At 48.6% G+C, this 250,609-nt stretch overlaps 15 protein-coding genes across 25 annotated transcripts; 9 read left to right on the top strand and 6 right to left on the bottom strand.

Annotated features, from left to right (window-relative positions):
• Nucleotides 1-15,075: 15,075 nt before the first annotated feature.
• Nucleotides 15,076-53,221, bottom strand: ALG9 (ALG9 alpha-1,2-mannosyltransferase). Of its 5 annotated transcripts, none has more exons than XR_010392485.1 (16): nt 53,049-53,219; nt 51,740-51,878; nt 51,412-51,546; nt 50,485-50,555; nt 49,377-49,465; nt 48,189-48,324; nt 47,850-47,937; nt 47,598-47,703; nt 41,419-41,541; nt 39,345-39,499; nt 37,509-37,638; nt 36,642-36,789; nt 36,209-36,338; nt 28,941-29,071; nt 16,948-18,249; nt 15,076-16,446 (listed from the first exon to the last, which is right to left on the bottom strand). XR_010392485.1 is itself a non-coding variant. In XM_064524235.1 (15 exons), exons 1-15 carry the CDS (start codon nt 53,147-53,149, stop codon nt 18,126-18,128), a joined length of 1,806 nt encoding a protein of 601 aa, XP_064380305.1. In that variant the 5' UTR covers nt 53,150-53,219; the 3' UTR covers nt 15,076-18,125. The 5 variants fall into 5 exon arrangements, 2 of the variants coding, with proteins under 2 accessions (XP_064380305.1, XP_064380306.1); XR_010392484.1 differs by having other exon boundaries at nt 15,076-17,104; nt 17,903-18,249; XM_064524235.1 differs by having other exon boundaries at nt 15,076-18,249.
• Nucleotides 53,222-53,514: 293 nt separating this feature from the next.
• Nucleotides 53,515-58,154, bottom strand: FDXACB1 (ferredoxin-fold anticodon binding domain containing 1). Of its 2 annotated transcripts, XM_026105839.2 has the most exons (5): nt 57,925-58,154; nt 57,535-57,691; nt 57,198-57,401; nt 56,355-56,513; nt 53,515-55,637 (listed from the first exon to the last, which is right to left on the bottom strand). In XM_026105839.2, exons 1-5 carry the CDS (start codon nt 58,094-58,096, stop codon nt 54,449-54,451), a joined length of 1,881 nt encoding a protein of 626 aa, XP_025961624.2. In that variant the 5' UTR covers nt 58,097-58,154; the 3' UTR covers nt 53,515-54,448. The 2 variants fall into 2 exon arrangements, with proteins under 2 accessions (XP_025961624.2, XP_064380302.1); XM_064524232.1 differs by lacking the exon at nt 57,198-57,401.
• On the top strand, nt 58,122-59,843 carry CFAP68 (cilia and flagella associated protein 68). Its single transcript, XM_026105847.2, has 3 exons — nt 58,122-58,528; nt 59,089-59,155; nt 59,525-59,843. Exons 1-3 carry the CDS (start codon nt 58,304-58,306, stop codon nt 59,728-59,730), a joined length of 498 nt encoding a protein of 165 aa, XP_025961632.2. The 5' UTR covers nt 58,122-58,303; the 3' UTR covers nt 59,731-59,843.
• Nucleotides 59,844-60,967: 1,124 nt separating this feature from the next.
• CRYAB (crystallin alpha B) lies at nt 60,968-65,545 on the bottom strand. Its single transcript, XM_026105876.2, has 3 exons — nt 65,256-65,545; nt 62,455-62,577; nt 60,968-61,297 (listed from the first exon to the last, which is right to left on the bottom strand). Exons 1-3 carry the CDS (start codon nt 65,451-65,453, stop codon nt 61,094-61,096), a joined length of 525 nt encoding a protein of 174 aa, XP_025961661.1. The 5' UTR covers nt 65,454-65,545; the 3' UTR covers nt 60,968-61,093.
• A 169-nt stretch (nt 65,546-65,714) lies between these two features.
• HSPB2 (heat shock protein family B (small) member 2) lies at nt 65,715-69,569 on the top strand. The gene is made up of 2 exons (XM_064524233.1): nt 65,715-67,485; nt 68,609-69,569. The coding sequence occupies exons 1-2, from the start codon at nt 67,392-67,394 to the stop codon at nt 69,058-69,060; spliced, it is 546 nt and encodes a 181-aa protein (XP_064380303.1). The 5' UTR covers nt 65,715-67,391; the 3' UTR covers nt 69,061-69,569.
• Nucleotides 69,570-72,888: 3,319 nt separating this feature from the next.
• Nucleotides 72,889-81,784, top strand: C21H11orf52 (chromosome 21 C11orf52 homolog). The gene is made up of 4 exons (XM_026105875.2): nt 72,889-73,214; nt 77,147-77,187; nt 77,960-78,006; nt 78,378-81,784. Exons 1-4 carry the CDS (start codon nt 73,183-73,185, stop codon nt 78,612-78,614), a joined length of 357 nt encoding a protein of 118 aa, XP_025961660.2. The 5' UTR covers nt 72,889-73,182; the 3' UTR covers nt 78,615-81,784.
• Nucleotides 81,785-81,876: 92 nt separating this feature from the next.
• Nucleotides 81,877-126,449, top strand: DIXDC1 (DIX domain containing 1). 2 transcript variants are annotated; one of them, XM_064524224.1, is made up of 21 exons: nt 81,877-81,933; nt 83,299-83,419; nt 99,564-99,693; nt 100,587-100,712; nt 102,462-102,714; nt 103,929-104,036; nt 111,144-111,256; nt 112,648-112,796; nt 116,533-116,622; nt 116,730-116,783; nt 117,704-117,754; nt 118,857-118,961; nt 119,503-119,556; nt 120,158-120,250; nt 120,341-120,412; nt 121,133-121,219; nt 121,381-121,542; nt 121,671-121,737; nt 123,375-123,483; nt 124,060-124,168; nt 124,814-126,449. In XM_064524224.1, exons 2-21 carry the CDS (start codon nt 83,363-83,365, stop codon nt 124,892-124,894), a joined length of 2,070 nt encoding a protein of 689 aa, XP_064380294.1. In that variant the 5' UTR covers nt 81,877-81,933; nt 83,299-83,362; the 3' UTR covers nt 124,895-126,449. The 2 variants fall into 2 exon arrangements, with proteins under 2 accessions (XP_064380294.1, XP_025961629.2); XM_026105844.2 differs by lacking the exons at nt 81,877-81,933; nt 83,299-83,419 and adding an exon at nt 87,027-87,306.
• Nucleotides 126,450-128,179: 1,730 nt separating this feature from the next.
• Nucleotides 128,180-136,940, top strand: DLAT (dihydrolipoamide S-acetyltransferase). Its single transcript, XM_064524225.1, has 14 exons — nt 128,180-128,562; nt 128,802-128,903; nt 129,239-129,363; nt 129,482-129,638; nt 130,806-130,932; nt 131,300-131,490; nt 132,011-132,173; nt 132,408-132,475; nt 133,241-133,324; nt 133,421-133,528; nt 133,825-133,940; nt 134,225-134,387; nt 134,541-134,677; nt 135,323-136,940. The coding sequence occupies exons 1-14, from the start codon at nt 128,308-128,310 to the stop codon at nt 135,450-135,452; spliced, it is 1,926 nt and encodes a 641-aa protein (XP_064380295.1). The 5' UTR covers nt 128,180-128,307; the 3' UTR covers nt 135,453-136,940.
• On the bottom strand, nt 136,644-140,678 carry PIH1D2 (PIH1 domain containing 2). Its single transcript, XM_064524226.1, has 5 exons — nt 140,450-140,678; nt 140,243-140,366; nt 139,509-139,754; nt 138,698-138,960; nt 136,644-138,587 (listed from the first exon to the last, which is right to left on the bottom strand). Exons 1-5 carry the CDS (start codon nt 140,630-140,632, stop codon nt 138,441-138,443), a joined length of 963 nt encoding a protein of 320 aa, XP_064380296.1. The 5' UTR covers nt 140,633-140,678; the 3' UTR covers nt 136,644-138,440.
• A 190-nt stretch (nt 140,679-140,868) lies between these two features.
• On the top strand, nt 140,869-145,881 carry NKAPD1 (NKAP domain containing 1). Its single transcript, XM_064524227.1, has 5 exons — nt 140,869-141,066; nt 142,096-142,196; nt 143,755-143,910; nt 144,452-144,505; nt 145,217-145,881. Exons 1-5 carry the CDS (start codon nt 140,998-141,000, stop codon nt 145,734-145,736), a joined length of 900 nt encoding a protein of 299 aa, XP_064380297.1. The 5' UTR covers nt 140,869-140,997; the 3' UTR covers nt 145,737-145,881.
• Nucleotides 145,882-145,923: 42 nt separating this feature from the next.
• Nucleotides 145,924-196,429, top strand: BCO2 (beta-carotene oxygenase 2). Of its 3 annotated transcripts, none has more exons than XM_026105860.2 (13): nt 145,924-146,950; nt 147,024-147,134; nt 182,143-182,347; nt 183,429-183,640; nt 185,446-185,561; nt 187,548-187,650; nt 188,876-189,004; nt 189,142-189,302; nt 189,870-190,037; nt 191,992-192,129; nt 192,809-192,991; nt 194,003-194,113; nt 194,485-196,429. In XM_026105860.2, exons 1-13 carry the CDS (start codon nt 146,887-146,889, stop codon nt 194,596-194,598), a joined length of 1,815 nt encoding a protein of 604 aa, XP_025961645.1. In that variant the 5' UTR covers nt 145,924-146,886; the 3' UTR covers nt 194,599-196,429. The 3 variants fall into 3 exon arrangements, with proteins under 3 accessions (XP_025961645.1, XP_025961644.1, XP_025961646.1); XM_026105859.2 differs by lacking the exons at nt 145,924-146,950; nt 147,024-147,134 and adding exons at nt 173,908-174,074; nt 175,735-175,872; XM_026105861.2 differs by lacking the exons at nt 145,924-146,950; nt 147,024-147,134 and adding an exon at nt 173,909-174,074.
• On the bottom strand, nt 155,519-162,601 carry IL18 (interleukin 18). 3 transcript variants are annotated; one of them, XM_064524228.1, is made up of 7 exons: nt 162,268-162,601; nt 160,011-160,148; nt 158,567-158,640; nt 156,938-157,078; nt 156,354-156,384; nt 155,974-156,166; nt 155,519-155,834 (listed from the first exon to the last, which is right to left on the bottom strand). In XM_064524228.1, exons 3-7 carry the CDS (start codon nt 158,631-158,633, stop codon nt 155,619-155,621), a joined length of 648 nt encoding a protein of 215 aa, XP_064380298.1. In that variant the 5' UTR covers nt 158,634-158,640; nt 160,011-160,148; nt 162,268-162,601; the 3' UTR covers nt 155,519-155,618. The 3 variants fall into 3 exon arrangements, with proteins under 3 accessions (XP_064380298.1, XP_064380299.1, XP_064380300.1); XM_064524229.1 differs by lacking the exon at nt 156,354-156,384 and adding an exon at nt 157,591-157,599 and having other exon boundaries at nt 155,974-156,119; nt 162,268-162,595; XM_064524230.1 differs by lacking the exon at nt 156,354-156,384 and having other exon boundaries at nt 155,974-156,119; nt 162,268-162,595.
• On the top strand, nt 166,169-169,430 carry TEX12 (testis expressed 12). Its single transcript, XM_026105867.2, has 4 exons — nt 166,169-166,918; nt 167,434-167,545; nt 167,657-167,708; nt 167,974-169,430. Exons 1-4 carry the CDS (start codon nt 166,859-166,861, stop codon nt 168,116-168,118), a joined length of 369 nt encoding a protein of 122 aa, XP_025961652.1. The 5' UTR covers nt 166,169-166,858; the 3' UTR covers nt 168,119-169,430.
• A 1,353-nt stretch (nt 196,430-197,782) lies between the features above and the next one.
• Nucleotides 197,783-202,044, top strand: PTS (6-pyruvoyltetrahydropterin synthase). The gene is made up of 6 exons (XM_064524231.1): nt 197,783-197,904; nt 198,376-198,455; nt 199,488-199,510; nt 200,573-200,629; nt 200,994-201,064; nt 201,533-202,044. The coding sequence occupies exons 1-6, from the start codon at nt 197,831-197,833 to the stop codon at nt 201,672-201,674; spliced, it is 447 nt and encodes a 148-aa protein (XP_064380301.1). The 5' UTR covers nt 197,783-197,830; the 3' UTR covers nt 201,675-202,044.
• An 8,936-nt stretch (nt 202,045-210,980) lies between these two features.
• LOC112986549 (uncharacterized) lies at nt 210,981-215,785 on the bottom strand. Its single transcript, XM_026105872.2, has 5 exons — nt 215,349-215,785; nt 214,998-215,196; nt 213,507-213,717; nt 212,729-212,790; nt 210,981-212,155 (listed from the first exon to the last, which is right to left on the bottom strand). Exons 1-5 carry the CDS (start codon nt 215,454-215,456, stop codon nt 212,028-212,030), a joined length of 708 nt encoding a protein of 235 aa, XP_025961657.2. The 5' UTR covers nt 215,457-215,785; the 3' UTR covers nt 210,981-212,027.
• Between the last annotated feature and the right edge of the window lie 34,824 nt (nt 215,786-250,609).

The following is a 250,609-nucleotide window of genomic DNA, read 5'->3' as shown; positions in this document are numbered from 1 at the left end:
CTGTCCCTGGAGACAGAGAAAATTACATGCATCTTCTGCACACTTTTTCGCATCTAGAACACAGATCCCAGCATCTAGGAGTGTCTACTTCCAAAAAGATTTTAAAGATGCCAACTTTTACAATCAGCTCTATGAAAATGGGGAGAAAACCAGAGCCTTGTATGGGGACCCAGCAGCTCGAAAAACATACAAAGCAGCATTCCAGAGCAGTAGGGAATCTCTCCTATAGTCCAGCTTCCTTGATTACTACAAACACCATATAAATACAGCCTGGCTTCTCTCAGTGGTACCTAACCATCTATGCTCAGTAAGCCACCTTCCATGCAAGCAACGTTCAACCCTCTTGCTGCCTTTCCTTTGGAAGGCAGGATGCTGCAGTCAACAGGAGGTAGCATGGCCCCATCCAAGAGAGCTCCAGGCTGGGACTCAAGAGACACGTGTTTGACTTCTCAACTTTGCCACCAGGCTTGCTGGAGACTATGGACACACTGCCTTTCCATGGATCAGTCTTCCTCTCACAGATACAGTAACAACCTCTCTTCATACAGCTTCCCTGACCTGTTCTCCCCTCTGGATTAGACAAGTACCTTCTTTTTTCTTTCTTTCTTTTCTTTTTTTTTTTTTTAATCAGTAAGAAGTTTTTATGTATCTGGGGGAGCCTGACTGCTGAAGGAAGCACCTAGTCGAAAGCTGCTAATCTGCACGTCTCCTATGCTGTATCTCATACAAAGTGTGCTGCTGGCCCGGCTCCCAGGGCTAACAGATGCCAGGAACTCTCAATAGGTACATGCCAGCATTCAGACAAGCACATATTATGCACACAAGGCCCCATTCCATTTACTATAATTTGGCCCCATCTGAGCTGTGTTTTCCTGCTGATGTTGATGTACCAGATGCCTCCCCTCCAGGCAGCATGCTGGAAACCACCTCTAAAAAGGAGCTAGTGTTAGAAACTGAAATTCTGCTTTCTAGCCAACAGTGCAATGAGCTTTACAAACATGAACAAATTTTACTCTAACCTTCCTTGCAAAGAACTTTTTTGCTCCATTTCGCATGGTTCTTCCAATTGTGTCAAAAATGAGACTGGGAACAAGATCTCAAGACACAAAGACACCTAAAGACACAATTGCAAACCCCATCCTTTCTGGCATGTGAAATGAGCAACACAACAAGGTTAGAAGATCTTGAGCTCTTGCCATTTCTTCTACACAATATCCAGTTATCTCCAACTCAAGATAAGAGAATAAGCAGCCTGAATAAAACATCCATCACACTATAGATTTTCTGCACTTAGTAACCACAGATTCTTACTGATCTCCTCTTCTTTTCCTACCACTCCCCCTCTGCTGTCTTGTTTCATTTTTGAAGACACCGTGTTTAATTTTGGATCAGGTCTGACACATTACTCAGTGCATAGCACCTTCCATGAGTATGTCCTAGACACTTCCTGCAAAGAAGCTGTAAGACAACCTTCAGTGTCCACAATGCCTTGGTATGGGGTCATGTTGCCTTTCTGTTTGGGCAGGTAGCTAATCCACTTCTACAAGGAAAGTATAATGAAAGCCAGGCATTTCCCAGCAAGCTAACTGAGCTCTGCTCACTGAGATCTATAGCACAGACACAGAAAACAAAGGTGGTCTGGGCATGTTTTCATCCCCTAGACACTACTATAATTAATCAGAAGAGCAGTTCACTGCCCAAGAATATCAGTCAAGTCCTACAAATGATTTCTCATCCTTTGTTATTTATAATTTAAAATAAATACATATTAAAATAGGGTTTTTAATTATAGCATCTATACATGCTTGAATCCACTATTATTTATATCTACTCATAATTACTCATTAATCATGCACCAAGTCAACCTAGAATCACCTGAAGAATTCCACCCACATTTTGTAAATTATCATCAGTCAAAAGGAACGTAACCTTCCAAAAGTCTGCCTTAAAGACAAATGTGCCACAGCTTTTCTTGAGTTACTACCTTACATGGTACACCTGTAAGAGCTGGAGAATTCATTTCCCTCCAGCCAAGCTAATCTGCCCCATATTGCATGTGAAGCTGGAGGGAAACAGGCTTTGGAGGTTGATTTTCTAGCTTGTGAAATTGTTCTCACTGCTGTGGTATACAGGCTGTCTGGAGTAAAGCAGTCAAAGCAACAGAAGTTGTGCAAGAGGAGAGCTGTGTACTCCACAGCTGCACGAACAATGGCTATTCCATTTTGCCCCACAGCTGCTGCAAATGTTCCTCATCCAATTCTTAAAAGTCAGTCTAATTGGTGCCTTAACACTCTGACAGGTTTTTGGAAACATGTTCCCAGTTGCACTACTGAAAGACAAAACCACTGCAACCCGTCTTTGGGGATGGATGAGTTTTAATTCCCCCTCCCTGCAAGGGTATAAATAGCACCTAAAAAGGTTCCATGACTTCATCATTTTCCACAGTTTCCAGGACTTCCTTCAAGCCTTTGCTAGGATTTATTCTCCCCATTCTCCAATCAGAGTGGCTTGAATTTTTGACAGACAAACAGACAGGCAGAGAGGGAGAGAGAGAGTGAGTGTGAGTGTGTGAGTGTGTGAGTGTGTGTGAGTGTGTGAGTGTGTGTGAGTGTGTGTGTGAGTGAGTGTGTGTGTGTGTGAGTGTGTGTAAGAATTCACAAAACTGTGATTTTGCACAGACACAGACCTAAGGCACAGTTGTCCCAAGCTCACACTCTAAGGCCAGAGACTGCAGCTGGGGACAGACAATGGGACTGGCTAAAGGACAAGGAGCCCTGTCGGTTAGCACAAGAACACTAGCCAGGTTTTTTGACCTTATGGCATAGTGGAGTCTTGTGGACAGAATAGGAGGTGACCAATGCACTGAAATGACTTTGCAGAGGACTTTCTGGGGAGTCCATTGGAGCTCTAATCATCAGGTAGATAGAAATGTCTGTGATCAGGCTTGCATATTCAGTCACTAGGAAGAATGAATTTGCCACTATACATCCCTAGGAAGCAGAAACTCAGGGGCCCTAGACAGAAGAGAGGTGATGGCATGGATTTACACTTACAACCAGTATCATAGGAGGAAAGTAATATCTTAAATGCTAGACCTGAGAGAGTTTATTGCCTTTAATCATGAGCCAGGGACTTGTATCTAGCCCCCAACATAAATCTACTGCAGGCCAGTGCGACATGGCTTTGGAGAACTGCCCAGGGCACACACTTCCTCTCTCACTAAACCTCTTTCCAGTCTTGTCTACCTGGACTTTTAAACCAAGATAAGCCAGTGCAAATCACCTTACAAACCAGTGTGGAGCTCTCCTACACACAAGAGCTTTAAATCTTTTCCACAAAGGTAACTACCCCAGTGGTTATAAATCTCTGGAGAGACAAGCACTTGGAAGCAGGCTCACTCACTGAGGGGCTGCAAAGCACAAGGAACGGGGTGGGGGGGATTTTTTTGGCTTCAGCTTTGAGAGCATAAAGATAGATTTCACTTGGCTAAGTTGCAGAGTGCAATTAAGGGCCCTGCTGCCTTCCTTTACTAGCAGAGGAGAAAAGTTTGATAGAGTCAAATACTTCGATATACTAAATAATTGGCACAATGAAGATCTTCAAGCTTCTTGTTAGACGACCAGAAAGACAACAGCCAGTGTACTGAAGGATAAGGCAGCAAATGTTCCCCTCTCAAGAAAATGCTTGGAAGTTATAGGAAACTACAATAATGAGGAAATTAAGTGGAACCATAATTGAAAATAGAGAGAGGACCGCTAGATCACGGGCTTACAGCTAATGTTACACACAAGTCATATCCAACTGGTACACCCACAAAAAAATCCATCAAGACAGAGCTTCGGACAAGCTGTGATCCTATCTCTCAGGACTCTCAAAAAGCTATGCGAAAGAGCAACTTTCATACCTCTACACGGCAAGTAATGCAAACACGGACTCTAATCACCAGAGCCTAAATTGGCATGGTTACAGTACACATCCAGAGGACTTGATGACACAGAAAAATGCAACCAGAACTGACCCCTTCCAGTGCATGCACTGAGCTGGCTATTCCAGAATCATACAACTCTCCCTCTCTCAGCAGATTATATTAGCTCTGGTGCAGTGCTTTGCTGACTAGGTGTATGCTTTCTATATAGGAGCTGGCTTACATCCCAACTGCCAGGAACATGGTATTGGAGCAGAAATACATCTGCACCTACCTGAGAGACCCGTGGTTATCTGAAAGTCTGAAGGCACTATCTCCCCTGCCCCATCCCTTTCTGTAGGAGAGCGTAAAACACAAACAGCTTTAGTAAATGTCATTTGAAGACATTGGTGCCTGGTGTTCTGAAGAGGAATACCCCAGTATCCTGGCCAAAACAAGTCAGTGGGGGAGATTATGGATCTGTAACACAGAGTTTTAGGTTGAGATTTATCACCATATGCAAGTTGCACGTGCTTTTAATGCCACACATCCTTCCATCCAGCAAATACAAAATCATGCTGAGACTATAGATCAAAAACATGCTATGATTCTTAGAGGAAGAGGAAAAAAAAAAAGGAGTGCTAGCTTAATATCCACCAGTCTAAGGTAGAACTGTCTTCATAACTCTTACCTTGGTTGAACTGAACACAGCAAAAGGCCAGAGGGACAAGCCACCCACTCTCCAGCACCACCAGTACTGAAGGAAAGAGGAGGCAGGGCTTTCCTGATGTCCCTGACACAGGCTGACCCCCTCAGTCTCAGCAGGGTGATGGTGTCTCACTTTTTACCATGTCTAGTCTTTGCTTCATGGTGTTGCCTGGGAGGTGCAGGGAAACGCTAGGACTCCAGTGTCCTGGGGCTGCAGTGGTATAGCACAAGAAGACGGATAGAAAATTGGGGAGGGGAGTATGCCTGAAACCAGATCCTGGCTGCCTTTGTTGTGATAACGCTGAGGATACAATTCAGACTCCACTGAAGTTAACAGTTTTCTCATGGATTTTAGCAAAACCAAGATTTCACCCTGGGACTGAATAAATGATCCTGTGGCTTTCTTTTCCCAAATTCCTGCCTTTCTTGGAGCAGATGGGCTGAAACACACTCCATACACAGAACAGAAAATGAAAACATGACCTGGCAATCATTGGAAGGCTCCCACAACCTTGTCTTCTATGAACGCCCACATGTCATTGCTACACAAACAAGAGCTGCCAATGCGGGAGACTTTGGGGCAATATTCCAGCAAGAGAGGAGAAACAAATACCAAAACAAGAAAGCAACAGCATTTTAACAGCTTGCCTGGAAGAGCAAATATTGACTGGTTGACTGGAAAAAGCCAGCTCATCCTCCTTGTTGCTGGGGGTGGTTCTGGCACAGAGGATGTGCCCTCACAATTTAGCAAGCACACTGGGCTTACTAAACAGTACAAGGAACTTTCTTAGCAAAGAATATTGCTGGAAGGTGGTACTGGAGAGCTAATCTGCATGAGGGCTCTGTTCACAAACACAGGCTCCCTATAAGCCTGCCTACAGGCTCTAGGGAATAAGCTAAAAACATACACGGAATTGACAGGATGCCAAGGGTAAAGAGGGCTGGGTACTTCAGCACACCTCGCTGTTCTGAGTGAGATGGAGGGCCATGGAGTTAGACCAGATGGCCAGAAATGTGAAGTTCTCTAGCAGATCAGGAAACTAAACCTAGTTCCTCATGGGGAGATGCTGGACACTGGACTACCCTCCTCTGACAAGGAGTCCTTTCAAGAGGTTGACCCGCTCAGCTTTTGCCTGCACTGCATTAGGCTTCTTAAGGCACCAACCTTCCTTAGCAGTATTTACTGTCCAAGCACCATCAGCATTTCAGACATCTGACAGAGAACTGGTCAGAGCTATTTAGGGCATGAAGACCAGGCACATCAGCCCACTGCTAAGTACAGAGTCCACAGAAATACATTTGTGAACTCACCAGCAAACTGTGCTAAAATGCACAGTTCTTCTCATGCGCAGTCCTTCCCTGGTGTAAATGGAGCTCCTTACACTGTGACTGCCAGAGAGCAGAAGTAAAAAGAAGGCTGTTTGGGGTTGTAACACAGCTCTAGTGTCATCCAGCTCTCAAAGACATCACAGCCACTCTCACATGAAAGCTCGGACACAAACTACTATTCCTGTAAATCATTATGCAGCAGGCATGTTAGACTGTAACTGACATTTAAGAGGCAGTCTCATTAACCCTGAGTCTGTTGGCTAGTGCCTTGCAGTCTTTTTTTCCATTTGTTTAGGAGAAAACCCCTCCCTGACTGAATACCATGAAATATGTCCTGTGGCTAAAATTCCAGGGCATTTTCATGATGTCAGAAGAAGAAAAAAAAAAAAAAGTCCTACAGCAAGCAGTTCTGCCTTGTCCTCTACTTTCTCACACAATGTAGAAATCAGATCACCCATTTTTTTCCCTGCCTAAGGCACTACTGTTCCCTCTCACCTATGCAGCCAGAAAGAGGGATGGGGATTGTACCTATTCCTTCACAGTGACTCCCATCTCTAGGCTATTGCTGGGAAAGGCAAGCATAGCCTTGAATTCTGTACCAGCCCCTGCCCCAAAGGACAACTATTTATTTTGGACTGCCACAAATATAATATATTTGTCAGCAAATACTGCAAGTCAAAGGACATGGAGCTTAATTGAAAGGAAGCAATTAATCATTAATTTTTCTTCCTTCCAGACATTGATTTTCTGTCAATATATGTCAATCCACTAAAGAAAATGAGATCCTGAAATAAGCCTTATTATGCTGGGAAATTTTCTAGGTTGCTTTAAGGATGGAGGAAGTTACTTTGCCAGAAGGTCCTCATTCTGCTTCTCATTTGTCATGCACAGTAGGAAAGGGACCAATAGCAATCCCTGGACAGGAGAGAAGGGAAACTTCCAGTGTGGTGGGACAGCACTGAGAATTTCCCCACTCCCTCTCTCTTCAGCACCTCTATCTCCTGTCCTGCCTGATTCTACTATCAATAGTGTGTAGGTTTAAATGTCTGCAGAAATCTGGAGAATGCACCACAGACTCCTCCGGCTCTGCAGGGGGCTCTACCCCAGCTGGGCAGCAGTCCAACTTGCAAAGGAATTCAGCACACACACACATGTGCTCAAAACTTTTCCACTGACTCCACAATTTCAGGCCGGGCACTCTGTTCGCTCCCAGACCAGCACCCAGGATTTGGAGGTGAGAAGCTTGCAGCCATCATGCATGCGACACACAGGCTGCTTTCAGACTGCCCAGCACAGTAGACAGCAGGGTGTTTACTCACCCTGACTGACAAAGGCAGATATTCATTCCTTTGATAAACCAAGAGAACTAAGTGACTGTTTGGTAGGATCACTTTCTCCAGTTGGGTCCTGTGCTCAGACACAAACACATACACACATACACACAGAGTGCTCTGTGCATACAAACTGGGAAGCCAGCTGTGTTACACCCTGGGGGCCTCACAGACAGGTACTTAACAAAGAAGGTCTTCTGCAGAAGCCACTTAAACAATGAAGAGGAACAGCTTGTTCTGGAAAGCCGAAGCACTGACCCTAAATGCAGGAGATTACCCCAGGGAGGTAAAGAGAGCAGGGATGTTCCCTCTCTCCAGTCAAGGGCACTCCCTGCAGTCCTCACAGATGGGCTGGTGCATACTCTTCACGCAGGTCTGGCTACCATAAAGCCACCTGAACCAACTAAACCTCCCTTGCTACTGTAGTGACACGGGATACATAACCACAGTCAGGGATGGGGAGAACAGCAGTCAGCATCGCCGCCTCCTTCACAGTCCCACTCTGGCAGAGATGAGGGTATGAATGAATGACCCGTCTGCCCTGAGGTGCAGCGTGCTGCCCACCTGAGCAGCAATGGCACTCCAGGCACTGTCTCCACACAGGACCAAGACCAAGCTGCCGCCTGAGCCCCTCCTGGAGCATCTTGCACCCTCCTGTAATGTCTCCCTGGACCAGAGCGCAAAGGCACTGGAGGGGGGCCTGGGAGAAGGCCATCAGAGCAGAAAGGCAGGGAGAAGGATCTGGATGCTCTACTATTTCATCTTTGGGAGAGAAAACACTCATGCATCAGCCACTCACCTCTTCCCCTACTCCTAGTAGGGCCCCAGCAAGGTCAGCCCTACCACAAAACTGTAAGGTTGCAGTCCAGAAATCCAAGCCCTAACCTGATGCAGAAACCCCAATCCCTTCCCACCCCATCCGCAAGACACCCCTGGACTCTCAGCCCAGCAGGCAGCTCTGAAGACCCTGTCCCTCACCCACTTCCCGTGGAGCATGATGCCCTCTCCTGGGAGGCTGAGGAAGTAGCTGGAGAAGGGTTTCCCAGTTGGAGTTGGATAAACTCAGCAGGATTCCCATCAGGGACCCAGATCATTGGGGGCCGAAGGGAGGAATGAGGGCCTAAAGCAGAAATTCCAAGACTCTGTTAGCTGTTATCCCTCTTCTGGGTGTGAGCCCTACTTCTGTCAGTCACAGGCTTTGAAGACAGACCAGCTTAACAGAAATGAGGAAGAATAAAGCTGTCACTGCTCCCAGTTTGCAAACTGCTGTCCCTATCTCTCAGAGCTGCAGGGAATGCCAGCCTGCAGAGGATGCTGTATGAGAAGCAAGAAAAGCTGAAGGCTTCCAAAAATGCTTGGAAGCAGAGGGAAAATGAACGTGTTTTCTGTGGGGCAGATCCTCCAAATCTTTCCCACAGATGCCTCACTCAACACAATTTCCTCACACAAGCACATCTCTGCTCCACATGGTTCCAACCTCCACCCATCCTCTCATACTTCTCCCACAGTCTCTGTGTCTTCTTCCACTCTCACAATATATTCCTGGCTGAAAAAAACCACTATGAACTCCTGTTACTAGTGCTACACCATACACACATCCTCCCTTTGCTCTCCCTTTCACCTCTGCCTGTCCCCTTTGCCCTGTCACACCCTGGAATTCACTAGCACACCTGAGGCAGAGATTTACAGCCCTGCATCCACTCTCTCCTTCTTCATAGCAGCCGTTAGTTTCGGCTTGGAACCTGACAGAACTGGCTTAGACCAGAGCTGTACATATTTCCCTCTAAATCTCGCTAGCATCAGTTGCCAAGCGCTCTGAGCATCTCATCTCCTTAAAGACATTACCCATCGTCCTCTGCATAGGGGCCCCTTGCCATAGAGGAGTGAAGCCTGCGAGTTCTCTGACCACCCCTCTGAGGAGGAGCTGTTTGCAGGAAAAGCAGGTATGTAGAGAAGGGGCCCCAGAAAACAGGTGCGTGTGTGGCCATCTGGAGACATACAGCATCGTCTCCTTCCACTCACCTCCTTACTGCACTAGGGATGCAGACACTGGTTCTAGCTGTCTGCAAAGGAAGCTGCAGGGTGTGGAGAGCAAGGCAAGGTGGTGAGCGCAGTTTGCAGTGCAGGGCCTACTGCCTGACCTGGTAGACAGACCTGTTTTGCCAGGCCTAGCTGGAAGAAACAGGGGTAATGCAGGGCTGCAAGGCAGCTGCCTAGAAAAAGAATAAAAAGCGCTGTTGAGACTTTAGCTCTCACCCCAGCCCCTCCCCACACCACCCACAGCAACATCCACTGTAGGGGAGCTGGCCATTTCTTTCATCATTTTAAATATACCTCTTTCTTCCCTTCTCCAAACCTCCAGCATGGGCTGACTGTTCTTCACCTGTCTGAGTTTACACAGAGAACAACACGGGGTGCAGTCTGAGCAGCTTTGGGGTTTTTACGTACAGCAGAGCACTTACCTAACAAGCATACAACAAGCATAGATAATAAGAGGACTTAGGTTCTGAAAGAAAGCTGCACCCAAGTCCCTGTAGCAAATGCTGAGTGCACAAAATACAAGATCAGCTTCAAGGGGAGATAAAGCGTCCTACAGCTAAAAGCACTTGTTCCAGACAACTGAAAGAGGCAGAGAGAGCAGCAGCACAGGCAGGCAGGAGGGGCAGGAGGGATGTGTGCTGGGTACCGATTTGGCATGAGGAGAAGACTACAGCTTCATTTGGATGGGACTGCTGACAGTCTTGAATGAGACAGCAGTCCTGTTAGGCAAGGTGCACTCACATGGTGCAAGACCGCTTGTGTAGTCCAGAGGCCTGCTGCAAAACCTGGTGAAATCGACATTTCCACCCACTTTTGGCGAGCCTTCAATCTGTCCCTCATCAAACAAGGCAAACAAAGTGCTGCCATCCCTGTTTGACAGGGCATTGGGGCTTTCTCACAGTCATGCATGTTGGGGCTGAGTAGCGAACCTGGAGCCAGCGCTTGCACTTTAGGCACCGCAGCTGATCACTGCAGTGACCGCAGCAAGTGTTCAGCCCAGTTGATTGTTGCTTTTTTCCATCCCCCTTCAAAACAGCTGGCATTTGCCACACTGCCGATATTGCAGTGGACGGCTCATTAGCACAGCCAGAACTTGGGAGGCTGGAACAGGGAGGAGGATGAGCTCAGGTGGGGAAGAAGCAACAACAACAGCAGGGGCAGGCCTTTTTCTCGCCAGCTTCTCTAGTGAAGAGCCAGAGAGAAAATAATGGATATTTATAAGCAAACCTGTCTCTAAGGCAGCAGTTTCCAAAGGCTAATAATAGGGTTTGGACTTGTTTATAGCGTGATTCAGACAGCATTGCATAAAGCTGCTGGAAAGCTCCTGCCTGTCCCCAGAGCATATTCCTAAGAAGTCGCGAGTCAGAGGAAGGCCTGTGTCCAGCTGCACAGAGTACATGCCAGCAGGGCACCAACAGGTCCTCTCTCTCCAGTGGTGCAGTCAGAGCCACCAGGGATGCTGGAGCAAAGCAGGGCATGCAAAACGAGTCTGAAAGCCTCCTCCCAAGGAAAGACAACAACCCACTCCCTGTGCTGGAACAGCAAGGTAAGTAGCCAAGGAGCCTGTTAATCACATCTCTGGCTTTGACCCTTTGGTTTCTCATACCTGCAGCAGCACTGAGCTAAGTGCAAGGCACCATGGCGCAAGGCGGGCAGGGACTGCACCAGCCTCCAAGATTTTGCAGCTGTGCAAAGACTGTCACAGATGTAGAAAGCTATCTTCCCCCAAAATCAAGGTGAAAAGACAAGTCTCCAGATTGCCACTGCTATGCCTTGACCATTGGGCTGGATTCAAACCAGACCTGCTAACAAGGGCAACTGCTTATGATTTCACCACAAAATCCACATTCAGTGACCCTGTTGTTATTTCTTGCTGACTCAGATACAACATGTTGAAACTGCAGCTTCCCCAGCCAAGTAGGAGGGGAAGATTAAAAACAGGAAGGCCAAAACAGCCTCCTCTTTGTATGGGGGAGAAAACAGGGCTGGGCTCTGCAGTACAGGGCAGCACCTGGACAGCATGTTCCGAAGCATAAGAACTGCAGTTATCAGATCTCCACCCTGCTCCTTGCCAGAGAGAGCGAGCTTTTCCAACCAGCCCATTTCAATACAGGACAGAGGAAACTTCACAGAACTCCTCTTTGCCCATTCCAGGCAGTACAAGTGCTACGACAATGCCACGGGGGACTATTAGAAACCAGAGAAGGCCAGAGCAGCCTTCTCTTTGTGTTGAGTAGAACAAGGAGAAGCTTGCCCTGTTCTAGCAAAGGATGTTTGAAGCCTGTCTCGTGATTCACGTATAAACACTTAACCAGCAATTCACCTCCCCAGCAAGATTCATGGAGTTACACGACACGTGAGTGACAGTACTGGCAGAGAACCCAGGAGTCACGACTCCCCTCCCCATCTCTAGCCACAAGCCTATGCTGTCTCCTGCAGCTTGGAACAAGACCCAGGCTCCTGGCTCTCTAGTCTTGCATCTAGTACACGTTTGGAAGAGAATCAGGGAGTCTCCATCTCTGCATCCAGCCTCTTCACTAATCCAGCAACCAAAGGCACCTCTGTCCTGTCCTGGCTGCAGTGCTCCAATCCTACACAGTAGTTGCCCTCCGGATGAAGGCCTCCAGGGCAGGGATGCAGGAGGACTGCATTGATCAAGACTCCTGCTAGGTTATGATGCTCTCTCACCCTGCACATCCAGCCTGACCTTTTTTGTGGCTTGGCAGACACAGCTGGAGTTTGCAAAGCAGACAGATGGGGCCTCATTAGTACCTCTCCAGGCAAACGGATAGAGACGTGTGCAGTTATTCATGGGGATGTACACTGAATCTCAGCAGGGCTGGGATGACGCTCAGGTTCTGATGGATGCTGAAAGAGAAAGAAATTCACAGCTCTTTTCCTCCAGCAGTGCCTGGAAAGCTAGAAGCTCGAATAAACAGAATTTCATTACCTACTAAGTCAATGCCTTTCACTGGGCGTGACATGGACCCGAATTCTGAGGTTAGTACAAGTAGCAAGGAGAGCATCAAGCTCACTAGAGACAAGGCAGGGGAATGGGGGAGAGGAAACCCACTTGACACTGATAATCCTTGTCTCAGGTAACAAACTTTGCTCAGGTATTCTCAAGGGATGAGCAGTCTGCTTTGGAAATATCCCCCCCGGCCATATGTCACAGAAATTTCCCTTGTGCTGGCCATGCAACATAGCCAATTAAGATGTTTCCCCATTCCTTTGGAGAGAAGAGCTTTCAAACAGCAACTGAGCTCTGGAAAGACAGATCAGCTGCCAACACACCATAAATCTGTCCTAGAACAACTTGCTCCATGCAGATCTGCCAGCTGCACCTGAATGCTGATCTGTGGCACTCCCAGCTACACCAGGCTGAAGTCTTCCCACATTCCCAGCCTGCATACAGCCCCTCAGCATTTTATCCACGGTTATTCCATCTCCAGGTCCCTGCTCCACATACCTCAACTCCTTTGCCCCTCCTCTTCACACGTACTTGTAAGAGAGTATACTAGTTCAAATATTTTTCCTACTGAAAGTAGTCAAAAACTTTGAACAGTAATAAAACCTGAGTCAAGGAAAATGAGCATCACCTCTGTGGAGATGCACCATTCTTTTTGTTTTCCTTTCAAAAACCAGCAAATTTGCATTGAACAATACTGACACATGCTTGAGTGCAGCAGTGCTGCCTTCTCATGTGCCCCTGAGCCCAGGCGTAGACCCTACAGGGAGCTGACCAGCCTACACATCCACCTGCCTTTGGAGCAGCTTGTAGCTGAATCCCAGAAACAGGCAGAAAAAACAGGAGTCAAATTGAAACAGACCTTAAATCCTGCTGGAGTAGACAGGCAGAAGAAAAGTCATTTTGTGGAAATCATGACTTCCCTCAGCCTATCTCTGAGGGTGTCAATCTGCCTCATTGCTGGCATTTCCCCAGGGACTCTCCACCTCAGTGCTCTGTGTTGCAAAGACTGGACGAGCTCAGACAAGCTGGAATCCAGGCAGCGTGTGTGATAGAGCTCTTGGTGGCAGCCCTAGATGGGATATGAAATGCCAGGCTAAAAATGTGTGCTGATGCCTGACTTTACTGGGTCCCAAGTACTTCACAGCAGCACTTTTCCAACCCTCGGTGTTCTCAGTCTCAGTTTACAAGTGGAGAATTACATCCAGCAAAGAGGAGGTTAGGACTGTAACCCCTGCACATTCTCCTGCCAACCACAAGATGACACCTGATCTAGCCACAGATGTGACCACAAGAATGTGCCTAGCTCTGGTGCTGTCAAGAAAACAGTTTCTATTGGTGTGCCAGGCCAGACACTAGCAGCACTCTAGAAATCCGTCTAGAAATTCTCTCCTCCAGAACCAGCCAGAATAATATGAAAGGCCCTTTCTCCAAAGATGAGAAAAGGTGGGAAAAATCAAACCAAGATTACCTGCATGATCCTAACATGTGCTATCTGACAGGCTTGGTCGCAACACCCGTCCCTGACCAAGGCGACCCCCGGCAGCCTTGGGAATACAGCTGAGGCAGATTGACAATTTGTGGTCTGACCCTTTACCCACAGAGCTTGCAAACCACCAAACATTATTCATTTTTTAATAGAGGTCAGCTATACCAAACCTGCCTCCTCACAATGAGATCATAAGTTTGCTTTATTTAGGGTCAAAGCAAAGATTAAAAAATAAAAGAAAAATTCAGAACACCCCTCCCCCCACCAAGTTTGAGAACAAAACCAGCAATGCAAACTATAAAATGCTTTAAAAATGTTTTGGACACAGCTCCACCTTTTGGCGCAAATCTCTTCACATCCACATCTGCATTCAGAAAGCAAGATCCTTCATCCAGAGAGACCTGAGCCTGGCAGGCAATTCCTGCTGTCTGTCCCACTCCCTTCCCACAGGCCCCAAAACACATACTCCTTGGACTGCTCACTCCATCAAGTCTGTTTATTTACCAGTAATCGTCTCATTATTGACTGCTATTTGCTTAAATGTCAGTTCTGTGCAGAGTGCAACAGCCCTGACCTGTGAATTATGAACAGATGAGGGGAGCCTTAGCCTTTCCCATAAGAAATATCACCTATAGCTCAGTCTTTACGCTAAAAACACCATTAGAAGCAACTTCACCTTCTCCTACCAGATGGTTTCACCTGGGATTGATGGATTGTCTCCATACTACATTCTGGCTGCCAGAGAACACTACCCAAGACAATGGTTCTGCTCTAGCAGGGACTAAAAGAAAAGAGACCAAAAGGATTTTGGAGGGCTTTACCTGTTGCTTTGAAGGCTCCTTCTGTGCCAAAGACACTAGACAAGAAACAACCTGTAGTCACAGACTCCATGGGTGACCTTAGTTGAGCTACGTTGGGTCAAGATCTTCACAGCACTTAAACACCTAACTTCCCACTGAAATCAGAGTTAAAATGTGATCTTCACTCACCACTTATAAAATGAGAATAATAACCCTTCCTTTCATTGCCTCATCTCTTCAGGCTGCAGATTCTCCAGGTGGCAAGACTGACTCCACCTGTTTGTATGGGAAGCAACAAAACGGAGCCCCTACCTTGATTTGAACCTCTGGAATGCAAAGCTGGACCAGCGCCTGTAACTGCACCTGCATTTACTTCCAGGAACCACACATTTGCTGACTTCCTCTGGAAAACATTGATAACTCCTAATTATTGTCAAGTTATCAGTCTCCTACCATTCCCCCCCAATACAGGAATCAAAATAGAGAGGGAGGTGGAGCAGCCACAGTCCTTTAGAACAGATATTTATTGTAATGTTTTTTCACAGTAAACATAAGGTTCAAGGCTAGGACAACATTGAACAGTCAGACAGACAGCACCAGAGAGAGGCGCAATTGGTTCTTTAACCGTGTTTATTCAATTTATAGTCACAGATGAGCAAGGGGAGTGGCAACAAGGAGGACAAGAGTTTTGATTCTGATTCACCATTGTAGAGGCCTGTTCAACACATGAAAACTTCCAGGAGGGGGAGAGCCAGCTGGAGGGATATAGGGGAGTACTATGAACACAGACACTGCGACGTGACTGACCTTCTAGGCCAACTCACCCAAGACACCAGTTGCTTGGCTGAAATCGTTTAAGCACCACGTTTGGCTGTCACAAGGGGTGATATTTGCACATAGTAAAATCCATCTTCCATCTCTCTGCAGAGGGCCAAGGCTTACACACTGCAGGATGGTCCCTTCAAAGCCTGAATTCAGAAGTCTCAGCTTTAAACTGTTCCTCCATAGTGGGGGTCAAAGGGAAGAGGACTGCATTCTTCATGCTTTAATCACCCAGACAACAGAGGTGAACTGTTCACTCTTACCGTGTTTTGCACTGTATAAGATGTGTTATCAATAGAGCACAAGTCCATTAAAACACCTCCTCCTTAATGAAATGCAAAGAGGAATCAGAACACTTGGTCTCCATTAAGCACAGCTTGTCTCCAGCCGTTTGTCAGTTCTGAGGTTCCACACACTTTTTTTCTGACAGGTGACAGACATATCCTCTGCTCTGCTGCAGACCACAATAGAGATATTTTCAACATCACTAGAGAAACATGATCAGGAAAATAGGGGTGTTGCAATGTTCAGAGTGCTGAGAGAAGCTAGGATGGAAACTGAGCCAACCCTGCATGCAGGGTGTCTTCTACCTACGGTAAAAAGCTCCACAGGCAAGAAAGCATAAAAAACAGGAAGACCACCACGTTGGCTTAGTGTTTATGGCTCACCCAAGGCTGAAATAAGACCTTAATGAGAGCTCTATCACCAAATCACAATATCCACAAACAGGCTGATAACAGTATTTTCTAGTTTCATATATCGAAAATATATCACTCATTAGCACCTACTGACCCGACTCGTAGAATCAACGGCAGATATAAGCTTCAGAAGTAGCAAGAGATCTGAGGCCAACTTCACACATGCTCATTCTTGCAAATCACTCTATGCACAGTGACTCCTCCTCTTCCAAGAGGAGATAAAGGAGTCAAAACCTGGGGATGCTGTGAGCAGTGGCTGTTCCTGGAGTCACAGTCAGGGCTCAAGGGGCTGAAGAGAATTCAAGATTGTTCCATGGCTGGAGGAAACTATCCGTCTCTCTGGTCTTCAACTTCCATCTGGAAAACCATTTTGAAACTAACAGCAAGGAAAACCTCTTCAAGACACTCCTAGCTGGAGATCTGGTTGATTTATCAGAAAAAAACTTTGAAGTCAGCAGCACAGTTCAACACTGGCTTCCTTGCCTTTTATCTTACTTAGGGAGCAATCTTAAAACAGAACTGCAGCCACTGGCCATAATGTGCATTTTGTTCCCGTTCTTTGGAATATTCCTAACGTTCCTCTTCTCTGTTCAGCGCCCCAAGGGGACCTAGCCACTCCCTGCATTTCCAAGGCATCTCCTCTGATTCAAGCCATGCCTTGCTCCTCATCCAGCTCTTCCTGCTCTGACCCAATAGTGTCGTGTTAAATCACAGCCCTGTTGATACAGCCTGCCCTTCCCCTCTGGCTCAGCTGTTAACCTGCAGACCGGCCAAGAGACTTGCCTACCCTAGGATTCGGCACCTGGATCAGCATACGTATCCCCGGGGCACATGCTTTGCTGCTGCATACAAACCTACCTGCTTCCTGATCCACCTGCTCTGGCACTCTGTCATTGCACACGCAGACCAATGTATTCACAGACGTAAGAGTGGGGCACGGAGCTTGTGCCGACTTTTTGCAAAGAAGGGAACTTCCTCTCAGCTCCATCTCATGCCATCCCATTCCTGCACAGTTCTCAAGGAGGTAGATGAAAAAAAAAAACCTCTTCATCTGGCTTGCAATACAACATGTTTTAAAAATGGAGATATAATTAAACACAGCATTGCTCTGGAGCATATTGGACCAATGGAACACATTACTCTCCACCTTATAGATTTGGGAAACAGAATCATATCAAGAATAATTAACATTTTTTTCTCCTCTTTGGATGGTTCTGGAAATCTCAGATACTGTAGACCAGAATTCAAAGGATGTTATAAGTATCTTTAAGGAATTATGAATAACATAAACAAAACCTCTGTGTTTCACAGTGTCAAAGATAACAAAAATACTCCGATTTCATTAAAACAGATAATTGACACAATTCATAGGTTTGGGTTTTTTTCCAAAAGCACAAGTTTTTCCTTGAAAGTGTCTCCCAGGCAGACCAACCTTAGGATATTTCTCCATGGCACAGACTACCTTGTTCCTTGAGATTCAGTGCATTTCACAGTTAATTGTCTCCCAGGTTTTTTTTTTTCCACCCTCCCCTTCTTTTCCTTTAAAATTTTTTTCTTAAATACTGTTATCTGAAAAAGTTCCCTAGGAGAAACTGAGCACTACTTAGGCAGATGAGGACTATAGAGAGACTTAGAGAAAGAGGGGTGGAGCTGCATTTTCCCAGTGCCAGACTGCAACCTGGAGCAGAACCTCACACTGTCATTCCTTGTTATTTTTCATTTTCCTCTTCTCTAGTGTAATAGATAATAACACAGGGAGCAGCAGGGATAATACGTTCGTAGGTGGCTGCTGGATTTTCAAACTGTTTCTTACCAGCATGTTCTGTGTAGGCAGAGCAGAGACCCGACATCGAGAACTGAAAGCAGATGATGTACCCTTTTTACAGCTGGAAGCTTGCAGAGTGATATCACTTCATGGGAAATCTTTATTAGTGAATCTTACAAGCACAATCTTTCAAAAAGGGAACTGAAGAAGCCTTAGGCAGCTGTCCAGCAGTGTCAGTGGATGCTTTTGATTCTGTTTACCAGGTGTGTTGCTAGCCTCCCATTTTTTTCCTGGTTTGCTTCAGCCTCCGGGATTTCAGAATAGTATAGTTTGCATACCACGTGTGCTGTTCTGACAGAAGAGGGATGTAGAACGCACGCAGCAGCTTTGAGGACCTGAAACCAAAAAGGAAAAATAGATCGTCCTTGAAGCGCTCATTAGCCAATGTATTCAAAATGATAGAAATGAGGTTTTGAAAAAGATTTGGGTTGGTGAGCAAGTGATGTGGGGAATGACAATGGTACAGACATATAAAGCCCAGTCCATCTTCTCCTTGCCAGTGCGACCAAAGCCGGTTTGTGCCAGCGTGACTAGCATAAAAGCATCAGCCTGCTCAGTTTTTCCAACACCATCTACTCCAGTAGGATTAAGGGGGAGAGAAGGGAGGAAGGTGTAATTATGGAAAGAGGCTTAGCTCCTGACTATCATGGTCCAAACAGCAAACAGTATAGTCCTGTGGGCCTGGCAGAGGACTTGGTATCATACAGATGCACACAGCTCCCTTCCCTCAGGACACACTATGAAGCTGAACACTATGAAGCAGAAAGATAGCGAAGCTGCAGTTAGCTTCTGACATCTCCTGTTTTCTGTTCAATCTGTCTGGCCTCCTCCTTCACGATGCCTGAAGTAGAGACAAACTTTGACAGGCTCCAGGACTTCAGAATTGTGCTCTTCTGCTGAGGGTACTGAATTAAAGAGGGATGCACTGTTCTAAGACCTACAAGGCAATTTGTTGCAGGCTGTCACCATTCACTCCACAGCCTCCTGGTGCTGGGAGCTGGAGTTTCAAAGCATTTTGCTACAACTGCCATCAGAGTACTCAAGCATGGAGGGCTTAATGGCTGTATCAAATTAGTACCCTTCGTTTGGCTGCTAGCTGTTGGAGCTGTGGTGGCTGAGTATATTTTAAATGCATGCATTCTTCTACTCAGGAAAGTAATAGTAAAATCCAAGATTAAATGTGAAGAGGAAAAATAAGATCATTTCCTCCATCATCAACACTAAGCCCTGCTAGAAGCTATGAAATTTTGAGCAATTTCTTGAAATCAGGGCTGGGACAAGAGTCTTGCCTTCTCAGCACTGAAGCTTAACTCTACACCTTATCTCCTTAAGATCATCTTGTTCGTAAAGTATCAGCCTTGACAAACATAAGTCTAATTCCACCAACATAAAGCCTGGAAAAGCAGCAGCAGCACTCAGATCTGTGATTTGAAGCATGCCAAGTGGTCAGTGGTACACAGTGGTACAGCATGTACTTGCTGGTCACAGTAATTCATGCAGCTATCCTGCTAACACAGCCAAGGTTCTGGACTTCGAATTCAAGTCTCTTTCAGAAGAAAGATGAATTGTGTTTTGTTTGCTTTTTGTAAGGCAGCAGTGGATATCTTTCGAAGATGCAGTTCAAACAAACAATGGCAGGAACTGCCACTGTGAACCACGTCTCCCAGGAGGCTCCCAAGGTTCTCAGACAACCTCACTGTAGCACAACTGAGAACAGCAAGCTCCTGACCTCCTGTAGCTCAGAATACAAAGATCCTCCAGGAAAAGGCTGGTGATTCCTACTTGTATTCGCCCAGCACCACTCAGTATCAGGGTCCTGTTATATGGGATGCCATACAAGCACAGAGCAAGACATTCTTCGCTTGAGGAGTTCCCACTCTAGACAAAGTGATGGGGAGGCAGTATTATTCCCATACTGTAGAAGGGAAAACAAGGCAGCAAGTATTGTCTACCCTCAGCAAGGTCAAAGGAACCTGAATGCCCGCAATTCACAAGTCCCACTCTTAACTGTGAGACCCTGCCTCCGTTCAATATCCAGCATCCTGCAAGCCTGCTTTTTGCCAAGCACTCAGATATATGCCAAGCACTTTAGGATATAAAATGCTGATTGCTTCACTTCCAAGAACAAAAAGCTCAGTAATAACATTTAGGCCTTTTACAAATTGCAAAGCATCCACCAAAGTTCCTAAATAAAAGAACCACTGGAAATGCTAGTTCTTTGTGAATTCCTGAGGTGCTGGAATTGGGAACAAGTTCAAAGCAGAATCTCCTAGTAGCAAATAACTAGGTGGAAGACGGTAATTTTGGTGTGTTCTGAACAAGGAACATTTTTTGCAGCTGTCATTTCCTTGTGCCTGGAAATCGGAGGTCAACCTCTCTCCAATCTCTAGAAGCAAAAGCACCCCCTTGAAAAAGAGTGCTTGCATTTCCTCCTCCATCTCTTGTGGCTAACGAACACCGTGTCATTGCTGCACTTATTCTGGCATGTCCCCTTCTGAGCCTGATAGTCTACCATTGCCTGAGCCAACAATAACGGTAGTTGGCATAAGCTTACATGCACACACACAACACATGCATACAGAGACATCTCACAATTCTGAAGCTTGCTGCTCTCTGTGAATGGTTTCATTTCATTTCATTTCCCTTAAGGAAAAAAAAAAAGCAACTGCGTTCATGCTGCTTGCAGTGCTGTTTAAAACAAAATGAAAAATAAGAGAGAGAATACCAGCTTAATGCTACACTGTAAGGAAGGGGTGAAAATTAGCACGATTCCCTGGAGTTCTGGGCTCAAGCAGAACAAGAACAGCTTGAGTTAAAATGAAGTAAACTGCTGAATTCGCCTTGTGCAATTTAGCTCAGGGACAGGGAGGAAGGCAGCACCTACAGCTGATGGCTGAGGTCCTGGGTATAGAGTTTGCCACACTGAAAATGCTTTCAGCCTCTCAGTCCAGGCTTACAGGTGACAGCAGTGAGACCACAGCATCAGTTTACATCCTCCCCTTGACCTGGATGCATCTACATAGCGACAGCCCGCCCAGGCCAGCACTGCATGAACCAGTGGCACCCTAGTAATAGTGGGTCTGACTGCGGGAGCAACAGAACTAAGTGCCTGTGGCTGCCACCAGCACTTGGTGCCTCTCACAATCCTGCAGAAACACTACTAGCTTGTTCTCACTTCCTCTTCTTCACGCCTTTTGTGAGAAGCACTCCCTATACGTTTTACTTGCTGGTATTCTAACAGGTGTTAAATACAGGGCCCAGCGTAGCTAACGTGGTACGCTCAGGGGGACTGCATGGCACAGGTTCAGAATCTGCAGAGCTCAGCTTTGCATTGTAGAACAGAAGGCTATTTCAAGATCTGGCAGTAGCAAAAAAAAAAAAAAAAAGAAAAAAAAGAAAAAGAAAAAAACAGTTCAAATCTTCCCAAATAAACTTACTCAGTGTCATCACCCTGAGTTTGCAGACAGCCTGAAACAGCAACTTTGAGCAATGGAAGCTCACCACATGCTCTTAATTTCGCTGGCAACTCAGACCTTATTAACAGCAGTTTGAATGTCAGTGCTTGCTGCTTCATAGTTTTTATCAGCAGTGGAATGGGAGGAGAAAAATACTGTTGGCAGAAAGAAGATCACGAAAGAGAAAAGAGGCAGGAATGACTGATGGAAAAAAAAAGAGAACCGAGGGCGGAAAATGACAAGAAACGCAGAGCAGAAAGATAAGCTGCTCTTCCCACCAGTGGATGTCATGCATACTGCAAAGACACAAAGCTCGTGACAAGTAACAATACAGTGAGTTGGTGTATAAAGGACACAGTTCATCTACATTCCTGTTCTCTGGGCAGAACTCCCCCTGGAACAAGGAGTACGCGCTCCATGAACAGAGAGATGTAAATCTCCTTTAGCCAGAGGAGACCCCCAAAATGAAGCTCAGCCTGCTTTTCAAGGTAACATGATACTATTGCTCAAACCGTCAGGTCCGTAAGGAACCCTTGGTTTCTGCTGGGTATTAGCTAGCCAGGTTTCTGGCACCATAGCAAAATGACTCCTCATTGACAAGATTTATAAATTACCTAGCCTAAGGACATTGGTTTAAAAAAAGACAACAGAAAATAAAAGATGCATATTAAAAACAACAACATTGACATGCTCAGAGAAAGTCATAGCTCAGGTCCAAAAAGGTGAATACCTAAAAATGGCATGGCAAATGGGGTCACCAACATATGTGGTCCACAGCTATAAGCACAGCCTTTGTGTTTGTTAAGCAGCAGCTTTCTCACCAAAAAAAGACACGGTCTGGACACAAGCACAACGTTATTCTCTCTCCTGCTGGCAACTACACAGTGGCAAAGTCCTGGAGGCCTTGCTTCCAATGAGAGAATTGTAACTGCTGGTGCACCCACAGCTTAGGAAGCCATGAGAGAGCTTTAAATTCAGACAGGGAATCTTTACCTCCTGTCACCTTGCTCCATCAGGCTCAGCAACCTCAGACAACAGATGGCACATGGAAGGGGTTGGGATGACAGAAGACAGTGAGTATATATAATGTTCTATTTGCATTTGCTTCTAAATTTGTACCCTGGAGACTGTGAGCGTGTGTAGCCTTAAGCAGCACAGAGCTCCCATGCAGCATCTTGGTAGCAAGATCAAGGCCACAGTGATTGCAAGCTGGGTAGCCAAGGGTCCAGCGCAATGCTGCTGGAACACTGCTACAGCAAGGCTCTTCAAATGGCAGGCCCTGGGACGGAGCTGGGCAACAGGCAAATTCTGCCCACTTCTTGCTGTGCCCCAGATGTGGGAGGTCTCCCACATTCCCAAAGGAAATCCTAATTCTTTTCCATTTTTCTGGTCTCTGGGACAGCACCCAGGGCAGTTCCCAGTTAGGACAGAGCTGCACAGCACCATGCTAGGCCAAGCAGAGCTGCAATCACAGCACTGTATGGTGCTGAGCACACTTCTATAAATTACCTATTGGACATCAGGAGAAAACAACCGAACAGCCCTGTTCTATTAACTCCAGTGCACGCTCTTCTGGACCAGGAGCAAGAACTGCTAAGTGAAGGAGTTCAAGTCTCCGCTTCCAAACGCAAAGATTTACTTGGAATGGAAGCAGCTAGACATACATGGAGGGTGGTGGTGGTGAGGAACTGTTATTGCTAATTGCATCTTGTAGCCTGAACTTCTCACACCAGTCAGCAGAATTCAGAAAGATGGATGAGGAGGAAGAAGAGAAAGGAAAGGTAGAAGAGGAGGCAGGATGAAGTTGGATCTCTGCCACATGAGCAGGACCCAGCACCTTCTGGCTATTGGCACACACAGGAAGCCTGTGATCAAAGCTCTCTGAGAACCCATTAACATTTGCACTTCCTCTAGGTGTTAAATTTTGTACTGACTGGGCACCTAACAAGTGATTTAGCCACTTATAAAACAAAAGCAGGGAAACCATTTCATATAACATGGAGCAAAGCACCACTAAAGGGAATGAGACAGTCTCTTATCAAACCAGGGTGATGATATTCTAGCACAAGGTGACTGAATCATTAATCTTGCATTAAGAATACTTTTTATGATGGAAAACCCAAGGGTGAGAGCACAAGCTTTTGGAGAAAGCAGACGGCTCAGCCTAAAGAGCTGGAAAATATGTGCTCCTCAGCAGGGAGCTGTAATATATTTCCCCTTTTCTGTGCCAGATTTGGAGCGCTCAGCCAATATAGAATTAAATGGACCTGGACAAAGCAGCTTCCTGAGGAGCATAATTAGCTGGTGGCTTGGAGTGCTCTCTAATTCAATTAGCAGCACCATTTATCAGAGCCAGCTGAGATTTACATTTGCACTTGCTGACGTCAATGTGAGACTCACAGTGAATCCCAGAAGCCTCCAGTTCAGCAGGAGTGAATTGAACTGCTAGGGTCATTTATTTTCAAAGAACAAGAGCTGGAGGTTTTTTTTTCCTCTGCTTTTTTCTTCCTCTAATGCTCCTTGCTCTACAGCGCTTGAGCTGTAGACCGGAAATCTAAGCTGGCTGCTTCCCTCACAGCTCAGTTTGCGGGGACACTTTTTTTTTTTTTTTTTTTTTTTTAAGAGGAGGAGGGGAGAGAAAAAAAGCTGCACTTTCACAGTGCTTTTGCACTTACTTCATAGGTAGCACGGGGCACTTCCAAATGATTGTGTGGAAGCAAGTGCAGGATTTGAGGGATGCGTCATTCTGCTGAGCTGGGAGGGGAGGAGGCACATGCTCAGAAATGCAAGCAGCCTGGATTGTTATAGGAAGGTCCTGACACATCTTCCCTGACTCTACTCACAGACCTGTATGTCTGACTCTGCAAAGAATTCTCCCCACGCATTTACTACCTCTGAGATCCTTTGACCTCACCAGTTTCTAGCACCTACATTGCTGCTACATCTACAACCGTGGGTTACTGCTGCTCTCTTGTAGCTAAGCTCCCCAGGCTGATCAATTTCTCAACTGTAGAAGAGACGCACTGCTTAGATTTGTTGTCCCAAATTAAAAAAATACAAAAATGTTTTTGGCTGAGATTTCCATACCTTCTCCACCGTCAGATCTGCCAATACTTTCTGGGCTACAGAAGTACTTGTTGCATCTATGAAACAGCCTCAGTGCATCATCATGCCCTGAGAGAAACTTCCAGCTGAGTGAAGAATGGCATCAATAACTCTCAGTCTCTTCCCTCCGAGGCTCAGATGTGCCCACTCTAGTCGGGCTCCATGAGCTGGGCTTAAGGCCAGAAGCAAGCAAAGGAAGGGCTGACTGGCAGCAAGAGAGGCTGCTGCAGCCCCAGACAGAAAGACCCACCAGGAGTACTTGCTCTGCAAATGTGGTTTTCCCTTCTCAGCAAAAGCACAGCAGTGAATGCCTGGGTCTGCAACATGAAACAGACCCTTGAAACTTACCTGATTGCTAGGCAGATCTGTAGTTGTTACCAGCAAGCTCATCTCTCAGCTGCCAAACTACTTTCTCTACTGCAAAACTTGTGTCAGTTCGCCCTTTGGGAATTGCTGGCACCCCATTATTTTATGCAAATTACAATTCAATCACACTCAGAAGGAAAAAAACAAGCAAACAACACTGTCTTATTGTAGAAATGGCATGACGCATCCAGAGCAAAGAGCTCAACATATCAATTATGAGCACTTGCTATGGGAAACCTTTCTATGGACATGGCAGCAAAATTTCAATACTTGGATACAAAATGACGCAAATGTATTTATCTGCCACTACTATTACAAAACTGAAGCTCCTTACTCTTTCATTCATTGTCAAACAGCTCCTGGAAGTAAGTGGGAGCTAACAAACTTTTGGTCCAAATGAGACACTACAGCATAGGGAAGCTGAGACCTGGCCACATCCACAGGAGCACTAAGTTCCAGCTCAGCCCCCTAATCACACATCCACCCTACCTCTACTCCAGGGGCCAAATTACAATAATAATAATAAAAAAAACAAAGCTGCCAATCCAAAAAGTGCCTTTCTAAAATTTCTCTTGCTCATGCTGATACGGATGGACTGGCAAAAGGGGCCGTGACCTAATCTGCAGCATCCAAGTTTTAACACGATCCCGTTAAATGATGCACTGGCTGGAGTACAGGGTGGATCAGACCTAGTAGGATTTGTTCTTTCTCCTCTTCATTGCTCCATGAGCTGCCTTACGAAACTATGCCCATGGCCAAGCATTTCCCCTGCAAGGCAGGCCGTGATTCCTGACTTACCATTCTTCAATGGGGGGGACAGAAAATCCGTTAGACAAGCAGGGTGACAAGACAGGGGAAACTTCGATGGTTCCCTCACCCCTCTTCACCAGTGATACCCCCAGTTAAGCACATGCGCTTCTTGTCCTTCACCAGCACCATGCACTTCAGCTGCCCCACCTGCCGACTGCTGAAGGTCTGCTGAGGGGACAGGAGCACCGTGCTCCAAACTGCGGGAGCTCTGGAGGTACTCACAGCAGGCATGTAAATCAGACATGCTGCTATGGCAACCTGGCCTCTTCCACTGGTGAAGGCACTGCACCTCCCTTCTGCTCCAGCTGTGAGGTGTTGATAAGAAACAGCATGGAGAATTTCCATGCAGCACAAGAACAGGAGAGAAGGAAAGGAGGCTGCCAAGGCACGCCAGCGAGGCCAAGGACCTGACTGCCTGATCTCCTCTCGAGACATGCAACCCCTCTGCAAACCCTCTTCTACTCCAGTCCCCCACTAATGTAACAGTATCTTTTATTAAGGAGGACACTGCAGCCAAAAAGGTGCCCTTCCTCCCTCCACCACTCTTAGATAATCTGTTCCTTTGTTCCAAGCACTCGATGATTGCTTAGCCAGGGAGGACTTTGTCTTCTTCTCCACTGTTCTGCTCTTTCACCTCATCATTACCACAGTCACTGTACTCTGGAGTTTCAGGATCTCTCTGTGACTCCCAGCTCCTGACAACAAGCTGCCTGCCGGTACATGGTGAAATGTTACCTTTGCTGCAAAAAAGCTGGACTGTTACTTCCAGTGGTGGCAGCCACACACTCTCTTCTTCATAAAGCCAAACACAAAAACACTAGACTCAGACATCTACATCCCCATACTGAGCGCATTACCGGGAGGTTGGCTCCAGGCCTTCAGAGATGCTTAGCCAACAGGAAATACAGCTCAGGGATCTAGCTGGAGTTTAGACCATCTAAATGCAACACACAGTATCATACATCAAATCAAGATGACTGGACAGGTTTTCACTGCCAAGCTTGGGAACAAGTTACTGTCCCCAGGCCAAAAGTACCTTGACAGCATTTTCCCTAGAAGTGCAGAGCTGCCTGCAATGCAACAGCACCTTGCCTATGTGGTTCAGGAAGCAGAATTCCTGAGCAGCCAGCCCAATGTTTGTGCTTGCCAAGACACAGAGGTTTGGCAATAAATAGGGGAATTCCTGAATCCTATCCATTTCCCCAAATGAGAGGGGGAGAGGCAGATGAATTTCACAGAGCAGTTCACAATGGAAACAGCATTAAAGCATCTAAAGTGAAGAAAGTGTGACAAGGACTCAGCTAACCAGACAGGTACTGAGCTATTTCTTTGGCTCAAGCTTAAATCCTTACACTGATGCCAAGCAGCCCTGCAGTGGAGTAAGATCAGGATTGAGAAGGTATCAGATACACCAGCACCTTACAGGAAACATCCCCCGCCAATTAGAAACAAACAAAAGAAACCCTGCGTCAAGGCAGAGGATTTGAAACTCTCGTGTCCCTCCTGTGGTAAGGCCTACAGTTGCAGGCACAGCTCTCTGCCAGCAAAAGGAGCAGATACACTGCCCTCCTGCTCCCAGACAGATGCGGGCTTGTATTCAGCGGGGCACAGCCTCTAATGGGATATGAAAGGGGTTCAGAGGAAAGAGCAATGGTGTATCTCTCAGCAGCTTTAACCCAAAGCTCAGAGGCTATGGGTGGAGGCTGAAGAGAACATGGTGCAAAAATCCAAAAGTCCCATTAAACAGACCAACTCCTTCTCTACCAAACATCAGTTAAGGACAGGAAAAAAGAGAAACAGTCATGGAAAGTAGCTATGGAGAATCCAGGACGCTCTGGAAAAGCCTGTGACATGTACAGCGTTACCAGGATAATTTGCTTTGCCTTCATTAGACAGGCTGACGTGACAGCCTGCTATCCCTGAAAGCACCCCTAGCAAGTAACATCCCCATGATGGGGCCCAAGGTACCTTAAAATCTCACTTGCACCTGATCCAGGGCCTCTGATTGACTTCAAAGGACACTAGATCAGGTTCAAACAATCAAAGTTTGTCTGTTCAGCAGAGAATAGCAAGACACACCAGCTATGAAAACACCTAAACATGTATTTGAAGCAGAATGCCCTGAACATTTGAAGCTATTTGCATGTGCTCTGTACAAGAAGTCCTCTGCAAAACTGTTACGCAGATGTTTCTATTGCCTCATTAATTAGATTCATTAGCCATTTCATTCTCCCTTCCTAAAGTCCTGCTCTAACATAACAGCAGGTCTCTGGGCAAATACAGTTCATGAAAAACCTCACCAAGGAAACTTGTTTGTGTCAGCAAGCTGGGAATAAGGAGAGCAGCCTCTGGGAAAAGCACATTTTCACTCCTCCTCACTCTCTAACTACTTTCAGCAATCCCTCTCTCTGTGCAACACAGACCTACTACTAGGTCTCGCATGGAAAACAGGCGTTGGCTTCTGTGTTACTCTTTTACAGAGACTTTCCCAGACAGCTTCTTTGTCCTGGCATGACAGCTGTGTGACCAGAGCTTTAAACAAATAAATAACCATCTCTTTACAGCTGAGAGCTGCTGTCCTTGCAAGGGTGTATTAACATCACTTCCATTTTGACAAACCTGATTCCATTGCATGTTAGCCTGGAGGAAGGCAATTTCACTCTAATTAATGCTTCTCACAAAAATTCTCATTCAAACACACAAGCAAGTTGTTCAGTGAGCAGCAGAACTAATGAAGCCTGGATTCTGACAGCGGTTTCTTACATGGGTTCTCTGATGTCTAATAAAGGAGTGACCTTGCTGGCTTTTCACTCATTGAAACTGTCTCCTCTATCCATCTGCTAGCTTTCATAAAACTTGTAAGAGCTCACTCTCTTTGAGACTGACTTACATCTGTCTATTGAATTGACTGAAACAAGACAGGAGATTCAAAAGTCTTTTGGGAGGAGATGATAAAGATCTCATTTCTTTAGAAAGCAAAACAAAAAACATTACTTCAGCAAGAAGTGCACAGAGAGGATTCCTTTTTAAATACAATCCTCCCTCCCTGCCCTTCTCAGCTAGTTTCATCCTCTAAAGCAACACAGGTAATAAATATTGCAAGTACAAGTTTGACATAGGTTGTACTGTGGCCAGGAAGCTGTATTTACTGGAAACATCTTTTCAAGTTGGCTTTTGCCAACATATCTTTGCTCCCAGTATACAGCCACTTTTGTAAGCGGACCATCAAGCATAATTAGTTCATAGGCCTGTCAGTCTTTCTCCCTCCCTCTCAAAACGGTAGAACATACCTGGAAGCATCTAGGAATGGCTTGTAGGCAATGGTGACCCACTCTTCTTTGCTGGAGGAATATCTTGGCTCCCTTGGGGTTTCAGCTGCTGTATCCAAGTCCACCAGATAATGGCATTTGGAAATGTCAATCTGCAGAAAGGAAGAGATTCTTTGTGTTTATTTCCTGTAGGCTTCTGGTTATAGGTGTTCATTGACACAGGCTGTTGTTACGCATCTACAAAAAGGAGTTTACATTTCCAGCAACAGGTGAAATGCTTTCTTTAGAAAACTGGGTAAAATATTTTGAATGTTTTCAAGTGAAAGCTTTATGGGGAATGTAAACAATCATTACTGTTCTGGTCATAGGGGAGGAGTCCTAGGGTCCCTGTCTGAGCAAGTACCACAGTCAGCTTTTTGCTGAGGAACTGTCAAGTCACAGAGGGGAATCTGAGGGGACAGAAACAATTCTACTGGAGCTTCTCCTTGTGGTTGTCTGCCTAATTCTTAAAGACTTCTAACTATGCCGACTCCACAACTCCCCAGGGAAAAGACTGCATTATCCTTATTGTTAGAAAGGTTTCCTGATGTCTAAACTGAATCTTTCTTGTTTCAGTTTATGCCTGTTCCTATTTGTTCTACACCATGAACAAGGAAAACAGATCGTCTTCTTTGCGACACCTTTTACGCACTTGAGTTCTGTTATCTGAGGATGGCTCCTGTCTTCTTTTCTCTAGACTAAACAACCACTTTTTACTCAGTCTTTCCTCTACAGTCATGTTTTCTAGCCCTGTGATCATTCTCATGGGTTTCTTCTGAAACGTCTTCAAATAGTCACATCTATCCTGAATGTGGTGGCCAAATCTACAGGCTGCGCTTAAATGGTGGCCTTGCTTATGCGGAGCAGCAATGCAGGAGTTGTATAACATACTCCTCTGCACATAAGCCAACACACGGCTCATCTCTTTTTACAGCAGCATGGCATTATTGAGTTGTATCCAGCCAGTGATTCATTGCACACCTAGACCCTTTTCTGAAGGACTTGTGCCTGTCTGGTCCCCATCCTGTATGTATGCACCTAATTATTTCTGTCTAACACCTGCACATACAGAATTTCTTACTGTTGTTTTCAGACCATTTCTCCAATTTGTCAAAATCACTTTGAATTCTACTTCAATATACTTGCTCCAATGTCATTTGCAATTTAATAAGCATATTCTTTTCCCCCCCCCCCAGTCATTTAGAAAACTCTGACACGGACAGACCTTTGTAGCTTCCTCTCATTTTGAGCGTGATCTACGGATAACTACGCCCACTGCTGCCATAGCACAGCAGTTCAGGAATACCACTCCAAAGAGTGTGCCCAACAGTAAGAAGAGCACTTTAAGTCAAACCATATCCACAGGAATGTTTCTGCAAACCAGAGGAATACTAAATTACAGGAAATGCATCAACTCAGCATTTGTTTATTGTTATCATGAACTGTTTGTAACATATAAACATCCAAAGACCCTGTGAGGAACATCTTCTATAGGTGCTGTACAATTATTAAGGAGAACAGAGTCCTGGCCCTAAAGAATACACAGCTGAGCTCGGGCAATAAGGTCTTGACCCATTGCCCAAGAAAGAGAATAAAGTAGATGCTAGATCAGGCTGCAGGGTAACATACAAATCCATGCCAGTACCTCGTGCTCTGCTGCTTATCCTCCTCCAAGAAATACCACATCTGCCAACTTTCAGCAAAAAAAATCCCCTCCCTCACATCATTTTTCATTTACAATCAGTTGCATACATTTCTAGCACATCTGGCTAAGCACATACAGAGATCAGTACTGGTTTCCCAATAACTGATCACACAAGCTCCACAACCTGTTAACTCGGTAAGCCTCGTGGCACTGTTGTTCTCACCTTGTGACAAGTTTAGCTGGGGTTCACCAGGGCTTAAGCAGAATCATGGAAAACCTAAGTAGCTCTGGAAGAGTAAGCTCATTGCCTGGCACCCTGCTCGGTTTGTGCATGAATAACCTGTCCTGCAGCACTGCTGACCCTCACTGTCTTGCCTGCAGCACACGGACATCACATTGCACCTCTCAGACCATGTGGACTTGGTATCAGCACAGTCATGCTTTTATCAGCTGCCTATGACGCAAGTAACTGCTCTGCCCTGACAGAAATGTTTGGCAACACTCTGCCAAATTATGAAAATGTATTCGAGGAAGTAACATCACAGAAATGAATTATGTGTGTGATCTCCCAGTTAAACGAACTGTGGGCAGCGTCCTCAAGAGACTTGCATTAGGCAACTTTCTCCTTCCTGCTGAGGAGAGTGCTCTTCGTTATGAACAGACTGTACTATTCATTTATATGCTGCTGTGCCCTTCCTGGCTAACGGCCCCCTCCTCCCGCCCTCTTCTCCCCACTCCTCACAGGTTCTCATACAGACGTGCACGTGAGCTGCCGCGGAAGAACTCTGCCAAGACAAATGTGAACTGTCAGCTACAAAGAAGTCTTGAGCTCCTATCAGAACAAATTTCCTTTCAATAATAACCATAAGTTACGAGATAAGGTCCATACAACATAGTTCAATGAAAGGATATGTTGTGCAGAAACCTCTGCTTAGAGGGAAAGAAGTCTAGAGGAGAGGACAAGTTAGGAATAAAGGCTGTCCTCCTGTTGGAGATCTAATCATCTCTAAGTGACCTAAAAACATAAGCCACATTTTCAAAAATTAAATAAGCAATCCAGAGTCTAAGACCCTGTCTAAACTGTACCAGGGTAAACATATCATTACAATACACCAGCAAAATGAACCTCTCACAGATGCAGGGGACAGCAGTAAGGCTGAGCTTTTGCTGGCATAATGATTTTCAGCCACTGGAGCAAGGCAAGTTCTACTAGTTACTGCCTCTGTACTTGGGTCTTGTGCTGGTGCTCTGTTGGTCTGCTGTCCCTCCTTGTGACACTCCAGTTTTCCCAGCTGGGAAACGGAACTAATGATTCCCACTTCTGCCTCAAATGTGTTATTAAGCTTTGTACATTAAAACGTAGTACAGTGCTTTGAAATTTCTGAGAAAAGACACCAGTGAAGTGCAGTACATCCTAATAATTATTGGCTGTGTCCTTCAATAATTCTGATGTTTTGATTTAGGAGTCGTAAGGGAACTAAAGTACATACATTTAGATATAAAATAATAAATCATCAGAGCCTTTCCTCGGGTTAAGCGGAACAGACAGGGCATAATTTCTCATCAACAAGTAACTGCCAACTGTAACATTAGTCTCGTTAGTCACACAGATGTTTCTCCCAGGTAAAATACAAGGGAGAGAAGAAAGAGGTTTAACACTGGGATTTAGGAAAAATACCAAGTTTTCAACTGCAACAGCTCAGCTGCAGTTTGTAGCTTCCCTGCACCTGGCAGGACAGAGATGTCACAGCGGTTGGATGCTTTGCGCCATCTAATCCCAGCCCCATTAGATCAGCAAGCACTAAGGAAACCGGCAAGCAACTGAAAGCTGCAGCCGTCTCCTCACAAATGCCCTGCTGCCACTGAGCTTGCATTTCAACACCCAACTGTATGAACAGGAGAACAGTTATATGCTTCTAACATGCTTCCTTCCCATCCTCAGGTATAAACAAGGACACCCCCCACTGAGCAGTCCACTGCATTTTCTGGAGGAGAAATCATGAGGTGGCAAAGTGACCACTAAGGAGATTTTGTACTAAGCTAAGAACTTCCATCATGCATCTTGCTGTAAACCGGTTACAAGTTTTTGAAAAAAACAAAAAATAGCAACAAAAACACAACAGCAAAAGCAAACCATTGTGCTGAATCAGTCTGGAGACAGGCTCTGTGGCCCCACCATCATAATCAGATTCTGTCAACAGGGCGTACACAAAAAACCCGCTCTCTCAGCTGGTGACTGAGGGCCGATGACCTTCATGAGAGATCTGCATGCAGCCCTTAGGAGGCCAGGGCTCCCAAGCAGTTTTCCCGTTAATTAACAATGGCAGAACACAACACACACAGTTGTGTCTTGGCGATGACACAACAGCGCAGACATCTTGCCAAGTAAGGAAAACATGGAAGCGATATGTGATGATCAGGTGTTTGAAGGAAAAAGCAAATTTCCTCAGAGTCACTACAAAAGTTTGTCATGTTGAAAACATGAAGAAAAAGGCACGGCTGCTTTAGTCAAATCAAAAGCTAAGATCCCCTGAGGCGGATTTAAAAAGGCCCCTACCCATACGTTATCTTAAATCCAAGTATCTGAGATGAGCCAAACATCCTCCAGGATGACTAGGTATTGTTTTGACTCACTGCCTCAACTGCTTCCTTGAGGGTTTCCCATATTTCAGTTTGCTCTCTCACAAATGTCTATCGCAAACTTCCTTGGACATGCTTGGATTCCCTTTCTGAAGCTGCTTTGGGGTTTATTATTACAATTTAGGCTGAAAACAATTTAATTAAGGCGATACCAGATGTCTCAGTGGCATCACAACTGAGCAGCAGATGAAATTACACCATGGGAAACTCATCTAAGGAGAATGTTGAATCCGCTTTCTGCACTGTATGAGAAGCACATTCCAGGCCCTGAGAGAGGTTCCAGCTTGTTAGCAAAATGACTCCCAAACCACTAACCAAGTTTTTCTATAAGTTATGTAGAATCTATCAGAGAAACAAGTTACTGCCTCAAGCTATGACAGATCTCACTTCTCTAATTTAAATGCTCCCCCCAAAAGAGCTGAAACCTCCAATGCATATGAATTATCTGCCAGGTGATGGACAGATTTCCCTTCTACCAGCCCATTCTCACAAATTATGCTGAAGCTAAGGATGACAGTCACCCTGATCAGAGGGCCAGCATAGAAACTGTACACTTATTTGAGGGTTTACACAAGACTTCAGCATTGTATATACCTTGAAGTGTTTCTTTGTAGGTAGAAGATATCATCCTTAGTGAACGGAGCCACATGGAATTTCTAAAGTACATCCTATCCCCTTCTCCTCTCATCTTTCCTTTTCCTCCCCCCCTCGTCTTTTTTTTTTAAATGTGGTGCAACTGCCACAGTAATTGGTGGAGGAGAACTAGACTTGATCACATCCTAAATAACAGGAGAAGACACAATATACTACAGAGGCAGAACTCCCTGTTGCTGTATTTCTGCAACTACATGTCTCCCACTGGTGCCTGGATGGATGTTGGCCCAGCCACATAGAGCATGATGAGAGCTTGTCTGGTGTACTAGAGATAGAGCTAAAGTATGCTGGGCAGAAACAGAGACGTCCTACTGAAATGACTCAAACATATATTTCAAAAATGGAACTGGGCTTCAGGTGATTGCTACAGTTCAAAACAGAGATGAAGGGAACGGGAAAAGAAGTGAAAATAAAGTGGTTAAAAAAGCCCTCTGAAGTCAGGAGCTTTTAACAGTGTTTCTGCTCTTAGGCCTAATCTACTGTTCCTGCTTGGACTCCTCTTTTCAAGAGATAATACCCTCTATTTCCTCCTTAGTAGTTTTGAAGGGAAATACATCTCCTCAGTAAGACAAGTACAAGTAAGTGCTGTTCAACACGATTAAGGAAGGAAGAATTGCAAAACAAGAAGGTCAAATCACTCTTTTCCCCAGCGTCCCATAGCAACAGAAACACTGAGATTTACTCCTCAATTTTCAAGCAGTGCAGTAACAGATATTTACACTCGAAACCAAGAGATCAGTCTCATCAGCCATTAACAGGTTTTGAGCCATCTATGGTTCAGATAATCCTTCTGGAACATTTGTTTTCTCCTCTTTAAAAGACCAACAGACTCATGCTATTTAGATTTATTTGCTATGTATGGTCCTATTTTTTCCAGGACTTACTGGCTATTTTTCTGAATCTGGGTGTGCTTTCACTCCTTGAGCTCACTGAATTCTAGAGAAGCTCCTGTTTTCTTGGCACTATTATCAGCTCAGAAGAAAAGGTTTGTTTTAAAACCCCATTTAAAATTTACATCAAGTAGCTAATTTCTAACTGCACTAAATAAACATGTCCCAGGCCCTCTTTCTTGCATCAGAAATAACAAAATTGTAGGGTGGCATTAAGAAACAACCACGAAACAAAAGTGTGTTTCGTTCCATTAGTCACAGGCTGTGCACCAGCCAGCTGTCTGTGCTAAAAATATGCCACAGTTAAAAGATTTCATAAATTAAATGCACTGCAGCAGACAGCTTCTCTCAGGTGGGTACACGCCTCCTTTCCATTTCTAATAACTACGTAACGAGGCTCGAAATAAGAGAGCTTTAACCCAGCTGATTCATCCCTGCTTTTACTCACTTAGGTTGCACCTCTGTTACCATACTGCATACTATCCACTTCTGAGAGCAGATCACAACTACTTTGTATACCATGTAAAAGCCCAAAGTCATGAGCCATATAAATGAGCACACGTCCACTGTCTTCAGTTGAGCTACACCCACTCATGCAAACCAGAAACCTGGCTCGTTACATGTGAGTGCTTCCTAAATACTGATGAACGTACCAAAGTTATCCTCCAAGGTGTTGAGAGAGGATGAAAAAAGGACTGTGCATTTCTTGGCAGTTCCTCCCATTCACCCCTTAAGACAGAAAAGGAAGGATGACTAAATATCTGGTATTTAGTGCACTACTAAAATTTTATCTGCTAAGTAATTTCACAAGTAGTTAGCTGACAATAATTTAAAAATATTCATATGTGAGTGCTATTTTTGGTTAGGTAACACAAGACAACCAAGAAAAGTAACAAATGAATAATACTGGTATACATTATCTTAACAGCTTCTCATTGAAATCACTGATGCAATTTTTTCATTGAAGTTCCAAATTAAGCTCCTTCTCCTCTCTTGCAAATATGATGAATAACTTTATATTTAAACAGAAAGGAAAGTACAAAGTAAAATTTCAATCTCTGCTGAGTGACAAACATTTTCTGTGGGGGATTTTAAACTACTCATTCGGGTCACTTCCCCATGTGCACAGTAACGCATTATACTAAACCCAAAACTACAACAACTAGGAATTATTACTTCTTTTGCTTGGTTGTTATTTTTTAACCTCTTTAAATGAAAAATAGGGAGATGAAATGCAAATGGAAACCAGACTCTCATAAATGGGGAAATTTCTAAGTGCTGCAGAGAACTCATTTTTGTTCTGTAGCTATACAGTCCCCAGGACACGAAATGGGGAGAGCTGATCCATGATTCTAGGCACTATAGTAATATGAATGATACAGTAAGGTAAGGAAAAAAAAAAACAGGAATGCAATCCTTACATATCGAGATGGCTCTTCCCTGTTTCGGTCGTTCATGTCAGGGGGAATGATCCGTGTTCCCATTGGTCCCTTGGCAAATTGTTTCGGTAACTGGCCCCTGAATTCTGACAGGATGAACTGGAGCTGCCAACTACAGAGAACAGTGTTAGAAAGCCTAGCAGGAAGCGGCAGGAGCTGGTAGGATTTTGCGTAGAGAAAACTAAAAATATAACCAAGGGCATTTCATTCTTGACAGCAGACAGCCTTGCTAGAAGAGCAGTCACACCACAAATTTTCAGTAGTTCCTGGCCAACATAATCTGTTGACACCACGCCTCTGAATTCTGTGTTTTGAATAGGCTGGTGTCAACAGAGATACAAGGTCCAGAAGGTTACTCCCATAAATACTTATGAGAAGTGCCCCTGCTTATGGATCTCACCAAATCAAGCCTTACTTATCTGGCAGGAGAAAGCTGCTTGGAAATCTGTACCACTCCTTTCCCACACAGACATTAACTGGCCTCCCCTCTGGCACAGTGTGAATTGTTGGGTCAGTGGCAATCCTGTGAAATTCCGGGTATAAGTCCAGAGGCCCGTGGTAGCCTATGGAAGACACAAAGTTGTAAATGAGGCTAAAGTAGACAATATTTGCATGGCTTATCTCGAAAGACTACAAATAAATGTTTGTACATATTTTCTAATTGATAACTTATTGAATAAATTAAACGGTCTATACCAGAAAGCAGCTGGACTCCAAACCTTCCCACCCCCATGTTTTAGAGGTGCTCTTACCACAGCACCTTTACTGACATTCTCCCATCCTGTCTATTAAATGGGTACTGTCCAGTAAAAAATGTTGCTGCCTAACTTTGCTGAGGTGGGAAGGCTCACTGCATGGCCCTGATTCAAGAAAGCACTTAAGTACCATATTTAATCCATCTCCATGAAGGTCACATGCACCTCATCACAAATTTTACATAGGAAAAATGCTTTTTCAAGTGAGATCATATATCTGCAAGTTTAAGTATCTGCATAGACACTGATCTGCATATAGATTTTGTATCAGTACAGTCTTACTGGCCGAACGTGAAGGACAGCAGTGTTTTAACTGATATCATTATACTGATATGCACATACACCTAATCAATCCTCAGGGATGACCACCACAACTTACTCCTTTCCCTGGTACAATGACACCCAAACTCCCAAGGTTGTCTTACTTTCACTACATTGGTACAGTCAAAGCAGCACAACTTCAGCAAGCTCTAAGACTTGACAAGACCAATACCCCAAAAAGCACAGGACAAGTCTAAAATACCAACCTCTGAATAAGGCAACAGAGCGTGACAACGACAAGAGGCCAAAGAGAAAGACAGTCCCCAGAGCCAACCAGTTGGAGGAGACTGTGTAGTGTTCCAGGCGGTAGCGCTGGAATATGAAGTGGTAACACTTCTGAGGAGAGGAGAAAAAAAAAAATAAAGAAAATGTGAAGTTACTCAAACTCTGATATGGTTGAAAAACTGATAATACGAGAAACTACATCAAATGCTTGGCTTGCTCCCTCTCTCCTGCTCTGCCTTTGTGCAGGAGGAATTATTCACTTCCTGTCCTAATCTGGTTTCTGTTTCTCTTGACTTGTTTGCATTTTTCTCATAACAAACAGACTCACGTGGTTCGAGGGAGTAGTTTCTCTGACAAGCTTGCACTGTTAGTATGGAGTCAGTTTTACTCTCAGCTGGATACTGAATGCAGGACAAAACTATACCGGTGTTAAAATATGCAGGACAGAAATACACACTAGAGTTTCCTAAAGCCGTATTTGGCAGGTCCTAAACTGCTGCTCTCTGATGAATCTTTTGACAGTTTAGCAATTCTCAGATAAAGCCATAAATCTGCTGACATGACAGAGAACTCAAAGTCTGAAACTCACCTGGGGTGTTGCGAGCCTCGCGTTGCAAGGCATCAGTTGTGATGGGAAATCAAGAGACAGGATAGCTCTAATGAGTGACTGGGGTAGTACAAGAGTGATTTGGGGGGTGCTGACAGTGCTGTTGGGGAACCCGGGAGATGAATAGTGGTGCATAGCAGGACAGAGGGGTAACAGCAGAACAAAGCAGAACAGCTGGAAGGGGCTATAACAGGGACTAGTGACTACATTCCTCCACCTCTTTCACAGAGGAGAGAAAAGTAATTTAGAGCTTTTGTAAGGCTCCTGTTGATTTGGAATGTTTTACTCTATGAAGTGTTTTAATCATCATATATTAAACATCAATTTTTTGACTCTTCCAAATGCCAAAAGCAATTTCCCGATGCCTAAAACAAGATCTTTTTCCCTTGTCAAATCAGTGAAGGGTTCTTATCAGCATACAACAAAATGCATTTCCTACACACATTCCTGCCCCTTAAAGCTAGCCCAACAGCAGGCCAAGGATCCACAGCACTACAGGCAAGTTATTAATCCTTGTGACATCCCTTGGATGTTACGCTGTGTTGGCACTGCAACATCACAACTGCTCTTCATCAGAAATTCCCACTTGCAGGGTGGGAGAACAATGCAAAGTCACCACGGAATAATTAGTGGCAAGGAAATATCCTCAACCATTTATCATTTGATACAATCCCAGACAAGTTCCTAATGGGATCACATTATAAAGCCATGAAATTTGACCTTTTCTGTTGGGCTATGCAGAAGTCTGCTTTGAAGTCCAAGATTATTAGATCAGCTCATTGTGCATGCCACTCAGGGAGGGAAATCTCAAATAATTTTGCTTTTGCATTACAGCATACAGAAGACTAACAGTTTTCCAGACACTTTCCATTAACCTGTACAGAAGGACTAAGGTTTACCTCATAAAAGCAGCAACATGCACACACTTTAATATTATAACTGCTGTGCGTTTTGCTTCCAGAGTCTTAGCACCTGTCCATGAAAAACAGTCTGAAAGTGAAACTGCACTAGCTAGCAGATTAGAGACAGATGACAACAAGTTATATACAGGACAGTGCTGAGCTACGTAAACACTGCAGATTGTGTCACAGCCACAGACATTCTGCACATGTACCCAAGAGTGGAAAGCAATGTAACAGAAGTCAGCTAGCAGTTATACTCCCTAGAGGTATGAACTCATTAAAAACCAACACATCCTACTAAAACTTACCTGGAGAGCAGAGAGCGCCACAGCACCACAAAGACAGATGAGAGGATAGATGGGAAAGAGAAACCTCTCCTCTTTGTGGGGCTGACTGAAGAAAATCATGATCCAAATGTACATAGGAGCTAGTGTCAGCCAGTAAGGACGGCCTAGATTCTGAACTGAAAGAAAAAATATACCCAGCGAAGTAGTAACGTAAGAGTAAGAAGTTTATCTTATTTCCCCTCTTGCACACATTCACCAGGTGTGTCACCATATTTTATATTCAGAAGGTCATTTTTGTGACCCAACTAACAGCCTTCAGACATAGACACCCCATGTTCTGAGCAGAGGTGTTGCTGTAATACAAGTAACATGTCCAAACATTCAGTATAGAAATTTTATTGGAGAATTTTCATAGGTTCCTAAACAGTAACAGTCTTGATAAGCTTCAGGAGACCGCTTGCAGAGGATATTGGACTTAGTTACCGAATCCAAGTAAAAAGAGACAAAAATCCCTCAGGAATTGATATCTCTGAAAAGGTAATCGGAAGTACCAGATTTCCTTTTGTGTGTGATGCTGCACATACAAAAAATCAAAAAGAATCTCCTCTGGACCTACCTTTCACTTAAAAGTGGTTGTTTAGCCACTGATGTTTCCACAACCTTCATTGCTTCATTATAAAAATAACAGCATGTGAGAGGTCTCTCAGGTACCTTCTGCTTAACGCAGGAAATAACTGATTCAAAAATAACAACAATTACCCTGAATTTTAGTCACACTGAGGAGAGTTGCACAGTGCCTGACAATTTTCAATCCCTTTTCTGCCCCCCCCTCGCTACTCCCAACAGCAGGGTTAAACAATTTAGCCAAAGGCATTTCACAGACAATAAGAACAAAGCACCCAGCAGAATGGCTCCTGCTGTTAAGTACAAAAACACTAAATGAACAGCAGGAAATCTTGCAGTGACAGGATCTCCTACTGGGCTTTTACTGGTTTCTGACAGTATGTCAGTCATATTCAAGGAACAGATACAAGCAAACACCCATTAGCATATATTTTCAGCAAGGTTTATGATGTTATTTTTTCTTGTATCCAGTAAAAATCAGAGAACAGAGCCCTAACTGGACTGATGAATCTGGAACCTGCTGCTGCCACTTAACAATTGCCGTGAATCTTCCTTAGGAAAATGGCAGAGGAGAATTCACGCTTGCCCGATACTCTTTTCCTCTCTATAGTCATTTGCCAAATGCCATGTGTTTAAATCAATGTCATTTATTTAAGGGAAAAAACAAAATGAACTGGGGAATCTCCTCTCTCTGCTCTCAGTATATCCACACCTCCAGAGACACTTCCCAGTGCATGGACTGTCCTAACAGGACTCAGTCCTGCAAGGTGAAAAATTCCTTTCACAATGCACAGAAGAGCCCAGGTTCAATTCCAACATGGGCTGCACCAGAGACAAAGGGATGCCTCTTTGTAGGCTCAGCCCCAAAAATGAAAAGGAAAAACAATTATGTTCTCCCAAAGTGTTGCAGCAAATGTTCTGGCAGTGGCATACAAAGCAACAGTGGAAAAGAATAGTAAAAGGTTCCCCATATTACTCCAAAGTCTACCATCTCCAGCTGCAGATAAGATGGAAACAACAATGGATATGTGGTTTCTTTCCTCCTTAAGATTTCTGGTGGGGTTATTTCTAAAGTATTTGCATGTCTGGCTGAAGGTTACGTACTGCACAATTTGTCAAGCTTAGTCTGGATAGTTCAGCCTTGACAACACAATGTTCTTCAGCAGAGGGAGGCAGGGAACAAAGGGATTATCCTTAAAGAGAGAGACATGCCTCTGCCTTTCCGCAGACAGCCCTGTAAGTAGATAGATCTCACTGTGTCTCTCTACACAGTTAACTCCACCATGGTGTCAATACTGAACTGAGCAATGAGCTCTAGGAACTTTGCTATTATTCCAAAGACTTTCCCTGAACCTTGTTTCACTTCCAGTAAAAGAAAGCTGCACTCTAGCAGGTAAGCTCTCCCCGACTAGCAAGGCTGCAGAAGATCTGGACTGTCTGTTCTCAGCATTCACGGTCATCTTTCACTCACCATGAAATTTCTGGAGCAGACACTCCATGAGGCAAGTCAGTGGCAGGACAAGCAGAGCCAAAATAAATGCCACGTTGAAATTCAAAAAACCATTGATGAAATAGAAGGACCACGGTTCAGTACCTAAAGCATGGGAAAGAGAAACATTTTTTTTCTTGAACACAAGTATTTAAGAGATCTGGATGTTACAGTAACTTCATTACTTTTCTGCCTGAAACAGATTGAGATAGTCAGCAGCAGACATCACTGCTCTCCACTGCAAGCAATTTGAAACCAAAGAATGGAAGGATGTGGAGAGAAGACCTCACAGTTGGGCAGAGGATGCAGCCCCCTGGAATGAGCCTGAGCCAACTCAAAGCAGCCTCCTGGTTCTGCCCCTCACCCATGAAATTGGCATAACAGCGACACTGGAACTGGTAAACAGCCATACAAAAGTACCAGAATATCTTACAATCATGTCTAACCTAGACACTTTGTTGTCTCCCTTTTCATGAATTATTTTTCTCCTTTTTCACTGGGTCATAATCAGTGTTACACCTGCTGCTCATGAATTACAGGTCAGTAACATCAGTCTTGGCTAACAGAGAGCCAGATACTGTGACAGAGAACTCACCTTTGCCTTTTGGAAGCCTATGCAGCGAGAAAGTAGAGGCTGAAACTGAAAAAGCCAAGAAATTCTATTCCTAAATCATTCTTGCTAACTGCAGGAAGTAACAGAGGAATAGCCCAGAAGCACACGATATTAAGAGATCATTATTACCCTGGAGTGCTGATGTTATACTCCATGCTGGCAGAATTAGAAAATGTACTAAATCCAAACAACAACAACAACAACAACAAAAAAAGAGTTCACATTCACACTTCATCCAGCTAAGACACTTCCACTAAAGTGCATCCAGATGCTAGTTTTGATACCTCCTCAGAATCAACCCTATTTAAAAATTCCCTGCTTCAATTTGTTCCTACAGTGTAGCTTTAAACAGCAGCAAGTCAACTCCACCTCCTAGCACACACAGACAGGTGTTGGTTGCAAGCTGGAAGGATGCAAATTGACAGAAATTCCAGTCCAACTGTCATTCATTTGGACTCTTAACTCAAGATGCTTAAAATCCTGAACAATGAGGAATGCCAGTTCCTCTCTGCACATTTGCCACTTTCTCGGTGTGATTAGCTCAATCAGTCGGTAAATGACACGCGGGGGCTTTAATCACTGCACTGTTGTGACATATGTCACATGCCGCAGCAATTTCCTGCAATCAGAGCCACTTAAAAAGGGTCCATGTTGAAATTAATCAGACAACTGAAAAGCAGCAGGGAAAACCCAACACCTCTGCAGCTCCTACAACTAAATACAATTAAAAGCTGAACTAGTAACGTCAGAAACATGCAGCTGGAGTTACAGAGGCACAGTCCAAGCAACCAAAGTTCATTTAGGAAACCTTTACCTATTAGTACTGAAAGCAAAAAGCAGTTACGGGGTTGGGTTTCTTGGAAATAGGGAGCAAAATATTAGATATTCACCTTCTCTCTCTCCCCATTTGCTTTGTAATTCTTTCAAAGTCCCACAGGAGCATAATTCTCAGCCTGTCAAAGGGTGAATACAGGATATGGCAGATTGAAAGAAGATGTCAGGCAATAGATCTGACACAGTCATCTGCATAGCAACACTGCAATAGTGCCAGCATCCCTTCCCCTTTCTCTAGCCTCTGTTGGTGACTCTCCATTTTTGAGCCCTGCAATTCTAAGTACCCACCGTGAGGAAGATCCTGAATGCATGCAGAAAATAGGTCACTCTAGGACTAAATCAGGGCTATGGGGTGGGGTACGTCTGTGAGGGAAAAACCTGAGGCAGTGTGTGGCATCACACTGTAAATCTTCCAGTGGATATCTGGAAAAAGTAAACGTAAAGCAGGCTTTGGTTTCTCCTCAGCCTCCAGATTTTTCCATTCTGGGTCACAATATAGGTTTCTAAGGACTTATGGCAAGGTTAACACTGCTTAAGCCACTCTAGTAAATACTACTACAGGGCACCAAGGTCTCTCTTTATATAAAGGGGACTGGAACTGAATTCTGTAGCCTGTTTCCCCACTCTCACTACTAAAACATACAATTGCTTTATCACAGATGATGCCACGATCAGATAAAAGTCATCTTAAACTGATATAAATTGGTACTCCCCAGTGCTTTGTGATTCCAGTTAAACTGCATGGCAAAGTCAGGTCCTGTATCTTTAAAGGGTAGTGTCAGGGTCCACATTGTCTCCCTTCCCACTTGCCCTGGCTGCTATGGGAAGAAAAGGAAACGAACTATGGCCCACCCTAGTCCAGTCTCTGATCTCTTGTCAGCCTGGGACTCAGGAACAAAGGACACTCCATGTAGCACACCTTCTCCACAATCCAGATAGAGATTTAAAGGCCCAGAGGTTTCCTGAGGGATTCTGCTAACAAGAGGTCAGCTGGTCTAAAGCGCAGTTTTAACACAATGGATAGTCCCTCGTACTTTTTGCACTGTGACTGAACTGCCTTTAAGCACTAAGAACTGGAACCTCCCCTCCTTCTCCAAGGACATACCCTCTGCTTTGGCTGGAGGGGGGAAGCCAAATGGGAGGAGAACAGTGCATCACACAAAGCAAGCTAAGAAACTCACAGACACTAGGTTTTACATAGAAAGCACACGCTGGGTTCGTTGTGGTGACTCACATTCTGTCTCACTGCCTCCCAGGCCAAATTGCTTTTCTTCTTGTTATCCACAAAGACTCAAGGTGATCTGAGAAAGGACTGCAATGAAAAACATCAACCCCATTGCATACAAGAAGTCCTGGCCGAGGACAAGGTCCTTCAAGCCGGGGAGGGACATTGAAGGACTCTCCATGCATAGCACTGATGGGAACAAGCTTCCACAGCATCGCCTTCAGGCCTTGACAGATAATTTAGCTTTCTGTAAGTATTCCACATGCTAGAGCTGAGCAAGTGTGAGCTGTAGGAGACAGGCTGATGAAAGTAGCAGAGAGAAAACCATAATACAGCTGCAGTTCATGGCACTACAGTTCCACACTGGGAAGAACCAAATGGAAGCACTGCCAGACACTGAGCCAAAAACTGCTTTGAACTTTGTGCTCTGTAACAGGCTCCAGGAACCCTTATGGAAATCAAACTCACAGACTAGTAACAGAGCTTAACAAGCCACCATGCTGCAGCTTGACCACAGCAATGGTGAGGGCAGCTCAGGACAAAACAGAGGTGTTTTAAAACAAGCTTAAGCTAAGGTGCCCCGTCTAATATCTGTCACAGGCTAAAAGCCTGCATACACACTGAAACTGCAGCTCAGCTGTTAAGCAGTAATTAAGCCACAATAATTTGATCATGAGTCACAGCCTTCATTCTAAACAAGTCTGATTCAGTCTTAGTATAATAAACAGTCTGCTTTCTGCATTTGATTTATTTTCACTCTACTTAATGATCAGGACTCAACAGAGCAAGGTGTCATATAAAAAGCTCCAACTCCAGTATATTTAGTCAGGGCTGAGGCTGAGTTGAACAAAGCTTCCCAAAACGCCATCGCATTGCAAATCATAGCCAAATCTCTCATCACAGGAAGTAGGACAAAAGCTATGCCACCAATTGTGTGTTCTTAACATATATGCACACAAAAAACACCACAAAGCCTCAGAATCAGGCTTAGGGATATCTGCTTAGAAGCTACTTTCCCTTGACTATAGAAACCTAATAACCACAGGGGGAAACATTCGTTGCACAGATGGTGTTTATCCAGGAGTATATTGCTAAAGAAAAAAAGAAATCCAGCCTTGCCTCTAGGGCTTCAGTCTGCAGGCAAAAGGAAAGATACTATGGTGATTACATTGAAGATATAGGTTGATGACTGTGCAACCTCCAGCAGCTTTTGCTCCCATCACATGAAAGTTTGGAAATCCCTGTTCCAAAGCCAGAAGGGATTTGCCAGCCTTTCATCTCCCCTGGTAGCGTTATTTTTCCTTATTCATAAGTGTTTCAAAGGTCTCTAAACACACAGCGTTGTCCTGACCACACTGCATTGAAGAACAGTTTCAGGCAGGCTCTTTTATTAGCCCAAGGATGTTATACAAATGTCACTCTGAATAAAACACTTCATAATAGATTGGTCCCTGGAGGACGCTGGAAACAATTCCTGCACCAGTGTGGAAAAAGGTCATGGATGAGTCCATGACAAACCCCACGAGAGACAGAGCCTGCAGTTTCCGTTATGGCATATTCACAGCAAGAGGCTTCAGAGCCTTCCTGCAGAGATGAAGAACCACAGCGTGGCAGCCATCACTGTTGTGCCATAGCACACTGAACAGATCACCACTCGACACCACCCAAAACGGCCCTTCAAGTGAGCCTCCAAATACAACCTGCAGGGCACTGCTGGAGAAAGCCTTCACTACTAATCACTGCTGAATCCCTCCTGGAAAACCTCGCTAGGCTTGAAACAGACTACAGAGATGCTGGAGATCCTGTGTCCTAAGGCTCCCTGAAGTCTCCTCCAGCAAAATGTCCCTCTCAAGCTCTGCTAGAAACATAACACTATTACTCGTCAACTCTAGCACTACAGGATACAAGCAACTTAGTGCAGTGGCAGCTCCTGAACAAAGACTATGGCTTTGCTAGCAGGATTCAGACCTGAGATCTGGGTCACCTAGTATCCTGAAAGGCTAGCACCAGGGAATCTCATGATAGGCAGATGATTTGCCTGTAGATTAAATATCATCCTGGTCTCTAACATTAAGAGATTATCCTAAACCCTGAAGTACAAGGTTTAATATCCATTCTAAATTTGACATTATAATTGATGATGACAACGCTGACTGCCCTTGATATCCATAAATATTTCTAACCCCTTTTTAAATTCTGTTGCGGCTATCAGCTTAGTTATTTCCCCTGGCAATTATTTCCATGTCTAACTATATGTTGTCTGAAACGGTGTTGTCTGCATCAGTTTTGAATTTTTGCTAACATAAAAACTATATGAAATGAAATATTAATCCTGTCTTTGCTACTGACTCGATTTGCAAGCTTAGGCAAGGCACTTCCTTTACTCTGTGTTCAGCTCTGGAAAGTAGAGATAATTTTTATATTGCTTAAGCCAAAAAGAAGGAAAATTTATAAGCTCTATGAAGGCCTTACAGAAGGAAGGTGGGAACAGGAGCCTAATTATTATTACTTTTTCTGGACTCTCTGCCACTTGTCATTGTCAGAATAATTTTTTTTTTCTCCTTGCAATTCAGTTGTCCAAAAGAAACAGGGAGATCAAGTGTAGCCTATGTGAGTCAAACCTGCCCTGGCTCCAGCAGGATTGCCAGAGAAGCATGTGGAATGAGTTAACCTTTCTTTCTTCTCTAGAGTCTTAAAGATGCCTTTATGGTAAGCTTGGATGCTACTTGCCAGCAAGCCCAGGCCACACACTGTCAAATAAGCAAGACAATTCCCAAAGCACAGTGTGGAACCAGGGAGTCTGCAGAGACTTGGTGTGAACTGAAATAACGATGAGTCCTGCACTGCTACATGTCTTCCCAAGGCTCTGCACCTGACTGTGAGGAACAAGAACAGCCAAGAACAGGATTAAAGCTGACACATACACACATGCACATACACATGCAGATGTCTCTCTTTCTTTGGCTTCTCTAATTAAATTAGTTGATCTGAGTGTGTAACCAGCATTTTTCAGATACATGATGAGTCATCCAGTTCTTTATTATGAATAAGCACTCTGAAGAAACACCCAGAAAGCACAATGTAAATGTGACTGCACACTAGGGCAAACCCAAACTGTGTTAAACAATTTCATTAGTGCCAGTTGCATTCACATTGCATCCAGACAAATTTGCTACTAACAGCTCTCTGCTGTGATGTGGGGTTGTTGAGACATTTCATGACGGTTTACAGAACTTCAAAACTAAAAGCAGCTTAACTCACAGCACTTGAAACCCAACGGGAAAGCTGACAATGCCCAACGGATTCCCAGCTCGAGAGAGACACCCCATGGCAAAAGGCTGAAACTGACACTCTTTGGAGCTCGCAGGCTGTCTTTGCTTTTTTGTACCTCCGAGAAAGGATCAGCAAACAAAACCTGGTAGGTCACTGTCCCCTGGCAGTAGCAAGAAAACCACCAATTCCCTTCCTGTTGTGTTATCTTAAACTCACCATAGAGATCAGGTCCATGAGAAGTGAAGACATTGTATAAGACAATGTTGAGAGGTGCAACTACCAGCTTCCCATAGTAATAGCTGTCCACAATTACCAAGGGCACCTGGAAGAAAGCGTCTATAATGTATGGAGTGCCGGAAGCTTTCGGCTGGACAGCCCAAAAGCTTTATGTGATTTTGTTTACAGAACCCTCCTTCCATTCATTGCAAGCCCAATCCGTTCCTTCTTTGCATTGTTACAGGGACTTACCAGAAACATGATCAATGACACCGCACACCAGTTTAGGAAGCTTTTCCACCTCCGCTTCATGATTAACAAGTCAAAGGCAATCGGAAGCCTGAAAGAGAGATCAGGTATCAACTGGAGATTTTATCTTGCCCCACCATGAGATTTTCTGTCCCCTTGAAGCAAGTGGGACAGTAACTGGAGGAGAACCACTTCACTGGGGTCTACTACTCCCTATTCCACTTGTTCAAAAGCAAAGAAATGAGGCTATGGTTCCTCCAGCCCTGTGGTCCCTATGTTCTCCCCAGCCAGGCAACAAATATTTGTCAAAAGTGCAAAACTCCTAAACACCCCTCTCCTTACCCAAGAGCTGCACTGAAGGGCCAGCCCACAAGGGCTCCAGCGGCCACCCCCAACACAGCTACAGAGGTCTTATCCATGTACCAGCCAGTCATGGCAATCATTGTGGTGTACATGCAGAAACTGCTTGGGAGGAAAGCTGCAACACAAAGAAAGAGAGGGGTTAGCACAGCTTTCCCACAGTTAGAGAACTGCACAAGGCCAAGATAAGGCTAAACATCTCTCTCTGATTCCATTGGAGCTGGGATGTTATACTGGAAGCTTATTTCAGTGAAAGCAAAAAAGAGGCTTCTTTGCTCTTGTTCTGCCAAGACCAGAAATATTTCCTTAAGGTGTGAAGGCCTCTTTGCCAAGTGGCACCCAGCAGCAGTACCCAGCTCAGAGTGTCCATGGTTGCAGGTGAATAACCACTTGCAACACTTGCTTTATACTCTGCACCCTGCTAGGTTGAAAGAATGAAATGAACCCACTCAAAAATCAGCAGGAAATGGGAGCTGACTAGACAGAGTCTCTGAAACAACTGGGGACAGACTGGCAGGACATACATGAAGAATGAAGAGACCTTTAACATTACTAAGACAAATAAAGCAAAAATCCTTTCTCTACTCACCATAAACAAAAAAAAAGCAAAAGAGGAAATCTCAGCACTCTTAAGCTGTGATATTACCCTTTCTTTAAATTTTGGTATGCACATGATACAGAAAACTCTTGCTCAAGGCCTTTCTTCACACTTTACTCAACACGCACTGCAGGTATTTTATAAGACTTTCAGCAGTTTACTTGGCAGAGAGGCACAGCCAGCCAGAAGAGACAGGACACAAAGGTAAATGACAATACAAAAATACACAGCCTTCCTTCCTTAGATTACATCGTGTTTAAACAAGGCAGGCCAATACCCTGTTTGAAAGGCATGGCTCCACTGCATTGAGACAGGAGGCTGCAGTAGAAATAAATATGCCCTGGAAGAGGGAAGATAAAAGAAAGTGATGCAGGAAACATCATCTGGATCAACAGCTATTCCGTCATCACACCTGCCATGAGAAATACCTGCAATACGGTACAGCAAACTATCTAGTACGGGGTACTGGCTGCTAGAGAGATACTTTAGTGCTCTGGATTTTCTTCTCTCTGGACCTGTCTTTGGTTTCTCTGGACGAAGTCATTGTTAGGCTCATTGCTGAAGAGACTTACCTGCAGACGAGCAAAACATCCCAGTGCTGAGGACTAGGAAGGCCAACATCAGCCGACTCACATGTAGCCCAAATTTCTTGCACACAGCCCTAAGGAAGCAAGAGAGAATTAGAGACCACAGAAATATCCTCAGTACACAAAAGCACAGTACCCAATGCATGCACAGCCACAAGCAATTCCTGGAGCATCTCCAAAGCTTTAAGATGGGCGACTCTCATTGCTCAGCCCGGGAAGGCAATAAGACCAGCATGGTCACCTCTGGCCTGGGGTTTCAGATCCTCTCAAGCTACATCAGTGCAAAACGCTGGTAGAAACCAAGTGTGCTCTAACGTCAACTGCATTTGTGTAAATCTCAGGAAGTCAGGAATTACTAAACTTGTTCAGAAGTCCAAAGTTTATGGTCCATTAAGTCCAGCACTTTTTCTACAACTATACTTTGTTACTATGCACTAGGTTCACACTAGGGAGTTTGCACTGCTATAGCAACAGCAGTCTATCTAATGTTTTCTCCCATCACAAAATACCACCAATAGCAACCATGACAAAAGCCACAGCTCACGTCCTTAAAACCAGACTGCTGCCAACAGAAAAGTCACTCAAGGTAGTGGCTTGAAAGACACAAATGAAGAGGCATCCAGCAAAAATAAAAATCTAGCTTAAACAAGATAATTGCATGTTCAGGCTACTGCTTTTAGTGGATGTAAATGCCATTGGCAGATACACCACAGAGAGCAACTATCAATGCATCCCAACAAAAATCACCGCAATAAGCATACGCAGCACGGGTATCCCTTCCAGCAGGGCTCAGTTTACAAGACACCCACCCTGCTTGCTGGTGTCAGTGAGAAAAAGAGTGTAGACAAGGCAAAACACTGTGGTGGAGATGTGGGTGGTGAATCTCAGACTAGAATTCTGTCCTGGAAGTGGAATTCTGAACAATATTTCATTAAGCTGTCTTGAGGACATATATTTTTAAGTTTCATTGTGAAGTAACCCAATCCAGCAGAGACATTCACATATGGGCTTCAGGGTATGTTTTCTGTGGCAAGAATTGAATGTTATCCACATTGCTTGAAAACACTTACAGCAGACAGCTTCCTATACTCACTTATAGAAGTAGAGTTCACAAATGCAGCTCAGGAAGGCCAGGAGGCATCGGAGGAAATAGAAGATAAGAACCTAGGAGATGTACACAGAGTCAGAACAAGGTTTGCAATGAAGCTGATGCACCCGCTGCTAACAAGCAGGTCCCGAGAACAAAAGTTCTGAACAGGATGGAGCAAATTTGGCAGCAGTGAATGGGCCTATTCTTGTAGACCCAGACTGCACACCAAGGGATGGCAAAAGCTCCCAGCAGCTCACGGCCTAGCCCTCTAATCCTGAATGAAGTCCTTTACAGCAAATAAAGTGAACATAGTGCACTGAACGGACCGGTCCTATCCCTCTATTCCGGAAGACTGTAAAGAAGAGTATTTGCAAGAACTAATACACTCCACGTATCTGAATACCATGCAACACGATGGATGCCCCTAGATTCTGTTGTGAACAAACATTCAAAGCATGGCAAAAGCTTCCCAAGTAGAATGCACGTTAAGCAGTTTTGTTTACACTCCTGCAAGGCCAGTTCACAATGTCACTTGCAAAACACGCATTTTTTAAAATAGTTTATTGAAAGAAAAATCAAAACAGTCACTGATAGCTGGTGTGAAAAATAATAGGGGCTCCTGAAGCACAGGGGTGAAATCAACCACTGACACACAGTGAATAAGAGCCCACTACCCCTGTATAACTGCCCCCAGGCCTGCAGACACTGACAACACCAGGGAGCCCCTAGACCCTCTGAGACACCTTCTCAACCAGCGCAGAGCATGACAGCACTTCCCTGCAGCTCTCCAATCACTTTCCCTTGGTCCCTCCTTGAGTCACCTCACAAACAGTAATTCCATTATCCCTGACAACAGACAACACAATTGTTTAACCCAGACTAAAAGCACATTAACTTCTCACAAGAGAAGCCTTGATGTATCTTATTTACCTTATTAGTTTGTAGAACTCTAGCATGGAACAAGGCTGGTAAAGCATGAAGCCATAAGTAAGCATAGGAGCGGATGGCATAGGCTGGAGAGTATTCCCATGTCTGGAACCCCTTCCCATAAACGAGGTAGTGTGTCTACAAAGGTGATTTAAAAGAACAAACAAATGAGGATCAAATGGAGTCCACAGTTTTGCACTTCCCATTACTGAACTCTTGAATAAGATTTCTCTTTGAAAAGCACAGATTAGCATCAGGTTTTAGAAAAACCTACATTTGCATGGGCTAGTTGCAAACTGCCAAGTCCCCGCAAGGAGGAGGAGCCACTTACCGGTTCCCAGTAATTATACGTCTCATCGCAATCTGAGATGTTGCTCAAGAGAGCAGCACAGAACCTGGCTGAGATGAGACACTTGAAAGCTGTAGATCCTTCAGGGGCCCAGACTTGTCCTGCTTTGTTCCCAGATGGTCTAGTCCAAAGAAAAAATACAAACATGCACCAGGAAGACTCAGTAACAGGATCAAGAGCAATGATGTGACCCTAGGCAAAGAACTAAGTAGGGAAGAGCCTTTACAGTTCTCCAAAGGACCAAGAAACCCTTCAGTTTTGAACAGTCTTTCGCTATCTGAAAACATTACCTTGGCCAACACCTGTGAATCGCTCTCTTCCTTCCAGACCTTGCTGCTTTAAGCATGTTTGCATCTCCTTAATTTCCACGAGGATGCAAAGTTCACTTAGAGCATTCGATGAGTACAGGCAACACTTTTATTTGCTGCTCTCTTTGTGGGGCACATAGCCCCCTCCCAGCATCATTCCCCCACACCATACAGAAACAAGGCCCCTGCACCACTCGGGGCCCACCCCACCACTGACAGCCAACCCCACATGACCTCATCCATCTCCCCCAGCCCTGAGGCAGCAAGGCAGGCGCTGGCTGCTGCGGCACCAGGAGAAGCAGAAGCTGCTCCAGACAAGCCAAGGAAAGCCATTTCCACCAAGCCTGCCAAGCCCCGAGGACGCCCACCGGGGCACCCCGCTGCAGGACCTGCTTGGGGCAGGGGGGCATGTTTGTTGTGTGAAACCCCGGCCCCGGGTAAAAACCTTCCAGCGTAACGGTCGCTCACCCCCCCTCGCCCTGGGAGACGGTTGCTGACCCCAGGGACTCGGTTACCCCCGCGCGCGGCCGTTGCTGACCCCCGTACGACGGTTGCTGACCCTCGGGACGCGGTTACCCCCGCGCGCGGCCGTTGCTGACCCCCGTACGACAGTTGCTGACCCCTGTGCGGCAGTTGCTGACCCCCAGGAGGCGGTTATCCGCCGCGCGCAGCCGTTGCTGAGCCCCGCACGACAGTTGCTGACCCCCGGGAGGCGGTTACCCCCGCGCGCGGCCGTTGCTGACCCCCCCGGGAGGCGGTTGCCCCCCCCTCCCCGCGCGCACAGCCGTTGCTGACCCCGCGCGGCAGTTGCTGACCCCCGGGAGGCGGTTACTCCCCGCCGCGCGCAGCGATTGCTGACCGCCCCCCCCCCCCCCCGCGTGACGCTTGCGCACAGCCCAGGGAACGGGCACGCGCCCCTCGCTTCCTACCCACCACCGCTCCCGGCGGCCCCCCGCGCCCCGCCGCCGCCGCCCGCTACCTACTCCGCCCGGGCCTCCTCCGCGCCCGCCGCCTCCGCCCGCGGCCGCGCCGCCTCGCCGCCGCCGCCTGCCCGCGGCCGCTGCCGGGCCCCCTTGGCCGCCATGCCGAGTACGGGCAGCCGGGCGCCCGCGCCCTCCCGCGAGACCGGCCGAAGCCGCCGGCCGCCATGCCGGGTGTGGGCACGGGCGCGCCGCGACGCCGCCTGCGCGGGGCCGGGAGCGCTCCCCCCGCTGGCCGCGCAGCGCCCTCGCCGCAGCCCCCGCTCCCCGCCGCAGCCCGTCACCTCCAGGACATGTAGAGGACCCTAACGGCTGCCCCAACAGCCGCAGCGCTCGGACCTGCACCGGGCTCCCGAAGCTCTCACAGGGTTCCCCTAGACTCAAGGGGAATTACTAGGCACTGCTAATAGATAATCCTGCCCTTGGAGTCTGGCGTTAGAATCCACCAGAATCTTTTCCAGTCTACTAATAGATTTATCAAGTAGAATTTTTTATTGGTAATATTCATATGCATAGATGCTATTAATGCAATTTTCTAAGAGTATCAACAGTATCTGCAGTAGTTACCATTGCAATGATGTGTAACTTTCTGAATGCATTAATAGAAAGACCAAATTAGTATCCACCCTATTCATACACATACCTCATAGAATCTAATAGATTCCAGCAACACACTCTATGACCAGTTACCTAGCTGTGGCTATTAATATCTATTGTAGCTATTAATATAGTAGCACCTCATAGTACAGTTTTTAAAATGTTAGTAATTACTAATGATAATTCTATGATTAGATTCCAATATACACTATCTATATTAGCTATTAATAAAATAACTACTACCTAATAACCTACCAGTGAACTGAGATAGAATCGTACAGGGCCTGTCCCCACACTGGCCTTCCTTCTCCTGGAAAGAGCTGCACAGAGCAGACCTGGCAAACAGCGGGCACCGATATGACTGCACCTGCTGCAAGAGTTGTTTAGTGCTCAAAGTCCACACAACCTTTTTGAACTAGTTACAAAGCTCAGGTTCAGTACACACAGTAGCCATCACTGCAAGGAGCTGGGTGAACATAAACAGCACTAGGAAGAGTGAATTGGCATCAGTAAGTAGATGAATTCCAGTTTCACAGCTATTACAGGAACCTCGTAAAGAAAGCTTCCACTTAAAAAAAGAGATTGCATTACTGACACAGAAAATAGGAAGGCACGTGGTCTTTGTTACTTTTAACAGGAATTTTCATATTTAAAATGCATACAGATGCATGAATTAAGTCCGCAGCACCTTTACAAAAGGCATTGCAACAACACACAGTGTTGGGTCCAACAAATGCACTCCACATTTTCCAGACCAGCAACAATTACAGGTGCTGCTGAAGAGGCTGAAGACAGCCTACAATGGTTTACCGAAGAGTTACACGCAAGCACCGCTGTATTTCCTTCCGAAAAAGCAGCTGCATCTCTGCCACCTCCTGGCAGCTCAGGGCCTTGTCACAGGACTGGTAGGTCAGTCTGTAGCAGAGGCTCTTCCGTGCAGTCTCTGAATGCTGGAAACTGTCAATTAACTGGATGGATACAACCATGTCATGTGACACCTGCCTGGCAATGGTGTGAAAAGCAACTCCATCAAACTGTTCCCTATCAGGAACCCAAAAGCTGACATCATGCACGTAGGAAGGGGGATAGAGAGAAAAACTCTTGAAAAGCCTTAACTCTCCTCCGGGAAACTGACTGAGGAAGCGCTCATCTGATGTCCAGAGCATTCGCCAGTCAGCTATTCCACAGATCAGCATGGCTAGGAGGTCGAGATTCACTGATGCACACACAGCCACCAAATCACTGCTCTCTGGTCCATCACAAACTGTGCTCACAGTTCCCACACAACAGCCCTTCTCACAGGAGCCTAAAGCATCCGTTTCCACACAAACAAAGTGTTGAATTTTAGTAACTTGAGCTTCAAAAGCTGCAAAGTCATTTAGCTCTGTTGTTTCAAAGCTTGTTGCTTCCTGCAGAGTGACGTTCAATTTACAACCAGAAACAGTCTGGTGAAGGGAATATATGCCGCTCCTAATGGTATCCACCAACATCTGAATACAGCTGTTCTCCATACCCTTGTCAGCTGCACATACAAACACCACCTCATGAAAAACAGGCAGAGAGTGAGCAGAGATAAGACACTTCCTGAAAACAGGTCCAGAAAGAACATAGAGTGTCCCAGGTAGAAAGGCTGCTCTTTCTATTAGTGTCTGAACATAGAGCAGCAGGGAAGGTCTAAGGAAATACTGTTCTGAAAGGAGGTTGCCCTGTTGTATCTTCATCCAGCTATTCTTATCTGTGTCCTTGCAAAAATCAAGGTGGGAAAATAACACTGTATTTGCCGGTCCATTAGCCATTTGTTCAGTGCTTGCATTCTGCTCTGTGTTGGGAGCAATCCAAAAAACATTTGAGTGACAAACACCATTGATGTGACCTTGGTGGAGCAGAAGAAGGGAGCAGTCAATGCTTTGTATTGGGAAGGCTTGGCGGAGCACTGCAGTGAGCTTCTCCTTGACTGTTCTTACTGGATGCTCCGAATTTAGTTCTAGGAAACCCCTGTGAAAAGCAACATGGCAGATTACAGACATCACTTCACAGATTTGCTTGAAATGCCATCCTGTGATCATAATTTGAGGGCAACGATTTACCCAAAGTGATCTCAGATATTAAACTTGTTTTCAGCAGCCACCTGAACAAGGAAGGTCTTTTGTCAGAGACATAATAATTGCTAACACATTTTCAAGACACTGGGGTTTGTGTTGCAGGCAAGGATTAACTGCACTTCGGCTTGTGGAAAGCAACTTAACAGCAAGCATCGTGGGGCTGCCACTAAGCATTGGCACTGCCAGGTTAAGGAAGTCAATCAAATACAGTTAGCCCTGGGTATTCTCCACTGTGCAGTAGCTCACCTAAAGGTTTAGCACTTCTCATCCTAGCTAGCTTTTGTATTGCAGTATTAGCAGATGCCAAGTCAACTCCTAAATTCCTTCCAAGCATCTGCACAACATATTAAAACATTCATCTTTATTCCTGTGTGCAAGTATTCACTACCTCATTCTTAATCAGAAAGTGCTCTTTCTTCTGTAGACTTATTTGGAACAGGCCATGACCAAAAGCCAACTCAAAGCAGACTTCCAGAAGAAATGTAAAAGCAAATTCTGTAAGGGAGAAAGGAGGGAACTTGAAGCAACTCCATTTTATCTGAGACCCAGGCTGGTCATGTATGCTGTGAGTGCGTGTTACTGATAAACACTTGCTAATTATAATACTTACCTGTTAATTTTATCCACAAGCACTTGTGGTACTTGAAAAGAAAATTTTCTGTTTCCCCATTCCGTCTGGCAGATCATAGGTTTGAGACATCGAAGTGGTGTACTTCGTGTGAAAATGTGGTTTAAAGCACCCTCTACACTGAAAGATTTATCTTGACTCCTGGCAATATATAAAAGCATAGCAAAGTCATTGATACATTTGTATATTTAATGTGTCAGAAGTATGCACAATGATACAGATAACCTGAAGAGACCTACTGGGCATAACACTAATGTTCCTATTGCTGAATGCCAGGTCTTGTTAGCAGGTGAGCAAAATGCTACACTATTCTATTTTTACTGTGTGGGCGGTCAAAAGCCAGAAAAGGTTATCCAGAGAGGGTGTGGAGTCTCCATCCTTGCAGATATTCAAAATCCAATGGGACATGGCTCTGAGCAACCTGCTCTAGCTGATCCCAGTTTGAGCTGCAGGGTAGGACTAGATGATCTCCAGAGGTCCCTGCCAACATCATCGAAGCTATGATTCTACGATTGTCTGCTATGCAGATACACATACCAGTCCCCTTCCTGCCTTTAAGGTGAGATTGACATTTCTTCTGAAATGGACCACTTGGACCTTTAAAATCCTAAAATAATCTTATTTCTGGAGGATACTTTCTCAAGAAACTTGAATTTTAATCTTAGCTATTCTCCTTAGAAACAAAAGAGACTGGTAGCTATTTTAAGGAATACGAAAGTGAGTTTCTCTCTCTCCAAGAAACAATAGACTAAAAGAAGATATGATGGTGCCAGACATTATGAAAGAATTAGTATCAATATTTGAGTTTTGTCACATGACAGCTACCTGTAGCCTGTACATTTATATCCATGAATATTCTCTGCGTTGAAGGGATGAACATCACTCAAGATAAATCCGGCTCCTGCTGCCACCGCCACTATTTGCCAGCTGTTGTGCCATGCTCTCCTCGGCCGATCTGCGGGTGTCCCACCCTGCCCGTTGCAGAGCGCCACATGGACCTCACCTTTCTCTGCCAGCACTTCTGCACAGCTAGAAGGAAAGCCAGGCAATAAGAAGAATTTGCTCCTGCACTCAGGATTTGTGTACTGCTAGGGAAAGAGCTGTAATGCGGCTAGAAAGCCATATCATAGCAGTCAATTTGCAAAGAACTAACTGTACTCACCTCGAGAAAAACTGGGCAAGCAGCTCCCTGTTCTTCACCACCCCAGCTTTTCTTCCACAGTGAGGGAAGTTGAAGTAAATACACGAAAAAGCTCTGTCTGCTGGTAAAAAGTAGTCCTTCAGCTTGGTGCAGTCCACAGAAAACAGAACTTCGGCTCCTGAAAGGCAAACAAAAAGAAGCATAAGAAATTTTAAGTTATGGAAAGTTTTTAAACAAAGGCAACCACTAAACTGCACTAAAAGAGGAAGACTAAACCGGGCGTTAGGACTGTCGACCTACAGCACAACTTCAGCTTCTAGGCACACGTACTGTGAAGGGAAAAAAACCCAAAACTACAGAGCTGCCCGGCCCACCTTCGGGCGAGGAGAGGCCGCCGCGGCGCCGCCTCACCTCTGCCCCGCAGCCGCCGGATGTTCTCGGCCGCCAGCGCCCGCCCGGCCACCTCCTCTTCGCCCTCGTAGCAGGTGGCCACGAGGCGGGCGGCGGCGGCGGCTCCGCAGAGGGCGGCCGCGAAGGAGAAGTTGCCCTCGCCGAGCAGCAGGACGCGGCGCCCCGGCCCCATGTCGGCGCGCAGCCGCCGCCGCCGCCGCTTGCGGCACAAGATGGCGCCGCGGCGCCGCCCCGAGGAGCCGGGGGCGGGCGGCGGCGGCCGTTGGCGGTGGAAGGCGGCCGCCGGCGCGCGCGTTGGTTCTCCCCCGGTAAAAAAATAGTGCTTTTGGCATCAAAAAGAAACACAGTTGTCCGTTTTGGCCGCTTTCTGCCCCAGCACATGGCCCAGGTGGGGCCGTGGCACCCCGGCCACGGCTCGCTGGTGCGCGCCACCGGCCACGGGGAAGTGTGGGCGGACTGGAGCCCCACCGCCAAGTTTTCCCAGTTCGGCTGGAGGTGCACCACCAGCGAGAGCGGTTACTCGCACAAAACCCACATGGGGAACTGGAACGAGGAGCGATATGATATCCAGAAAATCGTGCAGCCCAAGCCTCTGCCTTCCCAGGTGGGTGCTGCCTGCTCTTCCCTTGCAGTGGCCATAGCGAGCCTCAGCTGGGATGCTCCTTGCTCACTGAATTTGTCATGGACGCAGGGCTTCATCCCTCTATCCCTGCCATGTCTGCAACACGGACACTTCCAGGAGTAGCTTCCCTTTCTGCTGCCCTGCTCCTAGTCTTTGCTACTGGTCTTTAAAAGCGGGCAAAGGCAACAGTCTGCTCCTTTTTTTCAACCTCTGCTTAGGGCCCTACCACAGTCCCACTCCCAAAGGACGGACTTGAGAAATGGCTTTTCATTTAATCTGTTTTATTCCTTCTGAAGATTGCCCCAATCCAACTGTCTTCTCTCTGCTGTTCGGTGTTTTGCCCTTTTATGGCGAATCAAAAGAAGTCACCCAAGCTTTGTCATCTTACCTTAACCTGTCTGTAAAGGGGTAGTGTAACTGCAGATGCTTTGGCCTTCTTGTAAGGTACGAAATGCTAAAGCTTGCTTATATGTAGATACTATTAGTATATTGCTAATGTTTACTTATGTTTAGCCACACTAAATATGAGCTTTTCTTTTCAGTATGCTCACTGCTTTGAAACAACTTACTCTTCAGATTACAACAAGGGAAAGCATCAAAGAACAAGAAGTAGGTGCACAAAAACATAGTGTGTTTGATCTGTATGTAGCTGAAGAGAAGCTTCTAAATGACAGTTGTGCTTAGAGATGAAAGAATTCAGTTTTCCCTTCTGGTTGTTGAGTGGTGTGCCTGCCCCACCATGGAACAGGTATTTCAAGTCATTTAGGGAGTGGCCTTTGCATTTCAAGTGTTCTTGTCTAGCTAACCTCATCACCTCTGTCCCCAGGGAGCTGCCACTCAGAATTCCCATTTCTTGCTCCTGAGTTTGAGCCTAGAAAAACACTGTTCTGCAGAAAAAGTTTCCCTCGGTTTCACTTTCTGGATATAATCTTACTACTTCTCACTTCCTCCAGGGTTTTTTGTTTTGTTTTCCTTTAGGATTTAAGCGAGAACCTCACTGGTTTCCAGGCCACCAGCCTGAGTTGGAACCCCCTCCTTTCAAACCAACTGAGCAGTCCTGCTACATGATCGACTACAGGCCTCCACATGGGAACATTTCCTTTGCTGGTGTTCAAGGCTCGGAGGAGGAACAAGAGGGTGCGGGAAAAGCGACAGCACATCTGCAGGCTGTGCCCTCAGAATGACAGGAGACCTGTCTGCCAGCAGTGCTACAAGGAAGGCTTTCAAGCAGAAAAACCTTTTGGACGTTAAAACCAAATGTAGCACCATATGAAATATATTCTTCCTGTTTCCCAAATTGTTTGTCACTTGGGTGTTTTTCTTCACTTGTTTTGTGTACAGAGGTGACCACAAGGCATCTGGGTCATGCTGTGCGTTGTCAGCGAAGCTCAAACAAGACCATGAGCTGGAAGAGCTTTTTAGAGCCAACTAATAGGAAATGCTAGAACTTGGCATTTAGGTGGGATTTGGGGCATTTGACTGTGACCCCACATCACTGAGTGTCTGTTTTATTTTTTTCATGGCCACAGAAGAAGGATGCTTTTTCAGTTCATTTGAAATTTAAACTGATGCTTTCTACAAGGTCTTTTGTCTTAGCATATATAAGGAACAAAGAAAATAGATTGGGCCATAACCGAGTGTGACCAGCTAGGCATTACTGGACATATTAGTGGCATTCCGTCCTTTTTGGACAAGAATTATAGAAATTCAATTCCAATACTATGGATTTTCCTTTCTGCTGGTATCTCTTTGAAACTGGAGATGCTAAGCAGCTGGTAGCACCTGAGAAGAAGTTAATAGCATTTTGCACCGCTCAACAATGTTAGCATAAATCAGATGAATATTTTAGACTTCAGATGCTATTTATTGTTTGAAGGGCATTGACCACATAGTTTCAAAGTGATGTGATTTGCACCATGAGAGCATGACATTTTTCTCTGCTCTGGGTGTATCTGTTTACAGCAGCTATGCAACTGTCATTTGCAACCGGTCTGAATTGGTTGCAGCACTTGGACACTTCCCCATGCCATGAGTCATTCTAGAGATTTAAGATACAATTGTCCCCCATTCAGTTGTTATCTAATACCCATATTTAGAATGGGTTTCAACTGTCATGTAGTTGTCTTACCAGTCTCATGTACCCTGGAGAGGCTTTCCTATTGCTTGTGAAACACATTCAGAAATCCTCCAGAAAAACTGAGGGAAAGGGCTCATGCAATTAGATGTTTGCAAAACATTAGAGTAATGAAATGAAACCAGCAAAGTGGTTCTGACCGCGAGGACAAGCTCTCCTGGACGCACCAGTGCTCAGGCTGTAAGCAAGAACGACGCCAGGTGTGCTTCCCTGCACAGGAAGCTTACGCAGCTTTCTTAAGACAATGCTTCCCACGTCCTGAGCATTCAAAAGCAAAATATACGAAGTGCTTATTCATGTTTTATTTGTTAGTAAATTTACTCAGCATAAATAAATAAGAGTGGCCATTCACTACAGCTGGCATCTGATGGGAAGTGTTCTAGAAAAGCCCAAGGCTGACTTTAAATAGCAGCCTACTTCCTTTGGGCTCCTGCAATGGCAGGCTTCTCCTCGTGGGTGATAGGGATCGTGCGCTCGGGCAGCTCACTTAGTTTCCTCGGTGCGCTCACTGTCAGGACACCATCCAAAGAGAGCGACGAGGTTATGGTCAGGGGATCCACATCAGCTGGAATCCTGTATTTCCTGTTGAACTCCCTGGCAATAAAGCCATGCTCGTCCTTCAAAAGGAGAAGAAAAGGAACAGCCCTGATTAGAAGCGTTCATTCAGTTCCAGCTATACCATGGGCCCTTTGCATACAGTCTGAGTTTGGGAAGCTCGAGCCCTCAAAGGAAGATATTTCTGAAAGCTTTAAGTGTTTCTATCATGAGATGCCTTTATAAAGTGCCAAGACTGGCTGAAGTCAGACGCTGCCCTGCCCTGGCTGCGGGTGCCTGCGGGCACAGCGTTTGCACGGGGAGGCTTCGTGCTGCAGCTCTCGTGCCAGCCAGACTGCCTTCGTCACCCAGCAGTGTGCTGCTGTTCCTAAGGCGCTGGAGCTGGAGCTGCATCCAGTACCACCCACACCTATTCCCAGGGGTCTCCAGAGTTCTTGTAAAACACAGCTTCCCAGTGAGCTAATCTCTGCTAATGTAGTTGATTACTTTCTTAGCCAGAAAACTTTGCAGAAGCAATGTCAGAATTAGAGACTTCCCCCAGCTATGTCAGGCAATGCTGTGTTTCCTGACCGACAAATCTGCGCTCCCAAAAGCCCTTAGTGCTGGCAGTAACACCGGCATAGCTGCTTTACCACCAGGATTTGTTTCCTTCTGCTGAGGTAGGGAGGGGGAACTGGAAAACCCTGTTTTGTACAGCTTTGTACATGGCTTTTGACTTTCCTCTGCCCGGCTGGCACACGTCTCTAGGGCCAGCAGGCGGTGGGATGACCGGCAGCAGAACACAACCCTTAAAGATTATGAACCGGTAAATGGGCCTTTTTCAGGAAGAGATAACCTCCTGCTAACAGAAGAGTGCAATGGACTATTCATTATGTGGTTTAATTATTACAGTTCATTGTTAACTTATTGAATGCCTCCCTGCATTCCTGGCCTCTTCCCAGCAAGAGGAAGGCTCAGAAATGCACACTTCAAAGGTGATTTTCCAGTTCAGTTCACAGTTCATATAACGCCAGCAATAAATCTCTACCCTGCTGCTGCCCAGTCTGGGATCAGTGGGAAGGATTACACAGAGCATCTTCTGTTAGGATCAGTTGATAAAAACCACTAGAAGTGTTTGCAGATGAGCACACAACAGGATGGTTTTGCAGTCTCCTTGTTTAACCACAGCTGAGGAAGTTCAAAACTGACTCTATCAGTCACACAGTAAAAGCAGAAGTACCTGGCGCTCCTCATGTTTCCCATGAATATCTATCATGTCCCCCAACACCTTGACTTTCAGCTCCTCAGGGGAGAAATGCTTCACATCGAGGTTTACAGAAAACTTGTCCTTCTCCAGTCGCATCTGCAAAACAGGGAGACGACTTCAGAAAGGAGCAGGGGAGGGTTTCAGCCTTAAAAGGTGCTCAGAATATAACAGTACAAGACTTAAGCTGATACCTCCATATGCCCTCACCCAAAAAGCTGAGAAGAAACAGCACCATCTGACCTTCTTCATCCAGTCCTGGGATTCTGACCTGGCTGGATTTCTCTCTTTCTTGCCTGTCACGTTAATGCCCATCACTAAAGTGTGATGCCTTTCTGTCTCTTGATTATATGGGATAAATATTTTCCCGGGGGTGGCGAAGAGACACTTTCAACTTGAATTTGTTAAAACTGACTCATTAGTTGGCCTACAGGTTTTGTTATCTGTTTCTTTTTACAGAATGTCTGGAGATTTCCAGTCCCTGTAACCGGATTTCGCAAGGTCTCTAAAGAAGCCTGACTGTGCAGCTGACTGCAGCTCATCTGTGCCACTTGCAGGCTTTCCCCTCTGTTGTCACTCTTGAGTAACCAAAATAACGTGTCACTGGCAAACGCTGCCACCTCACTGCCTGCCTCTTTTATCTGAGCAGCACGATTTCTGACGAAACTCTGAGTCACCTGCTGCTAATCTTGCCTCCTTCCCTTTCGTTTTACGCTTTATCACCTCTAGCAAATGCTGCTTTTTGCTGGTTCCTGAGGTTGAACTCACATTTGCTGCCCGTGACCTACCTCCCTGGCTTGGACAAGCTCCTGGGGCTTTGCTATGTGAGCCAGCTACCTCTGCCTTCCTATTGCATTTGTGGGAGGGGGCGTGCAAGCCTCCCGGAGCTCTGCTCTGGGACGTGGAGGTAGCCTCTGTGCCAGCTCTAGGCTTGCTGGTGTCTGCTTCCTTCTCCTTCAAGCATGTCTGTGAAGGAGATTTCTCCACTGAAGCACTGGGATGTCGTTTTCTGTGGTGCTTAACGCGGCTGCTTCAGTGGACAGCCAGACCCAGCTTGCTAAATCAAGGGAAACATTATGGAAAGATTGAGAAAATACTTTCCTCTCGCTCCTTTGGCTTAGAATAGCTCTACGAGTTACTTGTAAACAGGCAGCTGACTTGCAGAGCAGGCAGGGCCCTTTGAGCGGCGTGCCCCTTGGCTCGGCCCCTGCAGCGCTGCCTCTTGCAGCCAGCAGAGCTGTCGGTGGGGCTGTAGCGCCTGCAAGGCTGCGCGAGTGCTCCTGCATGCTAGTATCTCGCCATCCCCATGGCTGCTAGGGCTGCACAGCGGCCCCTTGTCTCCCTGCCCCAGGGCCACTGCGCCGGAGCAGATTTACCACCCAGCCGGACAGGCTGTGTATTCATCCCCCAGCTCCATCGCTGCTACCAGAGCTGCTGCTTTTCCTGCGCTGCTCCTGGCTGCGGGACTTGGTGCGAGCCGAGCGAAGGCTGGAGGGCCCCGAGCGAGGGCAGCCCTGGGCTTCCCGGGCTCTGCCAGCCACAGCGGACACTTGCCGGTGCGGTGCCGGGGTCATGGTCAACGGCCGGGGCTGGCGTAGCCAGTGCAGGGCAAACCGACGCGGGAACCATCGGAGAGCTGTGCGCTGCCCACCTTCTGCTCAGAGGCGACACGGGGTCTAGGGAAAAAGTGGTTTGGAGACAGGATTTTCCTGGCTCTTCTCTGCAGAAGGTGCTGGGGCTCCGAGGCGGGTGCGGGAGGAGAGGTGCCGGCGGGAGGCGTGCCCGCCCGCGGCGCGCTGGGTCTCCCGCAGCAGCCCGGCAGCGGCAGGGCTCAGCCACCCTCCTTTTAGGAGGAAGGCCAAGCCGGTTGGTTCCCCCCGCTAGCGGCTGTGCTGCAGCAAACACTGTCAAGGGCACGGTGTCTCCTGAGTTACAGACAGGCAGGATTTGCCTCTAAAATGCACCCAGGGTCTCTGGCCTGTGCTAACACCTAGCTGCAGCCTCCTCAGCTCAGCACAGATGTGCCTGGTGGTGATGTATCCCAGCAGCTGCTCCGGGATGCAGGACCACTCCGGCCTCTGAGGCAGAGCCATTCCTTGCTAGGTTTTCCTCTGGAAAAACTGGAGCCTCCCCTGGAGCCTCCCTGGAGCACTCTGGCCAGGAGAAACGTCTTCTTCACCTCTGGGATCACTACGAACATGCAAGCAGGTCCAGAAATGCGAAGCAGCTCTCACTGTTGGCAGAACAAGGGAGTGAAGGAGACAGACAGGGCCGGAGGGCTGTTTCGTGGTCAGTTGGGTCCCGTGTGTTTCTCTAAGCGGTGCTCTGCTCAGCAGCAGCTCTTCGAAACGGGCCCCTTTTCGCCCAGCCGCCCCGACCTCCCACACTGCCTGACGCGAGGGTCGCGCCGCTCCTGCGCCCTCGTTCCTTCTCGGCAGGGAGTGGGTGTGAGTTTCGCAGAGCAGACAGGGAATTTAGCTTTCGTCCTTTCTCCCCTCAACTCTGACAGTCATTCGCAGCACGAAGTCGGCTCAGCTTGCCTCCGTGCCCGAGGCTACGGCAACGCTTGCCCACAGTCCCGAGCGGTCAGCGGAGCAGGCAGGGGTCCTTGCCCGCTGCGGAGGAGCAGAGACCAAGCACAGCACGTTTTCCCCCAGGCTTTTCCTAACAACTGCCTGCAAGCAGCTTCCCAGCTCTCAGTTGTCACGGTCCCCAGCTCCGGGGACATCAGGAGGTGCGCGCAGGGATAGCAAAGAGCAGTAAGAAGGGAAGGTTACCTCAGAGAGCCCCGTCTCTATCCAGCTGGGCATCCGGAAGATGGGCGATCGCATCAGGAAGGTGCTGAGGCCGGGGGAGGTAGGAAGCAGCTCCGACTCCTGCAGATGCTCCCCGAAAGTCTGGTCGAAGATGCGACTGGGCGCCAGCAAAGATAAGAGGGGCCGGCGGATCAGGGGGTTGTGAATGGTGATATCCATTGGAGCGTGCGGGAGGAGCCGGGCCGGCGACTGTGCTGCAACGCTCTGCGGGCAGCGGGGGCAGCTTTATAGCCGTGCAGCGGCCTGGCCTCCCCCCGCCGAGCCCGCGCGAACGGTGATGTCAGGGATTTTATTGTCCCGCTGCCGGGCTGGCCCCTCCGGCCGTGCCCGGTAGCTGTCTGGGGGATTTGAGCACGCTGCTGAGGAGGAGGGGGAAGGGGAGAAGAAGAAAAGGAGTCTGACGGGGCAGCAAGGAGCCAAGCTGCCCCGCCGCCCGCCCTGCTGCCCCACGTGCTGTTTATCCGCAGAGTCCCAAGCCGGCTTGGCCGATGCTCCCAGCTGCTTCGGATGCCAGCAGGATCAATGCAGCTCCTATCTTTGGCTCACACGGAAAATGACAAGGGGCCATTGTTTCCGCTGCCAGCCTCGGGGCCCTGGCTCCCGGCATCGCCCACGGGCCTGGGGCGAGCTCTGCCTCTCCTCCAGGCAGAGGAAGCCGGGGCTGGTTTCACCAGGGGGAATCAGGAAAGATGCCGGGAGGTGTGACTGCGTGGCTCTCTGCAGCCCGGCACACACAGGCGACGGGAGCCCCGCCGCCTTGCTGCAGGCCTGCTGGTGTGGGCGAAGATGAAGGATGCCTTCCTCCACAGTGCATCGAGCCACTTGGCCCCCTGCAGAAACCCCTTCGCTGGAGAGAGCAGCGCTCGGTGAGCTCAGCGTGCCCCAGCTGCGAGCAGAGATAAGCCTGGCACGCTGATGGCCCCCCTGGTGCAGGAAGGGCCGCTGCACGGGGACGTGCCCTCTCCCGGGGGCAAGCTGCATGCTCACCTGCCTCTGTCGGCCGGTGCCCCTGTAGTGAGCTCATTTCCTACAATTAAGGCTCCTCGTATGCCCTAACTCGCACATTTGCTTTTATTCCTGCAGTGCTTGTGAACCCCAATCATGGGACAAGATTCAGCCTAGGCACTGTCCTTACAGGACAAGAGCTGCCTCTGAGAGCTTGCGACTTAAATACAGGCTCCTGGCTCAGCGGCACGTCAGCCTTGCTGCCAGCACCGCCGGTCCCTTGTGCAGCGCCCTGGCCCGCTTCCCCTCAGCTTCCTTGCTGGGCCGGGGAGCAGCACTTGCTCCGTGCGACAGCCCAGGCTGTAAATGTCTCCTCCAATCCCACACTGGATCAGCAGCGGAGCACCTGCTCTCTCCAGCCGCGGGGCCGTGGACTCAGGGCAGTCTCTGGTTTCAGGGTACAAGGAGCTTCGTGCTCAGCACCCCAGCTCAGCTTTTCTCCACGAGAAAAAAGGACTAAGGCTCCCAGTTCAGGAAAGCTGGACCTATGCCAGCTTCAGCGCCCCAGCTAAGGGACGGTCTCTGCCCCGGGCACTTCTCCAGATCTCACCCCACAGTGCTGCAGTCCAGGACAGGGTGGATGGCCATCTCTCAGAAGCACGGTCTGGGCTGTGCAGGTGCCAGTAGTGGGATCCGGATCCTGTCTAGCGCAGTTTAACTACCTGCAGGGCTTCAGCACACGCAGGGACAAAAGGCTCGTGCCTCCGCTCGGCTCCAGGGCAAACCAGGCTCCTTTGCGTAGGGCACAGGAAGGGTTGGCAGCAGTGCCAGGATCCAGCCGGCTCTCTCCCGCTCCACGGCCTCCCCCATCTCGCCCCCACACCCTGCTCAAGGAGGGGATCCCGGGAAGGCGCAGGATTTTCCCCGGGCGCCCCGGCCTGCGGCAGCGCCTGGCCTGCCCGCAGGAATGCAGCAAGGAGCTTCCCTCGTCACCCTGGCGAGGCGTCCCGGGGCCTGTGCACGCAGCTATTTTGGTCCGTCTTTTTATCACACACTCCTCCCTGTGGAATTCACCCCGTTAAAGCCTTGCGATCTGCAGCCTTCGCTCGCAGAGGCAGCGAGCGCTCGGAAGCTCCCCGTCCCCGAGGCGCCATGGCCGCACGCACCGTCCCCCACGCCTACCCCATGAGCTCGGAGTACGAGTTTGCCAGCCCCAGCAAGATCTACGACCAGAACTTCGGGGAAGGTAAGGGGGAACCGGGGTCCCTCTGGCACCTTTCCGTCCTCTGACGCGGGAGAGCCGGCAGCGTCCCTCTGGAGGGATTTGCCTCCAGAGCCGGCCAGCGAGGCTGGAGCCAAGGGAGCTGCTGAGCGTAGGAGCCCAGGTCAGAGCACGGGACATGTCCGGAGAGTGCCTGTGACTTCCCTCTGCTGGTTCGCTTCCCTCCTTCCCTGCCTCGTTCCTCTCCTCCCCTCCCTCGCACCCCCACTTTCTGGCACTCGTGCACACAGTGCAAACACAACGCGAAACACCCCTCTGCAACCCTTCTGGGCAGCCCGGGGTGCCTCGTGCCCCATGCTAACCCCGGCAGAAGGCCGCGTGGTCACAAGCCTGTCCAGGACCTGTCTCCATGCTCCCCTTCGCTAATAAGGGACGGGTGAGCGAGGACCCCCACCTGCCCGCCTGCCCCCAGCCGCGGTGCGCAGCCGCCGGGCACAGCTCCTGCCCCGCTGCCCCCAGCAGAAGGGCCCCTGCTGCAGTGCCAGGGGCAGGGATGAAAATTAGGCCCTTTTGGAAAGTGCTAGCGCAGGGGGGAGTTTTTGCAGCCGGGGGCAGTGGAGAAAAGCTGAGCTGGGGCGTTGAGCACAAAGCGCGGCAGCGGCTGGCAGCGGGGAAGGAATGTGGGCAGCAGCAGAACCATTCAGCACCCGCACGGCGGCGTGAAAAGGCGAAAAGCCCCAAGGAAAGCCCCCCGACAATGGCGCACAAAAGCGCTTTAGTTCCTCGGGCCGGTTTCTTCACCGTCAGCGTTTTCCGTGCCCAGCCCCGGGCTCGGCTCCGCAGAGCGCCCGCTGCACCCGCCGCTCGCTCCCTGCCCGCCGGGCAGACACCCCGGCGCTGGCCGCCAGCCCTTGGTCGCCGGGGGGGCGGTGGCCGGCCGGCGGCTGGCTCCGAGCACGTGTTTCGGGGACGCAAAGGCAGGAACGGCTGGACACCCGGTTCCTGTTGTGCTGCTGGTGCAGCGGCGAAACCAAGGAACCTGTTTGCCACATCCCGGCCTCCTCCTGTCCCCGTCAGCTCTGCCGCCAGCCCGCCTCCCCCCTCCTTCCCCGGCACCCCCGCGCTCCTCACGGGGTCTCATTTCCAGGTGTGTCCCCGTGCGAGATTTTAGCCCCTGCCCTGTACCATGGTTACTACATCAGGCCGCGGATCAACAAGCAGCTGGATCGCGGCACCTCCGAGATCAGCCTCAACGACCACAAATTCCAGGTGTTCCTGGACGTCTGCCACTTCCTGCCGGATGAGCTCACCGTCCGCACCGTGGACAACCTCCTGGAGGTGGTGGGGCAGCACCCGCAGAAGTCCGACCGCCACGGCTTCATCTCCCGCGAGTTCACCAGGACCTACATCCTGCCGCTGGACGTCGACCCCTTGCTGGTGAGAGCCACCTTGTCCCACGACGGCATCCTAAGCATTGTGGCTCCCCGGACCGGGAAGGAGGTGAAGGCCAGAGTCAACGAGGTGAAGATAGTGCAGCAGCAGCAGCCGCAGGGGAAGGAAGAACAGCCCAAGGAAGGGAAAGAGAAGGAAGAGTCCTAAGGCCCCGAGCCGGGCTGGAGCAGGGGGTGGGGGGGACGTCCCGGTGCCAGACCCCTGTTTCTCACCACCAGTGCTTGGCAGGGCTGGGAGAGCGGAGAGGGGCACGTGCCAGGCTCCTGCTTCCGAAGGCTGCTGGTTGGAAAAAGGGGCTAGGGACTGAAAAAAGAGGGGGCTGAAGTGTTAGGGTGAGGAACTGTAATGTACGTTTTCTCCGAAGTCAAGTGCCCACTGAGCACCGCGCAGGGGGCCCTTCGCCCATCCAGGATTGCAAGGGTCACTCTTAGCCCAGAGAGCCAGGCAGTGTCGCAGCAGGCTTCACAGCCGCGCTCCAGCCGGGAAGGAGCTGCTTCCCAGGGCGCCGGGGAGAGGGAAGGGAGGATCCCGGTGCCTCGCTTCTGAGCCGGCGGCTGACCGCTGCGGAGAGCGCTGCAGAGCGAAGGTGCCTGCTGACCTGTAAAGGTGCCTGCAGCTCTCGGGAGGAAAGAGGAATAAATCTGACTCTGATCTTCTCTTCCTTGCCTTGGATTCATATTGCTTCCGGCCAAGTTCCTCTGCAGCGGGGAGCACGGATGGCGCCTCGGTGAGCAGAGCGGCGAGCGGTCCCCGCCGAGCTTGGGGGCATCAAGGGGGACTCAGAGGGCAGCCGGGGGGACCTCTGCCGCCGTCCCTCCCTGCTCCAGCACAGCCAGGGTCCCTCACCCCTGCGGGAGCCCCGGCAGGCAGAAGCCTCCAGGAGGAAAGGTTTAGGGCAGTGGGCCCTTGGAGGCTCACCGCGCGTGTCCGGGTGCCTTGCTGGCACCCCGGCGCTCTCCGCGGAGTCACGGAGCGGGCGCGTGCGGCCCCTTCTGCGGGCGCCGCGACGCTCAGGGCGCACGAGGAATGTCTCCCCGCTCCTGCAGTACCAGGCCAGGGATTGCGTGTGCGACCGGTGGCTGCAGCTGCTGCCCCGGCTGGCCCCGAGGGCTCCGCCGCGGCCGTCTCCATCCTCGTCACTGCCAATTAAAGCAGCTAAAACGCTGTGTCACTGACCAAATACGGGGGTCCCTGGCACGCCTCCCGCGGGGACAGCGCAGGCTCCCGGCGCCCGGCGGCTGCGGCTTGGCGGAGCATCGCTCTCGCCCTGCTGGGAGCCGCTCCGCTGGCCCTGGGCGCTGCCCTGGTGAATAAATGGGGCCAGAAGCGCCCCACGCCGGAGCCTGCCCCACGCCGGAGCCTGCCCCACGCCAGAGCCTGCCCCACGCCGGAGCCTGCCTCCTGGGCTGCTCGAGCATGGTACAAGGCTGCTCTTTCGCTCTCGCCAGGCAAGGCAGGACCCAGACCAGAGGGAAACGCTGCGCAGCTATTTTCTGCTCCTTGGGGCCCCTGCCAGCAGGCAGGATCGGAGCAAAATTAAGAGCAGCCCTGAGGGCCTTGCCAGCCCCGGGAGAGAGCGGGGGGGGGGGCAGCGAAGCCACCTCGCTCCGCACCGCTGAGGGATGATGCCTTTCCTGGGGAAGCAGGAGCAGACAAGCTGCTGCCAGTGACAGTCTCAGGAGATGCTGTCGAATAAAACCCACCTGCACAACAGGGTTTGTTGAGGTCGTTAACAATAATCTCAGGGATAATAGGGGGCTACTGACTTTCAAGGACCTGCAGAGGCTGCTTGTAAGAGCAGGAATTGCTCCTGCACGACGCAGCCCGGCAGCACCCAGCCGAGGCCCGAGGCGCGGGCAGGCTGCCCCGGCCCCCGCTGCGGGTGCAGAGCTGCGGCTGCGGCAGGCAGGAGCGCAGGCGGGACACGGGGTGCCGGGCTGGGCGGGCAGGCACCCGGACGCGTAACACGCGGGAGGATGCAATGCCTCTGGCCCTGTCCTGACCATGCAGCGCGAGGGCTGCGGGTCGCCCGGCTGCTGGGGGCTGAAAACGGTGCGTGGCCTGGGCCAGGGCTCCAAACGGTGCCAGTTCTGAGGCAAAAGTGGCCAGATCCGTTCAGAGCTCTCTCTTCTTCAGTTTTAAAACGCCAGCTCACCGTGTGCCTGCACCACACCCATCACAGCATGCTCCTGTTCCTCGGTGTATGAGGTCCCTCGCTACTCTCGCAGGACAAATTAATAGTCATCACACACTTCTGCTCTCCCTCTGGCTTTTTTAGCTCTGCCTTTGCTCTCCTATGCGTTCATTCCCTGCTGCCGGGCCCTTGCAGGCTCGCCCTGTGCCAGCTGCACAGCTTGTTGCCCAGACGATGCCTCTGGGCGCGTTAAACCAGCCGCTCTGCGCGGCGATGCGGCGAGGGGGCTGGCACTGCCTGGCGCGGCGGCGGGCCGTGCACCGGACCCTTGCAGGCTTTGCACAAAACAGCGTGATTGCTGTGCAGAGCGGGAGCGCTGGAAGCCAGGCGCGCTTTTATCCCTGCAGACACAGACTGGAGAGGGAATGCAGAGTGGCAGCCAAATGTTTTCCAGCTCTGCCAATGTTTTCGATGCCTTTCTGTTTCTCTGATGGAGCTCAAACCGGCAGCTCCAGCATTTGTGTCAGGGGCCGATGGGAACAGGCTCTCAGCCTTTCTTTTTGCTCTCTTTCCACAAAGCAGCAAAGCCCAAGTTATCCCTGAAATCAAAACAGAGACGGGCTCACTAAACCAACAGTGTCTGTGGCAAACTCGGAGACACATAGTCTGCGCCTTCCCAAGGGGACACAGACTCCTGGGACCAGCCGGTTTTTGCAGGAGGGTCCAGGGCTCAATCCCGTCTGCCTGCACCAGCCAGACCTAAATCCCCCGGGGCTCAGGGTGCCGCGTGCGCTGCCAAGCCCCTGCCCCGCGCTGGGCAGCCGTGTCGGTGTGAGAGCAGGCGCTGCAGCTCCGGGTGCAGCTGCTGCAGGGTTCGGAGGGCATCTACGTCCCGTGGTCCATCCGAGGACGTAGCGGGAAGAGCCACCTCGCTCTGCTTTTGGGCAGGTAACAGAGCATCCCATGAGCCCGGCTGAGAGCAGGGGCTAAGCCCACCCCCGAGCTGACCCACGAGCTGCAGCCTGGGACCGGCAGAGCTGGAGGAGGCGAGGGACCTGCGAGGGCCGTGCGTGCCCCACAGCTCGGACACCGCTAGCCAGGGGGTGGACAAAACCCACCCGCTTGCCAGCACGCCCGTGGGGCTGCGCAGAGCTGGGCTGGCTGCTGAATCCCGGCTCTGGAGCACGGGGTTTCTGCTGTATTAACGTGACAGCTTCTGGTGTTGGGTGCCAGCTCGCTCACAGCTGCCGGAGATCAGGGCCTCGCTGTGCAGTGCAGGAGCTGGCAGCTGCTCTCGGGAGGGCCCTCAGCACTACAAAAGGCAGGTGAAGGACAGATTAATGTCCCTATCTGACAGGCCAGGGGCTGAGCCTCAGGGCAGTAGAGTAAGTCCTTAATGGTGCTACGTCCCTCATGGGCTTCTCCAAAGCACAAATCTGCACTTTCTGCTCTGGGTAAAGACCTGGACTTCAAAAAACCTGGATGCACGGTAATGTGCCTTAGGTTACATGCACCTTCTGTCTGGGCAGCCGCAGCAGCACTAAATCCCAGCCAGGAGCGACCTGCGGGGCCACCCTGCCGCCACGCGTGGCCGGGGCACAGCTTCCCTCCCAGGGAGACTCGCTCACGGGCCCAGGTGCTGCCAGCCCCGGCGACACATTTTCCCGGCATCCCACCGGCGATGCAGCGACAACTGGAGCATGAACAGGACCGGCAGCTCCTTCCCCCCAGGGCCTCCCCTGGAGTTCCTCCTCTCTTCCAGGGACATTTGAAATCTCTCCTCCATCCTTTTCCGCATCGCTGCTGGCATCCATGGGACGGCACCGGCAGCGGAGGGGGAGAGCGCAGGGACAGCACAGGGAAGCAGCGCTTTAACCCGGGGCCGAGGCCCGGAGGCACGGCGCTACCTCGCCCTCTCCTCGGGGCGCAGACCCGGGGGGCTGGGGAGCCCCGGGCGAGCCCTCCGGTAGATGGCACGCTGGGGCCTGGCGAAGCTCGCTGCGGTGATGGAGAGAAATCTGACACTGCCAGACACTCCCTCAGAATAGCCAGGGGCCGAGCAGGGAACCAGGAAATACGCGCTCCTCCGCTCCCCCGGCCAGACGGCACTGCCGCTTCATGGAGCGGGGAGCGGCATGGGCAATCTCTGCAGCTGCGGGCGAGCCTGGTGAGTACGGCGCCCGCCGCGGACCCGGCCGGCCGGCCGGCGCTCGGGGCAGCCCCAGCCAAAGTTTGGGTGCGCTTTGCAAGCTTTGCTCGCCGGTGCCGAGTTTCCCAGGGCTGCCGCAGGCTCCCAGTCTGGCAGCTTGTCGCTGCGAGCTGGGGTGGCGGGTGGCCCGGCTGCTGCAGGTGCCGGGGCAGGCGAAGGGGCTCCGGCTGCCAAAGCGGGGATGGCAAAGGGGCTTCGCTGCTCCCATTTCCCAGCCCAGACGGGCTGTGGCACCTCCAGGACTGGCAGCCTCACGCTCCCGCAGCCGTGTGGGTAGCTGAGAATAGAGCAGTGCCAGGAAGGATTTAGCTAAAACCTCCGTGCGAGCCCCACCGCTCTCCAGCCAGGTAGGTGCCCCAAGGTGTCCCCTCGGCATCCTGGGGCAGGGCTGGCACCCAGGGCTGTGGGTGAGCTTCCCCGTCCGGCTCACGGCGTCCCCAGCCCCTCTCCCTGCCCGGGTCTGCCTGGGTTTTATGTGCGCTCGGGAAACCCGGGCCACGTTTTTCAGATGCTGTTGGTTTTTTTTCCCCGAAGAGGGAGGGTGCCAGTTTAATCCCTCCAGGCTCACATGATGCCCTGGGCCTCCAGCTTGCAGAAAAAGGGCACAGCGGAGCATTATTCGATGCCAAGTGGAAAGATTTGCTGCTCCGAGAGTGGTGCAAGGGGGAAGAGCCACGAATATCAGCTGAAGCCCAGAGGACGCTCTCTGCAGCACTGCATTTGCTGAAGTATTACAAAGCCATCACTGCTTTTTAATAATTAAGAGAGGTGCAGCATCACCTAGCGGCTGCAGCAGAGGATGGGGGTCAGGACGCCCGGGTCCTCCGGCCGAGCCCCCAGCCTGGGATTTGGGAACGGGAACCCCGGGGCGCAGGCTGGTTGCCTTGAAGGGGGCTGCGTGTCCCGGCCCTGCTCCTCGGGGCCGTGCAGCGGGGAGAGCCGCGCCGCAAAGCCAGGGACTCCTGAGCACGAGCAACACCGTCTCGGCGCACGCTGCAGCGTCAGCGCCAGGCCCAGGCGGTGCCAGGCCCTGCACAAACACCTCTGCCCACGGAGGAAGGGCCAACCGGAATGGGAAGGTGACTCGCCCGGGCAGGGCCAGGCAGGAGCACGGCGGCAGGCTCTCTCCCGCCCGCTCCCGGGGGCACCGTCAGAGGCTGCTCTCCCTCGGCTGCGGGACGGAGGCTCCTGGGTCCCGCTTGGTTTTTTCCCAGAGGTTGCATGGAAAACAAGAAGCCGGAGCGGTCTTTCTGCTACGGGTGTTGCAACTCTCCCTCAGCTGCCCTGCGGCGGGCTCCTCCCGCGGAGGGCAAAGCCCTGGCCAAAGACGCAGAACCAGTGGCCCCAGCTGCCCTGCAGGACTCAGGTGCTCCCGTCCACCTTAGAGGCCGGGCAGGGAGGGGAGAGCAGAGCGCTCTCCCCAGCAGCGTCATTCCCTGCCTTGCACGGGGAAACACACAGGCGGAGAAGGGCCTGAGGCTCCCTGCATGCCGCACCGCCGGCTCGAAAGGGCTCCTGACGAGGAGGGAGGAAGCCGATGGGGACGCGCTGCTGGTGACGTGGGCTTGTGAGCACCTACAAAGGACCATGACTAAGAGCAGACTGTGGCGTGCTGAAGCCCCACAGCGGAGGTTTGGATGATTCATAGCTTTGCCTTGGTGACAGAGGGGAAAAAAATGGTACCTAGTTTTAGCTCAGGTGTTTCAGGGCATCAGTACTGCTTTATTTCTGGATATCTGCTGTCTCTGCAGCACCCCAGCTATGTCAGCGAAGAGCTGGGCTCTCTCAATAAAGCTGAGACTTGCAGCAGGGCTGAGGGGAGGTAGGCGCCCACCTCCCCGCAGACGGAAGAGCCTCGTCATTGCCACCACCAACGTGGGGGCCCTAAGGGACATGCGGCAGATGGTGACAGACTGAGGAGGTTCCTGGAGGCTTTAAAGGAAAGCAAATTTAGTCACAGAGGGAAGTTACTGATGAGGGAAGATGCCCCCAGGCCTGGGCACATCTGTGTGTGCCGCCCCGCGGTGCGAAGGCCTTCTCCCTTCCCGGGAGCGCTCCCGGCTGGATTAGGCAGTGTGCACGGATAGCAGCGGATGCTGAGATTTGGGACCCGCTGGAAAGCAGCCTTGCACAGGGCAGACATCAGGAAGATGTTGATGCTGGCGAAGGGGAGGAGGCGATACAGGAGCAGGGACGCGCGTGCTGTCGCTCAGGATACAATGTGCCTCCAGCGGGCTGTGAGCTGGTGCAACATGTTTGACCTGGTTTCGAGCAGGAGCAGGGAGAGGTTTGCCCTGCTCTTCTTTCCCTTGCCACATCTGTTCCCACCGCCGCAGATGGGAGGCTGGCAGATGCCGTCCCTGCCTGGCTGTGCCTAGCCGGCAGACAGCCTCGGGACAGCTCCAGCCGACAGGCTGGCAGCTAACTCGCTCTCTGCAAAGACAAGAAACCAAACCACGCGAAAGCAGCCTGGAAAGCTGATACTGGAACCACCGTCCCAGGAGGGAGGCCAGGGACCCTGCTGATCGTATTTAAAGCAAAGCTGTTTTAATTACACTGCACGACCTGCCTGAACGCAGAGCGCTGCTGCCCTGAGCCGGGCCCGTTCCCGGGGCAGCCCCCGCTGCTCTCCAATGAGCACTGGGGTCTCGGTGGCCCGAGGGGCCTCCGCACAGCTGCGCACGGCAGAGGCACGAGGAGCAGGGTTAGACCCTTTACTCGCGCAGCCCTTGGGCAAGGGGCTCGTGCTGGGCCAGTCCCGGTTCGGCCCCGGTGCTGCCAGCACGGCCTTCCCGCTGCCGTGCTTCCCAGCTCCAGCAAGGCTGGTTAATCATTGCCAGCCACTTTGAAGGTCTCCAAGTTCTTTGCTCTCATTCATGCCTTTTTTTGTTTTGCTCTGAAAGCACCAAAGCTGTTATTGTGCACCCTCTGCCCTGCTCACCTGCCCCCCACCAAAACCGTCCCCAAAAGCCGGCAGAGGCCGAGCTCACTGCAGGCACTGCATCGCTCCTGGCTGTGGCAGGGCCGTCTGGCGAACGCAGACGCTGTGGGACATGTCATGCTCCTTGGGTACCATCTGGTGACTCCTGTCCCTTTAGAAAGGACTAGCTGCCCTCGTTCAGCCACTGCCTGTGCCGCAGCGGGGACACAGCCCAGCGCGCGGCCCTCGGAGGCCCGCGTCGTTGGCCGGCGGCCAGCGCTGGACGTCCGTGCGCGCAGGAGGAGCCGCGCAAGGGCTGGCACCTGCTCTGCTCCAGCCCCCCGAGCACGCTGCAGCCATCACATTTGCTTGGTGCATCTGGCCCAGAACGTGACACGGCTCCGCTCGGCCACCCGGCGCTGCCCCTGCCAGCACTGGCCCGGGGGGGCTCCGCTCCCCTCCGCGTTCTTACAGCAGGAATGGATTGGGCTCCTCTTCGCAGCGTGGCTGGGACATGGCTGTGTTTGGCCTGTCTCTCTCTCCTCGCACAGATACAGCCGAGGGGAGAGTTTGGCTTGGCTTATATGAAGCGCACAGCTTGTTTGGTTTGGTTGTGTTTGGCTTGGTTGTGTTGAGGTGGAAAACGGAGAAGAGGAAAAATGATCTGAAAAGTTAAATCAGCACGAGGTCTGTGCACAGCCGCTCCTTGGTCAGGGAGGCCAAGGGTACGGGACTGTCAGAGCATCTGGCCCTAAGAGAAACGTTGCATGCCAACCCAGAGCCTGCTCTGCACCCTGCACCTCTGCCAAGCTGCTCCCTGGTCCCCCTGCGCAGCGTCGTTGCGGTCCCGGCCCGGCGGGGAGCTGCCCGCGGAGGGGACACCCGGTGCGGTGCACTTGGGTGCGCGTGTTACGCGATAGCGGAGTGGCGGCCGGGGCTGCGCAGGGCTAACATCTCTCTCTGATTTCAGGAAGTGTCCTTCGCCTTTTAAAAGAAAGAAGGAAAAGCAAGGTAAGGATGTGCAAAGCTGCTTTAGGGAATGAGAGCGGGGGAGCAGCTCAACCCCTGGTTAGCTGGCATCAGGCAGCGCGAGTGTGAGCGGGACCCCGGGGGCTGAGGTCCCCTCCCGAGCTCTCTCGTACCTAACTTTCCCGAAGAGAGGTTTGGCTGAGGCAAGAGGCAAGGTTTCTTTAAAACTTAAAAGAGAGGGTGTGACGTGCCAAGGGGGAGAGAAAGGCTGTTTCTTTAAAATGCCTAAGTGTCTCACGAAAAAGCACGTGAGTACCCTCAAGCGGCAGCAAGGCAGAAGCTGCGTCATACCCTGGCGAGAGCCGCAAACATCCCTCTGACATCAGCTCCCCGGCCACCAAGGGCAGGCGCTAAGTGGCCCACTTGTGCCCTGTGGCCTTTGGACCAAGCTTGGCAAAACATGTTTGCCAGACAGCAAAGGAAATAACAAAGTTAAAACTGGATCCGACTTCTCCAAGGGCCTGACAAGGAAGCTGTCTGTGCTGTGTACGTCCTCCCGGGTCCTGCCAAGAACATTGCGGTCCACAGCATGTTGTCATCTTGGGAAACCTCATTTTTTTTCCAAAGCAACAAGCCCAGGCTTTCTTCTCGGAGCGAGCCTCAAAGACAGGATTAGGGTGAGGATGTCAGATGGGCCAGAAATTTGATATGTTTCCAGCGGGGAGAGCCCACGTGCCAGACGCTGCATTTCTTCATCCAAAGACGGAACAATAAACAGTTGTGTTAACCTGATCCGCTGGTGTTTCTTTTTCAGGAACTAGAGTGAGACATGAGAGCCAGCAGCACCAGCATGGCAGGAAGGTAAACAGCTTCCTAGAGATGTTTTGCTAACGGGGCATCCCAAGGACAGGGCTGACCATCGCTTCCTAGGCTGGATGGGTTATTTTGAGCCCGGATGTGTCATCCTGCGTGGGCTGGGATGGTTGTGGGAACAACGTGTATTGCTGCACTGTGTAGGCTGGGATGGTTGTGGGAACAACGTGCATTGCTGCACGGTGATGTGGGCCCATCCTTTCCCCCTGGCTGGAGCAGCAAGGGGCTGCTAACGCAGCCTCAGCCGTCGGGGAGCTGGATGCTGCCGGGGGCGGTGTGCAGGGTGTCTCCCGGGAGCGGGGAAGCCAGCTGCAGCATCACCGCGGGCGCTGACCATCTAGAGCTCTTTCTCCCTAAAGGCTCCGATGTACGAAGATGTCCCGGAGTTTCCTGTCTATGCCACCGTGAACAAGCCCAAGAGCGTGAAGCAGGACGACAGCATTCATTACGCAGACATCCAGGTGTTCACCAAGGCCCGGGAGCGCTCTGCAGAGGAGGTGAAGAACCTGCAGATGCAGAATGCCACAGAGTACGCCACCCTCAACTTCCCCAGGCCCAGGCTGAAATACGACAGCAAGAACGGGACCCTGGTGTAAGAGGCTTGATGGTGCCCTCCTCCTTCAGCCGCGAAAGAATTTCACAGGTTTAGAGATGCTGTAGACCCAAGCCGGGCTCACGGACAGATCAAGTCTCCCTGAGAAGGTGCAGAGAGGCTGTGTCTTCCACCTGCATTTGGCTTTGGAGGACACAGACATACTTATCCTCACGTGAGGAATAGCTCTATCTGGTTCTGCTGGCAAAAGACACCTCTCCTCTTCGGAAAACCTGGGTCGCCTCTGAAGCTAGCAACCCATCTGCTCTGGGCTCCGTGAGAAGGCAGAACTGCTCTGCAGTTGATGAAGGCTAAAGCCGCAGCCCAGAGCTGCAGGGAGAAGGTTTCTGCTGTAACTGAGGTCTCCCGGAGTGCTGCTCTGCAGGCAGACTTGGGAACACAGCAAACAGGATTAGATCCTGGGATAAGAGATATGTTGCCACTGGATTTTATGTCAATGCTAAGAAAATTCTGCAACGTGCTACGGAAAATGACATGTGGATGATACTGTGAGGAAATGGCATGAGACCTCTAACGGTGTCTGCCACAGTGTCTTCCTCCAACACCAGCCACTGCACACTGCAGGCCTCAAGCGCTAGCTGCACCCCCTTTGCTCAAAAAACAGTGTTTTGTGGCCATGCACAGCACTCTAGGACCAAGACCAGAAAGGCAGAACTGGCTGAGGGGTACAGAACGATTGCTTTTGCTGAAGGGCTGCTCAGATAGGCATCCTTCCCCTAGAGCCTGTGGTAGCAAGCAGCGTGCTCTTGGCTCTGATCGGAAAAGAAACAAGGAAAATTCATGATTTACCTTTAAGGCAGACATTTAAAAGCCATTGCCAACATTTAGAGGTAGTTATCCAGTCCTTAGAGTACAGTAGCTGTTTGCATGCCTGTGACACTGGGAATGAATCCCAGCCAACTCCAGTGAGGGCTTTGGTGTTTTTCTCCACCTTTTTCTTCTAATTTTGTATTAGCAGCCCTAGTTATAAAGCCCTGGAACACAGAGCTCATGCCATGTGTTTTTTTCCTGCCAACCCTCCCAGATATACATTTGGGAATGTCTTTATGGATTTAAAATAGCGTTAGTAATGCAGTAGAGCAACCTTCCAAGAGGCTTCTGCCGCTGGACTGAATTTGCGACGCTGCCGGCTGAGCAGGGCTCCCAAGCAGTCTCTTCAGGCACTAAATCGATGCTCAGCACATTCTGCTCCTAGGTGATGGTCCAAATAGGTCTAAATGCAGAATGTGGGATGACCTGTTTATTGCCGGTGTTTAAAAATGGGCATCCTGCTACATTTTATAAACGTACATCATTTTGCATGTTATGGCTGAGCTGAATGTAAAAAACCTGAAGCAGCTCCTGCCCCTTACAGACAGCTAGGCTGGCCCAGGCAGTGTTTGCTAGCATGGAAGTGTTCAGAGGACCAAGCCCAGCATCTTTCTACCTAAACAGCTCTTTTTGCCCACGTTCTCCAGCAGACCTCAGCGGGACTGTCATAAAGCCAGAGTAAGGTTTGCAGGGCAAGGCCCTTTATTTATAATAGACACAGTATTACGTTATCGGAAGGGCTAGTTCTCCCTGGTGCCAAGGACTCTTCCTGCTCCTCAAATCCCTGCCCGCACTCTGTGCCCGGCATGACGCCCTGCCCTTTGGACCAAGCAGGACCGGACGGGCGCAGGCTTTAATTGCAAGCATGCGTCGGAGGGGCACGTGGGAGCTCCATCCTGCCGGCCCGGCGGTACGAAGACTGGAAAGAGGCCCTGGTTTCAGGTCTAGCCCAGCCTTCCTCAGCATAGCAAGGAACAGGTTTATTACCCTGAGTTTTTTATAGGCGTTATTAAGCACAGATTATGATTTAGCAGGCGGGTGGTGTTTTACAAGGTACAGAATCCAGACGGTCACTTTTAAGGACAATTTAAGCGAAACAGCCCGTTCCCGCAGCGGCATGCACAGCGAGGGCCCTTCGACGGTACGAAGCTCGTCTCCCCCAGGAAGAGAGCTGGCGCTGGGGACAGAAAGCTGCAGACACTGAGGTCCGGCTCCGGGGTCCGGCGTGGCCCGAAATTTGCACACCCATGCAGTTACACCAGTCTTGCAGCGAGTGTAGATACGAACAGGGCTCGGCTCGGAGGAGCTCGCTTTCTGGGCACGTCACTAGTTTTATTGATCTGCGGATTAATTGAGTCCTTGGCTCCTTTCTGCTCTGTGCTAGCGGGAGCCGCAGCACCAGCTGCCCTTAGCGAGCTCCTCGGAGCCTGCCGGGCGGGTTACCTCGGCTCCCTGGCACAGCGCATCCCGGAGATCACCAACGCTCTGCGCAGCAACGGGAAAAACACCATGGTTGTGCCGGTGTAACAGGCCTGGAGTGGGTACGGCGTGACAGGCGCACGCGCGGGAATCACAGGCTTCTCCGAAGGCCTGGTTTGGCACTGGACATTAACAGACTCTGCGAGCGCATCGCCTGCGCTCCCCGGGACTGTCACGCTGAGGGGTTACACCAGCCTTAACCCACCACGTGCTCCCTGACGTCAAAGATTTAATTTTAGTTTTAACTAATAAATTTGCACTTTTTCGCGCGGTCGCCCGGGTGGCTCGGGCCGGCTGTCCACACTCGCGCACCGCTTTCTTTTCTCTTTTCTTTTCTTTCTTTTCTTTTTCTTTTGTTTCTTTTCTTTTTTTATTTTCTTTTTTCTTTTCTTTTTTCTTTTTTCTTTGTCTTTTCTTTTTTCTTTTCTTTTTTCTTTTTTCTTTGTCTTTTTTTCTTTTTTCTTCTCTTTTTTCTTTGTCTTTTCTTTTTTCTTTTCTTTTTTCTTTTTTCTTTTCTTTTTCTTTCTTTTCTCTTTTCTTTTTTCTTCTCCCTTCCCTTCCCATCCCTTCCCCTCCCCTCCCCTCTCCTCTCCTCTCTTTTCCCATGTGCATGAAGGAAATTTCTCCCTGCCTGCTGCAGGAAAAACGTGAAGCCACTACTCACTGGCAATGGAATTGTTTTTTATTTGGGAATCGACTGTGCTCGGAAGCAACCTGGGGGAATTAAACCGCCCGTACCGCGAGGGGACGCAAGCCGCGGCCGTCCGCCTTTGGCCGCCTGCGGGTCTGACCCACGGGGCAGCGGCCGGGCAGCGGCCCCCGGCAATAAAGGTGTTTGTAAGAGGGGGGTCACCCCGGCAATAAGCGTGTTTTTAATACCGAGCAGTGGGTCGGGCCGCGGCCTGCGGGGCCGGGCCGGGCCAGGCCGCAGCGGCGCCGCCCCCGTCGCCATGGCAGCGGCAACGCGCCGGGCCCGGCCCTGGCCTGCGGCCTCCCGCCCGCGCCCGCCGCAGGTAGGGCCCGGCCCGGGCCGCCCCGCCGCGGGCCCCGGCCCCCTTCCCCACCCCGCGGGCTGCGCCTCTCCAGGGATCCCGGCCCCCTTCCCCACGGCCCAGCGCCCCGGGCTGCCCCATCCCGGGGGTCCCGGCCCCCTTCCCCAGATTCCAGCCCCCTGGGCTGCCCCTCTCCAGGGATCCCGGCCCCCTTCCCCAGATTCCAGCCCCCTGGGCTGCCCCTCTCCAGGGATCCCGGCCCCCTTCCCCAGATTCCAGCCCCCTGGGCTGCCCCTCTCCAGGGATCCCGGCCCCCTTCCCCACACCCCAGGCTGCCCCACCGCAGGGTCCCGGCCCCCTTCCCCAGATCCCAGCCCCCGGTCTGTCCCTCTCCAGGGATCTCGCCCCCCCTTCCCCACACGCCGACCCCCTGTGCTGCCCCGCTCCCAGAGGCCCCCCGGGTCTCACAGGCCCCCATGGCCCGCGGTCCGCGCGCCCGGCCTGGCGCCTGCCTGCCCCCTCGGACGGAGCCTCCGCGCCTGCCTCGGCGCTGCCCCCCTGCCTCCCCGTTGCCCCCCTGCCTCCCCGTCGCACCCGGGCCCCAGCTCTGGTCCCGGCCCTCCCGGACTGGGGGACACACCAAAGATAACAGTAACCGCAGGGTTACGTTTGGCCCACCTCTAAATGGTTTTTAAGAATAATAATTCCATCTGTCTGGTTTTTTCTTCTTTTTTTCTTCACTCTGAGGAGTCTGCCTGAAGGAATCTTAGCATTTTGCGTTCTGCTAACTCTCCCAAACTCCCCTGCTTCTCCTTTCACCGGCCTTTACTCCAGGCCTCTCAAAGAAGACTGTGCAAATGTAGATTACTAAAAATTCCTAAATACAGAGAAGTCAGTGTGTGGAATTGTTTCCCAAGATTATTTATGGATCTTTACTGCTTGGGTTCTTTAATACTGAATTAAGTAATAGCTCGGTATTTGACAGTAGGGAACAGTATAACTTGGCTCCTGCAGAGAAACTTCCTACTGCCTGGCATATTTAACTTGTGCTGAATTTGGATTCCCCCTCTACGCCTGTAAAGAGATAGTTAGCTCCTTTGTGCAGTATGAGCCACTGTGATCGGGAATCCTGATGTTACATACGTTTCAAGGGAATTCTGTCCACTGTACATAGTTCACATATGAAATAAGATACAGAAATGTGTAATTTTCCCTAAGTCCTAAGACTGTAGCCCTTAAATATATTTGCTGAAGGCAACGAAAGAAGGTGGCAACTTTCCTTCTTTGTTCTGGTTAAATTAAGGACTTGCCTTAGTAAGTCCCCCCCTTCTTCTCCCTAAGAAGTTTCTTCCCTTTGTGTTTAATACATTTGCTTCTGCTCCTCAGGTTTCAAGGAGGACGGAGCGCTGGTACATTCCCCTTAGCATTGACTTAAGTTGTGGCAACCAGCATGGGAACTCTGGTGGACGTGGTTCCCTGTCGCACATCACAGCCTGCTGCATCTTCTGTAAGTTTTCCGGAGTCCTTTTTGGGCCTGTCCTCTCTTTTGGATGCTGGCAGGGGGAAGAAGCTCAGTGACATGAAGGCGTTAGCTGCATTAGGCAGCTCTTTGTGCTATTCCTGCAGTTGTGGCCTCACATACTTTGTTTCAGAGTCAAACTCACTTGCCCTTATTTCCCCAACCAAATTCTTATCGGCGAGATCTGAAGTGTAGCCATGGATCCTTCTGTCTTTCCCAAGAGCTGTAGAAGGGAACAGCTGGTGAATGTTGATAAAAAGTTTTAAAATCCTTGGAGGGGAGGCTTGAAGGAAGGCCTAGGTGTTCATACGGATGGTGCTCCTGTGACACCATGGCAGTCACACCGTGAAGACATGAAATGGAGAAGGAACAGGGCTTTGTAATGTACCTGGCCCATGCTTTGGCAGTGGGAAAGTACAAGGGTTATGCTGAAATTGGCCGGGAGAGGGCAATGCCACCAACCAGACTGACATCCTACGTGTTTGTTTTGAAGGTCACTCACACCCGGAACAGTAGAGGCCAGGGCCCTTTCGATATCGCTGCCCAGTCCCCTTCACTTTGGATTCACCTTCAGGGAGTTTTAAAAGCCACTCTTGAAAGGCAGAATTGTGAAGCATTAGTTTTTAGATAGAAGCTCTTTTGTTTGCTTCTTGCAAAGTTAACATTCAAAGGCCTCTTGTACGATGCTATAAAACCAAAAGAAAAATATGGTTCCTGCTACAAGAGTAAAAAAGTGAAACACAAAGAGGAGAGAGCTGGGTTATAATTAAAAAAAGGTATTTCAGCACCTGCCTCCCCCCAGCTGCATTGGTGTGACTGTTACAAACAAAAGCAGGGCCCAGCGTGCTCTGCCGCTCGGGCTAGCCAACACAAGTGGCCTAGTTTCTCTCACGTTTGTACTGTCAAAATGAGGCAGTTCTGTTTAAGATAAGAGTCCCCATATAGAAGCAAATCTTTGATGACAAAATCTCTGATGGGAACCACACTGTGAGCAGGCCTGTACCTGAACCTGGCACTTATGACACCACCTTGCCCTTTGCTGTGCTGGTGTTCAAGTTGGTAGAACAGGGAATACACAATAGGGAGGCAGGACTGAAAGGAAGCACCTGAATTTCGTGTTTCAGTCCCAGCTTCTCTTGGTGGTCCAAAGAGGCAGGCAGCGGAGGGCTTCTGACCTGAATAGTCTCTCCGATCCGAAGCAGCTTCTTCACAGCTCCACTAGAGTGTTCAGCTGAGGTAGTCTTTCTGCATTTCTCAGGGATGGAAATGCTGTACTATAGGTGACACGTCCGGCTTTAGGTCCTCCCATTTGTGCCAGGAAATGGGGGTAGAGGGACTAGGGGTAAAAAAAGTGCATGCTCTGGCTGACGAATGTGTGGCATATTGTGTGACTGCCTCTTCGCTGAGGCTCTGACTGGGGCTAGTGCCACAGAGAGCTTGTACTGGGAGCTTGGAACTGTTTTAAGTTTAGATGATTAAATAGCCGTGTCTGACTTCTGAATGCAGCCAGTCTGCATCCCTGACAAACTGGAGATGCCCGTCAAAACCTCATGTAAAGCTTCTGTAGTCAAATACAGGTTGCACAGCAAGCAGTGACTTAATGGCAGTTCCTCTATCCTGCCATTGCCCGAATGCTTTGTAGTCCTTACATGATGGAGTGCAAGCGCTAATAGTAAGTGCTTCATCGTTGCCCATTGCTAATGTAACAGGACACCTACTACAAGCCACTGAGGATCATGATAAATGAACCATTTTTCTCAGTATATCAGCTTATCATGATTTTAAAAATACACTCGACATTAAATCCTGTGTGTGCTTCATATTTCTGTACTGTTTGAACAGATTATTTCTTTATTCTTATTTTTATTTATTTTGTAAATCCTGTGAATTTGTGTCATGTCTCCAGTGTAAAATCTGTGGCTAGGGACTGCCTCCCTATGGCTTCTCTTCTCTTCAAAGGACAAGTACCAATATCTGGAGCTTGTGAGGATTATGAGCATATAATATTTAACCTGCTGTCAAATTCATAAAATAAATTCTAAAAACAGAGAACATCTGACAGCCATCTGCCACCTCTCTGTGCAGCCAGCGTGCATTTGATTTCATTTCGGTACATCTTGAGTTTATTTTTCTTTATTCCATAAATTCAAGCAATATAGAGAAGGGTTGACCTTAGCATTCTCACCTGTTAATATTAGAAGTCTGCTATGACTCTATATTTACTATGTAGCATTGAAAAACAGATAGTAAATATGACCTTTCTTTGACAATATAGTCAAGAATATCACTGTAAAGTCCGTAGAAAAGACTCAAATGAGGTCACTTTCTGCCTGATGGGGAAACTGTTTATTCAGATTATGTATGAAATTTGCTTGAAACTGCAAAGGCACATTCAACTTGATTGCATTGTACAAACTGTGGATAAATATTTATTGCCATCTAACTAGCCATTTTGAGTCTCAAAGGCAGGCTGGATCGTGGTGCTAACCATCAGGAATGCCAGCTCTCAAGAATTTTATGCAAAGCCTCACAATATTTATTATTTTGCTTAACAGCTGTGATACTACAATCAATAACATAAAAGTCTTAGTTCACACTGAATTATTAAAAGTCTGTAAGGAAGACAAACATAAATAATTTAAAACTCTCATGTTATTTTTGGGGAGGTGGCTAGCTCCTTTTTGAATGAGTTGTACTGGTAATAGTGGTGAATGACCTATTGCTTGTCTTTCTGAACTGCAGAGAGCTGCACCTCTCCAGGGGTGGCGGAGAGAGTATTAGCGTGATAAAATTCTGCCATTGCTTTTTCCTCCAGATCCTTCCAATACTTAGGCTGAAAAACATGTTTGTTTTTAAATGTGTCTTCTCATTTAGAAATACTTGGTCAAAACCAAATATTATGGAATCTGAAGGCGAGCCTGAATGTCACCGGACAGTGCTTGTACTGTTGCTCTGCGGACTGGCAGCCAGAGCCTCTGGCAGAAGGTGGCTTCAGCCATTCTTAGAGGTTTGTCGTGTTTTTTTCTGGCATTCCCTCTAAGATGAGGTGAAGTTTGAGGGACTGCCTGGAGATATTTGGCAGCTGTTTTCTGGAATGAATGCAATTATTATTGATTTAGAAACTTTGCTGGCAATTGCATTTAATTCTGTTTTGAAAGTTTTCTTCCTTTTGTTTTAATTCCTCAGCTTTGCCTGGCAGCTAGCGTAAAGCCTGGTACTGCGTAGATGTTACTAGCTGGGCTGTAGCCTGGTTGCAGTTTCCTGCCTCTCCAGGGATGGCTGAAAACGCTGCTCTTTCTTCAGGGCTGCTGACCCTTGGCGGAGAGCTAAAGCTGGAGGCTGTTCCAGGCTTCCCTCTAACTTTTCTAACTGCGCAAGACATCTGCTGTTTGCCCCTCTCCTTCCTGCTTCCCCTGCCCCCACGGCGGACAGAGCTCGCTGTGTTTGGTGGGTTTGAAAATCTCTTGCACGCAGCAGGTTCCGCGTGAGAACGGCTGCTGGAAATAGGTTTCAGATGTTTGCCCAGCTCGGTCCTGGGCCTGCATCTTGTAAGCTGCAGCGTTTCTATAGGAACCGTGTGACATCTAGCTTGCTACTCCCCCGGCAGCTCCCTCGCGAGCATGCCCAGTGCAAGCCCCGACTTTGGCTCAACTCTCCTGCGTGCAGTAGCGGGCTGCACAGATGGGACTATGAACGCGGTTCCTGATGAGCTCCAACTCTTTGTCTTTGGGCGGAGGAGGAGGAGGTCGTGCCCCGAGCCGGAGGAGCTGCCCTGCGCCTGCTGAGCCCCTCGCCCGTCGGTGGGCTCGTGGAGAATGCTCGCCTGTTTGGCCAGGGGGAATTTACTGGATATCCTGCAGGAGGGCTGCACGGAGGTAAATGCACGTCCCGAGTCTCACGCAGACCTTTCCCGGGCAGGGCAGCCTGCTTTTGTGCAGCCTCTCTCAGGAACCGGTATGTCTCCCAGCGCTCTGAGGAACAGAAAAGGAGCAAAATGAGCACGATTTCTGAGAGGGAGGGATGCTTAGTAACAGAGAAGCACACTGAGCAGCGCAGCCGGGGGTCTGCGAAACAGCAGTAGTTTTGAAGAGTTTGTAGCTGTTTTGCAGCTGATGTTTTTAGCTCAGATTTTTTATTCTTTTTTGCAGAGCTTTTATTCTTGTGTCAGAAATAGTATAAAGTGCAGAAAGGGTGTGGGGAATGGATTATTTTGTAGCAGTGACTCCTCTCTTGAGTATGGGAGGTGTCTGTGTCTGAGAGCTGTCGGAAAGTCTGTAAATCTGCTCTGTGGACACACACGGTTCTTGGGGAAGGCTGACACAGAGCAGTCTGTCTGGCTTGTTATTCCATCCTGTTCCGCAGGTTGAACTTCTGGGGACTGAAATTCAGCTTGGTCAGGGAAACAGCATTTTTGAAGTGTTCTTTATTTGCTTTTTCTGCTGTCAGGGAGCCAGGTAAATCATAAAATAAGGAATGAGAACTGCCAAGAAATTCTGGAGATGGGAATGCTGAGACTGCAAGGGGAGGGCAGGTTGTTGTTTGCTTCCCTCTTTAGGGGGCACAAGAAGTTAGTTGGGCAGGACTCTCCATTTGTGGACTTGGTACAAAATGCCAGGGCAGCCACTGCCTGGCTGGAGTTCATCCTGCAAGCCGTGCTGGAGCACCGTTTCCTGCCTGTAAGCTGGGAAGGGAGGAAAATTGTGGGGGCTTGTGCTGGAAGCAAATAGTGGCTGCTGTTTCCTTTCTCACCTGGCGGAGGGGATGGTCTTTTGGTGTGTTTTATTCTTTCCTAGAGCACATATCCTGTTCTGGTGTGTTTAGTGGTTCCTTGTCTGTGCAAAGCCCCGACCCCATCCGACTGTGCCGCCCCTGTACCCTGTTCTTTACAGCAAACGCACACCCCTTCCAAGCTTAGCAGCAGCAGTCATCGAAGGCAAAACAAGAGAGGTGTGAAACTTGAACCTCACAGCTTCATGCCAACCGCAGGTCTCCCTTTAATGCTCTGCTTAACTGTGTAAATACTCCATCCCCTGCTCCACAGAGAACCTCAGTCTCATTTTTAGCTAGCGCAGGTATCACTTTAGCTCAAGTTGTAGAGGGTTACGCTTCCTGTTCTCAAGGGCAGCACTTTCTTCTCTGGCGTAAGCTAATAGTACCATTATATTAATAATGGGAGCGAAAAACAATTTTTCGTTCAATGCCAGCCTTACCCAGCCGGTCTTGTTTTACCCAGAGGCTGCTCAGTTGCCACGGTAAAACCTGAGATTCACTCCCATGTCTCCCACTTGGGATCTCTGCACTGGGCCACATCGTGTACTTTACAACTAAGGGCAACTTAAAATCAGTTTTGCAGGTGCAAAGCCTAAGGCACAGAGAGGTTGAGTGGCTTGCCAAAGGACAGACATCACATCACTGACAGAGCTGGGAAAGAACTAGAAACCCTGTGTAACTCCTTGTCTTCTGGTTCGATCCAGCAGCCATACTCTCCCCTCTATCCGACTTTCTACGTTATGTGGCTATTTGTGTAAGTCCCCAGATGTGATAGAGTGTCCCAAGGTGTCTGATCTCAACACAGGACCCTAATGCTAAAAGGCGAGAAGTGAGTGGCTACTAAGCATAATGTTTGCATGTAAAAACAGATTCAAGATAAAGAGTCAGACACAATTTTACCCAAGCAGTGAATTGCAAGAATTGCCTTGCTGACTCAGTGTCTGTTATGCTTTTGGTAGAGCATCTTTTGTGGTCAGGTGGCTGTTTTGTGACTAGGTACCTTGAAATATGAGGACGTACCTTCCAAATCTGTGCATAGATTAGCCCACACAAATAAGTAAGTAGCTAGCAAGCTTATAGGTATATGTGCTGAGCTCCGGTGCAACCCTGGACACATTTGGAAGCTAGGTATAGTTCTGTTTCTTTAGGGACGCTGGTTATGTGTCTTGCACCTTTGGCCTATAATCCCTGCCTGGAATGTTACCCAACACAGCCGAGAGGCTGCAGACAAGTTTCTTTGGTTTCTCTGCATCCTCCCTCCCCATCCGTCCTGCTGGCTGAAGGCCACCCGGGCAGGGCAGCCTCATTATCTCGTGAGCAGCGGTGGAGAATGCAGCATCCTTGTCCCTTCTGTGGCTAATGCAGTTCTGCTTCACAGATAACCTGTTAGATTGGTGCTTTCTCCATGATTAACATAATCACAGATTGCTAAAGGGCACCTGTAAATTGCAAGTTCAGGGCTGTGTAGTTCCCTTCCCTTTCAGCATCCCTGAGCCAAAATAGGTTGCAGAGTGTCATCTGCAGCCATCTAAAGCAGGGTAACTTTTGTTTAATGTTGAAATGGAGCGAACTCCCCTGTGGGCATCACACAGCTCCTGTCCCTCTTTCATTAATGGAATATCCTGCCTTGAAGGTGCTTCCCTGCTGTTTAGAGACTCTTAGGCTGCTCGGAGACAGCTAAATAATTCAGTCCCGCAGCTGGATGGTGCCCTGGGAATGCGTGGCTGCTGTAAACGGCAGTTTATAACATATGGAAAAGTAGAGCACGGGGTCTCTGCTGTGGTGACTCTGTCCATGTGGCCTCAGGTCGCTCTCTTTCTTTGAGGAAATGCAGTTTATTTAAGACGTGCTCAGGCTTCCGTGAGTTGCTTAAGACAGATGGGGCTCACAGAAAATGTGTCAGAAATGGCCCTGACAGCTCCAAGCCATTAATGTGGCTCTACTTTAACAATTATCCCCCTCTCCGCCTTCTCCTTTTGAAGTAGGGAGATCATCTCCTCCAGCAGACTCCTTATGTAGCTGCTTGTGCACAGGGAGTCATTGAAATGGCAACTTGCTCCCTCCGAGGTTACACTGAACAACAAGCCTGGGACTGGGATCGGCTGCTCCCTGGAGATGCAAAGGGCGGTGGACGTTCAAGAGCCCAAGCAGAGGCTGTTTTGAATGAGGGTCTCCAGCAGCAGCAAAGGGCAGTGGAAGATTCCTGCGTCAGGCTTTGCCTAGGCAGGGAAGTGCACTTTGCTGGTGGGACTGCTGCTCCCCAGCAGTGCCCGCGCAGGGAGCGGTGCGGTGCAGGCACGGCGCTGGGTTCTCACCCCGCTGGGCCGCTCGCTGCCTGCCGCCTCGCTGAGCGTGGTGTGTAGTCATTTCCCCCGAGCGGTGGGTTCACAGCTGAGTGGTGGCTGAAACGAGAGTTTCCTCTATTTCCCACACATACAGTCTCTCTGCTCATTTCACTGTTAGAGGTTTGCTGTATCTGTCCGTTCGCCTGAGGTGATTAGGTAGCATCCTCTCTGTGAGATCTGAATCCTTGCTGTGAGAAATGGCTGGGGTTTGGGTTTGGTTTGCTTTTCTGGTTGAAGTAATTTTCTGGCATTACATCTTTGGCATTGCTACTGTCTTGCACTCGCAGCCGTTCTGTCCCCCGTGATCTAACGTGTGACCTGTGATAAAAATGTCTCTGCCGCTGGGATCTCAGTAGCAGAAACCTGCACTCGCCCTGCCCTTGCAATGAGTGCTATTTATAGCTAATAGGATTCGCTGTGAAGAGAGCTGTTTTGGCTCCAGTCTCTTTTGTCCGGTTCAGCCCATTAGGGCCAGCCCGCCCCTGCGTGTTCCCTGCAGCACTGAGTCCCTCTCGTGTGATGACTGGTCAGAGCCTGGCTTTCACAACTGCTTCAAGCTCTGTAGAGATGCTATTTTCCACGTAGTATGATTGAGTCTCATTTCACATCAGCTTTACTTTGGTGGGTATCTGCTAGCATTTTACTTCTGGTCATATGCTGTTAAAGCCACAGGATGCTCAGGCTCACTTGTTTAAGGCTTGGCCAAAGCAAGAAAGTCTTGGAGCTGAAGAGCTGCTTGTTCTTGCCAGGTTGCCTGTCTGGTCTGGTCCACAAGAAGCCAGGCAGCTGCTGCTCTGTGATTCTGCTCTGCCTCAAGCACACACAGCAGAAAACATGGCTGGGGCTTCCCATACCTGGATTTACAGGGAGATGTTCTTTGGCAGGCAGCTGCTTGCTCCGGTAGGAATTCTTACACGTTTGTTCAAAGCCCTGGTGCCCAGCCAGCAGCAGGACTAACAGCAAGGGAAAGATGAGTTTGCTGTTACACAAGATTAGGGGTTCAGCAGGTAAGATTCAATCACTGCCTGGGGTTCACTGTGTGACTAAGGTAGACTGTGCTTTGGTTGTACAGTAGCGTCCATGCTGTCCTTTGACAGAGTGCATTACCAGTGCATTTGCACAGTAACAGGCAAAGGTTTATTGTTACCACTGTAGATCTCAAAGCATTTTACAAATGCATTTTACAAAAGCAAAAATTAGTACATCTGCTTTACAGCCAGAAACTGAGGCACACTGGGGCAAAGTGGGCTGCCAAATTCATGGTGAGCAAGCAGAGCGAGGAACCGAGTCTGTGTCCTAAATGCAACTTTAGTGCCCTGCGCCCTTACCAGGTAACCTCACTGGCTGTCCCTTCCCCTTCTCTTTACGTTAAAGGTCCTTGCCTGCAAAGGCACTGCTCGGCTGCACTGCGTGCCTAGCCTCTTACAAAGCTCCTTTCCTCTGCCTGTGCAGGGCTAGTGACTGCGTGCTCCTAAATGAGGAACAATGCTCCTTTTCTTTCCTGAAGCATCAGATGATGTCTCAGAGCAGTTTGTTTTGACAGACCTTAAACTTTATTTGGGTGTAGTGGAACCATTTGAATCAGAGAGAATCATACGCTCCAAAGTGCTGGCAGTTTACAGTAAGAGAGCTACGGTTCAGCTTTTTGCATGTCTGCTTGGGTGGAAACACTGTCTGTTTAAAGAGAAAAGAGCCTCAAAACTCGAAATCCTTTCCTCCCTCAGACTGGGGAGCTGAGGTACTCAAACATGCTGCAAAAGTGCCAGAAATGATCCGTAACACAGCAACGTGGCTTAAGTGAACAGATACCACCTTCAGATTTGTGAACATAAGAAGAGTGCATAGGACTGCCACTGTGGGTGTGGAAGGTGTAGTGAGTAATCGCAGGACCTTTACAAACAAGAGATGGGAGTTAAAAGAAGTATGGGTGGAAAATGGATTAATCCCAGGGAGAACGCTTGTTTGTGGTGTTATGAAAGTGACAGGCAAAATCACTATTTGAAGAAAGCTCGCTCAGTTACCACGCCCCAAAATACCCCCCGTCTGGAAGATGGGTGGCACAGGTGAGACCTCTGTGTGACAGCGAGGATACGTCTTGGCAAAATATCAGCAGAAGAAAAAGGCTGCTTACATGAAAAGGAAAAAATTGTTCTGCACAAATAAAGTAACTCTTTGGTTATATGGAGATAAAAAGCTGTTAGAGACATGCATTTCCTGCCATCTGCTCACCTAGGTTTAGTTTCCCGGGAGGAGGCTCAAGGTTAGTTATTATTAGGTGTAGCAAACTACCGAGCATAACTGTCTTTCAGACGTGAGTGGTCATGCTGGCTTCATGAGCTGTGTAAAAAGATCTTGTATTTGCATCTATTAAGCTCTTTCAAAATGTATTCTGAAATGCAACGCTAACTGAATAAAATAGCAGTTTTTGTAGGCACATGTAAGAATTACTCCATCTTCCACTGAAAGTCAAATGTCTCTGGCATGCATCAGGACAGCTGTTCATAATGTGGCTGCGCAACACGAAAAAAATTAAAATGACAAAGGGAATTTCGGGAGTTTGAATATTCTCACTTATGGTGGAACTGGGCGTTGCTGCGTAGCACCCCAGGTCTTGCTTGTTGTGGATAACGGACAGTGAAAGATGTGGTAAACTTTGAAGTCATTAATCATGTATCCTGAAAGATAGTGGGGTGCTCTGGAAATTTTTGCTATTGTTTGTACTTGGGCAACATGTGAAATGCACCTTCAACTCTAAACTTCATCCTTCACAGACCTCCCAGCACTTGAGCTAGCATCTGCAAGTCTGCCAGTGAGCTGCTCCTGTAATAGACCAAACAGGCACTGCAGGCTAGTCATTTATTCCCCTCCCAGGAACAAGTGGTTAGCCAAGATGCCAAAGGCAGCTGTCATTTCAGCCCTGCTATACTGCCAGGCTTTGAGCAAAAATCCCTGCTCTTCTCCCTCCGGACACGAGGACAGTGCTCTCCTGATCCTGACCTTCTAGATGACGGGCAGAATCAGTTCCTGTGTGAGATCCGTGCTGAGAAGCACAGAGAGTTGGATTTACAGCTCCTTATATTTCCTCTGACCACACAGAGATGGCAGGAATATCTCTAAAGAAATTTAAAAGATCTGGCCAATGGTTTCTGTAGTTGCAGGCACTTGCTTTCTAAAATCTTTGGACCAACCTGAGCAGCCAGTGAAGGGCAGTCAAAATCAGTGGTTTCAGAAATGTTGTGTGAGCTAAGAGATCAGAGAACTGAAGACTGTAGTCTTTACATTCTTGAATGTGGCTAAAAAACAGGTGGCTAGTGTTTGAGATGAATTCGCGGAACTAAAGAAAGGGTTTATATTAAGACTAAGAAACTGAGTGTGCCTAAACCATAGTTTGGGATAAGGGCTTCCTTGGCCTGCTCCACCAAAAGGTTTGCACTGCTTGACTCTTTGAAACTGAGCTTGGTAGTTACATAGGAAATATTTGCTGGCTTTCATCAAAACTTCCGGGTAATCCTTCTCTCTGGATCTCAGCAAATGAGTGAAAAATCCTTGTCCAGATTTGTTAGGAGGTTGGAAGTGTCTGTGTTTGCATTCAGGGAATAAGGGTTAAGGAGGTCTCCTTGTTTAGAGTCACAAGTTTTCTCTTTTCAGCTCACACAATATTTCTGTCTCCTGGTGTGCATGAAACTGCATAGATGCCTCCTTTTCCAAACAGTGCTGCTGTACTGAGGCATCTTCTGTGCTCGAGGTGGGCTATTTATAGGAGATACGGAAAATATACATCAGGCCAAAAGTTATTTTCAAAAAAATTACATGTCCTGCTTTAAAGTAAGAGTTAAATGAAAGAGGAGCCCTCTCTCTATTTATGGACGTTCTGGCATCACTCTGGTCCTAAGTGGCTGTGTTTCACTGTTGGATACATCAGAGGCTATCTCCCTATGTTAAAAAGCCTGAATCATATTTAAGCAGTGATTTCCAGAAAAAAAAAATCTTCTGCTGGCTTTGGGAGCAGAGAGAAACATCAGTCTCTTTGCTTATGAGTTTTTATTATCTGCTTCTGCAAAGGCCTCATCAAACAAAAACATAAGACCGCAAACTGGAGGAGCACTGGATGGCAGATTACAGAGATCATCTAATTAAGATGTCAGCTTAGAAATCATGCGAGGCCTTAAACATTACATCCTGATGCAATTAGACCACCCTTTGAGCTTTGTTGTTGCAGACATTTGGTTCAGTGCTCTGAATACACAGGGCACTAAATGCATTTCATGCTGGGACCAACCTCGTAGCATGAGGGCTATTACTATTGACCCCGTTAGACTTGGTCTGTGGGCAGTGTCCAAAGGGTATAAAGGAAAAGCAGAGTAAAGATTATGAGCACCATTATTCTTCTAAGCTGAGTCCCTAAATCCAACAGTCAGGAAAGAGTCAGGTTCATCAAATGAATGCAGAAAAGCACCTCTGCTTGGGAGCACGGGGTGTCACGGGAGGGAGTCTCCCGTAACACAGGAACAAGGAGGTCAGGCCCTCTGGAGAAATCTGCCTGCTAAGGAATGATTTTGTCCAAGAGTGACATTGATGGCCAACTTCAAAATGTGCAATTCCCTAAGCTCAGAGGAGATGAAAATTTACCTTATACAGTATCATATAGATGGCACTGGGAAAAAGGGTGGACTAAAGGACAGACTAGCAAACCAAGGCATCATGGTCTGCCTGTATTCGCTGTCAGGCAGATGGGGCTGATTGATGGTAGAGAGGGGAGAAACATGAGCCCTAAGCAGCAGGTGGTGAATTACACTGCCTAAACGAGAATGGCAAGGACACCTAGGGCTGGCAGAAGATCTGCAGTAGAACTGCTGCTTTTCTTCCACCTGTGGAAAATATTCGGTAATGACACTTAATTATAATTATCAGTAAGGGCTCACAGCCCCTGAGAAAAGGCGTTGACCCTAGAAGGGTGGGCTCTTTGTGAAGGCAGTGTGTATTTGGTTGTCAGGGGCAAGCCTGGAGGTATGTGTTCCTGACCTCTGTAGCTCTTCTGCTGTGACCAGTGGGCCTAAGGCATTTCTGGAGCATATATGCTGAATAAGTGATCTAAAGTGGACTCCCGCCCTCACAGATGCGCTGCTCACTGAAGTGGTAGCCTGTAATACGCTAGCAGAAGTACCTGCAAGTTGTCAAACCCTTTACACCCTTGCAGGTGGCCCTAGTACTTTGCTTCAAAATCTTTTCCAATCCCTACAAGTCTTTTAGGGCTTCTAAAGTGACTTGGTTTAAGAACCTTGCAGTGACCTGCCGAGGAGCTGAAGCAGTCTGCGCTCCAAGTTCCTTCAGGTAAGGGAGTTACTTTCCTAGTTGCAGCATACAGGTAAACCTGGCCTTTTTTTGGAGCACAAAGCTGTGCTAATATAAATAGGATTAAACCTAACTCCATCACAATCCTAATAGTCTGTGCTCTGTATAGTAAATCTTAGACTAGGCTAATATGCTTTTTTCCTTTGAAAATCCTGCTTTTTGAAAAAAATATACTGGTGTGGGACTGGACCCTCATGTCTGCCCTGTTAAGTCCAGGATGTGGCTGAACTGAAGCTCAGAGCAAAAGCCAGGGGAGTAGCAGAAAACTACTGAGTGGCTGAAGGTCGAATTATTCAGCTAGTTAGAACAATAGCTGTTCTGTCTCCGAGTGCTCTTGGATATAGCCGTAAACCAGACCGGATTATAAACCGACAAGGGGAAGCTCCAGGGATTTGTTAAATCCTGGGCAATTTGGAGCTTCTGTGGGGAGCTAAAACCAGCAGAGTTAAACATGGCAGGAATCGGTGTAATAGGTCCAGCAGGACCTTCCCCTCCTACTGAAAAGGCCAAGGTTCAGCAGCAGAACTGCAAAGGATTGGGGCAGCTGTAAGCATAGGGCACGGAGCAGGTATGGGGTGCTATGGGCTCCTGCCTTCTAGGCTTAAAGGCTCACTTTGCATCCCTCACGGAGCCTGGTTGTGGTCTGCTGTGTCTGCCCTGCCTCTGGGTTTAGGGTCTCTTTTTGTTAACTAGAGTGGTGTAACTGTTGTTGTGACCAAGCCCCTTTGGGATGGGTGCTGCACAAAAAGTGAAAAATAATCCTGATCCTCAAATTCTTGTGGTCTAACTAAGCCTGGATATTCCAAGTAGGAACTGCAAATAACCAGAAGGAATAGTGAGGGCAAGATGAGAAAACTCAGCATTAAGGATTACATTCTTTCCAGTTGTCTTTTCGCAAAGCCTGGCATTTCACAGCAGGGACCGCTGCTTTAAGGGTTACTTGTTCCCTCTGACCAGGTTCTTGCTTTTCTAGGGAAGCAACACCGAGGATGCAGCTCGAGGGACGTGAGGTGGAAGTGTGGCTTTAGACCACCTGGTACCTCCTGAACTTGTAGTTGCTCTGGGAGCAAAGGTGCGAGACAGAAGAGCCTCAGAGGCAGGGGGGTTAAACTGCGACCAGTCCCCCCAGCCTGCTGCGCTGGAATCTAAGTGCCTTGGTAAAGTCATTACCTTTTGAAGTCTTTTTGGACACAAAATCGGAAATGATGAACAAACCAACTGTCTGAACAGCTACAGGAAAATCTTATGCTTTAGTGGAAAAATGATACTAAGTCTACTAATTAAGTGAAAGTCTGCAGTACTGTAGCAGCTACTGCTATGAAATTCTCGCCTTTGTAATGGTGACATTCATATTCCATTGCCTCAAAATCCTTCTTTTAACTAGGATCGTTTAAAGTGTAAATGTACTGGGATTTAGAAGGGTTTTTTCTTTCTAATAACATTTTCAATCTTCTCATGCTTTTAAGAAATAATAGAGATTAACAGTGTGGCAAAAAATACATTTTTGTAGATGCACAAAGAATGCTGAGAGGAGAAATGGAGAATCAACTGTTCAGTGAAAGCCTCTACTTTTGCATATTTTTTTTCTTTGAGTGAAAAAGGAGGTTTCTGAATGGAAGAACCCTATAGGCTCTCGTAGAATCGCAAGCTGCTGCAGGCTGGAAGGAGTTATGCCCCTATGGAATTAGCGCAATATAGTGTGCTAGTTTAGAACTTGTAAAATGATCCAAAAAAAATGAGTACAAAGCAGTAAACACAATCTGTGAGAAGGAGATTTTCTTAAAATATGTAGAATTCAGATGCAATTTTCATGCAACCCTATTCAGAAAGTCTTTATTGAATCCAGATATTTCCGTAATGCTGCTGATGCTGTATTACTGGGTAACAGATGGCTCTGTAAACAAACCTACTTCTCTTCCACTGATAATTATTTGAATAAATTAAAGCTTGACTGAATGCCTGTGTAATAGAAGGCTTGTGGTCTGTCTGGCTCTGGAATTAGACTGTGCTGCGAGACTGGATCTCAGGGCCCACATGCTTGGTTTAAGTATACTCGCAGGAGGCTGGGGTGCCTCTTGCAGCCTGGCAAGCGCTGTTATTACTGCTGATCTAAAAATCAGTGCGGGATCATCGTTTTCTACAGAAGGTACAGAAGTCAAGGCAATGCTTGTTAATGTGACAGGGGATATGCGGGATTAAGTAGAAACTAGAGGCCTCTGAAACTGGGCAGGCCAAACTGACGTGTATTGTTGCTGTCGCAGCCAAAGAAGATCACGCAGACCCAATCCGTGTGGAGGGCCACGTCTGCTCCAGCAAGCGTGCACCAGTTCTGCCCTTCTCCTTCCTCCTTTCAAAGCAAGTGGGCAGCCGCCCAGGCTCCGTGCCTCTGTGCTGCTCTCCCGCTCGCTGCTGAGTGAGCAGAACTGGTTGAGCACAAGTGTCCGGGCACCTTTCTGAACCAGCAGACCGAGCCGTGCTGCGGTTCAAGTTGGATTTCCCTTGTCAGGATAATTAAAGTGAGGCTGTGATCAGAATGTGATTTTTGTCTTGGCAATAAAAGCATAAACTGTGACTGACATTGCTGAGGTAATATGAAATGGAGACTTAAAACCTGCTGCACCGGCAGAATAATGGGAAGCTTAGTGAAAGAGAGGTAATCCTATAAATGGATCAGTCTGTTTACACTCCACGTGCCGCACAAACCCTGCCCAAAGGGATTTCAGTTTCCCCAGGGCTCCCACTAGCCACGGAAGTGCCAGGGAGAGGGAGACAGAAATGACAAGGCCCCGTGAAGGGGCCGTGTGCCTTTCAGTCGGTGATGGCAGATGGGTCCTCGCATCAACCAGGAGCCGGGGTCTCCCTGGTCTTCCCCTCGTGTCAGCATCCACAGCTGTGCGACGCAGCACCCAGTCTGACCTGCCGGAAGGGCAGTGCTCTTGGTGCTCTTTGCTCTCAGGTCTTGCAGGTCTAAGTGCTGTGGCAAGGCAGCCTCCAGGTGTTCAGGGCTCTGTATAGAAACAGAATTGGTCCATTAGAAAGGCTGGTGCAGCTCCAGGGGAACAGAGGAAGGGTGCTGTGCAACAGGGTGGCTCATCGCCATTGCATGAACTGTTGCAAGTGAGCTGTGCCTGCCGTGCGAAGGAGGAGGGAGGCTGTGGTCCCTTCAGAGCAGACTTCCTAGGTGGTTTCTTTTGGTAATTGGCATGGTTTAATGGGGGCTATTGCACAGGCTTCTTGCTTCTGCACTGTGGCTTTTTTACTTTTCAGGTATCTGAAAGCAAATATTTTGGGGTGGGAGTGAAAGGAGTTAACTACTGTGAGCAAAATAATTTTGGCACCAAAAATGAGGGGCCGACAGCATTGTTTTGGCACCTGTGTGCAGTAGACGTTATGTAAAGCAAGCGCTCTTCTCAGTTGTGCTTAGCACGAGTCCTGTCCTGCTGCCTGCCTGCTCTTCCTGTCCTGGCATGGGCTGAACTGCACCACAGTGTGCAATGATGTCAGTCGGTGCTCAGCAGGCTTTGGGATGAGACCCATTTGTGTTTGTTTTCAAAGGCAGAAGACTATGAAATCTCTGAGGAAGAGTGAGAGAGAAGTGAGGGCTATTCAACTTTCCCCCAAAGAGCAGTGATGTACAAACAGTTTGTTTTGTTTTTTATTTCAAGCAACAACTACAGGCGTATGTGGCCTGGGTGAATTCCCAACTGAAGAAGAAGCCAACAATAAAGCCAGTCCAAGACCTGAGACACGATCTCCGAGATGGAGTTATCCTTTCCTCGCTTATCGAGATTGTAGGTCAGTAATGCCACGTGGCACTGTCTTTCATCTTGCAGTTTTAGACGCTGTGTGGAAGAGGCTGGCCTTGGCTCGGACCTCTGAGGCTGACCGGTGGGCACTGCTGACAGTGTCAAACCTGGGGAGAGTGGGCCGTTTTAAAAGGAAACAAAATTGTAAGTCATGCAGGCAATTCTACTGAAGTCCAGATGTGTTAGCAGACAGTCACTCGTCACTTTGGGGGCTAGCCAAATTGGGCACCTTTCCGAATACATTCGTGGTCTCAAACATATCATGTGGCAGACGTGCTGAAACCTGTCGGAGGCTGTGTTAATTCCCACATGGCTGGGATATGGCCACGAAAGGATTTCCTTTATAGAGGAATGGTGTTAGGTGCTCACTGTGGTGGGGGCCTCTAGCTGCCTGTCTGTGCGTATGTGTCACCGTGACTCAGTGCGGCACCTCCAATGCTTAGGGCAGGGCTGGGAGTTGACACGCGGGCAGGTGTTAATGCGGGGCACTCTCAAACGAGTGAGCTGCTTGCTGAGATGCTGGTATTCATAAGAAGAGAACAGAGAGGCTGAGCAGAAGCAGCTCTGGGAGGTGGTGCTTTCTCTCTCAGACTGTGCAGTACCCTCTAATGTTCCCACACAGATGGGCACAGACTGATTTAGGAGCAATCCTGGAATAACGAAGTATGCTCACAATGCCCCTTTGCAGGTAATACATTGCAGTGCCCATCTCTGACCCGGTTATCCCCAGTTCTGGATACCTTACGAGCAGGAAAAGAAATCACGCATGTCTCTTCTATCCTGTCAGGGACTGCAAGATCAGCCCCTGTGCTTATGACCATACCTGAGACTGCACCAAGCAGTTCTCTTCCTCTCTGTAATTAAGGTATTCCATTTTTGCAGCTGGCGAGAAGCTAAATGGAGTTCAGGCCAATCCCACCAGTCAGCAGGAAATGAGGGAAAATGTGGAGAAGGTCTTACAGTTTGTGGCATCAAAAAAGATCCGCATGCATCAGACATCAGCCAAAGGTATGTGCCCCTGGAGGGAGCCTCAGATGAGTCTATTTGTTGAAGGCCTAGTTGTGTTTTGTTCATATTAAACTGATAGTGAACTGGTTGGTTTTGGGGGGGGGGTGTTTTTGCTGTTTTTTTTTTTTTTTTTTTCCTCCTTCTGTGGTTTGGTAATAGGTTTTGGGTTGAATGACACTGTATTCTTATTTGCTTTTGGTAGCAAAATTCAGTGAACAGGAACAGAAGCACCTTTTCTCCTGTTATTAAGCAGTCAGAAGATCAAGTAATGGTGTAATGGGTAATACAGACTTGGACTGTCTCCCTGAAAGGACGTACAAATCTGTTATTGTAAAATGAGCCTTGGGAAAAATAATTCTGGACCACTGGAAACCTGTGATAATGCTTCCTGTGGCCTACAGACTCTGCTGTGTTTCCTGTGCGGAGAAGAACAGTGCATGCAATGGGAAAGAGACCCAGTACACAAAATCACATGTCTATGGCATGATTTAGTCATATATCACAAGGACTGGGGAAAAAAGATACTCGTGAGGCAGAAAAGAGGCCCTCATCCTTGCGGTTTGCTGACTGTACAGGGAGGGGGACTGTGCCTGTTGTCTGTGGCCCTGCAGCTGAGGGCAGGAGAGGGATGCTGGGACTGACTGCATGGAGCACATGACCCTTCCTGGCTTTAGCAGAAGAGCACAAGCTGCTGGTTTATAGGCCTCAAGGTGAGAAGCTTAGTATTTGCATATGAAGGAATGAGTACTGTCCCCACAGTATAGCTACTGGCAGCCTGGAGGCTTATTCAGTAAGGTTGCAAACTAATTCTTACCAGCTCATGACTGTAAAAGTGGTGGCAATACTGGTAACTCTTCCATAACAAATCTATCAACCCGGACATACAATGATGCATTGACTCATTCTGGGACTTCAGACATGTCACACAAATCCATGGCTTCATGTTCTCCATGAGAGACATGGAGGTAACTGTCACTGTGACATTTTGACTATTTCTTATTTTTTGGCTCGTAAAGCAAATAATAACCAGCGTTTATGCTTCCAGCACCTGTGACTTCTCCCCCCCTGCCCAGCTGTCTCTGCTGTTTGGAAGTCTAAGTCCTGTTATCTTTAATGGACTTGGAGTATTTCAATTCACTAAATGGTTTTAAAAAAATCCTAATCTGAAAGAATGGCTCATCTTTGCAGTGAGCTCAATCAACATGTTTGAGCTAGTTTAGATGCTGAGGAAAGCATGTAGTGTGAGACCATCATTTATTACAAACAATTAGGTACAAGACGCCTACTAAAAAGATACACTGCTGCTCTCTTGTCTTTCATATTAAAAATGCAAATTCCATTTGCTGATTGGAGCAGCTGCTAGGACAAGGATAGTCTTCAGTGACTGCTGTACTCGTCCAGAGAAGCTTTACTAATTACAATATGCTGTCACATTACCTGCTGGATTGTTAGCTGAAATGCCCACAGAGGGAAGGCTCAGGCCTGATTAAAGCACTTAAACTTGTGATCTGTAGGTGGCAGTCAGTGTGCTGCTTGGTACAAAACAAGCAAAACTAAGCATCCATGCTGTAATGCAGTCCTATCTGCATAGTACTTTCTTTTTTTTTTTTTTTTTTTTTTTTTTTTTTTTTTTTTTTTTTTTAACTGGCGTGATCCATTGGGTTTAATTGCATTCACACTTGGTCAGATGCAGCTCTTCTGGGACTTCATATTAATGGCATTGTTCTTGGCTTTAATTGCATTTTGCAGATATTGTCGATGGAAACTTGAAATCTATCATGAGGCTGATCCTGGCCTTAGCTGCTCATTTCAAACCAGGTTCGGGGAGAGCAGTGCATCATAGCTCCCCAGCTGGCCCTGTGGGGAAGAGCACGTCGGCATCGTCTGCCAGTCACAGGCCTCGTTCAGCTGCCGCCGTGGCCCAAGGGGCGGTGGCCGCTCTGGCGGATGTTCGTCAAGATGTCTCACAATTGGGCCGGGATGTTTTTCGGCACAGGCAGAGGTAAGGGGTGCTTCCTGGTTATGTGAGGTCAAGCTGTGTTAGCACTTGGGCAAAATACCTTTTTAAAGGAAAAAAAAAAAAGTGCCTCTTTATCCTGATGCTTCCCTGTGCAAGGAAGTCTCCCGCTGCACAAACAAATGGAGACAAAGCACTACTGTTTCAGTGAAACCGATGGTGGCCTGACAAAGGAGAGTACTGATCTGGCCTGGCCACCTCATGATGAAAACTACAGGTATTTAAGCTTCTTTTCAGGTTTAACAGCAAAATAACTGCTGGATCTCTGTTATCTCACTGCAAAAGAACACCTCTTTGTGCCCAAGGCTGCCTCCTTTTCTCCCCCTCGCACTGAGCACAGTGCCCTGTCCTGGTGCTGTGTACTTGGAGACTATCGTTTCAAGTGAAACAGAAAACTAAGGTCTTAACTATGGGTCCTGGTTACAGGCCTGGAAGTGGTTTTTGCCAGAATTAGTGTTGCTCCTATTGTCCAAGTCCATTTTGTCTTCTGCATTGCTGTTCATGCCAACGTTAACGCTTCGTGCTGTAGACGGATGCAGAATGTTGCTCTGTGCTGTTAATCAGCTGTAAGCAGAGGAGTTCTGGTGATGATGAGGGGAAATGATCCATGTACAGAAGGAATGTGTAACTCTGAAAAGCACATTTTAACACTTGCAAAAGGTGCTATGTGGATTATAATAATAATAGTAATGACATTTAAATGGAAGCCAGATGGCTGCCTATCAAGGGTTTCATTTACACAGTTAAAGGTCATTTGCCCATATTATACTGGCTCAAGGGAGTACCCATGAAGCAATTTGGAAATGAGGCTGAAATGATTTATTTTGCTGAAAAATTAAATGTTAAAGGTTTTTCTTGAAAAGGCCTTACTCCAAGAATTCTTCAGGAAAGCCAATCCTTGTTCTATTTGCGTATGTTGTTCTTTTCCTTGTCTTCCCAGAGCTCTTCTAATTTTTTTTTAGCTACAGAATTGGGGATAGGTTTAAAAGGTAAGCTCCTATCTGCCTGTGTTTCCTCACACCAGGAATACAGAACAAAGTTCCCTGATACTAGATTTTCTTCAAAAAATGGCAATTTTCTAGCTGTCCCCTCCTTCTGACCTTCCTTTCATCAGCTCTCCTGCCATCCTCCTTGGAGACCAGGATAATTTCTGCCCCTGCCAGGTAAGGCTTCCCTCATTCTGTGATTATTACCTCCAGAAACAGCAGCATGGATGAGGAGATTGGAAACCCCTACTGGAGTGTCCGGGCATTGGTGCAGCAGTATGAAGGGCAGCAGAATGTGCCCTCAGAGTCCCACTCCTCCAGGTAAGAGACTCTCTGTTGCCAAGATGTGTCCCCTCATGGTCCTGTGCATGGCAGAGTCAGTACGCTGCATTCCCTTCAACGTGCCCTTCCTCATCACCAGAGTCTGGTTCCTTTTGGTAGAAAGGAGGGTTCCCAAACTACAGTCTCCTGGCTGATCTGGAAAGTGGTGTCTCAGGAGCCAACATGAAGCCATGGTTTTCTGCCCTTTCTCCCACAGATAAAACTGATCTCATCCATGGTGTGAACACATGGATGAGAGCTGGGAACTCCTGAGTTAAAATTGCACCTAGAGCTCTAGAGTGCCCTTCAGCCAGACCAGGGGAATAGGATCAGGGAACACCCAGTCCAGGATTTTACTGGTAACCTGAATTGAACAGGAGACAGTTACAGTAATGCACTGTTCTTTAGTCCAGACCTGTAGTCCCTGGAGATCAGCAGCTGTTTTCCTTGCCCTTATGCTCTCATCCATCACCTCTGTCTGTAGCTTTACAGTTATCTAATTTACCCTTCCATCCTCTGGACTTTCATCTTCAGTCCAGTGCAGCATTTAATTGTTTTATTGAAAAATCTCCCTTGTACTGCTGCAAAGCCCAAAAGTCAGAGTTCACTGCGGTTTCCACTGGAGGTGGTTTTGCCCTTTAAAGTAGGACTTGGATCCTGAGAAGTATGTGTTCTGTCCTATAAATAGCCTGCAGCCTTGGTTGGGGATTCACTAGCAAAAGTTAAGTAAGGTCAAGCTGGGGCAAGTGGAAGCTTTCTAAAGAAATGAGTTCTGCAGAAGCCAGGACTGGTTAGAACTGCAGCATGTAACACATGTCCTGTAGGAAGTGGTACAACTCACAGCTGTGAACCTGACCACTGTGTTGGTAGCTTGAAAAAGAAGGACTGGACGTCTGAACGTATCAGATCTCCTTCTGGGCATGATGCTTTGCTCCATTTGAGCTCCTCAGGAACAGACTAAGAGGGCAGAGCTGCATGGGCACGGCTGCAGCTCTCTTGAGTCACGGTCTCCTGGCCCCAGTTTAAGCCCCAGCTCTGCTCTGTTGTCTCCTTATCCAGCCTGGGTCACTCCCTGAGACTGCCTCAGCTAGGCTTTTTCCATCACCCAGGAGTGAGGAGGTTCATTTGTCTGGGGCTGATTGCCACTGGCAGAGTCTGCAGGCAGGATTTCTCCACAGGATTTCTTGGGGCGCTTCTGCTGCTCTGCAGTATGGGGAGGGTACGTGAGAACTGGGGTCGCTTAGTCCAACAGAACAGACAGAAAAAGCACAGTAGTTTGGACTTTTCTTCAAAACTTTGCTGTGTATCACTCTGAGCCCTGCTTTGTAAATACTGAAGGCATACACGTTCGGAAAGGTATGGGAACTCCATGTGAGCCAGTATCAGACCACTGTCTCCACATGATGTCAGCAGAGAGTGTACTTTTGAAGCTGTCATTTCCAAGGGAGATATAAAAATTCTGGCCCTGGCAATAGGATTTCATGGCTAATTTCACAGGACTTCAATGTAGACTTTTTAACAGTGACCTTACCAGGACAGTGAGCGAAATGTGTTGCCTCCGTCTGCTTGTTGTTCAGTTCGAACTGGCTGTAGGATTTTATGGGTACTCTCCTACCCTATCGGGCATTGTCAGGCAGCTGCTGCTTGCCCCTTTTCACTGGTGAGTATTTCCATGGATGCACATCCTGAATTCCTTTGTCATTTTTTTCCCCTCCACAATGCCATGAGCTTTTCTTAGTATATGGTAGTGGGTATTATTATTGATGATAGGACATAACGTGGTGAGAGCCTCTTATATTATATGTGACTTCTGCAATTTTCCTGGACTGTTTGGTATGGATTCAGAAAACAATGTTCCAGCATGCAGATGCACATCTCAAGTGAATTATCTCACCTTTCAGTGAGAATTCCTGCCTTTTTAATCTGTTTGTGCCTGGAACTTTTAAAGCTGTCTTGTTTTCAGGAGTAAAACAGCACATCTCCACATTGGAGCATAGCAACTACTGTAGAAATTCCAGATGTCAGATGTGGGTGGATAGAGGCCTAGGGCTGGAATAGCAAAGGCTGACGGATTTGGCAAAGCTTTAATGGGATCTAATTCTGGAAAAGCTGAGGATGTTGTGGTCAGGGAAAAGAAACATGGAAACAACCTGTGCATTTGAGAGAAATACTCTTCGTGTTGGTTAATGCCATTAACAGGAAATGCTTTCTGGTTGAGCTAGAGATTCTGAAACTGCACCAGATTCTTCTGGGTCCTTCCTTTCCACTTTGCTCCCTGTGCATGTGGATCAGGAGCTGAAGGGAACTCCCACCCGTGGAGGCTGCCCGGTGCAGTGTGCGTGGGTTCGCTCCCCGAGCTCTGCTCATCCGGTGTCATGGAGCTGCATAGGGTGACTGGTAGCTCACCAGGAAATGATCAGAGATTGGATCAAGCTGGAGCTAAAACACTTTTTAAATTAGAGCTGGGAATATGCTGTGATGTTTAATTAGATTTCAGTCATGTCTTGAGAATGGAATTTTCCCCATCCAGTATGTAGATGTGTTCCCTCAAAAATATAGATGACAGTCAGAAATTGTATTGTGTTCATCAGCAGCAAGGCTTGAGAGACGGGCTGGGAGGGATGTTTAAGGTGCTGGATTCTGTCAGTGTTATCAAAGGGCAAGACCGTAGCTTTGAGGGCTGGTGAAAGAGCAGGCGTGGTGAAAGAGCAGTTTTTTTATTTTATTTATTTATTTATTTTAATGCAAGGCTCCAGCTGGGGAACAGATCCAGGCTGCCAGGCAGAAGACTGCTTTTCTGTAGCCTCCAGCGCTGCCAGATATAGAACTTGTCCTGTGTGAGCAAGGAGAGAGCAGATTGAGGCTATTGTGGTAAAAAGGCATCTGATGCCATTAGCCAGAGGCACAGCAATTACAAACAGAGGTTGGCTGTTTAATTGCAGGAGGAACTGCCAAGTGGGGAAAGATCTATTCATATCAAGTCTTATCATGGAATCAGGAGTATGCTGTACTGTGGTAGGGCAGCAGTCAGTGCCTGGTATCTCAGAAATCGGACTCAACAGTAGCCATACTCTGTACGTTTTGTTTTGAGTTGATGGATGGAAGTGCTTTCTGAATAGGTGCAGGGAATGCATAGGTACCTGTGGGTGTACAGGGGAAATCAAGGTAACTAATAACATACCTCCAGGGAAATGAGGTCCTGGTGTGTAAGGCCACTGCACATAGGTTTTGGCTATCATGGTCCAGCTCTTCATTCTTCTGGGTCTTTTTCCCCATACAAAATGCAGAGGACACCTGTGTTGCCTTCCTCTCGTGAATTCATCTTCCGGTTCCCTCCACTCTTATTTCAAACTCTGTCCCCAGGCGGTTGTCCTGACTACCAATGGACTTTGTTTAGAGGAGTCTTCCCCCTTGCATGGTCAAAATATTCTTTCTGTGAGAATATTGGCTGCATCCTTTCCACCGCGAATCTGGTTCATGCTGGCTGTTTTCAGAGCTCCCAAGGACCATGCTTGCTCTTACCTCTGGTGGGATGGATCAGTCAGCGATCTACCCAAGGAAACTGAGAGCGGTGTGAGCTCTAGCTCCTGGTGATGTCTTCTGCTGGTGCCAGGCTTCACAATGAAAACAAGATGCTTGTTTCTCTTTTTCCCTCCAAAGAGAGAAATACAGTAGCTCAGTTATGAGAACTGGCTGGCTGAAAAAAGCCATACCATTTTTATTAGCAAGAGAGATGTGGTTAGTAACTGCAGCCATCCCCCTCCATCTAATTGTGCTGCTGCTGAGCCTGTCCCAGAGCATCCCCTCTAATAGCAGCCCGTTTCTGCAGTAACTCTCCAGTAAGAGAGCTCACAGCGTGACAATCAGAATTCCCAGGAAGAAAAGCTCCAGTGAGCAAAGGCAGTAGAATTGATTCATGGAAAACTTGGCAAAATCAGATTGAGTCCCAGGCCACCGAGCCCCTCACCCATCCCTCCTCCCTTTCCCCTCCCCTTCCCACCCCCACTCTGAGCCAGGCATCTCGGAGAAAAGGCTCTGCCTTGCACAGCCTGCGTGACAGCGGGAGAGAGAGGGAGCTAGAGATAGTGAGGAAGCCGTGCGCAGGCTGGGAAGTGCCGCATGCCGTGTTTCGAGACCATATCTGAGGCTGGAAGAGCGAGGAAGCTGCTACTTACAGAAGCACCTTCCCTTGGCTGTGCGTCAGCATCTGCAGCAGGTGCTGGGAATCTGAACTGGGCAGAATGGGATGAGAAATGCAACTCGTCATCCAGACTACAGTCTGTGTGATGCAAACGGCAAGGACGTGCAGCTGACCAAAATGCAGCAGCAAGAGACAAACAAACCGAGCACAAAACCAGCAAAACCACAACCCAGGCTGCTGAATTCCCTGACTCTGGAGTCAAATCTGCGTGGGGGGGCTGCTGACCTGCTGTCAGACGGTTTCTCGCAAAGACCCTGAGCATTTTCTGCTGTGAATCTTTCAGCTCACGTGAAGCAATCCAGCTTGCAAATATTTATCCAGTAGCTTGACAGGAGCTGGCGTCTTCTGCACTGAATTCGGAGCATGTGAAGGGACGAGGCATGTCTGTAGCCCGAATCCTGAGGCTCCCTGGGAAGCGGACTCTGTGAGGCGAAAGGTTAAAGTGGGATCATGGGAGGGAAGCAGGTCAAATGGTGAGCGATTGTTGCCATTGTCTGTTTGAAACAGCAGGGATGGGGTGTTTGCTAAAATTATGAGAGAATTCAGGCTTATCACTGTTTCCCTAAAGCCTTGACTGTGTGCACCACTGGCAATGTGGGGACTCAACTGAGTAAGGATATTAGTTAAGACATTAAGCAGTGGTAAAAGAAATAAAGCAGAACCGTTGTCTGCATCATAAATCTTATTAAATTGCTTTAATTTCCCAGCACTTACTTTTGCATGCTTTAATTGTGAATTATTATGTACTTTAAAGAGGAAATTGTATCTGTGGATTTTTTTGTACTCTAACAGGCTTGGTGACTGATACAAAAAATCATTGGAATGTTTTTGGCCGAGTGATGAATAGGGCAACCTTTGGCCTGTTCCACTGCTTCATCAGCCATTTAAGTGCATTTCAGGGGCTTTTTTGCTGTTTGGTATGGTTTGAGAGGTGGTCACTAGTGCCATGTGAACCCCCCGGCCTCTTAAAATAGGGAAGCTGCCTGGAAGGGGAGCTGTGGACATAGGAACATTGGAGTGAAAACCTTGTGTTAATGTGGTGTGGGATACCAAACCTGTGGTGACCGTGCTACTTCTCCCAGCTGAGATCTTTACAGATTGGCTTTGGTCTGTGGATCCAGTTCTGGAAAGAGCTGACTTGGGGAGAGGGAGGTGTTACTTCCAGGTGGCAACCCCTCGTTTCCTAAAACCCGCTCCTGCCTAGAGCGCGCTCTGCTCTCCGCAGTATCCCTTCCAGTTCCCTGCTCTTGCCCATACCTGTTTCACCCTTACATCCTAGGTGAGCTTCTCACCCAACAATTGCTCATATTGTTTTCTAGGAGAGCTCTTGTCCTTTTACCTCTTGCCTGGGTGAGAACCTCCAGTGCACTTCCCAGTGGCTAAAGCAGGATGGTTGGTGGTTTCTGAGGTTCAGAGTCTCACTTAAGGATGTGCCGGGGGAATATCAAGATCTGCTCCTTAAAGGAAACCAAATCACCCTCAGCATTACTGGAGTGTTAGATCAGCTGAGCTGCCTCTCTGTGCTTTTTCTTTTGGAAAGTTTCATCCTTAATCCTTGTTGTGTAGTGTAAACCCAATAGTACTCACTGGGCTGCTGAAAAATTATTTTAAATTTATGCTGTGCATCCATTAAGCCACATGCCCCTGCTTGTCTTTGGTTACAAATACTGTATACGGAATGCCTCTAACTGGGAGACGCTGCGATGGGATTAGTCTACCTGATGGTAAATCTTTGAGCAAAGCCAGGTGGCTTGGACCCCTTTAACAAACATGCCCCCTGTTTGAGCAGCACCATAAGAACAGGTACTGTAGCTGTCAGAGATCTCCATTAGCAGATAGTTATTCTTTCAGCTAGTGACTTGCATTAATCTTTTCTTTTACTGTGGTAGAAGTCCATTTAGTTTGGATCATTTAAGCTAAATTGCTGGAAGGTCTGGAATATAAATGAGAATTAGGCCAGCACTGGCTGTGGGAGTGGACTAGGCAGAAGCTGCTAGCAAGTCATTTCTATCTCTGTTGCAAGGCTTTCCTGATTCTGTTGGGGAGCTGTGGAATATGTAACAGTAGTGCTGGGAAGATGGGGAAGGCAAGCTGTAGAAACCTTTTATTTTTCTGAACCTATTCTATTGTTTCCGCTTTGTTTTCTTTCTGTTCTCTCTGGCTTTTGTTTCTGTCTTAAGGAGAATGAAAAATTAACTCCTGCTCACACTTGCAAGCATTAGTTCCTGAGACTTTGGAGGTCCATTAAATGGGTCAGTGAGCTTCAGACAGCTTTGATGTTGTCTGGGTGACGCATTTAGGAAGAATCTCTGAAAAAAGATTGAGAGTTTGGACCTCACAGTCAGCTGAGATGGCTGCACTGGAAAAATGTGGATACTTTTGAGAAGTTTTAACATAAGAACATGAGACAGTGTTATCTGACTTCTAAAAGTATTTTGCCCTTGGAGTTTCAAGTTAATTTCCTTAGATTACAGTGATGCTTTTGAAACGTAGGGGTAAGATATGAAGAAAGCCAGGGTGGCTTTTGGTTCAGTTTACAGCATGCATATAAGACTGACAGTAAATTCAGTTTCTGAGAAGAACTGCAGTAGAGTGTGGGTTTATCCTTGTCTGAGTGTGTATGTTAATTCTGCACTAGCTGTCTCAAACTTACTTTCTGTTAAGGAAAATGAAAAGATGAATTGTTCCACGAGTCAGTTAGCCAACTATGACATTCATGTAGAGTGACTGAAAAGTTACAAGCCCAGTCTGGTTTGTTATGGCTTCCCTGGCATGCAGATAATTCTTAGTTATAGCAAGACTTCCTTCATATTCACTTATATCTCGGATGAGGATGATGTCAGTCATTGAGCCTTGCCACACTTACAGTCGCCACTGGAAATAACTGTTTCTTCTTTCCTCTGCAGCCTCACATCAGCCAGTCCTATCCATAGCACAAAGAGTGAATCCACTGTAACCCCGTCAGAGGAGAAGGTGGAATTTGTGATCATCCACACTGAAGAAACAGAAACTAAAAGAGGTAGCTTGCAGATAATGCTTTACAGCTCTTGCTTTCCTTGTGATTTGTTATATCACAGACTTGCTGAAAAGCTCTCCAGAAACCTGGAGTGAACATAGAGAATGGGGTGCTGGGCATCTGTCCACACAAAGCTAAATCCCAAGACTTCACACTACAGTTGTACCATAAATGGCAAAGTCTGGGATGCTGGAAAATTAATGTTTGGAAAATGAAAAGCCCTGGAGAAGGATAAAGTGTCATATACTATTTATACTGTAGGGAATATGCTTTCATCTTGCATTAGGCTCTGTTGAAAAAACATTCAAAGTTCCCTTAAAAAAAGACCAAGTCCATGTGAACTTGGCTTTGTGTAAACAGGGTCTGTTTACAGCACATCTGTGCATAGGTTGAGTGGCTCTTTGTAAGGAGTGGAACTGTTGTAGTATTGTTGTGGTGTTTGCAGTGAGAAGTCAATGCTGTATTGCCGCAAATGCCCTGTGACATGATCAGTTTATGCTTTAGATTTTCAGGCAGAATGAAGGAAGTGTTTTCAAAGAAGTTTCTGATGTGACTTTCCTCTCGGGAGTGCAGCCTAAGACGACCTCTTTCTGGTTAGCTTCCATCCCAAGAGCGAATGACAGAAGCTCTCCTAGGAAATACTGTGGTGCCTCAGCCAGTAAAGCCCTGCTTCAGTGCTCCTTCAAAAGTACTTGACTGAGTATCTCAGTAGCTGGCAGGCTGTGGCTCTTCCCTGAATTCTTAGCAGTACTGTGCCCACCTGCTGCCCATGCAGTGGGGTCTTTTAGCTGTGTGTCTGTAGAAGTGCAGTACAGAAGTGCAGTGCTGCAGCTTGCACTGGCCAGTTTTGTCTTTGGTTAATTAGGTAACAGGCACCACTATGATTAGCCCTCATCTAACCTCATCCCTTTTTTGCAGAGAAAAATCTGTGTGCCTGGGCCACATGGGGGATGATAATAGCTTACTAGTGACCCACCTCTCACTGGGGATCAGAAAAGGCACACAAGGCGTATCTCATTGATTCCAGCTCTGAAATCTAGACCTGCATTAGTAATTGTGATGCTGATTAATATAAATATGGAAACTTGGTGGTTGCAAATCAGACTATGGTACAGCTATTTAGTCATCAGTGAAATGTGGGTTAAAATCGCTTTATTTCTTGTTAGGCTCTTTGAGGATGTGTTGCAAGATATCAATGCCTGGATATCACAACAATGGGAGGTACAAGGTATATGGGTAGCTGTGTCAGGCAGGGGTAACAAACCGGCTCATTCTGTGTCTGTGCAGGAACAGCTTTTACATGCTAATTGCAGGCAATCATTGTGTGTGGTGCAAGTGTCTTCTGGACTCCTCTGTTGTCTGTTATGACCATGTTCAGCTGTTCTTTCTTCCAGAAGAAACAGAATCTCAATTTCAGCCGGAGTGGCAGGCAGGAAATCCTGGGTCGTATCTAGAGAATTCATGGGAGGAACAGCTTTTGGAACAACAAGACCATTTGGAAAAGGAAATGGAGGAAGCAAAGAAGATGATTTCAGGCTTGCAGGTAACTGATCTTCTTCTCAGCCAGCTTTTCCCCTCCATATTCTTATTTCTTCACCAGCTGTAGCTGAAATATGAGTTATCTTGTGGTTGGGACACCAGGCTGGAAGTCAAGAGAGCTGAGTGAGAATCTTGGCCCGGGGGGTCCCCTGTGGTGATCTTGCAGAAGATCTTGCAAAAGATGTCTGTTAGTGTGGAGAGCGGTTCTTCCTGTGTCACCAGAGTATTGGGGTGCCTCCTCCCTGGGAAGAGCTGTTCAGGAATGAGGAAGTATTTGATAGTATCGGGAGCGCATTTGCTGTTGCTGGGTGAGGCCTTGCTCCAGCAACAGAATACAGCTTGCACTCTGGCCCAAGTGCCTGCTTTGTTTAGGTTCTCTTGGCCTCCTTGGCTTATAATTTTAGTGCTGGTCACCTTTCCCTGAATGGAGAATGCAGTGGATGTCTAGTTTCCCAAGTGCAATTTAGAAGCGAGCTGAATCAGGGCACAGTCCTGCTGGGTGGAGGGCATTTACCCTCACATTTACCAGGCTTCAAGAGAAGACTTTAACACCATTCTGTGCAATTCAGACAGGACCTTTATTTTATATATATATATATATATATATATATATATATATATATATATATATATATATATATATTTATATTTATATATAAAAACAGTTTTATATATATATATACACACACATACACACACATATATATATAAGCATATATATATATTATGTACATATATGTGTGTATATATATAACATATATACATATATATGTTATATTTTTATATATATGTTATATTTTTATATATATGTTATATTTATATATATATGTATATATAAAATATATAAAATATATAAAAATAATATATATATTCAGACAAGACCTATATATAAAAATATTTAGAGAATCTTGAATTATATATATATATTAAAAAATTTCCATGTTGACATGATTTCTGGGGCTTTTATTCTGTGGGGATGGAGAGAGGAGAATGGGAAGGAAGAGGAAGATGATATTGCTGTGAAGACCTAAGATCAGTGATACCTAGTAATAGTAATTTAGGTGGACTGTAAGATGGTAAAGGGCACAGTGAATGCAGGTAAGACAGGAATCCCCTGTTGGAGAATCCAGAACGAAGTGGGTGTTTAGAAGTTGATTATCTCCCTGTTATCTTTTGGTTGGAGTCCCACTCCTAGTTGGGTTCGTTAGCTGGGTGGACCATCCTGCAGTGCTGTCCTGACTCCTGAACGTGCTGTCACTGTGCAAAGCACGTATGTTACTGTGCACAATGGTAAAGCTACAGCAGTGTTTTCCCATGTGCTGGGGCTCCCGTTCTTCAGCAGGGCGTTTGGCAGCCCGCAGGTTTTGTTGGCGGCCTGGGAGAACAGAGCAGTCTTTCTGTGATTTGTGATCGGAAGTAATGCAGAGGGACAAGGAATGTTAGGAAATCAATAGAGATTCACAGAGCTGATCATGGGGTCACCCAGACTTGCACCAGTCTTTGAGTGAGCTGGGCTGAACCATAAGACTTGGCACATTTCCCCGCATGGCCATTTATTTGTGGGACCTTTTTTCACTGCCCTGTTCCAGTCCCTCTGTGACCAAATGACCCTCCGCCCCACGTGTTTGTGTGACTCAACATGGGGAGCAGAGCCCCTGGTCCATATGGTAAAGACCCTGAACTCTCTCAGGCATATTCCTTTCTGTTTGTGCTGGGAACCATACTGGCTTTGAATTGTAAATATTTATGTGGCAGTAAACAAAGCGGAGCTTGTGTGAGAAGTATAGGCAGCCGGGAGGGTGCTCTCCCTGTGGACAATGGGCGGGAGACACAAAAGACTCCAGAAGAAAATAGATGCTTGGTGCACCGCTGAAATCCGGTTGCGTTACGTGCCTACTGGGAGCCGGGAGAGGCAGCACTGGAAGGACTGGCATGTCTCACTTCCCCCACCCCAGCCCCGTGTTTTGGGAATGAGGGCAAGCAGCTGGCATTGCTGCCCCCCTCATCCCCCGGGAGCAGGAAGAGGCAGCTGATGTTGCTTGCCAAGAAATTGGATTTGATTAATTGATTTTCTTCTTTCCCTCGATATTTAAAAGCCTCCAGTTCATGAAGATTTGACTGAAGTATCAGGGACCTGTATGCCCCATAAGGAGCTGAGACCATGGCAGCTTTTCATGCTCCTGTGTGATTCCTCCTTGAGCGTCCTGCTGGGCTGAATTTGGGATGCTCTCGGAGAACTGTTTCCCTAAGAGCCTTTGCATTAACTGAGTGCAGATTGCTGACATTTTGCTGTTTGACAGCGGTTACAGCTCTTTGGAAAACTCTGTTGGCAGGCAGAACCCGACCTCTCAGCCTTGACGTCTTTGGGGGCTGAACTGGAGTATTACTGCACGTGGGCTATTTTGCTTATAGCCGTGGAATTCAAGTAGAAATAATCATGTTCCTTCCTTTCAGGTAGTTTTTATTTTATTTAAATTATTGACTTGTCCAGTTGTATGTGACATCCTAGCAAATACCAAGACTTCTAGGAGCTGGAGGCAGGGAGATCTGTAAAAGCCATCAGTTAGGGAGAACCAGCGTGGCATCCCTTAACCCTTCACCCGGCTGGAGATCTGGTGGCCTCCTGCCAGTCGCGCTTTCTAGGGCGCAGGCTCTTCTCCCCTTTGGGCTCGGCTCAGTCTAACGTGGGAATCCTGGCATCTTCCTGAAGGCATGGGGGGTCCCTTGGGGTTGCTGAAGGAGTTAATACCAAGCTTCTAGCAGCCTTCCTCAAGAATGGAGAGAGTTTAACATTATCAGCCTGTCTGTGGGGGTGAGGGCTCTTCCCTCACTTGAGCAGCAGTCCTGAAGGTGTCTGTCTTGCCTGAAGAAGGACAGAATTATGCTTCCTTGAATATCCTGTTTCTAAATCCTGTTTTAGATGTGTGGTCAGGAGAATGGCTTCTTCCAGCAGGGGGGCTGCCAATGTGCAGATCTTTAAGGGCATTTAGGCTCTTAAATCCCTACTGATATTAGTGGGAATTGAGACCTACCCAGAAGTCGGAGGAGCTGATCCTACTGATCTTTCTGATAGGTATTAAGAATTCAAGTGTTTCAGTGGCCCTTGTATTACTGCTGCTTTTTGTGTGAGCCAGTCTATCCCACTTCTCTTCCTAGTGCAGACAGAGACTAGAAAACAGGTCTGAGAATAGGAGAGGTTCCTGACAAACTCAGCCCTGCTAGATGTGTTTGTCCCAGAGCTCCTGTCTTTCACAGCTCCTGTAAATCACAGCATCTGTGGCTTGGGCAATGAACTGCTGGATTTTCTTCTTTGGTCTGTGATTTACTGAGCCCTTGGAAGGCTTCAGTATGGTTCTGGAAGAGAAGCTTCATGATGCAAACCTGGTTCAGCTTCTCTGCTTTAGACTTAAAATCTGTTATTGTAGCGGAGACTTTATATCCTTGAACTGAAGCCTGAGATGGACTTTGCTTGCTGAAAATCCGAGTTGTTGGTTTTATCTGGTGTCTCTCTGTGGGGAAGAATATTGTTGGAGAGAGCTTTCCCAGGGATAAATTATTCTATTCATTCCCACAAAATCTTGCTGCTTTTGGGGGGAATAAGTCAGCAGAAATGGGAAATGAAACAGTTTAGAGACTGTTGATGTGAATGACTGCTGGGTCGAGCTCTGGTCAGCCTGCTTTCCCTTGAAACCCCTGATGAAGATATATATGTATATTTTTCTTCTTCATCATCCTTTAAGGCTTTGCTGCTAAATGGGTCTTTGCCTGAGGATGAGCAGGAAGGTTCCTTTGTACTTCGTGAACATGGAGCCTGCCCTGAAGAGCAGCTGGTGAGCACATTCCTGTACCTACATTTCTGTGATCCAGCAGCTCCGTGTGCCGTTCTGCCACGGGCAGGTGTCTTATGCAAGCAATAACCATGGTGTTTTACGTTTAGATCATAATTCGAAGTCGTCTGGACCAGAGCATGGAGGAAAATCAAGACCTAAAGGTTAGAGGGGGATAGGTGAAAGGAAAAAGAGAAGTTTGGGGATCTTTGGGGATCAGGGGAGACTCTGCTCCTACTCTTTTTTTTATTCTTTTTTCCTCTTTTGGGTATATTGTGGGCATATTGTGTAGTGGGTCCAGCTGTGTTCCTACCTCCCACTGCATGGGATCTCCATCCCTCCAGGAGTGTAGAGCTACCTGCTTCCCTGAGATCTGTAATTCTCTTTGACCTGGACAGCACTCCGAGATTGTCAGTAGGGAAGTGTTTATTGCACCCGGATTAGCAGTTAGTGTAAATATGTGGGATGGCACCAGAAAAATACCTGCTACCTTCCCGGTTTCCCTCAAGGCAATGCTGGTGAGGTCAGTTTGTTTTTTAAAATCAAACAAAAAACTAAGTACTCTTTGAATTTAAGCGAGCCCTGAGATAGATTTTCCTACATGTCCTTGAAGCTGAAGAGATCCAGATTGTACTAGCTTCACAAAACTTAATCCAGGACAACTGTTAAAATTCTAGTCATGTCTGAACATAAACAATTTTTCAAGTTTGCATAAGCACAGCTAAGGAGAACCTGTCCTGTCAAGTCTGCTTCAGTTCAGCTTTCTGGTGCAGCTGATTCTGGGCCCGGTTCTGATGCTGGGAGCAAAGTACTTGCCGTTGCCCTTAGGAACAGGTTTGGGGGGGGACCAAGTGACCTTTCTTTCTTGTGTTTAACAGTGGGGGCTTAGAGAGTTGCTCAGCTGTTCTGCCATGTTTGTAACTCATTAAAATGGCTCAGGCCCTGACCTGTTCTTTCATCTGTGGCAAAAGGTGGGACGTGCTTTCTTCTGAAGCAGGTGTTTGGGGACACAGAACAGTGAGTTGGGGTTGCTTCTGAAGCAGTGACAGAGATGGCATTTAATCAAATTGTTTTGGATTTACAGAAGGAGCTGCTGAAGTACAAACAAGAAGCCCGAAACCTACAGGGAATAAAAGTGAGCAAAAAGGCACTTCATCAAATACTAATACTAAAGCTTTGGAATCTGCCACAGCCCAGGAGTGGGGCCAGCAGCAGCAATACATCCCTGAGGAGTCACAGGGAGTGGAGGGAGCTGTATGAGGGGAGTGAGAGGTGGGAGATCCTATGCTCTGATTTTTGGCACTGGGGAGAGACTGCTGTTCAGGCAGGCACGAGGAGTTGGATCTTCTGGCTTCTGTTCCTGTCTGTAGGATTGTGGTCAAATATCACCTCATGTTTCAGTTTCCCCTAAACAAAATATGTGGCACAGGATGCCTGCTTGGTTCTCGTGCCTTCCTTTTCACAATTCTTGGGGTGAGCACAGCAGGACTGGCCTAGTGAACTCGTTAATCTTGGCAACAGAGGCAGAAGAGCATTGGGGTATTCCTGTCCTCTTCAGTTGCAGCATTTTTTCCCCATTTCTGGCTCCTGTTTGCTCAGTATTTCCCTCTGGAGGTACAAACACTTCAATCTGCTCCTGAGCAGAGATGTTTTTAGAACTGCCCGTCAGGCTGGCGTGGGAAGGGAGTGATCAGCAGTAGCTGTCCAAGGTGGAGATGCGGCTTCTGGGTAACACAAAGTGAAAGGTGCAGAGGTAGCCCGGGGAGGGGCGTCTGCCAAGAGGATTTCATTGCACAAGTAGGTCATGCTGAGAGCTTAAGTTTTCTTGTGTCCTTGACTGACGTTGGCCTCTTCCTGCTGTGTGAGTGGTGCAGATGCATGGCTGGAGATGCTAACTGTAGGCCACTGAACAGACCCTCCAAACACACTGCTTCTTTCTTCCATAAAGACAGATTGGCTGGGCTAGAGCAGGAAGTTCAGGCAGACTCACAGAAATCTGTCACAGAGGGCTAAGACATTGGCAGGGGATTCATGAGCCGGGAAGAGCAAGACAGAAGGTTTGAGAGTCCATTTGGGCAGATGTCTGCATGTCTCCTGATCTACTAGGACCTTTGCAACACTTCAGACCTCTGTGTGGCCCCAGTGTGTTATTGCCATGGGTCTAGATCAGTGGCTTCCCAGGGAAGGGTCTCTGCTTTCATGTTGCACCTCCCTACAGATAATGCATCTTTTCCCAGGATGCTTTGCAGCAAAGGCTGGCTCAACAGGATGCTTCAGTTCTTCAGCTAAAGCAGGAACTGCTGAGAGCAAACATGGACAAGGAGGAGTTGCACAACCAGAATGTGAGTCACTGTGCTGCTGACTACAAGATGATTTTGGAAAGAGGCTGGGGGCCCTGAGGATTCCAGCAGCCACAGGATGGAGTTAGTGGTTGTTTGCAATAGTTCTTGGGGTCGTGGGATAAAGAACCACCAGTCAAAGGTCTCTGCACAGTAAACCGTACACAGAGTCCCCTAGCCAGCTCAGACACTCACTGGAGTTTCCTGCTCTTCATTCCCACTTCCCATCCTCCAAGGCCTTCTGAAAAAGGGAGGGGCTTCCCTTGATGTTTGCAGTACAGTTGCACTGCTCCTTCCTTACTGTGCTCTGTGCATTAGCAAGTGGTGCTCAACAGGTGAAGTTACCGTGTAGTTTCTGCCAGAAGAGGGCAAGGCCAGGCAAGAATTGCCCTAATCCAGAGGCTGCTATCCTTAGCCACGAGCTCCCCTGAACCCTGCTTCCCTGCAAATACTTGGCGTCTGGTCACCCTTTAACACAATGGGCAAAGAGGTTGCACTGTATCTCCAGGGATACATACTTCACACTTGGGTGTTGTTTCTGCAGGTTGACCTTCAGAGGAAGGTTGAAGAGAGAAACCGGCTACTGGCAGAATACAAGGTAAAGAACCTCTTTTTTCACTGGGGGCGTAGCTGGGGCAGCATCTGGTTCTTTCTCCTTTCTGTCTTGTGAATGTGACTGCTGTCTCTGTGGTGGCACTCTGTCACCTCAGGGAACAGTACTATGGGCAGTGAGTTAAGCCACAATAGCCAAGAATGTCTGTAATGAGATGGAGGGATTGGACGGTCCTTGTGTTCTGCCTCAGCAGCTTTATAGTGGATCTTTTGCTGTCACACTTTTCCCGTGATGTTCTGCTAAGTGTCTAACACTCTTGCAGAAACCCATCAAGTCAGCTTGTGTCACTGAATTACCCACTGATCCCTCAGGAATCTGTTTTCTTTTTGTCAGTCACTTGCCTGGCCACAGTGCTTGGTCAGGGGGCTGTTGCCAATAGGAACCTGACTAATTTTTTTTTTTTTTTTTTAACAAAGCTTTAAAACTCAGGTCTAACATCTGATTAAAAGTATATAGGTTGTGTAAGTCAAGTTGTGGAGGAACCTGGTCCTGATACTGTAAAGAGCCTTCCTTGCCTTGAGGAATGTGACTGTGAGCCTTCCTCACTCTCTGCCCTGCTGTGATTCCCTTGATCGCTGTGTTGCAGAAGGAACTGGGCCAGAAGGATCGACATTTACAGCAGCATCAGACCAAACTGGATGAAATGCTTAGGCAGCTTTCCGAGGCCAGCTACCAGCAGGTATGGAGCAAGTGGACTGCACTGATGCCCTGAGAGCTGCCACTTGCCTTGCTGGTTCTTTTTTTGCTGAATTTTCTGTTCCCTTCACAGGTGGATTTGGAGCGGGAGCTGGAGCACAAAGAGGCCCTGCTGGCCCAGTGTATGAAGAGAGAAGCTGAGGAGGTATGCAATGCTTTCATCCACGTATCAGACTGCTGGAGCAGTGTTTCTGTCCAGCATCCTCTCACTGCCTAGCTCCATGAGTCATTCCCTTCATCCCAGAGGGGTTAGGCTCAATGCAGTCACCTTGTGCTCTAACCAAAGCAGCCAGACTCCACAAAGTGTCCGATTTACCAAAGCTCTCTGCAGTAAACTCTCTGGCTTAGTTAGTCTCTAAAATCATGAGGGATGAAACAGTGAGGGGAGTGCAGGAGCAAGTGGAAGCCAGGTACTCTTGAGTTCCAGTTCCAGCTCTGGCACAGGCTAATGGTTAGACCAGGGCTTAGCTGCTTATCTCCTCCTCTTCCTGTTGACCCATATATACACTGACAACCTGTAGTTGTCTGGGCAGAGAGAGTGCCAGCCCCAGTGTCTGTCCTTGCATGGTGCCACTTGTACACTGGCTGTGCTCACTAGAGCTTACAGAACCGCTGTGACCTGGTGGCAAACCCCTTCCTCTCCCTGCCCCTGTTTCTGCCCCACATGTGGGGAATCATATCTGTGCCCTGGGCCATACAATTGCCTGCACACTCCTTTGTGAGTGTATTTACTTGGTAGAAGGTGCCAGTTGTATCACTGATATTTGTAAAGTCCTCTCTTCACTTTGAAGTTGGCATATAGGAATCTTCTTCAAGGAAGTTTTCCTATTATGCTCCATGTGGCATGCATATCTCCCCCGAATAGGTGATGGGCTACAGCAATCACAGTGCTCAGAGCAATGGCTTCCTCCAGACGGCAGGAAAAGGAGCTGCTCCCACAGCCCACCGAGGGGTAAGTGTAACTAAGGGATATTTTCCCAGCCAGGAGCTCCGGGTAGCAGCCTTCTGGAAGCTGCTAGCTTAAGGGAGGTTTCCCCTTTATAAGGCTTGTGTCTTTAGATGGGAAGAAGGCAGCCTAGAGTTAGTCTGATTAACTTGTGGTCTCTTGGGCAGACAAATGATTTGCAGCTGGTCCGTGATGCCCTTCGCAGCCTGAGGAACAGTTTCAGTGGCCATGACCCACAGCACCACACCATTGACACCCTGGAGCAGGGCATCTCCAGCCTGATGGAGCGGCTGCACCGCATGGAGGCACAGAAGAGGCAAGAGAGAAGGGTAAAGGTTTCAGAGTGTGCTTGGCATTTTACTTCCGCCCCTCATGCACAACTGCCAGCCTAGCAGCAAGGGGAGCTACAACATGGGAAGTGACCCTTGGTTCTCATTCCTTTTGGTTTTGCTCTTAGGTCCGAGGGAAGTCGCCAGCAAACAGAGCAGCAAACGAGTATAGAGACTCCTGGCCTCCCAACTCCAGTAAGTGCCTTTCAGCTCCTTTGCTCCCATTGCCAACTTCATTGCTCAGATTTCCTGGCCAGAGTCCAGGGCACAGCAGCACCTTCGGTATCTGCCACCCCCAGCCTCTCACTCCACTTCATTGACTTGACCTCACTTCCTTCCCTTTAGTCCTTTGCTGCACAGACGAGACTTCACTGCAAAGGAATGGGGGCAAGGACCATCTCTGGCTGCTTGTTAGTACAGTGCCATCGCAGTGGGAGCCTGTCTGGGCTCCCTGGGTAGTGCTGCAGTATAAATAATTATGACAAATAATGACCCCTGGGATCAGTGGGAAATGCAGGGTTATTTTAGGTATCCTGCTGGCTTGCACCATCTCGTGGACACAGATGAGCGTACAGCTGCCTCCTCCCTTGCTCCCCGCTTGGTGTCTAGCTCCTTTCATGTGTTCCCAACAGCACAGCACTTTCTGACACCATGTTTCCTGGCTGCAGCAGCTTCAGTTTGCTCTTCATCATGAAGTCTGCTTTTACAGTGCTGGCTGTCAATGTCACCTAGAAAATCTGTGAGGTTGAAGGGGAAATGCCTGGCAGGAGGGGAGCCCTGTAGGGACTGGGGAAAGACAGAGGCACCTTTCAGCTGCATTGCAGTGCCCAGCAGCAGGGCAGCGTGGAGGTACGGGATGGGGAGAAAGGCCACATTGGAGCTCAGGAGCCAGAGGTGGGCTCTGCTGAGGCTTTGTGGGGTTCTCCCTCCTCTCCTGTAAAGTGCAGTTCTGACAGCAGCCTCTAGGACATGCATCCTCCGCATGCAAACAGCACTGCTCTGTTTCTCCTTAGGTCTTGGCAGGCTCCATCCCCTTCACTGCAGCAGGGAAATCAGTCTTGCAGCCACAGACCTAGAATTACTTGGGAGTAAGAGCTCTTTGCTGGCTCCAAAGACTTCTTAAACCAGAAAGCCTTTGTGATTGGGCATCTTTACTGGGCATCTTTACTGCTTTCTTCCTGCTAGGAGGGCCAAATCCCCCCCAAGTCACTGAGAGTGACTCCTCTGCTTCAGCTTTTGGCCCAGGCAGTGTATTGTAGGCACAGAGAAAACAAGGCAGCAGCCAGAGGGAGAGAAGCACAAATGAGAAATCCATGCGCAGACACTCATTCTGGCCAAGTAGAGTGGGCAGACGGGGAGGAGACATACAACCTTTGCCTTAGTGATCATGATCAGTCAGTTCATTGTGCTCCACCCATCTACAAGTGCTAACGTCGTTGCGTGCCCAGCCAGTAGGACGGGGCCCTGTTCAGTCAGCTGCTCTTCTAGAAACGTTCTGCTGTCGCTACTGAGCCGGCAAGCCGAGTGCCTGTGGAGCAGGTGGCGGTGGCAGCATGCACCTTTGTGGGTGGGACAGAGCAATGCTGCAGAGCTGAGCGAGGCACCGCTGCAGGCACAGTCAGGTGGCGGCTTTACTCTAAAACGCAAAGCTTTCCAGTAAGCAGGGCAATGCCTGGCCCTTCCCCGGGGATGGCCTCCCTCCTACGAGAGTCTTTCCCACCTCCTGGTTCTCTACTGTGATGGCGGGTTCGATGCTGAGAGCACCTCCGTTGTAATGCGGCAGGAGACAGACCGTATTCACGGGCGATGGTTCTCTGCTCTTTTCTTTGCAGAACTGCCTCACTCTCACAGCACGCCCGCGATGAACACCAGTGCCTGCACCAAAGTGTTGTACTTTACTGACCGTTCCCTCACACCTTTTATGGTCAACATACCAAAGAGGTGAGGCCTGGCTTTGCCTTGCTGACAAGGGTACTGGAGTTGCTCATTTCCCTACAAGCACTAGTCTGATCTCTTCCTGGTATGGTCACTACTGGCACAGGTTCCCTATGCAGTAACTCAGATGTTTGAGTTCATACCATTGATTGGGAAAATTGCCTAAAGCAGACCCCTAGCTGATACATTTGTTTTCTGGGTTCCCCAAGAGATATTGTGGGTTTTTTTTCTTTATTAATTTCCAAGGGAGGGCAGCCAGGCAGTTCTGTTGTGGTATGTAGTGCAGGACTCCCCTGCAAAAATACTTCTGACTGTCAGTGCAAAAGGGAAAAGGACAAAGGTGGTTTGGGGTGGGGGGGAAAGCAACTTTTAGGTCTTAGGAAAAAAGGAGGTGATTTTTCCTCTGAAGAGGACCTGGGGGCTGAGAGCTGTGTTCGTAGTGGGGGGTCTCTTCAAATCCCTGTGGCCAGGGTGCCACGTGCCTAGCCAGGTTTGTGCTGCGGCTTAGCATGCCGCAGAATGATGCCTGAGCTAAGCCCGTGACAGTAAACGATGCGATAGTGCAAATCCCTTCCCTTGCAGGTTAGGGGAGGTGACTCTGAAGGATTTTAAGGCAGCTATTGATCGTGAAGGAACCCACCGGTACCACTTCAAAGCTCTGGATCCAGAGTTTGGCACAGTTAAGGAGGAGGTAGGTGTGGAACTTAGCTATCAGCCAGTGTGGTGTGCAGTGTTACAGCTTAGCCCTGGAGACTTTGGTCATACTCACTTCTGAATGAATGAAATCTTTGAACTTGCCTCAGAACAGAGTGCCATATTTTCACAACTGTAGATTAGGCTCCTCTTGCAAAGCACTAAAATGGGATGTTTTCATCCCTAGCCAGACCAGTGATGTGACTGTGATTGCAGTTGCCTGTGGTTTGCAGAGCCCCTTGCGCAAAGAGCTGGCTATTTGCAAAGGCAATCTGTGACGCAGCATTGCTCAGGGGACACTGGGCAGGAACCTGAGCTACACTTGTAGTTCTTCAGTGGCTCTGTGAACTCTGTTGCAGTGCAACACCCTGTAAGCAAATGAGCTTTATTCAAAATCCGTATTTTCCTACTTTGTCCCTTAAAGGTTTTTCGGGGGTGGGAGGGAGGGAGGGAATATTCCCCTTCAGGGAATATTCAGGTGTGTGTCAATGCTGGATGAGATGCATGTTCCGTGGGTTGCATAATCTGAGCTAATCTGTTTGATTTCATGTCTGCCTCTTTTTATGCCACTTACATGCAGGAAAGTGGTGTTCTGTCTCCAGAGGTGACTGGAGGCCTTTTTTTTTTTTTTCTCCTTAAACAGGTATTCCATGATGATGACATCATTCCTGGTTGGGAGGGGAAAATTGTGGCCTGGGTAGAAGAAGACCATGGGGAGAATTAATCAAACTTTTAGGCCCTTTCACTGTGGGAACCTGTAAATGGCTGCTGAGCTCAGAGAATGACCAAAAAGCATGTGTCCTAGGAGGAGTGCAATTCAAGCTGCCAAAAGAGAGGGCTTCTCTGCAAACAACGGGTAACACGTGCTGTTGTGTGCATGGACACCTGGCATCTACCTTTCTATGGCCAAATGCAGACATGTTGTGAGACTGAAATGACAGGTCTGTGGGAAGGAAACACCTTGCTTTGCCCTGTCAACTAAACCCTGAAGGCCTTAATGATGCGTTTCTCCCTTCCCCTGCTTCTCCATTCCCGCAATGTCTGCACAGGGGTTTGTGACTGAGCGTTTCAACGTTGGTTTGTTGTACACAGTATTACATAAATCTGCACTGATGGCAAAAATGTGAAGCTTTGTCTTCATGAGCCAGAAGATGCTGCTAGATTCTGCGAGCAGAAGGTCTGACTGACTCCAGTCCTGGACTTGCATGCGCTACAGGAGCAGGGTGAACTTTGTGGACAGTCCAGACTGACAATGTAGAAATCTGAGCTGAGGAGGGAAGACAGTCTTCTGAAGCCTTCATGCACTGTCTAAAGCAAAGATCATCAGCTTGGCAAAGCTCCCCTTCTCTCCAAATTCAGGCTTCCAATTCCTAGCCCTGCTCCTCCCACCTGCCTTCCAAACCTGTGCTCACTTCTTGAGGTCCATTGTGGGTTTGCTTTGTTGCTGTGGGAACTCTGGTAACTTGGTGCTTGCTTATCTGCTGAAATATTTCATTTGGGGGAGGAAGCTGGAATCACCTACTTCCCCCAGGTACTTTTAACTCCCCTCCTTGATAAGCCCCTTTGCCTGCACTCCTGCCCTCTGCTCTTTTCCAGCAAGGCAGATGGATTGTCACCTCCTGCACACCCAGCAGACATGTCTCTTTAGGGTTAAAGTAGTAGCATGAGTCTCGGTGCTCCATCTGCCTCCTTTTCCCTAGCTGCCTCTGTGCAGGCATCAGTGTGCACTGCTGTCTCATTGTCTGCCAGGGCCCCCAAACACGTAGGCAGACTGGTAGGATAAACCCTGTCAGCACAGCACCCGCACCCACTCCCACTCCTTGGGGTGCCTGAGGGAGCAGGAGATAAATTGTTCATTGGGAAGGCACAAGCCCTGAAGTCTGTGTGTGGAGTTTTTTTGTTTGTTTGTTTTGTTTTCCTCTTGCTGGATTGCCTCTCTGCCCTTCAGCTGCCATGCAGCTGGACTTCTGCAATGCTGGCTATGGTTTGCAGCAGACACTGTTGACTTAAAAGGTCAAACGGCGAGTCAAGGCTCTGCTCATCTTGGTACATGTGGCTCTGCCATAGGTTACCTGCGTGTCTGTGCTGTGCACGAGGCTGGGAGAGTGTGAACTTGATTTATTTGCTTTATATTAACATGTCCTTTTGTAAACCTGTTCCTGTTTTTGGAATTGTTTTATACCAGTTTACATCATTGTCTAAGGACTGTGGATATTTTTATACCTGTGCAAGTGCTTTCTGTATATTTCTGCACGCATTATACTGTATTTTATTCCTTTTCTAGTGGATGCTGAGATGTTTTATATGGTCTCCTGTTAACACAACACAGTGGGCTCATAGCTTTATTTTACTATGGAAATCCAACTAGTTCCTCCTGGGTTTTCTATTTTGGCAGCTTGTATAGACAGTAACAATTTCTCACTGCCTTACTGTCCAGAAAAGAGCTGAAGGCTCTCATGTAGCCCCATGCTGCACTGCCACAATATCTAGTGCCTGCTGTTTTCTACAACTTGTTAGGGTGATTTCTTTTCCTCACAGACAGCGGCCAGGATAGCAATGGGGAAGTGGATTATGGGTGTGGGGAGGGATATATCTGTCTTGGAAAGGAAATGAAGATCATCTTCCTCCCTGGAAATTCTTTGTTTCTCTGTTGCATGATGTTTAGTGGTTTGCTGTAAGAGAGCATGGGGTTGTCATAGTGAAATTCATTGTTGTATTTGAATTACTGATTTTGCTGAAGTATTTCTTACTTCAGATTTTACTTGCCAGTTTTATTTCAGCTGGAACCACACCCTGAGGCTAGAATTTTATGGAGATAAGGCAGTTTTCAAGGTCTGCAGATGCATTTCTCTATCACCCTCTACTACTTAGATAGAGCAGTCTGGGTTGGGAGGACTGAAGCAGGGGAGGCTGTTAATGTGACCAGAGCTTCTAAGGGATAAGGTTTCAGTCCAGCCTCTCCATAAAGAAAATAGCTGTTAGTTGAGATAAGTGACAGTTATTACACAGGTTCAGATGACTATATGCATGGCCATATCTCATATCCTTACTTTCGCTCCCACCGGACAGCCAAGCACTGAATCAGTCTTGGAAAGCTTTCTTCCACAGGCTCTCAAGAGCAGGAAAGGGATATACTGGGGATCTTGCTCCCTGGGGCTGGCAAACACATCCCTTTTGCCAGTCTTAACATCACCTATAGACCAGGACAAAAAAAGACATCTTGAGCCAGAGCTGATGGGTTCCTAGATGCAGCCCTCGCGGTGCTGCTGGGAGCGGATTCTGGCGTGTGAAGGTAGAATTGCCTTATTCTCCTCTCATGGGCTCCACGCACAATTTGGGTCTGCCTCATTTCTGCAGTGACACTGCAGCCTTCTCTCCATTTTTTACCATTGCACAAACCAGAGAAAGAAGCCTGAAGGAGGTGAGAAACACCAGGCCCAAGGGATAAGAGACTAGGCCCAGTGTGGGAAAGCTCAGGGCCAGGTGCGTCTCTTGCTTTTACCACTCTGACACTGTAGTAACAGCAACTTGAGCAGACCTACAGTGGGGCTACGCTCCTGAACCTCACAGCCCAGGCCCTGGATTTCAACTGTTTTACATCTACATTTATTTCTGTCCCCTTTTCTTCCATGTTTCTTCTGTTTGCTGTAATGGTAACTTGATTATTTAACACCCACGTGCTATCTGTCAAATTATATTTTCATAGAAACTCTGACGTTTGCATTCATGGCTTAAAAGGGCAGTTATTCCCAGACCTGGCCTCCAGGAAAAGTGAATCCGAGGGTTTTCTACGCACTTAAGCCCAGCCCTTCCCGCCGGGCTGGGCTGGGGATTAGCGGACCCAGCTGCTCTCTCAATAAAGGAGGGTGTGCAAACAGCGTCTGTGTGCTGCTTGGGCAGGGGGTTGCTCGGAAAGGAGAAGGCGGGAGGAGGGATAAAAGCACCATTTAGCTCCCTTCCCCCCCGCCGCGCTCAGCCCCCCACGCCGCCATTACACAACCGCCCCCCATCCCTCCCCCGCGCCGCGCTTTACGGCGTCGCGCGGCAGCGTCGCGCGGGGCCGTGCGGCGCCGTGCCCGGACGGAGGAGGTCACCGAGCGGCGGTGGCGGCGCCGCGGCTCCAGCTCGGGCTCCAGCATGTGGCGGGTGTTGGCGCGGCGCGTGGCCCGGGCGGCGCCGGGGGCGGCCGGTCCCGCGCGGGGCTGCCGGGCGCTGGGCGGCGCGGCGGCGGCGGCGCGGCCGGGCCGGGGCCCAGCGCGGGGCGGCGGCGGTCTCGGCCCCGGCCCTGGCCCCGGCCCCGGCCCCGCGGGGCGGCCCGGGGGGCTGCTGCTGCCCCCGGCCTGGCCGCGGTTCGTCCCGCGCCGCTGCTGCAGCCTCCCGGCGCACCAGAAGGTGAGAACCCCTCCCCCCCCCCCCGGCGGCGGCCTGGCCCCCGCAGCTCCCGGGGCCCCGCCGAGGGCAGCGCTTCGGCCCGGTTCCTCCCCCCCGGGCCTCGGCCCCGTCGCTCGCCCCTGCCCTGGGGCCCTGCGCGCAGGCCGGGGGCAGCCCCGCGGCGCTGGGGGCTGTGGGGGGAGGCCGCCCGCCCTCCCTGCCGCCGCCCGGGCGGTGACGCTCTGCCCTGCCCCTGCCAGGTGGCCCTGCCGGCGCTGTCCCCCACCATGCAGATGGGCACCATCGCGCGCTGGGAGAAGAAGGAGGGCGAGAAGATCAGCGAGGGGGAGCTGATCGCAGAGGTACCTGCGGGGCGCGGGCTGCGCTGTGCCGCGGACAGGCTGTGTGTGCGCCCGTGGTCCTGCGCCTGGGCACCCCCTCCCCGGCACAGGTCTGCTGGAGGTGCAGTCGGTAACCGGTGGCTAACAGTCTCCTCAGTCTGGCTGCTGCTGCTGCTTCTCCTCTCTCTGGAGTAACAAGCAGGAGCAAGGCTTATTTGAGAGCATGTTTCCCAGAGCTGGTGGGACAGGGTGGTTTTGCTGGAGCTGTGTGCGTTGGGATCCTCTGCCCTCAGATGGGGAGGCTGTGAGCTCGCCACTCTTTTCCTTTGCCATAATGACATCTTGTTCTCTCTAAGGTGGAGACAGACAAAGCAACAGTTGGCTTTGAGAGCCTGGAGGAATGTTACTTAGCCAAGATCCTGGTGCCAGAAGGAACAAGGGACGTCCCTATTGGGGCCATAATATGTATTACAGTTGAAAAGTATGTATTTCGATGACACTTTAGTTGAATTTTATCTCCTGGGGCTGCTTGGGTGCCCTGTATGAAAGGCATAGAGACAGCAGTCTGACTGGTTTCGCGGTTCCGTGTTCTCTTCTAGGCCTGAACATGTTGATGCCTTTAAAAATTACACACTGGATTCTGCAGCATCTGCTCCCCCTGCAGCAACAGTGCCTCCCCCTCCAGCTGCAGCTCCCTCGCCACCGCCTCCGCCTTCTCCTCAGCCTCCTGGCAGCTCTTACCCTCCTCACATGCAGGTAAGGGAGCATTACTGACGAATTCACGTTGGTTTTGCGCTCTTTTTTGTGTCTTTGGCATTGCTGCTCCAGGGCATTATGTCCTAAATACTGTCTAAGTGGGAAGTTCCTCACTACAGCTTCAGGAGCGCAAGCCGCTCAGATTGTTGCACACTGAAACTCAGTGTCACTGGAGGTAGCAGTAAGTTGTTTTCTGAAAGTTATTTTAGCAGCTCTGCTGTCAGTAGAGGAAAGACTTGTCTTTTTAGGATTCTTATGCAGGCCAGAAAAACCTGCTCTGTTTGCATGGTTTGAACATTTCTGACATAAAAAGACCCTGTGTGAAGTGTGAATAAGCTCTGACGGCCCTGCTCGCATCTCAGAGCAAGACCGAGTGTGGTATTGTGGTGAGCACACCAGATGTGTTAGTGGGTGACTAATACTGAATCGTGTTTGTGGGTAATCTTTTCACCCTCCTTAGATATTGAAGTGTATCTCTATTGCTGTTGTGTTTGAGTGCTTTGTAGTGGGTTTATTTCTGCAACATTCCTTTGAAATAGAAAATTGCTGCTACTTTCATTTTACAGATAACATATATGGAAGCTGACTTGTGTGAGATGTTGTGGGAAATCAGTGATTGAACAGGGAGTTAATTCAAAGCTCCTTAATCTGACTTCTGTTTCTACTACTAAACCAGTTTTCTTCCCACTGCTTGTCTTTTCCATCCAATTCTGCTCTGAGGCTGTGAACACACATGCTGTTTCTGTTGCGTATGTTCAGTGTGCATGTGAAAACGTACAGCATCTTTGTGTGCTTATTGGAGGACAAATGTGTATAATTGTTAAAGGAGCCAAACCTGTTTGCCGCAGACAAGGAGACTTGCTTCAGTCTTCCTTTTGGTCTTGCAGATAGCAACTGCAAGACACTCCCTGGGCAATGGTGGTACTAAACTTCAGTGTGGAGATTTCCTGGGTTTTGCTTCTGCTTGCTTTCTTAAGCCTTGATAAAAGAAGCCAAACTAGAGATATGGCACAGCGCTCTACTTTGCTTCAGTGGAACCAGATCTAAGAGTGTAACAAAGACTAGCTACTTCTTTTGTTTGACAGCACTTAGCTGGGAGTTAGAATTCTATTTCTATTCCTTTTGGGTTATCAGAGTCTGATTTACTTGTATTTGCTGGCTTAACAGGTCACTCTCCCTGCGCTGTCACCTACAATGACAATGGGCACGGTGCAGAGGTGGGAGAAGAAGGTTGGGGAGAAACTGAATGAAGGAGACTTACTAGCAGAAATTGAGACAGATAAAGCCACAATAGGTGAGTCAGTTCCAAAGCCGAGATGGGGTGTTAAAGCCTTAAAAGGGGAGGATCCAGGGTAGCTTTTGTGCTAACCATTCTCCTCCAGCTGCCCAGGACACAATGCAGTGGGCAATTAAAAACAGTTTTGTTACTTTTCATTCCAGTGTAGAGCTAAGCACTGGAGCTCCTAAAAACAGTTCTGTTTCTTTATCTGTTGTTGTAGCACATGTACAAAGCACAGAAATGCCTGCCTGCTGGTTGCATGGAGAGGGATTCTTTTGCTTGATAAAAAATGACAGGGCTTTAGCTACCAGAGTCTGTAGAAGTATCATTTAGATGCCAGCTGTAGCAGGCACCGAAACAGTTTTGTCTCTTTCCATTCCAGGCTTTGAAGTGCAGGAAGAAGGCTACTTGGCAAAAATATTGGTGCCTGAAGGAACAAGAGATGTGCCACTAGGAACAGCCCTCTGCATCATTGTGGAGAAAGAGTCTGATATTCCGGCCTTTGCTGACTACCGGGAGACCGGAGTAGTTGACATGAAGCCACAAGCTGCTGCTGCTGCTCCTCCTCCACCGGTAAGGACCATCCTTAGCAGAGGCGAGAAGTTACGCGGACCGCTGAGAATTGCTGGTCTGATCTGAACAGTTCTGCTGGTTTGACCCTGTGGAGCCCCAGCTCCAGTAATAACGTTTACGATCTTGTGAGTGCCAGGCTAACACATTCCTTGGTGATAGATATCACTTGTTAGGTATCCAGTTTGCCCTGCAAGAACTGGAGCAGATCACTTGTTGCGATCTCTTCTCCAGCCTGTTGCTTGAACCTGTTCTAATGCCTTCTCCCCCCACGTTAGGAGGACAAATTATTTATTTCAACTTTTTCTGATGTACAGTTCAACAGCTTAATCGGCCACCTTCCCAGGAAGGTTCAGATATGACTTTGGCACTAGGAAACTTCTCTGAATCTGAAAATCGTCCCAGATTAATGACTGTTTGCTGTTCCCTTGAGTGATAAGTAGATTGTCATGTTCTCTTTTTGTACTGGAGTGAAACCTTCAAGGCTTTTGCTGAAGCTCATGGTTTTGATTCTTCTGTTAAGGTGATGGCAACTCCTGCTGCTGCTCCTCCTCCACAGCCTGCTGCCCCTCCCACTCCAGCGCTTGCCACAGCTGTGCCTCCTTCCCAGAAAGGAAGGATCCTAGTTAGTCCCCTGGCAAAGAAACTGGCAGCAGAAAAAGGAATCGACCTTGCCCAGGTGAAAGGTAAGTTGCTTTTCCCCTTCCATTACTCTCACTGTCAAGTCTCTGTCTCTCTAGGTGCATACTTTCCTTTCCTTTCCTTTCCTTTCCTTCCTGTCAGGAACATTTGTAGCTCTCCCTCACCCCCAGGGGCTGTGTTAAGTAACTTACCTCTGTTAAACAAAACTGGTACCCTTGTAAGCAATGCCCAATTGCAAATAATTGATACCTTCTTATCTTTTCCTTTGACTGCCCTAGGTACTGGACCAGATGGTAGAATCACGAAGAAAGATGTGGAGTCATTTGTGCCACCAAAGGTTGCTCCCGTGAGTAGGCCTGAGATCTGTGAAAGTGGCTGTGTTGTTACAGTGATGGAAATGCTCTGTAAGCTTGCAGCTATTACACGGAAGTGTTATCCCTGGATTGGCTGGGTTACGATGCTGCATGGACTATGGCGACTGTTAGATTGCAAAGCTTAACCTGTTAGAAACATGGAGGAAGTTTTCTTCCTCAATTCGTCCGGTTCGTATTTCACTGAAGAAACAAGTTCTGTGCTCCCAAGCATTCATCTAATCCCAACGTTGCTTTGGGTTCAGGTAAGCCTAGTGCAGCTGATCTGGCATTGCGGAAGAGGCAAGTAGAGTGAAAGCCAGCATTATGAACCGACAGCCTGTTGTTGTCCTTGTCACAACTCTGTTCTTATATCCTCCTCTGTTCCAAAAGACAAGTGATGGAAGTGCTGCTTTGCGTACTGCTGGAAGGCGTGCAGCTGAGCGCAGTTTGGAAGTGCTCTGTGGCATACGTCTCTGCTGAACCCCTAAAACACAATCATCTAGCAGGACTTACCATTCTTGGAACTCTATAGCAGTGTATATCAGTCGCATATTTCAAAATCAGTCTAGTGCTACATTTAATAATCAAATACAGGGTTTATAAATGTCTGAAGAGTCTAGTGGGGACTAGAGAGTGAGGTACCTGCTGCTCACAAACAACAGACAACATAGCCCCAGCACTTGCTCCACGTACTGACCTGCTCCGTCAAATGATATTTGGATAGTGCAGTGAAGTACCCTGTGTTTCTCTAATTGCAGGCCCCAGCAGTAGAGGCAGTACCTGCTGTTGCAGCAGCCCCAGTGGGGACCTTCACAGATATCCCTATCAGCAACATTCGGAGGGTGAGAAGATTTCATCGCTTTCTGAGATTGTTATTTGAAATCTTGAGTTTTCTGACTTGATTGGCTGTTTTAATTGCTTCCATTGCTTCCCTTCAGGTCATAGCTCAGCGGTTGATGCAGTCTAAACAAACAATACCTCACTACTACCTGTCTATCGATATAAACATGGGAGAAGTACTGGTGCTAAGAAAAGAACTCAATCAGGTAAAGCAGCTGGGGAGTCATGGTGTGAGGGCAGGGGAACAAAAAACTGGATTCTCTCACAGGTTTCCCCACCCTGCCCTTTGGTGATACACCCCTTTGGCTTAGGAAAAACAGTCTTTTTGCTGCCTTTCAGGTGGAAAATAGGGCAAAAGGGAAAAAGAGCATCTAATTTTTAAGCAAGATGCTAATTCTAAGACAAGATTTTCTCTAAACAGGGCTGCAGGGCAGTGACTATCTAAATTAATTGAGTTAGTGTGTGAGAGAGAAACTGATGCCTCAAATCTCTTTATTTACAGGAGGTCTCGGATAACATTAAGCTCTCCGTCAATGACTTCATAATTAAAGCTTCGGCTCTGGCATGCTTGAAGGTGCCTGAGGCAAATTCTTCATGGATGGACACAGTTATTAGGCAGTAAGTTTATGGTACGGTCGAAGCCAGAAATTTTCTTTGTTTGGTAGAGAGTTCACGGCATAATAGCAGATCTTCTGGTGGGATTTAGGGGTGGGAGGGAAACCGGTATAGTGCGAAGGCTGAGGGGTTTTAGTTAAAGTGCCAAGAGCTTTGTCTCTGAGGCCAGTGTGCAAGATGAAATAGTTATTGCAAAATGAATATTAACTTGAAATTGTCTTAACACTTGTGAAAAAAATTTTGTTGCATCTTGCTAGAATAACTTGCATCTGCATTGTGTCTTGCAGAAATCACGTAGTGGATGTTAGCGTTGCAGTGAGTACTCCTGCAGGGCTTATAACACCTATTGTGTTTAATGCACATATAAAGGGCCTGGCTTCCATTAGTAAGGATGTTGTTTCTTTGGCAACCAAAGCCCGAGAAGGTAAACTTCAGCCACACGAATTCCAGGTGAGGGGCTCTGATTGCTAATAATTATTGCTGCCCTTGACTTTTGTCCCTGCTCAGAATGAGCAAAGTCTGTGATGTACTTTAGCCAGGTTGATTAATGTACCACATAAAATAGCCTCTGTAAATTTCTCTATGAACGTGTTTTTCTTGCAGGGTGGCACTTTCACAGTTTCCAATTTAGGAATGTATGGGGTTAAGAATTTCTCTGCCATAATCAATCCACCTCAAGCCTGCATCCTTGCGGTTGGCTCCTCAGAGAAAAGGCTGGTGCCAGCAGATAATGAGAAGGGGTAAGTTGATTCTGCATGTACTTAGCTTCTAGATTAAAACTTTGAAATAACGGCTGGTTTTCTAACACTCCCATGAGATTATCAATTTTTTTTCATTTATTATTGTTGATGCTCCACTGCTTTCAGTACTTTCTACAGGGAGATCTTTTGTTTTACTCTTAATGGCTATGTGACCCTGTTCCAATGAGTGATGACTGATCTGCCATACAGTTATCCTCACAATCCTCACAACTTCCTTGCTAGTTAACAAAGGGCTGTTTTTTACTTTGAGGGGAGGGATAAGCTGTGGAAAAGTCTTAGATTCGCAATAGTTTAGGCACTAGTCCCTCTCAAATGATGTGCTTAAATTTTCATCCTTAAGGAAAGCTTAGGTGATGGTTAATGATTCTGGTGTCATGTGCATAATACTGCCTTGCTTGCACTGGCATATACCCAGGCTGCTAATGTTTATGACAAGTAGCTTATCTTTCATCATTGGACCTCATGTTTTCTAAGAGTGAATTGAACAGTTATTGAACATAATTGTGTGCTATAGATTACCTGCTATTGCTGTTTCTCTGATAAAAGCTTTTTTGCTTTGTTAGTGTCACTGGTTTGGCATTGATTTGCAGAGGATTATGTGTTTATCTAATCTTCTTTTTTCAGATTTGATGTGGCCAGTGTGATGTCCGTTACACTTAGCTGTGACCATCGTGTTGTGGATGGAGCAGTTGGAGCACAATGGCTTGTTGAATTCAAGAATTTCCTTGAAAAGCCAGTAACGATGCTGCTATAATCTAACCATGCGAGCAAAATCTTCCTGGGTCACACCGTTTTGTTCTAAACAAGCTATTTAGACTTTAGTGTTCAGACTTAGAGTCCCTTTTTTATTTTAAATATGTATTATATTATCTGGTAATCTTATTACCAGTCTGTACAGATAAAATAGTTTGCAAAAAGGCTTTTCAGAGCAATATAGAGCTATACTGTATTTTTATACAGTTAATTAACTTGGAAACTCTTCCAAAACAGAGTTAAGCATCCCAGATTTAAAAATTATCCAAGCAGTGTGCATACTGCCATCTGTTTCTAAATTAGGGTGAACAAAGGGGTACATACCAAGTAATTTCGTGATCTTTACGTTCTTAAATTTTGAATTATAAATGTCTCTTCACAGGAGTTCAGATGAGCTGGTAAATGAAATCTACACGTTAGTACAAGGTGAATTCCCTTGTTAGTCTGTTCTCCTGCTGGGGTGGGCAAGAATGACAGATGCACTAAGGGACTGAAGCCCTTGGGAATAGTTTCTCAAAGGCCAAGTGTTAGTGTTCCAGATCTCTTTTGGAATTTGGCACTGGTTCCGACTTTCCCAGCTACGTGATCCCTTTTGAGCACTTTAACGTAAGGTGAAAGACCACTGACATCCCTGAGGTCAGAGCTCTCTCAGATGCCACAGGGAACATGCTATCTTCTCACAGACTTTCACTTACATGTGCTTTTATATGAAATCTCTTTTGCTTTTTCTTTTGCTAAGGTAATATCAGAATATGATGCCATGGAAATAGCTGTTTTGCAGGGTGTTGAAGAGAATGTGTGTTGGAACCCATATAGGCCATCACACATTCTCATAATCCCATCAGTGGGAAATAATCATGTGATAAAATGGTTGAAAAAAAAATTCTTTTTCAGGCATTCTAACATAGGAAACTCTGAGTTAGTCACTGGTATTGCAGTCCTTCCATGAATTGTCTATGTTGTCCCAGCCTCAGTAAACTGCAGAATGTGCTATCCATGTATATACTGTATGTAAAATGCTTAAATAGTTCTTCGGACTTGTGTCCAGTTACCCCAGTCATTGTATCCTGAAAGGGGTACAGTGGTGAACATTCTAAATTCCACTTTCCAAATGGAAATGTTAATGTAAAAGGAGGATTGTGTAGTAATTATGAAGTGACCAGGAGAACTACATAGGAGGGAGAAGTTTAAAAAAAAAAAAAAAAAAAATCTGACCTGTTATTCTGTATACCGCATTAAGTACCATCTCGTGTAAAGCTGTGGTACAAATTTGCTAAAGATATTGAAGGAAAATATTGTGGAAATTAAATATTTTTGTGGGAACTATTTAATGTCTGGTTGCAACAATACCTGGTTTTCATGTCTGGCTTAAGCAAAAAAAGTGCTTTTTTTGTTTTTATTTTAAATGATCTAAAATATCTTGGTTCCAGACTTGCTCTAGTGAACCTGTGTGTTCTATTAAACATTTGGGATTGACAAAATACTAAAATTGCTGCAGTGCTTTTCTCTTCTGTAATGCTTTTGGCTTGTCATACTGCTATTGCACAATGAAAGCTGTTTAACTTTCGCCTTTGGTAGTGAAACTCCCCCTATTAATCCTATGTTGTAACCACAAATGTTCAAAAATAACACATGCTTAAGTACTCCTGTGCTTGTACTACCATGCAGCACTGAACTTGAATCTTCCTTGCTGCTGTGTTCACCAGTACCTCAAATTCTGGCTAAGGGAAACCCCTGAACATTAAGCTAAATAGTTATTCCTCTGGAAGCACTCTGTGGATGACAGTCAGACTCAGGATTTCTGGGGGTGGGAAGTGTTCCAGTTCCACGTGTGTGTGCTTGGAGCGCTGACAGTGACTTCTGGCACTGCTTCCAGCCTGCAGCCTGCCGGCTCGGCTCACGCAGTCGCAGTATTTCAGCCTGCACTTGCAGCTATAACTGCTGAACGGGATTTCAATACAGCCTCCTAAGTTTCTTTGAAATGAAGGAAAAGGAAAGCTAGGAGTTGTTACTCTCTTGTAAGCCTCTATTTTAAAATTGCAGCTCTACACCAACTTGTTTGATTTCTGATCTGATGAACATGGTGTAGTGCATACATGGCACAGAAGGCCTAAGAACAATGTAATAGCAAATCGGTCATGAAACTAAGATGATTTAAGCTATTGTATGTCCTTTTCTCCATGAATGATATTAACTTTTATTAGTCTTTGAAAGTATTTAGTGCTTTTAAGTTATTTTGTGTATTAGTGTAAACTCATGCAGCTTGTTTTCCAGCTGAAGTACTCCAAGATTGTTTTTGATACCTAGCTTCACTCATAGGTGTTCTTGAACCTTGATTCTTTATACGCTGCTTTGAATGGTATAGAACAGGTCTGTTGTTTCATGGTCTCGTCCTGAAATTACCAAACTGATAAAGTGAGATCAAGCATATGTAGTGACTCAAAAGACTACGAAGCCTATTCCAGTTAAGATCAGCAGGGATTGTTCTAAAAAGAACTGGAACGGGGCACAGAACAACTTGTAGAACTGCACATGATGTATGTCTGGTGGTTGTTCCAGCCTTAAATACATGTGAGAGCTACTCTAGCCACATCAATCCAGTAATCAAAGAGCATTTATTTAAAAAAAAAAAAAATCATCAACTGTGTTGCTACATATTAAGGCAAAACTGAATGATGTAGTAAAGCCTGTGTGCATTTAAGCTTCTTAAATACTACAGTTGTTAACTTATTCAAGTATTTCTTGATTGTTTACTTTTTTAAAAACTTTTTTCTGTAAGTTCAGTGGTGCTAATATTTCTCCAGACTTCCTTTTCTATGTCCACACTCTAGGCTCTTTAATCCTAAAGGCATTTTGAGATACTCACCTTTGAAGATCAGAAGGGTAAGAGACAAACAAACAAAAAAACCACCTGTCATCACCAGGTAAAAGTCAGCATTCTCATTCTGGGCTTCTGATCTGTGAGCATAAACCTGACAGAATGCAGTCTTCAATGTTCTGGCTTGGCAACTGGCATTGTGATGAGCAGTACCCCTTTTCCTTTATTAAATACTGCTGTAGCTGTTTCTTCATCCACCAATTCTGGTAGATCCAGTTGTAGTTTGTATTTTTCAGGGACCTCGATGATTACATCATCCTAAAACAAATTAAAATACTTGGTTAACTCTGACAGTGAATTAGCAGCGAGTGTTTCTGGGAACTGGAAACTCTACAGAAACCACAAGGTTACTCTTTCTGTTATCTTACCTTCGAAATACTCAGATCACACTCGGAAACAGAGCTAACCTTAGGCAATTCAATTTTCAGCTCAATCTTTAGTGGTTTCTTGTTTGCATCCTTCACCGTGAGCATTTCATAGACAGGTGTACTTAGCTCCTCTGGCAATTCTGTACTGGTGATTTCTTCTATCAAATGTACTTTAGACTCTTTAACACTTTCTTGCAGCAGCACAGGCTCATTGATGCAGTCCTCAACTTCCATACTATGTAGCAGCTGATCAAGAGTCAGTTCTTTAACACACAGACACAAAAAAAACCCACGCTTACTACTGAGTTACTAAAAACTGTAATGTTATGCCACTTGAAAAATCTACTATTAATTCAAGGTTCTGCTTTGCAATTGGAAGTTTATCACCTGAAGATTGTAATTTGCAGTTTCTCCCTCACTCATGATTTCTACTTTTACTGCCAAGTGGCTAAAAGTTCATGCTTTCAGTATACTGGTTACAGCAGCTACCCCTTTTACTCAGGTCAGAGCAAGAGATCCTCAGCACCTCAAAGGATCCGACCCTAGCAGAAGTCTCATGGCTGCTGCGAATGTGCGGTTTCAGCATCACTGCAGTTTCTCAACTGCAGAACGCAGGAGAGCAAGGGCCAAAACCCAGAGTTGAATGGAGATAGGGCAGCAGGGTAGGAAGGGTAGGAATACTACACTGCTACTCTGAATTCTTAGGAGTGTCTGGTTTATGCTTAAGGCAAGAATTGGGCTAAGAAAGATAAGGGTTGAGGAAAGTTGTTGGAGAATTCTGATAGGAGAAAAAAGAGAGAGATCCATGTACCTTTCCTTGTGTTCTGGCTGAGAGTTGGAGCTGGCATCTGCTTTCCTTGCAGGCTTCGCTGCATCCGTTCCAGGCTTCCCTTCAGTTTGAACGTTTCAATATTGTAGGAGCGTGAAAGAGTAAGGCTGCATCGTTCCTCAGTGAATTTAAGTGTTAAACGTATCAAGTGTTCCATTTCTTCTATGTTTTCTTCTGCTTTCTGAAGAACATCTGGGTTATAGGCAACATCTATAACACTGTAATGTTCTAAAAAAATCAGTAACACGTGAGCATTGTTGCAATGGTACCACATCCTCATGCGCAGGGGCTGGCATCTATTGCCTACGATCTTATATTTACAGTAAGTTGGTGATGCTCTTTATAATCACTTGATTTAAAAGTCAGGGCACTGAATTTGTGGCTTCGGGCTTGCACAGAGAAGACACCAATCCCTGCGCTGTGCTTGTGCTCCAGCACGGGGACACGATGCAAATCACGGTGACAAGGGGCGATCAAAGGGAGAGCTGGCGCCTGCCTGCTCTTCCGGAGTTGGGGGCTCCCAGGGATTGTGAGGGGTGAGGTTTTTCGGAGAGAAGGGATTGAGATAATTCTTGTGGATCCTTAAAGCCCTGATTCCCCCCCAGCTCAGCCCCCCCCAGAGATGAGGCCTGGCCCTGCAAGAGCCAACCGCAGCCACGGCACCGCCGTTGCCCCCGACGCTCCCCGGCGCGGAGAAACGCTGCCGCCGGCCGAACCTGCCGCCTCTGCGACCTGCTGCAGAGCCCCGGCGCTGACGGGGACGGGGTCGGCGGGTGCCCGCGGCGCCGGGATCCTGCTCCAGCCGCAGACGTTAACGAACAGCGGCCCCGCGGCAGCGCCCTGCAAGAGACCGAGACCGAGCCGCGGCTCAGCGCCCCGCGCCGCCCCCCGCCCCGGCCCCGGCCCCGGCGCTGCGCACCCACCGCGGGGCGGGCCCGCACGCACAGGCGCGGCTGCGGCGGGGCGCAGAGCCGCCGCGCCTCGGCGCGCTGCTGCTGCAGGAGGCGGCGGTAGCCCTGCGGGTCGCTCTCCGCCAGGTCGTCCAGCAGCGACCACAGCTGCGCCGCCATCTCGCCCGCCGCCGCCATCGGCTCCGCCGTCGCCATGGCGACCCGCGCCGGAAGGGCCGCGCTCTGTCCCGGCCCCTTAGCCTTCCCCCCGGCCTCCTACCCGCGCCCGCGCGTTCCGCCTCCGCTCTGTCCCCCGCTTCCCACCCGCGCTCGAAGCCTGCTCCCGTGCCCCGCGGCGCAGCCGGCCGCCGAGAGCGCCGCGACCTCCGGGGACGCCTCCGCGTCGCTCCGGCCCGGGCCCGCAGCGGCTCGGTGCCCGCGGTGTGTGTTGCCGGGGGGGAGGCGTTCGGCGCGGACCCACTTCCGGCGGGGAGGCTCCCGCGGCGGCGGCGGGCGGGCGGCTCGGCCCGGCGCCCGGCTCGGCCCGGCCAGGCCTCGCCTCCCGGGACGGCGGCGGGAGGATGTCGCGGGTGCCGGTGGGGAAGGTGCTGCTGCGCAACGTCATTCGCCACACGGGCGCGCACAACAAGGTACGGCCCGGCCCGGCCTGGCCTGGCCGCCGCAGGGCCCAGGGGGCTCCGCGCCGCGCCCCGGATCTCCCCTGCGGCCGGGCCCGGGCGGTGCGGAGGGCGCAGGCCCGGCCCGGCCTCCCGCTCCGCTGCCGCCCGAGCCGGGCGGGCAAAGAGGGGGCAGAGGCGTTTATCGGGGAGAAGAGGAACTTGCTGGCGGCAGGGACGTGACCGAGCGTCGCTCGCACTTTCGCTTCCCCGGGTCGGCAGCGGGCAGGGCACCGGCAGCGCCTCTGCGCGCCGAGGCTGCCTGCTCTGCCCCCTCTCTGAGGAGCTCCTTTCCGGGAAATCATACTGCACCTCTCAAGAAAACTAAACCCCTAAAGCAAAGGGGGTTTTTTTCTGTTGCAGTTTTTACATACTGTAAATGCCTCAGAGACCTTGAATTTTGTGTTAATGTGCACACACCGTGCTTTGAGTGACACAGGAGTGGCATCATCCGTAGCAAGCTATTTAATTAATCCTTGTTGTAATTAAGCAGGTCTAACTCATTAATCTCCTGTATTCACAAAATGGTTCATTTATAGTCAGTGCACATAACATAAAGGCCTGCCACCCCCCTCAGTATGGGCATGCTGTGGGTTTTTTCAGTTTTTCCTGTAAGTTCTTACTTTGGCCTTGTCCTTCCAGATGGTGATTGTATACTGAATTCTCTGGCTGCACACGGGCTTGGAATAGCACTAAATGACAAGGCAAGGTAGCCTGCACGAGTGAGATAGCAAAATCAGGCAGTCAAAGCTCCAGTTGCAGGATCAAACCCATTGTTCAGAATGCTGTTATACTCAGTTGTTTTGTTAGGGTATGGCCATCAAGAGATTTCTCCTTTTGTTTATCTCAGTTCTAGCTGGAAATATTCTTCTCTTTCAGAAAAGTTTGATGTGAATTTTGGAAGCAGGAGTGATGACGTAGGAGCTGGTACTACATGCCACCTACCTATAAAGTTTCCCTAATGTGGAAAGATTAAGTTTATTTCCCTGTTATGATTTACAGATTCAGGAAGAGTCAGAAATGTGGAAAATACGGGAGTGGGAGAAGCAGACGGAAGAGACTTATTGGAGAAAGCAAAGCAGAATGCTGTCTGACACCTCCAGGTGGGTTTTAGTTTCCCCGCTCAGTCTTCTCTTCTCCAAACTGAACAGGCCCAGCTCTCTCAGCCTTTCCTCAAGGTCATTCCTCCCTAGGTGCGGGACCCTGCACTTGCCTTTGTTGAACTCCACGAGGTTCCTCTCCACCCATCTTTCCAGCCTGTCCAGGTCTCTCTGAATGGCAGCACAGCCCTCGGGTGTATCAGCCGCTCCTCCCAGCTTTGTATCATCAGCAAACGTGCTGAGGAGGCACTCTGTGCCTTCATCCGGGTCACTGACGAGTAGGTTGAACAAGACTGGACGCAGTATTGACCGCTGGGAGACACCGCTAGCTGCAGGCCTCCAGCTAGACTCTGCGCCGCTGATCACAACCCTCTGAGCTCTGCCGTTCAGCCAGTTCTCAACCCACCTCACTGTCCCCTCATCTAGCCCGCACTTCCTGAGCTTGCCTGTGAGGAAGTTCTGGGAGACAGTGTCGAATGTTGACTACAAATACTTTAAAATATTTTAAGAGCATTATGTGATGACCGTATAATATAAGGGGACCATGATGGCGGTAGAGATACATGCTTCCTCCTTAATGAATCCACAGAAAGAGCTCAGAACCCCTGCTTAAGTCTGACTTTTATCTATTCATCTAGATGTACAGTCTTAAAAAAAAAGAATAAGTAGGCCAGGCTCTCTGAAGCAGTTGGGATAGGAAGTGCTTAGGTAGCATGTCAGGATGTTGTAAGGAGAGTCTAAATGTACTGGCATTTAAAAGAGGTGTAGGTTTAGCAGTGAACAAAATTGTTCTAGTATGGGGTCCTGCAGTACCCCCGGTATTAACTGCTGCTCAAGGGGTATCTCTTAAACCATTCTGGTTCAGGGGTCGTGGGGTGTTTTGTTTTGTTTGTTGTTTTGTTACGTTGGATTTTTAGTGGTGCAAAAACTTTTCAGAAGTGTGTATGTTGCAGGAAGTGGTTTTAGTTTCTCAGGAGAGAACACCTTTCACACCTGTGCTGAGTCCACTGGTGTTGCTCGGCTCAGGAAATGCGATATTTCGAGTGAGAAGCAGAAATACAGCCGTAGACATGTGAGAGCACTGAAAACTCTGTTGATGCTTTTTGTTGGATTGGGAATCTTAGTCCTGGCACCTATCAGGTTCCAATTCTAGTAGGTCATTTCTACTTCCCGAGTTGCCCATCTGCTGTTTTTCACAGCTTATGTCACACTGCATTTTGTTAGTCTGCTCCTGCAGAGTATTCTGGAGGAAGGGAACTGCAGTTTTGGTGGAAGGCAAGGCAAAGAGGGAGCTCTTTAAAGTGCTGTGAGCATTGCTGTTTGCAAAGAATTTTGCTGTGCACAGAGAGCAGCGGTAAATGTGAAAACCAGCGTTAGCTACTGAATTGGCTTTGTAAGAGCTCTTAACGGTGACTGTCTCTTGAAATGATATTTAGTCTTCTTGCATAGATGGGCATCCAAGGCTTGCTGGGTTTTTGCTCCCCTCTCTGGACTAACCCCTTGCTCAGAAAGTTTCTCCATCAGAACTGACCGCTGAAGGACAACTGTTCTCTCTCCGCAGCAGTCGGATGCGCAGTGATGGCTTCGACGAGGAGAGCCACAGGGTCGACTGGAAGGCAAAGAACTCCCAATTTCTTGACCCCATCGAAGATGATCTCCTTAGGGCCCGATCCTGGAATAAAAAGCTCTATGAATGTGAAGCCAACATGCCAGACAGGTCTGTGGGGGAATTAATGCTCTGAGATTATAACCAGAACACCTTTCTGGAGTCCTGTCTCCAAAAGTGTGTACACTTCTCTTTTCAGTGCGCACACCTATGAAATAGTGCTCGATCTCATTTTGAGGCTGAATAAGCAAGATGCATGAACTTGTGCAGTGGCACAGAATGCCTAGATTTGATTCATCCATTGAGTTCCTAAATCACATTCAGCTTAGTGTTTATTACTTTGCCCAAGGAATTGAAAAAAAATGTTGAGAAATGCAGGTTAGTGCTCTCGGATGTTTTAAAGAAATGTGAATCGTGCCATTTCCCTAATCTGAAATGGGAAGGAGACAGAGAACACCACGTGTGTTAAAATAGTACCATCCAAATTAGTTGTTTTTCCTTCCTCCTTTGTGGAGAAGGTTGTGATGTCCTTTCTTTGCTGTCTAAACTCATGCTCATTTTGTGGCTCTTTCTTTTCAGAGCTTTATTTATTTATTTATATTTTTCTTAAAAGCCTCGTCTGTTCCTAACAAATGTTTCTGCTTCCTTACAGGTGGGGTCACAGTGGCTATAAAGAGTTATACCCTGAAGAATTTGATACAGATAGGTAAGGCAAACAGGCTCACTAATGTGTTCAGAATCTTATTTCTGTCAGGTTGTGCAGGGAATTTTACAAATTGAGTTTTCCGTGTTGACTATAGATTAACTATTACTCTCAAAGCAGAACTGTTCAGTTAGAGACAGACATTTGTCAGACATTCAGCTGTAGCTTAAGTTAATGAAGTGTTATGAATCTGAGAGGTCTGCCTGAGTAATAGGCTGAATCCAAATCAGCTCAGTATACAGCCTCTCAAATACCAGCTCCAGGTTTCCCTTCGTGCGACAGTGTACCTGGATTATCTGTGTTGCTTCTTATTTGGAGAACATGAACCCTCCCTTCAAAATGGAGACTTGACTGTAAAATAAAATCTCGGACACCATTGATTGTTTTTAAACTGTATCTAGCAGGATCATCAAGTACACTATTGATCTGGAATTTCAAATTCACGGATTTGAAGTAACCTACTATCAATGAATTTTTCATACGCGGTTGTTTTGAATACATGTACTCCTTGGTTCTGGCTAAAATATCTTAAAACCCAAACCGTTAAAAAAGCACTCGAAACAGAAAAAGCAGCTACCTTATCTGTCATAGCATCCATCCCCCTGCACAGGCATAATAATCAATGAGTTTATTTAAAACTTTGAGACAGAAAAGGCTTAACTGTTACAGGGCTGCCTGTCTACTTCCTTCTGGTTATACTTGCTCTTCTTACAGTGACCAGCAAGAAGGAGACGAACAAAATGCTGTCAATGGGAAGAAGTCGTCTCACCTGGGAAAGCAACCTGCCCGTGAGTCGCACAAACGGAAAAAAACAAAGAAATCGCACAAGAAGAAACAGAAAAAAAGATCACACAAAAAGCGAAAGAAAAAGAAAAAGGAGCAGGCAAAAACATCATCAGACTCTTCCCAGGAGAGTGAGTGCTCAGAAGAGACTTCAAGCACCCGGAAAGGGAAACACAAGCGCAAGAAAAAGACCAGGAAAGTGCCTGCCAGGAAACCTGCCTCCTCTTCTGGGCAGGAAAGTGACTTTTCCCATGCAAGCAGCTCAACCACCAGCAGCTCTGAGGACAGTGAATCTGAGGAGAAAAAAGAGAAATGCCCCTCCCAAAAGAGAAAGAAACGTCACAATTCGGTGTCAGAGAGGAACAGTGAAGTACCAGAGAAGAGGAGCAAGAGGAAGAACTGGAAAGTGGCAGCTGACGAGAAATCAGAGGATAGCTCAGATGAGGATTGATGAGGAGATGCTGAGCCTAGGCTGCGCCTCGGACAAGAAGGTAGAGGACAGAGGCAGATGTTTTTCTTTGAGCACTGCCACACGGTACAACGTGCGTTCAGCACTGTGGTTTATACACCCTGCAGCCTGCAGGGGAGAGACTGAGCTCTGGCTGCCTGCAGGAGGTGCCCTTTGCTTTTCGCTGACTTGACATGGGAAAAAGCTGGGGGGCAGTTGCCCACCTCGCAGGTTGCCTGATCCTGCCTGCTGCAGATTCTCTTTACGTCACCTGGTTGACCTTTGACGCACAGGAACGTCAAAGGCTGTCTACAGGGGGAAACAGGCGCGTTTGCACCATTTTTATTTTTTTAATTAAGTTTTAACAGATTCTTTTTTTCATTACCCAAGTAATGACCAACACATGCAATAAAAGAGCAGAGGGACGGAAGTCCGTCAGCTAAGCTGATAACGAAGGAAATGCTGTTGGGTTTAACCACGTGGTAGCTTCGTCTTCCCTCCCTCCAGCAGCAGCAGACCCGCGTGCCGCGTGCAGAGTTAGCTGGAGGCAAAAGGGAGCACAGGGTGATGCTCTCATTCCAGCTGGAGGTGCAGACACTCCTTCTGTGATGAAGAGAGACCTGCGGGTGTGTGTTAGAGCTCTCCCCGGATCCCCAGCACTGGCTGGCTGCTGCGTCTGGCTTCCCTTCTTTCCCTGCAGGGGACGCGGAGGCCGTTTGCGTGGGCAGACGAGCCTTGGGGGGTTTTGTGTGCTGTCTCCGGCCTGCCCAGTGGAAAAGTTGGTACGGGGCAGTTCTCCCTGCAGCAGAACAGCCACGCCTTCCTTTAAGAGAGAAAATAATAATAAATAAATGCGGAGACGCTGGAGGCTTTTGTCATTGTTGTGGAGCAGAGCCCGGGGACGGAGCACAGGCCGGAGGAGCCCAGGCGGTGCCCGGGGGCCCCCTGCGCGCCGCGTCCGGGCCTGAGCAGCCGCCCTCCGCCCGCCGCGGGGGAAAGAGGGTCCCCGCGGGCCGTGCACGGAGCAGCGGCCGGGCAGCGCCTCCCCTCGCGGGGTGACACCGCGCCGCCGCCTCTCCCCGGCGCCGCCGGAAGCGGAAGGGCGGCTGCGGCTTCCGCTTCCGGCGCGCTGCCCTTGGGCTGGCCGGGCACGATGGCGGCGCTGGGGCTGCTGCGGGCGGGGCTGCTGCGGCCTCGCGGCGCCGCCGCCGTCACGGGTGAGTGTCCCTTTCCCCCCCCAGCCCCCCGGGCCTCCCCCGGCTCCGGCGCTGACGCCTCGTCTCTCCGCAGCTCTCCTCCTCGGCAGGACGCCGCTCCGGCCGCCCGCCCTGCTGGCCGCCGCCGCCGCCCAGCACCCCGCTCCGGCCCGGCAGAGCCACGGACCCCCGCGGCCCGGCCACGGTACGTCCCGCGGCGGGGGTTGGCGGGTGGCGGTGGTGCAGGGCCCGTGCGGCTCCCCGGTTCTCCTGCTTGGTGGCGGCGATGCCTGCGCCGTGGCGGTTACTTGGTTACATTTTTTTCGAGATAGCACGGAATAAAAGACTTAAAAGACACACGCAAAGAAAGGCCTGTGCTTCCTGAGGCCCACTAGCAGCAATAACGTGGAAGTGGTGCTGTTGTGGCTTCTTTCTTGACCGGCGGCTCTTCTGATTTACTGAGGTTAATCTGCGCCGTCTGAGCTGCAGGCAGAGCCTATGGTTTGGGTTGTTTCTTCCTCTCTCGAGGTGGTGAGAACATGTGGAGATGGTGGGAGATAACCGCACCGAGCCACGCGTCTGGTCCGTTCTTAGTTGCACGCTTAAATAGGAAAATTTTCTGACCAAAGGTCAAGGATGTTTTGTAGCTGTTGTGTTGTGACTTAGAGGTAGAAAATACGAAGAAATACTTGAACAAGCTGCTTAACCACAGCTAAGCCGTTTCCGTCGTTTTCTTTCTGGCCTTGGTATTAAAATTCAGTGAAAGCTGCCCAAGCTATGTTAACAAAGCCTTCCTTAGGCTATACGATATGGTGTTACAGAGCCTCAAAGCTAAAGAGAATCCAGTTCTCAAAACAAAGGTTAAACCAACAGCACATTTCACACACGTGCTGTGTAGCACTGGGAGTCCTGGAGTCCCGTGGGAACAGCTCATTAGTCCACAGCCTCGGACCCTCTGATGTTTCGCTGAAGATCCTTTGCTTTTCCTGTCCTGTCACTTTGTGAAATCTCTTTCTTCTTGCAAAGAAGAAGAAAAGCTTTATGGCACAGTCCAAGTTTAAAAAATTCTTTAGCTTTTACTTTTAGATGGGTGGGTATCATCTGTGTGTCAGGCAGGCGCTTTGGGGGTATCATGTTGTAAAAGTAATTACACTTAAGTCAGTTCTGTGTGTTTTTTGCCTGGGCTGATGTTGATATTCAGGTTCAAAATACTGCTTGTGATATTAGGGTCTTTGGTTCTTTTCAGAACATTCTGAGATATTTTGTTTTTGCTAAGAATACCCGCAAACTTGTATTAAGTAAGGGTTGATTACAGAGCTTGCTAACTAGGTGTCCTACACGTAGAGTCATCTGTTATGTACACCACATTGCACACAGCTGAATATCTAGGAGGGATTGAAATCCTTTGGCCTTCAGACTACTCCTAGGCCATTCATCACTGTGATGGTCCCGAAAGTTCAATTCACTATTTACAGTTAAAAATAACAATATTGATTCCCAGGCAGAACTGTGCACCAAGGTGTTGTAGAGGTGCCATGCACTGGAATCTGCAGCTGTGTCTATCCAGATTTTGAAGCCCTTTGGAGACAGGCAGGAGTAATAAATGCCATGTAAGGCTCAGGAAATTCACCAGACGAAAAGGCTTTGGTTTCAGAGGTTTTTGTTTCCTGCGGTGCTTGACCTTGATCTTGTTCTTGAACTGTATGCTGTGAACTTAGGACTACTGTTTCTTTTGACTTCACCTGTTGAGACTTAGAGTCTTTTCTAGTGAAAGAAGCTTCTCTTTCTTAACAGCAGCAGAGAGAGGAATACTTAAAATGAAACTTTAAGACGCTGTAAAATAGATATATATTCTGTAGCACTAATTCAAAGGCATCTTGATTTTGCTCAGATAAAAGCTTGGTAGTCAGGTTTGAGGAAACCATACAGCGTAGCGTCGATCCGGGTGAGGTCTCTGTTGATAAGATTGCAGCACTCTGGACAGGAACTTTGCACTGAAACATGCTTCTCCTTGCAGGCAGTTCCAAGGCTGCGTCCTTGCACTGGACAGGTGAGCGAGCTGTCAGTGTCCTCTTGCTGGGCCTCCTTCCTGCAGCCTATCTGTATCCCGGACCAGCTGTGGACTACTCACTGGCTGCAGCCCTCACTCTCCATGGTCACTGGTAAGCACAGCAGGTCCCTCAAAGTCAAAAATAAATCTCACAGTCAGATGGGTCCAAGCCTTAGGCTAAAGTCCTGGTTTAACTCTGTATAGAGCAGTAAGTCTGTTGACTTATTTCCTCATTACTGTGAAACACTTAGAAAGCGACACAAGCATCCTCACTCTCCAGGTTCTGGTGACTGTCACCATCTTGGACAAGACCAGCTGTACTTTGGGTCTTTCTCTGTCACACTGTTCTTTCAGCGGCAAGCAGGATAGATACTACTATTAAAGTATAGTAGTGTATAGTAAAGTGAACTTATCAGTCTGCAGTGTTCTTCTCCAGTCTGCATCTTGTGCTTTGCAGGTAATACAATATCTTACATTAGGAGGCCTTCCTTGCTAGTGGCTGTTTTTGTTTTATCTTTTATTTTTCCACATTATATTTTACCACATAAGATCTGAGCATGTCCTTAAAGCCGCATCAATGTAGAGTCTTGGAAGTTTTTTTTATCTTGGAGAAGAACCAGTGTTGTGTGAAGAGGGAGCAGAAACAAGACAGAACTGTACACAAGTTGTTCTATGCTTCTCTGACTCCCTTGGTACATCTTAATGGCAGTGAGATTCTGCATAATGAAGAGATCATAACAAACATTGTACTAAAGAAACGGAGACCTTGGTCATTAATTTCTTCTGATTCCTAGGAAACGGATACTTGCTGATATTCTTCCTATTAAGTGTAGTTCTGCTGTGATTTTTCATGCACACAGACGACTTAGTCTTTCTTTCCATTGTGAGTCTAGTTAGGAGTTTGCTCAGCTACACGATTGGCCTAACTGGCAGTGTTTGCATTCTTGAGATGATCTTGGTCCATAGTTCCTTGTGGCAGGGATAAAGCAGATAATCAAATTAAATGTACTTTGGCACGCAAAGTTTTCCTGAATCTGAATTTTGCTCTTTCCAAGTTGTACAAGGCGTTCTTGCACTTGGCTCGTTGTGTCTGGGAGCTTCTTCCCAAAGCCCTCAAATTTAGTATGGAGTTCATCTGAAATGTAGCTATTCTTTGAAAATATTTGGCAGAGCTCTTTCAAATATAAAATAAATAAAGCTGAGCTTACCTGCCTTTGAAGCATTTCTCCACTTGTTTGGTATGTGCACATCAGTGTCATACTGAATATGAACACATGGGGAGGTTCCAGGCAATGGAAAAGGTTGCTACAGGCTCATTTGTTGAAACGGGTTGCCTGGAGGACATTTTGTGTTGAAGCATGCAAATTTGGTTCTTCAGTGAGTGTCTCTGTTGACACGTGTCTGGATTGTTCATACTAGGAATCCTTTTTCTGTAAACAGTGTGGGGATTTTCCCCATGTGAAAAATGCGTGTTGCTGCTTCTGTATGACGCTTCTGGTAGCTCTTATCAGAGTTCCTCCCCCCTCCCCCCCCCCGCCCATCTGTATGAATTTTTCGTTTTCTTTTTAAGCTGGAAATTTTCTCCAGTATTAAATTCTTGATTTGCAAAGCATGGGCTGAAGAATCTGAATTGTTCCTACATAGAAAAATTCTCTTCTGGTGCTTTCATAAATACTCAGTGGTAGAATGTCTTTAAGAGGAAAAAGCAGTCTTTTCCCCTGGGGAATTTGTGTGGAGTAGTTTTTATGCTGTAAAGTCACAGACCAGTTTTTCCGTTAGAGAACTCTTAACGTGGTTTGGTTTTATTCTGCCATGCAAAGCAAACACCTTATGAAAATCCTTTACCAACTCTGCAGTCAAAGGGCAGCCTGTGAATCCCAAGTTGCCGGATCTGCCTGTGCCTCGGACAGCTCGGGGTGCAGGTAGGGGCTGCTCGCGCTCCTCCCATTCCACTGTTCAGTCCGAGCTGATAGCTCTGACAGCTGGAGAGTAGCTGCCTTTCAGATTACCTCCACTTTCTGCTTCTCTTCTCTGCCTCAAGTGGTTCCTTGTTCCCCTTTTCTTGCTTTTGGCATGTGTAAGGTATCAATCCCCTCTAAGCAAAAATGGGCTTAGTGTTCACTTCCAGTGGCCTCTGCTGCAGCGCTTGGAGCGTTGCTAGGTCGCTAGCTTGTCTTCTGATTTGTGCTAGACGGATCCTTCAGTCCAAGACTAGACAAAAGCAAATTCTAGGAAGCAAACCACTGTATTAAATATGCTTCTGTCTCTTGCAAGGTGACATCTGTCACTGCAGAAGGCAAATATCACTGTGCTTTTTGGGAAGAGAACTACCACATCACTTTAGTCACGTCCCTTGTCCTCCTATTGCAGGAGAGAGTAAATGTGGAATGGAGAGTGGGCTTCCAGTGTGACAGATGTAGGAAAAACCCTGAGTATACTTTCTTTTTTTGCTGCTATTTTCTAATCTAAACATGCATCTTGGAGTCTCTTGTGTGCTTGTGCTAAAGGCTGGTCCAAGTGCCACATCTTGCTGTTCAGGCAAGAAGCTTGTTCCCTTTGGTTTCTTTTCTTCTGTCCTTGGAAGTCAGGTTTGCTGCCCCCTGTTTCTTGGAGGCAAATCATACTGTTTGAAAGAGCTGTGCTCAACAGCTTGTTTCCTCAGTATCATTAAGAAAACTCTGAGCCAATACGTACTTTTTTTAATTGAAGTAGATTGAATTCCGGAGTGACTTTTTTTTGAAGTACATTCATTTGCTTTTTTTTTTTTTTTTTTTTAAAGTGGAAACTGTTTTCCTTTCTGTAGGAGAGGGTGATAGGGGGTGAAAGAAATCATGTGATTGAACTAACTTACACCAATAGCACAGAGAAGAGTGTTGGTATCAGTTGCAGTAGCATGCTCCCATAAGCTGGGTGGGTTTTAGTGAGGAAGGCTCTTCTCTGTTCTCAGCTTGTTTCTCTGTGTCTCTCTCTCATATTCTGTAGGGGTCTTGGACAAGTTATAACTGACTACGTCCATGGAGAGATACCCATTAAACTGGCCAATACAGGTCTGTATGTACTCTCAGCCGTAACCTTCGCTGGCCTCTGCTACTTTAACTATCATGACATCGGTATCTGCAAGGCTGTGGCCATGCTGTGGAGTCTCTAAGATGCAACCAAATCCCTGACGAACATGATTGTTCACTGCTGCCTCTGCTTCATCGTATTTTTACTGAGATGTTTAATGCGGGAGAAATGAATAACAAAGGGTCCGTAGTACGTACATACCACAGTAGCAAGCGCAGAGCTAGTCTTTTAGAAATCAGTATCCATCATGTTTTGGTTTGTTGCAACAGCAGTAAAAATGTTGGAAGAGAAGTAAATTTAAAGTGAAGTCTGTCCAGGCAAGAGCAAGTTGATTTAAGCTGCATTATAAATTGGGAGGAGTTAGCTGCATCAATAAGAGAATTACACAGCTGAAGATAACTTGCCTTTTAGCATCATCTTGAGTTGTTTTGCCTTTTTTTCTTTTTCTAAAATTGCTCTTTGGTTTCCTGTTTTGTGAAACAAATTTGATCTGAGGAAAGTTAAACTGTTGTTCCAGCATCACAACAACTGAACTGTATGTAAGGCACTCCCTGTAACTCTTCGGGCCCTGAGAGTTGATGTAGAAAAGGGAATACTTTTTTCTTAATCCATCCAATAAAGAATTTACAGAAACTCTGTGTGTGTGATTCTGAACCATTTTTTCCTAGTTTTGGGTTAGTTAAAATGTTTTCACTGCAGATAATGTTGTTTTTTTCTAAAATCAAACTCAAGGACTAATTCCTACTGTTACGGCTCCACATTACTTTGTAGAGATGTTTTGTTAAATAAAAAGTACTTTTTATGAATATGCATTGTCCTGAAGAAAATACTTAAAGACTTGACTTAGACTTGACTTGACACAAGCCTGTTGTCCTTAAGAAAACAAAAACTGACTGAGAAGAAGAGAAATTTTGCAGATTAAATTTAGCAGCCATAAATATCATACGGCTTTCATAGCTTCCCTGGAACCTCTGTGTTCATCCACACAAATGTGTTAATGAACAGTTGCATCTAGCTTTAACACTGTACTCTGGCCATGATAAAGTTGTTTGTTTTCTAAATAAACACTGCTCCTCTTTTTCCTGTGTGACTGCAAAGACAGCAAAGGTAGCCTTTCTGTCATAGCTTGAGTTCAAACTGAGACAGCCTTCTTTTTCACTTCGATAGGTTTCATAGCATTTTAGGGGGAAAAATGGAAGTCCTTTTTTTTCTTTTTTTTTTTTTTTTTTTAACTTTCTTCACTTCTTTATCTTTTCTGACTTGCACAGCAATAAGGGTTGGTAAACTGTTTCCAAATTCTAGTGGTACTTCTGTGGTACTATTAATAGTAAGAGAATTGTGTTTTTCCATCAGTCTGACTGTGCAATAGACAGAAAGAATAAACTGCTGTCTGAATTCTACTAGATTAATTTCCTGTTCTGATTTTAAAATCTTTACGTTTTTATTTAAAAAAAATCTGGATTTGATTTAAAAAAAATTTTTTTACTTTGGTAACTGTGAGAAATACTGTGTAATGACTGTTTTTGCTTTGCTAAACTTGATATAAGAATTGAGATGGTTGCCTCTGTCTGATGTGGTCTGATTTAGATACCAATGTAACAGTCATTATTTCAGTACAGCAAGGAGGATGCATGTGTATGACTCATTTGGAGATACCTCTGCAGAATTGGAGTATGTATCATAGAAAGTGTTTGGCACTTCCTGTTTTGAGACCGAATGCGAGATGCAAATTTTTTAATACTTTATGTGTCTAAGACATCTTGTGTAAGGAATGAGTTACATGAGAGCTCTGGGAATGTAGTAATCCAGCTGTACTATGTTAGGGACTAGCAAAGAGACCAGTTCCTTGTGCTTTTGAGGCAAAAATGAAAAGGTAACAACTAGAGCTTTCTCTGTGAATGCAATGTGTTCCTCAGTCCTCTTGAAACTGGATCAGTTGCTCTTAATTATCGTTATTTCTTTCTGAATTATTGTGGCAGGTGTTAACCATTTGGTCTAATTCTATTTGTGAACATTCATCAAGCCTCTGGAACTGGGACTGAGCCCTACTGCATATCTGGATATCTTAAATCCATTCTGGAGTTTAAGCCCCTCTAGTGAATTCTTCTTAGTGCACTATCGCTTGAGTGGTAGCTGTACCTGATCCTAGATACTACCACTTTCTAACTGTCTCTAACAGCTGGGTAGGTGAAATCTTAGGGGCAGCAAGTTGGAAGTTGAGATACTCAGGGTTATCACAGCAGTTTCTTGTCTGTGCTTTCATAAAGCTGCTGAAATTACTTTTTTTTTCCTTCTAAATAAAAACAAGCCTAGAGACTTGTCTTCTCTATTCTGCAAGTTTAAGGATTTTCCTGTTTAATGATAGAGGCCCTCCTGTTTGTCCCAGCCATTCCTGCCTGTATGGAGTATGACAACTGTGCCCTCTTTTTAACTGTTCCGCATGGCAAATTGAGGACCTAGGACTCTAGCTGCAATCCACGTTCAGATTATCACTAGCTGGAGCTGGATCAGTAGAAAACCTGTATTATAGTCTTTTCTACATGTAATACATGTCATACCAATTTCCTCAAGGATTAAATACTCATAATACATTACAAGAATCTTGTTCTTGGTGAAGTTCAGTGTTTTTTCAGCTGCATACGTAAAACAGGGTTCACAGCTTGACCCCAACATATGCCATATCGTTACATCCATAAAATGAGACAGGCTCCTTATGAGAGCCAGCCATAGCTACCTTTGTTCTGAATAGCATGTTAAGAAGGGCAAATGTACATTTCATTTAGTCACTAATTAGCAATTAACTGTTAAATTAAAAAAAGAGTTTACATAATAGCATGAAGATTTTTTTTTTTTTCCTAGTGGGCTGAGGACAAACAGCTTTATTTGGACTTTAACTGTTTAGAGATGTTATCAGTTTTCTAATTCAAGATTCCTGTAAGTTCCCAGTACAACAAACTTGTTTCTACTTCAGTTGAAGGTGAGAATGTCACTTGTGTAACTGTGATTGGTGAAGACGCTCAGGAAATCATCCTGATGCAGAGGAGCCATCCTGGAGTGTTAATGGCCCAGGTGCATGGTGTGCTTATGAAATCTCCTTTTCTAAGGATCTGCATCTTGCGGGTTCTTCAGTTCTCTGGGGTTTCGTAAGCTACAATTCTTTGTTGGGAAGAGGGGAGGAGTTAAGTAAGAGCATGCTTTTTCTCCCTCCCCTTAATAGGTCTAATTCATGTGAGAAACCTACTACAAAAAGCTGTTTGATCAGCAGACACTAAAGATTTTAGGGATGAAACTATACAGGACGATATAGGCATGCACACTCTTGTTGCTTGATTGTATAATTCCCTCTCCTTCTATCTGACCAGAAATTATTCTTCTCCTGGTTCTTTCCCCCAAGAAATTTAATTTGTTTGCCTTTGTAAGATGCTATTGTTTTGTACCAACTTATGGTAGCAAGCTAAAAATACAAAACTAGCTTGTCTTCAATGAAGAAATAAGATTTATTTTTTTTTTAAAGCCAGGAAATACATCGTAAGGCTATCAAAGCATGTCGCAAGTTATGACTTTCATTTTGACTTAAGCTAGAAACTTCATGGTTTCATCTACTTCATCTTCACTTGACATTTTCTTTAAAATTAATTTTCTTAAGTAGCCTTCTTTCTCAAAGGCCAAGAACATTCCTTGTTCTAGTGAATATTCAAACTTGAAGGCTTTGGAGCTGCAAGATGTAAATGTCTTTTTGAAGAAGATGAAGTTACTTTCGCAAGGAATTTCTGTAGGAACTTCTCCTTCCTGAGGAAGAAAAAGGGAATGGGTTATTGCCAGTATAAGACTTCAGAATTTTCATTTCAACTAGCACATGTTTGAATTCCTAATTTTGTGTGCTACTTATACATACAGAAGGTAGGGAAAGCAGATGCAAGATACTTACCCTAAATCGAACTACTGTTTTCCCAAATTCTTTCTCACAACACATGTAATAATTCTTATCCTTTATCTGGATGCTGAACGCAACAGGCATCCCTGCTGAAGGCGTCGTAGTTTTGTAACAGTGGATGTTGAAGTGCATTCCACTGCCTAAACAGAAATTTTTTATCCTTAATAGTCTGCTGAGAAGAAGAGAGCTGCAACAACAAAACCCTATTTAATGTATTTTACCATTCCACTGGCAACTGCTGTCTTCCCAGGACACTTTTTCTGATAGGACAGCCAGGACTTGTAACTTTTACGACTGCTAACAGCAGGTACTTGACCTTCTGTCAGCATTCAATAACTAAGAGTTGGAATTTGTAGGAAGACACGTGAACTTACCAATTGGTGTGGGATGGATGTTCAGATCCTTCTGTGTGCATGCACAAAGTGAGAATTGGATTTGTAAATAGTGATCTGTAAATCAGATCACATCTGTGATCTGTAAATAAATGTGTTCTATAAATGTGGTCTAGGGCCAAAAAAAAGCAAAAACAAAACCGTAAGTACAATGTTAACTACTGCTGTTAGAAGAGCGGGTGAGCTTTCGGTGTTAAATGCATTGCCTATGCTTGCTTAAACCTGCAACACAGAAACCGGAACTCTTAGTGGCCCGTTTCTGTGTGGGACATCCTGCAGGCCTCAGGCCTCTTTGAAGTACAGGGAACTCTTCAAGGAGAACTTCTGATTTTGGCTCCTGCTGCAAAAGACATTTGTACTCTCTTATCAATGCACAAAACGGGCAAAATTTCAGCCATTTTAGCTTAGCTTTTTTCTTAGCCAATGGTAAGAGCAAGCTACAGCTGAAGCTTTAAGTCTTTACTGTCAGTTGTGCCCTTCAGACTCGATGATTACAAAGAACAAAAGCACATCTGGAATAAAGGGACATCACAATGGCTAGAGTAGGGGATTGAAAAATGGTGTACCAGACTTCATCTCCTGATCTGTCACATCTTCAAAAGCTGCCACATTTAAATCTGGTTGAACCACGAGCAACTGGCTATTTACATTTCGAAAGACTCGTTGTTGGAGAATTTTTTCCTTACACAAGGCATCGCATTCCAGCTCTGTAGAAATATTAGCGAAGATCATCAAATGTTTTAGCTATGATGTCCCCTGCTCTTAGCAGATCACTACAGGATTCCTTTTGCCGTTAAAGATACTGGGCTAAATAATTTCTTGGAAGGGCAGTCTCAAACAAAAATGAGGTCACATCATTCTCCCCCCTCCAGCTTTTAGCAACCCAGTCAAAATGCAAGAATTTTGCAGGACAAGCAATTTGGAGAACAAGCAAGAGAGACTACTATATGTGTTAATGAAAGTACAGCTGCCAACAGTTCTCTCTGCTGCCCAACAATTATACTTGCATGATGAAGCCCTTGTATTGGGAGAGCTACTACCCTATACCTTAGGGGGAAACAAGGCATCATTAACATCGGAAGAAGGTGAGCTGTAACTCTTTTTCACACTAGCCGTCAACCAGTTTGAAACCTAATTGGCCACAGTACACAAAGTATTTGTGGGTTAGTAAGCCTGAGCAGCGCAGTTCAGATTAAACCATGACAAACTTTCAGCTTACCATCATCATCTTCGTTCCAAATGAGCAATGAGGAAAAAAAAAAGGAGGAAAAAAAATTAAGTTCTGCCCCAACAGAAGAGACCACTTTCTAACCAGTTTTGTTCTACAAGACTGGAAGCCAGCCAGCCACCTACCCATTTCCAGTTCTGCGCCCCGGTTATCACTAACCCACCAGCTGAGCTGCTCTAACTACAGAGTGTGTTTTAGTTGTGAGCATAACAAACTCAACAAGATGATGAAACCATCAGTCATTTGAAAACCTGAGTTACCACTAAACCAAGACGCATGCAAAATGTTTTCGGGTTACTTAAGGGTGAGCAGTTCAGGTTAAGCCTATAATCAAGTCATGAACATCATGCAAAATGCTGCTTGCATTAGCACCTTTGTTCTAAGTGAGCAGAAGGACAAGAAAAAGTCATTACAAACTGCCTCCAAAGAAAAGACCATTTCTAACTAATTTTGTCCTGTAAAATCAGAAGTTAGCCACCCATTCCAGCTCACCCCTTCTGGGTGTCCTTTACCTGAATATACTGCATAAAGTAATAAAGATGCTACTGACTGAGGTATGTGCCTACAGTACCCCAAACTGAGGCTTACAGGAAAATCAGTCTGAAATCAGTGTGATAAAGAAATTGTTTTTGATAGTTATTCAAACAGATAAAGTTAGCAAAAGCTTAAGGTGTTCAGCAGTAATATGCCACTACTGACCTGTTAACACACTGGGACTGCTGTCTCAAACGCAGATCCCTGTTGCACCGAACAGCCTAGCTCCATAATTTAGGAACTATCATTCTTCCAGGTGGGTGGGGGTTGTCACTGCTTTGAGGATTGCTCAGATAATATGGGGGAAAAAAACCAGGATGCCACAAAAATATGGATGCCAACCCAGGGACAGGACTGAACTGTGTAGCAGCTTTTGCTCTACTAAGAGGAATTCAGACCCTGTATGTCTCTTTCAGCAAGAGGTAATAATTACCTGTAAAATAGAGGCAGAAGTTTTTTCCAAGTTGTACTGCACACACAAGAATATCTTCACCACTCATCTTCACTCTGCCAAAAACACATGGAGAGGAATCAGAGATGAGAACAACGCTTCTTACTCCGCAACGCTGGGGAGGTCTCAGGCTCATTCTCTTCTTGTTGTGCCATACCGTAATAGGGCTGCCACATTTCACTACGTATTGAGAAGCTGCTTTTGTAAACGATTCTTAGTCTGCTCTTCTGTTGCCATTTATTATTATTTATAATAAGACACAGCAGCCTTCAAGTTCTGTTATAAAACTTTACATTGACTTATGTGATGTTATAGGGGAATAAAGAATCTGGTCTGCAGTAATTTTTTGCTGAATAAATAATAGTTCCCTACAGACCACTCTAACAACTCATTACCATCTTCTGTTTCTGTAGGAATGCTAACAAGTAGATCCACAAATGCATTTTGTCAAATTAGCTCTCTTCCCTTAGGCCTGCAAAAATTATCCTACTATCACATGATCATTTTTTTTTTTCCCGATTTTCCAGTAGGGAAGTGACTTAGAGTGGCTGAAGCGCCCTCTTACTGCTCACTAAGCCATAAAAGCGACTGGTCTTTTGAGACTCCACAGACTTTTCTTTTCAAGTTCCTGGTACAAAAGAGTGAACTTCCAAAATACCCCAAACTTAGTCCTGCTTCAGCTGCCCCCCACAAAGGCCTGTATCTTTCCATTGACTATGAAGACAGCCTAGGGAGGCTAAACTTCTTGCTCAAATTAGCCTTTCCCATGCACCTTGAGCTGGACTTGTACAGGCTCCTAGAGAAGCTGCGATGTAGTTTATTTGTACCAGTGATTTGCTTTTTCAGCCTCATTCCAATCCAGGTTGAATTGTGAGCTTGACTTCAAAGCTGTTCTCTTTCAGGAATGACACAAAGCAAAGTGAAGAAGAAAGCCTGTATCTCCCCTCAGGATAGCAAATTTACCAAAAAACCCGCCATCCTCCTGGGCTGCTCTTCAACCACGAGCGAGCCTGGGCACCTCCGAGGCTCCCGTCCCTGTCCTGCACCCTTCAGGGCTGAGGTCGCAGCAGCCCAGGGCTGCCCGCTGGCTCTCAGATGCCACTACAGGTCCCCCTCCAGGACCTCCGCAACAATCACGGGTTTTAGCTTCATTTACATCCTCAGCCTCCCGCAGCTAACAGCCATCCAAGTAGGCTTTCACTTCCCAACATAGGGACTGAGAGCTGTTAACGTGTACAACAGAAGAACCGTGATGGTCAAAAACTTGCTATACCCATTCCACCCAAACTCATCTGTTTATACTTACAGCAAAGAGACACATTTAGCGGACTGCATTGCTTTGCAGGCCACAAACATCTCTGTATCTTCAATTCTAAGCAGCATGCCAGGGAAAAAAAAGTAATTAGGAACAGTGACATGGACTCACCTGTCCTGAGAGCAGTTTTACTGCTTTGGAGACTGTTATCACTGGAAGTAATAATCCTAAGAACTAAACACTCAAATACTTGTATTTGAAAACTGATGATGAAAATATCCCCTTCAGGATTAGAACAGCGTTCACTACCTTTAAAGGAAAGGGAGAATAAAAATAAACATAACAAAGAAAGATGTGGCAAAGACAATTCTGCTCTTCCTGTTCTCCATCAGCACACACTGTTTTAAAAGGTCTTCTTCGATTGCCACTGAATGTTGTGCAAGGCAGGTTGTCACCTTCCTTCCTGTTTCCTTTTGGTCTCTATCTTAGTAAATCTTTTGGTCGTTTTCCTAAAATGCTGTCTCTGTCTGAATGTTTTTTGGCATTTTATTTATGTTTTTATGAATAAAGACATTTTACCTTCAGAAAACAAGCAGCTGTCTTTAATGCCACTACAATATTTTTAATATTACTTGGCTTTGAGATAGGCTTAAAATTTTTGGCCATATGCATAAAATAACATTTGCAGTGACATTCATCATCGCAACGTCTAAGCTTTAGGGGCCCAACATCTGCAGGAAATCTTCAGCCTGGAGCTATGTGCCAAGCCTCTGCGCACAGTCCACGAGAGGAGACAGTCATAGCAGAACGGAGTCCACAGAAAGGCGTTAGCCAGACAGCATCACATAAGCAAGCCAAGAACAGTCAATAGGAAACACTGACATTATTTAAGTGAAACCATAAGTTTGTCTCCTGGGGCACCCTCAGGCAGCTGAGAGCGCAGAATTCGGTGCAAACACCCCCATGAAGATTCGGACTGCTTTACAAGTACGTTTTGCAGAGAGAAATACATTCGCTCCATCCATCTACGGTATCTCTCCTATGGTCTTCCTGTTTCTCACTTCTGAGCAGTGGTAATTTTGCCACAGACCACTGCACAGCAGTTCAGACTCCCAGTAACATTTAACCAAAGCCAGTAACTCCTCAGAGCTGCCTTCCTTAAACACGATCTGTGAAGCTAGCCGTTGCACATGGACAGATCAGAGGCGGAAGATATTATTTTGCCTTTCTGAATAAATAGCTGACATGCCACTTTTTGCTCTCTGCTGACAAATATTTGTAACTGTGCAGCTAATTAACATGTGGGAGTCTTACGGGTTCTCCTCTAGGTGGCTTTGATTACTTAAATATAAATAATAGTAATTTATTTTTAAAGTCAAGGAGTTTGGGGCAGCAGTGCTAAGGAAAAGAAATCCCCTGCAAATTAAATAGGAGGGTTTCTGCACTTTTATACCAGTTTCTTCTACTGACCTACAATTCAGCTGCAATAACATAAAGTAACTATGCATTTCCTGACACAGGCCTCTGAAAGAGGTAATGTTATTAGGTGTAGACCAAACATCCCACAACTGTACAGTGATTGTAAAAATATTAAAATCACGATTTGTAAGTACTCTAGAATATAAAGTGCTTCATTCAAACCTACTAACCACTGTCAAAGCATTCTTTCCCTTGCACTAGCTGCAGGAATAATGTAAATAAATGTGTTAAACCAAAGTAAAGGGAAGAACTGGCTCTTGCACTGGCATTTTGAGGCTCTTTTTCACCACTTGCGAAAGAATTATTATACAAAACATAACTGAGCATGTAAATAGGCAACTAATAGTTGCTTTACTTGCTTTTTTAAAGTGGAAAAATAAGCAAATAAATAAGTGCACACACCAACCCTGAGGATGAGGGTGGATGAGTCACAGCAGCTCGGTTTGCTGTCCCTCTTGTGAGGCACTTTGAGGAATTTATTTACGAGCAAATTCTTGCCGCGCTGGTTTTCCCGTGGTCTGTACCTCTGGCTGCTCGGCGTGCGAGAGACAAGCGGATCCGCAGCAGAGCACCGTCTCCTCGTCTCCCAGCACGCACACGCAGGCCTTTGCAATGCACCGCCGCGGCAAAGCACGCGTGCCTGCCGCGCAGCAAGCAGGCCGCCGAGCCGGGGGGCCGAGAAGCCCGAGGCACAGGGGAAGGCGCACGGACCAAGGGAAAACGTGGCCCCCTGCTTAGGGCAGAGTTCCCTTAGGGCCAAGCTTTGTCTGCAAACGCATCGCGCCCCGCGCTGCCCTGACTTTTTAAGCGTGAACCTGCTAAACGGCTCCGCGTTTTCTCGCCCGAGGCCCGGGACGAGCTGCTCGCCAGGGCTGCAGGCAGCTCCGCCCGCCCGCCCGCGCCCCGCGCCCGGCCCGGCGGGGCTCCCCCGCGGCGGCCGCGATCCTACCTCGCTGCTCGGCCGGGCTGCGGCGGCGGAACGAGGCGAGGCGGAAGGGGCGGCGGGGAGAGGGGAGGGCAGCGCCCCCCCCTCCCCTCCCCTCCCCTCCCCTCCCCGCGGCGCCCCGCGCCCCCCCGCGCCGCGCTGCGCGCTCCGCGGCGGCGGCTCCTCGGCGGGGCGGGCGGCGGCGGCTGCGGCGCCGCGTTGCATCACCGCGCGGGAGTGGCCGCGCGCGCGGGCTGCGTCGGAAACGGGGGCACTTTCCCAAGCGTGGTGCGCGGCCGCGGCCGTGCGGCGGCACTTCCCGCGGGCGGCAGCGCTGCGAGCCGGGCCGCATGCAAATCTGAGGTTGCGGGGGCGCCTGGGGCGCCTCCCCTGACCTCGTACCGCCTCGCCGCCGCACATGCCGCGGCTCCGCAGCAGCAGGCGCAGCCCCTTTCCTTGACCCGTGCGGGCTCGGCTCGCCGTCTGCAAGCAGGTACCGGCCGTCGGCAGAAAGCAGACTTCCCCTTCCCCGGGCGCCCGCAGGCTGCCCGTAAGTCCCGCGTGTGCGCTGGGGAAAGCCCGCGGGCGCCTGGGAGCGCAGCCGAGGCCGTGAGAGCGGGCTCCGCGGCGAGTCACCCCCAGCCCGAGCGGCTTGCACGGGTCAGGGCTGTTCATCGGCATCTCCACGCCTCGATTTGATTTATAATCTCAGGTAACGAGGCATTAGGCTGTGTGTCTCCACCGATAAGCTGAAGAGGCTCAAATTTTAGCACTGGACTGTGCAAAGCAAGCACCAGACGAACAGGCAATCCCCCCCCCAAACCAAACACCCCCCCAACACCAGCTCCTGCAAGCAAAAAAGAAAGGAAAAAAAAAAGCAATACGTGTTTGTAAGGGATGTGTTATTGTCCGCATCATAAAACTAGGGGAGATATTGAGGTCAAAGGAGCAACTTTCAATCTCACCTGAAGTAATAAACCTAAAAATAAAAATAGGTTTTTACTAGTAACCACACATCCCAGATGTTCTACCCAGAAGAAGTAGTACACTTCACTAATATGTTAAGACAAAAAAAAATACAGATGTCTTACAGAAATGTGTCTTTTTTCTTTAAAGTTGTTGACAGAAACATTTTTTTTCACAATAATTTAAGAAAACAGGGATTTGGCTGTTATTGAATATTTCTTGTGAGGCAAGATTTCATTTTGCATAGTCACTAGAATACACCTTCAACAGAGTAACCACACCTCCTGTTTCAAACAAACAAAGAAAAAAAAGAGTTTTTTTTTGGCAGTTACTGCTTTCTGATAATAAGTATATACATTTATTTACAGGCACTCCCTTACAGCGACTGAATTCAAACCAGAGAGCGATATTATATCATCCCCTTTCAACTTCCTGTTTCGTTAAATGGCATTCGCTATCTCTCTGTGGAGAGAGATTCAGATTTGATTTAAACATGTCGATCTATAAGACTTAATATATATACAAAGCATGGAATTTTATCATTCCTCTTGGTACTTTATTTGAATGGTTAATTCTTAAGGTTTAAAAAAATCCTTTTTAAATTTAATGGGCTTCTGGTTCTGGTCACCGGTTCCTGTATATTTTCCTGATAGCCATTTCATAACCAATACTTCCTTCCTTTGAAGCTATCAAGTATGATCCAATTACTTCATGGTCTTCTCTCAATCAAACTAAATAACTTCAGCGCTTTAAAGTTCTACCCCTAAATGATATCCATCAGCTCCAAAATAACATTCAGGTCTCTGTTCTTCACTCTGTCCCATTTTTAGTATTTTTTTCTGAAAATTTGGGCAAAAGACCTTTATTCACAAGAGAGTCCCCCATTCTGCTGATACTGTTGGTATTCCTTGTTCTTGATATCTAATTTTTCATTGCATTGCATTAAATTATTATTTTTAAAAAATCAGTATCATAATCATTATTTTTCCTTTCCCCCATTTTTCATCATTTAGATTTACTTTCAGATCACTGATGAAGCATTAAATAGTATTGAACTTGGTACCAAACTTTGTGCAAAAACACCAAAAATATACCAATCATCCAACATTGTTTATAATGTATTAACCACTGATGCCAATGTTTCTGGGCCGCTGAGATTCTGTAGGAATCTAACAATGAGGAGGAACTGGTCTTTTTTGTCAGCCTTCAGCCTGAGATCCTAAAAATTCACTAAGGTCATTCAGCACATTGTTTAAAAGGTTTTTTTTCCTCTAGCTATTTATATATTTGCATTTTTAAGGAACTGGTTCCAACTCTTATATGAATGGATTTTATTGCAAGTTTTCAGCTTTCATTTCTCCTGGCATTTTAATATTTCAATTTTTTTTAAAGGAACTGGAACTACTTATTGGAGTAATGGCTTAGATCATTGTTTTTGGTCTTAACTTTTGCCATAGACTGACACACCCATAACATACTGAAAGTGGTAAAACAATTCAGATGTTTATTTTAATTGAGATGGCTTATTAATAAAAATATCTTATGTATCAATGTTACTCCTTAACATGCTATTTTTAGTAACATATTGCTTTTATATCTGTTTCTTAATGTTAGATAGAATTGCTAGTAACAAAAATTTCTAGCATTTTTGGAGAATTTCATGAAGTGGGCCACTGCAGCATATTGAATATTGGTTCTGTTTTGGGGAAGTCTTTAGTTCTTGCTCGTTCAGCAGTTTCATTTCTTGTCTCGAGTTTTGACTTTCAATCTACCGTCAATTATACAAGGTTAAGATCCTTTCTCTTAAAAAAAAAGAGGGGGGCAAAAACAGAAGGAAAGTCCCGCAAAGTCCAGTATAACTTTAGCTCTTGTGATAGTTTTCTTCACTGTAGTTAATGAAGGTAGATTTAGGAAAGTGGTAACTTTATATAGTGTTTAGTATTTTTGGCTAACAACATAAAGTGTACTCCTGAAAGAGAGCTCCTGAATCATTGTCTAAATCTCTTGCTGTTGCAAGTAAGCCACCTCATCATATAATCTGACTCAGACTCATTTCTTGAGGAAATCATATGTAATTTACCTAAGGAAGTGAAACAAAATAGAAGAAAAAGTGCAATCTTATTTTCTTTTTTTCTAAAAAAAAGTTTTGTCTTGAATGTTACCTGGTTTTAGTGATATGATGTAATCGCTCAGATTTTATTAATTCATGGCTCCTCTTTCCAGCTGATGAGATGGATCCGTCTAGCCTAGTCTGGCTTTTCACTGTCCGCCGAAAATGTTGCAAAGATTCAAACTGTGATTAGATCTATCGCGGATACCTAAGAGAAGAGAAATACCCACAGCTGTTTGAGTGCACGGCAGAGCACTTTACATGGCGCCTCGTTACACTCAGCACATTCCGCGCTGTTCAGTTCACGCAGCGCAGTGGGAATGAACGACTTCCCCCGGGGACGGCTGAAACTGGAGGTGTTTGAGCGGGAAGTCTGGCGCAATTTTTCCGCAGCACGACTTCTCCCTAGGCAGCCTCGCAGCCTGGGCGTGCGGCCAGAGAGCGCCCAAGCGCGCCCGGCCGCGCAGGAGCTGTGCCCGCCGCGCCCGCTTCCCCGGCCCCTGAGCGCGAGCCGCCGCCAGCCTCGCTAACGGCCGCCGAGCGCGAGCCACCGCGAGGACCGTTAATGGCCGCCGAGCGCGCCGCGCCGCGAGGACTGTTAACGGCCGCCGAGCGCGAGCCACCGCGAGGACCGTTAACAGCCCCCGAGCACGACCCGCCGTCAGGACCGTTAACGGCCGCCGAGCGCGAGCCGCCGTCAGGACCGTTAACGGCCGCCGAGCGCGAGCCGTCGCCAGGACCGTTAACGGCCCCCGAGCGCGCCGCGAGGACCGTTAACAGCCCCCGAGCACGACCCGCCGTCAGGACCGTTAACGGCCGCCGAGCGCGAGCCGTCGCCAGGACCGTTAACGGCCCCCGAGCGCGCCGCGAGGACCGTTAACAGCCCCCGAGCACGACCCGCCGTCAGGACCGTTAACGGCCGCCGAGCGCGAGCCGCCGTCAGGACCGTTAACGGCCGCCGAGCGCGAGCCGTCGCCAGGACCGTCAACGGCCACCGAGCGCGCCGCGCCGCGAGGACCGTTAACGGCCGCCGAGCACCAGCCGCCGTCAGGACCGTTAACGGCCGCCGAGCGCGCCGCGCCGCGAGGACCGTTAGCCTTCCCCCCGCGAGCGGCAGCCCGCCCCGCTCCCCACAAGCTGCCCGGCTTGGCGAGCGCAGCCCGAGGAGGGAGGTCTCGGGGGGAACCGCCTGGGAGGAGGACGGGTGCCCCGCTGCCGGCGGGTGCGGCGGAGGCTGGGGGAGCACAGGTAGGGCGCGGGAGGAAGAGCCGCTTTCCGGGCAAGGCAGAAGGCGCCTCGGCGGCCCGCGGCGGCTCTGCGGCGCTGTTCGGCACCGCCGGGTGCCCCGGCGCGCACCTGCTCCTTCCAGCCCCGCTGTGCCCTCGCCGTGCTTGAGGCGCTGCCTCTCCAGCGAGCGGCTGCGGAGAAGCTCGCAGAGGGATTCCTTGCGCCTTTTACACGTTTTTATGTCGGTTTATTTTCTAGTCGCACAAGAAAACCACTCATCAAATACGACGTTGTACTTTTTATCAGGTAACAATGACAAGCAACACACAAAAATCCGATGAAAACAGAAGTAAACGTAAAAAAGAGATGGAGGTGAGCACTTTTGGAAGAGGAGGGGAGGGAAGACCTGGACCCTACTAGTTCTAGCCCCGGGCAGCCAGGCAAGCCCTCCAGCCCTGTCCTCTTCACTGGCATTGCTGGGGGTTCCTGCTGAGCACAGGGCTAAGAGCTCTAGCTCAGTTCATGGAGGCTGACAGAGACTTGTATGGCTTTCTTGTATGAGAAGACTGTAATATTTCTGTTTGAAGATCAAGAAAATTAAGTCTGCTCTGCAACACAATTATGTAGGGCTTCTTGAGAGTGAGTGGCTGAATTACACCAGCTTTTATGAGCAAAAGCCTCAAGTTGGTATTTCCCTCACACTCACCTACCACTAAGATGTTGTGCTTGCTCACGATGGAGAATGCTGACGCTGTGGAGCCCACAATACTTGCACTTCCTCTGAAAACAGTCTCTGAGATCTTTTTAAAAATCTGTAATTGAAGTCTGTCTCTGCTGAGCTTGTTTTAAGTCCTCGAACGTGTGTTTTTTATGTGCTCTGTTACTAGAGTGAAGCTTCAGAAAATCCACAGTTGTCCTCCCTTGAAAAAACAGATCTGCCTTTTTCTGAAGGCTCGCTGTCCCTTTACAAACCTGAACCTCTGGAAAAGGTTTTAAATGGTGATGTATTAAATATACTCCAAAATAATTACTACCTTAATTAAATAATTGGATGTTGAAATGAACTGATTCATTCAAACTTTTAAATAAAATGACTTTTTCTGTTAACAGAGATGAACAAAGAAATTAAGAACTTGCTATCAAAATATGCCCACATTTTAAGGCAAGTTAACTTTGTACTATTTGTACAGCACTTTTCTAACTAAGATAGGTTACTGTAGCTGCAGTTTAAAGAAACTAGTACTGAAAACTCTCATAGACCGTGAAAAAAACTCCTGTTCTCTGTTACAACAGAGAACTACTTTGACCATAAACTCTGTTTTGATAGAGAACACATTTTTAAGTAAAGCATCAAAGCAGTTCTAAGTAATAGTGAGAAAGTTAATGGCTTTGGCATCAATTTTAACTTCAGACTTTTTTCAATTAAGTGACCGAGCAGCGATGGATGCTTCTTACGTGCAGGAGCTTGATGGAATCTTGAAAGAAGCGAAAACCATAGAAAACCACTTAAAACAGAAAAGGGAGAGTCTGAAGCAGAGATTCGCAGTGATTGCAAATACTCTGCAAAGCTAAATGGAGCTCGTTGGATTGAAATGCAGAGCAAAACTGTTGTAGTATAAACTACAGTAAATGCTACAGTGTTTCATAAACAACTTATGTGAATATTTCTAGCAGTTCAGGAAACTTTCAACAACTTAAGTAGCAATTTTTGAAGTAAGTAAATATATACAATAAATAAGGTAGTGCTAGTAACAAACAATACTAAATCTCCATCTTAAATCCTATGATTTCATGGGATTTTATACTTTTTGACCCATTGTTTAGGCTGTACCTATGTTTCCATCCCTAGAAAATACTGGAAGTATTTAAAAAAGAAAGTAGAAGCAATTTTGCGTTGCTTGACTTCAAGGTTTTGGAAGTACAATGCAACTGAATTCAGAAGCTGTCATGGTATTTCTAATGTGAATACTAAGGATTGTTTTCTTTTACTTTCACAACCAATCCTCCTCTCTATAACAATATAGAAATATTGTATAGAAAAATAGAGATATATTCTATAACATACAGAATATATGAAACATAAAATTTTGCTAACTATTTAAGTGAAGACTTGTGATTATTTTGTATTAACCATCTTCTATTTTTTTCCTACTCTAGAAAATATTTTGGTGCTAAAATCCTAGTAGAATACACTTGGAATCTTATTTCCATTTTTGTCTCAGAACATAAATAGACTGAAGAGATCAGACCGAAGCGTTTAGAAACAGGAGAGTTCTATCCAGAATATTACTTTGGGAAATGTATAAAGAGGTATAAAGTCTTAATTTGAAAATATAATTTAATACTTGTATAGTTTTTCTAATAAAATGAAGCCAATTTTAATATACTCATAAAAGCACATATTCAAAACTTTGCTTGTAATGTCAATAAATGACTAGGTCAACACCAGCTAGAATACAACACTGCTGTTTTACCTTGTCATTTTGATATATCAGTATTGTTTGCCGAATATACAGTTTTTTTAATGATGCTTATGGAGTTCTTTGAGCAAATTTTCTTGTCATTTGACTGTTAAAAAGATGAAACATAAAATGTATAAAGCTTTATTCGTACAAATTGTCAGGCTAATGTAATAAAGTGCTAGATAGCCCTGCTGCTAGCATAAGTGACATTTATGTCTTTAACCCAGTACTGTGAATTAATTTTCTCTTTACGTCTTTTCAGACTTATTCAATCCTACCTTCCCCCTTTTAACAGATAAAAGTCACAACTGAATGTAACACCCATCAAACTGATACTATTTAAAACAAATAATTAGAGAAACTGGACATCTAGGGTGAGATTTTCCAAGGTATTTAGGTACCTAAAGATGCAGACATGTACTTAGTAGGATTTTCAAAGTTCCTTAAGCATGTAAGCGCCTTACATGCTTAGGAAGTTTTGAAAATCCCATAAGGTGCCTATCTGCATCTTTAGCATCTGAGGACTTTAAAAAATCTGACCACCAGTCTACATCATATTTTACAGATCTATTACTTGTTCCTAACAATTGCATCTGGTTTCATAATCAATCTTGGAAATGCTGTTTAAATGGGACAAAGTGGGAGAAGAAGAGAAGATTTTGGAAGATACATTTTCTAGAATATTGCACTAAGTGTTTCTAGAGTAATGTGCTACGGTCATTTATAATGATCATAAAAAGCAGAGGTTAAAACTGTCATATATAGATTTTTAAATTCAGCCAGTTTACCTATCGTTATTTTTGTAAGCATCTAAATAAAAACAACATGGCTTTCATTAGTCTAGGATATCTACCTGTTTTCCCAAAGTCAAAAGGGATTTGCTTCATTGCCTCTGCTCATGCTTAGGAAAATTACACAACTTTTTAGATCATCTCGATTTAGATCATCTAGATTTATGTGACTAATATATCCCAGCTGCAAAACTCTGGCTCTAGGATTATGTATCACTAAAAAGCAGAACTTAGAATTCTAACTACCACTGATCACATAATCTAAATTTCTTCCATTAGAGGACTGAGAGAGCACAGACCTATGTTACTGGTGCGGTGGTTTGCTCCACTTAAAAACGTCATAAAATCCAATAAAATTTAATAGAACAATAATTCTTAGAAGAATGAAGACCTGCTTAGTCCTGCATTTAAGTGCAGTTAAATCTAAGACATAGTTTTTTAAAAGATCACTCCTGTTATTCTACAGTGATTTCTTATGCAATTGGTATCTTTCTTTACATCTGAACTTCATCATGCAAAACATGACTATCACCAAGGCCATAAGTAGCTGCAAAGGATTTTATAGTTTATACTGGGACCTCTATGGTAGCAAGGAGATTTTAGAGTTTGAAGAGACAGTCAATGTAAGTTCAGTAGGTATGGCCATTGTAACCTATCTGAGATAATAAACGGTGTGATGTCTGTTTATATAAATTGGGTGAAAAGTATCACATTGTTAATGTTTATGCTTTTTAAAGGACAGCCATTCAAAGTAGGGATGTATGATTTTGGAATAGGTGTTTTTAAATCCACTTTAAAATTGCTAAGAACAGCAAAGCTTGTACTTTTGCTGCACGTATCTACGTAAGCATATATAAAAAGTAACAGTAACCAACTAAAATAAAATACATAATTTTATAAAGTTCCAGCTTGAAACAGGATGTTCAGAAGGCTTACAACATCTATTAAAAAGAAAACAGCCTTTTCTCTTTTGAAGTTAAAAGACTTTTAAGCTATGGGAATACCCACTTACAGGTTGCTTTCACATATAAATCTCTTCCTGTTTAAAAGGGAACATTCCATAATTCCTCACTAAACGTATCAGGAGGGTTTTTCTGCTGGCTGCCCTTCAGTGTTCTGCTCAACATCTACATAGATGGGAATATTTATTACACATGGTTTTTCTTCTAGACCATTTAAAAATATAGTTTTACTGTTTTCCTATTTATCTTGATTAATAATGATGTTTGTGCACTGCTTGCCTCTCATATATTTCAGTATTTATTGGGAGAAACAAAACACAGTTATTTACTCTCATCATCTGAAATGAACCTAAAAGCTCTTTCATCCTGTCACTGAGGAATGAGCTGCCCATGGAGTCCAACTGGCACCTATCCCATCACTATCCGCTTTCCAGTTTTAATGAGGGAGGTTTGAACTGAAAATTAATTGGCTTTAAAGCTGCCAAATCTGATCAGTAAAGCTCAACTGGTAACTACGTTTCCTTTAAGCTTCCCCCCTGGTTGTTTAAGCTGCAGTGCCTTAGTAAATTAATGAGAACATCTAAGATCACAGATCAGTAACAGAATATAAATGGACCTTAAGAAATTGCAAAAACATCTGAGACAAAGTTCTGACATTCCTGAGGTCAAGGGGATTTTTGACAGTGAGTGTCTTGCATCACTGACCTTGCTGTGAAGTGCCTTCACAGTCCTGAAAGTGCAACTGATGAAAAACTGACATTCAGTTCCTCTCATTGCCCATGCATTGTCTAAAATCTAAATATGCAGAATAACAGATAATGCGGAGAAGGCTGGGGTATTCAGTGCAGTGTCTTCTCCCCCAAAAGGTTGTGACCGTTTACTTAAAATTAAACTGCCTTTTAGCACAGATGTAGGAATGTGGGTCATCACAGGAAAAGAACAGGTTGAATATTTAGATAATACAGGTATTTGGGCCTGATGAAACTCATTCTAGAATGTGTTAGAATTCAGTATTGCTAATCTTACAACCTTTGTGTTTTGTCTTTGAATTGTCTTTGAACACCTGATGATGAAGGAGGCACTGTAAAACAGCAGAGAGACAGTGTCTTAAGTTGTCAGGGTGAACAGTCAGAAAAAGGAGGAAAGAGAATCATAGATCGATCAGCCTGTCTCCCATCCTGTAAAGATTCTGGAGTAAATTATTTAACAATCAGCTTACAAGCACCAGGAGAATAACAGAGTACATACACTGTGCTGTGTGATTCTATATATAAATAAGAACAATCAGGAAGTAGGGGCTACCTGAATGAATTAAAAAGACAATCAAAGGAATAATTCCCATTTGTTCTGAAAGATCAGTTTAAGTAGCATCCTATAGGGAACTGCTTCAAGCCTGGTTTATTCTGTATTGTTCTACCTGGTTTAGAAGAATGAATTTAGAGAATACAGTTATTTTTTCAGATGACCCCAGGATATGAGGGTTATAAATGTCAATCATATAATATACATTGAAAATAATGTATATCATTATTTTCAATAATCAATAATATACATTGAAAATTCAAGATAATCTCAATAAACTGAAGGGCTGATCTGAAATCAAGCTAAAATTCAAAAAACACAGGGGCAAAGCACAATGTTTAGCAAGAGGAATCGTGTGTTACTTACAAACCAGAAAATAGATAGCTAGAGTTAGTACGATGTTGGGTGGAAAAAAAGACCTGAGATATGTTAACTACAGGATAGTGATAAGACATAAAAGGATAATTATTCTTCTTTACAGTAAGGTCTTAGCTGAAGAAGGGGTCTGTTTAAAGGTCACTATGCCTTATTAAAAACAAACTGGACAGTGTCCAGAGTGGGAAACATGAATAGTCAGAGACTAACAATATATGATCGATGAGGAACAACTGAAGCAGTTGCGTTTGTCTAATTTAGAAAAAAAGCAAGTCATGGGAAGACATGATCACAGACGAGATATAAAAAGGACAGTAGTCAGGTGTTCACTGTCTTGTGTAAAGGACATGAAGAAATCAGCTTAATTTGCAGCAGAAGACTTAGGGTGAATAGGAAGTAAAGCTGTCCCATTCTAAGGACACTGGGATGGGTTACCTAGGGTATTGTGTATGCTAGCTTGCTCTCTGTCAAGGGATAGGTCAGCTTTTAAGAGTTGCTCAGTAAAATGAAACAAATATAGCCATCACAGCGTGGGTGCAAAATGGCAGCAGCTTCCTCTCTGCATCCTGAAGGAATGGGAATAGCTCCATCTTACTTTGAATCAGCTGGGCATAGCCGGTCACTGGTCCTCCCCTATGTGATTTGATGGTCTAATTTGGTGTGACAAGCAATATTCCTAAATTCTTGAGCTTCTTTGAGGTGCAAAATGGTTGCTTAGATTTTGAAACAAAACAAAAGTATTTCTGACAAGTGAAAAAGTTGACATAAAGTGACAACAATTTTTAAGAACATTTCCTTGAAATTTTCTTAAATTTCCTTGAAGCCTGGCTACCTCAGTACACAGGTACCTCTACTCTTCTTCCCCTTCTTCCAACTCCTCCAGCTATAACTGGCAAATAGTGATAAGACATTTTTTCCACCAGTGGAAATGTATGCTTTAACTGACTTGGTGCCTCAGCTGCTTAATCTCTAAGCATGAAATGATAAAGGAATTTCTTGGTTAACATTTCAAAAACACTTTGAAGATGAAAAGGTTTAAGAAATGCTCAGTATTAATAATCTGCCGACAAGATCTGAATACATTTGTGTAGAAATGCTTGGCTTCCTGCAACTGGGGAAAATTATTATGAACATTACAAATTATTTAACATTGAGGACAATGCAACTATTATGCCTCATATGAGACTCTTCAGCAAAGGCTCGTCCAACAGACCAGAAACACCTGGGGTGTTAACAACCTCTCATGCTGCTCACCTGGGCCAGCTTCGTGAGGCTCTAAGGGCTGCTGAGCTGTTAGTGGAAGGTTTCCACTATATGCCCTTGCCAGGGAGCACTGGCTGGCAGCCTGGGCTGTGCTGTTGCTGTGCTGCGCTGTGCAGGCTGCTTCATCCTGCTTTGCTTGGGCAGACCATCCTGGCTTTTATTCTGAAGTGATGGTGTCGATCAGATCTCTCCAACGGCTCCATCCGTGCTCAGTGTACACTACCATCCTGGCACCAGTACGTTTCCCAGGCCATCTTGGATCTGATGCCTTCTTCCGAGCGGAACATGTTTTCCAAAATCCTTTTGTCTGCCATCAGCCTCCTGCTTGCTAATTTGCAGCATTTCCTGTGCTCTTTGATGCAATTAATTCCAGGTAAAATAAATAAACAAATCCTTCTATATGATCATTCTGGAAAGGGGTTTTCTGCTCCCCTGCTGTTAAGAGCTGCTGCTGGCACAGGTCAGTAGAGCAATTTTATTTCTAATAGTCAGAAAATGGGAACTTAATAATTCAGAAGTGTTTGTTAGAAGTCAGAAATTCTGTTTTTTATTGAAAAAATAAATAGGAGAGACAAGTGTATTGCACAGATTCCCTCAGGTTATGCGCAGATACTGATGATTTAGTGCTGGAAAATCAGTAGGCAGCAAATTCTCTCTGCAGGGAGCCTGCTGTGAGACGTGCAAGTGGGCTGTGAGAGGGAGAGGACTGTCTGGAGCAGCGACATTGCTGGAGCTTTGATCTGAACGTACAAGTGGGAAACTATCGCAGGGGATTTCTGCATCCTCGTACGGCTCAGCAATTTATGCCTTTATTGCACAATTTGATCTGCTGCTTTTTTTCCAGCAGAGTGAGATCTCTTATCACGAAATAGGGAAGCAATAAAGATAGGGACCTAATTCTCCAGAATCTCTGTCGGTCTCTTCCCCCAGCCCCCAGAATCAAAGGATTGCTTCTGCAGCATCCAGAGACCTGAAAGGTTCTGAAACCTGCCCTCTCGTGCCATCAGTGCACATTGGCAGATACAAATTTAAGGAAAGTCCAGAAGGTTGCTTTTTAACTACATCTGTTCCTAAGTTGGTGTGAGGCATGACAGAGTATGTACCACCAACTAGTGCTGTGAGATGCAAGACATGATTTAGAGGCAGAGTTATTTAATACAAACTAAATGACAAATATTATGTCTAGCTTTGGGAATGTTATATAAAAGAACCTATTAGTATTTCAGGGTGCGATAAAGTACTTCAGTGTGGGGGAGAAAAAGCCCTATGTGCATAAGTATATGACATTCTGTTCTGCTAGCAGACTGCAAAAACTACTACTGTTTAAGCTGGGGTTCTCTGCTAAATTCTCCTGCACCCTACCTTTGTGATTATGTTTCAACTGCCTCTGAAGCTGAACTGCATAGGAACGAGCTGTGTTTCTTGTCTTGCTTATCTCATTGATATAAAAAGCCTAAAATTTTCCTGCCTCATTCTTTATATCATGATTAAAATTACAGCTCTTTCCTGACTTTTACTGAGGGCTTGTTGAAAAAGCTTATTGATGTAGAATTTTCTCAATTTAACTAAAAGGTGGGAGTGATGAATCACCAATAAGAGACACCCCCCCCCCATTATTTTTTGGGGCAATTGAGTGAAACAGTGATAATAAAATCAAAAAGTGTGGAAAAAAAAATCTACTCCATCTGATGTCTTTTCTATGACATTGGCTGAATTTTGATAGCTCACCAGTCATTCACAGTGTCTTTCTAGAGTAAGTATTGAAGGACTTGATTGTGTAAATCAATATTTAATGAAGAATTCGTTACACTTTTTTCATGTCATCAAGAATACCCAAGTGCAGAATATACTTCTAGAGGTGTCTTTGGGGAACCAACTGATATTTCATATACAAGAAGATGTACAGCTCACTTTCATAAGAGAGAAAAGCCACAGACCCCATCTCCCTTTGACACGCCTTTCTCTGTTCTCCACTCCTCTTCCCTGTATTCTGCCATTCCTTTCATTTTCTTTTCTGTTCCTCTGCCTGTTAGCAAGGAAGCGGGTCGCTGAGTCGCTGGCAATGGGAAACCAACAAGCTAGATGGACTAAGGAGCCAAAAACGGAGGCTGCCCTGCAGTTGCAGGGCAGTTGCATCAACTTCTGTTCAGAAGTCAGTGTGGGACACTCAGGTGAGCTGTGGGATCCAGCGCTGGTAAAGGCTGGGGGAGCAGGCTAGAGTCAGCGTGGCAGAAAACGGCTACCACAACTTCTGCTCAGTCCTTATTGAGAGGGATAGAAACATGGTTTAATGCCCTATTACTCTGACCTGTGATTTACAGGGACTGTGAAGTGGCCCTTAGCTTGCACCAGAGGATTTCCAGCTCAGCTGCATGGTTAACCTGAATTTCTGTGAATCCTCAGGGAAGCTAGAACTCTTGCTTCACCCTCCCTGCTTGAAGAATCCCAGCTGTGAGCATTTCTGTCTACTAAGTCTGCCATGAAGTCTGGTCCTGGATGTCCTTTTCAGTCAAGCACTTAGATTATGCAGTTTCTGACGGGGACAAATGCTGGTGGGCCCTGTGCCTTGGATTTGAAGGTGCTGGTTAAAATCAAAGTGGATTTGCTATATCCAGTCAATTTCATGGCTAGCAAATGGCTTCTATGTCTTTTCCATCCACTGTTAAGATTTTCATGTCGCAGCCATTGCTGTTTAAAGTCTATGTGCGATTTGATGTCTGACTCATTGCTACCCTACCCAAAGCAGGTAGGGTAGCTTCTTTCGAACAACAGCTTTTCAAAGATTCTTGTCTGCAGCTCTACTGTTTCTGAATATAAGTAATTAATGCTAGGATGTCTATATGTTGACAGGCAGAGAAATTGTGGCACGTGGCTCTTGGAGAGGAAACAGTGCATGAGCATAGAATTAAACTCCCTCTCTATTCAAACAGATGCCAGACTGCAGTCATTCTGTGGTAACAGCTTCGCATCTTTAGAAAAGATTTGAGAAGAAACTACAGTGCTGTATTTGGTACTGTCTCTGCTCTGATGTGCCAAAAGAAGTTGAGATCTTAAACCTATTTTTAAGGGTTTTAGGTGATACGGAAACTGTAGTCCAGAGATGAGGTCTCAGGACGTGCCAGGTCTCCAAGATGGTGCACTGTAAACTTGTGCTGATTTTCAGGCGTTATGCTCAAGCCAATGCAGTAAGTCCCACTGAGACTGCAGTGGCTCTGGGTGGCTGCTTGCGTAACATCTTTTACATTGGAGTGTAGCCAGAGCAACCATAGGTCTGTCTCTTAAAGATCACAGAAAAAGCTGTTTCTCAGTGCTAGCACTCAGTACTTCAATTTACATGTAAATTAACACTTAAAAAAAAAAAAAGTCTGTCTTCTCTTTTACAGAGATTGGTGTCTTCTTGGGTAGCTGGATGTTATGAGAATTTAGAGATTTAGGACTGAGCTCTGCTCTTAAGGTGATACATATGCCTTCATTATACTAGCTCACAAACAGGCCTTCAAATAGGAAGTGTTTGCGTTACGTGTGGCTTAGTGTTTTTCTGAGTAGATGTAGATAATTATAAGTTTTTAGTATTAAACTATGAGTAAATTTGGAGTGTGGACCTGATGCAGATTTATTAATTTTCTAACAGAGAGATGAAGTGTATGGTGCAACTCTGGTATGTATGGTTATTTATTTTATTTTTGTAATGCAGATATGTGACTCACAAGTTAGCAACAAAACAATTTCCTTTCTGTTAATTCTGCATTGTACTGTACTGCATATGGATCGCAACATTTTGATTTTTTGGAATGAATACAAGTCTTTCTTGTGGTGACAGGGAAGAGTGAGCTGCACTAGGTCCCCTTCTGGTCTGTTCTCACCTGTTACGTGCTTATTAGCCTGGGTTGTTTGCTTTTGCTGCTGCTGCTACTGATCAAATTGCAGTTGGGTGTGTACATGTCCATGCACTTCTGCATTATATAAATATTGATTCATTAAAAACCATCAGATTGCATAAAATCTCTGCAGAGAACATGTCAGCTTGATGTATGGGTATGACAATCATTCTCAAGTGCTGTCTTGCTTTGTAGATGATTACTGAGGAAATCCCTGATGGCTGTCTAGTTCCTAGGTCTGAAAAGTCATTTGCAATAATGAGGCAGCAGATATAATGCAATTAAAAGATCCAATTTTTTGTGTTGTGGCAAGTTTAGTGGAGGTAGGTTTTTTTTCTCCCCCTCTTTTCCTCTTCTGTTTCTTGTCCTGAATCTCTTTAAAACTAATTCACTAAAGCAAATGTTGCTTCTACAGCATTTTTTCCTTTTGGCTTTTCAGAGCTAACCTAGAATGGCTTGTCACGTTTCTGAAAACTTATGGTTGGTCTGGGTATCGTGATTTGACTACACTTTGAATGTGTTACTGTCAGGATGTTCGGCCCATGCGTACTTCTTCAGCAGGAAAGATATTACATTATATTGCTATGCTGGTATGGCTTGTTTCTCTGGCCTGACAGAAGAACAGGGTAATAACTTAGATATTCTTGTATATAGCCTGCTTTTGGTCTCTTTCTAGAAAATGTCTTGAAACCTTTTGAACAGTTGTGGCTATCCAAGTTCAAGAAAGATGAATTCTAACTAAATCAGATTTCAACAAGGATTATTAAGGTGATCAGGGGAATGGAAAGCCTGTCATAGGTGAAGGGAGAACTAAAGGCTTGGCCTGTTTTGCTTAGAAAGAGATATGACTGCTGACTATAAATACAGCATGGGGTAAACACAAGTGAGGGAGAACTACACAAGCCAAAGAATAGTGCTGACACAAGAACAGGGTGAGGAACTCTCCTGTGAACAGATTCCTTCTGCAAATTAGAAGGATTTTTCTATTCTTCTGAGCAATGAGTTCTGAAACAGTCATCCAAAGAAGGGAGAAGTTCCAGGAAGCCTAGCAACTTTTAAGATTGCATTCATACGTATGGCTTTCTGGGACAGTAAGCAACTAGAGCAGATGACTCAAGAAGTCTCTTCTGATTCTCTGTTCAGGCTCTACTTTGAAGAATTTCTCTAAATTCCCACTTGTAGTTTTAGCAAAGTTTTTTCTGTAGTGCCTTTTCAGTCATGCCATCCTTATTTCCACTTGGAGGCAAAAATGTCTCCTTAGGGACATGCCTCTCATTTCTGCATATTTTACACCTTTACAAGCTTTATCTTGGCCTACTAAGGCAGCATTTCTGCAAATGCTGGTGGCAGTCGCTAAACCTACCAGGTGTCAGTTGATATGAAAAGCAGCTATTTCTTTATGTCTAAGGAACTATTATGGGGCACTAATGTCAGGATTAGATTGAGTGCTTCATATGGGATTTAATTAGAACTTAATTGAATTTTAAGAGGGAGAGGATGTTGGTAGTTGCAGGTTAATTGCTTTAGCCCTGCAGCCTGAATTCTTTATCTAGCTGATTTACCATATTAGAGATCTAAGAAGGATTTGAGGATTGGCAAGCTGGAGAACTACAATAAAGGGATCTTGCAATTTACCTTCCTGTGTGCCAGAACTCATTCTGCCTACGGCTGATCTAAAGAAGCAAGCTAAGAGGAATGCTGTATGCCAACATAATTATTTCTAAAATCCTCTCTCTTGCTCTGGAATAACAAATTTTGTCTGTAGACTTGAATATGTGATTTCAGAGGCTTACAGACAAATTGTGCAGCAGTTTCACTTAATCACCTGGATTAAAGAAGGTAGGCTAGAAGAAGTGTCTGTAGTGGTGAAAGTGACTGGTGCAGCCAGAACAAATACCTATATCAGAAAACTGGGAGTTCAGTGTTAATCTGAGATTTCTTTAGTGTGTGGCCTTGTCTATACTAGGACTAGTTTAGGAATGGATTTCTATAGGTGATGCTGTGCTTGTTTATTATGTTTTACTTACAGCTGCATCTTAGTCAGCTCCAGTTTAGTTCAGGGCTGAACGGTCTTACAAGGATGCAGCAATGTAGCAGAGGAACTCCTCTGACCTGTGACATGGAACCTTGGTAGATGAGAAGGTGCTAGTGTTGGGAGGGAAGGTGACAGCCCCTGTAAGTAAACCCACCTGTGCAGCTAAACGGATTGCTGAAACAATCCCTGTGTTGACAAGGCTTTGCAAGCTGGGCTACTGGAGCCAATAACCAACTGTGGGCTGTTAGCGCACGGTGTTCCCCTTACTTCATGCTTCCTTGAGGCTTTTGTCCTGTAACTTGACTAATAAGGGGAGTATTGCAGCCAACTTTTGACCAAGGGGCTCCATCAGAAATTATTGTTTTCTTCTATAGTTTATATATTTACTAGCTAAATGTGTTAAACATATTCCGTCCTGTCCTTAAAGTGCATTTTGGCTCAGTTTGATTTGGATTTTTTTTCTCCCTTGCAAGGGGAAGAGCCAGCAACTGTCGTTTTGAGCTTCTGAAATCAGATGTACTGGCAAGTCTGAGGCAAGTTTGAGAACTCTCCTGTGCATCTTTCAATAGTCTGTGCACTTCCACTTTACTGCATTTCGAGTGCTGCCAACTAAGCAGAGCTCTCCACATGCAGTGTAGGTAGAAAACATGACAACCCCGATTCTTCCAAGACTTTGGGTTCTTTAATATTGTGTTTATAACACTTGCTGTGTAACAAGTTACACCTGGCCTGGATCTGCAGGTGTGCACTGGGACTCCTCTGAGATGTTTTTTTTAGTTAATCCCCATTCCTTTTTCTGGAAGATACTTTGCACTATTGACAGGGAAGCTGGTTGTTTGGCTCAGCAGAGGATTTTGTATGGTTTTGTTAAAAACAACATAATGCTCTGAAGAAATCTAATGCCACAATCTATCTCCCCCCCCCCCCCAAACTCCGAAGCTGGGAGATCGTGATTTTTAGCTAACCACGTTAAAAGGGATACCAACACTATCAAATTTCTTCACTGTGAAAGGATTAGCGTTTAAAAAAAAAAAAAAATCGCACATAAGGTTTAGCTGCAAACAATACTGGTTCTTACTGTATACAACCTTATAGCACAGGATTTTCAACACTGTTCCAGAAACCCTTGGTTAAACCCAGCTCGGATTAAGTCTTAGCCACAGGTGTCTAAAGCAGTACTGACAATGGTCTGACCTGGATATTGCTGCTTGTGAAATTGTATGCTGCTGTATTGATGACTTCCACCCACAAGCAGCAGTGAGCAGTTTGTCTAATACAGACCTACTTCACAGATGTTAATGCCAGAGAAAACAGCTGTGATTTAAACTGGCACTGGAAAGGCCAGAGGCCACACAGCAATTCTGGCATCCATTCTGATGGTAGAGTGTTGAAATGAACCGTATCCTTAATTGTCGTGCTCCAAAGTCTCAAAGCAATGGACAGGGCCTTGTCCTCTGTGTTCAGCTTGTTTGATGTTGCACCATCCTTCCTTTACTCCGTAAGCTTTACTGTATGAGCTTTGGCAATCAAATACTTCATGAAACAATTTTCTCATTCTGCAAATACAAAAAAGGGAGCAAATCTGGGTCTATGGCAGAATCTATGATGAGAATGGCTATAAAGATTGAACACTAGTGACTGGACAGCAGAAATACTTAAGTAAAATCTTAACTGCAGCAAAGGTAAGAAGATCAACAGCATATCTTGTATAAGCATCATGTTTTTTGGTATGTTCTTGTTTTTCTTCTGCTCTATTTTAGATCTGGAAATTCCTTGGGTAATGGTTGTTTAGATTACAAGTCCTGGGAAATGTCCCACTATGTTGTTTCTTCTGTCTCTAACATACCCATAACTGGGATATCAAGGTGGAGTTAGAAGGTGTTTTAGAAGGTAGTTTTTCCTGTCTGAGGAGTGCCCAGCTCTGCCTTGCTTTTGGTAGCATTGTGGCATAGAGGCAACATACGCTGCTCTACAAGGTGCTTAACTGCATCTTCCTGATGCTGCCTTTGCTCTGCAAGACTCAGACTAGCTTCTCTGTCTTTTTCCTTAGAGCACCACTTGTCAGGAGTCACTTGGAGATCATTTTAGGGCTCCTCCTCAGCATTACTGCGCATCATCCCTGTTTGCAACAGATTCTTCTGTAACCTTACAGGTTCTCATAACAAACATCCCCACCTTACTTCCTGTCAGTTACTTATTGGAATAAATTCTAACTGTAGGCTTCCTTTAATTAAAAGAAAAGTTCCTTTCTTTCCTATCATCATACCTCTTATTACCTCCTTTGGACTGCAGAACAGGTGTTGCTCACGGATTAGCTACAGTAGCATTAAATCCACTGGATTTTCATCTCCCAGTGGACATGAGGGGCATTATGGGAACACAGCTTTAGTGTGAATATCTGCTACAGCTTGGCTGCTTGCAGAATGCTCAATGCTAGTCTCGGACATCCAAACTTGAGCTCTAGCAATTTGTTCATTCCAGTGAGAATATTATTTACCTGCTTTTTGCTCTCATTGCTTTCTCTGTAGGTCTAAAGAATTTCCTGTCCAGACCAGCAAAGGGGCAAATCACCTTCCACAGCCACAGAGGTTTGCAATGCATCTCGCCCTTAATGCAGACGGTAGAAGAGACTCCGCAGCCCATCCCAACAAAAATCAAAGGACATATTCCCAAATGGATTAATGGCAATCTTCTGAGGATCGGGCCTGGGAAGTTTGAGTTTGGTGAGGAGAAGTAAGTCCAGGTTTGGTGAATCTGTCAAATAATTCTGGCCTGAGCACTGGCTAAATCTAAAGGGGATCTTCCAGAATGGCTCACCACTGTTTGGAGCATCTTGTAGCTTCTTTTTAAATCGGGCGAGGAGGGAATGCTTATGTTATTCTTTTAAGAACAGCTGCTCCCTCATCTAGAAACTCTCGGTGGACTCTCTCAAAACAGGAGTGCGGTTAACTGTTAAGGTTGGAGAATCTGAGTCACAGAGAGGCTGTAACCTTCTCAGAATCACACAGTGAGGGACCAGAGCTCCAGTCCTAGTCCTGCGTCTTTAACAAAAGCCCGTTCCACAAGCGCTCTGAAATGTGGGGCAGGATTCGTCAAGTTGATTTAAAAATTAAAGTTATTCTTAAAGCAAAATCAACTTTAAATCAAATCCATCTTATTTTAAATATAATGTAAATAATATTTTAAGAAGGCAGCCTCTGCCTCTGGCTTGGGCTCTGCCACCCTAGCAAACTGACAAACTTAGCTCTTCCTGCAAAGCTGATGGCAGCAGCTGGCCAAAGGTGGTCATTTTAACATATTTCCAGAGATAGAACTTAAGATTTTTCTTAAAGTCTTAGAAAGACTTTCTCCTTTTGGGGAGAATGGCATCCTTCAAATAGCTGAGAGCTCATGATTACATCTTATTCATTTGGGCTTTCAGTAATAACTTCTATTCTTTTTCTGCAGTAAAGCACAATTTCTATTCGTTGTGAAGAGATCTGTGGAATGATTAGTTTACCATTGTTACCACTAGCCTCCAAAGCTCATGCATAGCATTTTCAGAAGTCCTTAAGTTCCACTTTCAAAATAAAACAGGGAGCCCAGGTCTCACTGAAAGTCAGTGCCTAACCTCAGGCCCCATGTTTGCACTTGACTTGTTTCACTCAATTTGCACACTTTCTCGGACTCGCTACAAGGCTATGTATGTTAGTGTCCAGGAGATGTGCGAGTTAGCTTGTCACAAACAACAACAAACCCCAAGGCAAGAGGGAGCACTGTTGCAGGACATAATGTTCTGCCTAGCTCTTGTTCTTTTATTTTTCTCTGCTTGAAGATTTAACCACTGGTTTGATGGCATGGCCCTGTTGCATCAGTTCCAGTTGGAGAACGGCACAGTGACGTACCGGAGCAAGTTTCTGCAGAGCAGTTCCTACTTGACCAACAGCCAGAACAACCGCATCGTGGCCTCAGAATTTGGGACATTGGCAATGCCAGACCCATGCAAGAGTGTCTTTGGTCGCTTCGTGTCACGCTTTGAGATACCACGTAAGAGGGTTTCTAAGAAATAAGAAGTGTTCTGCAATTTTCTTGGTGAACTTGTGGTTAGGTCTAAGGGGAACTGTGGGGATGTCTTGTAGGCCTACTCTGAGCCCATGTTCTTCCTTAGAAGATCATCCCTTGGAACAACAACAAAAACACCAACAAGTTGGTGTCAAATTCAGCTGGGAGAGGCACATTCATTTTAAGGTGTTAGTACCACTTAACATTTTCACCCCATATCTGACATGCCTTGGAAAAAATCTCTTTGTCTATGGGGATGACTCGCAGACTGCTAGGTACTCTTAGTGCCAGAGGAAGCTTAGGAGTCCTTGATGTCCAGATCCACTTGACGCTTATCCCTCTGAAAAGTCTGATGCAAATATTTGGTTTGCAGCCACATTCAGCTCACTTGATTCCACAGTTGGGCATAAACTGCCAATAGAAATCTTTCCCCAGAGAACACTCTGCACAGTCCTGGTAATGAGCATTAAAGTCTGTTGTTCTCCCTGAGACACAGCCTTGCCCTTAAAACACCTTGCCTTTCTAAGCTTGTAGGGTAAGTGGGCTAATCCTTTCCTTCCTGTACTAAGGTACAGGAGGTGATATGAGTAAGGTGAGAGAGGGTATTGCACAGGAATGGAAGTATCATTACCTACAGGATACTCTGTACATCAGGTAAGAAATGGGCTTCATTTCAAGCAAAGTACCTTCCACTAAAACGAGAACAGACCTAAAAGGTAGGACCGTGTACATCTTTCCAGAATGCATAAAAGTGAACAGCTCAGTCATCGTTTGGGTTCAGCTCAAGCTCTGGGTTGCAGAAGGTTTCCAGATCTGGTAAGAAGCAGTACTAGAATCTCATCCTAGAGGCTTGTTGTGTGGATGCCTGGTGGATGTTGGTTTTCGACCTAACTGGCAATTCTAACAAAGCCTTAGCATCTACATTAAATAGCCACTGAACTACTTAAAACTAGACTACCTTTCAGAATGCTTAATTAAATCTGCACCAGTTTATTCCAAGCTGCCATGTTGGATAGTATCAATGTAAATAAATGAATGTGAGCTAGTCCATGCCTTAGATAGCCTTCGAGGATGCCTTGGTTCTGGGAGCAGTGCTGGGATTTGGCACCCAGGAAATGCTGCAACTGAGGTGATCTGGAAAAATCAATGACTTCAAACTGCAGCTGAATCTAGCCTATTCACCCTTCAACGACTCAGTGCAACCAGTTACAAAGAGATCACCTCTCTGGGGTAGAAATGTCTTCCATCACTGAAGAAGTACAGTTAAGAGAAAACTTGCAGGTTGTAGCTCTGTGCTTTTGTGGTGTTGTTCAATCAGTGCTTGTATGTTCCTTAAATTATTTGGCCCTACCACAGAGCCATGTTGTTATCAGTGACCTGCCTCATCAACTACCTCAGAGCCCTTGCTCTTTTGTTTTTACTGTTGAGTACTAGCAGCTTTGTCTGGCCTTTTGCTGACAGACACTTTAACTTTATCCAGCAATTGTTTCCCTTAGTTCAAGGCTCCAGCTGCTATGATCATTTCCTCCAGTACCAAGAAACCATATGCCACCAATAGCTTATTGGTACCTAGCACTTAGCTGAGGAAGATGTGCAGCAAGAACAAGTCCTTGACTCACCTGTGCAGACAGTTATCCTGAGTGTCTTTGTAGATTAGTGAGATATTTCTAATAGATCACAGAGGGATGAGTGTCATTGCAAATGGGTTTACTTGTTTAAACATGTCTAACTTGCTGTAACGTGACCCGAGCTTAAACAAAGCTGTGTGCAACTCTCGTATTTTGTTTCAGAGCCAAGTGACAATGCCAGTGTGAACTACGTTATATATAAAGGAGACTACTATGTCAGCAGTGAGAATGTCTTCATGCACAAAGTCAACCCGGAAACGCTTGAAACAAAGGAGAAGGTGGGGGCGGGTGGCATGAGGGGGTTAGTTTACGGTACAGGAGAATCACTCTCTGCTGTTGCTAAGAGGGTCTCGGCAGCTTGTGAGGAGAGGGGGGTATGCAGGTTCTGGAATGAATAATCAGTGCAGCTCTGAGTGCAGCCCTTCGTGGTGTGCTTGAGTCCCTAAAATATCTACTTAGCGATTAGGCAGCTCTCGTGAATGAAGATGCAGCTGCTGCCTGTTGTAGCAGGCAAGGAGGGAGACAGATGTACTCAATTTCGGTAAAGCTGGCATTCTTCCAAGGCACTTGCTACTTGTCTGGACTTGCCTGGACTTGCCTGCAGCTGCCTGTGCATGAAGAGTAACTGCATACAGGAAGAAGTTACTAACATCACTGACTTCTAGATCTGCATTCCTGCCCTGTCTCTTCATTCTTCCTATCTGCTCCTTTCATTTCCTTCATACATTTCCAGCTTTAGGCACTCCAGACTGGCCCTTCTTCAAAGTCTTGACAAAAACCTTTTTGCTGCAGATGGGCAGTGAAGTCAGTGTGCAACTCCAGCTGCCACTTTCTTTTCCCCCATGCTCTTGCTAGCAAATGAACAAAAGGTCAGAGCCGAAGTCTTCCCGGCTGCTCTGTGCATAGCCTCACGCAAAGGAGGCCTGCATTTGGGGGCAGGCTATGACCTGTGAAACGGCAACACAAGCTGTCCTTCCTTACCACTCCTGCTGCAAGCATACCCTTAGAAGGGGTTTCTGTATTTGGTGGGCGGGACCACTGTGAGAAGAGCTACAGAAGGATTTTGGCATTCCCGATTTGGTAATAAACTGCCATTCCTGTATGTTATCATGGACCATTTAATACCATAAAGCAGCAAGCTCGCTGCACCCTCAGATCTTGAGGGAGGTATTCCAGCAGTCCCCATCTCTCTACAGGATCACTTGTGAGTCATGATGAAACTCTGTTTGAGGCAGAGCATACTACTTGCATATTGAAATGGAGAATTTGATTTGCTAGTTTACTTGCTTTGTAAGCGCAGTGATGCTTTGTAAATTCAACAATGAACTGATGCATGGGCATTTTTATTTCAAGATTCAGCTCTGCTAAGCCATCTGGTCATTAAAAAAAAAATCCCCTTAAGCTGCTTTTTAGATGTTGACAAACATTTTTTGGCTAAATGAAGGAAACAGGAGGGATGATTTCACATTTAAACTCTCCAGTTTGAGATGCCTTAGAAGGACATGGTTTTCTGAGCTTAGGGTGGCTGGGCATTCTTTGAAAAACAGGCCCTTCTAAAAGGTTTCAGGTCGGATGCTCAAAAGCCATTTTTTGAAACTCTTTGAAAGGGAAGCATATTTTCAGTGCTTCAGTGTTTCAATGCATGGATTGATCTTCCTCCAACTTCTTCCTTAAGAATTTCTTCCCAGCAAATCCCTTCCACTGTCTGAATGTGAATCACAACCCAATCCACGACTTGGAAGTTAATGGTACTTGCAATCGGACCTCTGCACTAACTGTTGCTTCTAGATGTAGACAGTGAAGCTAGACTGTTCTGTCTTTGGAAATTTGTGAGGAGAGTGAGCACAAACTGTCAACTGGCTACATCTGCATTCAAAAAAGTTGGTGGGTTTTTTTTTTTTGGGGGGGGGGCAGTGACTGTGTCTTTATGCATGTCTGTCTGTGCTTACCATATGGGGTCCTAGCTAAATTGCTTCTACGGACAACGTTCCCACAGCGTCATTGCTCCTTGCCGTTGGTCGTGTTCATGTCTCCCAGAGAAGTGTTGGTGCTTTTAGTCTTATTTTACTGGTATGACAGATGCACAGTTACTATTCAGGGCACTTCAGGCAAAACAGAGACTTAAATCCAGATCCCATATTACAGCCATAATCATTAGGCTATTCCTCCTCAAGCTTTCAAGTAACCAACATTTAGAAAGACTGCGGCTTGCTAGAGAGGAAGAGGGAACTTCTGTACTGACTGAAAATCTTTGTAATTTGCAGGTAGACTGGAGCAAATTTGTTGCAGTGAATGGGGCCACTGCTCATCCTCATTATGAGTCTGATGGGACAGCATACAACATGGGCAATTCCTATGGGAAACACGGTAAGATTGGGCATGGCTAGGCCTGGTCTGCGGGCAGACTGGGCAGGCTACTTCATGCTGCTTCAACGTGCGGTTGTTGAAGGAATTCCAGTGTCTCAAGAGACCCTGAAACTGCTGTTTCTCTAAGTCTAAACGATGACAAAACAGGTTAGTTCTTATGTCAGGTTATCAGTCTGCCGCATAAAAATGGCTTCTCTCAGCAATTAGTTCGGGTGCTTCTGACTTCCTCTGCATCCGGATTATCTCATACCTCAGACTTCTCTGAGTAATGTGGCCTGTGAATGGTCAGTGGGTTTCCTCCCTTCCTCTCCTAAGCTTCAACAGAAAAGAAGAGAATGATTTCTAGAGAAGCCCTATCCAGCACTGAAGCCTAATCCACGGAATTTTGACATCAGCCACAAGTTTTTCATTAACATTAATTCTTTTCTGATAAGAGTCATTAGGGGTTATATAGGAGAGAAGTGGCAGTTATTACAGTAAACCAGTTATCTTACAGTAAAGTTGAGTTTTCTGGGATACTTCTTCTTCCCCAAGCTATGCAAATTACCTCTAGCTTGGACCTAGTTATATCTACATGGTTGCTGAGAACCACTATTCACTGTACTGTTTTTTTTGGGTGCCTGAGGCCTGTGAAAACAGCCATTCCCCTCTGTTATTGTACCTCAAGCTGGTTCTAATTCACTGAACGGTTGCCCAATTTTGATCTTTTTCCATTCTTGCTGCTTTCATTTCCTTTTGGCTTTAGCAACACTTAGCTTTACAGTACTTGCTCTGTTCAGCTGGAGAGACTAAACTATGGACTGTTATTCAAACATGCCATTCATCCCTGCCCATATGCTCAGGTTTAGTAGAAGAGTATTGGTGTTCACTAGGCTCAAAGTTCTCATTTCCTTTGATACACAAGCTACGAATTTGGTTTTCTTCCTGGGCCTGTTGCTATAGGATACTCTAAATTTACATAATGAATGCACTGCAGACAGTAAAATTAGATGGCAGTCTACCAGACTGAGAAGATCCTCTACTTCCTTTCATGTGTTTTTGTGCTAGGTCATCCTCTGTGGATTGCTTTAATGACTTGATAACCATCTTTTTGTTTCTGCTCAGTTTAGTCATGACTGGTTCCTAGTCTGCTAGGGAAACAGAAGGAAACAGAGCCTGACTTCAGTTTCAGGAATGTTGACAGCCTCACAGCTCAGTAGTAATGAACACATTTTCTTCTTTCCAGGGTCTAGGTATAATATCATTCAGATCCCTCCACAAAAGTCAAACTGCAGTGACATGTTAGAGGGAGCAAAAGTGCTGTGCTCCATTGCTCCAATGGATAAGATGAAACCTTCCTACTACCACAGCTTTGGTAAGAACATTTCCTGTCTCTCACTCTCTGGATTTAGCCTACTTTGAGGCATAAAGGGCTGTTCACTGCCCTCTCTCCCTAGGCTTTCACTGTCGCATTTGCCTAATACTCTGATACCTCCTTCCCTACCTTTTCAGGAATGAGCAAAAACTACATCATCTTTGTTGAGCAACCCATTAAGTTGAATCTGCTGCAGATCATCACTTCCAAACTCCGTGGGAAGCCCATTTCTGAAGGGATAAGCTGGGAGCCTCAGTATAACACCTTCTTCCATGTGGTGAATAAACACACTGGGGAGGTAGGTTGATCTTGGCCTTTCCAGCAGCTGTGCAACTGTAGCTGGAATTTTAGACCCCTGGAGAAGAGTGCTGGGTGGCAGCTACAGATGGCTGTATGAATCAATCCAGGAGCTACTGCAGTATAAGCTTTACAGGGATCGGTGTAAGTTTATTACAAACAGGATGACTTCATACATTTTCTGCTCTATTGTTTAATCTCTTTGCCAGCCCTAAAAGAGCAGACAGCAGTAAGCAGTTTGAGGCTCCCGGGATTGCAGCACACGGACTGAAATGCAGTTCCCAAGGGCTAGCGGCAATAAAAAGGACTGTCATAGCATGGGAATGATGACTCTCGGGATTGAGTCATGACTGGGTGGGGTCTATTTTGGGCTTCTTTATATTTTTGACTTGTTTTTATGTGGTTCTGCCTATTTACTGGCTTAATGCAGTCTTTCTGAAGGGACTCAAGGATGGAAGACAAATGCAAAGGAACGAGTGAGGGAATGAAATTATGGGTGAGAAAACTCTTGAGGTGAGCCTAGGATCTTTTGAAAGGGAAAGTCACCCTCCCTCTTATGTCATTGTAGGTGCTGCCGGGGCAGTGGTATAGTAAGCCCTTTGCTACTTTCCATCAAATCAATGCCTTTGAAGATCACGGCTGTGTGGTCCTTGACCTGTGCTGCCAGGATAGTGGGACAGCGCTGGCCACTTATAAACTTCAGAATCTGCGGAGGACTGGGGAAGGCCTAGATCAGGTAAGATCTCCGGTGTTTGCGTTATCTCGGGTCTGATGGGACTCCACATCAGCTGAGTTACTTATCTGAAGCAAGGCTCAGGTCAGTGGCATAGATAACACTATGGGGGATGAAAAGGTAGAGGATATAGCCTGGGAAAAGGTCCTACAACTGTGTGAAAAACTAAAATTATGATCTATCCATATGTTGATGTTTTTCTCTCCTTTTACATCTCTTAGCAGATGATCTCTATAGAGAGTTTCCTTGAAACTTCCAGAAACTGGTTTGTTGTACATATCTCCATCAGGCAGGCAGAATGCGCTTCTGTTTTAAAATCTCATTTTTAATGATATTCATTTTCCATATCCCCAAGTAATAAAAGGAAACATTTCTTCCCCCAAGAAAGTATGCAAAGTAAGTTTTTGCATGACTTCTACAGGGCAAAAGAAATTTTGCTATTTAAAGATATTACTTCATAAAACCAACCTTTACTATGTAAATCACAGATACAAACGTTCCAGAAACCCCTGTGTTGTTCCTCTCATTCACCTCACGTCAGGATGTACTCATAAATGACTTGGTATGTCCAACTCTGTCACAAGCACTATTTAAAGCCATGTAAGAGAGATTATTTTACATAAATAATGCGTGGAAAAAAATGGGGGTGTCTTCGTTTCTTCTAGAACGTGTATGTGTTTATTGGAAACCCACCATATGGTGAGTGAAGGGCAGACATTGCTACAACATGTTCAGACAAATCTCGACTTCCTCTGTCTATGTTTGGAACTGTCTGAAAGCAGATCTCTTCTGATCTGAAAGGTGTATAGCTGTGTCCCTGCAAGGATTTTTTTTTCCCCCCAAAGAGGTGGTGAACATTATTAACACTATGTTGTACTTTAATTAAGGCAGTTTGCTTTGCAAACTGGATCTAGCTTTTGTCCAGCCTGCTTTGAGCACAAAAGAGCTATATTTGATCTGTATGAAGACGTTAATGTCAACATTAGGTATATGCTTCCCACACCCACGTTATTAAACTGAGAATTAGCCTAATTATTAAACTGTACACACTCGTATGAGCGCAAATCATTTCAGAAGAATCTCAGATTTACCCTGTGCCAGAAAGCTTAGGCATGTCTGAACCTGATTTGTTTATTTTCCCCATTCATGCTTAGTCCCTTTGCTTACTGACTAAATAATGTTTTATCTGGCAGAGTTCCTCAAGCAGTTTACTGCGGCTACATAAAACACAAAAGCTTTAAAAATAGGGTTTCAAGATTAACACACAAGTTTGAAATAAAGTTTTGTGTTGAGTCACAGGCTGAAGTAACTGAAAAGCACCAGAACAGAGTCCCCACCACCTATTTTATTTAGATAGTTTAATCTTTGGAAGCATTAAGGTTTCTTCTAGACTGGGCTTCAGTAGAGCTTTAATGGTGATGGTGGGATTATTTCTTAATTAATGTGCTTTGTTCAGCCTCAGACTTCCAAAGCAGGACTGCCACTTGTCAGCAATGAGGCTCTAGGAGATGGGTTTCCTCTCTACTTGGTCAGTGCTACTGAGGTCCCATTTTCTGTAATCTCCCTATTAGCTCATGCTCTTGGTTGGGCAAGGAGGACCTAAGTCAGACAGCCAGTGGAGCACATGTGGACAGGCCATAAAAAGGCTCATTAAGTCTGTCCTAACTAAATAAAATGTTGGATTTGGAGGGCAGTGGAGTGATTTCCAGACCCAACTCAGCAATGATTACTGTGAAAGTAATGTCAACCCATTTATTGATAGCCTTTTGTATTCTCCTGCAAAGTACTGGAACAAGGCGAGCCCTTACAAGAACCTGGTAAAACATGTAATAGAAAAAAAGAATGAGAAGTGGGAGGAAGGTCTGAAACTTCAAGATTGTCCCCCAAAGGGCACTTAGTCAGAGAGGCCACTCCCTTCTCTCTCCATTCCCATAAATTTTCTCTCTCTCTCTAATAGATTTATAACTCAGTACCCCGAGCTTTCCCTCGCCGCTTTGTTCTTCCGCTGAATGTGAATTCAGACACACCTGTGGGGAAGAATCTGAACCCTCTGTCTTACACATCAGCAAGAGCTGTGAAAGATGCAGATGGCAAGGTGTGTATATTAAAGCCTTATATAACCGCATTTATGGCTGTGGTGAGATTGCCTGTAGCAGCATCATCCTGTGCTATTATCTCTTCAGATGTTGTCCACCAAGTAAGCAAAGCTTGGTCATTGCTTAGCTGGGTATTAGTGACTTAGTACAAAGCACACCACCTTCCCTTAGATGAGAGAGCAAGGACAGCTGAATTACCAAAAATGCCCAAGTGGGTTATTAACCTTTGCAATAATTGGCCAGACTTCAGCTTCTTCATTCACAAAATCTCCTGTGCTTTCATCTGGGTACAGAACTGTTCTTTGCTTCTGGCTCTGAACAGTCCTGTAGTGTGGCTGTGGATGGTATAGAACATGTACTGTTCCACATGTTCTAGCCGCTATCAGTGGAGCAATCTCAGTGTGTACTTGGTACATCAGTTGCCGGTAAACGGATTCGCCTGTGTTTCAGCTTTTCCCGTTAGACTGAGCCTTTATGCTTCCGGAAGTCTGTGATGAGTCAGTTGGGTGAAATGGCAAGGGAGACAGAACTGTCCCTTCCAGCTGCCTCAGTGCACAGTCAGTCTCAGCCTTAAACATCTTGTCTCCACAACGGCTGTGCAGTGGATTAGTGAGACTGGTCAGCACCTCTGTCCAGTCAAACCTAAACTGACTCTCCTGCAATGCATACTTCCTCTAGGTCTGGTGCACACATGAAAATCTCCACCCGGAGGGCTTTGAAAATGTTGGGGGCTTGGAGTTCCCCCAGATTAACTACACGCAGTACAATGGTAGGAAGTACCGTTTCTTCTACGGATGCGGCTTTCGGCATTTGGTTGGAGATTCCTTGATGAAGGTTGATGTGGAGACCAAGGCATTCAAGGTGAGGTGAAGTGGGACTATCTTTTTTGAGTACTGGAAGTTATTCCACTGAACTGGCCTCGAAGATCTGTTATCTACTAGGCACTTTGCTCTTTCAGGGGTTTCTTTCAAATGGGTCTAAGATTAGGTCCCTAGCTTCATCTGTCACCTAGCACCTTGTCAATGTGGCACACTCACTAACCAGGAGAGCACATTCCTCCAAGTTCCTGGATAGATGAGGGAATAGAAAGGGTCTGGATAATGTGTATATATATGTTTTCCAGGCCAAAGAAGAGTCATCTCTTATCAGAATGATAGCACAGAAAGTACCTAAGTACCACCTGCAGTTGGAGATGAGTTGCCAGGGTATTTATGACTCGAGCAAGAAACAAGGCCCAGGATATTCCTGCCTACAAACACGAGCTGGGATTTATGTCGCATCTCCCTTAAATGGGAAGTATTGGTCTCTGAATCTTTAAGTGATTACTACGCAGAGACTTTCCCAGGAGCCAGGAGGAGTTAGGAATCATCAGAAAGAGACACCCTTGTTTTAAGAGTTCTGATAATGGATACTCATTTTGCAGTAAGACTGCCCTCCTTCATCGTAGTGGTTGGTACCACAGCTGTTTGCAGTAAGAGCAGCAGCAATGCCCTCAGGGGGTGATGGCCATAGATCCCTCCTCTGCTGGCATGGTAGCTTTCCCTCCACGCTGCTCAAACAAGCCTCCACAAGCTCAGTTCTCTGAGCTTGTAGCTGATATCTGTGCTGGCACAAACTGTTGGATGAAACGAGCAACAGGAGCCCTTTCACTGCCTGTCTGCACAGTGCCTAGCACAACGGCATGCTGTCACAACACTGGCACTGATGTATTACTGAAATCAAACTAATAACTTGTCAGGTCAGCTATGGGTTGCTTGGGGCACACAGCTTCCCTGTGTGCCTGGGTAGCTTTGCAGGGAGGACTCTAATTTGGAATTCTGCTAACTGTAGTAGCCAAATATGAACATCTCCCTATGTTGCTATGCTTGCTAGATTTGGCAGGAGGATGGATCCTACCCATCAGAGCCTGTGTTTGTGCCAGTTCCTAATGCCATGGCAGAAGACAGCGGGGTCATCTTGTCTGTTGTGGTCTCCCCAACTGAGGTAAAATATTCCTATTAGTTCATCAAAGCCACATAGTGTTAGGTATGTTTGCTAAACCACAAAACTGGATTTGTGGCTTTCTGGCATCTAGCATTCTAGCACCATGCTTCCCAAGGTGTGTACCTCTACAACTGTCAAGCAGAGCCAAGCAAACCTCCAACAGGAGTGTACTTTAGAGCATCAGCATTGCTTGGGTGGCACCTGTGACTAGCAGTGCTCCTGGCTAAATGTCTTGGTCTGTAAGGCCTGGCTGTAGGTGTTACGGACTGGTTGTACATTTGGGCTTCCTTGTGTGGGGCAAATGTAGTGGGTTGGACAGGGGAATGAAGTTCAGTCTGGCCATTCATTCTGGCTGTCTTTTCATCCTGCAGAACCAAAGCACTTTCCTGCTTGTCTTGGATGCAGAGACCTTTAGAGAACTGGGGCGAGCAGAAGTCCCCGTGCAAATGCCTTACGGATTCCACGGCATCTTTGCTTCCCACTGACAGAAAACCCTGCTGTTCCCTCTAACTTGGGGCCAAGTTAGGCTCAGAAAGAACCTCTGCTTTCTTTCACCTCACACCTTTGCATTATGCCCTGGATGACGGAACTGCTTCTTCTGTCATAACCTCTGAGTCACTGCTGCATTCCCAGTAATACACTGTAAAGGGTCTGAAACACACTCTGAGGAAGACAGTAGCCCCATCACTCCAACAGCCTGCTGCTTTATTTTGCTGATTACCTTGCTAGGCCAATTAGCAGCAGTTCACAAAGGCTGCCCTGTGTAAGGCCTGCAAGGGAGAAAATGGAAACTAAGATGACCATTCCTTTCCTACAACCCTTACACATGCTTTATCACATTACCTGATCTTGCAGACATGCAAAACACATCTCTACCATGCTCCCTCTTAAACAGCCTAAGTGGATACAGCTCTGACAACTACCATTTCCCACATTGCTGTTAATGTAACCAGTTTGAAACATATAGAACTCTAGTGTGGTCTTGGTATCCCCTTGCTGTAACTTGTGCAGATCAAGCTCGACACAACGCTCTTTCATATGCTTGGTTCCTCACTGAGGCTCCTGCAGTTTCTGGACAGTAGCCTCTGAGTTCAGCTGAGGTGGGGGTAGTAGGATGTTTTGAGGGAAGCCGCTGTAGCAGTTTCTTTACAGGCTCTGGCTTTAAAGATGCTATGAAAGGTGAAGACTTCCTGGAGAATGGATTTTCCTCCTGGTTTAAGGAATTTTGCCATGTTTCTCATGATGAAGCACTATAAAATGTTTTGAGCCCCTTCCCCGAGCAAAAAAGTGAGCCTTGTGCCCTGGTGTTTTGGAGAAAGCCCGTGCTTCCTATGTGCAAATTTGCTTTATTTCAATTCCTCATTTTTCTGGAGGCTGACCCAGATGGAACAGAGCACAGTCAGAGCTGCCTCACTGTTCCCAAACAATGTAGCTTTCTCTCTTTTCTGACCCTGCTTTCACCTTCCTTCTGGGCCTTGGGAAAAGATGAGGAGGAGAAATAAGGATTGTACACCAAGACTGCAGAACGGGGAGAAGGCAGAGGGAGCGGCTCATGCCAGAGCTGGTCTCATAAAGCCACTAGATGGCAAACATCCCTCGGCATTGGTGCTCCAGCCCTGCCACCCTGCTGCCTGGCCTGCTCCAGCTGGCAGCCCAGTGTGTGACCGGCCATGTCAGCCAAGTGGAGTCTCACCGCCTTGGCCCACCAGGCTTCCCAGACCCCAGCAAGGTCATATCCCCACGGCTGGCAGCTGATGGTGCTAAGGAAATGCTTAATGAAGGCTCCCAGAGTTTTGTCACCACTGCTGCTTTCTTTAAGCCTTTCCTCCTTGGGGAGGTGGTAAGGGGAAAGGCAGCTGTCAGCAGCTCACGCACAGCCCTGTGTTAGCTGTAACCAGCCACGGTACCCAAACCAGGGCTGTGGATCAACGCTGCAGTGAAAGAGAGTGCAAAGTGTGTGTTATGTTTACGAAGTTGCACTCCAACAGCACACAGTCCTAGGCCCTGCCTGCACCATGTGCACGCAGGCTCTGCACCACTGCCTTAAGAGCTGTATTTTCTCTTGATCTGTAATACAGAACTCAGCAGCTCCTGCCCCGAGGCTCGGAGTTTCCCCCTTCTGGTGAAGTGGCAGATACACTTCATTATCCTTGGGGCAGCAGGAACACCGTGACGGCAACACGCTAATGCACTTACCTCCATTCAAATCCTCGCAGCACTGAAGAATCCCAGTCCCACACCCTCTCCCAAAGTTTTCTATAAATCACTACGCTTTACGGATTCCTCTGCTTGAAATGCATGAATGTTATTACTGAAGTGCACTCTTTCAAGTTTGTCAGCTTTACAGCCATCCCAGAAGTAGAATTAGTTTGCAGGAATAGAAAGGGCATCAACAGGGTTGGCAGCCCTTCCTCTGTAGCTGGTGCGAGGAAGGACCATGGCTACTCCATCTAAACCATCGCACATCAGGCATATGACAAGGGTGTGGGGCCTTCTCAGGAGCTGCACCAGCTCCTCTGGTAGCGCAGCGCTGGGGATTGGGCAGAGCTCAGCTATTGTGGGTGGGTAGGAATTAGATCAGTAAGTCTTATCAGTCCTTTCAGGTAGGTGTTGCTGTGTAAACCACTTCTCTTTGGATTGCTGCACAAAATGCTTTACATGTATATTCAGAGCTTGCCAGCTTTCCTTTGGCAGGCCACCCCTGTGCATCGCTATGTTTGTAAACACCCATCTTGCAGTTGCCATTATTTAAAAATCAAAACCAAGTCAAACTGCCGGCCTGCGAACGTTACCTCTCAGGCTGAAGGAGAGGATGAAAAGCCTTGAGGCTTTAATGGAAAAACTAAAAGTGTGACACACACATTTTGGGACTCGGATTCGGTTCTGCAACACCCCAGCTCTGGCGACGTAGACGAGCCCTGGGAGCCTGTCCACACGCAGGTCTCGGGGCCCAGGAGCAGGGGAGTTTTGCTGACGCAGTTTTCTGGTGCACGTCTGAACCGGTCAGTGCCCGGGCCTTGAGCCCAGCTGCCTGGGTGCCGTGAACAACCCTGATGTAGCAGCGTGCCCCAGAGCGGGTGCCCTAGGAAGGTCAGTCTGTGGGTGCGTGACGCCGTCACCTCGCCCCGGGCCATCCTACCAAGGCCGCCTGGACGCGGGCGAGTGCCGGCAGCGTGGACGGGTGCTGCCCGTCGCCCAGGCCGACGCTGCCCGCTCTCGGCTGCCCCTTCCCTGCCCCGCAGGCACACGCGGAGTGCGCCAGCGGCTGCCTCTTACCTCTGCGCCCGCTCCCCTGAGCTTGGCTGCCGTTCCCCCAGAGTGGTGCTTTTTTCCGCATCACCCACTGAAAAGAGATTGGGCCAAAGCGTGTGAGCGAGTGACTAGCGGATGGGGGGGGGGGCACCGCGAGCGGGCGGGCTGGCGCTGCCGCCTCACCTGCGCGGGCGGCGGGGGCCGGCGGCGGGGCCCCTCCCGCCCCGGTTCCTCTTCCCTGCGAGCCGCGGCGGGACGCGCGCAGGAGGCGTCGGGCCGCGAGGCGCAGCCGTGCCCGAGGCAGCGGGTGCCCGGCCGGGCCGGGCCAGGGCCTCAGGGGCCCCGCCGCGAGCGGCGACGGCGACGGCGCGGCCCGCAGGGGGCGCTGCCGGGCGCGGCCCGCGGGCCCGGATGGAGCCGCCGCCGCTGCCGCAACCGCCGCGCAGGCGCCGTCGCGGCCCCGCCATGGCGCCGCCCGCTGCCCGGCTGGCGCGGCTCTCGCGCGCCGTCACCTTCAGCGCCTGCCACCGCCTGCACAGGTGAGCGGGCGGCCGGGCCGGGCTGCGGCGAGGCCGGGCAGGCGGCGGGCGGCTCGCTGCGCCCCCGCTTCCCCCGCGCGCCTCCGCCCCCCTCACGCCTCCAGCCCGCAGCGGTGCCCTGGCGGCGCAGCAGCTCCGCGGGCCTCGCGTGCGCAGTCACGGCGAATGGTAACGGTTAAACTGCGCCTCGGCCCCTTCCCGCCAGGAACCCAAACGGTTTCCCTGTGTCTGTGCACAAATGGCTCTCAGCATCCGCGCCGCGGTTGTGGAACCCGCGGTCGTAACCCCCAACCGTAGGGAAACGCTGTCAGCAGGTGTTGTCGGGCAGAGGTACCCTGGCAGCGGCATGTCGGGCGAGCGGGGAGAGGTGCCAGCCGTGAGCCAAAGCTCCAGCGAGGTGGAGCCGGGCGGGCGCGTGAGCGGTGCGGAGACGTGAGCGGTGCTGACGCGCCACGTGTGTGTTCCTCGCAGCAAGTCGCTGAGCGATGAAGAAAACCTGAAGCTCTTCGGGAAGTGCAATAATCCAAACGGCCACGGGCACAACTATAAAGGTAAGGAGCTGGCTGGTCGCCGTGCTCGCGCGCCTGGCCGCGGCCACGAGTAACCTCAGGAGAGCAAGGCCGGCCATGTGTCTCGGCAGTCTGGCCTGGCTTTTGGTGGCTGTTCCTTTTCCGTTTGGTTTTGTTTTGTTTCTTCCAAGAAGACTTGACATGAATCCTCAGCAGCAGTGAGGTCTGAAGCTCTGCATAGCATTGCAATTAGATGATAAATATTAATCTCAAAATGTCACTTAATAAATCAAAGCTATTTGTTTATAACTCACAATGTGTTTCAAATGTGATTTTGCTAAGCAGAATACATGTGACTAAAACAGCCCGTAAACTTTTGAGTGTTCTTCTCACAAGTTTTTCTCCTAGCATCTGCAGCCTATGTGTGTAAGATCACATCTCTCCAGTTGACAGGCCAGTTTTGGACTGTCTGTGTATTGTAGTACCCTGAAACGTCTGCTACAGTGCCACTAGCTTTACCAGGGCAGACTGATTGCTGGACTGAAAATACGTCCCTCATTTTGAGGCTAAGTTACTCGTATAACAGTGTTTACCTTCTCATATAAGAAGGATGTTCCCACTTTCAAAAATTCCTGGAAAACAAGTCAGATGCCTCTAAAACTGTTTTAGAGTGGGCAAAGGAGCTTTCACCACTGAGGAGAATCAGAACCAGGCTCAGACCATTATGCCTTTCTGGTTTTGTCCAGAAGACTTTGCTGATCAGGACGCTCTTATCTTGACTGCAAAGGGCATAGAAAGTAGCTGTTTGAGAAGTCAGCTAGTCTGTGGCTGGCTGCAGGCAGTTTTTCAGGGATGGTGGGCATCGGACCTTGAAGGATGACTCCTTTTAGGAGCTGGGTGACGCTGAGTAGTTTTTCTTTATACAGTACATAACCATTCTGTAAAACCAGTTCCACTTCTAAGTGTTAGGAAGCTTACACTGGTCCGGGTGGATTAGTGATGTATGGGCTGCCTGTCTTGATCACTTAGGTTCCCTGTGTCACACACATGACTTGATATTTTTTTTTTTTTCAGTTGTAGTCACTGTGCGTGGAGAGGTAAGTGTGATCACCAATTTTTTCCATTCCATAGAGCAACAGGATAGATGGGTCTCCATATTCCACAATCCCTAGCTTCCAGCTCGATTGCTAGGTTTCCTGGGGTGTTTGAGGAAGCTCTGTACACATCACTATAGAAGAAGGTTTTCCATGATAGTTTTTTTTCTGAAGACAACTGTCCTTTTCACCCTGCATCTCACAGGGGCTTGCAGGTGACAGTGTTTTAAGTCCCAGACTTGTAATCTACCTTTGGGCACAGAGTTTTGTCTGCCAGGACCTTGCTGCAGAACGGGTAGTTTCTGCTCTCAGGTCTGTGGGGCACCTTCTGGATAATTATTGAGCCAAAGAGAGGCTTAGCACTTGGGCTATTTGATTCTCTCTGCTGTTTTCTCAAGGTATTTTATTGCAAGTACAAAAGGAACTTCTGCTTTCAGGGTTGCTTTTTACCCTCCATCCTGTCATCGTTTTGTGTATTCTGCAGAGTGAGTCATTTTGATAGCGCTTAGGTTTTGATGTTTCCCAAACAACTTTTGTAGGGTTTCTAGTTCCTAGGGAGCTTGAAGAGGGGGGTTGTATTCAGATCTGAATCAAAATTTTTAAAGCCTTTTCCTTCCACATTCTGGAAATTCCCTGTCCCCTGCAGACCCTGCTTTTGTTCGTAGAGCTGTGCCTCCTGTGGATGGAGGATGCCCTGAGCTCAGGTTAGTCTTTGACTATTTTTCCCTGGTTATTCAACCGAGCGATTTAATGCCTGTGTTCCTGCTTATGGTCGTGCTAAATCATTGCTTGAAGTCTGTGTGTTTTAGAGAGTTTTTCCTCTTTGGTGCAGGCTTTTATGAGACAGTGGAGCCACTGGAATTGTATGCTCTATCTAGCCTGTGCAGATATCACAGGGGTAGAGTTGGAACTCAGTGTGGGAAGGTGGAGGGAGATTTCTCTTGTGGGCCAGATGTCCTGAGCACACAGATATTCATTCACAGTCTGATTTGTACTGGATCATGGCCGCCTTCGTAACAAGGACCTGTAGCCAGGCCACTGAGCTCCCTTTTGTTTTCTTTGCAGATTGATCCAGTCTCTGGGATGGTTTTAAACCTGACAGACCTGAAGGAATATATGCAGGTAGTAGTGCTCTTTTCCTAGATATCCCCTGTGAGAAGTGGTTAGAGCTTAGCGATTTGTTTAGTACCAGGGTGGAGACAGTGTGAGTTGATAATATAAGAAATAAAGAAGAAATTACGAAATGATGTCAGACTTAAATGCTATAGTGCAGTGATATGAGGCAGCACAATGTGTCCTGCTAGGAGGTTAACAGGTGCACGTAAAGCTCTTATCCTTTCGTAGCATACTCTTGCCTTCCTCCAAACCCTCACGCTTGGTAATTTGAACCCCAGTACACTCCGCCTACTGGGACAGTCTTGCTGATGTTGCTAATTGCTGTTGCTAATTGCTGCTAACGTTGCTAATTGTTGTTGTCTGCCTACAGGAGGCGATCATGGAGCCACTTGACCACAAGAACCTGGATAAGGATGTGCCCTACTTTGCTGAGGTTGTGAGGTGGGCGATAGGGACTCCTTGTGATTGTAGGGCCAGAGAATGGTGGCTGGGGCTCAGTCCTACATCTGAAGCAGCAGCCTCTGAAGCAGCTCTGCGTGTCTCGTGCTCGGTGCCCTGGCTGCCCTCCATCCCTGTGGCTGCCTGCCGTGGTGGGCCGGGTGCGGGCCTGCTGGGGCAGCTGTGGTCCCCCATGCTCTGGAAGGCACAGCTCACTTGCACCTAAGGAGCCCTTTCCAGGCTCGCACTTCTCACAGTGTAGGTAGCCTGGGGAGACAGATATAACCTCTTAATTAGAGCTAGTGTTATATGTGTTCGCTGGCACTGGTTCAAGCCCCGCTTGCATTCAGTGTGTCACCTCATGAAAGCTGCCCTGCTGCTTCCCCTTGGCTTTTATTATGCCTGTTCTAGGTACAGCCTAGTCAAATGCCATTGCTGTCGGTTCTCAGTGTGCTCTCATTTCACTCCTAGCACCACTGAGAATGTTGCAGTGTTCATCTGGGAAAACCTCAAGAAGCTCCTGCCCACGGGTACTCTTTATAAAGTCAAAGTGTATGAAACGGACCAGAACATTGTCGTGTACAAAGGAGAAGAAACAATCTCTGAGAAGTGAAATGAACTTAAGCTCAATTCATCATAAATCCCACTGCCTAATCACGTCAGTGAATTACTTCAGCCCTGTGCACTGTATCTCTTACGTGTAGGCATTGATTCTGCATTTCATAAGGACAGGAATAGGTATTTTACAAGAATTCTTGCAGCAATCTGGCAGCTGGGGTTCACAGAATTTGTTGATTTGTCTGTTTTTTTCCAAGACATTCCTGTTTTGCAAACCCCAACCGTCAAGCTGATGTAAAAACTGCAGTTGTACTGTGTTAAATAAAGCAGCTTCCTAGAGAACAGATAGTCTGGCAAAGTATATATCCCTTACATGCACAAAAGGCTTTGATTTTCTCTAATTAAACATTGGATTAATTTATGGATTTTTAATAGCCTGGGCTTTATTTTTTTGTTTTGTTTCTTGATCAGATAGAGAATGGCAACTCCATGAATTTTTTCTTTGGTGATGCAGACTCTTCTTCCTGTGGTTAGGAGGTCTGTCTCTGTATAAGGAAGTGGTACAGTGAGTAGTACAGCTGTTTACAAAGCAATTCTCAGTATAACTGCAAAGCTAAAGAGAACAGTATATTGTTGAGAATCAGCATGAAGGGCTGAGGAAAAAAATTAGAATGTCTTTGTTAAACTGGGCTGCCTTGTTTGCTTTTGCCAGAACGCTGACCTGAATACTCCAGGCAGAGGGTGAAAGCAGAGTGGGAGAGAAACGGGAACATTACAGCCCCAACCATGCGAGAGAGCCCTGATGCAGTAGTGAGAGTGTCCTATGGGAAGCAGGTGAGAATAAACCCTTAAATACTGGTTATCCAGCTGCTATCCCAGAGCTGCCACTCCTGTGGAGTTTTACTAAGAGAATGCTTTTCACATTATCAGATTCTGGCTGAGTTTGTCTCATCATAGTCTAAGTGTTCACTTCATTGGTACCCCGTGGTGCTAGCTCAACTCCGGACCAGGACAGACAGACACAATACTCACCTTCCTGTAGAGCCGTCCCTGCTATGAGAGGCTTTCTGTTTGGCTTCTGATTATGGAGAGCTGACGTAGCAGGGAAGGACCTGCGATACCTTGAGACTCTATCCGTTGAAGTGCCCTAAAAGCTTGTAGGCACAAGCAGCCAGGTCAAGTGTGTTTTTCTTAAGGAAGCTTTTATGAATTCTGTAGGAAGAGGAATAAACTCTTCCGTTTTTCCTTTCTGGGGGAAGCAGTCCACTGGTGCTCTTGTTGTGATGATCAGCAGTTAGTTAGTCTTTTCGTAATCAGAACTCTGTGCCAAAAAGGTCTCATAGACAAAAGGAGCACCTAGTGTGAATCAGTCATTGATGCTGCTGCTTCCGACTCTCTCCTTTGCAAATCAGGTGATGCCACGCTGTTAGTTCAGCACAGGTTGTGACAAAAGGCTGAAGTTGTGAGATGTGTTTATATGAACACTAAGCAAATAATTCTGAAGATTCCTGAAATTGTAGGCATACTGTGAAAGCCAAGTGCATGAAGAATGCATGTAAGATGAGATAGGGAATGATTATTGTACAACTGCAATTGGTTTTAGGGCCATAAGATCAACTTCTCCACCTAGAGGCAGATGTGATAGTACTGTGTGTGATTCTCTTTATCACATGAGCAAAGTCCTGAAGGGGAGTCAGAGCAATTAGGAGATGTGACCAGGAAGCTAGTAATGCACATAATTAAAAAAGGGACATCCAGGGTGGTAATTTCCTTGCTTTACAATGAAATTATGTGTCTCAATAGCGGTAGCAAACAGTAGCATTTTGAAAGGTTTAGTGAACCTTGCCTAATAGTTAACCTCAGTCCTGCTTCACTACAGGCTGAGGGCAAAGTGTTGTTCTATAGCTACCAATTGGGCTGGAAAATACCTTTTACAGTTCCAAAAAATACTTTGACTGCAATCTCTTAAACCACAACTGCTTTATATGGGCCACAATTCTGTGTTGTGTCCTACCTTGATCCGTCTTTGTTCAGACTTTCTGGGTGAGCTTCTAAAGGGGCTTGTGAGGAGCAGCTGGATATGAGGGGTGTTCCTGCCAACCTTTCTTTTTCGGCAGAGCAAAACCTCTGCCACTGGGCTTCCAGTGTTCATGTCTTTCCTCTTAAACACGATCTTTCGGAGGATAGTTGCCTGCAGATTCATTCTAGTGTCACCCAAGTAGGGAGTGCTCAGTACATCAAATGAAGGGAGCACAGTCCCCCTGCCACACAACTTTTTTTTCCCCCAGCAATGGCACCAGTCAGCTTTTTTTCAGTGTGAGCTCTGGCCAAGGAGTTTTTGCAGCTTACCTGAATGCTCCTGCCAGTCCATAATTTGTCAGGATGATATAGCGTTCTGGTTTGCTGTAATAAATGACGTAGATCGTGCTGGATGATAGCTGCTGTTGATGAGTCACAACGCGTTTGGTGTCGTTAGTGCATCACAGGGACAAAAATAGATCGTGTGGTATCTTTATCAGAAGCCTAATTCAGCTGTTGACGTTGTCGACAAAAACAAACAAATTGCTACATCCGTGTAGCACAGTTCAGTGCTACTGCTAGCAAAAGTTAGGTGTTGGGCCACAGAAGCTAGCACAAATTCCTTATCTTTCCTCCAGTGTAGTATAGCACTGACGAAGTCCTGCAATAACCTGGGCATTTCTATTTATTGCTGTATTGCGTGTTGGAGATGTCCTTGGATCCTTTATTCTGAGTAGTCCAGTTTAAATGGTAGCAGATCTGGAGAGACTGAATTGGCCTGCTGGGTAGCAGCTTGGCTGAAGGGGGTTGGCAGTATCAGAGCTGGAATTCTAATTGCTGGTATGCTAAGAAATTGCAATATATTCTGTCCCTTTTCCTGGATCCTTGCAGGTGTGTATGAGCTCCATGTAGGGAAGTCTGTAGGAATCAGCCTCCAAATACACAGGAGGGTAGTATAAGGAGAGAATTAGCTCACATCAGTAAGCATCCCTGTGCCACAGCTTATTTATTGAATGATGAAATGGTTGGAAGGAGGACCATTCAGGTGGCAGTGGGTCCAGTACAACAAGTTAAAAGGTCAAAGCTGATCCCAGGAGAGCTACTGTAGGAGCAATACTTCTGACTTCAGTGCACATGAGTGTAAATAGCAGTGTAACGGCAGCAGGATCAGGCTGTGCTATCTGTGCTGTGCTTAGCGGGGCTGAGTTGGAAGGCTCAGTTCTTCCTGTCACATGGAAAGAGAAATAATCGGGTTCTTTGGAGAAGTGGTAGTGTCAGGGCAGAGACTGAGTGAATGGGGAGCCTGTGCGAGAAGCTGGCCCCCTTGGTGTCTGCTGCTGCATTCACACTCACGCTGTGCTTCAGCTAACATGACCGTTTGGTACTGCCAACTAGAAGCAAAGCAAAGTCTGAGGCCGCCCAGTTTCAAAGCAAAGCTGTTCAGCAACAGCCCCCCTTTTGTATTAATTGTTCCTAAGGGACGTTTTCCCATTTGGCCTCACTGCAAGGAGAAAAAGTCTTTTTTCTGGTCTCGGAACACAGTGACCACAGGAGGACTCTGGGCTCAGCCGCAGCTTTTGCAGTATGGGGAGTGGGAATTGATCATTTTCCCATGACGTCTGAAATTATGAAACAGGGCAGAGCATAAGGGATGCCATTAGAAAAGGAGCAGCAAAGCGAAAAACAGCAGTTTTTCTGAGCCAAGTTCTGGAGCTGGGTCTTACACACCACTCCCTAGGCTGTTATTTATAGTTCACTGTAGTCCCAACAATGACCGAGTTAATAAATAATCCAAGCATCGTTGCTGATGAGGGGCTACGTGTGGGACACGGAGCCCCAACAGGAGCTGCTGCTCCGGCGTTCAGACGACTGGCCACGTGTTACGGTTCCCGAGCTGACGCCTGCTTCTTGGCATGGCTCCTTTGTGTATGTGCACAGTGGCAGAAACGCGGTGAACATCGCCGGCCTTTCGCAGGACCTCTGCCCCGTTGGCTGCCCGAGACTGGCTGTGCCCTGGCAAGGAACAGGGGGGGAAATGAGGTTGCGGAGAGCCCCCGGCTTTGTCCTGTGCAGGGGCCGGTAAGAGCTGCTGAGTGACCGAGGGAGACGGACAACTCCTGCCTCTGCCCAGAGCTCCCGGCTCGAGCTGGAGGGCTGACTCGCCTGGAAACATTTTCCTAGCTGTCCACTGTGCGTTCCCCGTTTTCCAGGGGCTCTGCCCAGGGTGTGTGTCTGCAGGGACACAGGGTAGAAGTCTAGGAGTCGTCTTGGGGCGCCCAAACCCGGTTCTCTCCTCCTGTGAGCAGTCATCTATAAAGCAGCAAACTGCACTTAAGATCATTAGAGTGTTTGCTCCCTCCATGACTCTTACTACCAGCAGTCTCCAGGTGTTTGTCTCCCTCCGTGTGCAATGGGGAGAGCAATCCCACCCTGCGGAAGTGCAGCGTGAGGCTCTGGGGAAGACGGTGCTGGAGGAAAGAGCAAGTGAGAAGGAGAAGGGGCATTTTGAATCTGTCCTGCAGTGAGCATTATCTGTCCTGTGTAATCCGTGAGGCCAGGGCCTGGGTGGAAGAGGGTGTGATCTTACCACTTACGCACAAGGGAGGAAAATTTATGGTCAAGAAAGCCATGGTTCGGGTATTTCCTGGTGTTTGCCTGCTTCACCTTGTTAACTTTACTGTTCTTGTAACCAGTGTGGGTGTGGATGTCCATATGTACCAGAGAGTCATTAGGACAGGAGGGAAAGCAAACTTTTACTGTACCAGGGTATGATTTGTTTATTCAGACACACCACTGAAGCACTCATTTGGAAAACTCACGGCTGCTTTAAAAGTTATTTAAAAATGTCTGAGGATGTGGCAAGGGACAAAGCGATGCTGGCCCATGACAAGTCACCTCTGAGCCAAATGTCCCTACTTAGATCTACAGATACAACATGACTCTCTCGTACATATCCATCTCCAGTGGGCTGCTGAGAGAGTGCACATTGCTGTTATTTTCACTGGAAAGGGACAGGTGCAGCCAACAGGAGGCCTAGGGCTAAAGTTACATCTTGTCCTGCAGCAGCAAGGTTTTTGGGTGATGTAAATTAAGCAAATAAAATTAATCTTTAATCCTGACTCCAAAAGCAGGAGGAAGTGCAGTGCTCATTTTATCTAAGCTAAGAAACCTCAACAAGGTGTTGAGTCTGTAGTACAGGAAGTTGGGGCCTGTTCTGCTGGTTTCCACAAGGCCGGGTGGGCTAACACAACAGCTATTAAACTTCAGGCATTACAGCAAGTCAAGGGGGAGGTTGGGAAAATTATTAATGGAGCTTTATTGCTCACAGTAAGACATTTGCTGTGGTCACTCTGTTAATTATTAATAGATGGTTTAAAACTAAAACCTCCCAGTAACAGATTCCCACTCATGGTTAACTCATGGTTTCATGTCTCCCTAAAAAATTAGGCCTTGGGGCTCCTCTGATCCATCCTGAGAGCCTCCGCTCTGCCTCTGTGCCCAGACTTTGATTTCGTACCGCCGTGCGCCTGGCGAGCGAGGCTCCGCCGTGCCGCAAGGGGAGCAGGCGCTTCACAGCACAAAGCAAAGGAAGAAGTGTGCTCGTCTAGGCTTGTGAGCAGTCAATATTTGCTGCCAGCTATGGATTCTTTCCAGGATGACCCAGCGTTGTCCCCCAGTGTCGCAGGGGCACAGGTTGAACAGCGTCCCTGGGTTTTGGCTCCTGGATGACTTACAGCCAGCAGAAAGGAGCCCAGGATCCAGCAGCCGGGCTGACTGCTCCTGTGGGCCCCAGCTGCCATGGGGACCTCCCAGTACCCCAGCAATGCACTTCACACCATGTTTTCTAGGGGAAAGGGCTTAATCTGATGACTCATTTGTCACCTATGTGCCTCTGTGCAGCTCTGGGACCTGGCTGGGCTCTGCTCCGTGTCCCTGCTGCAGCCACAAGTTCTGCACGATACTTGACATCCCGATCCAGGTTTTGTGGTCAGGTGCCTCCACGTTTGCCTCTAGGGGCAGGGAAGGAAGACACCAACATCTATCTGCGTTGCTGGCAGGGCTGGATAACGTTGCAGTCTCTTGGGACATTAGCTCCGAGTCAAAGGAGGGCCTTGCTTTGCTTGTGTGTTAGGACTAGAAAACTGAAGCAATACTGGCTCTTCTGTTGGTGTCATTCGCAGCTCACCAAGAGACATGATGTGGTGGGATGGGCGAGGACAGGGTTGTCACAAGGGGACAGCAGCATGTGGGTGGAAGCCAGAAACCTTATTTTGAGTGTCGCAGACTAGCTTTACCTGCAGCAGGACAGAGGTTTTAAGCTGTTATTTCAGCATCTCATAAATTTATGTCCTCTTGCTTTTGTCTTTTCTACAGCAAAATTTTCCCATGTTTCAGTCTCAGACGATGTCTTTTACCCACTGATGTGGGCTTCCTAGGGGTTCGAGGCCTCACCCTTATTTCCCTTCCTGCTGAAGCACGAGAATTTCCGTGTGTCGGATTCAAATTCCCAGTTATGGTGCAATATCGAGTGACCGCGCTTGGGTCCAAGGACACAGGTGTAGGCAAATTCACCACTGCATGCTTCTCCCTCCCTGAAACAGAGCTGAGCCCAGCGAGGCAGGTTGCTCCTTTCGCGGGTTGCAGCCCTGCCTCTGAGCTGCGCCCGCAGCCTGTGCAGAGCCTCCGGCATCAGCGCTGCGGAGCCGCAGAAACGGAGAGAAGGCTGGGATGGAGGGAGCCTGTTGCCCTGCGCTCGCAGCCGGGCTATCCAGCATCATGACTGCCTTTGGGGAGAGCAGACCCCAGCCCTACGGTATCTCTAGCAAGGATATGCAGTTACATATCTGTCTTAAGTCAGGGAGAACACATTAGGTGCTGGAAGACTTAAGCCTGTCTTAGAAAGGCGCGAGGTAGGGATCCTGCTATCTCAGGGGCTGTGGGCAGCGAGCCTGCTGCCCTGGACAGGGTTTCCGACTGCTCGCTCTGCGCCTTGCAAGGGCATTTAGGTCTGTACATTTCAATGAATGTTACAAAGGAAAATAGTTGCTGTTTGTGTCCTAACTCCCCTGTCATGAATCACAACATTCCCTTGCAGAAGAAAACATAAACAGACAACTTGTGGACTGCCAGTGGGACCATCAGAGGGTGCAGGGAAAGAGGCAGGCCCCGAAGGAAAGTTTCGTTTCCCTCTCCAGGGCACCTGGCAGCGGGCCCGACTGCTGCCGCCCGGCAGCTGCCTTCCTCCCCTTGGCGCTCCCGTCAGCTGGCCCTGCTCCCCTGGAGCAGCCGCCGCTGTGGTTTCCGTGCGGTGTGTTCGGTGGCTTCCTTAACACCCATCTCGCTTTCCCCCAGGGCCCTCCTTCCCCTGCAGCCGGGGAAGCTGTGGCAGCCCGCGCCCGGCTCTCGCTCTGCGCTCGCTGAGCGAAGCTCCCTTTGGGCGCAGCACCGTGTCCGCGTGGCCGTCCTCTCCGGCTCTCGAGCACCGCGAGGCCCTCGGGAGGGCTGAGGGGCTGTTTCCTGCTCCGGCACACCTTGCAGGAGTCGCAGGGATGCAATGGGCCGCCTGAGTCCCAGAGGCAGCTTTTGAGCCATTGCAGGCGCATTCCTGTTCCCCCCTCCGGGAGCCATGGAGCAGTATCAGCTCCTGGGAAACGGTGCCGGAGGCGCTCAGCCTTCCCTGCTTCCACCTCGGCACTCTTGTCTGGCGCCTGGCCTGGGCTGCTGCGTACGATCCTTATTCACCTGCGATTTCCCCACCATTTGCTATTGTGACCTGGTGGTAGCAAGCTTCTGGGAAGTGAGAGCAAGCAGGTTAGATATAAAGCTGCTTGCAATTTTTTTATGAGTAGTGTTTGCCAACGAGGTTATTGGGCTATTTGCTGCTTGAAAGAGCTGTTGGGAAACAACAAAGAAAGATGAGATAGCCCGTGCGATAGTATGTCCCTCAGCAATGTTGCGGTGGTTGTTTTCTCAGTTGTGTGTTCTTTAAACAAAGGTTGCTGGGTCTGATGTTATGCTGTGAATTCCCCACCGAGCTCGTGAAATTGTCTTTGAGCAGAAGAGCTCGAGCGCACGGGAGCTGAGGGAGCAACTGGCATCCGGCTCAGCCGAGGGGGCAGCCCTCCCGAAGATGGGGAGGCGAAGGAGGATGGACCTAGTTCTTGGAGACTCCATGTTAGGCATAAGGGTAGTCCCCACTTTCCAAACCCTCCCGTTTCGCTTTGTTCCCCCGTGGTTTGGGAAGGCTGTTGGCTTCCTGCGTTCCTCTGAAGAGAGGAGCCCCAGGAGGAGACCAGAGCCTCCGCTGCCTTGGGGCACCGCTGAGCGTGAAGGCAGCCAGCGGCCGCCCGTGCCGGTGGGAAGCGCTGGGAGACCCCGACAGTGCGGAGGAAAGGATGAGGTGCCTGGGCCAGCTGGAGAAATTAGGTCGTGCTGGTGTATAATTTAGCATTTTCAGATAAACTGCACCTCTCAGTCCATTATTTCCCTTCGTGGAAGGGAGGGCGCAGAGGACCGGCGAGCATGTTTTAGTGCGATAAGAGCCAGCAATTGAACCGGCGAGCGGGTGTCCTTCGGGGCAACGTGACCTTGAGCGCGGGAGCTGCCCTTGGGCTGTGGCGCGGGAGCCGGGCTGGGCCGGGCCCTGCCCTGCTGCCTGAGGGGAGGGACCGTCTGGGTCCGCACGTTCCCCTGCCTGAAGGACACGACGACGCCTTTGATAAGCACCACCGGCAGCCCCGCTTCGAGTCCCTTCTGCTTCCTCCCTTTGAACGGGGGGGCGAGGGAGCGCGTTTCTCTGTGTGGTGACATGGAGGGCAGAGACGCTCCTTGGAGGAGGCTGTCTCTGAGTGCAAACCGGAGGGTTTATTTACACGCCGGGTGGCTCCCAGTCGCCTCTGGTGAGTACATCTGGGCCCAGGCGGTCTGCACATGGTGATAAAGCAGGAGCTTTCGTTTACAGCTTCCTGTCGCTCCCGTCAGCCTTGGAAGGTGGATAATCCTCCGCTGTCGCTGGGGCCGCAGAAAGGGCTGGCGGGACCACTGCTGCCCCGGGTCGAAAGCCGGATCTCTGGTCCATAGCCATCAAAACGCCATTACGAGCAGGGGCTCAGCGTCCCGCAGAAGGAAACTGCCAGAGGACTGGGGGGGCAGAGGTGCCCTCCAAAAGCCGCCTGGCTCACCGTGGAGAGCACTGCCGTGAGCAGTCCTCGCTTCTTTCGGTGTCTTTTTGTGCTTATCAGTGGGGGTAAAAGCCAAATCTTTCACAGTATTCAGAGTCATTTCAACTTCCCCTGCCACATCTCAGGCAAGCCAGGAAATATCATTAGGTACAATAGCCAACTTTCATTCCTCCATTTATTCAGATTAGTTCAAGAAAAATTACCTTTCAGAAGCTTGAAAATTCCCAAATATACATTATTCATATAAAAATACAAACAAATATAATAAAATCAAGACATTCGGTGGCCCATCCAATCTTGCCCTAAAGCAAAATCAGCTATTGATTTAAAAAACAAAATAAAACAAAACCCACCCCCCCATTCCAGAAAGCCAGAAGAAGAGCAGGGAAACCTTACAGGGCATCCAGAGAAGTAACAGGATTCAAGTGATGCTGGACTGAAGAACAACACGGAAAATAAACTCGGAAGGCCCGGGGCCTTTGTGGCGGATACCCTGCCAGCAGGATCTCCGGCTTGTCTTGGGGAGGCTTGGTGGACACGTGTTTCTTCTGTGCATGCCCTGGAGGTTTTAACGTGGCTCAGTCAGGTGAAGCTTAAACCTGTAATTCCCGCTCCTCCCCCCATTCCTTTTCTTCTCCCAGTTTTGGTTAATACACCACGGGCGACGGTGCGAGGCTGCCGTCGAGGTGTGGGCGCACGCCAAGGCTCGCGCTCACGTAGGCACGCTGCGAGCGGGGGTCCCAGGCTGCGCGCTGGAGAGCAGACTTCTCCTCGAGCTTCTCAGCAGACCCCAGCACCCCGACGAGAGGAGGGCCTTTGCCCTCTCGCAGGCCTTTTCGTGCTTTTTTGTGCTTCACAGAACCCCAGGCGAGGAGGGAGGAACTGACTCGCGCGCGCGGCGCCCCTCGCTTGTCGGGGACCCGCTCTCAGCGACGCTGTGCTTTTCTAGTTGCTCCGAACAGAGCGAGCTCTGGCTTGCTATCAGCTTTCTCGTCTTACCAAATACGCTGGCCCTGGGCGAGGGGAATAAGGGAAGGATCAGCTCTCTCGTCAAACAGACCTTTGTAATTTAATGTAGAGGTGCAGTCATCATCCTAATACATGAAGAAAATAGTTTTCCTGAGCAGATCAGCTGCCCGCCCTCCCGCGCGCACTGAAGGCGAGGAGGAAAGGTGCGGCACAGCCGGGTCATCGCCTCTCCCCGACTCCTAGGAGAGCAGTTTGCTTGTGACAAAGAGCAGCACCGCTTGCACGATGGCTACGAAGATGGTGCTGCTCTGAACCGCAGAGATGGAGTTGGGGGTGGTGATGGTTGATGCTGTGGTCGTGTTCACCGCTGAAACAGAAAGAGACCCCCAGGGTGGGTTAGAAAGGGAGAGGACAGCTGTGACACAGACCTGCTGCAAGAGGCCGCATTTAACTCTCCTTCCCAGAAGTGTGGGCTCAGACCCATGCGGGGGAGCGGGATGCCTGAACGTATCTATCGATATCAGCGGAGCACCGCCAGTGCAGGCCTTGAGGCTCCCGGGTGGCAGGGGGTTCTCTGGGGCCCTGGAGACATTATCTGTGACGGCAAAGTCACGGTTTCCACTTCACACAGCAGGGTAAAGCCTGTGCCAATATTTGCAGAAATAAATAAGCATCTCCTCCCATTCGTAGCTATTTTATATCCTTTAAAGCCAAAAGGAAGTTTGAAAAGGTTTCGAGTTCGACCTGGTATTGTGAAAAACCTCTAGCTAGCTCTAGTGTCTTTGCCTTGTCTCCTGGTCACTGGAGAGATGAGAAATGCTTCAAGTGGAGATGGACCGAGTCCATCTTTATCCTCTCCCAAAACACTGCTGTGCAAATGAAGCCTTTGCTCGGTTACCATTCATTTTGCTGTAGAACTGCCCAGCTGAAGCTCATTTACCTTTTTCACTCAGAGTCACGCTGTTGAACTCGGTGGAGTTATCAGAAAAGAGGGTATATACCCTGTGGAAAGAGGTAAGGGTGAGGAAAAAAAAAATCCATCAAACGAGAAGCTGCATGTCTTACGTAAACCCCGTGGAGCAACATAAAGGAGATGTTAAGAGCAGATAAAGGGACGGGAACTATGAAGTCATTCTGAGCTCACTTCTATTGCCCTCCAACCATATAGCGCTCTTTTTTCTTCCCCCTGAACCACGGTTCTTTGTGGCTGGCCGGAGCTAGTCCCCTCGCTGTTTGCTGCTTCACTGCCCTGCTCGGTGACAAGATAGGAATGCTTTGCAAGGGGGTGGCACTTTGCTGTGACCATCTGTTCCTTGTAACCAGAATGGCTGTTGTAAGGAACCATTGCATTTTTCCTTCCTGCAGATAAGGCCAATCAGGCTAATGGCTATGGTTTCCTTCGGCAAACACTTCCCACTGATGCATTCCCCATTAGCGTTAATGGAAACAAGAGGGGTGTCAATCCACTGATTTCCATGGAGCTAATCTACATTCCTACTAATGTGAGCAAATCTTTAAAGGTATCAGGAGGAGCAATCTCTGGATCCGACTCGGCAGAAAATGTTTCTTTTGTCTTTGCAAGCGAAAATCTGGAGCAGGCAAAAGGCGTTTGTCTCAACCCCTGCTCCTGAGCCAGACCCCTGATTCCGGGCATCGCCATAGCCTGCCCAGGCAAGTGCTGTCCCAACTCAGTACTTAAAGGTGGACTATAGTATTACCTTATTTCCACGGAACTGATGCTACTGCTTGGGGATGTCCAATTTACTGTTACGTTCATGGCATTTACTACTGCTGTAGTAATACTACTGCAGTTTTCAAGGTCCGTGTCCTTCCACTCTCCCACGGAAACGTTCTGGGAGGATAAGGCTTGCAGTAAAACCGCGGTCACACTTTTGCTGTCAGTGAGGTTTCTGCTGTCGCTTACTTCAACTGGAAAAAGAGCAAGTGAGACAAAGTGAGTTGCCTGTCCTGTAAGGCAGCTATCTGCAGACCCTGTGCCTTCAGGGTTTTCAGCCAGGGGAGCGTCTGGGCTTGCACCATGCTCTCCGTGAGCCGTGGGAGCACCAGAAGCCTTCGAAAAATGTGAAGGGGTCAAGCTTTCGGGCAGGAAATCCTCCCCTTCATCCCCCGCGCCAAGGGCACCAGACCCCACCCTTACTGCTTCCCCACTTCTCCGCCCCGGGCTGCTGATTCACGGCGGTGACTAGCGATTCACGGCGGTGACTAGCCTGCGTAGCCCTGCCGCGTCCCACGCTCGTACTGCAAAGAGCAGGCGGGCACGGAGCAAAGGAAGCACGGGGAGCCCCTTGCCGGGAGCCAGCGACTCCCCAGCTGCGGCTCCCTGGAGGGCCGGTGCATCGGGGCCCTCCTGGCCCTCAGCCCGCTCTGGGGCAGAGCCGCATCTCCAGAGAAACCCGCCGGGACCTGCAGCAGCTGTGGAGCTGACACGAGGCAGCACCCAGCTCAGGATATGAAATACTGGTAGCAGTGAGCAAAATGTCCCCCCCCCCCCCCCCCCCCATTAAAAACCAGCCAGCTGCCATGGATGCTCCTTGGGGTGCAGTCTGGAGGGAATCGGCCAGCTGAGACCAGCCCACTACCTCCCCCTTGCCGCAAGGGATCAGGAGACCTCTCCCAGCATTTAGCTTTTGCTGAGCCTTAAAGCAAAGGGAGAGCTGTTGTCACCTCCTTGAAACAGGGCCAGGCTGCCGTACGCTCCAGAGCCAAGCACTTTGTAATGTTAAAAGCCATTTTCTGTGACTGGCACTGAATATGTGTCACTCTCGGAGTAACCTCTTCACCTTCGTCTTCATAGCCGTTACCACTGAGAAGGCCAAATTCTCAGGGAAGGGGAACAAGAACGGATCCAGAAAAAAGCTTCCCTCAAAATTCTGCCCATTTTTGAGAGTGTTCAAGTCCTGCTATGCTGTTTAGGCAAAACTATTAAGGGGGGGAAAAAGGCAGCCTAGGAAGGGAAGGGAATTTAGGACTGACCCTGTAGACGGAAACATGAAATAGGAACAAGAGATAACATTTACCTATCACCTGCCTGAAATAAAAACACATTAAATGTGTGTTAACCTCGCATCTTTTAAACACATCTGAAAAGCATCACTGCCCAGGACTCAAGAGACCCGCTGGGGCAGGGGCAGGGGAGACATATCTCTGTGCGGCGTGCAGATCCAGAGGTTGAGGCAGAGCCGGCTTACCTGCGTAGGTTGTGTTTGCCTCGTACGTGTCAGGCACCACGGATACGGAGAAATTGCCTGCTGTCGCACTTGAGAGCAAATTGCATCTTTCCGTCTGCAAATATGCTGGGACGATTAGAGTCCCAAGGAAGAGGAGCTGCAGCATGGAGAGGAAAGCGGCCATGATCCCCTTGGATGGCTCTGCTGCGCACACCTGCACCTGGGGGTTGAGAAAGTCTCACATTTTCCAGCCTATTTATACTCACGTTTTGATGAGGTAAATGCAAATATTTCCTCCTCCCCATCCAGCTCCCTTGTACACACCCTTGATGGGAGGTTTCTCTTATGCTTCTAGGGATGACTTCATCCTACCTGCTTAGCGTCTAGACGAACTGAAAGGGGCGACAAGCCGAGGGGGGTTAAAATGGGCAGTGCACTTCTCGCCCAGGAAACTGTGGGCTGGGAACGAAGTCGCCACATGCCAACTTCCCTCGGTCCGCCCTTTGCCTGCGCACAACGCGGTGCTCCCCACGCACGCTGCCCGTCCCTGAAGCCCCGCACACCCCCAGCTGCCGGCAGCGTGGAGGAGCCGCCACAGTCCTGCTCCCAGTGCTGGTGCTTTGCAGAGACGTGCGAGAGCTGCCGAAAGCGCGCGGGGCCCGGCTGGGGCGCGTCGCTGTAGAGGTGGTCAAACACAGCCTCCGCCCCTGCGGCGGACAGCTGGGGAGCGACGGGCCAGCAGGCTGTGAGAGGACCATCTCCGTGGCCTTGAGGGCTGCCTCCTTGCAGCGCTTCCCTGGGGATCACAGCGGGGTCTTCTTCAGCGGCAAATCATTTGCGTGATTTTTCTTGAGAGGTACCACGGCAAGACAGTCTGCCCATACCCCTCAAATATACGAAGAAAAAGAGCAGGCGCCTCTTTCCTCCCTCTTCCCCCGCTGGGATTGCCCCTCCGTGCCCCGCAAGGCACTGGGCGGCTTTCGCGGAGGCTGGTTTTGCAAGCGGGGAGGTGCTGGCACGGGGCGAGTGAGGGCAGCGCAGGTGAGACAGGAGCACTTCGGCGATCCGGAAACCTCCCTCCCACGTGCCCGCTGCCTCGTGCGGCAAGGAGCGGCGGGCGCAGCGCAGAGCGAAACCCGGGCCCTGCGACACCCAGTAATTACTGCGGAGACAGCCCCGAAACGCTGCCGAGTCCGTCCCCTGAGCTGGAGGTTGCCCCAGAGCCTCTTCCCAGCACGAGCTCGGCTGAGGGCAGTCATTCCCGGCGGGGAAAACTGGGGGATGCCCAACGCATAGGCTGTCCGAATCCCCAAACGGGAGGTGGGCATGGCCTTTCTTTCCCCGTGTGCCCTATGCTGGCAGATGTGTCGCTCAGCGGTGCCACGGGAAGCTCCTGGAGATGTTCCTCAGGAGCCGGTGCTGCCGTTCGCTCGAGCCCTCCTCCACCGCTCAGGCCCCGGCTCTGCTCGGTGACCGCGCCGCTGGGCAGGGCGAAGAAGGACAAGTGCCAGAAAGAAGAGTAGGTGGGTTCAGCACTGGCGGTGTTAAAAGGAGAGCAGCAAGAGAGAGGCGAGAGGAAAAGAGGACGTGCTGGAGGAGCTGCGACTGCCCCATGGCCGGTGATGCCAGCGCAGGTTGGAGGTTGACTTCACCCTAAGGCGGAGGGTGTGGAGAAAGCCAGAAACTGAGCTTTTCTGGCTTGTTAAATTCCCAGCTCTGTCACAGACTCAAATACTCCTGCAGGGCCTCATTTCCCTGCTGTTTTCTCCCTGCTGCCGGCGCCGTGGGGAGCGCGGCCGGGCAGTGCCGACGGCTCGGCCGGTGCCTGGGGCGGCACTCCGGCGGGACCGCGGCGCCGCACAGTCCCTGGGAGTCCTGCTTCTTCCCCGCTGGGTGCGTGGCCTTTTCCGAAAGCACGCTGAGGAACAAGGAAGGTAAGTCAGCAAAAGGAGAGGAAACAGCATGGCGGAAAAGAGAATGAAAATAGCAGCGGAGGATTTCGCAAGCGCTATTTCACTTGCGACCCTATTGCCCTTGGTAGTTTCATCTGAAATCTCCTTGCAACAGCGCTGTGCCATCCTCCAGTCAGCGAGGATGACTCAATCGGACATCACCGGAGCAAGCCGAGTTGAAAATAGATGCAGTTGCCTCTGGGAGAGAGATTAATTTTGGGGGAAAAAAAAGCAGGATGCGACCTTGTCACATGTATCACAGAGAAGATGCTGTTACAAAAACCTATGCAGGGTGAAGGAGACCTTTGTAAGGGCAGATGCAAGTGACGGTGTTTATTGCGAGATGCGTATTCAGCGCGGCTTTTCGGTTTTGCTCCTCATCTGTTCTTAAGCGGTTTGAACTTGCTGCGGGAAGGAGCGAGGGGACCCGCCTTCGAGCGATGAGGGGCTACAGGCAGAGAGCTCTGCCGGGAGGGAGCTCTGGGAAGCAATAACACTGGTATTTGTGGCCAGGAGCCCAGGAGGGAGGGACAGCGGCTCCGGGAGGCTCCCACGCCTCTTACGGAGAGGGAGGTGGCGGCGGGGCCGGGAATAGGGAGCCTGAACTTCCACAATCTGGACTTCCCCAATCCCCGCCGCGTTCGCACGGGGCCGCCGCGCAGCGGGACGCAGGGAGCAGAAGCTGGGCGCTCCTGCAGAGCCTGGCTTGCAGATGCCGAACAAAGAATACAGCCTCTGGGTAACAAGCAGCCCCGTCAAGTCAGCTCAAGGGGCTGATTGAGGGAGGTTTCCCCATCTCACTCCCGCTGCAGGTGTTACGGCGTACGGTGTGCCTAGGGATTGGCTCCGTGCTGGCGAGCAGCCAGGCGTCGTCCTCTCGCCCCGCTTTCTCCTTGCCGGCACGCGTGCCGTAGCTCCCTCCCTGCCCGCTCTCCCTGTGTGCTCGTGGGCAAAGCTTCAGCCGGAGCTGGGCTTTCTGCAGGCCTCTTTGGGCTCAAACCGTGGCCGTTTCGGAGCAAGCTCACGCCGTTCCCTGCTTCCTTGCCAGAGGCAGCGTCTGCCTTCCCGCCCCGGCGGGGACAGCGGCCGGGAGCCGGGCCCCGCACCTTGCCCGGGCAGGAGCACGCAGGGCGCTGCCTCGGGAAGGGAGGTGAAGCCCCTCAGTGCCCTGGCCGAGAGCTGGAGGTCTGGGGCGGAGCGGGAGCGGGGAAGGCAGAGCAGGAGGAGGTGGCCGGCGAGGGGTGCAGCAGTTTTGCAGGGAAGGACTGATTGCACCCAACCGCCTGCTTCGCAGCGTGGCCGCGTGAGTCACAGCTAGACGGAGACTAGAGCAGGGCCCCAGCGAGGGCTGGCGCAGGCCCGGCTTGGCAGCGGTGCCCCTGCCCTGCTCGGGGCAGGTGAAGTCCGCGCGCTCCGGGCTCTTCCGCACGGGTTTATGGGGCTGTTTGCTCTGGGCAAAGGACCTGGGGCAGCGGAGGTTTACTGGCCTGTCATGCAAACCGTGTGTCTTGTAAATGCCGTACGTTATTTAGCGCCTGGGCGGCTGAGCCGGCTTTGAAAGCCGCCGCGTGCTGCTCTCGGTGTGGGGCGCGTTACCGCGGTGGGGACGCTGCGTCTCCGCTCCGCGCCCAGCCTGCTCCGGGGGGACGCCCCGTCCAGGCTCTGCTGCCCGCTCTCCGCGGCCACGGTGGGATTTCCCAGGGACAAAGAGCAGGAGGGACCTGGCGATCTGAGCTCTTCTAGCCGCCTCTGTTAGCTCTGAAACGGCCTCATCCAGGCACGAACAATAAGCGGTGGCTTGTTCTCTGCGGGTTTCCCTCCGGGACACAAGCTCCTAAAAGCCTCCTTGTTATCTGCATCCAAAGGGCTGTTGGCCAAGGGGGGCGGAGCGAGGGCAGGTTTGCTCTGGCACTGCGCGAGGGGGAAATCTGGTCTGAAGGGCAAACATCTTACATAAGGGCACGTCTTCAAAGGTGACAGTTTAAGGAGGGAGTTTTCTTCCCTGGCCTCCATTTCTCCTTTGCACTTCCTTCTATCTCCATTGCAGCCACCTGCCCCCTTCGCCGGTGGGTTTCTCAGCTACAGCTTTCCACCGCGTCGACCTTGCCGCAGCCCGGCCGCCGTCCCGGCCGGCTCCCTCTGCTCCCGCCCGGAGCCCTCTCACGGGAGACGATGCCGGGTGGGATCGCTCGGGGAGGACGCGAGGGGCAGGCAGGGCTCAGTGTGCCCGGGCTCATGAGAGACAGCATGAAGCTGTCTCCCGCCGTGCAGGCAGGCAGGGCCGTCGCGGGCCGGTACGCAGCGGCGGGGTGAGCGGAGCCTGCTCGCTCCCCAGCAATCCGCTTATCAGATCCACATGGAAGCCAGCCCTGTTTGCTCATGCAAACCTGCCCGAGGCAAAAAGGCCAGGTGGCCCGCGCTGGCGCTCGCGTGGCACAAACGCAAGGTCGCCGTGAACCTCTCCGTCTCCACCGCGGAGGCTGGGTCCCCAAGTGGACACAGGAGATGGGAGGAACAGCAGGCAGGCGCTCGCCGGCTCCGGGACTCAAAGGCCCCCAGAGCAGTGACGGGGTTTGCCTGCTTCCTCGGCCGCCTCGCTCCCAGAAATGCAGAACAGGGCTCCGCCAGCTCTTGCAGCCCCCCCTCGGCCGCATCTTATTGCATCCTCGAGCCTCCCTGCAAGGAGAGCCCCGGCTGGCCGCCCCGAGGCCGGCACCGCGCCGGTCCCCGTTCCCGCGTTTGCGTGGTGTCCTGGGCTTTCCATCACGGTCCCCGGGAAAGGGAGCGAGGCCTGTGCGGCGTTTCGGTGCCCCCTCCAGCCGGGAGCTGCTGCGAGGGCAGGCAGCAGCCCGGGGGCCGGCACCTGGGACCCCCCCGGGGAAGGCGCTGTGCCGCTGCGCCGCGGCCGAGGCCGGCAGGTGCTCCGCTGCCGCCCCGTCACCGCGCCGGGCGCCGTGTTTGCCTTCGCCGGGCGCGTGTTTGCCCAGCAGCGTTATCAGGCCGTGGGGAGGCTGCGCCCTGTTTGCACGGGGCCCAGCGCTCCCGCCGTGGGGCTGCGGGGCAGAGGCTGCCGGACGGGGACGGGCTGCCCAGGAGATGGCAGCAGCTTTCCACCGGCTGCGCCGGGGGTTTGCAGCCCCGGCTCTGGCGCCTTGTGCCCGCACGGGCCCAGGAAGCGGGTAGGGAAAAGCCTGGCCTCCCCCTGCCTCCCCGCCGCAGGGCGGCTCGGCTGCCATCCTGGAGGCCCCGGCACGCCGGCCGTGCCACCCCGCGGGAGCCAGGCGCGTGCTGTCCCCAGAGACCGTCGCCCTCCCCACGGTGGCTGCGCGGGCGCCCAGGCAATTTGCTGAAGTCCGGTGCCAACCCCGGCGCGAGGCTCTGCCGCAGCTCGGCGGCGTGGGGAGCCCCGGCAGCCATGGGGTTTACCTCCACGCGCCTCCGGCCCGGAGAGGGGGCGGCCGGGGGCTGGCGGAGGGCAGGGGCAGAGGCGGCTTGCTGGGAGGCTGCTGCGAGGCTGGCCTGTGGCTCCGGTCCAGCCCCGCCACCTCCGGGAAGGTGCTTTCACCTGTGGCCTGGTTTAGCTTTACGAGCACCCTGCCACGGAGCAGCAGCAGCAGCAGCGGCTGGGTGGGGGAGGCCGGGATCCCGGGCCCCAGCCTTGGGCTTGGCGGCACAGCCAGCTGGTTGTCAGTGACCTCTCGTGAGAGCCCTGAGCATTGCAGGCCACCCCGGCCTCCTCGGCAGCCTGGAGACGGTGGCTGGCCGGGGCCGCGCTGCCGCCGGGCCGGCGAAGCTGCCGGTGAGGGGGCTGAACAGCCCCAGGGGCCTGGTGGCACCGCGGCCTCTGGCTCTGGGAAGCTCCTGCTGCAGAGCGCGTTGCTCCACCTCCTGTTTCTGGGTGTAAAACTCGTGTGGAGTTGCCGATCCTCCGCCGGGCAGTGCAGGAGCAGGGCTCGGGAGCTGCGCCGCCGGGCAGCAGCGTGCAAGGGGGGGCCCAGCCCGCCGCGCTGCCCCGGCCAGGTTGTGGCTGCCTGGGTGGCTCCAGCTGCAGCGAGGTGGCCGCATCTGCGAGGGGCCGGGGCGTGCTGAGGTGCTCGGGCTGGGCTGGGAGTGGGGAGAGCTCCAGGACCAGCCATGGATCCTTCTGGTTTCTCCAGCCTGCCTTTGGGAAGCACTGGTCCTGACGTGGCTATGCTGTCTTCTCGTTTGACTGTGAGCTCTCGGGGCAGGGATCATCCCCCCAGACTTGAGCCCAGTCATAACCTGGGATTTGCCTGCACTGGGTACAGGCATTTGAGGAACTTGTGGTCCTTCTGCCTGGTTACCTTTCCTGGCAGCACCTGTGGGGCAGACGGGACAGGGGACCAGCAGCTGACATCCCCGTTAGGAAACAGCAGCTGGAGGAACATCTGGTGCTGCTGAGAGGAGAGCCGCGTTGGAGGCGGGTGCTGGGCAGCTTTGCCGGCCCCAGGTGAACTCCAGCTGGGCTCTGGGTCCTGGGTGGCTTCTCTGCAGCTTTACCCCAGAAAGGCAGTTTCCAGCTCTCCGGTGGGCCTGGGTTTGTTATCAGTGCTGCCTCCCCATCACCCATGTGTCCTTCCGAGCTGTATCCAGCGGAAGGTGACCTGCAGCGGGAGCGCAGCGGGAGCGAGGACGTGCCCAATCAGGGTGGTGCGTGCTTAATCATCATTCTCTAATGGCAATTGGAGATTTCCTATTTAATCAGTAATGAAAGTGCCTAGCAATTACTCCTGCGGGACTCTCGGTGCCCTGACCACTGCAGCGCTGCTGCTGAGCACGACTTGCCTACGCTTTGTGCAATTTTGAGGAGTAGTAGAGCTGCAAAAGATATCAGTTTCCCTCCTGGCTCCCAATGGCAAGTATTAGTCCTTACTTTTAAATCAGGACGTGAATGTTTCTCTGCTCTGCTCTGCCCCGCATGAGCCCCCCGCCTGGTCCCCGTGACGGGCTGGACGAGGCCGGCTGGGCCACGCTGCAGCCTCCGAGGTGCGGGGGGCTGGCACACTCCCCGGTCCTGACTAACGAGCCGTCTGAGCTGCGGTTTCAGCTGCTGGCAGCCTTTCATCGCAAGCGAGCAGGCTGACGGGCATGGGGGGGGCTTAAGAAGGAGAGAGGGGGCTGTGTAGTGCTGTCTGATGTGCACAATGCCCACGTGTGAAAAGCCCACTGCAGGATTTAGCTCTTTTATTTGTGCTTTGATTAAATGCTTCCCTCTCCGTCTCGGAGCACCTTGACCCGAGTCGCCCATCTTTGTGGCGGGGAAGTTTGACTGCGCTGATTGGGGAGCAGAAAAAATAGAAGTGGAAAAATATAAAAAACACCTCACTTGAGTTGGAAAATCAGCGCTGTCTTGGCTAGCTGCCGGCTTCAAACGCAGCAGCAGAACCTCTCGTGTTTAGCCCCAAAGGAGTCCCTAATTAGCAGAGAAACTGCAAAGCTCTGAACGTGTTTGGGAATGCTTTAGTGCAGTGGCCCCCTGAGGTTCATTAAACAAATGAATTCAAAGCATTCAAACAGCCGGGATCTTCAAAGCGACAAGGAGCTCGGTCCCGGGGAAGGCAGCACAGCCGTGAAAGCGCACTGGCAGTGCAAATAAAACGCTCTCCAAAATGGGTGAAATACAGGCACCCAGCTCTGTGCAGCACAACGGGGGCTCCTGGGCTCCCGGGCTCAGCATGCTGCTCGACGTGAACATCTACATCAAAAGCCCACTTAAAAGATTCCTCGTCAATCTTCTCGTCTCCTCCTCCGTCCCTCCTCCCGCCCGTACCCCCGGCGTCCTGGCCCGGGAGCTGCTGCCATTCAGCTGCAAACGCGCCGGCAGCAGGACTGAGCCCGAGCTGGGAGAGGGCTGCGTGGACGCAAACTGCACGTGTGTAGGGGCTCGCGGGCCCAGGAGGGTGCTCGCCGGCCCAGGAGGGTGCTCGCCTGTGATGGGGACCCACAGCGGGTGCAGGGCTGGGGCACCCGCGGGGGAGCACGGAAACGCGGGGATGCTGCTCCAGCCACAAAAAGCGTGGTACTTGCCTCAGCGCCGGCCTTTGTTAGGAACGCTTAAATGAGCTTAATCCTCGTTTAATTTGCTAAATTGGTGTAATGATATTGTCTGGCTCTCCAGCGATGCTTTTAATGTGAAGAGTTCAAGGCGCTTCCCGAAGTGGCGAACGCGAGCGTCGCCTTTTCGCGGGCAGAGAAGCAGCCAGCGCTTGCGGCAGTGGGGCTGGCTGCTGCCGGCGCCGGGAGCTGGCGGGGCTGCCGTGGGGCGCGGAGCTGCGCGGAGCCCGCGGCCGGGGGGAAAGGCAGCGCGTACCCCGCCGAGCAAAGCCGAAAGGTGCCTGGCCATCACCCCTCTGCCTCTGCTCCCCCCGGCCTCCTGCGGCTGGGCTGGGGGTGGCCAGGGAGCCCCAAAGCAACCGATCACTGCGAAGATACTAGGAGGGTACCGAAATTAAGATATGGAAGGAGTTTCACTTTTCCATAGCGTGTAACAGCACACTCCTCCCCACGGTTACAAGAAGTGGCTTTAACGCGATTAGCCCGGTCCCTGGCAGCGTTAGCTGGGCCTAATCTACCCTCCCGAAAACCCGTAGCCTCTCTCTGGGCTGAATGCGGTGCGAGACGGGATACTGGTTACAACAGTGTGTCTTCTTTTATGCGTTGACCAAACACATTTTGGCTGATGAAAGCACAGTCATTCCTTTAAATTGTAGTTTAAGCATCAGTAGCAGATCGACCTTCTGCAATGGCAAGTCCAGCGCGGGGACCAGCATCGCCGCAGCGTTTCTCAGGGCTCTTGTCGTCTGCGAGTCTCTGCTGCTGCCCGCCTGGGCGCTGCAGAGCCGGTGACAGTGTCCATGGAGGGACCTGCTGGAGCAGAAGGACGTGGGCTCCCTTCCCCACCCGGAGAGCACCTCTGCTCGCGGCTGATGAATGGCATGTAAATTACCTGCCGTTTCTTAGGTGCTGATGTTTAAAAAAGAAAGGTACAAAAATACTCCGCACCACCCTGCGAATATCAATGAGATGCTTTGTTTTCCCTGGCTCTGAGCACCGGTGTTTGCTGAAGGCTCGGCTGAGAGATGCTGCGCTCCAGAGAGACCTGCAAAGCTGCACAAAGGCAGTGAGGGCAGCCCCAAACCCTCACGGTCCTTCGCCTCCTGCTTTACTTGCCTCATCTATTTAAATTGGGCCCCGGTGGGGATGAGGAGCAGTTTTGTCAGCTCTGGATACAGCACGACGTTCCTGTCAGTACCTGTCCACGTGCTCTGTGCCTGGACCGGCACCTTGGCGGATGCCTTCCTCCGCATTCGTCTATTCACTCTTCCCTCTGCTCATCCTCCCTCCTCTTTTCCCTGCCTTCATCCATCACCACAGCCCGGTGCCGTTGATGAGAAGCGGTGTGGGAAGGTGAGAATTAACCCGGGGCCCTGGGGCATTGCCTGGCCCGCGACCCGCCTCGGTTTGCTCCGGCTCGGCAGCTGGGGCAGGCAGGAGCCGGCTGCAGCTTGTCCCTTCGCCCGTGTGCGAGATTTACAGTCTCCTCCGTAACAGCAGCACCAGGGACGACACGCTAACGGATGGTGCTATTTGGAGAGCACATGTGGGCACCAGTGCTCAATTTATCAAAGGTGAAGGGGAATCAGAGCTAATTATGTGCCAGGAATTATATTAAAATAACATGAAGGGCTTTAGCTGAGCCCCTCACAGCCTCCTCGTTCAGTGGGAAAGTGCTGGATCCTGATTTGCTTTCCCCAGGATGCAAATCCTTACGGCTCGCTGTCATGTCCTCGAGGAAAGCAAAGAGCTTGCCGTGTCCTTACCCGGAGTTTCCTTTCCTGTTTGCTTTGGCCCAGGGGCTTGCAGGTAAATCCGTCCTCTCTCCCCAGACATACTTATTTAAACTGTGGCTCCCGTTACTTGCCCCAGTTGCAGGCGTCGTTGGTGAGCTGCTGCTAGCCAAGCCCGTGATGGAGAAGTGATGTTCAAGCCTGCCTTGCGTGGCGGATGCCCTGCGGCTCGGAGCTCACCGTGTCCTCGGGGCGGGTCGGCTTTAGCTCCCAGCTCCGACAAAACGCTCGTTTACCGTGTGTGGCGGTCCCTGCGTGGCCCTGGCGAGAGCTACTCCCAGGCTCCTGCTGGAGGATGGAGGGAGGCAGGTGCTGGTGCCCTCGGAGGGGCTCCCCCGGGTGAGGAGCTTTCGGAGGTGAGGCCGGCAGACGGAGGCGGAGGTGTCCAGCTGAGCGAGTGCGAACCAAGGTGTCACCCTGCATAAATCGCCCTCGTATTTTTACCCTAAATACATGCAGCACTAAAATACTGCAAATCCCTGACAATCCTTCAATTTTATAAACTCTGCAGATTGATTTTCCAATGAAATCCTCCCACTGCAAGATCCAGGTTCATTTATATAAATTATACAGTGATTTATTTAATGACCTACTTTGAGCGCTATAAATTCCACAACGTCCATGCAATTTATTATTTAAACGCCATATAAATCATGCAGGACAGAGAGAGGGGGGACCGCACGCGGGAAGGAAGAGCTGGCGTGGTGCCTGACCGGGAGGAGAGCAAGGCGCGGAGCCCCGGTGGCCCTCGCTCACCGCGTGCCCCAGGCTGCGGGGCTCGCGCGGACGCGGCTAGCCCCCCTCGGCGCTAGGCCCCCCTTACTAGTGCCCCCTCACGCCTGCCGCTTGCAGTGGTGTGAGGACTCCTGCCATACCTTAATGCTGCTTTGCAAAAATAGACACGCTGAATCGACTTGGCTTATACCTAGGGTGTTTAAGGCAGGCCCCCTCCTCCCCAGCCCTGTGCAAACGCAGAGTGACTCCTGCCTCCTGCCGCGTTTGCGCATCCAGGCGGGCGGAAAGCGGAGCAAGGCGGGTGCCGAGCCGTGTTTTCCTGGGAAGAAAGCAGAGGGGCGATGTGGGGCTTTTCCTGCATGCAGGATGCCTCCATGAAGGCATGAAAGCATGCACAGCCTCTCCGTGGTGAGCGTGGGGAGACCTCGTGCGTGGAGGGCCTGTGCGCAGAGGGAGACGCTGCTTGGATGTAATTACTCCGTGATTGGGCCAAGACTCATTCCCAGCTCCGGAAAGGGCTGAAATCAGCATGTTTCTGCACTCGTGCTGGGAGCGTGAGTCAGCCCATGGCCCCCCCCAAACAGCCTGGCTCTTAGCTCCTGCTTCTTGAAGCAGTTTCAAGGGGAATTGTTTAGGAGATTTCTTCAGCTAAACACATTGCAAAAGCATTGATTTACTCTAAAAACCTTAATAGGTAGCCGGTGAGTGCAGAGCACTACGGAGGGTCCTGGGGAAAACATCAAAGGCCGGTGCCTTGTCTCATCTCCGCTGTGGCTGAGCCTGTTCGCCACCTTTCTTCTTCCCTTTCTCTCCTCCAAAATGAGAGGAGGGTGGGAACACAGGCACACGCGTACGGATCAAACGAGAGCACGCCGCATCCAGAGACGTCTCACGTCAGAAGCTGTGGGCTCGAGGAATGACCTACATCTAGATATGCTCTAATTAAACACGGGTTGCAACAGCATTAATCAGTTAATGGTTGCAAAGGGCTCTGAAAACGCGAGGCCTCCTATAAGCGGTAATCGTTATTGTTGTTATTATGTGGTCCGCGGCAGCGAGGCACCTCTAATCGGTGCTTAAGCTCCCCGAACACGGCCCGGTGCAAGGCACCGCCTCGCTCCCGCCATTAACGGGTATGATCAGGGCAGGCTCCGCTCGGGCGGCAGCGGGAGGTTTGGGGCACGGGAATTTCGAAGCGCGGCCGTGCCCCGCTCGCTGCCTTGGGCGCCGTCGGGGTGCAGCTCTTCTCTCCCCTCCTGCACTGACAAGACCTGCTGCGTGGGATCGGTTATCTCCCGTGGCTCCTTCCCCAAAGCAGCCTGACCATTTCGGCAGAGGTCTGTCTCTGCCCCACAAGCAGCTGATTTCGGCATGAGAGAGAGAAATGGGTCACCCCAGGCAAGAGCTTGTTCGGGGCCAAAAGGCTCAAACAGGGTGTTTTCCTCCGTAGCAGCACACAGCGGAGCTGGCTGGCTCCGGGCAGCGTTTAACCCAGCTTTCCCGGAGATACGGCCCTTAACTTATCACCCAGGTCACTTTGCACCGTAGCTGCCCCCCCGTCCCCCCCCGTCCCCCCAGCCTTTACAGGCGGCAAGCGCAGAGCCTGTCCTTGCCCTGGTGGGGAAACCGAGGCAGGCCCCCGCACGAGCTGCTCCCGCGCGCTTTCGCTGGCAGCCCCCAGGATCAGCGTTTCCCGCCTGCGTTAGTGGGCACTGCCCGGCGGAGACGCCCGTCCTTTTCCCGGTGTGGGACAGGCACCCACGGGCCCTGGTTGTGCTCAGCGGTGTTCCTGCGCTCCACACACACACACAGAGCTTGCCAGCACCTCCAGCTTTTCTTTTCAGCCTTGCAATACTTGTTTGTGTGTCTCTCTCACTTCCCAAGTCAAGTTATTGCCTACAACACAAGGTTTTCCCACCCCCCAAAAAAAGGGAGGGGGGTTATAGCCTTTATGGCTGTAAAGAAAAGCAGAGAATGAGTTTCAAAAGCAACTTAGAGGATTAGAAGCCCAAAACCAAATACAATTAACTTAATCTCATCGTGTATTTTTTAAATCTCCTGGTTTTGGAGTCGCCGTGACTCGTGACGTTTGAACTCCCGGGATTAGTGACACTTTGAAGAGCAAACAGAAGATTTCGGGCAGACGGTATCTGCTTTTAGCTGAGGGAATGCAGCAGTAAGGAAGGGAAGAAGACAAGACATCATGCGAGAGAGAAAGGCCGCCTCTCTCCTTGCCGGCTGACGGGAGCTCTGGGAACAAAACACCCGGTGGATTTAACACGGGAACGTCGGGCTCCGCAGGAACGGAGCGGAGATTCCCTGGCTATGCGCAGCACCCGTCTGGCTAGTCAGGAGCTGTTCAAGTCAGAGAATCTACCGGAGAAGCACCAAATTTTTGCGTGATGACAAAGCCCATCACATTTCAGCAGTAAAAATACAACCTGGCTTCAGTTCGATTAGGAAACACTCTGATCTGCCCGTTTGTTGCTTGCCCAAGGCGGCTGCTGAAGTTCAAGCCAGGCTGCGTTAGGCACGGTGCCGGCGCGCAGCCGCGGAGGGAGGCGAGCATCGCCGGCTGCGGCTGCCGTGCGCAGACCGAGCAGGACGAGGGCTTTTCGCTCCTCCGGCCACCGAAGAGTTTAGCAAACAGCTCCGGCTTCTACCTCGGCACTGAAATCCTGGCGCCGTTTTTTAAAAAATCTGGGCACGTGGAGGAACGTTTGCCCTTCTGGGCCACACCGGGAACGTGTCATCGTCCAATTTACTGCCTTAAGGAGGGTGGTGACGGCAGCACCTCTGTGCTGGGTTCCTCACCTTGTCCATCTGCCTCTCAGTTCCCGCTTTTGTCTCCTTGTTGCTCCAGAAGAAAACGTTGCCTTGGTCTCAGGCTAATGGCTGTGGTCGCGAGAGACTGCAGCCTGCTAAACCAATGGGCTGTTCATTGCTTTTAAACACTCCAAGGGAAAGGCTAAACAAGGTAAGATTTGCTTAGTGTTTATATTCATTTCAGGCCGGTCTAATAGCTTCTTCTTATCCCACAAAGCCTCCTGGTGTTGTCTCTTAGTGGCAATGACAATCTCGGAGATGGAGTTAAAAATGACTGAGGGAACAGAAGAAGCGCTTTGGAGGTGTCTGATGAAAATCAATGAAGTTGACCCATACTGCTGATTAAATTCATTGCAATTTTCCCACAAGCTGTCTGGCAGATGAGCTATGATCACGGCTGGTCCTTAAATCTCCGTCTCTGTTTCTTTTTTTGCACAGCCAAGTTTGTCATCTCCCTCTCTCCAGCACACAGAAGGAGGCTAGGGAAGGAAGGAGGAGGTCATTTCCTCCAAAAGGTCTTGCAGAGTCACCCGTTCTTTTCTGCACATCTGGCAGACACTTCCAGCGGAAAACTCTACCCCAGGGAGCGACTCAACTTTTCCTCATCCGGAAGCAATATCCCATCAGCTGCCTTGGAAGGTGCAGCCTGGAAAGGGAACACGGTACTCAAGGAACCTGCTGAAGCAAAACCTGGAAAAGAGAAATTATCATCTCCATTTTACAGATAGGAAATTGAGGCCTGTCTCGGCCCCTTTCTGTTCCCTAAAGAGCACTTTTGTCCCGCGCTCCTTGTTTAATCCATGGAGCGAGACGGTTTTCTGGCTCCTAAGGCAGTGAGTCACCACATGGAAACACGTTTCTCGCGCTGACTAGTGCTGCCCTGCTTCTAGCTTGCCTTGGCCAGGTGTCTAAAATTGGGAAGAGAGACAGGGATATAGAGGATGAGGTAACGTGACCGAGCTCATCCTGAGAGCCTTGGCAGAAGTGGAAACAGCTCCCACCAGTCCCTGTGAATGGCCAATACTCAAAAGTCAAAAGGCTTTTTTTTGTTTTCCTCTATTGAAGTCATAGTTTTTAATTTTATTTCTGTATGTTTGGAGACTTTTAATTATATCCTTTCAGAGCTTTGCTCATTGCACATGGATTTTCCCGTTTTAGCATACTCTGGTTATTATTTCAGATCTTTTAGAGGGAAGAAGATGCCATTTTAATATAGGTTGAGTATTACAGTGTCAATAGGGCTTTTCCTGTAATTACAGATTATTAGGAGGACAAATGCTAATTGCAGAACATTAAGAGGACAAATGAGTCAAAATAGCCAAAGTTTCTGGTGCCTTGTGTGAACCTTATTTTTTTAATAGGAAGGTACTTTCCTGAGGAAGCTTTTGGCACAAAGCGGCTTCTCCCATGACTCTCGTTCCGGCTGCAGGGGCAGCGCAACAGCCGCGGGTTTGGCCACCCCACGGCACTTCGGTGTCGTTGCAACGGATGGGAGAAGTAGCTCCCGCGAGCGAGAAACCCAAGTCCGGGGTGAGGGATGGCGAAGGAAACAGATGATCTTGTTGACAGCACTGAAGAGAAAGCACTTAGATGAGAGCAAAGGAAAACCAGAGGAAAGATTCAGTGCCAGTGTGGCCCCCCAGTTCCAAAGACTTTGTGCATCACCAGAAAACCTGCAGGCGACTGCCTCGGATTCAGGCACCCCAAAACTCCCGGGGCAGGAGAAGGGGCACCTGCTTAGTGAGTTCAAGCAAACAACGGAAGGGAAAAACAACAGGACTTTTGGACAGTGAGGGGCTGCAGGCTGGCTGGCTGGCTGGCTGGCTTTTCTTTCTTTTCCTTAAAGCAATTAAAACTTGCCAGAGATAATTGTATTTTCAGGAAAACAGTTAATGAACTGGATAAACAACAACAGGAGGAGCTGCAAAGCTGGCAAGTGTCCAACAGTAATGTACAGCTCTGTGCCTAATGGTAAAACCGAGGGCTTTTATGAGGTACTTTTCTACGGCTGTCCCCAGGGTGCTGGGACAAGCGGCAGGGTGGATCCTCACCCGGGGCTAATGGGAGGGAAGAGGAGACGAGGGCTCCTCACCTTCCCCAGCTGACTGCAGGAACTTCTCCCGTTAAAGCAAGTGAAACAACACAAAACGCAGCATGCTTGAAAAAAAAAAGATGTTTTTTTCCCCAGCAGACTTCAAGGCAGGGGAGAAACAACTCCTGTTCTCTGCTGCGGGAGCAACGGATGGATGCGGGTCAGGTCCGTCTTGTGCACCAGGTTGCAGCGCTGCGGCAGGCCCAGCTCAGCCCGTCTCAGCTTTCTCGGCTCTGGAGGCGCCTGGCTCAGCCTGCGGTTTGCTCTCGCAGTCGTGCCCCCGCGCTGCCCGCGACCCCCCGCCGGCCTCCTCGGGACGCGGCAGCGCGAGCGAGCGGCGCAGCCTCCTCCCGCCAGCGCCCGCGTCCCCGTGCCTTCCCCTCGCCTCCAGCTGTTCTGCGCTGCAAGTGGTGCGGTGGGCAGGGAGCCTTTGGCACAGTCAGGGTCCTCTGAGCTGCGTGGCCGAGAACGTCCTCGTGGGCTTATTGACGCTCATTCCTGCAGACAGGGCCTGGGTTGCCAGCCCCAGCCTGATGCGAAGTTTTCGAGACAGTCCTAAACTACAGGAGTCCAGGTTTCATCCTGGAAAAAACACAAATGTCCTCTAACTCTGGGGCTGTTCCTGCCTGCAATGCTTAATTAGACTGAGGCAAGACAGCCTTGCATAGACCTGGCGTGGTTAAACATGCCTCCTCCTCGCCTGGGACTCGCAGGGCTTCTGTTTGGAGCAGAGACACCGCTGAGCGATGGACACCACCGCAGGTATTTTCTTGCACAAAACGCATTAAGATTCAGAGCCTGGGTATAAAAACGGCTCCGGCAGTTTGGGTAGCTCGGCTGTCAGACTAGCTCTAGCCGAGGCAGCGCCCGGTGCTCTGAAGGCTGGACTCACCGTGCCCAGCGGACAGGACAGGCTTAACTCTGAGCTCTCGTTTCGGCTGGGAGATTAGAGGCTGCTCGCGATCAGTATGCTGCGCGCGGCCGGTGCTGCCTCCCCGCAGAGGCGGTAGCAAGCACGGAGGTGCTGTGTCTCCTGGCACGGCCCGCAGCCTGATTAATAGGATTATAAGCTGTCTTGTCAGTGACAACGGGAACAAGCCACCCGATAAATCCGAGGTAAGAACTGCCTGCAATCTGGGCCTCCGTCGGCACCGCCTGAAAGCACTGGGTGTTTTTACACAGGTGAAGGAAGAGGCAGGAAACTGCTTTAAGAAAATAAAGCCAAAGCCGACATTTGCTTTCGTTGCTGGCTCACTGAGCACCTCCTGCCAGAAGAGCCTGATTTTTGTGACATACCTTTCTGCTACGAGGAAACGAGAGACTCTGGCTTTTCAGAAGTGACACCCACATCTCAGATTATTTCCCTCTGCTTCCCAGGGGAAGTTGTCCCCCTGCCACCGCTCCCTCAGGAAACCGCCCCCCCCCTTCGCGAGGGAACTAATTCAGGATTTTTCCATCTGCTTCGTGTGGGACAAGACAGCTGCTGCCAGCCCCAGGCTTCCCGGCCCCCGCGGCTCGGGGCTCTCCCGTGTGACACCCATCAGTCACAAACGCAGCTCCTTGCCGCTCGCTGGGCTCACGGAGCTTCATCTGCATTAGCCACATTAGTACGGCCCGGCTTTACAGCGGGTGCTGCTCCTGACGCGCGGTTTGTCTGATGGAGACAGAGCACGGGGCCATCACAAGCACAGAGGAACCAGTCCTCCTCCTTTCATGCTTCTCCCTAATTTAATCTCCTCCTCCACAGCCATCTCCACTTCTGGTAATACTTTTGGAGTAAGGAGAAGGCCTTCGCCCAGCAAATGCTTTAAACTGCTTCAAATGCTTTGCAAAAGCTCCAGCCCCCTCTGGCGAAGTCACGCTTGTCTTCCTCCCGGAGAAAATACCGACCACACCAAGGCGTGCAGCCAGAGCCCCAAGGGACGTGCATCGCTGTAGCGTCTCTTTTTTCCAAAGCACCTGGCAGGTGATGCAGGACTTGGGCGCATTCATGGCTCCGCTATGCCAGGGACTGATCAAAAGGATCGGGAGAAACGGCATCTGCCTCAAGCGTGCAGGAAAGCTGGGAGCGGAGCCTGAAAGCTGGCTAGAAATTGCTGCCTGTGCCGTGCCGCTGGGCACGGGCATCTCCTGTTCTTCGTAGCAGCCCTCTAAAGGGCGCTTAGTCGAGGGGGCTTTGGCCGCTGATTTACTTGGAGCCAGCGTTCCCTGTCGCTACCCGCGTTAAAAGCAGGCTGCAGTCCGAGGGCACGCACGCAGGCGTCTGCTGAGGCGTTTATTGCCGCAGCCCGGCCCAGGTTGGCTGCTGCAGGAGCACGCGGTGCTGGCGCGGCTTCCCGGGGTCGACGGGGTGGAGCGGCACAATCTTTGCGGAGGAGCCGGCGTCCCCGCGCCGCAGGGGACAGGTCGGCGGCGCTGCCCGCGGAGCTGCCTTTGGGCTGGGGCTTGCAGCCGGAGATGCCGTGTGTGTGCGGAGACGCTTTCTGCCGCGCCCGGGGGCGGGAGACGGGGCGCCCTGGCCCGGCGGCACGCGCGGTGTGCTCCGACGCCCGGTGCTGAGGAATCACAACCACAGATCTGCCCGCACAATGTTTGTTCACGTTAATAAACTATGCTGGAGAGTAAATAGATGCTAAATTTCATCCTGGCCTGGCCAGAACTTTTATCTTGCCTGTCAGGACTGTGTAATGTTAATTATAGGCTGCCTCCGATCCCCTCCGAGAGCTGGCAAGCGGCTGCCGCAGTCAGCTGTGCCTCTCCTATCTCTTTTTTGATTTTTCCTTTAATCAATGCCCAATGAATCCATAATCTCCTGAATCTAGACATCTGTGTTTAATGTATCCATGGAGCAACCTAATTAAATGCCAGCTTGGACCGTCCCATGACGGGACTGGACACTCGCTTTGCTGCTTTCGCAGCCTGGGAGCGGGGGGAACATCCCCGCGCTGGTCAGCGTCCTCTGCGGGACCTAGAGAGGCCCCGGGAGGGGGACGCGCGGCACGAAACAGGAGAGCTCCCTCTGGCAGGGCTGCCGAGCTGGCGGTGCCCTCCTTTTGGCAATACCGGTAGTGACTACTCAGAGCTGGGGGCAGGAGGGCCGGGTGCACGTCGTGCTGCCCTCGGACCGCTTGTCTCAAGGAGCTCCCGTGCTGGAGGGCACCGCTGGACCCTCGCGTTCAGCAGCCACCGATGGCAGACAGACCGGCAGCTGGATTCCCGGCTCTTCCCTAGCACTTCGTCAGTCCTGACCACAGCGATCTTTGCCTGTCGCCACGAGCCGAGGCGTTTTATCTGCAACTAACTTACTCCTCTGCACCTCTTAATCTTCCGAAATACTTGCTCTGGATGAAATGGATTAACTGACCACAGTCTTCATTTCAGATGAACAGGCGATAAATTGTTACACCGAGGAATGAGATTTGCTGTTTGTATACAGTCGGTAATACAATTTATCCTTCCTGCAGACTGTTTCCTCCACTGGGCATTATGTGCATTACAAAGAACAGATTTCATTTTTCTTATGGGTTAAAAATCAGATTTGTTTGCTTTATGCTTCTTTCACTAAACCCAGCTTAATAAAATGTTAATTGTTCTTAATGCCTTAAATTAATTACAGTCATTTTTGCTGCCCCTCTGTGTCTGCGTGCACGGCCACAGCATTGCCATGGCAACCCTGCTCCTCGGGCTGGCGTCCCGGCTGCCTGGGCCTGCTGGTTCGCCGACGGTCGATGGTCTCCGGTCTCCGGGCTGGGGACGATGCGGCCCGTCCCGGCGGCTCCTGGCAGAGGGGCGCAGAGCGGCTCTTGCACTGCAGGGAGACGAGGAATTAAAAGCCACCCCTCTGTGCGCTTCCCAAGCAGGGAGCTTGCTGGGTACCAACCAGCGAGGAGGAGATCTGGCAGGAGAGGGCGTGGGGGGAGGCCTGGACCACTTTTCCGCGCCCCTGTGCCTTGCCCGGGCAGGCGGCAGGCGGGGGGGCGGCGCAGGGCTGGCAGGGCCCCGCTCGCTGCCTCCCGGCTCCGCTCGCGAGTGGGCTGCCAGGGCTGTCTGTCATGCATAATTTACAGCTTTGCTGCAGTGATTTTAAGTCAGTTGGCTTTGAGACGTTAATAGGAAGAGAAGAAATGCTGTTATTTTTTACTCTTCTCAAGTGCTTTGGGCAGGAGCCTTAAAGGGACAGGCTGGAGATGAAGAAGTTGGAAAGGGGGAAAGCAAAGTGACAGGTTTTCTGCAGCTGTTTGAGCAAACTTTCTGCATATAATGCACCATGAGGGAAAGCAACAGCCTCGGCGTAGGCTGCAGAGAAAGAGGAAGCTGGTGGAGAGTGCGTCAATTCAGGGCTGTTACTTCAGCCCCCAGCTCGCTCCCCGCTGACCCGTGGCTGAGGCCGGCAGGGCTTTTGGAGAGGCGTCCTAGGGGCACATGGGGAGGCAGGGCTGGGGCGCCTCAGTGGCGTCACTGATTAGACTATATCTGTCCTTAGACTGTCCCTCATTTACCCTCCACCGCACGGCTTCTCCCCTCCCTAGCTCTGCTGGCTGGGGAGCATTTGCTGCTTCCCTTCCTTCCTACTGGTACGTCTGCACAGACCAGTGGCTCCGAGGCTCAGTGCTGCTGCTGTTGGGAAAGCTAAAGTAAACACAGGGTGACAAGTCAAGGAGCAATTGCTTCAGTGACTTTTGATGAACTCTTTGCAGCCGAGCGTGCGTTTTCCCAGTGCCTCGTGTGCCCGTGCATTTTCCGCCGACATTTGTTGCGAGAGGTCGGGAGTGCTAAGCCGTGCGATCGACTCTGCCGGCCTGCAGCCAGCCAGCGCCGCGTGAACACCTTCTCCCCCGGTTCGGTCTCCGAAGGCCTCGCTCGGGGTGCAGTGAGTCCTCCTCCTCCCGAGGGGCAGGCAGGACGGCTGCAGGCAGGCGGACGGGCCGGGAGCCGGTGCCAGAGCCGGGGACACCTGCTCACCCGGGCCTGGCTGCTCCGTTTTCTTAAATGGAGGAAACTCCATTTTCTTGTCCTGAACAAACCTTGTCCTGACGGCGGGTGCTCGCAGGGGCTGGGGTGGCCGAGGCCGCTGCGGGTGACCGAGCAGGTACCCCACTTTTTCCCGCGGCAGCAGCTGTCCCGGGCCTCCTTCGGAGACAGGAGACGGGCCAGTGCCGCCCCCAGAGCTCGTCGAGTCGATGGTTTGCGTTTTCTTCGCTTCGGAAGCAGGACGAATTGTGCCTTTCTCTAAAGGCAGCTTGTTCAGTTCTGCCTTACCTGGCTTTCTGCAGCCCTGCTCGAAACGGCCCCCATCGCCGGGAGCGAGGCCTCTCGGCAGACTCTGCTCCGGGAAGACTTTCCTTGCCGTGGCCAGCAGTACATTTTTAAACCGAATGCAGCACCGTCGGAGTCTCGCTTCTACTTCTGTGCAGCCTGTGCCTCAAAAACACTTACGAAGCATAAATCGTTTACACTAATGCCTTGATGGATTGCATGTCTTGCTACATTAGAAACATTTTCCAGAGGATGTACAGGCTGTAGATCAACCATTTCTGGCACCATTATAATTTCAAAACAAATAGATAATGTATATTTGCAAATGTCTTGGATAACTTCCATCTGACAGGAATCCTCTAAAGGCTCATCTGTCCAGGTCTGGGATAATGGGTGGGATTTTTTTTTTTTTTTTTTTTTTTGCCAAATCTCTCTTACAAACATTTGCAGTAGCATTTGCATCTTAGGTCTTCTGTTTTTAATATAAAATCTCTTGGGATATTATTATGATTTTTGCTCCAGACATTTAAGTCAGAATTTGATCGCTCTATGAGCAAGGGGGATCTTTTTTAATGGGTGGTGGAAGAATAGCAAGTAAGTGTCTATATAAGGAATCGTTTGCTGCAAGGAGGGGAAAATAGGAAATCTGCAATGCTGTTGGTGATTCTGGAACAGATCTGGCCTTAACTAGATGCTTAGGAGTAAAGACACATCTCAGCAGCAGGGAGGAAAGTCAGCTCTAGCAAGTCATTTTCCCCCCCATCAGATATGCAGTTCTCCTGCTCAGCAGCAAGCAAAGCTTTCCCCCCCTCCCATCAGTGAATCTGCATTTCAAAATAGATGTATAGCTTTAACCTCCTTTTTCATCCGGGGGAACCAGGCATTAGAAAGTTTTTCTCTCCTCCTAATCGATCCCACAGGCTGACCCCAAACCAGCTGAACTCCTTTGTCGTTGGAAGCAAACCTGGCCCCAGCTGGAAGTGATCAGCATCCGTATTTATTGCTGCAGAGCCCAAACCCTGGCTTTGCCTGGGGAGCCTGGTGTCTTGTTGGATCCATGAGCCCTGGATCTGCCCTGTGCTCAGCACCAGCGGTGAATGGAGCCTCAGGGCTTCGGTGTTGTCTGTAAGGCTTTACTCGTCGATCAGGATATTGCACAGGTTAGTGCTATTTATCAACATATAATTCCAGTTCAAGAATAGAAAAACAACAATAAAATCCCAGGATCAAAAAGCTTTAAAATGAGCGAGTTTAAGATGTAAACAGTGCTTGGCAGTATCCCTGTTAAGCTGCTTATGCCTTGCTGTTGAGATGCGCAGCACAGGTGAGCTACCTGTACAACCTGCCCTTTAAATCCCCCCAGAGAGAAGCCTGTGCCAGGGCTGGCCGTGTGCTGGGGTGACTTCACTGCCGGTCCTGTGGACCCCGCCTCGCTCGCCGTTCCTCTCCATCAGCGGTTTGGATGAGCCCCTGGCGCTGGCGCCTGCACTCTGCAGCGCTCCGGTGCTGTTGCTCGTTGTTCACGACAGTTTGCCCCAGTAAGGAGGTGTGTTAACCTGATCGGGTGTATTTTCTGGGAGTAACCAGGGCGACTGAAATAGCCAAGTGTATGAGAGCGTGCATTAAAAGTATCCTAATCATTACAGTCAATTGCGATTTCCTCCATGATCCACAGCTTTGGAAAGCTGTTTTTCCCTTGACTCTACCAGTTAAAAGACAGCATTCCCTGTCTCAGAGCCTGGGAGACGACTGGCAGAAGGAAATCTTCACTCTAAAGAGCCTCATTGCTTATTAATGGAGGTAATTAAATGGATCTAGCTAAACTGAGGCTAGCATGAAGTCTGAGAGTGCCTATATACATACTCACTGGTTTAAATGCTCCACTCAGATTAATAAAAGAATTGATGTAGACAATAGCTAATGTCTGGGAATTGCTCTCGAGACTGTAATGAAGACATAACAGTTGCCTCCTTTAAGCTTCCTTTTGCTACAATACAGCTAAAAATAGCCCAGATCTACATTTGCAACAGAGCAGCTGTTGTGCAACAGCATTAGATGCCTTGGAAACACCCAAAATAGGCAGGTGGGGGGCTGGAGAGCCCAGGCTGGGTCCTGCTCCTGACTTAGCTGCTGCTTGGCTGAAGGAGCTGGGGCAAATACCCTTGTGTCCTGGAGCTCCCCTTCCCCAGGAACAGGGCTCTCTTGCATCTCTTGGGCAGCAGATGCAGAAAGGAAGCAAATAGGGGGAGCAAAGCAAGGAGATGAACTCTGCATTGGTGCAAAGCTACAGTAAATGGTGCAGGGAAGCTAGTGCTGCAGGTCGCAGTGTCCAAGACAGGATGGAGGGCTCTGCCCTGGGATGCTGTAGTCACCAGGCAGAGTCTGGGCTGCATTGGCTGTGCTGGCAGCTCTGTAGGACAGTGTGGTGCTGCGTGTGTGAGGATGAGGCACTCGTGCCCTTGGTTTCAAAGATGCTCCGAGAGGAGCCTGCTGGTGACGGCCAGGGACCAGGGTCTCACGGCGTGGCCCCTGTTGGTCACCCCGACCTGATGCTTTCCTGCAAAGCAGCTGGGTTTGGATCGCTCCTTGGCAGCATGCGGTGCTCCATGCTTTTGAGGAGCACAGGGGCCTTCTCCTGCTGCGCCTGACCTGGATGCTTTTGCATGCACGGCTGCAGGTGCCCGCCTGCCCTGCAAGCCTGAGCTTATAGAGCAGCTGCCTCTGGCTGAGAGCAGGGACAGGCGAGCCCCGAGCTGCTGGGCTGCCTGGCTGATGCTGGCCTGAACCACGAGAGCCATGCGTGTAACGCCCCTGGTCTGCTGTCGCTGGCTCCAAAAGGCCCTTGGGCTGAGTGGCTTCCCAACCCATGGGGCAGTGCATTCGAATGGTGTTTCCTCTGGGAACAAATGCAGGTGAATTCTGTCAGTGTTACAGAAGAGGGCAGGCGGGCAGGCAAGCCTTAACAGGCTGCCCAGAGGTGACTGACACCCGAGTTCCCTTCCCAAACGTGGGTGCTTTTGGCTGCAAGGAGAGTTTTGGCGTACCCAGGTACCAGCTTGCTGTGGATGGGAAGGAAGCACAGCTGGTCATCTGGGAAGGGCTGCTGTTTTCTTTCCAAGCCTGGAAACGTGCCCAGACAAAGTGCTGAAAAATATTCCCCTGGAAACGCACAGGGTCAAAGGCTAGACCAGCAGCGATGCTGGAGAAGGGAAAAGCGACGTGGCAGGAGGCATCCTCCTGAGTCGGGTCTGCCAAGGGCCTTGCAGTGGAGGCACAGCTGCGCTCAGCAGTGAGCCGCTGATCTACATTAGTCTTGGCAGACAGACTGTTGCTGTAATGAGTTTGTCAGTGCTCAGAAGGATGTGAATATAGTTGCTGAACCAGAAAGGCATCACTTACCTCTAGCCAGCTCCACGGGGCCCTGCCAGCCCAGCGGGCTTGTGGTCTAGGCTTTGGCATGGTCAGTGTTGTCCTTATGAGGCTTTCTCCATTCCTGGTCCTTGCTGGTGAATCCTTTGAGCCCGCAGACTGAACAGCTGGGTTTTGTGATAGATCTGCTAGGGACTGGCTTTTGTAGCCAAAGCAAGGCTAGACTCAGCAAGGAGCAAAAGGGGGTTGACCTCAGTGTCCCCTCCATCACCCACCGCAGCTGGGGAAAGATAAGACTTTCTGCCCCTTCCCCGGCAGAAGTCTGTCTTGGATGAAGTACGTCCCGAGCCCTCCTGTGGGTCTGATGTGGGTGCGGATCAGGTGTGGGAAGGCGAGGCTGGGACCAAACCCAGCTAGCGCAGTGAGTGGTGTTTTCTCTCCCATCGCTGCGAAATCTGATGAAGCGTAGCTCCCCTGGGTCTCGGGAGCCGGAAAGGATTCGGAACTGAAATGTGTGTGATATTTCTGTGTAAATAACAAGAAAATGAAGCATAAATGTCACATTAGTGCTTTCTGATGAGTCTCCAGGGACTCCAAGTCGCAACAGAAGGGGTTGGTATTTGCACAGCAAGCGGGGAGCGCAGCCGGGGCCTGCCTGCCTCCCTCCCTCCTCGCGCTCGCCTCGCACGTGGCCGGGCCGCGTCCTGGAGGCTGGGCCTGCCTCCGGGGATGGGGACGGAGGCGTAGCGAAAGCTAAACTGGCACCCCAAATTTATTTATTTCCACGCCGTTGAGCTTCTGCCAGGAAAATGTGAGCTGACTTAATTGTGTGGTGGATTACGAGTGCATTTGAGTTGATCAGATGTGATTAAAAAAAAAGAAAGGTGCTGTGCCCTTAGAGCTGCTCGCTCTTAAAAGCCGGGTTTGCTGCCTCCCTGTGAAGTCGTCAGCGCGGTGCTCGGCGGTGCTGCAGGTGCCTCCGGAGCCTCGTCTGAGCTCAGGAGTTCATGTCGGCAGCTACTTTACGGACATCTAATGAGGGACAGTCCCTGCTCCGAGGAGGTTATAGGTTAAGCACTCTAGGTGTGCAGAGATGGGGAGAAAGGAACATTACGTTCTCTGAGAAACTGGGCAGAGAGAAATTAAGGGAGCCTGTAGCGAAGCTAGAAATGAAGCAGAATGTCTTGAGCACCACTGTTATTTCAGTGGATTAACCACAGGACCATCGTTTCTCCTTTAAAGGGCACCCTGTGTTAGCCGAGTGCCAGGCTGAAGGAGAAAATGCAGCGGCTGCTGAGATCAAGGTGTTTAACAGCTGCACAGCGGTGCTGCCCTGCTGGCCCTCCGACAGCCACCGAAGGGGGAAAGGCAACGAAAATGCGGACTTATTTCTGCTGCGCGTGCTTTACGTTGAGAGGTTGTTATGCTGCTTCATGCTACTTACTGATATATTAATGTTTGGCTTTTGTACGGTCACAGGAAGAAAAGGCCTATTTGGAATTTAGCCTGTGTAATACGGCTGTGAATCAGAGTTGCACAACTTCTTGTGCTGATGTTAATTCTGCATCAAAATTGTAATGGTTTTGAGATTGGAGGGGGAGAAAATTGGAACCAAATAGACCATGTTTTGCCTGAACAGCGCGTGCTCTGCACTGGGATACAGTTAGTAAAGGTGTCTTTAAGCTTGCTGAGCTGTTGGATTATTTTGTTCAGAGTGAGATAGGGCATGATCAGAAATGTGCTTGCAAAATGTAGATAGATGTATAAAGCTTATTTTGTCTTCCTGCTGTGAGCGGAATATAAATCTGGAGTTTGGATATGTGCCCTGAATGTGCTCCAAACTTTGCAGTGCCCCAATAGCCCACAGCGTTGACTTGAGCCTGCCGCCTCACGACGGTCTCAGCAAATGGAAATCCACAACCCGTGGAGCTTGCACAACGCGGACACCAGGAGTGGTTAAGAAAACCCACAGCACCTGATGGGGGATGAACAAATCCTCGGGAAAGGCGGGCAATGAGACAGTGTGCCCTTCTCTTTGCACGTGGTCGTGGCCTGAGTACTGCAGAGATAGCAGGGATGAGCTTTTGCCCCTGGGGTACGTGACAGCTTGACAGCTCTGCACGTCTCCCTGATGGTGTTGATGAAGCCAACACGACAGGGGAAGTGACAAAACATACTGGATAGGGAGGAGCAAGAGAATAGAGCTACCTAATGATGATTGTCGCTTATTTTGCTTTCTTGTGTCAATGAACCTTCCCCCTCTCACTAGAGCCTTTCCACCAGGACAAAGTCCTGGAAGAGCTTCTGAAGGGGAGAGAAAGTGCTGTTGATAAAAATGAAAGGATTAGCCAAGTGCTCCAGTAATTTCTAACAGGTTTATGCAGCAATAATTTGTCCTACTCCAACAACCTGATTAATCAGTTTTATTGTGTGTTGTATTGTTGCCCAGCAGTGGAACTTGTCGCTGGAAATACTTTGCTGCTTTGCTATTCAACATCAGAAACCAAGAGTGGGAACTAACCAACCGAAAACCTCAAGCAAAATCCAAAGAGCAATGTTGCAAAGTGAGGAACGGGGAGAATTAAAATCCTTTTGGCGGACTTAAGCAGCATTCAGTGCCAATTTGCTATTAAAGGTACCACACTCAAAGTAAGAAATAAAGCCGAGCTTTTCTTTGACAGTAATCATGTACCTTCCCTCAAGAAGTCCTGCTTTGCTCCAGAAAAGGGTCACTACAGGATGTAATGGGGTTTCACTCAGGCGCACACTGGCTGCCTGCATTTCTTTCCCAGTGGCTGGCAAAAAGCAAATAGGACCTTGGCCATTAGCCGGCCCTTGCTGGCAGCTGCATTACATTTTTACCTTCCTAGTTTGAAGACAGCAGAAAGAAGTTCTGCTTAGACTGGATGCAGAAACATCTGAGCGAAAGGGCCAGTCCTGTTTCACCCACAGGATCCCGGGGCTGCTTGGAGTCCTGTTCTGCATCATTGAAACTGAGGAGACCTTTACAGGGCATTAGTAACAGGAGCAAGGCCAAAGCGTGCTAGAGCCATGTGCTATAAAGCTCCTTCATTTGGAGATATGTTTTTACATTCATATATGAATGTTTACAATAAACGTTTTAGCTCCTACTTTTCCTACAGCCACTGGATGGGGTAGAGGGAAGAATGGTAATTGCGTGGTGGACTTGGAGCTGCTCTCCCTCAAATTAAGAGAGCCGGACGCTCTGTTTGCCCCGTTGCTTGAATGCAGGCTCCAAGGCACGTGCTGAGCTGAAGCCCTGGGGCCGGCAGCAGAGCCAGGCGAGGCAGCCCGTGGGGGCGACCAGCAGGCTGGGGGGCACAGGGTCTCGGTGGGTTACCCCGAGGGGCCTGTCTGGCTGCAGCCCAGTCACGCAGGGTGTTTGCCAAGGGGGGAGGGCAGCGTGTGCTGCCACCGGTCCTATCTGCTGCCCCCAAACTGGAGCAAAGCTGCCCGAGTGAAAGGCAGCATTAGAGCGTGATATCAGAGACCTGCATTTCAGGCCTAGGCCTGTGATGGGGAGAAAACGAAGGGAGATGACTGCAGGCAGGTGCCACATTTCAATCTAGCTGCATGCCTCTCTCCTGCAGAGCAGTGGGAGTAGGTGTGTCAGAGCTGGGTGTGATCTCTGATGGGAGGAGGCTGGAAAAAGCTGTCTCTAATTTATCCCAGCGGAAGAGCGAGGAGAGGCTAAAAATAGCATAGGGAAGCCAGGCAGGGTAATGACGGTGGTGGAGAGGGGAATCCCAGGGTGTGAGCACTCGTGTCACTCATGGCTTCGTTTCATTGCAGCGCTGGGGGATGCTTCGTTCTCTGAATCCGAGTGATGGTGAGCCCTCTGCTCGCGCAGGGCTTAGCAGGCCTAGGGGAGCCTCCTCCAGGCTTATTCACCCTGGGTTTGGATGTCACGTTCTCCGTTTGTTGAGACTCTGGTGCAGGAGAAAGGCACCAGCAAGGCAGGCTGCACACAATTGCGCTTATCAAATCTGCCTGGTGGTGAGTAGCCTTAAGTATGTGAAAACACTGATCTCTCTGATGTGGAGGTAAAGGGAAAATGGAGTGGTAATGACTGTTTTGTAATGCTGAGCATAAAGTAGTGATTAAGGGTCTGATTTTCTTGCTTCTCCAATGCTTAAGCCGAAGGAAGTCGAGCCAGGCCCAGGCTCTGGGCACACGCAGCACCAGCGCGGGGAGCGGCAGGATGAGCTGCAGGAGACTGAATCCCTCGAGGCCTCAGTGCTCAGCCTGGACATGCAGGTGTGGGTTTTTTCCTCAAAGGAAGATGTATCTGAGTCTACTCAGGAGTTAATTTTGCCAGCCGGGGGCCTTGCTGCATGTTGTGTTTCAGGCAGGATGGATGCAAGGAGGAGGCAGCTCGTGCTGAGGAGCAGGGAAAGGGACTCCTGAGATAGCAGAGCGCTAAAAAGCTCCCCACAACAGAGGTGTGGGTAGGGTGGCGGCGTGGAAAAAGCTCGGTAAAAGACTTTGGTTTGGATACCAGCAGACGTGGAGCTCAGAGCAAGGAAATGCTTTCCACTTGGTCCTACCTGTGCTCTGGGAGAGGGTTTTATCTACTCTGTACAGGCAAAGATGACTGCATTAAAGCAATATCTGACCTCTGCCATTTTTCCTCCTCCCTAGAACACCGTAAGAGACTCCAAATTCAGGCTGGTCACTTGGGTGACTGAAATTTGAACTTGAGCAGCATTTATACATTATGAAGATCTTTTCCTCTCCTTTCTATATTTTTCTGACCTTGGAGAATGTCAAAGTGCTTTGTACTCCCTCTGCCTTCCCCTTTTGAGCTCTCAGGAAAGCTGAGATAAAATGCAAGTTGAATTTGATCAAAAAGGATTTTCATTAAAAGAAAAAAAGACCCCAAAAGCCAGTTGCTCTACAGAAGTCTATCCTGCTTGAGGTAAATAACCAAGCATTATGTGGAGAATGAAAGACATCCCCTGGCTGCTTTAACTGTTTCTGATTTAACTGGGAATTAGGCTCCTGTCCCCCCTGCCAAAACCACTAGTGTGCCTAGAGCGGTGAGGTGGGATCCGTGTTGACAGCAGAGCCACGCGAACTTGCACAGAGGAGCAGACGACTCCTCGCTTCTGAGCCGTTGGCCAGGGAAGTTACTTGGGGCTTCTGCTTCAGCTGAGAGGCAGGAGAAGTCCCCAAATGCTGCTAGGAGCAGGCACCTTGCTCCAGCCCGAGGACGCGCGGCTCCGTCCGTCTCCCCGTGCCCAGGAGCCGAGGGAGCAGTGGTGAGAAAGAAAAAGGCCTGGTTTTTTGTGCTGCCCTGTTGCAGCACCGGTGTACAAACGCTCCCCATAAATATGGCCTGCGGCTCTCAGTGTTTGCTTTGATCGGAGCTCTGACCAGACAGGAACAGCAGGACACGGAGGGCGAGGAGCGGAGAGGCGGAGGCTGGTGATGGTTGCTGCCCTGGCGCTGTGCACCTGGCAGGGCTGCTGCGAATGGCTCTCTTAGACTGGACAGGATGGCTCAGCGCCCAGCTGAGATGGTGCGAATGTGTCGGTCGGGTTTAGGTGAGTCTGGGGAGGATCCTCGGATGACAGAGATCGCCTTGCTGCGCTTAGTGCAGCTCTTGACATCGTGTCTTTAGTGCTGCTGCTTTGTACGTTGCTACCTTGCAGATGCCTTAAAACCATTTCACCTAAATACTTAGTGAGGAATCGCATGCGGGAGAGGGAGGAGGAGCAAGTGAAGAAGAGATTTGGTGCTTTTCTCATGGATACTGCCGTGCCTAAAAGAAGAACTGATTTTATAGTGCCTCAGTGGGGTAAACAGGGCAGGAGAAAGGGAGAACCTACAGCATAACTTCTTCAAATTGCATCTTTGTCTTTTTGGTGATTATGGGGAAGTTGGGAAATTCTGGTATTACTTTTATGAGGAGATCTGTCTTTAGCTTCCCTGTTCTTGCTGTCTGGGGTGTGAAGGGCAGTTTATTTCCTGGAACAGCAGCTGAGCAAGGGGGTGTAGGTTGTATGGGCAGATTGACGCTGGTGTGAACAGCATATCAAGAGCTGTAGAAATACAGAAATACCTGTCACTGAAGTCACAGCAGGGGTAGGTGCTGCACTGAGCACCAGCAAGGCCCCAATTTTGCCTGGGGCTCTGCTGACCTACAAATTGCAGCCAGCCGATGGCAGCAAGGGTTTGCTTACTGCAGACCTTCTCTGGGTGTGCAGTGACTTAGTGACCTGGAGGACTGGACTGCCTCCCTCTTCTGAGCCCCGGGCCTGGATCTCTAGGCTCTAACTCAGCTTAGGCTTTGTCCAAAGTGTTTGTGGTCCAACAGACGAGGCAGTGGAAACTGTCAGTCGCTTTGTGGATAAGCACAGTCTATTATGGTGTAAAATGGAGAACAGCAGCACTGCTCTTACTGAGATCGAAAGCTGCATCTCCTCCTCTCTGCAATTTTGTGCCATGATCCAGGGTTGACTATTGTCTCTTGGAGTGTCACAGTCCCTGGTGTGGTGACGGATGTGACATCTGCTCTGTGACGTGCCATAACAAACAATTGATTACTGCAAAATGGACTGGCAATCATTAGCCCAGAAGCTCTGCCTTTAACGTGGCATTCTGCAGTTGCACAAATCCTGCTTGGCTCCAGGGATTACGCATCGTGGTTTATATCAGTGGTGAAACCTGAACTAAAAAGGACAATGGGTATTTAACATGTTTGGCAATTTAGTTGACATATTTACTTTTCCTGAGCAAGCCTGTTTTGGAGACTCACTAAAGCACGCAGGCTCATTTAGAGCTTAGTGCGGAGAGCTGCGCTGCCCAAGGAGATGCTGCTCTCCCGTGTGCCCCCTCGTTGGAGGAGGAGGGAGCTGGCCTTTGGAGGGCAAGCAGTTGTGCCCCGAGAGGCATCACGGGGGAGCAGGTGTGCAAACGAGAAGGTTCGTGCTTTCCCCTCCCTCGCTGCTTCCCTGGCCCTCTCTTTTAGGAAGGTGAAACGGCAGCTCCCAGACTGAGACTCTTGTTTCCTCGCTGTCTCGGGCAGCCCCCTGTGCGAGTGGCAGTGCCATCCTCCGAGCTCCCCTGCTGCAAGCAGCCAAGGTAGTCCTTTAAAAACCAACCCTGCAAATCTTTCTCCAAAGACCCACTGCTTGTGGCCTAAGCAGCGCCGGTGCTGAGCTGCTCACACTGGAGTCTTACCCTCTCCCTCTGAAAAGCAGCTTGGTTTTGGCTCTTTTTTGCATGCCCTTTTCTGCTGCTTGTGCAACCTGCTATAACTCAACTGCATGGCGGTTTGTTTGCTTTGCTCAAGTGGCTCTGCTTGGCTGGAGCCTCGTGATAGCCCCCTGAATCCAAGCACATCCAAGGGCTCTAATATAATCACAGGGCTTTGTGCATTGCTCAAAATCTCAACTAATCTGTGTCATCATGAGATATAGGCACTGCTGATTCCTGGAGGCTGTGATTTAATGTGAAGATGGGGAACTGGAAGCACTAAACAATAGCTGTAGCTCAGCCTTAATGCAGCTCGCTCCCTGTGAGGATGGAAAATTACAGATAAACTCCTCATATTAGACAGAGGAGCTCTAATCCCAGGAGATTTACTTGGTTCCAAATAACTACTTAATGCAAGATTTTTCCTTGCCACCTGTTCGTGCCTTGTATGCTTTTGTTTGTTTTTGTTTCATTTTAAAATATGGGAAATGATCTATATGACAAAGAATTGCCCTGATGCCAGTCTTGGATTTTCTTCTCAAACACTCAAGCGGTTGCTCTGTAAAGGCACGTCAGCAGTATCGAGCCCAGCGGATGAGGATGGGTTGAGGTGCTCTGTTCCACGGTGCTGATGCTGCTGTGGATGTTCACAGCCAGCAGTGGGTTGCTGCTGTCAGGGCTTGTGTTTAGAGCTGCAATTTGGGAAAGGGAAAGGAGCATCCGCCTGCCTGTGCTGCCATGGGTGTCCTGCACGACCCTGGCCTGTTTATTTAGCCCTTCCCTGCTTCTGTTCCTCTGCCTGGGAGATGCTGGCTGGAGTTGCCTGCCTCCCGGGCATGCCGTGGAGCTGAACTCCTGAGCAGTGCTTTTGTGACGGGAGTGGTGGAAATCGCTGGTGTTCCGGGCTCGCTGAGCAGAGTGCACTCGCAAGTCAGATCCACACGATCTGAGATCTGTATTTACAGATAACCTGTGGATTTGTTAATACAAGGGCTGGATGTGTTCTGGGCTAGGGAGCATCTGCCCTGAATGCCTAATTTTCTCATCTTGAAGAAAAGCTCTTGCTGTTGAATTCATTGAGGTTTCAACATGGAGAGTTAGTGACTGCTAATAAGGACATGAAGCACCAGAATTTTGCTCGACATTGAGCTTGTTACAATGTGAATTAGGGATTTCGCAGGAAAATTGGTAAATCCGTGCTGTTAGTGATACCAGAGGGCACAGCCTCCCTTCTCTGCCCGTCTTGTGGCAAAGAGCTTCATCCCGTGGCAGCCTTTCGGCCTCTGGAGCCACACAGAGCCCATGGGCACCCCAAATCCTCACCTGCCAGAGCCAGAAGCGAGCTAAGTGCCAGCTCCATTACAGCAGCTCCCAGATGGTGACAAAACGATCTCCCAGCCCGGCCCGGGAGCAGCCTGAGCGGCAGCTGCAGGCATGGGAGGTGCATTGCATGGATATAACTGACACTGACGCAGCCCCGTGTTATTAAACTCCCCTGACGTGCTCCTTTTCCCTGTAGGAAGCCTTCCAGTACCCTGGTGACGCCGCACTGAAGCAGAGGGGCAGCACGCGTGGTGGCTGGCGCTGGCTCGTCACCTCTCCGAGGCCGAGCCCGGCGCTCGTGCTCGTTAAGCTGCTCCCCCAGCCAGCTTCCAGCGCGGTGCCACTGCCTTCTTGTCTGCCGGGCCAGCGCGACAGAAACCAGATCTGTCAGGAGCTGTCACACAACAAAGGCAAGCACGGTGGAAACGTATTAAAAATAACACCAGGAGCAATGTCTGTTGGGTCCAGTGCAGCCATTTCTGCTGCATTAACACAGCTCATATTGTAATAATTGTATCCAGTGCTTAGACAGCAGGTTATGCTGCTGAGGATTCCCCCTGGGCTTTGCGCAGAAAATCAGGCTGAATTTTCCAAAGTGCCTGTCCCCTTTGCAGAAATGCTACTGAAATTGATACACAGGCTTGCAGCCGCAGCTTTTTCTGCTGTTTGTAACGGCTTTAGCATCACCTAGGATGCCCTCCCCTTAATCCGTTTGCAGGGATCATTGCTTGGCTTCGCTGTTGTACAGCACCTAGCACACTAAGATGCGCTATAGGCACAGTAGAGGAATAACAACAAAATCATCCAGCTCCTCTGAATGTTTGAATAGATGTGGGCACAGAGAAACTGCTGATGGTGCCTGTCACTGGTGACGGTGGGTTTGCAGGTGGCCTGCCTAGGTTAGCGGTGTCATTGGGTATTCTGCTGTTTTTCCCCGTGCCTGGCTGTTCAGGGACCTTGCAGGGCAGCCAGACCTGTGCTGGCAGCCTTTCAGCCCGCGCACGGCCAGCACCTCGGTGCGCAGCGTGTGCGTCAGCAGCCCTGCGCCTCCCGCGCTGGGGCTTTCCATCCACATGGGAGACCTGCAAATAACAGGAGCCCGGAGCAGCAGCCCCTGCGTGGCCCCTCGTGCCACCAGCACGTGAACAAGGAAAAGCAGAGCCGGGTGAACTGACTGCGGCGGGATGCGGCTCTGCAGCACGCCTCCAAATCGGTCACGTCGTCCTGGCAAGGGCAGGGCGTTGTAGCTCAGGGCAGCCGTGCGGGGAAGGGCTGCTGGAGGTGCGCACGTGGACGGAGAGGCGTGGGCGTGAAGGCACACGTTTGCACGAGCGACTGTAGGCGTGCGCGTGTGCATGCCGCTAGTGACAGATGTGCCGGGGGTGCCTGGGGACATGGGAAGTAGCAGGCATGCATGGGACCAGGTGGTGCGTGGGTGCAGGGCCACGCGAACATGTGTGGCCAGTACATGTGTTGCTGCGTGGATGTGTACGGTGTCTGAGCAAGCACGGCTATGGGCGCAAGGCTTAGTGAGAAAACAGTTCTCTGCTGGCACAGGGAATTCTGAACTGCTTTCCTACATAGCAGCTGCACTTGCCAGATATCTCCTGGCCCAGAAGGAGAACGGATGTTTTCTTTGCCAGAAATGGTAATGCTGAAAAACTCTGCAGCCCTGAAAGACATGAGGAACAATTCCCCAGGTCTGAAGGGAGGTGTTGGATGCATTTTTCTGCTGAGGCCATTGGCATGGCCTCCCCGAGCCGTGCAGGGACCCCTTCCCCGGCAGCAGCTGTCGGCGGGCTGCCAAAGCGCAGAGCAAGCCCCGAGCCCCCCAGAGCGTGCAGCGAGAAGGTTTCTTTGGAGGTGTAAATGTGATTCTCCGTCTGGGACCTGGCTCCGCTGCAGCCTGGCATTGCACACGGGCTCCCCAGGCCGCATTTGCAGCAGCAGGGCCGTGGCGATGCAGCTACCCTGTGGCAGTGCCAGCTCGCCCTCGGCGAGCCCTGGGCAGAGGTGCCAAGCGTGGGGCAGCCCCATTGCTGCTCCTGGCGTGTGGAGCTGCCTCCCTCTCGCCTCCCTGTAGCATCTAATTCTGCTACGCTGCTTGTATAGAGATGGTCTTGCTCCAAAATCAATAGGTAGATGCTCCCTGCTGTGTATTTATACTGAGGCTGGAGATAAATCTAACTCGTTTGGATGAATACTTGAGGGGAAGGAATTTAGAAAGGAGAAAATGCCTTGGCAACTTTGAGCTTAGCTTGTTGCTATGCAACATCGTGCTGCAACCATAGCAACTTCCCCAAGCAGCACCTTGCACCAGACATCTCCTGAAACAGGCAGGGAAGAAAGTGCAATGGAAAGGCTGGGTGCTTCCCAAAACTGGGGCCAGAGTGGGTCTCCATGGGCCAGTCAGCCAAACCCGTTGCAGTGATGGTCACGGTCTCCTATCTCCTGTGGGCTCACGGCTGCAGCTCACGTTGCTGAGACTGGTTATTTTCAGCAGTTGCTGTTCCTCAAAAGGGTTGGGTTTCATTGCTTTTCAGCCTGAAGCCTTTGCATTAAAGGGTCCTGGAAGGGGCTGGCCAGGACAGGGGGAAAGCTGCTAGGCCCCCAGCCAGGCAGCAGTCACACAGGCCTGTGGTGTCCCGTGTGCAGAACAGCAGATCCGTTCCCTGCTGCCATCCCTGGGAAAGGGGGAAGCGTGTCCTTGCCTGAGACTGGCTGCTCCTGCAGGGTCGGAGCAACTGAAAATGTGTAAGGAAAGGCGAGCTCCAGATGAATGCAAGGGAAATGGTAGAAGATCAGGGATGGGGATGAGGCTGAAATGAGGTCTCCCTGAATGGTACAAAATGTGAAGCCCCAGGCAGCTGTTCCTGCAGGTCTTTCTCCTGGTCTCCTTGTCTGCAGGCTTGGCCAGGGTGGCAGGAGGGTGGGTAAGCTAGCTCTTCATGTGATGGCTCTGTTAATGACTTGGGAGAGAGATGTCTCCCC

The sequence above is a fragment of the Dromaius novaehollandiae genome, chromosome 21 (genome assembly GCF_036370855.1).
Source record: "Dromaius novaehollandiae isolate bDroNov1 chromosome 21, bDroNov1.hap1, whole genome shotgun sequence".
Taxonomy (NCBI): Eukaryota; Metazoa; Chordata; class Aves; order Casuariiformes; family Dromaiidae; genus Dromaius; species Dromaius novaehollandiae.
This window is presented reverse-complemented; position numbering and strand designations above follow the sequence as displayed.

Bases quoted from the DNA above. Each gene is read 5' to 3' on its own strand.
- ALG9 (XM_064524235.1), bottom strand. From the start codon at position 53,149: ATGGCGGCCAAGGGGGCCCGGCAGCGGCCGCGGGCAGGCGGCGGCGGC. The intron at 47,704-47,849 runs GTAAGTCCCTGT...GCTTTCTTCCAG, and splicing joins TGTCATTGATCATGTTTCTG to GTGCCCTTGGTAATTGTGGA. The intron at 36,339-36,641 runs GTAAGGCTTGAT...TGTTCTCTGTAG, and splicing joins AGCTTTCTCCTGCCAGATAA to TTGGCAGCTCCAGTTCATCC.
- FDXACB1 (XM_026105839.2), bottom strand. From the start codon at position 58,096: ATGGGGCCGGGGCGCCGCGTCCTGCTGCTCGGCGAGGGCAACTTCTCC. The intron at 57,692-57,924 runs GTGAGGCGGCGC...TTTGCCTTTCAG, and splicing joins CCGGCGGCTGCGGGGCAGAG to GAGCCGAAGTTCTGTTTTCT. The intron at 57,402-57,534 runs GTGAGTACAGTT...CTTTCCTTCTAG, and splicing joins CTTGCCCAGTTTTTCTCGAG to CTGTGCAGAAGTGCTGGCAG.
- CFAP68 (XM_026105847.2), top strand. From the start codon at position 58,304: ATGGCCCAGGTGGGGCCGTGGCACCCCGGCCACGGCTCGCTGGTGCGC. The intron at 58,529-59,088 runs GTGGGTGCTGCC...TTTTCTTTTCAG, and splicing joins CCAAGCCTCTGCCTTCCCAG to TATGCTCACTGCTTTGAAAC. The intron at 59,156-59,524 runs GTAGGTGCACAA...GTTTTCCTTTAG, and splicing joins AAAGCATCAAAGAACAAGAA to GATTTAAGCGAGAACCTCAC.
- CRYAB (XM_026105876.2), bottom strand. From the start codon at position 65,453: ATGGATATCACCATTCACAACCCCCTGATCCGCCGGCCCCTCTTATCT. The intron at 62,578-65,255 runs GTAACCTTCCCT...CCTGTTTTGCAG, and splicing joins TAGAGACGGGGCTCTCTGAG to ATGCGACTGGAGAAGGACAA. The intron at 61,298-62,454 runs GTACTTCTGCTT...CTCCTTTTGAAG, and splicing joins GGAAACATGAGGAGCGCCAG to GACGAGCATGGCTTTATTGC.
- HSPB2 (XM_064524233.1), top strand. From the start codon at position 67,392: ATGGCCGCACGCACCGTCCCCCACGCCTACCCCATGAGCTCGGAGTAC. The intron at 67,486-68,608 runs GTAAGGGGGAAC...TCTCATTTCCAG, and splicing joins CGACCAGAACTTCGGGGAAG to GTGTGTCCCCGTGCGAGATT.
- C21H11orf52 (XM_026105875.2), top strand. From the start codon at position 73,183: ATGGGCAATCTCTGCAGCTGCGGGCGAGCCTG. The intron at 77,188-77,959 runs GTAAGGATGTGC...TTTCTTTTTCAG, and splicing joins AAGAAAGAAGGAAAAGCAAG to GAACTAGAGTGAGACATGAG. The intron at 78,007-78,377 runs GTAAACAGCTTC...TTCTCCCTAAAG, and splicing joins AGCACCAGCATGGCAGGAAG to GCTCCGATGTACGAAGATGT.
- DIXDC1 (XM_026105844.2), top strand. From the start codon at position 87,247: ATGCTCGCCTGTTTGGCCAGGGGGAATTTACTGGATATCCTGCAGGAG. The intron at 102,715-103,928 runs GTAAGGGGTGCT...TATTACCTCCAG, and splicing joins GTTTTTCGGCACAGGCAGAG to AAACAGCAGCATGGATGAGG. The intron at 116,623-116,729 runs GTGAGCACATTC...TTTTACGTTTAG, and splicing joins CCTGCCCTGAAGAGCAGCTG to ATCATAATTCGAAGTCGTCT.
- DLAT (XM_064524225.1), top strand. From the start codon at position 128,308: ATGTGGCGGGTGTTGGCGCGGCGCGTGGCCCGGGCGGCGCCGGGGGCG. The intron at 128,904-129,238 runs GTACCTGCGGGG...GTTCTCTCTAAG, and splicing joins AGGGGGAGCTGATCGCAGAG to GTGGAGACAGACAAAGCAAC. The intron at 134,388-134,540 runs GTGAGGGGCTCT...TTTTTCTTGCAG, and splicing joins TTCAGCCACACGAATTCCAG to GGTGGCACTTTCACAGTTTC.
- PIH1D2 (XM_064524226.1), bottom strand. From the start codon at position 140,632: ATGGCGACGGCGGAGCCGATGGCGGCGGCGGGCGAGATGGCGGCGCAG. The intron at 139,755-140,242 runs GTTCGGCCGGCG...TGATTTTTTTAG, and splicing joins GCAGGTCGCAGAGGCGGCAG to AACATTACAGTGTTATAGAT. The intron at 138,961-139,508 runs GTACATGGATCT...TGTGTGTTAAAG, and splicing joins CAGCCAGAACACAAGGAAAG to AACTGACTCTTGATCAGCTG.
- NKAPD1 (XM_064524227.1), top strand. From the start codon at position 140,998: ATGTCGCGGGTGCCGGTGGGGAAGGTGCTGCTGCGCAACGTCATTCGC. The intron at 142,197-143,754 runs GTGGGTTTTAGT...CTCTCTCCGCAG, and splicing joins ATGCTGTCTGACACCTCCAG to CAGTCGGATGCGCAGTGATG. The intron at 143,911-144,451 runs GTCTGTGGGGGA...GCTTCCTTACAG, and splicing joins GAAGCCAACATGCCAGACAG to GTGGGGTCACAGTGGCTATA.
- IL18 (XM_064524228.1), bottom strand. From the start codon at position 158,633: ATGAGTGGTGAAGATATTCTTGTGTGTGCAGTACAACTTGGAAAAAAC. The intron at 156,167-156,353 runs GTAAGTTCACGT...TTGTTGTTGCAG, and splicing joins CATCCATCCCACACCAATTG to CTCTCTTCTTCTCAGCAGAC. The intron at 155,835-155,973 runs GTAAGTATCTTG...TTTCTTCCTCAG, and splicing joins AAACAGTAGTTCGATTTAGG to GAAGGAGAAGTTCCTACAGA.
- TEX12 (XM_026105867.2), top strand. From the start codon at position 166,859: ATGACAAGCAACACACAAAAATCCGATGAAAACAGAAGTAAACGTAAA. The intron at 166,919-167,433 runs GTGAGCACTTTT...CTCTGTTACTAG, and splicing joins AACGTAAAAAAGAGATGGAG to AGTGAAGCTTCAGAAAATCC. The intron at 167,546-167,656 runs GTGATGTATTAA...TTCTGTTAACAG, and splicing joins TCTGGAAAAGGTTTTAAATG to AGATGAACAAAGAAATTAAG.
- BCO2 (XM_026105859.2), top strand. From the start codon at position 173,966: ATGCCTTCTTCCGAGCGGAACATGTTTTCCAAAATCCTTTTGTCTGCC. The intron at 190,038-191,991 runs GTAAGATCTCCG...TCTCTCTAATAG, and splicing joins CTGGGGAAGGCCTAGATCAG to ATTTATAACTCAGTACCCCG. The intron at 192,992-194,002 runs GTGAGGTGAAGT...TATGCTTGCTAG, and splicing joins TGGAGACCAAGGCATTCAAG to ATTTGGCAGGAGGATGGATC.
- PTS (XM_064524231.1), top strand. From the start codon at position 197,831: ATGGCGCCGCCCGCTGCCCGGCTGGCGCGGCTCTCGCGCGCCGTCACC. The intron at 199,511-200,572 runs GTAAGTGTGATC...TTTTCTTTGCAG, and splicing joins TAGTCACTGTGCGTGGAGAG to ATTGATCCAGTCTCTGGGAT. The intron at 200,630-200,993 runs GTAGTAGTGCTC...GTCTGCCTACAG, and splicing joins ACCTGAAGGAATATATGCAG to GAGGCGATCATGGAGCCACT.
- LOC112986549 (XM_026105872.2), bottom strand. From the start codon at position 215,456: ATGTGGCGACTTCGTTCCCAGCCCACAGTTTCCTGGGCGAGAAGTGCA. The intron at 215,197-215,348 runs GTAGGATGAAGT...CTCAACCCCCAG, and splicing joins TTCGTCTAGACGCTAAGCAG to GTGCAGGTGTGCGCAGCAGA. The intron at 212,156-212,728 runs GTAAATGAGCTT...TTTCTGTTTCAG, and splicing joins CGTGACTCTGAGTGAAAAAG to CGGTGAACACGACCACAGCA.